The sequence below is a fragment of the Acanthaster planci genome, linkage group LG13, assembly GCF_054643075.1.
Source record: "Acanthaster planci isolate LZ-2023a linkage group LG13, COTS_SCS, whole genome shotgun sequence".
Taxonomy (NCBI): Eukaryota; Metazoa; Echinodermata; class Asteroidea; order Valvatida; family Acanthasteridae; genus Acanthaster; species Acanthaster planci.
In genome coordinates this window covers 10,993,069-11,255,401 of record NC_141789.1, presented here as the reverse complement: position 1 = coordinate 11,255,401, position 262,333 = coordinate 10,993,069, and the positions used below count along the sequence as shown (strand labels likewise).

The window sequence follows — 262,333 nt, the reverse complement described above, 5'->3', positions numbered from 1 at the left end:
CACATGTGAGTGGTGTGCGGGTGTTCAGTTGAAGGTCGGTATCGAGACGATGGGACATATTACACAAGCTTGAAAGGCCACTCAGTGGTTTTGTGTCCGGTACATTTTCCGTAACTCACATTTTTAAAAAAGGAATCACTGACATTTGGAATCAAAGCAAAAGGAAGAATTTCCTAGGTTTATTTATACGTCGCCAAATTGCAGTATTTTAAATTTGGGACATTCAGTCGAAATTTGGGACATTTGGTCTAAATTTCACCTCAGGAAAGGTGATATTGGTTCAAATGGGAGCGAGTGTGTGTGTGTGGCCACAGACAGCTCAGTGGGTCCGAATGGACAGGTGAGAATGTGTGGCATGACTTCAAACCGCAATTGTCCATTCACAAACTAAGGCTATGAATCAAGACACTAACAGTGAATTTTGGGATGTATTTTTGCAACTGTATTTATTGTCTGTTTGCACTGGCCTCAGGCGGTCTCAGCCTTTTTCGTCCGTCGAGGGGAGATCATCGTGGCCTCACGCATGGAACCCACAGCAAACGAGCCACCGCGCACGTAGCGTAATACATTTACGTGTACAAGTAAGTACGTTTGCGTGATTGCCAAGTAGAACGGCCGGAGCTTAGGGGTACGGTGCAGTGTCCCAATTCAAGGAAAATTCTCCGCCAGGCCGAGGCGCACAAAAAGTACCCCTCAGAGATTGTTTCAAAAAGAGGGGTCTGTTTGGGCCAAGTAATGGTAGGATTGTGTCAGTATGGCCCAGGATCATCTCTGTAGATTCAGGGGCACCCATCTGGGGGCAAAGCAGACAAAATGGGATTGAAAATTAGTCAGAAGAGCCCGAGGAAGGTGAGGGATGTTATTTGAAAAATGGCCGCTGGGAGGGCTTGGCAACATTCACTTTTTGGGGGTGGGTTTGTTCTGGGCTGATAATTAAAAAATTCATTGGTTAACCTACTAAAAATTGAAAATCAAATGAAACTTGAAGGACCAAACAACACATCGTTTTTTGTTTGAGAGGCCTCAGGGACTTCAGGTGCCTGCCATGGGACTCCAAACTTGGTTGATTTTACACTATTTTCAACGGAGCTTGAATTGGTTCAGTGCACCCTTAGGGGCAAGCAACACATTTAGAAAACGTGCACATCGTAAGAACTCGCATACCCAGCGCGCGGGCTGGATCGTCGTGCGTGGACGGGTCACGCACCGATGTATTAACAGAAGCCCAGATTCGCCCACAACGCCTCGGTCAAGGCTAACACCATCCCAGTTTTGTATTTGCAATCTATTTCCACCGCTCTGATCTTACATTTTATAATCAATATGCCCACCCAATTCTGCTTCTACATGTTAAGCTACTTGACTATACACACCGAATTTGCCGTTGTAAGTTATTATGAGAGGGCCAGAGGGTTGTTGTGGAACTCTGCTATATGACAAAATCTTCGAATGTATATGATAAACCCCAAGGTCTAGTCTATGAATTTTGAAGATAATTTCTGAAGCGTATATATTTATTGTCACTGAATGGTTGATGCCACGCAGAGGTCATCGTTCAACTGGGGGCGAAGCCGTTGCGACCTCCCATGCATCGCACAAGAGTGAACTTTGCTCAGGAAAATGACTTGCATTAATAAATCTCGCTATTGTGCCCTCGGGTTAATGAAGTGTAGCTTCCCATGCTCCCATAATTAATGTTGACGTGGAAATGTTTCTCAAAATATTGAGTATTTTTGTGGCACGCGATGCCGGGCAATAAAGTTGTGCCGAGACGGGAGCTTTCAATGCATAGGAAATGCTGGCGATAAGAAGCCCGTCTCCAGGCCAACAACACGCTTGATAGCCTGGCTCCCCCAAGTTAAAGCGATTTTAAACGCATGTGAAGTCAATTTAAGTTGGCAGAAACAAGTCAGAGAGTACAGTACAGTAGGGTGCAGACCACTAATTCAAGTGAGAATTTCTGGCCAGCTCATTAGCATTAAAAGTGCCCCCCACAGTATCTTTTGAAAAAGGAGATTGTTTGGCTCCAAAAATGCTGAGATTGTGTAAATCGCTGCCGGGATGAACTCCTTGGGTCTTTGAGCTTTCATATGAGAGCAGAATGGCTAAAAACTACGGTTGAAAAATGGTCGTAAGTGCCCGAGAAAGTTGAGGATTGCCACTTGAAAAAATGGCTGCAATCGGACTTCGGAAAAATCACTTTGCGGATTTTGTTTTGTGGGAATAATTAAAAATGTAATTGGTTAACCCCACAAAAATTCAAAAGAAATTGAAAGATTAGGGACTAGACAATAATTTCATTTGTGTTTCTGAAATCTCAGGGATGTTGGTATGCATGTTATTGGGCCCAGTGCTGATTTTACACTGTTTTCAAGGGGGCTTGAATTAGTGGACTGTACCCAGTACTGCATAATTTAAACAATGGCTCTCGGACAGAGAGCGCCCCCTTGCAAATATCATTTTGCAGCTGCACGAAGTAGACGTTGATGGCGCGCTCTGTGTAGACCAGTAAATCAGTTGCCATAGACAACAGTGATAATATCCCCACTTCGAAAAATCAGGAAAAATACTCATAAGTTTCACAGGTGTTCAAAAAAACACATATCAAATTAAAGCTCACTTCCTCATGCGCTATGGGTATAGAACCGGGTAAAAACACCTGTATATGGCTTATACATAATTATAGGACCTAATCGCTGATCGAACTTGGCCTTTGTAGGTTGTGGTACCTCGTGCGGAAGAAGCTGGACTTACCTGAGCACACAACCAGCTTTGTTATTCTGCATCAAGAGCGCCAGTCACTTCTGAGGGGGCGTAGCAAAACCAGTGCGAGCGCGAAGCATGAAGCCCTTAACGACGTGGGGTCCGGGACCCACTCAAGGGCGCCAGATAATGTTCAATTCTCGATGCTCTCTGGTGCGATTTGAGGGAATTTCTGACCCCTTTAATGATTTTTTGGGGGAGGGGGGGTTGGGCATTGTTTTCAAGTTCGAAGGCATTTAATAGAGTAAGTCTACAAATTTTGTAGCAATTTTTAGGGGAGACGGTCAAACGATATGATATCCCATCCCCAGTGATGGACGTTAATAATCTACATGTCAACGCTTGACTTTCAAACCATGGATATAATATCTAAACAAAAAAATGGATTCACAGTGCCCTTAATTAGCCCACATTAGTCATTGAAGCCATCGGCAGCCATCTTACAGTGCCGAATGTGAAAGTATTTTTGCTCTCCATTGTCAAAACCAAATTTTCGTGGTAACAATAATTACATTGGCACGCAAGCCACCTATCACCTTCGTATTCCGTGCGGTAAGATGGCTCTCGGTGTCGTGAGTAATACGGGCGTTTCACGTGTGCCTCCAAGAGTTTGCAACCCGTTGGCCAATCACAACGCGCGAAATCTGTCGACCTTCTCCAAACGCGCACTGGGTCGACAGATTTCGCGCATTGTGACTGATCAAAGCGTTGCGAACTCTTGGAGGCCCACTACCGTGAATCACCCGTATTGTAAGTCCAAATACTTTCAGAACATCCGTGATTAAGGTACGTACCTTTTTACTCATGCGCAGATAAACCTAGCGAGGGCGCTATATAATCATCCTGAACAGAGCTGTATGATACACCTACAGGCCAAACTAGTCCGACTATAGTTTTAGCGTGCGGGTAGAAAAAAGTTATGTTTTATCAAACAGAATAATTATAGAAAACAAAAATATAAATAAAAAACAACACAACAAAAACAAAACTACAGCAAGCCTTACTAACATTGGTAGAATTGCCGAATGTACGCCATCACAGCAAACTGAACTGAGCCAACGTCAGTTTGGAAGCTACGACAACCGTAAACCACATGCATTTAGTTTTTCCATGCTCACGTTTACAGTGATGTTTGAATCTACACTGCGCAGCTCGATTACCTTTAGCCTTGCATAATGCAATGTGCAACCCAGACTTCAGCAAGCTTTCTTCACAAGTAAATCAGAAACATGTTAAGGATATAAGCGTAATATGAAAAAAGATTGCCTTTCTCGCAAAATTCCAAAATATCCAATAAATGGAAAGTCATGAGAACAATTGAAACCGTTCTCTTTGTAAAAGTCCCATGTATTTAATGCTAGATGCCTTCTAAATATAGAAATAGATCTGTTTGAGTTTTTCTATTCTAGTAGAAATTGTTTCGCTTGTCAACCGAATGGCTTAACTCTTATTTTCCGAATAGTATATAATTTGAGAAACACTTTTGCTGTTTTTTCGCCATACGCAATGGCTTGTTTCCAAATCTGAGAAACAAACCCGATGACAAAGGAAATTTGATCATTTGGCCACGGGCATGGGGCCAAATAACCTTCAGAGTCTGCTTTCCACCATGAGACATACAGCGGTGAGCCAACAAATCATCTAAGAAAAGTTCGCGCGGAAACAAGACAGCATTTTCTGAGAGAGCATAGGCCTATGTCAGACTTCTTGAGACTCAATCATACGCTTCTGTTCGACAGCAAACACGGCCGTATGTCTGCAGCTACAGTACTTTCGGTCTGCCCCAGTCAGTCCCACACTCTAATGTCATCATAAATTTGGATCAATACCGGCCCGTCTTCACCCCAGCGTTATTAACCTCTGCATCACTGGGGGTCCTCGAGGAGAGGTCCGGGGGACTTTGCACGAGTCTGTTGGCAGACAAGAAGCCGCGGCGCGAAGGCACACCGTGATCCTCCAGGCATATGACCGGTATGGGGTGCAATAAGATACCATTCCAATAAAAAGAAAAAAATCAACGCCTGAACCTTTTGTTTGATAGCTCCATCCTTGGCATTCAAAAACAAAAATTAGTAAAATGAAACCTCTTCTTTGGCGAGATTAAAAACCGAGGCATTATTGATTCAGAGTGGCCTAACCTATTCGGAGTCACATTGTTTTTAGAAGGAAAAGTCTTTGCTTTTTAAAATATGGTAGTTTGCAATTTAGGCAAAGTTTTCAACAAAATGACATTTTTTAAGCGTCTCTCTGCAACAAATTTCTGACGAAACCTGTAGGCTGTAGTTGAACTGCTGATAAATATTTAGAAATCCAAAGAAAAGCCATGTTAATCGTGGTATTGCAAGCTTTTGGTCAGAGATATACACGACTCCCCCAAATGTGGCAGAAATTTAACGCTAAATTAGTGTGGATAAATGTTTTGAACAGCAATAAGGAAGAAAAAATCTCCCCAGAAGAGCCGCATATTAATGCACAAATCAATCTCAGTTAAAAACAAAATAAAAACAAAAACTCATTCATTACCTCTTTTGAGGGCTTCTACAGAGGTCGATCAGCAGACATCAGCCGAGATGCGTGCCTTCTCATCACTGATCGGTCCGAATCCCATCGATAGGCGACCGACATTTCCCAGTAATTGCTCCAGATTTTTAATACGCACATCGTCACTGTTCTCTGCCCGACAGAGCGACCTGTATCTATCTGGAGATAGAAAGGATGCATTATTAATGGTAACAAACGGAAAGCTTAATCAGAGAGAGAACCCCGCCACCATCAAGTTCCCCGTCAATAATATGCATTGATTTCCCGTTTTATTAGGTCACTGTTTGTTTTGCACACATGGGCCCTATTCCACCCGTTCGATATATCCCGTCGTAAACGGTCTTCGCTGTAAATTCGTCGCAGGAGATGAACGAGAGGCACAGATGGGCGCAAGATGAGAAATGACGCACATCGCGGCGATTTTTTTTTTAAGCAGAACCGTCCGCTCTGGGTAATTTCGAAAATGAAAATTGAAGTTTTGTCGTCATCGAGCGGCTTGTCCTTCAAGTTCCCCCTCGATGTGCTCTTCTGGTCAGCCTGTCGTCCTCCCTCCCTACTTCAGCCATACACCGCTCGCAGGGACGACACTCGTCGGACGCGCCTTTTTGACAATGCTATCACCTGCAGGATCGGAGATAAATGTGGTGGGGAGGATGACCCGCTTTTTTCCGGAGTAGGGAGATTGTCAAACTGCTTCTAATCTAATTGACCCATTTGGAAGTATGGGGAGTGTGATCAGGTCACCGTAGGCTTGACCAATGAGATGCATGTGGTATGCCATTATAATCCGAAGCAATTATAAACGTCACGGCTTCCCTGTTTTGTTTTATAACCACTCGAGTATATATATACATAACCTTGAATAAATTGCAATGTTTATCTCCCATGGATGAGTATGGTGTCAGTCACAGGTACCGGTAGTCAATACGGGCGATTCACAAAAGCACGCCTCCAAGAGTTTGCAACGCGTTGGCCTATCACAATGCGCGAAATCTGTCGACCCAAATGCACGTTTGGAGAGGGTCGACTGATTTCGCGCGCTGAGATTGGCCAACGCGTTGCAAACTCTTGGAGGCGCACTATTGTGAATCGCCCGTATTTTGTTCAAGGGACAGAAGAATCAATATGCCAAAAGGCACACCATTACGTGGTGGCAGGTTTTCAGTGTGCACGGCACTCTGAGAACATGTTCATACTAACCGTCATTATTCTGTCTTTGGGTTTTTAGGTATTTCCTGGAATGTGGGCCTTCCTGGATGCTATGAAATTCTGTCTAACTAACGTTTGTTTCTAGTTGTGAAAACTAAATGCATCTCAAACAAAGGGATAGCACATCCAATATTGGCCAGGAGCTAAGAGTTTTATTGATAATGATAACTGTAAACGTGAAATATACGATTACCCTCATGCAGTCTCAGATAACATCCGGCGCACCGCAGCAAAGATACGCACTTGAGACGCTAGTCTCAATGACAGTAGACGTACCTCACAAATAATCCTTTTGCGAGTTATTTGAATAAAATCTGGTAGATCTACCCTGAGTTATCTGATTGCACATAAACATAATAATGACACTGCAGGTGCTATACCTTGTGATTTGGGGCAAGCTTTATGCAGCAGGAATCAGGGGAATTCCTTTCCGACATCTTGGGGAGATGTGTTAAGTAACAATAGTCTGGAATGTGTAAAGGGATTGGGCATGTTGGGAGGTACCCCTCGGTCTCATTTCTTGCTGGGTATAAAGCTTTTGCATAGCGACCACCATCTCTGGAATGGACTGCAGGGTTCCTCTGTACCCTTCTTATCCATTGAACTTGATGCAAGACTTCAATAAAAGGAAACAACACCTGAGTACAATGTACCGAGGTTTACTTTGTGAATTGATTATGGATCGTTTCCGTTTTCCGTTTAGTATACAACTTTATTTGACTTCCTGATGCATGGCCAGCACTACTGAAGGACTATCATAACATTTCTGCACAAAATGACTGGAGTGGGACCCAAAATTTTATACAGTGGCATAAAATGATGGGGAAACGCGCTCAATTTTAGGGGATAATTTTATCCACAGGACTATGTCAAATGACAGGTTGAACCCTTGGATTCAGTGGACTGGTTATGTTCTTCAACTAGCATAAGAGTTACTGATTTACCGAACGCACAATAAATTACGTTCGCCATTTGCCGTAAAGATAGAACTGTCCTGCTGTAGATTTACAAACAAATGGTTGTAAATTTATTGTATGGCTGCCACATTTTTACAAGCCATCAATGTATAATTAACCTTTACGGCAACTTTCGTCGTCTTATTCAACATGAAATGAAGGAAGCATTGGTCAAAATTAATTGTTTAGATTCTAAAACACTTTTCTGTTTGCAACTTGCAGCTTGTGCATTTTCAAATCTGATAACTAGGCCTAGAGTACAGTTCATGACCGTTTCCGCAATGCAAGTCAGCAATTTCCGAAACTGACGTCGGTGATCAGATGGAAGAGGTAACTAACAACTAAACAAATCTAGCTTCAGTTTTAGAAAAGACACTTTTAGAGGGAAGTAAATTCCTATAAGCGGTTGGTCAACGATCCTCCGCTGCTACTGCGTGCGTGTACGCGGACGCGTGCGTCCGTGTTCGTCACACCATTTCGTGATCGTCACGCGATTTTTGCCGTAATACAATTTCCTCGAAGATGGGAAGTCTCTGTTAATTTTGATGCCAAAGCGGAGTTATGTCAAGTGGCTCCCACTTCTTGTTATTGTAAAAACAAAAACGGAAAAAGAAACCAGCTGAGGTCCTTCGTTTGTTTGCCTGGAGGTGGTGGTGGTGGTGGTGGGGGGGTCATGACAGAGTAGAACAGGTGATACTAAGACTAACCATTATCCACTTTCTGGTCAATGGACTGGACTCCTGACGGAAGTCAGCCACCTACATGTACATGTACAGTATCTATTCATGGCACAAAAATGCAGAGTCCAGACCATCCAAATCCACTTTGAGCAGAAGCACCCCCTCTTCAGTTGCAAAAAAAGGTTTGTCGGAAAAATTCATTTTGTTGTCGTTCGTGAAATAGCGAAGTGCAGTTTTGACCAAAGGAGCTTCCACTGCTTGGAAAATTGTGTCCTCTCTTAATTGGTCCAGCTTGAGGCCCATAGTCATAGAGTCTTACATCATTCATGTACGTGTAGGCCTAGCTCTACTGAGTGGAGTGTTAGTATTCCTCTTTTTCGGGTACTAACACTCCACTCAGTAGAGTATGTCAATTTCATGCAGGAAAAGATTCTATTGCAAATTCTATTACGGGCTCCACTTCCCCAAATTTTTCCCCAGAGTGACTAAATGTAGTAACTATCTGAAAGCAATCGGCCTAACGTGTCCTAAAAAGTCACATTTAGTGTGAAAATTCTGAGGTATTCACTTCGAAAACAATTTGAATTTTATAGGGTCTGCACACAGAGTGTCAAAGGGTGTCTGTATACGGAATTCCTTCATGTCGTCCAAAATATTAAAGAAATGCAAGCCTACCATTTTGTTTTTTAAAGAAAAGCTGCAGTTCATGGTCCACAATATAAGTGCTACATTAAAGCAGCCTACTGTTGAGAAACTATGGGCTATTTTGCCCCATTCAAATACTAGTACTTGCCAAACGTACATGTACGTAGTGCACGTACTTCTTAAGAGGAAAAGAGTTTAATTTGAAGTAACACCGGACTAGATGCCCCTGTGCACAACTGACCTTTGTGCACACTGCAGAGGTAACGTGGTAAATGCTTTTGAGTTTTCCTTGCCAAATTTCACTTTTTTGTGTCACGTTATCACCTTCTGACGGCTGTTGTTAAACATGTTAAGGGAAAATTTGTGTTGTTCATATGTGGAACTCGTCCCCGTTTTTTTAATGATGAACATGCGCAGTAGGGGCACATGCACGCGTGACCGTGGCGACAGGTCGGGCACGTCTTGCTCGTTGCTCCAAATTCAATCATTCATTGTGCAAAGACCGAATTAATTTCTGAAAAAATAAACAAATACGTAGCTGAAGTGGATCACATAGTAAATGGTGTACAGGGTTTTCAGTCGCCGTCAGGGCATTATCATCCTAAATTTCTGATTTGTATCACTCATCCTGAGATTTCGCCATAGACTTGTGCACACTGCTAAACTACTTTAGTCGGGCGCCGTATTCATTACAGCATCCACACGTCCATAGCCGCTGTCGGTCTACAGGTTATTTATGCCTGTGGCAACACTGGTGGTCTATGTGTTTGCATGTCTGTGGTCGACTCTTTCCGAACACGCATTCGGTCAACAAATTTCGCGCACTGTGATTGGCCAATGCTGGGCAGACTCTTGGAGCCGCGCTATTGTGAAACGCCCTTATTGATTTAATTGACCGCTTACAGCAAACTATACGCTTTAAATCTATAAGATTTAAGTCTCGTTCATTTTTGCATGAAATCGATTTCATTGGCCCTATTAAAGACTAATTGAAGATTGCTAAAAAGTCCGAATTTTCGATCGGAACTTTTCAGTGGGAGATCGGATCATTGATGACTTCATTCCACATGCGATCGCGATCGGCGTGGAAATGTCAGATGAGAACAAGCTCATCAGAAACCAGAGGTCGTCCGAGTCGGCGACACCTCAAGCCCATTAATTTTCTTAGAAAGAGAAATAGCAGAGGCCGGTTGGGAATATTTTCCGAATCTGGATTCTACATTTCGCTCAGCTAAGCTCGACTGTCGCGGCCAAGTCTCGAGGGTCTAACTAAAAAACAAACTTCTCCGCGTTTGCGCTCGAACTGGCTAAATCTAGCTCCTAAATGTTGAAAAAAGGCTGTAAGGGATAGGTGACGCTCGAACCGATCGGACATAAGCTAAAGTACACCAGAAATACGTGCTCCACCCCAGGGGCCAGGCGATGCGCAAACAAGGATTTGTTTGCACGTCAAGTCAAGTCGATGCTACCCCTCGGTCGGAATAACACTGCCTTGCGCTAAACCAGCGCCCCTTATGTCGAGTTCTGCCTGTTCTTGGGAGCAAAGTCGAAGAGAGTTTCTCGGGCCGCTACTTCATTCTCACCCCTGACGTGAGACGCACTTGTCCGTCATCCACCCCTACACATGCGCCTTTCCCCCCGAAAACGGGCTGTGGGGGAGGGGGGGGAGTCAGGAGACCACTTACTGCCGGCCTCATGCAATTTCATGAGTTTTACGGGCTGGACACTTTCGCGTCACTATCCCACTTAGGTGTATCAAGCAGTTGGGTCGATGGCAGGCCCCTTGGGACCGAACTGGAGCACTTCAGGCGGCGAAAATATACGTAAATGGGACAACAGAATGTGGACGTCAATTTCGAATTTGTATATTTATAGAAAGAGCTATGTGTGCCGTTCGGTTCCAGGAATGAAGGAATCGCATTCCACCTGTTTCCACTTCTGTTGAATAACAAGAGTTCAAGAGTTGGATATGATTTGAAGAGAACACGCAAATGGCTGACAAAACCTTCTAAAAGGGCAAACAGGGATACAAATGAAAAGGTGTCCTGACGTTCCTCCTGCAATTAAGTCTAGTCCAGATGGTTGACGTCATTGGAGCAACACTGAATCGTAAAAATACAGTCGTTCATTTGCCAGTTGTACAATTATATTTCCTTTGAGGTGACAAAGTGTTTCAAAATAGTAGGGTGCTTTAACGACAAACCTTACGTTTGCGCACAGTGAAAGTTGTATACTCCGAGAAAAACAGTATTCTAGGATCTGGATTTCAAATCTAACAAATTCAGCCTCCGGGACACGCTCTCATTCAGTGGATTGGAGCTACGCGAAGATCGCACACTGAATCAACGGAACCTACCACACTCGCGTGCGCAGTGTGCCAACGCTTGAATGGCGCGCTAATTTGCCGAACACGAACTTCGTTGGAGATGTCCTCCTTCCACTCCTTTCTTCAAAATAACAACTTGACTGAAAGACCTGTTTAACAAGGAGCTTAGTCTGATAGTTGTATTTACACCAAGTATGCTCTCAGCAATAATTTCGCCAGTTACTTAAAGGACAGCTGCAAACGTGGTACTGTACCTTGAACTGAAAGACCATGCACGATTGTTGGAATTATTTACCCCGTTGATCAGTTTTGTATGCATGGGATAACGTCATACAATTTTAAAGTAGAAAAATTACTTGCACTGAGGAATTTATTTTATAAGTTTTAGAAGAGCTTTTCTTTCCAGAGGTTGTCTTTTCTTAACTCAAGACCCCAAACTCGCACGTTTTCAGAACTACCTCGACTGAGCCCTTAGCTGCTTCTTGACCGTCAATTTTACCAGGCTTCAAGCAATCTGGCGCTTGTCTACAAATCAAGGAACTGTCCGTAAGAGTTGAAACGAGTCTCTCGACAAGTGACGCACGCGTGTGATAACATTGAATAAACCGTAAGCCTCTCCGGTTGCGGGATCAAGGCGGCTTACACACTCCAGGGCGCAACATGCAAATGTCCGACGTCAGCAAAGCCTGTCATTGATCGCCAAACTGAGGGACAACACGAAGGGCTCCTCCCCTTTGTCAGTGACTAGAGCTGTACTGGCAACGAGAACGTCAAGTCTCCTAAGAACATAAAAGAGTTGGGAAATTGCTTGCTACAAATAAAGCCGAGCACAATCAGTACTAGCGTGCTTGAGGCTTGAGATGACGCTAACAAAAAGTATACATTATAGTATCAGACACGGCCAAAATGTACACATTACTATGAGAAAAATCTGGTTGATAAGAGAAGTGTTTTTTATGGCATGACAACGCAGATGCAACGGGCATTTTTTTGTCGACCTCGTGGTGTCAACACGCAGTCAAAATGCATTGTTACCATGAATTCAAATGGAAAACACACCCTTTCATTTATTTACTTCCGGTAAATTCCGTATAGTTAAGTGGTTGTTGGAGCTGATGGTTAGCGACCTTCGAAATTGACATTAATTTCTGCCTTGTCAATTCCTGCACATTTTGGGGGAATAGTAATTCTTCGCAGACAAATCCATCTACGTGTCAATTAACAAGAAGACATATATGTACCTTTGGAATAAAAAAAAATCGTCAACCCCGGGCATGTGCAATAACCAACTGCACATAATCCACTGGGGATGGATGCGTTAATAAAGGCTGTTTGAGGCATGGAGCGGACAGATGGTTTATTTTGGAGGCCCGTTGCGAGTTCAGTGACACAACGGCAACAGAAAACCCCACTTTGGTTGATTTCTATATATGCACATTCACTCTCACTCGCACGCTCTGTGGAAAACGGGCACAGACTTATATCGGCGGGTGAACCTGGTGTAGTGCCGGGATCTATCTTTCCCGTAGCGTCTCCCTGAAGAGACACGTCCATGAATCATTGATGCGGTTTTCTTTCGAATCCCCATCTTCGAGATGGCATTTCAGCCATTTACAGGGTCAAAAATGCACTCTCTGATATGCACTGTGTTTCGAAGAAGATGGTGCATCATAGATCTGATTCAAGTACCCTGCAGCAGTTTCCGTCGACTTATTGTATGTGAGCATTAATGCAGCAGAGGGATAAATTCCTATAGTCAAGGTGGTCGGGGAATAAAAGTTACACGCGGGTAAAACCTTCCATACGATCGCAACTTGCAAAGATGCAAAGCCTTAATGGAAATCGTCGGTGGCGTTTTTTCTCCCTACTTCGGGTGTGCTGCCCGAACTCCTGACGCCGACGCACGCTCCATTACCGAACTTAATGATTATGCGTCCCGACTCCCAACCATCACATGTCGGAGGGAGACATCCAATCAGCACAGTGTAAACACTATGCGTCTTTCAGAAGGTCAAGAAACGCGGCGAGATTTCCCCCGGGGGGCCGAAGCAGCGGCTGCACATCGGCCTGGGCCCAGCCTCACGCGCCCGGTCAGGCACCCGGGCTGGCAGCGTGCTCGCCGAGCTTGATAGCGCAATACCCAGCCAGCCCGCCACGAGTTGAAATTTCAAACCGCGGCATAGCAAGTCAAGTGTAACACGGGATTAGGACTATTAACACTCGTGGCACATCACTGGCTGCTTGTCTCGACTACAAGTTCCACCCCTCCTCACCGATCCTCCTGGCAAGATTGTCCTTTTCCGATCTAGGCTCCTTGATCGCCAGTGTCTTTTTGAGCTATATACACGGTATGTGCAAGGTAGGGCTCCTCAGAGAGTGAAGTGGAACGCAGAAAGCCGATACCGGGCCCTGAGTACAGGGGATGCCGCTTGCTTGGTTTCACAAGCTCGAGCTTGTCGACAACGAAGGACGACATAGATGCATCGGGCTGTTTTGCCGCGAGCTGTAAGACGTCCGTCGTTGACTTTCGCTGCCTACTATAGCCATACAAAGAACTCCTATGTGAATCTCGTGACAGTCTCGATCGGTCCTTACCCCGGGCTAAACTAGAGACTACGGAGCTTCGTTGCGGGGACTCCGACTAAGGCATTAAATACAGTATACAAATAATGAATGCTTATGAGTGCAGTAAGATCAGAATAATTTCACAAGGTAATGAGGAAATGGAATATTCCCTTGTTTCACCAAATGGAATTCTTCTTTCCACGGCACAGGTGTGGAATATTCATCTTTTTTTGCAACACATTAAATGGGGCAAAGACCTGTGGTCTCATACATTAATATTTTGGCAAAAATATCGTGATTGAAGGTGTACTTGTGAGAACACTGGAGCCTAATGTCTGAATTACAAAGGTTAGCGCAAGTCTACCCAGTCAGGTGTCCAGTCTTTCACCATTCAGTTTTCCTTCGCTGTTGATTTTCCTTCCCTTATCCTAGGAATAATGGCGACAAGCAGCAATGCCGAAAATATGAAAGGAAGTGTTCTATCTTGAAATGGAAACATGCCGTCGTGCAGTGTAATCAATCACTCACCCTTTATTTATTTACAGTGACAGAGCCAAGGCGCACTGAACACGCGGGTTGAAAGGCACCTTTAGGAATTGCAGACCCAAGTTTGTTGTGTTCCCGACAACATATAAGTTGCGGAGCGAGTTCTTTGAATGTATCCGCTCCGAGCGCAACAAAAGAGGGCGTAATTTTTTTTAGTGCCTACCGAATAGGCACGCCATGAGGCGCGCAAGTGTACGCGCGTTTGACGCAGAGCACGCTGAATACGCGTAAATAATTTACTCCAGTATTAATCTTTGCGTACACGCAGAACAAGTGCAAGAACCTGTTTGTAACCATCTGTCGTTCTTTTCGCCGAATGAGGGTGCACTTCAGCTCGGGGCGGATAGGAGCTAAACGAAGCCAACGAACGCGGATACGGATCAAAATATTGAAAGGCGCCCTTAGTCGGCGCTGCACTACTTACTCAAATTCAACCCCTGGACTGCACACCCCCTATTAATCCAACCCCGTCCTCGAAATCTATCCAAAGCAAGGAGGTGCACCTGTAATTCCTGATATCTCGCTTGTGAAATGATAGTCAACCGCCTGAGATTGTATCAGTCAATCCGATCTAAAGACGTGGAGGATGGGAGCGAAGTTGGCGTCGAGCGCAAACCCCACGTGGCGCTCATCTGACATATTATTCCTCGACGTGTGTTTGCTCATCTGCTTCATGATAACAAACATTTTAAATCTCCGGTGTTTGTCCCACTTACTCGGTCAAATAACTCCCCTCAAAACTGTCATCTCAATCGCAGTGACGAAACAGGTGTGACAGTAATCCCTCTAGAGGAACACGCGTGCAGACGCGGTTCCTCACTACTCGTGCACGTGGTTTGGGTTTGAGAATCTTGGGTTGATTCCTCAGAGTCGTGCGCCTCATCGTTTATATCCTGCAACTTAATATTGTGCGCAGATTAAATTATTACTTTCTCATGTGTGGCATTGCCACAGCAGCCTGATATGTGAGGCGCGCAGGTAACAAGAATTGTCTCAAAACACTGCCTTTAATCATTCACCGTGGTTGGAGTTTGGCACGTTCAATACACAAGGCACTGAACAGCTGTGCGTCGGTTCTTCCGAGTATTTTCTTCCCGCTATATTTAGACGCTGCCTGTGCATAAAATAAACTCTTTTGCTGCGCACGGGGAGCACTAATCAAATCTGAATGGGGAACGATTGTATCGTGTTTCGCGGTCAGGACCCGGGCTAAGAGGTTTATTGCAATATCCGAATCGGCAGAAAGGCCCAGCTTCGCGGCTCACGACAGACGAACACAGTTCAGAGCTCTAGTCTGCTGGAAACGAAAGGTTGACAACCTCGGCACAAAATTACAGCGAACTCACTACATTTATCGCGGGATTCTCTTGTACTCCTAATACCGCATTGAATGAACTCTTGGGGGAGAGTGGATCTTCAGAAAGACGTGTATTGAGTAACACAAGGCAGAAACTAAACGAACTGTGTTAAGAGATTGAAATTAGGCTGTGCCCACTCTCTTCACTGATAGTCGTCCCGTCCGCGTGGGAAAAAAGGCCGTTTGGCTTCCTCAATAACGGATTTTTGGCAATTTTCTCCCATTTCGTCATTTCGAATACAAGGAACAGACGAGAAAACGAGTAAATGGCAAGCAGAAGAGCAAGACATGAGATAACAAAGATGTGGCTCGGTCCAATGCTTTTTGCTTGCGCACGCCGAGGAGTAAGGTTTCCCGCCAAAATCTTCTTACAAGGAATTACTGGTGTCGTCTAGCAGTGGACTTTTTGTGCAGCAGTGGTAAATAGTAGACTGCACACCCCCGCGGGGATATAACCAGGCCGAAAACACGAAAACACGGGTCCGATTGAGCGCGTAGGGCCTATGAGGCGCGCGGTCAATTTTCGCACTCTAACAGCACCTCGCGCCGTCGTCCTTCCTTCCGAGGAAGTGACCAAAATTGCAGATGAAAGTCTTGGCTCGAGCGAAGACACGTGTTCGGACGGGGGGGGGATGTAAGTATAATTTGGACCTGCTGGCGTCACGGACGCAATGGAATTGCTACCACGATCGACCGAAAATACACGCACGACTCTCTGGGACTGTCGAATGTGATTGGCATCAGGTCTTTCCAAATCAGAAATAATCGGTTCTGCCATGTTAAATTATGATGAAGCTTCCGCCCATAAGTCCCACGTCTTTCAGTCACGCTGCGCAAAATACATTCATCAATAGGATGTCTTCAAGACTAGGTGTGACGTTTCATGGTAACTGGCCAAGGGAACGATATAAAAATAAGAGATGTTACACGGGTGCCCTCAACGGGGAAGGACTTTGTAGTGAATAAAACTATCTGGATTCTGCACAATCAAGTTGAATTACGCGCTGATTCCCGATATCTCTATACTGGAAAGTGTGCAAAGAATCAATTATATTCACTGCGATCATTGAAATTGTCTCGAAGATTGAGCATTGAATGCTTGATAAGAAAAACGATGATCTCATTTCTGGAAGTGTTTCAAAAAGTGTCTACGATGAAATCTGTATTAACAATCAAATAAATTCCTACATCCATTCAATAACTCTCTACCAAGTACATCATTGGGAATTTTATACTGGTGTTTCAGATGTTGATCTTCTTAACCAGGCTGAAAATAATCGCCAAACTAAAACTCTCCTTGTCTTTAAAGCGTCCGAGTTCATCTATTCGCGAGTTGTCAAGGAGAATTCACCAATCCAGTCTGCAGCCCTCTAATTACCGTGACAAGCAGCACAGAGGGGTGTGTTTGATTTGAAACACGAACCGCAAGCCTGTTTATTGTACCCCAGTGAGATGGCAAATCGTGACTTTCACACTGCAAATTGAGATATACTCCTTTACTCAATAGACGCGAAGGCTTGACACAACCACAGAGCACCTTCCATCAATTAAAGCAAACTGTTTTTCAGTCTCAAATTAGATTTTTTTCCTCTTTGATTTTTGTCTACTACTGCATTTACTGGGTTCGCTGTCTCCCAATAGAAAGTACACAGTACGTTAATACTTTTAAAATAATACTTAAAAATTACTACATTTACCGTATTTGACATCGGAGCATGTTTTGTGTCACCGCGTCTAGTGCTTAAATCGATGGTGAAGACATGTCTTACTTCTTAATGTTCCATGAGTCAAACGAAGGCAATGTATGCTGGCATATCTAATTACACGTTCGTGCAAACTCACGACGAATGGACGTCATTTTTTCTGGAATAGAAATTCAAATTTTGCTTTCCACAAATGTCCTTTGCACCGGAACTATTCAGTGGATATGACTGATGCCTTGTTGCTCATTGTCTATGGTTTGAAAATAAATCACTTTTATCGCACTACTTTCAGCTTTGAGTGACAGTGCAATTTCTGGGTGCTTATTGCACAGAATGCTCTAGGCTGTTTGGACACATTCGGAGTATGAGAAATAATGCTGTGGCCGTACACATGAAATAAAAACAAACCCATGGGGGTGTATTAACAGTTGACGGATTTAACCATTTTTTGCTATTAAACTGGAAGCCTAGATAATTTCCAGACGTGAGGGGGGAATGGGGGACTACGTCTCGTTTTAGAGTGTACCGGGAATTCCCTGCAGGAGTGTCGTGACTTGCCACGGTTGCTGATCAATAACCGTCCATTTCGCCACGAGGAGTGTTCGAGAAGAGGCAACATTTGGGGAAAAACAAGTCAAGAAAAAGTAGTTAAAGGAAATAGGAGGCTGCACTGCATGTCGCCTTTGGTTAAAGCGCCTGCATTTTTGAACCGAAAACAGAAATGTCGATTTTCATCATTTTTTGTGGTGGTACGGGTGGCAAAAACACAAGCAGATTCCAGGGATGTCAGTGTAAGGAAATCTTAATGGAACCGATTTTCGTTGCGCGGAATTGTGATCGTGACATTTTGTTGGATAAGAGTGACGTGGGGAAACAAAGGGAGAGAGAGAGCGAGCCGCCCAAAGGTGCTTGACGAGTTGGCAGAAGGCTAAAATCCATGCGTTTTTTCCCACCAACCGCGGGGCTTACAGGTGTCGAAGGACGCAAAGAAACAGAGAAGGACGGAGGGTTGAATCTGAGCATCCTCTTCTCGTTTCCGCTCGTCATTTCTCGTGCCCCAGGAGATCTGTCGCGTGAAAGCAGCATGTTGTTATTTTTCTTTGGGTGCGTTTTGGCTGTTTGATGTCGAGACTGAAACAAGAGGCTAATCAACGTGGCCTTTGGTATCTTAGGTTCCAGCCCCTCGGTCCAAATTAGGGGTGAGTTCTACTCCAGATGTGGAACACGCGGCTTTGGAGGCAGACGACACTCATATCCTGTACGATATGCTCATTTATTTACGTTAAAATGTTTCTTATGCGACAGTCTGGGTGTAACTAGGCCTATATATTACTTCATATTAAACGGCAGGTCATCACGGAGAAAAGAAATACATCCTTGTGCAGATTAAAAAAATAAAGATTGTGCAGGGTGAAAAATCGTCACGTGTAAATGTGTCCATTTATCCAGATTGCAAGCTTTGAGCACGGAAGAAGATATGGGTAACGTTAATACTAAGCGTGTCGAATAACATGAATGTTTGTGGCTACAGATTCTGCTCAGACGACATTATCTACTGTGACATTCATGTCAAGTTCGATCTTCCATACCCGGACTGGGTTGTCATCTTTCTGATTATTCACTTACTGGATACTGTTCAACCCTCCATACCGACAATCGGAAAACTGGTTAAAGGGGACCTCTTTCATTGCTTGGTAAATGTAGCGTTTCAAAATAAGATTTTGCAACACGGTCTTCACCGAAAAGGAAACGATTAATGTTTCAGAAAATAAATACGTAGCCAGCAAAATACAAGTTGCATTGTATAAATTTATCTAAGGATAATTCTGTTAGGTATGATTCAGCGATATCAGTCCAAATCAAATCTATGCCCCCAACTAGAAACGTTAAGGAATGATAAGTTAAATTTATTCCCACAGCCCTTTTTCGAAATTTCGGTAAGGTAACCGACAATGCAACTGCCACTTTTGTCATAAATTACCCGAATAAACAAAAAAGCCGTTGAATTATAGTTGTCCAAGAGCTCTATCGTCTGCTGGTCACTTTCCCTGGGGCCCAGCAGCTGTGTAGCTGGCCTGTCCTGGATCTCTCGTGGAGTGTGGGCGTACACCAGGCCATGTCACGACGCCACCGATCTGCTAAGTTGCTCCTTGACTTGGAGAGGGTCTCGAGAAGGAGGCAGCGGGAACAGATTGAGAGGGGGGGGGTTGAGGATCGCCTCAAGGGACAGTGGTTTTGAGACGGCCGCAGACTGACGGGCAGATGCGGCCACAGTGTATCGATCTATATTAATAATTTATGGTATAGCAGGCCCGCGCGTGCTGATATCTTCAGCCTAATGTACGGGCCAGAAAGCAGTGCACACTTCTTAATTATGAAGGATGAGACCGTTGATACCAAATAGCAGATAAGAAATGGAGTTTGTTCGCTCGTTATTATAAATCCGTTTCCTTTAATAACCAGGAAAAGCAAATCTTGCACGTGAAAGTGCTTCAGGCATTGCAATCGCACTGGCGTGAAATTCTCCCTGGCAAGCATCACATGATTCCATCATTCGTGGGAAATGTCGTCAGAACTAATGAAAAAGGTTTGCAAAATAATATAGCTCTCTTTTAAGCAAATGCAGACATTATCAAAACTTATTACTTTTATTTCGAGATTAATCGGTCAGTGCAGATGAACCCTAACGCCTGCGGATTTGGTTTATTTATGGAAAAGGGCAAAAGCAATAAACCCTAACGATAAATGCGATCATTTGCGATGAAGTGCAGTGTTAGAGACGTGCAGAAAAACGGCAAAAACGTCGAAAGTACAAAACAATTTTATAAAGTTCAGCTAAAAAAGTGCCCCAGGCAAGATAAGTGATCGTTGCTTTCCTGTATTACCTCCCTGTCTGCGTCTACAAAACATGATGAAGTTAACCAGAGTAGGAGCACGCTTTACATCATTGTTCACGGAGTGCCCCAGCGTTTAATTTGCGATGCACGCCCTTCATTTATGAAGACGGAACGCATCCCCGATGCCATCCGTTAAAGCCTCAGAGGGATGTCGCAAATGTTCCCTCCCCCGATGTATCAACGGAAATCTCGGCGCTTAAGGAACCTTGAAACCTGGGTGCCGGCACTGGGGATGACAGAAGAACAACGGGGCCTAAGATGGATCGCATCCGACTCAGGTATCGGACTGGTTACAAGTATAATCCAGTGATCTTTTCAGAAGCAATCACAGAACACAATGCTTTGACTTGCGAACCGCTGCGGCGGATGATCGGGCTCACACGCGAGAAAATGAAGGATAAGCAGTCCTCACTGTGTGAGACAATTTTGGTTTAACAGTCACGAGGAGCCGAAGAGATGTTGCACTTTTCTGCCTACGTGGTAGCGGAACCTAGTTCGGCCTCACCGAAGACACGTGCCAAGAGTTTCAACGGCATAATTCAATCCGCCTGGCATCCTGCTTCGTGACTTGAAATGGAAATCTGTGAAACTATTGCTTCAACTTACGGAAAGAGGAAAACGACAAGCTCGTCAAAGTCAAAATGAAAAGCAGTTAGGCGAAAGACAGATATTTAAACGGCAAATATGTGCATGCAGTTGCCAAAGAAACGGTAACTTCAGATCTGTGTCACATTATGCCCACTACCGTCGCAAAGCTAGATCGATTGCCACTGCAGTCAAAGAGTGATGCACGTGGTAGCCGGGTGTTTTAAAAAAAGCGCGTTCATCGGCAAGCCAAATGAGCTTCACTACATCTTTTTCACACTATATCATCACCTAATCAAAAAAAAATAAATAAATAAAAAAAACCCCTACCAACCAAACAAACAACCAAACATGCAGTGGAGACTGGTGCCCGCCGTTTTGGCGGGATTGTCTCACGTCAGTGAGGACTAACAGGTGATTGTGCATATGGAGGAAATGCTCCGATAGGTGTCGTGGCACATATTATGTCCCCTACAAACTCTCCTTTGCATGCTTTTACCAGGTTAAGAGCTTGAGAAAATTGTCTTATGCCATTAGTTTACTATATATACGTATATTAAGAATGACAATGAGGAAAAATAACAATCTGTTTGCCCACTGTAAAAATCAGCTGGTCATAACATGAAGGCCCAAAAGTAGTTAAGCAATGATTTAGAGATACAGTTGTGCCAAAGTGAAAAAAATTCCGTCCAACATCAAAGACTGTCAGGGTGAAACGACAGAGAAATACACACACACAAAATGTTTTATTTTCCTTTCTTTCAAAACCTCCAAATGTTTGAAATATCAACTAAAAATGTCAACCACCTGCAGAATGTAGCTCGGCCAGTCTCCAAACAGGGAGGAAAAACAAAAAACACATAAATCTGCTCTTTTGGGGCTTCCGTAATCCTTCGGAACAAACGGAAGGAAAACATGCGCAGTAAACAGCCGTCAAAAATGCCAGTGCAGGGATGACTGCAGCTGACGGTAACAGCAGCCGCCTTGGCTTCTGATCTTTTGTGACTATGCCTCACAACTTAATATCTCGTTTCTCGAATGGGACACTGATAAAAAATGTGGAATGGGAGGTTGCCAGGGGCCTACTTCATACAGAAAGAACAAGAATTAATGGCAAACCCACACAGACAAATCTGCCCCAATTGCGTAGCAAAATATAGCATCTCCATGTGTCATTAGCCCAGATATGAGCTAACATTCAATACAACAGCAGTGTTTTCCTTTCAATTACGGGCTGGGCAGTTATGTTTGAGCAGATGTTTTCTCAACAATATCCCGCTGAAATAATTTTTTTTAGGTACAGAGGCTGATAGCTTCTCCCTGCTTCTGGGGGGGGCGTCTATGTTCATTTGGGATCCAGAGGGGAAGTGGTGACGTGCCAGCGGTGGCAGACAAGCGGAATGCGATGGAACAATTCCGTCTCGCTGCGATGTCATATTGGACGTCTGAGAGCGGGGAGTCCGTGTGTTCTCACTCGAAATTGTTTTGCCCAGGGTGTATGTTTCTTCCCAAACTCGATGCAGCATTTTGGTCAAAGCATGGGCCGCTTTCCTTACAGGCTATTTCGCCCTTTTCTTTCTCGTAACCTGGCATTACGGACACATTTTATATCTCAGGAAGTATGAACTAATAGAAAATGTATGATATATAGGCTTTATCATCACCTAAAATTGGCTAAAATTACAGGCATAGCCTGAAGAATTTTAAACTTTGTTTAAAAATTATTAAACTCTCGCGACCATTTTTAGTCGCCTTCATTTGGACAATGAAGGTGACATTATTGTTTATCCAAACTTGGGAATGATGGCATTTCACCTCGGAGCACATGGATGAGTATCCACATAATTTGTCCCTATTTTATTATTTTCGTTCCAGCGGATATTAAGGTTTTTTTTAGAAACCTTTTGCATGGATCGTCTCACTTTCCCATCAAGATGGCCGAATAGTGAAAAGGCCAAGCCGTGGAAGGCTATGCGCCGTGAGCCGCAATCCTCCGGATTGGAATGAGGCGGATATAGTTCGCCAACCTGTGTGAAATGGTGGATTTTATACGATTATTTGCCTAATCCTCAGGAATAGAGGCAATGGCTAAATAGAATAATGTTACAAGAAAAAAATTGTGTCCTATTTAGATAAGCCTTTCGAAATTCTTATTACACTGTAAAACCAAGTGGTAATTTTTAACACCTTCCTACTAACACCTTTTGAACGCATTGTTGAGTCGATAAAGCTAAACACGTCGTTTTTTAAAGAAAGACATGTTATTACAAAAAAACAAATTCAGACACTCATTTGTGTGTTAATAACAGGACACAAAAACACGTTTATGGGGGGGGGGCAGATTCTGAACGCCGAAATACGTTTATTTCCAAAAGGGTGTTTAAGTTTATACAGTTACATGCATCACCATTAACGCTAAGACGCGTTCATAATGGGCGTTAGTTCTTACAGTGTAAAGTCCAATGAGGTAGCGACGAGGTACTGTCGATACAAAGACGCCCCCTTGAGGCGTGAACCAGACAACCGCTGGTAAGCTCCCATGTGGATTTTCCTACATTCCATTAATTAACCTTGAAAGATGCCTGGCACTCACTTCCAACTTGCCTTTCTTAACGGGAATTCCCCCAACTGACCTTGAGCCAGACATAATCTTCCTTAAAGCTGACTCTAAACTAGCGCATCGCCCGACCGACGAAGCCTCCGTCAAATGAACCGGTCGGGAGTGAATGCTGTACTCGAGACTAACATCTCAGATCACAAGGGTAAGCTTAGGTTGTTGAATACTTGCGTAGCCCTTATACACCTGCAGGCGGCTATTTTACCTCTGATTCAACAGCAATGTAGTAACTGACGAAGCCATACTCCAAAGTTAAATGCTAGGGGTCTGAGTGTTGTATCATTTGAAATAAATTAGTGGGAGACCAGCAAAACCAATTAAGCGATTTAAGTGAAGTGGTTTTCAATTTTTCCTTCAGTTCCAATTCTATCAAATGGAAATATTGGAGATGATGTGCTGCCAAATCGACGGAATTATAGAAGACTTTTCATTAAACGAACTTCCTTGGCGTTCACCCTGGAAGGATTTGACCAGCCTGACTGCGATCAAAATCGGTTCCCGAAAAAAAAAATACCTCGGAGAAAATATGTGTATTACCTTCGCTGCTCCCATCGTCGAGAAAGATAGAGCCCCCGGTTGACTCTTCAGTTGAAGGGAGGAAAAAAAATCAATTTGGGACAAGTCGGGAGCTCTAAGACCCTATGATCAACGGGCTCCACATGATTCAATATTTGTGACCGGGCCATGGGGATTTGGCACGGATTTCAGACGGGAGTGCTGACGCGCGCGCGCGCTGGAAAGGAAGAACATCCGAGGGACAAGTAACCAACGGCAACAAAGTGGCAACTCATCAGCTACTGAGGGGGAGGGGAGGGTAGGGGTTGGGGGAGAAGGATGCGTCGACAAGCATCGACGGTCACCGTCCGTGCCATCTTTGCTGACGTAGGTCCGCGGCCATTTGGTGACATTCTTTCACCATAAAGTCCAGCCTGGGGGTTGGACTCTGATGAACGGAATGAAATACCGGACGGATGTATTTCCGATTTATCACTTTATGCCCCGTTCCTATGGAAACGGATGGAGGAAAGAAATCGAGAAAAGCACACCGGGAAGGAAGCGGGACAGTCTGTGTAGTCTCATGACCTGTCTAGGGGTTGGCCATCTTCAGCTTCATTCGCTGTTCCACGGGAAACAAGCAAGCAGTGTAGGGGTGAGATTCGGGAAAATGAAATATTCCCAAACAAGCACCTGAGGTTTTGAAGGCCCACAGCAGTGGGCACCCCTTAAAAATACCATGTCCTGTGTTCTACATCAACTTTTAAACACAAAACAACTTAATCCATGGTAAACACAGGATTGTCTACCTCTGAAATAAGTGAAAAATCTTGACAAAAATAATCTCCTCCCCAGCTAAAATTGAAACAACACAGCACTTCATTGTTCGGTGTTGGGATTATCCCTGTAATTTGAATCATGACAAAATTATCCCTATACTACTGCAAAAGTGATGGAGGCAGTTCCATCAAAATGGCAAGAGACATGTTTGTGATCGGCAGACAAAAATAACCACCCTGGAATATGTGCAGGAGGACATGCAGACCCAAATCCATCGGTGATAGTTATTTGAGCAAGATCCTACATCGGATTTCTACTAAACCCTTTCTCTAAGCCTAGGAATCCACTCATATAACACACGCACGCATTGGCCAGGAAGGGCGGTTAAAGGTGGATATTTCATATTAGTTACCTTTTTGAAAGGAACAAAGATTTATTCAAAGCCTGGTGGGTTGAGGGGAGGGGGTCCACACCCCTCTTCTGGGCCGCGAAAAGTCAAAAAAGACATTCTGTTAAAATTCCTCTCTTGACAGCTAGCCCCCTTGAACCAGACTACCTCTGTTGTTCTTTTGATTATCCGAACGCAAACCAGGAGCGATATAACAACATGTGATGGTTATCCATCATTTCTGTTTAATTATTTTCTAACAAAAGTGAAGCTCTTTCGTCTTTCTAACGATGCGTCGTTGCTGCGTTGTATATTGTATGACTGTTCGGTGGAACTCTGCAAATTGATCCTTGAAGCTTTTTGAAACCTGGAATACCACTCGTTAAAGCATATCGCTCGAGGAATTTTCATTTGCCTGCTCTTGGTTCGCACAGGCAATAATGTGTTGGGTTCATCTGGTGATCTTCTCAACAGCAGCCGTGCTTGGGGATGTGCGCAGGATGTCTGTTAGCTTCCTTTTTTAGAGGTACGCTGTGAACTACAAAGGCAGAACGGTGAAACTAGACTCTCTGGTGCCATCACGATCTCTGCGTCAGGCCTCTCCCTTCACTTTTGTTCGCTGAGACAGTTCGGCATTCTCAAATATCGCCCTCCCCTGATTAGATGAGTACTTCTTGGTGTCCTCCTAAAGATAACACATCGTGCACATAAGTGGATTGGGACACCTAAGACGCCGTTTCGCGCGTTAAATAGGAACCATCCCACTTGCATCCGCCCCGTGCAGCGTCAGACGGCTGCATTATCCGTAAATCGAGCACATTGTATCGTTGCAAGCCTTCATGTATCGATACTCTAACTCCCCTCGCGCTTCAAATAATCGGTATTGCTGGTATCACCAGCTTCGATGGAACATACGTGTGTCCAAGTTGACACAATTTGTCCTCCAATTATTACAAAATGATAAAAGAATGATTTTTCCTCAATTCGGTTCTTTGCAAGCCTATGCCACAGGCACTTTGAGACCAATTTCGCTTCAGTAAGAGACTGGCCTGGTCGAACCATTTCTTTTAATACGAATTAGGTCAAATCCCTGCAAGTTGAAGGCAATCCCCACAGGGTCACAGTGCTGTAGCACCAACTCTTTAATATCCAAATTAAATTTGATTCCTAGTAGCCCCCCTCTCTGAACACACCCAAATACGCCAATATAATGGCCTTCTTTCTGAAATGATCATGAGCTTTCAACGGGTAGCTTTACGGTGAATTATGAGCGGTCGGCTGGGCGAGCCAATTTAGGGGCCTTAAATGTGCCATGAGTCCATTCATTCCAGCGTTAACACTGCTCGCTCCTTGACTTTTGATGTATTTCCTTTCCAGTCCATTAAGGCGGGCTGCAGTCGGCTTGCGCGATGCGGAAATGGCGAGAATAACACGTGCACAGTAATAAGCGATAGTTTTTCTTTCTTTATGGGCCAAATGAATTCTTTATTGAGGACATTGTGTTAAGTCGTTCTCGATACGATCGTTATTGCTGCAGCCGACCTTCACGTCTGTACAGACAAAGGCAAAAGGCAAAAGGCAAAATTCGCTCCTCAATCACCCTAATACGTCGTAGAATATTTGATAGCCAAAGTCATTAACATCCATGAGGGGTATGTCCCCCTCTTTTTGGCCACGTGGGATTCGTTACTGGATCACCCCTACCTTCTCGTGATGAATGAGAAAAAGGGTGGGTTTTGAGGTTGTTTCGAAACAACCAGACATTATTCTGTAGTAATGAAAAAAGAGCAAAATCTTAAAAGTTGAAAATTAATACACTGTTTTAATGCAAATTTGCCTGTACACAGGATGAACGCCTGTATGATGATTAGCGCCCCCTAGTGTCTCGCGTGACACTTTTCAAACTTCCCGTACGACCGGGAAATTTTAAGTCATTCCTCACCCCCAAGTTGACATCCACATACCAAACTTCGTGCGGACTACTTTAACTCGTAAGACGAAAGAAAGCAAAAAGCTTGTCACATTGAATCGATAAAACCTGCTTTTCCCAAGAATCTGTACCAAGAATTGACGTGCTGTTGACAAAAGTTTTAAGTATCTCTTTGAGGGCTTTTGGAAAACAACGTGGCATATAAACTAATGGGAATTCGAACCAGTGACCTCCTGCATGCTAGATCACACCTAATAGATGTACTATACCCGACCACTGAGCTTGTTGGTTCTAATCGATACGGCAGTACAGTGGGTACCTCAGGTTACAACTGTGTTGTTGATGGTTTTTGTGAGTATCTTGTTAGTATGAGAAACAGAACTTTATTTTCTACTACAATAGCAGTTCTTTTCACTGTGACCAGAACCCACTTATCGAGGCATTTAGAGTAGCTTACACAACAGTATTTGCGTCAGGGATTAGGATTTATTTGTTTTAAGCTTTATTTCACTTTCTGTTAAGTTGTGTTTTTCTAAGAATAACTTTATTGCTTTTGAAATCATTGGTGTAATTCATGCACCTAATCTACTTACGATGAAAATCAGAGATTTTCAGTTTTAACACCCAAAAGAGTTGTTAAGCATTCGTGGGGGGGGGGTGAGAGGAATCCGGCCCGCCCTAAGGCCTCGAGTGTCTCGGTCTTGAAACCTGGCATGGACATAAAAACTTTCAGTGTTAGTATCTCTGTTAGGTTTCAATCCAACAATGGATTTCTTATGATTTATAAGACACGTCTTCACGGATGTTGGCCCGCCAATGACAAGAGTTATCTTTTGGGTAAATCTGTCTCGAAGAAATGGACATTTTGTCAGAACGTTATGTCTGATTTTCATAAAATCGGTGTCAAAATGATCATAAGACATAACTGGAAACTCTTAAAAGTCCGATACGGCTCGGCTTGGCTGTTGATTGGAGGACTAAGCTTTCAATCAGAGCTTAGTTTGATAAAGAACAAAAGGCACGTTGTTATAATACGTCTATGCATAAAACTCTGGGCCCATCACATCTCCCGTGCTTGGCGTGCGCACCAACGCGAGCGCACAGTTAGTGTAAACAAGAGCTTCTATTTCTGTCTGTAACAGAGCATAGTGCTTTTAGCATTCTCAAATAATGTTAACACATGAAATTTGCCTTCTTACATACAATACGAAAATGTTTCGACCCAATTGGACATGTATTCGAGGAGATATAGTGATTTAAAGGATGCACTTACAAAGACACGTGAATTGTCACCCGATGACGTTATCTTCATATGATGTCAATTTTCGGCTATAACACTTGCCTTTGTAGCTACATGCAAGGTTTCCACCTGATCTGATTTTGCCTCAAGAGATATGTACATGTTGCGCTTCAAGGGGTGCACCTTTAATGTCTCGTAACTGGTCAGCTGATGAGGTCATCATCACATCTGGCCTATTTTTGTCTGCAGCACTCCCCTTTCTAGATACCCGTAAGGTTTCAACCAAATCGGACGTGTGCTTCAAATGATGTGGAGATTTGGACTTTGCATCTTTAATGTTATGTCACGTAACACCTGATGACGTCACAGAGACATACTTTTCTGACACCCTCTCGGGCTTACATATGCACCTCATATGAAGTCAGTCAGATGGAGGAGTACTTGAGCAGTGACATTAGAAAAATGTAACTAAAACGATTCGAGGAAATTGCACCTTTAAATTCATGTCACATGATTTGAAAAATTGAATAATTAAAAAAAAAGTTTTACTAATATTTTGACTCTTGGGTAAGGGAAGGGAAAATTTCCTCTGATTCCTCTTTAATCCTCATAGCAATTCTCGGCCGACGTTGAGAACCACTGAGTCCTCAACTCCTTAACAGAGCCTAGTGAAAAAAATGTGTAGAAAATCAATGGAGAAAGAATGCACTTTCAATCTTATGTCCTGTGACACCCAGTGTCACAGCGACGATTTTAATCTGACATGCTCTCGGGCAATTGGACTAAATATGCACTGAATATGAAGTCAGTCAAATGGATAAAAGTGCGAGTCGCTGATATCTGAAAAACACACACAAATCAACGCAGAAAAAAATGCTCCTTTAAATTTATGTCACTCGATTTGCATTTGAATGAAAACATGTTACTAAATATTACTTGATATTTTTACTCTTGTATGTATTTGTAATAGAACAAAGAGAGGAAAACACGATTTCTCTTTTGTTCTCATAGTATTTCTCGGTCGAAGTCGAGAACCACTCCGTCATTAAGATCGACAGCAGTACGTATTGGAAAAAAGGGGAACGAAATCTAGGGAGACAAACTTCAACTTGAATCTACGTCACGTGATCCCCTGATGACGTCATTATGACGATTTTGTTCTTGGACTTTCTGCAGCTGGTGGGCTAAGAGTGTGCACTCACTGTGTAAACTCAATCAGCTTGATAACCGTGCCAAAGTCAGGCTGTTGAAAAATGTGCACAACACCTACGGGGAAAAATTAAATATTGAAAGTTCAATTATAAATCATGTGACGACATCATCATGACGTCATTGTTCCTTTGCTTTAAGTTCTTTGACTGTGTAAAGTTTCAGTGTCATATGACTTTGTTTAATGCCCAAACTACCGACGACAAAAAGTCTATGGTATTTGGGATATAAGACCAAGAAAAAAAGAAAAGAAAAAGAAATCAGTGGAAAAGTAATGCCTTTCCTGCAATTTGCGGAAAAGCGAATGAGGAAAAAAAAGACCATCTTCACATCCCTACAGAAACGTTAACGTAGTTACAGCAATGTAAATATTAGGGTAAGGGATGCTCGCTTAACACCCTGGGCACCGCTCTCCAACAACTAGATTAAACACATCGCCTGATTCTTTTTATTTCATGGCGTCATTTGGGCGAATCAAATCATTTTGTCAAAATCACAAAACTCGTACAAGAGACAACAGCCAGAATGTGTGTACGTGCCGAACGTCGAACCGACAGCGTGAATGAAATCACTATAACACACTCTCGAGGCAGAATGTGCCAATGCAGATTGTTACAGACTTCTTGTCTCAGTGACATTTTGCATCCAGGGAGACCTTGAAGGGCAGCGCGCTCTTGTATTGACTGCTGCAAACCCCAGTCGATCGTTTGCATTAAACATAAAGAGGAAACATTTTCTATGAAGTGGTGCTGTTGAATGCTGCGATACTCCCGTAACCTCGTTTACGCTGTACACGTTTTTGCGGGACACCTTTCGTACAATGCAGTCGCCACGGGGCATTTATTTCCCGGAAATGACCACCTGTTTGCATCGATGGCTGTAGATAGGCCGCTTTGGGGTATTCGGTGTGGCTTGTCTGAAGGTTCCCTGGTCGGTGGACCATGATACCAGGTAGGTACAAATAAGTGACATGGCACAAGAAGATAAAATAGAAAGCTGTAACATAACGGAAACCATGGCAAAGTTTAAGAATTATTCCCTTTCTGACTAGTCTGTCCAATCAGTAGAATATTTAGTGGAGAAATCAAACCTCTTGGATACCAGCGGTAACGTTAGAATGGATGTGCGTTGCCTGTAGCAACGGTATCATCCTTATAGCAGCAACCCCCGAGCACGTAAAACGTAAACATCTTAAGCGGAAGAACAGACCAGAATTGCTTTATGTCATGTATGTAGGTAGGTGCGTATAAAAGGTCGTGTGTATAAGTTTCTGCTCTGAACGCACCAGGTCTTCGTGCACAGTAACAGAAAGTAACAACTGAAGACATAATCATGGTGCTTTTGAATTTAACAACGCAATTTCTGATTTGGATTGCCTTGGCGAATAGATTCAAATCAGATTGATCCTGTAAAATGTCCAATCGGATGAATTGGATCAAACTATCGAGGTCATGAAACCTGAGTACATGCATGTATCTTAATGAGCTGTGTAGAATAGTAAGTGTGGTACAAGGTCCACCATCACACACTGCATGTGGAACAGCTTTAAACGGAACATTACGGTGGGAAAAACTAAAACCGATGCTTCACTGTTGCCCGACGTCTTTAGGCAACGATCCGATAAAGCGTATGAATAAGCCTTACTAATATCAAGCTGTGAATATGAAAAGGAAACACCTATGAATGAGTAAAATATCATCTGCCGACACTTTGTACGTAATTTCTACCCAAACGTTGCTAACATTTTAATCGAATAAAAACATTGAATAAGTTACAAGTAAAATGTCTGTAAGAATAATATAATCAAACTTTTCTTAAACAAACACGTAACAGCGCATCATGGTCGTCTTGTTGTTAGATTTGACATTTCCTGTTTAAAAAAAGTGAATGTTTTATAATGAAATCAATATCATACATTTAAAAACTGATTTGAATGATGCATTTGTGTGCGAGTCCAATTTCAGTCATTTAAAAAGGAAAAAAATAAATGTGTCATTTCCTCTGAATATAATCAATCTGTTGCTTTGTTGGAGGTTGGATATCCAAGTCCAATTATTCAGAAAAATCCCTACTACATATTCGGATAAATACGTGAATTTGTCAGAAAGGAAATGATCTATTAACGTGACCAGTGTTCTCTTGAATGCCACTGTGTAGTGGCAGCCTTAGGTGTCATTTTGTGCCATGTCACTCATTTCCTGTCGATATCATGGTCCCCTACTAGGGAAGCTTCGGACAGGCCAAGTTGGTTACCACAGGGGTAACCAGTTTCATATGTTTTATTTATGTTTTAGTTGAGTCAAAAAGCAGGGAAACCAAAATGTTTTGTCAACTGTGCTGCTGCTCTGTTATTTGCTTTCTCTGTGAAATGCTTTCTGCTCATTGTAGCAGCATGTTTGTTGCGGAACACATATGAGAAATGCCTTGAAAACTATATGGCTTAAACTATACGACTGGAGGTATGGCAGACCAAGCAAGCCAGAAGTGCTTTCTCCTTCGGTGATGCTCATCTAGAGCCGTTCCAGCTTTATAAAAGAAAATACAGGCATTTTAAAGAGACGTTGGTACACCCATTGTCAGTGGCCTATCATTTTAGGTAAAGATGGTAAAACTATGGAAGGAAATATTTGTGCAGTAATGTAGAATGTGGCACGAAATGGTCCTGTTGACTAAGGCTAAAAATAAAGACGTTTATGATGGGAAAAGAGTGCGTGATTATTTCCTCTTCATTGAAAGGCCCGTCACCCTGCTTTCGAAACGACCCTTTCGAAGAATTCAGTTTTAATGAGCGGAAAGTCTACCTGCCCTCCTTTTCTTTTCACCTGTGTCAATTGCCCACCTGAAATGGACCAATGGACGGCCGGCAAGACTCGTGGTATTGTGCCGGTGGCGATTGGCTAGTTCGGAGGACGCTAAAACCACCTTTAATCCGTCTTATGAATGAGAACAGCTGCCCAGCTTGAGCCCCAAACACTCGTATCGTCTTTCAGTTGGAAGCCCCTGCTTCGGCGTCAGGCTATCCATACGGTACTTTTGATTCATTTTCAGAGAGGAGAAAGAAAAAAATCAAAAAGCAAATAGATCTTAGGCAACAAAGTGGACGTGTTTCTTTGGACGTCGTGTGTAGAGGACGTGATTAATTCTCACTCTAACTGGCCTACATACGTTTTGTGACAGAAAGATTTAACACAACTCAAAAAGAAATTTACAGTCAATACATTAATAAGAATAACAAAGTCATGATAAGCAGTATTAAGCACAATTTGTGGTGTCAAAAGGCCTGTGGCTGATAAATGATTGCATGTTAATTGGATTCCGCAGAACAACGTCTCCCCCAAAACGATGTAAATGGTGGGTCAGATTCCGACGCCACAGCGCTTGCAAATTGCTCGCCCCGGCTGGGCTAATTTTTCATTTCAATAATGCAATTCGTGTTTACATCCGACAGTCTGAAGGTGGCCTGCACTTTTTCCGTTTCCTGTTACGAACTCGCAGATGTGGTAATTGTGCTTTCAATAGTCGGAGGAGAAAGGCCCGACTGCATAGAGAGGGCATTGAGTTCAACGTGGCAATTGACACGGCCCGAATATTGGTTCCGTCTTGCCGGGCACACAGCTGGGGCAACGACTGGCGACACTTCAGTTAAACCGCAGGAGCAGCATGAAGCTTGAAAATGCTGAAAAACCTATACATGGGGATAATAGCAACGAAGTGGGCCTACATAGCTGCATATGACATTTTCACGAAAATTGACTGCGATACATTCACGGGAGCGTAAAAGGCCTATAAAAGTGTAACAGCTGACTGTAGCTGAAAAATGCAGTTGCAGATGAAGTGCTGAGTGGCCGTGTTAGTCAGATGACAACAATGGAAAAATTATACGTAGCATTTTAATGATCAACTAAGGTAAAATTTTGCATACCTTAGTCATTAAAGCGCTACGTATAAATTTTTCCATGTAGTACAAGTACATGCATTCTGAAAATGGCATCGTCCTTGAAACTCAACATGTCTCAGTAAGCGGTTTGGTATGGTTTATTTTCCATTCATCACAGAATTAACAAGAATATACAAGAACAGCAGAAATAATACGTGGGATCTAGGTACAAAACATATGCGCGTGCAAGACCTGGAACCTGGTAATTACAACTTAAGTAAATATGTTAACATCTATACGGCTGAATTATAGCAAGTAAACATATTATTTAATTGGATATGTACTCAACATAATTTCCTTGAACATATTTGGATATGGTTGGGTAATGGTATCTGAAGTCCTGAGATGAAGTGGAAACACTGTGCTAAACAATTTAAAGACACGTCTAGAAGGGTTATGTGGTCATTGGGAAGTGATAACCGTACACTTTATTTGATTATTTGGATTACAGCTTTTAATGAAAATACACAATTTACAGCCACAGTCGTACTTTTGCTGAAAACTATCAAACTTGTCCTAAATTGATTTTGTTCTCTTAATACTCAGACAGCAGAGGCATGGCCTCCTCAGCTGCAACGTCAATTACAGAAGGGCTACATTTACCGCTGTGGCACAGCAAGAGATTTCAAGGTTGACGCGATTACAATCAAGCCTAATGATTATGCCATTATTCACTTTCACGAAAGGTCGTTCCGTTTGTCTCTAGGACGAGGCAGATGGTCAGAGTTGTCATTGAATGCAATAAGCTGCGCTATCTTAAATCCCGGAGGAAAGTAACAGTAGGCTAGTTGAATTCTTTGCATGCAGGCATCAATGAGATTCTAGTTTAGCGTTCTCCAAATTCAAATCATACACAGCTTTAAATGATTTCAACGCGACCAATCTCGATCGACATAAAAAGCCTTTATTCTACATTTCAATAACCGAAGTAAGGATACTAACATATTTTACAGAGGTCAGCTTGGATATCTCAGAAATGAATTGAAATTGCTTCCATTCAACATGAGTTCTCTTAGTCTGGTTGCTAGACTTTACATTCTGATAATACCTGGATAACTTCTCGGTCAAGTCTGTGTCGTTTCTAATTTTAGGCCTTGGTAGCAGCCCTTAGACGCGTTTGGTATTCCGTACAGAGGTGCAATTCCGACTTGAATCCGAATCTGACCTTGGATCGGATTGAACGTGAGTTTGGATGGGATTGATCCTGTAAAATATCGGATCAGATTGGATTGGATCAAACTATCTGGTCAAGAATCCTGACTACACGCATGTATCATAATGAGCTGTGAAGAATAGTAAGTGTTGTACAAGGTCCACCTTCACACACTGCATGTGGAACAGCTTTAAACGGAACATTACGATGGGAACAACTAAAACTGATGCTTCACTGTTGCCTGACGTTTTCAGGCAACGATCCGATAAAGCGTATGAATAAGCCTTACTAATATCAAGCTATGAATATGAAAAGGAAACACCATATGAATGAATAAAATACCATCTGCCGACACTTTGTACGTAATTTCTACCCAAACGTTGCTGACATTTTAATCGAATAAAAACATTGAATAAATTTCACGTAAAATGTCTGTTAGAATTATATAATCGTAACAGCGCATCATGGTCGTCTTGTTGTTAGATTTGACATTTCCTTTTTCAAAAAAACCCTAATCTAAAATGTGTTCTTTAAAAGTACATGTTTTAAAGGAATACATGGTGCTGATGGGATATGTGATTCATCTTTCTGGCCCCGGGTTTTATGACGCATCAAACACACAAAAGCGTTCCCTCTCGACGACATGTCAGTCACTTTTCAATCTCCTGCTTGACATCGTGTTGTTTACTTCAAAAATAGATTTCAAAGCAATTATTATACAGAGTCTACCGACAGTGTGCCAAAGGCTTTAAAAACACGCGGTGAAACGGGGGAAGGGCATCGTGCACGGACAATAGCTGGAGTGTTTGGTAAGACGTCAGATACAAGTTTTTGATAGGAAGCGACGTGTTGATAAGAGCTCCACTTGGGAGTGTGTTCGACGGAGAGCTACAGCACGGGGAGATCTCTGAACAACATGCAGAAAATCTGTAGCTTCCATGCATTGTGTGGCTGACAACGAAGTGGGGCAATCCTGCTATCATTACCGAGCCAAGGAGAGGAGTCAAGCGATTCCCTGGCAGGCAGGCAGACTGGTAGGCAGGCAGGCAGGCAGGCAGGCAGGGGAGGTATTCACCTTGTCCTCCTCACCCATGCGTCCAGGGAGACGGCAACCCCCAAGACAACTGTCAATAACCCACATATTTCTTCATGAAATCGCGAAGCCCGTGTTTGCCAGATAACATTTCACAATGGACACAATCGGTGGCCCGAGGCAGTGATCATCTGGAGCGGCCTGTCCCGCCGTTCTGTAGCCGGTCGGCCCCAGCCCTGGCACTGATGAAAGTTGTGGCAGGAGGCTTCTTAATCAGAAGTGAAAAAAATGAAAAGGGCACACCACGTGACCTCAATTTTCAAAGATTATGACTACAAGGCGTCGGGAACTGTGAATGAAATTGGCTGAAGGGGATCCATCGCGTGTGTTTAGATCGCTGCGTTGGACGGATTCTGGTACGTGACATTTATCAATTATGCTCGCTCGAACTCTGCTACATTTCCTCGGGTATAGATTTTCTTGCTGATTAGAAAATTTGGACGGATTGGGGAAGCCTCCATGCCCCGTTGGCTCGGCTTTTTTACCGCTAAGATATATCTGTATCTATTTGGGAACCTTTGGCCAGCGATCATCGCTCAGGCAAAGGCCGACACGCTGTGCGCAGAAGGGGCAGTGACTGATGAAGCGAAAGGCACCGCGGCGTGATCGCATCCCTCCACTCGGAGTCTTGGAGTTCACTGCCACAACAGAAATCCGAAACTCCGTGATGAGTAAATTATCCACGGTTTTCATCACTGTGCGGGGTCCCCCTTGCATTGCAAGTGCTGATTGCTTTGTTTTTCTCGCGTAACCTTAGAAGGGGTATGAAGTTGTAGATACACAAGACGGATTTGTACAATTACTACAGCAGTATGCCGAATGCGTCGGCTTTATGTTGAACCTGTCGTTTTTTGCATCTCAAGTATATTCCCCAGGGGCGCTCCATAGGTCAATCAACTCGATTATTAATTCGCGCGAGCGGAGTCTGTTGTTTTAAGTTCCATATCGACCGCTACCTTTTCTTGAAAAGTTCAGCTGTTTGGCTGCACCGGGAAGGCACAAAGTAAACATGACTGAATGTTGGGTAACGTGATTACGGCTGTTGAACAGATTGGTTCCCCGTGTGATTGTGCATACAGGAAGTTTGTCTGCTGCTAGCCTATCGATTTCCCCCCCCCCATGTGTGTCGAAGATTAACTTGCAAATTCCAAATATAAGTGCCTCTATGGAGCCACAGAGTTTCCCCAGTAAATTTGCTGGGGTGGAATGAAAACTACGATGGGTATTCGCAAGAATATTTTCTGCGCGTACATTAGAAGTGTGGGTTCAAAGATTCAGGGAATATGAAAAAAATGGCTTCCTTGAGGGACATAGCTTGTACGTTTGTTTAATCATTTACAAACTGTCCTTGCTATTTCGTATGAATTTTCAAGGGATTGAACGACTGTTTTAAAAGAGTGATTCTGAGTCCTTAAGGGGTTTAGGTAATTGTCATTTCAGCTTATGTTGTACTGCTGTTGGCCGTTTAAGATGCGACTGTCAAGGCCGACTTCTGCATGATAACTTTTATGATCACATTAATGATCAGGACACTTACTACTTCTCAAATCTAGGCTTCGTTTATTTATTAGAGAAGCATGTATGAATTTTTTAAAAGATCCAGCTGACCGAGTTGATACTTCCTTTCGAGATGCCTCTTTGATCTATGACTGCATACAGGCTATGAGATTCCACAGACATCAGTTTCGGTTTCACTTTGACACAGCTTTCGAAAACAAGCTACACCCCTGGCTTTGGTGGACAACACGATGATCCTTTGGCTTGAGGTTGTGAATCTGTGGCTACAGCCTGCTCTACAGCTTCCTCTGACGGATCATGCAGCCGCGAAATCCTTCGCCATTGAAACACTGTTCTGGTCCAAGCATGCAGGTGTTTCACTCAGGGGTACACGAATGTACCTTTAACCTCTAATTTGACGAATGGTCAACAGTCAACTGCTCGAGCTTTTCTCGACTGCTGTTTGGTGAAAACAACCTTCTTTGATCCGTGCCCAGCAAAATGCATCGATACGAAATATGGCAGTAATATATTACGTATTATGTGACGAATGTGTCAGGCTAAAAAGCGTGGCTTAACAGCATTAGAAAACATGCTTTCAAGTCAGCGGAGACCTACCGGTACATTTCTTTCAATAAATCAAATGTTAACGTTGTAAATTTGGACAGCAAAGTAAAATAATATTTCACAAGTGATCTTTTGCAAATGGAAACAACTAAATATGTATATAAAAATTATCCACGATTCGAACCTTGAACACCCTGGATACTAATCCTTTCACGTACACAAATTCAACTAATCTCTGTTTTCTTTCCTTTTGTGCTAACTTACAGCAAAATGCTGCCCAAGCTGTGACGTAATTCCACGGTTTTTTGGTAATGTATTTCCGTATGTCGCATTTTTGCTGTAAAACCCTTTTTATCAAGTGCAATGGATATGGTCACATGGGGTGGCGGGTTGCATATTCCCTTCTTGCCAAATCTTTGGTGATTACCGGTACCTGTCCGTGATAATTTTTGGCGTCTGATTCCGGAAATATCGGACTACCGGTTCGACGATGGGTACACAACCTCATCGATTAACCTTCAGGCTTACCCCCGTCCTCCACCCACGCACCGGACCACCTCATCCATCTCGAGGTCTCGTCCATCGGCATTTTTACCCTTTTCTGGGGCGAAGGCGTCTGGCTTTGTTCGATCGGGCATTCCCGATAACTCGGCACTTGTACCCTTGGCTCCGCGGGAAACCATCACTCATTCACTGTAGACTCAACTAATGACGAATTGTGCTGGTATCCACGTGACGAATAATGGTAAGTGAATGAGAGATACCGTCAGTGTGTGTTTTAATTAATGGACCCAATAATTTTATTAGTGACTGTTTTGACGTGCTGGCTGTTCGTAACACTTAATGACAGCTTTGGGAAAATGGATGGACCACTTTCTGTTTGGACTGCATGAAATACCAACATTTGCTGCGTCGCAACGGATATGAGCTTGTATAAGCTCTTTCCGTCACGTCCATCTACGATACTTGCACTAATACAGTAAATGTTTCCTCTGCTGAGATATTTCAGGCACTTCCAGGGACCTATATGAAATCAAACTCGTCTACCTGATGTGAGGTTGAAAGGACGTACAAGAATCCTATCGGTCTCAGATGAACGCAGCCGGTTTCGCTGATGCTTATATACTGAAATCAATTTGACGGTTGCCGCGCACTTCGCAGTCGGTCTGCATTTGCTCTTCCGTACTAAGTCTTGTCCAAAGGAGCAATATGTGCTCCATCCATTGATATCTTTATAATGAAATCAACCTCGGAGGAAAGCGGCCCGGGAAATAGGATGGACAAAAAACTCCATCTCAAGACAAACTCTCTCTCTGGTTGGCTGCTGTGCCGCTTGATATCCGAGTAACTGCATGTGTTTTATTTAGTTGCTGGTTTCACGTCAGTTCTGGCAGATGAAATTGAGTTAAGCAACTGTAAACTGGCCAAGCAAGAAAAACACGGTTGAAGAGTGGGTCTGGGTTGGCGTTTGGTCAAAAGCTCGACGATTTGCTTCCATGATTGGGTGCGTGATAATCGAATAAGTCCTGAAATTTTCTGGGTGTTGGAAATTCGAAGGAGATGTGTTATATGGTGTCACTTTCTTAAAATATACACTGTTCACAATGAGATACACATGCATATGCGCTCTATCTTGATTCCTAGTACAGTTTCCACATTCGGGTTTTAAAATTTCCAGTATCAAGTGGCTTGGGTACTCTTCACTTTTAATCCACTCTCTTCGCAACTACCTCTACTTCTTTGTGTGATCATGTTGATCAAGGACGTTAATCAGTTGTTTCATTTAATACAATCTGCGACGAGTTGGTTCCCACAGATGGGTTCTCGGCCGATCAATCCTAATCGAAAAGTTGGGGGATGTCATTTGGGTTCTCTCTAAGATTTACCTTTTTGTGGAACGTAAAGAAGATGGAAAATTCAAATTCAGAACACAGTTTACAGAGTCTCTTTTCTGGCCCGCAAGAAATATTGCTCCAACCCCTATTAAAGGTTACTCACTGTTGTGCACAAGTTAGTAAACCCACCGGAACCACGTTTGTGGTGTCACAGCAGCATCTGAAGACACTTTCATTTAAACGGTGACTACTGCTGTAGATGAAACCTGAGCGATCAGTCAAAAAATAATGTAATGGTAATAAATGTATCGGATTCTGAGTATTCCACCTGAAAGAATGGCTCCTTTCGCCTGGTTTGTCTCACCAATATCAGAACACGTGCATAATGCCAACAGTTGGAGATGTTCCACTCATTTGTGACATAACTGTCCTGATCGATGGAAACGAAGTAAGTAGCATTCCACAGATTCACGAGCGATTAATTATTTCTAAGTGGTTAGCCCGGAGAAAGTGGATGTATGACTGAGATATTTTGTCCGTGCCAGGATTGCGTTTCACCTGCAAAGGTCGGGGGGGGGGGACCCGCTGTAAGCGATACAAGTAAATGTAATTATGGCGACTGCCGAAGCCACGTGCCTTGACGTCATGACATGGCCATAGTCTTGCAGTACACCGGTATCATTATCCACTGGGCCATTTCTTCAGTAATCATTTCAAACTTCCAAGAGAGCCCTGCACAGGACTTTTCATTAGGTGAGGGCCAATTTGGTGCGTTTGTGTGTGAACATATTGACGAGGCGCCGATTCGCCCAAGATTGGAAGATTCGTTTTTATTTGGTTTGGCGTTGGCTCACGACAATTGAATACGGGTCCAGTGGGGGAGCAGGGGATATGATCTGCTTGATATGAAGGCGGCTGCATCCAATAAGATAATGCAAACGAAGTGGTTTTCTGCAAATTGGGCTTGCTGCAATGGGACGTTCACAGTGGTGCAATTGCACAAAAAAGCTGCACGTCAGTCTACGAATAAAAATGTATTTATTTCATTAAAGGACGAATTCGATGCAAGAATGCGCTTCGCTCTCAGCCTCGTACTAACTGATTTCATTGACAATCGGATGAAGGCCACGTCATCCCCGAGTAACATATAGTGTATCTCATGAATTTGCTTTTATGTAACTTTAAAAACTGTGTTTTGGTATCATCTCTTTATTAAGGAAAACAACTGCTTTTTGGATTCCCACACCTGTCAGAGAGTTGAGATATCTACGGGCTAATTTTTTGGTGACACGTTTTTACACCAGCGATTATCATATCCGAAGAACAACCCTTCACTGGTGACTCTTGTGTGCCTATTCAATGTGGTTCAGGTGGCGTATGATGAAATCGAGAACTCTATGAAATACGTACTTAATGACATTACTGCTTAAGACTAAGTATATAAAACAATAACACCTCAGACGGGCATGACATGTTAGGGGCCATATTAGAACAAAAAAACCGGATTTAATTACAGTCCAAATGTTGGCCTGCGGTTAAAATGCGGCAAGTTCCAAGCGCAGGGGGTCGAGGAGAGTATCAGGTTATTAACATTTTTAAAAAGGGTTTTGTCTTCAGATATCTGTTGCCATATATGACAAAAGCTCTTCCTAGCGTTTCAACATTGCCTTTGTATATATTCAGCGCTTCCCTGGTGAGCTGGCGTCAAAGTCCGACTGACGATTCAAAGTTACGGACTATCCCGGCTAAATCGACTTCAGTAAATAAGGAACACGAACGCCTAGATCGACCAATTAATTATCATCTCCTGCTCACCTCTAGAATTTACCCAGGGCTAGAACGTATATATCTAAAAACACCGTCAAACAATCCTGGGAACAAACACTAATGTCGCAGAACACAAAACATGATTTGAAGTAATGGTTATTGAAACCTCGAAATCAAAGTCGCCTTGAATTAAAAAAAATTACAGAAGTAAAAAAAAGAACAGTTAAAATGCATTTCCGTGCTGCAATGATAGCTCTCAACTGTAAAGATACCAGACGAGATTAATACGGTTACACAAATATAATTCAACACACTGAGTGGAATCTATCATCCCCAGAATGGAGGCGAGTATAAATAACAAACGCTCATTAGATCAAACAATTCCATCTGGTAGAAGTTGACATACGCCGGACGGTAATTTGACGAGTCGATACGGTTCTCCACTGTTTATTATGCCGTCCATGGATCAATGATGCTTACACAAATACGTATATTTTTAAACCCAACAAATTCAAGTCCGAGCCGCATCTTCAATTCAGCACTCACTTAATATGTCCCAATATGGTGAAAAAAACCCATATATGCCTACACACGCAGCATGCCAGATTTGTGTGAGTGAAAGAGGAAAAAGCATGACACGAACGTGCTTTAATAAAACAGCAGAGAATCTGCTGGGGTAAATTATTAAACATATTCTTAACGGCTTAAAAATTCGAGGATAGAAAGGACACAGAACAAAATATATTTGCTGTAACTTTTTTCATCCAGAGAAGGCTTGTTATATATACATATAACGACAACATGTATTCTCAGTGACTTTGGAATAAGTGCATGAATATTTTAAACACTGACAAAGAGTGACCATTTTATTTGGCTGGATCTTCATATTTACATTTTTGTTTTGAAACGATAGTTTTTCCTCAGAAGCGTCAAGATTGCCACTCTAAGAAGCGAGAAGGTACGTAGGACACAACAATAAAACGATGGGAAGAAATTCCTACAGGAACGTATTGTGGAGTCGCCAGAGAAGTCAGGCTTTTTGGAGCGACTGCATGGCACTAACCGAGTATATGTTAGCACCGCAGGGGTGTATCCTTGGGGGAGCAGGCTGACATGTTATTTCTTACAGATTGAAAAGAGCCAAAATTTTTAGAAACACGACAGGCACCATTTTAGGGTAGGGGGCTCAAGATTCTTCCATAAAAACCTAAAGTCGTTTCAGAAAAGAAATCTGTTTTGCCCCCTGGACACCAAAAATCGGATACACCGCTGATGAACTAAACTCGATTCGTTAAGGGGCACGATAATGAAAAACCACGCGGCTTAGTTGATTTGATATGGTTGTTCCCATATATCTGACTATGAACGCTTCGTTTAAGGCATGTTGTCCGTACTATTCATCGTATACCAGCTGCGCTCATCTTGGTAGCGACAATCCAAAAACTGCATCTTTACTGGCTTTTGCAAGCTACAATTAAATAAAAATAAAACAGCAATGCAAAGGAGGGGAAAGCAGCTGACTCTTTCGTTTGGATGGATTTAGAGGAAGATAATGAAGAACGTAATGGACAACTGAAATGTAAGTGACCAGTTGTGCTATTCAGCATGCTGTCTCGCATTCTGACTCGTTTGGTGTAGACCTGTTGGGCCTATATGTACAACATCCATCATTACCGTCTATCATTAGAATGAAGAAACTTTTACACGCCTTCCAATAGAACTGTGCATATTAATGTACGGTCGGCTTGCATGAGGCTCCCCTTGCCACAAATTGCGTGCAATTGCACATCACCATCAAAACATTATGTGTTTTTTGCGGTGGTGAAAGCCATTAGCGCTGATAATGAGCTCCAAAGTGAAACCACTTATGCGAAGGTTGCCCATGCCATGACTGATTTGAACACCAGGTCTTGTCATTCTAACGTAAGCCAAGTTTGACTTTGGCGCTGACACCATAAGACACATGCTACCATGTGCCGTTTGCAACGTGTGTGGAAGCCTACCTCCGGCTCGCACCTTGCCCTTATTCTCAGTTCGCAGGGTTAATCTACAGCCCTGGTTCTATCTGCGAGAGATGGGTCATTTCCTATGAAGTCTTGTGTACAGCTTGCGCCACAGGCAACCCGGTACTGAAGGGCTACTTGTTATAGGTCTACCTGCACGTTTGCGCAAAGTTCCCCCCTCGTATTTTTCACATACACTGAAACGGTAAAATAAAAACTTACTCATGGGCCGGCCTCTCGGATTACGAGATTGGAAAGGGCAGAACAGAACACCGAGGAATATATTGAACCCCAGCTCGAGCGGTCAGCGGGGCACGGAGGGACTGGGGCCAGCGAGAAATAATTGACCCGCTCGCGAGCGAAGCGTGAAAAGCGACACCGCTGCACCCGGGATTGGTAATCAGCAGAAAAGCGTTTCCCTCGCCGTCAGTGAATCGGAGGATTATGGTTTGGACACTCAAGGTATCGCATCGATTTCCAGCCCGTAATTCATTCTGCAAAAGCCTAAGTCGCTCATTAAAAAAATGTTGAAAAGTTTCTCACTTGGTCAGGAAAAGTGCCTACTTGCAAGCTCCTTTCGTTCGATTGAGGCGATTGCCAACTTCTGTCGCTATACAACGTGACTTACCGCACGGTGTTTATGTGGGTGTATTTGTCTGCCAAACAAATTATTTCCATCTCCCGCAGCCGAAAAATAAACAGGAGAATTCATCAAAAGTGTTGAAATATGACAAGTTGCGAAACACCAAAGTAACCATTCTTGTTGCAAGAGAATAACAACCAAAAACATCTAGCAGACTGTAAGCCACAGATATTACGAATGAGCAAGGTGTTAAGTCCAGTGTGACAATAAATAAAGCTGATCGGGTGTATTCTGACGGCTAGAACTGATTGACATCTCGGCCCACTGAAGACTGGAAGTAAAAGGAAATGTCAACTCTTCCTCCGTCTGCTTATTTTTTCAAAGCACACGTAATTAATCCTTCTTTGCCGCTGGCTATTTTTTCCTTTCTTCCACCTGACACCATGGCCCTCACACTGCTTCCACGGGGCCCACCTATCGGCATTTCCATCGTGCAATCACCTCGTTGACACAAAATCAATCACTTCGAGCCGCTGAAAAATGATATAATTAACCACAAAATGGTTCCGTGGTTTATCCCACCCTCTACCTGCCTTTCGCACGCTGGCCCCAGGAAAACAAAACCCGTCGGATCACGTTCAAGTGCCGACCGTACAAAATCGCTGGCGCGGCATTAACAGTAACGGTTTTTTTTTCTCACGACGCGCGGTCGCGCACGGGAATGGCCAGGGAATATTCATAAGGGAATTTCGCTTATTCCAGGGAGACATCCTTTTTTCGGCTATTTCCGTCCCAATAAAAATTCAACCACAAGGGTTAATATACACCTTCAGTCTGAAAATATGCAACTGCCCTGTCCCGTCTGCGCGCGTGGTTGGACCTTGGTGTTCCCTGGGGCGATGTACCGGCAGGTACAGTACGGAGCGACCGCAAACTCCTGACTCCCGCGCAAAATAACTGATGCAGAACACATGCTTTCATTTCATGCCGGCTGGAGCAGAATTCGATGGTCTTGAATTGCTAATTTTGTTTGGAAATCGAAAGAGATTCCCAACACGCCACAAAATAAACGATAAGTCGAAAAAAGTCCCCATTTATTCCTATCTACCGCGCACTCACTCACATTGAAGTTCGTGCGTTTGTAAAATGAGTCTGAACAAATTCGACTAGATCCCCAATCCCAGAAAAAAGAAAAGGAACACAGGATCAGCCGCATATAAACGTTGCTTGAAGTAATTGCTCAAAACTTACATATCATGGAGGGTTAAGACTCCTAATTCTTTGGAAAAAGGAAAAGAAACGAAAATTGAAGACTTGGATTTGTTTTTGTAGTCACTGCTCTTTCGAAGAGAATACCATCCGTGCAGTTCATTGACTCATTGTATATCTATATAATTAAGGGTTCTGTACATTGTGAATATTCATGCAAGAAGGTAAATGCAAAAAGCGAGAAGGTCTAGGTAGTGTGCTGTTGACTGTAATTGACGCCATTAAAAAGTCCAAAACTATACGTAGGATGTTTTCCTTTATCAGCCTAGAGATGAAGACACCCCCTCATCGGTCGAACAGAGCCACGTTAGTAGGGAGTGTTCATTGTGTTGGTAGCGACGTGACTGAAACGCCTGCGTTTCATAGTCGTTCATGAACCAGCCATGCGCAGTTAGTACCAAAGGAGCCTCCGTCGCTAAGGACACAGCGCCCTCTCTTCAAGCTGGTCAAGCTCAAGGCCCATTATCTAATAACCTAACAAATCCAGTTCTCTCACATTTTAAGGCACTGTCACCTTGAAGATTGTTCTCCACTAAGAAAGGACGGCGCTTGACTAAACCACTACTGAGTGGAAAGATGAGGTACAGAGTTAAAATGGAACAATGTTGATAACCTTCCAAGATATTTTGAATCCCTTGTTATGGTGGTTAAAGCAGCTGTTAGATGCACTGTAACCTTTAACCAACGGCAACTCCCATTAAGTCTTTGATTTTGGTCTGAGCAAACAAGCATGCCTCGTGTGACTCTCAAATTTTGTAATGTTGCAGTTCATACAGAAATATAAGATGCATTAAGAGCAAGTAAATAAACACGTGCGGTGTTTATGCTTTTGACTAAAGCATAACAAGATAGAATGCATCTAACAATCTCTTTTATCTATTTATCTAAGTTACATTAAAACAATATTTTGATTTAAGAGGGGACAAGCTTAATCAGTTACAAACTTTGATATCATGTACTGTATTAGAAATCAAACAAAGAGAGAAAAGTGTACACACAATCAGATTTAATCAAAGAATTTTTGAAAGAATTTAGTTTATTAATTAAGAATTTATCAAAGTAGATTTAATGTTTTACACCTGGGCACAAAAAGTAAACGGTGATATGTTGAAAACCAAAAGCCATTTGTTTTGGTCATTAGTGCATGTCAAGTCATGCCGTTTTAAGGTGTTGATGTTGTCATCCGTGGCGAAAATGAATTCTAATGGACCTGGGGTGATAGCCATCGCTGTCATCACTATCATCAACTTGGCAAAGTGGGTCTTTACTAATTATGACTCGCTGGGCTGTTATCAACAATCTAATTAGACATTAAAAAAACATGCCAGCGCCCTGGCGGCTCGTCGTGTTCCGCGTCACGTCAAAGCAGGCGGGGTGTTTGTGAAGACATCTCTGTTATTGCAACAATTCTAATTTGGAATGCATTATTGATCTTTCGCTATACACGATCACATATACTTCTCCGACTTAATTCAATACGAACGGTCTCTCATTGGATATAAAGCAAAAATACAATAAGCAAGCCTTTAATATGCTTTTTTTCCAAAAATTAGAATTTTAAAATAATGCATAAGGTGCATCTTTAATTTGAATTTCTGGTTTCTGGTAACAAATACCCTTATATAGTGTTTCGTAACAGGGATACAGTTGAGTGAAACTACATTCAATCATTAATTTGGACTTCGAGGTAGATTTGCGGAGGGTCGTTCGTGCTCAGAAAAAGCTACTTTTCGGTGAAGTGCAACATTTGGTAGGAAGTCTTAAGAGAAAGTCATTTGGAATCAAATGGACGACGGTAAAAGAATCTCGTTTTTTAGCACTCGATATAATGTAAAAACTAACGCCCCTTACTAATGCACCTTTACGTTGGTTGAAAAGATGTAACCCTTTAAAATTTAACACCTTTTTGGAAATAAACGTTTTTCGGTGTTCAGGAAGTGTTACCGTCCGATAAACGCATATTTGTGTCTTGTTAATAATAACACCCCAAAGTGTCTTTGTGTCAAAACTTCTTTACAGGTCTTTGTTGAAATATAAACATCACAACGTGTTTGGCCTCGGACTATTAACATCACAACGCTTTCGTGAAGTGTTACCACGAAGGCCTTAATTTTACGGTGCAGAAAACAAATGCGGTATGGTTTGTTTATTCTTTTTCAGCCAACGCGCAAGAAAATAACCGTGCTTGTTAATGCCCAATAAATCAGACATTTAGGAGGTACTTCAAACTTGCATTTTATACAAAAACGTAGTGTATTTTTATTTCTCGTCAGCGAAACTGATATACACAATATAGAAACAATACACAGGATAAGGATGACACCGTTATGTCAAAATTCACACACCTTTCTACGCTGCCTGTTGCAAAATTAAAGTTCTTGCAAAGTTAATATGTCTCTGCTATCAGGGTCTAGTCCGTACATTTTACTGGTTGATCAACATTAGCATAAAAACCACTTCAATGGAGATGCATTTATTGTAACCAAACGCTGGTACGTTCAAAAACACAGGGCTGAGACGATGTGTTATAGATGTTCCCTCTGAGTAATACAGAAACAGGTGCACAGATGCTACTTCACAAAAAAGGGACTTATTATCAGGATATGAAATTAATTGCAAACTGGAAATTTGACATAATTGATACTTGAAGTATTATAAAAGGGTCCAGAACACGTGTTGTCATACAATGAGACAAGGTAAGCAATAGCTTGTTAAGTTTTAACATTTACATTTAAAGAGAACCAGGTGAATAGTAAGACTACAATTATGATGAAAAAATGATATATATTCCAAAAGAAAAATGAACAGAAAAAAAGCAGGGAGAATTGATTTAAAACTAGTGTGCCATCCCCGATGAATTTGATGAAGACTGAAGCTCTTTTTCCGCGGCGGGCTTTTTTAATTCTAGTATATCCAGTTCCCGTGATAGTGATCCTCCGAACACACGATTCCCCTCTATTCCACCGGGTTCGGAGTTCATCAAGCACTCGTGGAAATAAATGTGGCCGTGGCCATTTTCTGTTTGCTCTCCGGACGTAGTTTGAAGGAGGGAGGTGAACTAAAAATCATGTTTGCTTTGTCTCCATTTCGTTCCAATCGTGTCTCGTTGAAGTCACAGTCTAATTGACATAGATTGAAAGGTACTTCTCCAATCAATCTTATTTAAGGCTGCCAGAGAGACAACCGCGTGTTGTCAGTTCCTATCATGATCTGTAGTCATCTTCGGAGCAATTTGTTTTAGCAATTCTGAGCAAATCTTGAAATTTATACATAAGAGTAGAATAACAGAAAAATTAATACTGATTAAAATGTTTCAATTTAATTGTTTATCTGTACTTGATTGTCTTTGGCCTTCGGGGCAGCATTGGTCAATGCCTACTGGACGTTGGAGTTTTGCCTTATGGTGCATTAAGTTGCACAGTAACAAAAAGTGTAATTCCACACCAAAATGGTAAGTTGAAAGATTTTGTCTCCACGTTGCCTGTACACAAACATATTAACGATGTACCGACATTGTTCAAACTCGAGATTTCCCCAGGCGTCGCACGATAGCGTCCGTTTGGATAGCATCAGATATCAAAATGCCTCGGTTGCTTCATTGTCGCGAACTGTTCTCTGCGTCAAATATTATTGCAACCATGCTACATTGGACACTAGGGGAACATGTCAGCGCGTAATGGGTAGGGCACACACAGTCGGCAGTCGTAAGGGTAAAGTAAACACGCCCGCAACCCATGAGCAGTCTTTGTGCAATCGTTGGCTAGAAATAAATGTCACCGTCGATTTGGCACGCACAAAGCATGCAGTCCTATGGAAGGTTTTTTCACTGTGCTTTGAAATTACGACGAAAGTGCCTGTTGCATCACATGCAGCCTCTGTAAACTTTTTTTTTTTGCCTTGATACATTGTACTAAGAAATAGCCCGAATAAACCATACCTTGCTCAGGGAAAGGTATGTGTCCATGCACAAAAATCAAGCGCACATACGCTGCAAACAGTGTAGCTGGCAGCGCTTGCTTCGTAAAGATGTGGTACGTGTTATGCAGCGTGGTGAGAAATTTTTCAACACACAGTTTTTTGAAGCAAATTTGTAACATCAAATTTCTCTTTAAACAATACCTTTGGGGGGGGGGCTTTAAGTAAAGGCCTATGGGGCATATTACTCAGCCAGTGCACCAAATACGTCTCATTGCAAGACCACAAGGAGACCTTTTTGACGAAAATGAAATCATGGTTGGACTGGCAAATAGACGAAACAAAAACCTCATTAAAAGCAGACTGTCATGAGGTGTTGACGCGGATCTGCCTACACGCCTACTCTGCATCAAAACAGCACACGGGCCTACACTGTTCGTAATGTCTTTCCTTCATAGATTGGCACTGAATATCATTAACCACAGCAGCCCCTGCGTCATATCAAAGATGTTCTGTTATCAGTAGTACTTCATGCTTCGGCAGTGTCAAGATTTGTTGATTATTACAAACGTCAGTCACCTTGTATTGACATAATACTATGCCCCTCTCTTTTTGAAGAAAGTCACGGAGGGAATAAAACACAGCCACTGAAAAATTCTAAAAAGACAACAAACACAGGTCTAAATAGAGCCTGGGGATGAGTCAGCAAAATTGGCAGCGGTGAAGGTACGAGATTAAATGCGTGGTCAGTACCCCGGCCAAGACGATTGGGTTTCTTAGAATCGATCAATTTACCTTCATGAGGCTTCTCCGACCGAGGTGAAACTCCCCACTGTATCTGCACAATTTCTTAAGAAACAATTCCAAAACAGTATCGTAAATGTCACGTCAATTCAGCGTCCGTCTACAAACAAACAGTCAGACAGGTTCTGTCATACTTTATCTCTGAACAGGTGACGATTTCACGCGTGCTACGGCAGAGTTTTGGTATGGGTGATAAAACCAAAATCTGCTGTTCCAATTTGTAGGACACTTCGTCTTTACGCATGCAGGTGTCAGTATCTTAGTCTTAAACGAAGATGTCATTGTCCACGACAGCGTCCAGTAGCTGATAATGTTCGCATTTATAAATGTCATCTGAACAGTCAACGACTAAACGTCTCTGTAACAGAAAGGGAAATAGCGCATGAGCTTTATTTATACTCGCTACCGCTATGGTGTCTGCTTAGTTGGTACTTATATCCACAGTGATACTATATTTAGCGCTACAAAGTTAGCGATATCTTGATGAGATCAATTTGACCAGCTCATAACTAATAACGCCTGGCAAACGCCCTACACAGTCTCATTAAAACCACTGAGAAACACGTACGTTTGGCATGCACGCTCACAGTTGGCGGCCCATGGGGATGGTCATGACGGGAGGGTGCTTCTTTCTCCTTCAGTAATTGTAAGCTTCCTAAGGCATAAAAATCCCTGATGACCCGTGGTAACCGCAAAGGGTCTTTGCCTCCATTTTCTGCAGACGAGTAAGGAGGTACATATCACCTCACTCTGAATGCCAATCCTCTTGGGCGCTCCTGAAATAATAGTTATTTCTACACGGTATTACCGCCTCTGCTTTCTTCTCTATACAAAGGCTTAATGCAAGTTCGTTCACAGGCAACGCATTTTGTTTGATATAACCGATTGTGCGATACGCGTGGCTGCAAAATGGTTACACCTTAAACGGCGCTGAAATTAGAAATACACTGGACCCTGGGTGGTGGAGGTAGCAAATGTAAGCCATGTCAGAATTTTCTGACTATTCATGCCAGCTGTGCAAAGCGACAATCTTTCGTGTCTCAATAACACGACTAACAACTCTACACTGGCTAATTCGAGCAAAGCAGCAGAATACCGACACGGTTTCTTTGATAGGCAGAGTACACGGGGGTACAATGCAAGAAATCTTTGTACTCTTTAACCGTATCTGGTTGTCGGCAGAATCAACGTTTACACAAGGAAATTCAGCGTAAACATTGCTACTAAAGACTCCCACGACATTTAGTTACGTGAATCAGGTATTTGGTGCACTGGCTTCAAAATTTTCTTTTTCCAGAGTTTGAAGGCTTAGTGGACTCGCCATTGAGTCCATGATTCAGTGCGTCAACGGATTCATTACACTGACTCGAGCTCAACAGCTAGGTAATGAATTCCTGTATGTTGGAAGGATGCCACACACAGCAGTTTGTGTTTTGGCAAAATCGATACCGTTTTCTTGAAATGAAATCTACAGGTATATTCGTTTACCACCACATCCTTGATTCCCGCAAGCAAAACCGATCCGAATTATTAATAACTGCAATCATTCTGACTGTCGAAGCTAGTCCGAAGATTGACTTGCCATGTATTGTTGGTTGCCCAGCGCAACAACAGTAAAACCATGCTTAGTGAAAATCAATATACGTGCCAATTATAAAAGATAAACGCAAGCCATTCATCCGTGGCGTATTATAATTTCCATGTGACGGGCAGCTCTGACTTTCAAGACGATCTATTTTTACATTGTGGTCGCGACTCGGTCGATGGACGGCTACGTTAAGCCGCCTTTAAAGCGTTATTACATGATTCCCTTGCCCGAGACTGGGACAAATGTTTCGAGTATAGCATTGTTTTTCTGATATATTTATTTCTGAAGACTGGTCCCCAAGAATAACAGAAAATGCCGCAGTTCCCATTGACTCAAATGCACGTATTTTTTTAAGCTAGAAAATCGGGCATTGTGTGAATTTTTGGGTTTCGTTATGTACGATTTGGTTAGTTGAAATTGCCATTAGTCGCAAATCACCCTACAAAAACAAAATTGCGCCAGTTATCTGTTTTGAAATATCTGGTTCGTTGGAATTACAAACAATCCAATTTTTCTCAAGAATTTAATTTGATTAATTGCTGATTTGGGCTTCTCCACAGGAAAAAAAATCCATTCCAATATTATGTAAAGTGCCATAATACCATAGGGTGTTAAGAAATGACTGTGAATCCAATCATCCACGCTGTTTCCATATTATGATGGTGCCATGACCACGGCGTAAGTCGACGAGTGACCAGTTTTTCTCTTTGGGCAGTGCCATTACATATTGCGCATAATCGACACTGTGGAATAAAAATGTATCGGTCGATTTAACCCGAAGAGCACAGTAGACATTACATGTAGAATTCACTGCAATTCCCAAGACTTTTGGTCCTTTCATGTATGGCTTTCGAAGGTGAGTTTTGGTTGGCTAAAAAGTCATATCATTCAAATGAATAAAAATTCGCACAAATGCTTCTTCACCAAACCAACTAACACTTTGGGCAACTTAATTAGAATGATTGGTACTGTAGGCAGGCATGATTGTTACATTGCTCATATGAGAAAAATATTACAACCAACGTGCGCTACGTAATACCAACAGACATAGCTCTAGTGGCAAGGTACCACAGGGATGCTATCATCCTTATCAAAGCTTCCACCTTTTTTATGAAAACCTACAAAAAACTACTGCCACAAGTCCCAGGCATTGACGCCACTTCATCATCAAATTTGACCTTAGAACGTTTTCGAGTTTGGCTTCCCCGCGGTATACAGAAAACTAGCTGAACTCAAACTTCGGCGCTTTACAAAATAAAAGTCGCTAGATCTTTAGTAAACACATGTGACGCTGCAGCTCCTTACCGCAGCATACCTTTTTGAAATTGCATTGAAAACGGAGTTAGATATTAAACTGTCAAATAAAAATCTCACCGATGTCATGACGGTGACAGAATAACGGCTGAAACCACGCATTTACAGATTTTTTTCTGGGAGGCAGGTGTTCTTTTTCCGAACTATTGCATTGTTAAGATTTCCAAAGCCTTTTATGTGTGAAATCACCTCTAGCCATCAGCTCGGTGAGACGTTTTTCTAGAATGAGTTGTTTATTAAAAAAGGGTCCAGGTTGTTCACCTGATGTAATAGAATTAATTAGTAAGAACATTTCAGCTAGAGAAAATACCACAGATCTTTTATAGTTGTCCGAACAGTCCGATCGTCGCCATTAGTGAATCTGATGCATCATAATATGTTCGAAAAAACAATCGGTGTCTAAAAAGGGAAAACACAACCATACCGCTCCATTAATTGCTCCCTCAATTTGTAGACCGGCGGCCGAACAAAGCGAGCTCCGGAAGCAGTCACAACGACACTGTCAATCTAATGCTACTTATGGCAAGAAGAGATGACGATCATCAGTAATTGGTCAGGGTGGATAAATACTGTCTTCTCATGTACGAGTCACTGGCACAGCAGAACAGCAGCCTCCTGAAAGCGGTGCGGAACTCCCGGTTGAAAATGGTGTAGATGACGGGGTTGGCGGCCGAGTTGACCCAACCTAGCCAGGTTACGGTGGCAAAGGTGGTGTGGGTGATGTTGCAGTTGGGGCACAGCCCGATCACCACGTTGGTGATGAAGAACGGCAGCCAACAGCATATGAAGACGGTCACCACAATGGCCAAGACCGAAGTGGCCTTCCGCTCTCTGGCCACGGAGATGCGCTTAGTCCTCGAGCCCACCTTCTCTCCGGAGCTGGCCTCCTGGGATTTCCTGTCTTGGTTGGGCTTCTCTGTCTCGCCGCTAGACGGCTCCTGTTTGTCGCACAGTGTGGCGAAATTCTCAGTCTTTTCATTGACGAATTTGGTAACAAGGGTCGTCTTGCCGGCGCCCACACCGTTTTTGTAGGCTGGCCCCTTGCGGTACTTGACGCTGCCGGGTTTCCTTCGGCCAAGTTTCTGCACAGAGCGGAATATTTTGTAGTAGACGATGAGGAGGATGAAGCACGGAACGTAGAAAGACAGACAGGAAGATCCAACTTGAAATATAGGGCTGACGTTGAGTTGGCATTCGTCCGAGGCCATGGCGTCGTACCCACCCACCAGCACTAAGGCAGGTATGGAGATGAGAAAGGACAGTCCCCAGGCCAAGAGGATCGTGATCAAGGACATGATCGGTGTCCGCTTGATGGCGTACTGGATGGGACGGGTGATGGCCAGGAAGCGATCCACGGAAATCACGCAGAGGTTCCAGATAGACGAGGTACAGGTGAGGACATCCATGGACACCCAGACGTCGCAGATGATTGGTCCGAGGTACCACTGGCCCGCCACCACCTCCTGGTACAGGCCGAGGGGCATGACTACCGAGCTGACGGCCAGGTCAGCTATGGCCAGCGACACGATGAAGTAGTTGGCAACGATGCGGAGACTACGGAACTTAAAGACAGAGATGCAGACAAGAAGATTACCGATAATGCCGGAGATGATGATCGGAGTCAGTAGGGTGATCTTGAGGATGGTCAAACCAATGTCTGGTTCTGGAACCTCTCTCGTCAAGTTATTGAACCGGTTCGGCGAAGTAACGTTATCCATACTTTCTTCAGCGCGTGGATCGAGGGGCAACTGGTAGCCAAATTCCTCACGTCAACAAAATCAGTTTTCCTCAGTGGAATCACATCGGAGACGAAGAACTGTTCGAATGCCGTCTACTCGCGCGTATTTATAGCGCCGACCGAAGGAAATGTATCCGGCCGTTTTTGTTGTTAAAGTCGGTCGGCCTCTTCCTTCAAAACACGGGAAAAATGAAGCGTTAACTTCCAAGGTTGTTGAGTATATCCGATGTGACTTGGGACTGAAGTTGACACCCGCCCAATACTCTCATTGTGCTGCTCCGGGGGTGCACGGTGGGAAAAGTGCTTGGTGGTCCGTGGCATCTAGGCTGTGACTGAATGCACGGGACATCAAAGAGGCGTTATGAATCAGAGCGCGCACACACACACGCACAACCCACCGTATCGGCACCATCTGACGACTGTGTCATAGCGCTGTGGTCACCACTTGCATTTCCCATCACAGCCCTCACTCCACACAGGCACATCCTCCACACCGTGCATCAAGCGAGGCGCATGCGTCGCCATTGGGTAACAGACGTGGTGCCGGAACAACCAATCAGTTCCGCTGTTGCATTACCGAGGCGCTTGCGTACGCTGTGCGAGATTGCAGTACCGAAGGGGCGAGATTTCTGGCTACTCTCTGCTAGCTGCGAACCTTACTCAACCTCTTTGCATTGTTCACAAAAGCCACAGGGCCTGAAATGTTGGCCAGCCACACGATTTCATAGCGCAACCTGCTCCTCGGTCCTCGTCACACGCGATACTGAAATGGCCCAGGTAAACAATCGATCCATTCTGAGTTAGTTGAGGGGAGCACATCCATAATATTCAAACGGCATGCTGCCGCACGGAAAGCAGACTGAATGAGACATGTAAACTCGATGTTTTCTGACAAAACATGCTGACAAGCCATGCAACAACACGGTGAACCATTTGGGCTTACACGATTTAACACGACATTACACATTTACAAAGACCGGCCAATTCACCCAATGCAACGTGTAAACATACACCCATTTCTGTATTTCGAGAAAGGAAGAAAACCGGGGGACAACAGAAGAAAAGGGAGAAGAAAGTACACAATGCTGCACACTGCAGACATGTTTGGTACACTGTCGTTATCAAAGGGTGCTCCGTGTTACAGTAATTCTTGACGGCCATAGTTGCGAGGCTAAACTATTTTCTTGGCTAAAATCACCGGGATTTCTTTCAAGATTTTCCTACTGAAGTTTTAGAAGGCATTTCTAAATGCGATACCGGAATCTCTACTCAAATCACAAGAGTGCCTTCCTCAGTGACAGTATTTCCCAGATTGTTTTAACATATGATGCTTACGACATTGTACTTCATGTCACTATTCCTTGTTCCTCCACTAAAACAGAACATTCTGTCTGAATAGCACGTAAACAGAGGCAGCATTAAACCATGGTTATTTAATAAATATTGAAATGTCTAGGGCTATAAATGTTATTATGTGTACACTTAAGGGAAATTCAACTAATTGAGATTATAGACATTATATTTCTGTATGTTTTTGTCACTCAATTTTATCTTGCTGGAACACCCTTAATTAACCCACAGTCTTGAAAAGGCAGTCATCCCGCAAGTATCAAATTACGGAGCTTAAGGGTCAGAGGCATGTGTGAGTACAAAATGACGCGCTAGAATATACAGCATAACCACATCACTTAACCTGTAAGAAGCACGCTACCTCTACGTAATGGCGAGATTGTGAGGCATGGCACGCCGAAAGGACCGAGTACTGCAATAAAAATAACTTACATTAAAGATTTGTCTTGAAATGTACAGGGTATTATTGCTCGATTACTGGCCGATGTGCATGGACGACATTTAGAATCGGTCCAGATAATGAGATAGCGGGAATACCCCATCGGGAACGTGATATGTTTTGGGTCTCAACAATCTGGCGTCTTTTATTGTCCAAATTAACCCGAATAGCCAGAAGAAAAATTCAGACGTCTGTTATTGGGAAAGCCATATTGTGCCACACTCGCTCGGCGACCACACAGGCCCAGAACAGCAATGGATGATGAATGATATTGTGATAACAAGGTGCCAAATTACATTAATTCATTTCTTGGTGAAAGATCAACGACTTTAAATCAGTGTAAATTGTCATCATTCTCGAAATGGGATCATGAATTGTAATACTCGTTTGGGAAATACTTGAAGGGCTTCGGGGGCATTTTTGGGATATTTCTCATTCGAGAGTAATTTTCAGTTTTCGGATTCTTTTCCCATTGGCCACTCCAAAGGCTTCGTGCCCGTCAATTGTGGGCGCTTATAATTTTATACAAACCATGTGGAGGTGATGTACAACGAAAATCGCTGGTTACCAGGGAACCGCCTTCTTTTGAGGGTCCACTCAAAGAGCTACTTGGAAAAAAATCGCTTGTAAATTTCAACTGGTCACCACAAAATTAATCAACAAAACACAAGTCAATTAAAACTGTATGCGTCTTACGGTAATTTGTTTGCTGACCCCTTTTTGCCAAGCATTATCCTCTGTGCCTAGCAACTTTCTGCGGCTGCATCTGAGTCTGTGGTGTAGAGCTACATCTAGGTCTGCGCTCGCTGAAAATACACGGGAACACGTTGACAATGACCGTAGCCGTAACCCTGGCGGCCCGTTTCGGACACGGTCTGTGCTTGCTTGGCATGCCAGATTGGTACAGTTGGCCGTATGTAAGAACTCATCTTATGGGACTTGAGTGCGAGCTTGCTCTACTACTGCAGCAATTCATGGGTTTCTGTTTATGGCTGCGTGCAAACATTATGGCTACGGTTGGAAGTAACGACTCGGACTTATCTATGGAAGGCACTGGGAAGTGGCTGCGTAAAACTTCCCAGAGACGGCTTCGTTACCGGTTGCCAGTTGATTTAGCCTGATCTGATCCCGGTTGCCGGAACACAGTCTATAGACTTTGGCAAAAGGAGGGTCATTTTGGCTGGGAATGACTAGGGTATTCCGATCAGCGTAATGGATGAATAATAAGACATACTAGGGACTAGAACTTGGAAAGCAGGCTACCCATCCTGGGGTTGCGAATTATTCTTTTCCCAAGGTTTAGCTGGGAGCACGCTCTCCCACGGACTACCCCGTCCCCTTTAATACTCACCTGTTTGCCAGAGCATTTTAGTATGGCGCCACGAGCAAGTGTGACGCCTTCGGAATCTAATGATTGATTGATACGTATAAAAACCGACCGTATAATCATTCAAGGGATCAGGTACATGCTCCATGGGAATAATGAACAGTTGAAAGTTACACCCAGATTAAGACGGAATCATGACTCCCTATAACGTTTTTTTCTTTCCATAGGGGTACACACTGCTGTACGTACGTCCATTTAACATAGGTAATTAAACACTGCATGTTGCTGGTGGACACTTAATGTGAAATTAGCCAGTGTTTCACGTTTACATTATAACTTCAGAATTAAAACGCTTCTTGCATGTATAACTTGGTCAACCATGGAAAATGGAATGAATAACATTTTCACTACGGTTATCCACAATACAAAAATTGCTTTGAAATTGCAAGTAGAAACTTCTACTCCTTTGAAAAATGCAAACTATGTGATTTTTGCAATTCTGTTTTGGTACGGTTAATAACTTTCGGTTGGATACATGACAGCTTCTTGCAATGGATCCACACGGCGCATTTTATTTCTTGGACGATATTTTTGTCGTAGTCTCCTATTTGCACAGTGTATTGATTCCTTACTCTATGCAGAGCTGACTGTTCAAACGCCCGTATCATCGGGACAGGCCTCGTTCGAGAGCAGATCCGATTTCCTTAAAGGGACAAATGTATCCGCAAATTCCAAAGATTGTTAAATACAGCAGATTCCACCTTTGGCTGTCGGATCTGTAAAGGGGTGCAGTTTGTAACTTCTTCCCCATGTGTGGATGATACATAGGCCTATCCTTCATATTGCACTGACATCAATAAACTTGTATTTTAAAGTCTATCACCAGACGCTGTCCTACATGTAAATAGAAAGACTGTCTGGGTACATCACCGTCTTGGACGTTCCTCCTTTCTGACGAAATAAAACAGCACAGATTGAACTCGCACTGGAAAAACAAAATATCGCTCCAAAGCAACTGTTGTCTGTATACTTTTCACAGAATGGGTTCCCATGTACTCTCAATGCAACAACGTTTACAATGAGATTACCATTAATGAAGCCCGAAACGGCAGGACGTCAATTAAACTTGACGTCTTTTTTCCAATCCATGAATCGATACTCAGCTAAATCATTACAACAAAAAATGACTTCCAGATGAGCCTCCGTTTGCTGCTCATTCCTTGAAAGAGTGTCTTCGTCAAAAATACTCCAGGACAATGAGGTCGTTAAGATAGTAAGAATGACTGCAGCAATTGTGCTGACAAGCGCACTGCATCGATACCTTTAATGGATTGTCCATCCGTCGACTTAATATCCATCCAATGCCACAAGACTGGATTGCCTGTCATGTGTAATACGTAATAAGTATAAATTAATCCCATGCGCATTCCTTACTGTCCGATGCATATGCTGGCTACGTTTTCAAACGCTTTTTGTTATGCAACCCCGTTTTATATTATTGATTTGTAAATTTTCCGTTTTCCCCCTGATTTCATTATTCCGTGAAGCGATCAAACTGTTACCCATGAAAACCATTATCCTTTTTGAGTCAAAATGCTTACGGCAGTATGGTACAAGAAAAATGCACCTATTAAAAGACAGTGTTAAAATACATAGTAGAGGTGCCTTAACACTGTGCCTTGTAGGTGTTAGTTCGACTTACAGAGTTCGATTGATACCTCCATGACCTACTTGAACGCCCCCTTTATTGTATTAGTGAGGCCTTAATTCACCCGAGCAACCCGATGGAATTTCAGTCACGTCAAGCAACATTACCAAAACAGGCAATGAATAGATCCATTTCCACTCTGCCGTATCCCCCGCGTCTACCATTAGGCCCCTTGCTGAAATGTTCAGGAGACCAGCAAATGATCTGCTGGCGAATTCAAACCAGGCAGTCTGGCCGTCTCCAGAGGGCAATATTATGTGTTCAAGCGACCGCTTATTTACCAGGAGAGCCCCGGCCCAGTACCTTTAGAATTCGCACTGTGGAAATGGACTCCCATTTTCAATGCAAAGAGACTGGGTTTCATTATTCAAACAAAATACTCTGCCAATATCTACACAGATTTGGGTGCACGTTCTCTTTCGAAACTATAGACGCTGAGCCTGTGGACACTTAACCTCAGAAAAGGGATACTGCGAGCCATAAGTAAATTTCCCACGACTTTAGAGATCGTATAATGAGCATTTTATCACAAAAATCTGACTAAATCACGACAGGAAAAAAAAATCAAACCTCCCCGTTCTGCAAGTAGATCAGCCCCGTCAATTAAAATTCTTACCGACTTCTAAGATTTTACATTCACTTGACAAAGATATGTCAGTGTTCTAGTTGTTAGCGTCTTCTCGTCCCTTTTATCATCAGGCCTTGCCAATTGGCTATTTCTAATGCTGTGGCATGTGTATTTTTTCGGGGGAGGTAAGTAATTCCACCGATATCTTTGTAAAGGACTTTTTAAACCCTTCTTACGGCTTTACACATGTATTTTATCTTTGAGTTACAACGAACATTTTCATTTGCTAATCAGCTTACTGTTGTGGACAGTAACTGACGTGGCTATTATGAAAAATAACCTCTCTGTAAAAAAAAGTTTGTACACAATAATGTCTTTATTATTTCAAGGATGAAATTGCGCTGGGGAGATGTAAATAAATTTTGGGTTTTTGCCCTGCTCGACGTGTATTTTAAAATTAATGTCTTTATTCTTGCCTTCATTCATCACTAATGCACTTAATCCGGACTATGGTCGACATTTAATCCTCCAGGGGTCATATTCAGGACACAAACGATGGTGTATTATCGTTAGTGTAAAACGTTATTAGTATTATTTATTTAGTGTCTTCAATTAAATTTGCACAGCATTTTACCAGCTCTATGTGCAAACTAACATGCCATTTTCGTTTAACTAACCAGGCGATCAATTTGTAAGCTGTGTTGCCCAGGCTGAGAGCGATGCTATCCAAAGAGGAATGTTTCCCTGGACGAGCGATGATACACGTGTCATTTAAATCAGCTCAAAATATCGTTTGCCCTTTCATGAACTGCCAACTAACGTAATAAAGAACTGGTAATAGACTTACATTGACGAAGTATGCAAGCTAAAGAAAGAAAACTAGATTGCCTTCATTGAAAACTTGGAAGGGTCAAACCACGACAACTCGTATTTCTGTGGAGCTTGTGAGTGGTTTCGGAAGGATGGCAAACTACTATCGACTGCCGGGCTCGCAAAATAGATGAAAAATAATTGAAGTTTTTCTAAGATGCTTCTGACCAACTGATCCACAAGGCGTTGATAGTTTTCACCCAATGCACTTCAATCCTGCACACCTTCTCCCCCAATTCGTGTCCAGCCGTGTTTGACCGGAGGAGATCAAAACTTCCAACGTTCTCACTTGTGTATGCTAGATGTCATCGAGCAAGGCTTCTAAGCTGTTTCTCGTTTTCCTGGCGGCCTTGGACCAGATGTTTCTCAGAAGTGGTTTTGAAATGATAAAGAAATCGTTCTCTAATACATGCACATTGCGGTAATTGCTATGCAGTTGGTATCCAGCTTAGAAGACTTCTACCTGTCAGTCAAAGGGCGTGTGGAATCGTTTCATTTGGCCCCCTTATTCTTGTTACATTAAAAACAATGAACTCTTGCGATGACAGCAATTGTTTTGGCGCTAGACAGGATACATGGGGGTGGGGCTTTAAAATAAGGCTCTACAGCGTAGAGGCCATATCATCTATCACCCACAACCATGCAGACAAGGGCACCAATTAGAGTCGGCATGCAGACGTCTTCATTCGAACAGACAGGAGTTATAAGACGGATGGCAAGCTGTCTAAGGGGAATTGAAAAATTTGATCAATTTACTGGATTTTCCTAGCGCATTAAATCTGAAAACTTCTCCAATAAATCCCAAATTGCTATTTGAATTTGGGTTTGGAGAACAATTTCTGTTTTCCAAATAGCATCTCTTTGCAAAACCAAGACTATTGGTGCTTTCCAGCTCCTTCAAGCATCCGTGAATCAAGAAGTTTATCTGAATCTTTCTATTGGCATATATTGCGTATCTGCACAGATTTTGCGAAATAAACAACAGGTTTGTGATTATGGTACATGTACTTCCCACTGCATCACGTGAAAGAGTATTTTTCCTATTCTTAGTATAGACAATGGAAAACTTAAGTTTTTATGAGTTGCCAAAAAAGCCAGCAGGAAGGATACGCGTATGTCCATGTATAAGGTTCTTCAAAATTAGTGGATGCAAAATAGCTCAGTTTTACATCAAATCTACAGCTGTTAAACACATATTTGAGTGCATGTTTTTTTTCAGGATTTAGATCCTTATAGGCAGGGTTAAAGTTAAGAGATTCTAAGAAAAGTAAATGGATGATGCCTTGAGACCCTGCTTGTAATTTCAGAGGAGTCGTATATGGAAAACGCTGTGTGAATTATTAAAGGCAACACTTTATTGAATTAATTTGCTGGTAAGAGATAACGCAAGATGACGTGCGTAGCTGATTCCCGTGTTTGGTAATGTCGTCAAACTGTGGCTTGGTCGGTCTACCCGCGGAATAATCCTGTTTGTTGCGGCAAGCCCGAATTTGCTTGTTGGCCTATCGCGGGTGCTTGAACAAAGTTCTCGACAGGCTTGATCACTTGATTGACGAAACGTCAGTGAAGCTAAGTGATACATTTCTCATCTACTAATGGACAAGGTCAAAATCTTCCGATAATAAATTCAATTAAGAATTTTTTTCTCTCAGAGGGTGATATTGGACCAATTCATTTCCCACTGTCGGCCATATCCCGTATCAACATCACAGATGGTACAACTATCCCACCTCATCCTTAGTAATCGGCAGGACGCATCCTTCTGAAGATGGCGAAATTGTTTCAACTGACTTTTTTTCCTCAAGCGGACGAAACACTTTGATGTTATGTTGGTACACCCCCCGTCACACTGGAGAGTTGGACGCCGGGCCCCAAGCCCAATTATCCTGCTAATTTCCAGTGACCTCGGCACTAAAGGCGCCAATATGTGGGCAAGTCTCGCGCCGCTCGCGAGACAAATTCATACGCAGCGGATCTCATGGAGTGTCGATACGTGATGTTTCTCCAAGCCACGTCCAGGCTAGGCACGTACGCGACCCGGCACTCAGCAGTGGCGGCAAGTGACTTAGTGGCTCTTCAACTAAAAAGCAACATAAAAGTGCAACGTGTCTTACGTTTCTTTAACGCGACTTCTGTCTTCAGTTGTTCTGGCCTTCCCAGAAGGGTCTATATGTTGCATTATCGTCACACTGAGTAGCTTTCTCTCACTCGGACAGACGCTCTTTGAAGCTTTCCCCGGTATTTCTGTGGTATTATTATGTATGTATTCTAAATAAGTCTTTCTCTCCTCCTTGGAGTACGGACCTGAATCTGTAACTCTTCAATCATGCACTGATCTCATTCGTACATAGCGTGCCTTTTCTAAAGACTGACAAAGACATTCAAACTTCAGTGTCCCGTTTACCTTTATGCATTTCGAAGGCGCCATGGTCCGTACTCTGTTTCAATGTGATAATTGTGAATAGTTTGTGACCTCATCGTCTCTCTTTTTAATTAACTTTCTCTCACGCCTTGGCGGCCATCTACAACTTCATCGAAAAGCCCGACAGCCTGTGTCAGGCACAGTCATGATGAATCATGAAGTGCAGGCCAATAAGTGGGGGCCTGCGTCAAGGAAATTCGTTGGGGAAAGAGAACGATCAGTCAATTTTATTTCCAAGTCATACTGTCTGTTACTTTTTCAAAATATCGACTTTCTTTACTGAGTGACTTTGGAAGGAATATAATGTCCGTGTAACGAATAAAGTTACTTGTTCGTATAATTCAACAGGCCTTTATGCGGTTTGAAAAACTGTTAACTGTTCACCCTTCAGTTCACGCATGACTATTTTTGGTGCAAAGCAAAATTTATAAATGCGGGTGGGGGATGTGGCTCGGGATAAACAGAGAGCTGTCTATCTCCTTGCACGCTGATGCATCTCAGTCGGACAAGCTGCCGTGAAATATCGTCTTATGTTGTCAATCAATTAGCCGTTTCTCGTCACGCATTCTTGTCGTAGGACAACGACTCTGCATAGTTCGACATTTTTGTAGCACATTCCTTGACGGGTTGTCAACCTTGCACGGCCTGATTGCAATCCCACGGTGGCTTTCAACCGAGAAACAAATGTTAAGGTCATATTCTCGAGCGCCTTCCCCGGATGGGAATGATTACCGCCATCTTTGCATCGCCTGGCCTGGCAAACTCCTTGGTCTTCCGTGTGAAACCAGAGAATCGTCTGTGTGGCTTCTGTACACTTAAATCAAACGGACACACCCGGGACCTCAAAATTATATTTTGGTACTGAACCCATACGTGTATCGGCTATGTTATTTCAGAGGGTCGTTCTCGCTCATGTTGCAGTTAATTGTTAAGTATAAGCTGGGGACACGAATCCGGCGCTGCGCCTGAAAACTGTTGGGGGCTTTTCCAGCGGTCTAATATCCCACGGGTGGAGATTTCCGGTACGAAATTCACAACAGCCCCCTCCCCGCATGATCCTTGAAGCTCAGTGCGAGGGGGAAATGGACAATCTAGCTGGTCCCTTGTTGTGGACTTGGCGTTGGTATGAGTCATGCCGGTCATCACACTGTGTGTTATGAACTACTTTCCCTCAAACCCCTATTATATTCGCGTAAGCTATTCACTGAATGTGCTTTCTCCCCCTTCTGGCATTTTAACACCACAGCAATAATACGGGCGTTTCACAACAGCGCGCCTCCAAGAGCTTGCAACGCGTTGACCAATCACAATGCGCGAAATCTGTGGACCCAATGCGCGTTTGGAGAGGGTTCGACAGATTTCGTGCATTGTGATTGACCAACGCCTTGCAAATTCTCGGAGGCGCGCTATTGTGAATCGCCCGTTTTGAGAATGGGGATTTTTTTTCCTGAGATACTGTTTTATTTCTCTCATATTAACTGGAATTCATTACCAATGATATACTAATGTCTAACAATACCTTATTTTTGTGCCAAATTGCCAGTAGCGTTAGGAGTTAAACTGGACAAAGTGCAGAGTATTTTTTTCCATTTCAACCAAAATTTCTGAAAAGTACTGTTGACAACACTCAAGCATTTTTCGCATATGTAATGCTTCTGGATATCCTTCTTCAAAACTTCTGCTGAAAGGCACTTACCGTTCATTTTCATTTTATAGATATGAAATCTAGAAATCAAGAGAATAACATTAAAGCATTTAAGTGTAGTGTCAGTAACACCGAACAGTATAGTTAATTGTCTATACAAGCTGAATCTTAGTTTTGTCCTTAATCATATATACAAATGAATTCCAAAAGGAAATAACATAATGGCAGTTACAGAAAAGGTAAACTAGGGTTTCCTTTAGTACCCAGTATTCTGTGGAGTATAAATCGGAACCATAACAATTTAATCTTAGAGTCAACAGTGCATGTAAAAGTTAAAATCCTGAGACCACCAATCCAAATCGTAGTTTATTTGAAGTTGCCCTTCCCACTTGTCAACAAACTTTCTAGCAACAACTTTTGCTGAAACAAAGAAATCGTACAGTCTCCAGGAGCCATTTTTATTGGACAGAAGGACATTACTATTGAAGGGAACAAAGAGGGAACGGGATGTTGTTAGTCATCAACAAATTACGACAGGGGGCCTTAACTGATCTTATAACAACACCATATTCAATGAAGTTTGTCAGGACACAGAACTTGGCCGTAAAATTAGCCAATAATAAAAAACAACCGTATACTGTCCAGAAGATCACAAATAAAAAAGATACCAGTTGATGACCAGTGCCTATAATGAATACACTTATTGCCAACCTTATTCTGATTATTGTACTAAAGTGTAGTCTTAAAACTCTCCGTGAGTTAGAGGTTTCTGAACCGCCATACATTTCTGCCAGGAGGTAATAACATGAGCCCAAAATAGATTACTAGAAAACAAAGTTTTTTCGAGAAAAAAATAAATCCATTGAACCTCCTTCTATTAACAGTACAAGGTCAATATCAAGAATTCTCCGGCACAAAATTTGCCCATCCGGAACAATCTGGCACTAAGGGTCGATGCAATCAAGTAATTTTAAGGGCATCCATATAGGCCCGAACGTCGACCATTCGAACACCACCTTTTTTATAGTGTTGCATCATTTGGTTACTAGAAACTCAATTTTTTCTCTTCCAAATAAACTAAAAACATAACTAAAAAACTAAGCTTTTTGACGATATCAACTGGAGGATTAGGCAAAGTAAGAATTAAATATGTAAGTTTAGACATGAGGAGCGATTTCACTACAGTCACTCGTCCAAAAACCGTATGTTTCCTTTTGGACCACTGCACAATTCGTTTATGAATGGAGATGTGGTTGCGAAACACATTGGCAGTAAATTATGAAGTAGATTTTGGTATAGTTTTAAAACCACACGCTTTCACCAATGACACCTCCATGGAATACATACAAACGCATGTCCTTTTCATTTCCTACAGCTGCTCGATGGTGTGCCTGAGTCGCTTTAGTTTACTCCCACCTCCTCATCTAAGGGATTTCATTCCACAACAATTTCCCTTTTCAGTGAAAGTGGTCTCGTGCCCCGGCGGCAACCAGGAGTCTGGATATATCCCATAGTGGATTATGGAGATTAGTAACTGTTTCATTTCGTTGAACCTTTCACTTTTCCACATGTATTATGGAGTTCAGGGACTTTGTTGCTTTATATTTGGCTTGCGTTTTTTACAAATCCACAAATTCGTATTTTCTTAGATTAGTATATAGAAAAAACGCGTGCCAGATTACCGAACATATTGGGATTAATGATCTATAGTGCAGTTTGATTTTCACAGCTTCGAATTCTGAAAGCTGTCCAGGCCAGACACAGCACCGTAACGGATTCATTTCTCAGTCGTAGTCCACGGCTTGTTTGATATCACCTGGGTAAATACCTGTGCTTGTGTGCCCACGGAAGGCAGTATTTGATTTCTTCGGCTGTGAAATTGACGTGGGTGTGCACACCGCCTTTTCCCGTCCCCCCAAAACAAAATGTGGCGCGGAGCCTTGGCCGAGAGAGAGATTGGAGCAATTAGTGTACCTTGCTGTTATTATGTTTAAACGACGACCAGGCAGCGCTCTTAGCATGCCCGGCCGGGGGATGCGCCTCACTCGCTGCGATTTGCGCTGATGGCGTCTGTGCATATATGTCCGTCAGCCTTCATTCCTTAGCCCATTTCTATCTTTTTGGTTTTTGTGTTTGCCTGTAAACACAGGCAATAGCAATCTCACCATCGGAGAGAGGTTTTGGAGCGATATGCTACTTTACAAGCTGAAAGACGATGCCTGGAATACTTTTAAAAGCTTTTGTAGTATTATTTGAATGATTATTTACATGTAAAGATAAATTGTGCTCACCAGAGGTAGAGATTATTGGTATTTCAATGCGTACTAAATCAACAAATAGTGGAAGTCAAATCAAAGGTTTTAGTTTTGCCGTCCAATTTGTCATTATCACATTGTCATATTTATTACTAAAGAAATCACAAACGCTTAATTAAAAAGCCACGATACGTACAATTTAATAAAGTGCTTAGAGTTTGAACACATTTCCAAACACTTTAACTATTTTGTTAAAACGTGCTACCCACGACATGATAGATATTTACACTGAAATGCATCAAGGGATGTGTTTAGATATTTAACGTTTTTCTATGGTACACGTTTAGCTTTGTGAAAACCGCTTAACATTTGTAAATATCTGATCACATCGTGGGTTAAACTATTTAAAAAGTAGGCACAGAAATGTCCTTAAACTATGAGGGTTGTTTTTACCGTGCATTTTATACAAATTTTAAAATTCATTTTTAAACAAACATTAAGGCACTTCAGTGAAAACAAAGAAACCCTGCCGATGTCTGCACAGCGTTTCAAGGAGTCTCCGGATTCAATGTTAAATGTGCGTATTTATTCCGGGCGGATATTTCACATTGAATACAGCAGTATTGTGAATGACACGAGTAAATATCAGCGGGTTCTCATGTTCAACGAAACGAATCCACTCAGCCTAACCGTTAGGTCGCAAGAGGACTGCTCGCCGCGCGTATTTCTCCGCCCTCCAGTTGCTGACGATACCCAATCAACCTGCCCCAGTGGACAGGTACAGGTGCCGTCTTAATTGACGATGTGACAACGTCAAAGGGGGAAAGGAATAAAAGAATAACGACCCGGCCATTGAATTTGACTCGAAGATACGGCCAACAAATTGATGCCTCGAAGATTTCACGTACACTTAAAGGCAGGGTAAAGACTTTTAAAGTTCTTATCTGGTCAGCATCCACTTTTTGCTCCTCATCATTCGTGGCGTCTAAACACGAAGTGATTTGCAAAATGGTGTATTACGTATGCATTATAGTGTTGCAGGTGTATATATTATACATCATTAATTTTGAATAAAATACCCGTAACACCTACAATGTCGGAAGCTATCACAGAATTCTTACAGCCATCTGCACAACTAGACTGGAATGGTTTAATTGAAAAAATGCTTCCCATATTGGCGTACTCACTACGAATAACGTGACACTTCCCAAATAAACCGAGAACAGCAGGCTTGATTGCATTTGGAGGTCACGCGGTTACATGTGTATATCTACCACTCATATTTCATGCCTTTCTCAAGTACCTTATGCGGCAACTTTAAGCAGGACAAATTAAGAGCAGTTGTCTTGTACCGCTAGCACCTGACGTTGTGTAATCTCTCTCTGTTTGATATGGGCCCCATTTGTTTTCCCCGAGTAAACTGACCCAACTTTAGCTTTTCTCTTCCATGAAACTAGGTCATCTTTATAGGTTACAGCCAACGTGGACTTGTAACCCTCTTGTTTTCTCTGCACAAAATAGTATGTGAAGTTCCAGTTCAATCCAAACAGGGATTGTGTTTTGATGGTCATTTGCATATTTTATGCTCCCTCGTACGGTGTTTCGGCCTGTACTGTACAGTGGTCACACGTCAGTACACTACGTGAAAAGTTCACTTTTGTGGACGACGTGAGATGTAACATTGTGATGTCCGATTGTCGCACAAATTGGTGTCAGTAAGTACCACAAAACACCCGTGGAAGAAATGCTGAAGATTCAGGGTGGTAAGTGAATCAACTTCGAGGATATTTGGGAAGTGTAAACCTACAAGGTAAGCGGATTCCGTCCCTGGCTATGGTTATGGGCTTCGAGCTGAACCAAAAGAGGGCGCAATTTTTATAGCAACGGAGGCTCCTGACCTTTGGTAGTAACTGCGCATGGCTGGTTCACGAACGACTATGAAACGTAAAGCGTTGCAGTCGCATCGCTACCAACAAAATGAACACTCTCGACACACATGGTTTTCTTCAAGCGATTAGGGGAGTGCTTCTACTCGGGGCGGATTGGCCGGCTTAAAATTTACAAGACACAAACAAGGAGCAGCCCAAGCAAAAATTGATTGTATGAACTCTATTAGATTCAACCATACCTGCAAAAAAAGGTATAACAAAAGCAACGTCTCATGAAGGAAAATTGCCTTACGGTTGTACCATGACGGGCCAATCCATGTTATTTTTGTATGCATCAAGTTAGGCCCGAAACCCTGATTGACGTTTTGTTAGATATTAGTCTAACCATTTCGCTGAACTTGTAAAGTTAACGAATTGAAGTGAGGGGTGATCTTTGTCCACTCCTCGTTGGCAAATCATTTTAGACTATAATTATTCTTCCACTTTCATAGAATTGTCAGGCATCATTTGCACTGCTTCTGTGTCAAGAGAAATCTTGTACCCCGGGGCCAACTGCAAATTTGCAACACTGTACCACAAGGTTGAGTTGGTGTACGAGAGTTCTATTCGTAATGCCAATTTCGAGAAAAAATGAAATAATTGCAGCATCGTGAGCGAAATGACAGTCGTTTGACGTCACGGGGGACAATATTTCCCCACAAGTTTGAAACTCGCCTTCAGTTTTGCTTCCGGGGCAGGAAGAGCGGGAAATCATTGCGCCTGATTTGATTGGCATTTCGCGGTGACCTTCCCGCAAAAACAGCTTGCTACCTGACAGCCAGGTGACTTTAATGCCATGCCTACATCCGTCTGCCGGCGTTCAGTGGCGGTCATTTTTAGATATTCCTGGCCAATGGGCCGACTCAAGCCGGTGAATATACCTGGCTTATAGCTATTAGCGATGACGGGAGATGAGATGTCTCGCGGAATATAATCCCCCGTCCTATTTGGACCATTCGGTAATGCCCAGCCACGATCCTAATCGGCTGGAGATGCTTGGGAAATGCGGCACATACGTGATGCTCTTGTTATCCAAGCATGGATGGATGCGCTCTGCCGTCACAGGCGCCTCACCATATGGCCACACATTGCCACGGGTGCAACGGGAATGCAGAAATCCTGCCAAATCAACGCTTTCAATCGTAAATGACAAAAATCATAGGAGCTGCCTTCAAATGAAGCGTGTTCCCCGTTCCTGGAAAAATGAGCAGAGCTCAATGCGGTTAAGCATGGATCACTCCCGTCCAACAAAATACGGCATGTGGGCTTATCGGAACTGAAATCCGTTCGATTCCATGAAATCTCAATTCAATTCTGATCGTGCACTCTCTGTGACTTTATCCTATAAATGGTCAATTCTTGCAGGGCTTTCGAAGAAAAGGGGGAAACGGAACGCACACTGACACTCATTGGATTGTTGGAGCCTCGGTCAGTCAAGCGATCAAAGTTTTCGCATGATAAACCTGGTTGCTGGCAAAGAGGGCTGTGAGTAAAATTAGAGATATTCGAGGAAATGGTGTTTATTAATAGGGAGTCGCGGGGGGCAAGGAGCACGTGTCCCCTGGGGAAAATATTGAAAAATAAATAAGGGAAAAAGGGGAGAACGATAGAAATTTATAAGAGGATAAAATCATCATTTTACTTAATTTACCTCTCAAAATTGACCACTTCTAGCTATAAATTGTTTATTATGTTTTAGCTGAGGGTTTGCCCCTCAAGAAATTCGCCCCCCCCCAAAAAAAAAAAGAAAAGAAAAAAGAAAAAAAAGGGGGTTTGCCTCCCCTGGAAAAATCCTGGCGACGCCCATGTTGGGGTTGGAACCCGCATCTATACCCTTGCACTTTGCAAATCGTAGAAATATACTCCCTTAGAGCTGTCTGTTATTTACAAAGAAACGTACCAAGGGGTATCGCATGCTCTCAGGGGAAACCAGCGAAGTTTTACCGTCATTGATGGGACACATTGATCGCCTTTAAAAACTCTCTGGGGACGGTTCAATGATCGAACCCCACCAATTATTAAACAACAGGGTATATTCGGTCCAGCTGGAGACATTTTGGGGCAAAATAAATCGGAGTGAGTCTTTTTGAATTAACAAAAAAGATAGACATTAGTTACATTTATTTATCTTATTCTGGATTCAATACCGCCCACTTCAGGGTTGATATGTTCCCAGCTCCCGTTCAGGGTGTAGCCACAGCCTCTCGTGACGTCAGTGCTCTACTTGGGCCCTGGGCCACGAGAGACGTTTGTGTTTGAATTGGGCACGTTCCTCGGAGGGGGGTTCGTGTTCCAGCGGTGCGTTGATCTAATCCGTCACTCCGTGTCATCGATCTCGCCTTGCTGCCGGAGGATACAGCGCTTTATCCAAGTTGTACACACGTTGGTTTTTCTTCCCCCTTCCCGCGTATTTGGCGGGACGGCGATAGACCCTGCCGTCGCGCGTGTGCGACTTCACGCCGCGGGAACACCCAACCAAGCCAGGCTCGGAGCACTTTAGATTTGCCCGAATGTGATAAAAATCCGGAAAGATAAAGGGGAACAAAGAAAGAAAAATCTGTACCACTTTGATGACTGAAGGAGGTTCCGCCACTGAATGGACACGGGTGAGATTTTATCGCAGACCACGCTACCCGAGCCGATTTGAAATTCTATATATATAATGATAGTGATTAAAAAGGTATATCTCGAAGATCTAGTTTGATATCCGCTGGAGCACTCTTTCCAAAAAGGGTTGGGAAACCTATGAAGACGTAAACTTTGGAAAAAGACAGAAAAAAGTATAAACACCACATAATCTTTATTACTCGGTTCTGACAAACTAGAAAAAGCGAAGCAAATACCTGTATATGAAAGAGCAAGATTTCGCAACACATTTATTCATTCGTCACAAAGCTTTATCTTTCAAACTTTATGACTCACAATAATTATTAGTCACTTGGCCTGCTTTATTTTGAAACTTCACCATTGAAAGAAACATTTCTACATTCATCTACATCCAGTTGATCAGATATATCCCAGCTGAGAAACCATGACAACGATTTGGGAGTCCGTGTTTGTTGTGGAAACAAAATTCAGCGGCTTTGCTGACGTTGTACAGCCTAGGCAGATTAAAGGTTTAGACCCCGTTCTCACTCCCGGCCATTCGCCGAGCGCGACGGAGAAGGAGCTTCTCCCGGCAGGCGAGCGCTTCTTTCACCAAGCCCTGTCAGGAGGCACACTTGCGGAGTGTTCTCGACAAGATAACGACCTGTAATTCCCTTAAAAGCATCTTGCGGGGGAAACATAACTCTTGTAGACAGCAGGCTGGCTTTAAACCAGAGCCGAAAAATTGCCCCTGGGTGATATCCAGCAAGGCTTACAGCCTATCGCAAAGAAAACAGCAAAGGTTGGGCTTTGGTCCATTCACTCGGCTGGGTGAAGTACAACCACTCCAGCCATATCCTCCCCGATCCGGTATCGAGTACTAATTGACATTTCAACAAAGCAAGCTACTGAGGGTTCAGGAAGGACCCTGACGGAGTTTGTCCTGAAGAAAAGAAGATTACGTGCATCCTGAGGACGACAGATGTTTCTGACAATAAGTCTGGGGAAATAGGTCACCCTTGTTTTATTGTACCACAACAACAAATTACCGTGCTAATGGATTCAAACGTAAGCTTGTAACACCTTGGTCCAAAACCACGTTACAGTCATGACTCTTGAAGATATCTCCATTTCACTGATAAATTAAGAAGTCTTTTTTTAACTGCGCAGTGGCGTGCATTGTATTATGATCGCCCAAGTAGCACTCAACGCCGAAAAGAAAAGCTACATCAAACGGCCGACATGCAGTTAACAGATACACATGCCGAACGTGCCGGTAAATGTGAAAGTAGTCTATCCGTCAACCTTGCCTTTACGTCAGGTTCTGTGTAATCCGTTTCTCCGAGGGAATCCATTGAGACTGTCCAATAAATATGGAAATTTCACGCTGCCGATTCTGGCTTTTTCGGACCGCAAGCGGTATCTATAATTGGCCCGGTCTTTGCTTGTTAGCATAAACGATGGCTCTCGCCTGTACGTGATTCTTACTTGGGCAAGGTGATTTGTTGCCGCGCGTTGGCCTGATTAATGCCCCAATCGGTGAAAAGAAAATTGGATAAACGGATATGGCGATGACCGAATCTTGCTAATGGTGAGAATGGGGTCAGTGATCGGCATGATGACTATGAGGGGTGGGGTATAGGAGGACATAAAGCGAGATCTAAACTGCAATTAATGTCCCTCTGAATGACAGCAACAAAAAAGTTTTTATCTACTCATTACCGATCGCTAGAAATGACTCAAGTGAAAACTATTGAGGGCGCTTTTAAGATGACCGCCTCTCGAAACACACAGAATAAATTTGGCATTTCAATACACACGCATTTCTTGATATATGATTGATATACTTTTGATACGACTATCCGGCAGAATGTCAATATAAAAAAGTGTACGTCTAAAGGGTTCATAATCACCCTTTAGTCTGAAATTTGGAAATATATAGATCAACTTCAGCTACCAACATCCTAAACCCTTAACCGCCCATTCCATTTCAACATAATTTTTCATCCACCCTGTGGGGAAAGGTTGAATGTCACTTTGGATTTTTCTTTACAGCCGCCAGGCTGGAAATGAAGTTAGTATTCAGTTACCAATTTAGCTCGTATTTGAACTAGAATTATTGGACGCCAAAGAGAGTTAACAAAAAGCCATTATGCCATGTCAATATCGTTATTCAAGTTTTTTCCTTTTGCTTCCATTGTGCGGGCTGGGAGACCGGTCTGTCAACAAAGTGTTTGGAGACATGATATTCGATACGTGTTAGCAATGTATAACTGTCAAATTGAAACTTCAGCCAACATGCCCGATTTTATCATGCATGCGGAAGACACCAAAGTATCTACAACTATTTGAGTTGACTCTTCAAATTTGCATTCTCTTCCACGAGAAAAACGCCACAGCCTACATACTTCCACGGGGAGTGTAAGCAGGTAGACGGTTCATTTAACATTAGCCTTTCTGTCACGCATCCCCGCGCCATTCAGAATCAAATTTCCCCAGCGTCTAAAGTAAAATTGCCGATGGGTCGTTTATGAAATGGGCCTTCTCTGATCTTCACACGCGGAGGAGTGCTCCCCACAAGCAGAACTTTTCGAAGAGTGATCTTTGTTAAGCGTATGTGTTGTTACATATTAAGCGGGATGTTAGCCGACATTTGGAGAGGAATCCATGGGGATTGGATGCCGACCGAAGCTCTCATTAGAGTAATAATTTGAGAATTACAATTTGGGGACTTTCTGCTTTAGTATTTATCTCTTAATCAACAACAGGGGATTGTGCAAACTCCTGCTTTAAAAACATGCTCGTCACTTTTCAATCTCCTATACAACATTAGAACCATGCATGCTGCCTTCATTTCTCATTTGTTTTGACCACTTGAAGGGCAGTGATTGAGCAGTGCGCTCCGGCGCCCATTTGTTGAAAAAAAATCCGACAATAATCGCCTTTCGGTGCTTGAGCTCGTTAAACAAAGAAAAATACGGTTATGGGAAAGGGGAAGGTTGGACTTCGTCCCTATTTGCATTTTTTAATTGCGAGGCGCTGACTCTACAGCCGTTTCAAGCGGGTAGGTCAACTAGCCCACCACGCCACTGTCTGCCTTTTAGCAATTGCCGCATGTCACCACAGAACAGGCTAAAAGTTCACGCACACACGATTGAAATCTGTATTCCTACGTGCATTTGCACTGCCATTTAAACAGAGCGCAACCTCCGAGAACAGGTTTTTAAATGTCACGAGATTTCAACATGCCTCATACTTGTGCGGTGCAAGTCGTCAGTTCGCGCACCTCTACTATACAGACTGTTTGCTGCTATAGAAAACACTGTCTGCCAAAACATTGTGAAGATCGGCTCACTATTATCTATATTCATAAAAATCTCAGTTCTAATCTCATAGAAACAGCATAGGGATACTGGCACAAACATTTGAGATTTCAGTCCGTCGTTTTGCGCCAAAGCAAGTGTTCTTGTGTTCCCACACCTCTTCGGTTTAAGTCAAGTAACGATTTCGAAGTCTGCAATGAATCGTGCCTTAGTCAGGATTGCATGGGTGGAAACGAAATGATAATCGTGTGACAGAAAATTGGGACAGGGCAAAACCCGCTCGATCAAGACAGTATAACTTAATAACAACGTACATGGTGTCGCTGTGAAGACATTCCAGTACATAAAAATGAAACTCGCGCGCGTCACGCACCAACACTCCCTTATTTCATTACCCAGACTCCCGTCCCTCGATAGACTTGAATGCCATTGCAAATAACATCCCTAGACGTATCCTTAGCACATTTCATGCGAGGTATTTGGAGGAAAGATTGGACTGTCTAACAGAGGTGTTGAAATATTGTCTGCGCACTAAAATCATCTGGGTGTTATGTCGGTCAGACGGTAAGGTGTTTGAAAGTTTCCCTCATCGTCATATCAATAACAAGAAACTAGGACAGGTGGAGAAGAAAATGTAGCTGGCAGAAGTTGAACATTTGGGTTACTAAGCTTAGCAACAATTACGAAACAACGTTAGTGTAGCACTGTTAAGGAAACGGGATCTTAAAAGAACTTCTTTGATAGAGGGCCTTTGCTTTGGTACCGGTAGCGCAACCCTATATTCTATTGTGTACGTTTTGTAAACTGTAACGTCTACTTTCCTGTTTGAACGTCACAAGAATGAGAAAAAAATGCGTTCACGCGCTGAAGACAAGACAGAGATGAATTCGACGCAGGTTAACGGCTCTCGGCTAAATGGGAAAACATCATAGGTTTCCTGCGGTACTCTGCCATCTGCTTCGATTATGAAGCAAACAATCGGATCTGGCACTCTGCCCTGATGTGTAGAATTTAACTTTCACTGCAGGGCAGCAGCGAAAACGTGAGACTGGCTAAGTCCTGCTGTGGCATATGGCCATCAGCGAAACTGAAAAATCAATGCATGATGTTTCAGTAGAGAACATCATTTTGGTTGGTTCACGTTTTGTGACACGGCTTCCCTGTAATTGTTAGGAGACAAAGACATGATTACAGCACCGACCCAACGGTATCGAGCAGTGCGCTCCCACAGCCACGAGCTCTCAGACCCTGGTTCCGGGTCAATACCAGCTAAGAAATTCTGCGTACGTAGTTTTACTCATTGGAGCAGTCTGGTGCCAAGCTTTACCGTTAAATTAAGGTTCTATTTCGCATGCAGTGTCTGGGACATAAACAAGACGATTCTGAGAGACGTTATGTATCCGAAAACTCAGTTCAAAATGTCACTCAGGCTCACGCCGTTTCACATTTAATGTGAAGATGAACAAAGTTGAAAAAATGGGGGAGTGGACGTGGAAATTCACAGCGACCGTTAAAACATGAACTACACACGTTGAATCGAAAAACCCCAACAGCACAGTGTTCAGGATATGGGAAGAAAGCCTCCTATCCAGGGGTCATTACTGGAAACGAAGTGGGAGTAAAGTAACTCCTGTGGACGCGGTTGACACCGTTTGAAATGGTTATACCAGGTACAAAATGGGACAGAGGGTTACCCCCCAACAAGTCCAATCCCTATACACACTCCAGCCCATTGTTACCTTATACATCCCCTTAGATGTCTGAAAAGAATTCCTGAGATACCAGTATAACAATGACCAACACAAAGTTTGCATCAAATGAAAATGGCACTAAATGCGAACAATTCGAAAAAAGGCCAGATATCGGATAGCTTGAAGCCTGCCCCATCTGTTGTTGGTTTGTGGTTTATAGTGTTGTGTACGAACATACCAACTGGTCGGTCAGGGGTTCAACCCTAACACTTCCTTGAAAACGGGAATTAGGCCTAATGGAAGAGGAGAAAGAACGTGAAAAAAAGAATAGGATTAGGAAGCATAACGGGCAATGGTTGTAAAATGGCAAGGACGAAAAACGCGCAAAACTGTGTCACAAGTGTCAGGCAATATTTATGCCCATATTTGGTGCTCGAATTTTTTTCCCAGGACTGAAAAATTTCTATGATTGAAGACAAGCCATACCGGTTCACGCAGTTTGTATATAAGCACCGTCAATAAGATGAGAAGCTGGGACGAGGAAACGCAAACTTGAACGGCTGAAAGCAATCTTTGGAAATTAATGAAGACAAAAACAAAAATCCCGATGAAGCTAAGTTCTGTGTGATGTCGCTGGAAGATGAAGCGCTAAACCGAGGCAAAAAGCTGACTTATACATGTACAGTTCTCGTATTAACGAAAGAAGGCCTCGTTTGAAATCTTTTGGGAGTCAGTTTTAGAATTACGAGATCCTTCGTGAAATTACAAGATGGATGCTGGGATAGAAACCGAGTACCTATACAGAAACCACCATCAAGTGTGCTTGTGAAATGCGACGATAGGTTGCACGCTCGTGGCGTGATCGCAAAGAGGGCAAGCGATGTTTGGACGGACAGTGTTGAAATCACATCCGTCAAATCCTCCTGTGGCTATATTGAGAAGAAAATTGCATCTACCGATGTATGAAAAAATGGCTAATGGCAAATATAGCCCACAATATGATTGCCCGTGCAGGAAGTTATAAGTTCTGTACGTTGGCCAAATTACAGGGGAATTCCGAAATAATGTCGCCTTCTGGTCAGGAACGACACAACGAAGAGACGGTGGAACTGCGTGAGAATGTAGGACAAGCATAGCAGTTGGCGTGTAAACACATATCTGCCTGTCAGCAGAACCATCAAGTTCAACCGCGGGACAGCTGCTAAATTCAAACTCATTCCCGGACATTGCTGGAATTAGAACTGGTGCGTGCCACTTCGAAGGAAATGGTTCGTGCATCATTTTTTGTCACGCTTTTCCAAAGGTACAGCGACCAGTGCGGCACTTTCAAGATTGTTAGCGTGGCGATCATAATGTTCCTGAATTCTAGTGATGTCTTCACGAAGGTCAGAAATGCCAAATGTTAATCTATTAGGCCTACAACAGATCATTTCTTTCGACAGACCTCGTTGTAAACTGGGCTTATTTCAACTGATATTTTGTTGGATCGGGTACTCACTTCATGTTGCTCTATGCACAGTTCAATTTTCGGGGGGGGGGGTCTCACCTCGGGAAGAGCTGTTATGAATATATTGCCTTCACGATCAACTTTATGATGTTGGGCGCAGTCGGTCGACATGCACGATCGCTCGATCTTTGAGTGATAAGTCGTCTTATTGCATAAATTGTTGATAATCAGCCGATCGCCCTTTCCTTCTCATTCACGTTTCTGAAAGATTGTTTCAAAAAGGAAGTAAAGTTGGAGAGTTCAAGCAGGATTGACCAATCCCGCGCGCTGGGCGATCAGACGATCGTGCAGGTCGGCCGATGCGCCCAACTTACACAACAAATTAACGCGTGCTGAGGATGTTTGACCGTAGTGGAATTGTCCATCCCACTTTAATTTGCAGTCGTATGCCAATTGGTTAATTCTACCGTAATCAGACGTTCGGGGGGGTGTTGCATTTTCTAAGCCGGTTACAGTAATTTCCCCATGTCGATGCAGGGCTAATGTGATGTTATTTCAAGGCCGCGTCTGCCGAGGTTCGCGCCCTGGAAACGAATTAAATTCCGTCCAACGAGTATTGACATTGCCCAGTCGCACACGGCACATTACTGATTATCCTCAATAGGTATGTTATTATGAACAGCAATCTGTTTCCTTATTGAATATGGTTTTCGCAGCGTCGATTCTGGGAGCGGATGACCCCGTGTGCGTCACGGGCAAGTTAATTAATGGATTTCAGTTTGACTGAGACGACCTTCGAGTTCGGGTTATGATTGGACTTCGCTTTATTGTAGGATTGTAATAGAATACATGTATGCCGTTGAGAAATTGATTTCAGAAATTCTTTTTAATCGGGAAAGACAAGACGTGAAAGATAATGCTGTGATGTGTTCAACTATAGGCTCTGTGATGCGCTCAAAATTACAGAGTGGAAACAGACTTTCCTAAAAAGGTTTAAGGTGAAGAATTGCTAGTTAATTCGTTACGAACAGTTGAATTACAATCAATAATTGACTTTCTGCTGGAATAACACCACCGTGCGCATGGGATCACACGGAACGAACCTTAAGACGTACACAGTCGCTTTTACTGAGCTCTTGAACTGACTGACTCTTTGTTAACTTTCTTCAAAGTACTGGTAATGGGTTGAAGCTTTCACTCGAACGGGTCATTTTTTTGGGGGGGGGAGTCATATTTTACTCATTGGCCATCCTCCCAAAGACCTTACAATGATTTGATTTAGAAGCTAGCTCGTGGGAGAAAATTCTTACAGCTACAACACTTACTTTGCTGTGGCAAGTAATGTGTTGGGTTGGAAAAATTTTCCCTTTTTTGAAAGTATTTATCTGCTTTCTGGTACTTATTCCCGAACGAATTGCCTCATTTTGTTCAAATAATGATAATGATAATCTAATTCATAAAGTCACTTATGAAACAGATTTTCTTGTTCGTCTCTGCAATCATGCTTGGGTTATGCAGTATAAGGAGTTATCCGATTAGTGGGCGTCTTTTCAATAAGACGGACCTAGTTTACCCTGCAGTTTTACGCTGAGTGATACGGATGAGTGCAAAGGTTTACCGCCAGCCGACAAACGCGGGAGCATGTATGCAGCTCAGAAAGTCCGCAGTACCCAAGTTTTAATTAAAAAAACGCCATTGTTCAAGGGCTCATATGTCTCAGTCGCCCACGCGAATATCCGTGAGGCATCCACAGTCTTTCCTCCTCGATCCCAAAATATCTGCCGCCGAGGACAATAAACGCTACAGAGGCGGGTTTAATAGAATCCCCGCATATTATACCCACCAGCAAAATGCTGTCTCCACGCTGCCCCCCCAAAAAAACCCTTCCTGCTGCTGAATATTAATATTTTGTGCAATCGACGAACACAGCATTTCGCAGATGGGTGTATCATGCAAATGTACGGTGAGACTTCCGATAGGCGACAGTGCGTGTTAAGTAAAAGGTGTTGCTTGGACGCTATAGTAAGTGCCAACTCCTTTGAATCAGAGCGATGACCGGGCATTAAGGAGGATAAAATCGTACAGGATGAGAGAGCTATTTAAAAAAAAACTTATAACGGTGATTTACTCTCAGTGTCAGTTTGGTTTCCATCTGATTTACACTAAGGAAGAAAAGCTCCTGCGTCACTTTGAATGCATGAGTAAGTGTTGGACTATAAGGCAATAACTAAATCCGATTCTCGAACAACCACAAAATCCACGTAAATAGTTTTGTCTACAATTTCCTCACAATGCAGCACACACAGAAATAAAACCAGTGTATTCGGTAGCACTAAACAAACGAAACAAAAGTCTTGCTTGTTTAGCCAATCGAACTGCAGCATTGTCTCCATTTTCAGACACGCGGATATTTAACTGGTTGTTTTCACTAAACTATTACCAAACGGCTTAAGTGCGTACTTTGTAGGCATACATGAACATTCACTTTAAAACTCCTATTGCTTTCACGTTCTTATAAACACCGTTAACAAAATAATGAGTCAGATTTTGAATTGTGGAGAGAAATGTGCGGTACACACTGTATATCTTCCCCTATTTATGTCAACATAAAAGACTTTAGCAAGGGTTTATACCTGTATTAAAAGATCATGTCAAAGGAAAGCGAAGACGTTTTCATTAAAAGTGGTTTCAATACAAGGAGTGTGAAAATACGAGGAGAAATTAAAGAGATTGGTACATAATACTGAGCTTCAAATTTCCAAGACGGAATGGAAAAGTAAATCGGTGTTCTATTTCAATGTGGAATTTTGGGCGACCTGCAGGCACGGCAAATCATGCATGATGATGAATGGGCAAGGGTGCAATCACGGCGTAATTTCGTGCAGATTTGTCAGACGGCATGCGGTGCACTGTAATTCTTTTGGTCAAGTCTTGCCTTAGTCGACAGGGGATTTGGGTTCAGACGGGGGATATCTGTGTGGGTCGCCGGACCGCAAGAGATAGCGATGCGCGGCAAATTTTGACGGGCAGGCAAGTTTTCCCTTGATGAGGTCTCGAAGGCCCTTACTGATCCATTCGAAATGAGATGGGCGTAGCTGTGATAAAAACGCTCCAAGTTGGGGGATTCAGCCTGGAAATTGAATGTGAACTAAGACGTCAATGTGTGCTGTCTCAACCCCCCCTCAAGAAATCAGATTTGCAAAGGCGGAGACCTCAGGTGTTAACGACTGCGTGCAATCACCAAGGTAGGGATCCTGAGCAATTTCAGCGAGGTATCCGTTCGATGATAAGCCTTGGAAAGAGCCCTGGGACACCCGTCAGATTGAGATATTCAAGCACGCTATGCACGGATTGTTTCGACTCCCCTTGAACGCGGCCCTCCCGCCGACGGCCCCTCACGGTCGCATGATACTCCCCTGCCCTAACCGGCGCTATAAACTTGCCACGATCCACTCGATCGCCAAACGCGATAAATAAACAACCGACAGAGGACGAAATCAGCCACAAATACCGTCCGCAGTGGATCACCGAACCCCACCGGCTGTTTTTGCAAAGGTGACTTTTACTCCAAATAAATTAAATCTGTGTTTCCTTTGGAGGTATAATAAAGCCAGGTTATATCGCGCGGCAGAGTTAAACTAGGGGAAATGTGGGCCAAGACACGAAACCTAAATATTGTTCCTTTTAAAGGGTTTGAGAACATCGATGGAAATCAATTTCCTTGCAAGACAGATTCCACTAAGTCATATGAAGATGCCCAGAGGCAATCGTTTTTATGTATAATTAGAACATAAAATCTCCGCTGCTCAACCTTTAAAGTTTTCTCTTTCATCAGAGCCATTACATAATCTAACTAGTCGTAAATAAGATCTGGCTCATTAGACTATATCGGTTATACTTTGCACCCACTGAGTGTATTCTGTGCTGTTAGGCCCTAAGCATCGTGGTCTCAATCGTTACATCTTATCAGCTTCTGGCTCTATCATTCATACTAGTATACTCTCGACAAGAGTATGAATCGACAAGAGTACCTGGTTGTTTGTATGTCATCTGAAGTGCTATCTCAGCCACCATCACACTCTTTCTCTTTCATTCATCATCGAGAAGGGACCCTTTCAGAGAGTTGACTGTGGAAAGCAACGGAGTCGGCTATTCCCCTCCCCTCCAACATCTGTTACTATTCCTTCTTTGCTCGCTTTAGAGCTTTCTTGTCGAGAACACTCTAATCCCTCAGTATTCGTAGCATACAGGGGTCGCTTACATGCTACCGTCATCCAATGTCTTTCAAGAAGGTTGATTTAGTTACAAGTAAAATTACTCAAAGACACCACTTTGCCCTGAAATTACCCTTTTCTCTCTCCAGATGCGTTTATCAGAAAAACTAAGGCCCTATTTTCAACCGTAGGAATATGGAACAGGTAACAAAGATGCCATTACCAATGCATGAAACAGTATCTGAATACACATAGCTCAGTTAGCTCTAGTGGTTTACTCAGGCTTAGAAACGATGGCTACATATTGATCACCTTAGTTGCATTATATGGTTTTTACTGTAAAGAAAAAAATCCAGAGGCAAAGTCCTCCACTTTCATCATAATTTCTAAATTTAGCGCCAACGTTCGGCCGCAAGATCTGTGGCGTATAATCCTGGACAATTTTGCCCCAGATATATAAGCTCCTCGGTCCATAATTCAAAGCTCCAGAGAACTGACACGTATATCATGTTTCTAATGGCAAACTATAATACACTTAACACGGTAACGGATCCCAGAAAACACAGCTGCATCAGCAACAAATGTGATTCCTTGCCTCGGCTGGAATTAAGTAAACGCATTTAGGAATACACTTATCACAAGAACTATCCCACCAGGTCGCAACTTATGTTGAAAGAAGAGTCGAGTTTGACCATTTCATCAGACCACAGTTGGATCCGGAAGCAAATTTCAGAGGGGTAATTTAAGGTGTGGGGGGGGGAAGCGGGCGCAACATTTAGCAATTTTCGTATGTATATGTAACCTTTTGTGGCCCGTCTGAGTGGTGAAGCTGAATTTGGGGACTTTGTCATACCCTTCAGAGAAAAAGAAGTAGAATAATCCAACCAACCCAAATAATCAGCCTTTACCCATTATTAACTTCCCCCGAGAAATCGTTTCCTACGTTTTTGAGGGTGAGCGGCCACTGTTGTCCCCGATCCGCTAATGCTTCAGACCATTTCACTTCCTCATCAGTCTCCTTTTTCAAACCAGTGATGGTCAAACACGAGTAAGTAAAGGAAAACGGCTATCTGAAATTTGATCGAGTGTGCCTACAGATGAAGATTGCAAAAACACGAGAGCTTTTTCTAATACATGTCAACAATATTTTTGGTTTGCGTTTGCCGCTGCATGTCACCAACTTCGAGCGAGAATGAACTTAAAAATGATGCGCACTTATAAAAAATCACAAACACAAAGGTATGCCAAGACAGCTGTGCAACTTTACGCACTATGGCAGCGACTTGACCAAGAATGATTGATTACTCCTTAAGATTGCTCTGAATGAAGGTACGGAAGATTAATCACTCTTTCGGCGACACTGCCAAAGTGAGTGCACACTGCGTGTGCTAGAAACATCACATCAAATGACTGCATTAGTACATTTTGACAAATAACATTCCGCAACGTCACTTCGAATCACTTTCGGTTACTTGTTACAGACGGTGGCAGATGTACACTTGTAAATTGCTGTTTAACTCGTTTAAAGTGAGAAATTTTGCTCCGTAAAGAAGACGCCACAAAATATACAACAAAACAAAGTTAATAAAACCATCCTTCAAAAGTGATCAAGCATGTTCTGGATCACGAACCCCCTCTGGAGTTACAAAGTGATACTGACAAATTACAATATGCCACTGAAGTTGGCGTGAGTTTCTTTCGGTGTCCTCACAAATATAGTTATTATCTACACGAACTTGGAATGTACACAATTTAACAAAATTGTCAATTCAACTGCGTGCCCGCAAACAATCGTGCGCGACGATCGCCTTGCAAAGAGATGAAATTCACAGTACGCTGTTCCATAAGGCCGGCGTAGCATTTAGCCTTCACTCGCGACGCGCATGCAACCGAGACCAATAGAGGATCGAAGTTGCGCTCCTAAAAAAAGCACATAGCAACGAGACACCCTTGAAGACTCGAGGCGTTAATCCCACTAAACGAGTGGATCGAGACAGTGTCTCCAAACTAGTCTGACACTCGGCCGCTCGGGTTAAATTACGCCCGAACAATGGTTATGCGATGCCAGTCTAATACATACCCCAGCCGCTCTGAAAAAAATTACATTAGGATAGATTCATTGCTAGCGACAAACGTTTGCACAACAGCATCATTTTGATTCAGTCGTGTGATCTCCTCCTGGTGTCAGGCGTGGGACACCGTATGGTTAAAAGAGAGGGCACCCCCAGGCAAGCTTATTTATTTGAAGTTATGTTCTATTGCACGCACGGCTTCCTCTCCGAAAAAAAGCGTAGATCGCGTGATGTTTTTTTTGTGGATGAAAATTGCAGCTCCTGGTGCATTGTCACGAACCATCAAGTGGTATCAATTCGTTCTGAACGAAAACGGAAATTTGAAGTATTGGGTTTCCCCATATGAAGTAAAATGTACTTCCAAACTGCGAGTTGGGTCGGCTTTAATAACAATCACCGACGGAAACACACGCACATAAGGAGACTGATTAGATATTAGCGCATAAGTTGTTGCTATGTGATGTAATTCTGAACATAGCAGAGAAATGGGCCTGGCTGGAATGGGATTTGATCCTGCGACCTCGCAAACAGAACGCTAGCGCTCTACCGATTGAAGCCATCCAACCTTTCACTGTAAAATCTGTGTTAGCTATTAAACACCTCAAACACTTTATTGCTATTACATTTGGAGAGACAATTGGTATTTATCAACTGTTTGCGTTAGGATTTGGACATGTAATGACCAGCTTCTTAATTTGTTTTACAAAAGTGCTATAACTGTGTTTTTAAGTTTAATGTTGGCGGTTCCTCCCAATTTGTCGCTGCTTTTATTCAGGGCGCCTAACCATGTAGCCAAGGATTACTCACAAAGGCACGTAACAATGACAGTGTTGACGGCCTAGCAATTGGTGGACGGGATTCAGTCAGTGAGGATACATTGATTTACAGGAAATTTCTCTGTTCGGACTATTTGGCATTTTTTCCCCCTACTGCTATCGCACACAGCCGAAAAATTTAAAGTGCTGCAGTGTTTCCGGTAAAGTACTGGAGGTACACACATAAACCGTACAGTTCAAGCTGATGTTTGAACAAAGACCAAAGGCACCCTGGGACTCAAAGCAAAATGTGTGCGAGTGCCCAAAATGGTGTACACCAACTTGATTCGCCAGTAACGCTGTTCTGAGGATAATGACGAAAGAAACGCGACTGACAAAACCATTTCGAAAACAAAAAAAAAACAAACGCCAATGGTGGCACAGTGCGCGATTTCTACCTTCAAGGTACCATCGTATTTTGAATTTTTACTCACCAATGTGACCCTATGGAATTGGATCTGGATTTAATGACGGCAGACGAAAACGGCGCCACAACACAGTCTAAGAAAATTCACGTAAATAAAATGGCCCACTTGAAATCAACCTTTGCGTCAAGTTGACAAAAAAGTTGTGATTGGAAAGCGTTTTGTACCACGAGAAAGCAATGCCACAGTCCATCACTGTAGAATGTTCCACATTGATAGCCGAGCTACAGAAGTCTGTGGGATTACTTCAAAGCGTGGGAAAGAAGACCCAGTAATAACAAAAACCCTTTCGGGATTCAGTGCAAAAGCTACAAAGGCGGTATTAAGGACCATTAAAATTGGTACATTTTCCAAAATATCATTGAAATGCAAATCACTGTCATCTACAAGTACTTTCACTGTGTAAATAGGCACTAAAGTACAAAGATTCCAAACAACATAACAGTTAACACCACGAGCTGTTCCTAATATATTTAGGACACTAAGCGTTGTCCACAAATGTCTTGTACAGATAATTATATTTTCTTGCATGTGATGCTTAGGAGGTAACACATTTGCAGAGTGCTGACAACAAGCCGTGGTAAACAACTGGCATTTGATCTAAAACTTCTAATTGTAGGTTCTGAGATTTTTTTTCAAATTTCTCACTAGCCAGAGTTATCAGCTACCAGCTTGTCGAAAACAACTCATGCCAAGGAATGCCTGGCTTTTACGTTAGGCCAAACCACCCAGTCGATCAGCACCGCGCATTCCAAACGTTCTCATTTGGGTTAACGAATGGTTATCTAATTCGGAGTAATCCCTTGCTCGTCTTTTGCAAACTGCATGCTCGGGACGCTGTTACAAAAGGTCCGACATAGCTATATTAGAAAACGGATCTCTTGCGTGCAGTGATCACAGACTCCTCATGCCGCGTACAGGTGGCTTAGCACTAGACCGGAGTGCGTCTGTTGGCCAAGTGGTCCACTTCCACAGCCATCTGATCGCAGCATCCTAGAGGGGTAGATCCGTACATCACCACTTCCAGATTTCAGCTGTCCCGAATGACCACCACAGGGGTATGACTGAAAGATAGGGGAATAAGCAGCACGACCCCCCTGTGTCCCCGTTAAGAAATCAGAGAAGGAAAAACATCTCTAGACAGTCCGTCTTGGGCAGCGTTTTACCTTTCACTTCATGAGAACGAGGTAGTTCTGATCGTTACGTGCCCTTCCCGAAAATGACCGCCCCAAGTGTCCCCTGCAAAATGAACCAATAAGGCACTGGACCACCAATAGATTTGATGAACTCTGTCGTCGATGTATTTTCACGGCCACTCATGGATTAGAAAGTGGTTGATGACAAAAGCCTCCGATGATAAACAAGGCCTGGAAGAGAAACTCTTCGTAATGACAATCCACTGCACGAGTTCAGTCTGACATTGCCATCAATGGCCGGGAGCTGCAGGACTAGCAACAATTGCTTTAGCGAGTCGTACTAATGCTCGAATGGCATTCGCTTTAGCAACAGCGCCCAGCCTCTTCAGTATCCAAACAAATGATAGGAGATCACTAAAGTCGAAACACTGGCAACATCATTGAGTCCCTGATGAGAAAACGTTGCATCTCTTTGGCAACTTCAATTACAAATTAAAGTGCGCTCACGAACCCATTTCAGTGCTCATACAGGCATTAGGCTCACTTCGTGTAACAGTTGGTATATGTGAAAAAAAACGTTACCAGGGAGTTGTCCGTTAATAATAGTTGAGAGAATAAATGAAATCGTATTAATGAAATTACCAATTTCTAACTATCGAAGGGACTCTTGATCAGCTTCGTCAAATTCACTGCACCATTTTGTTTTCAATTTTGTTATCGCTGAGCCAAGCCCTCTGGCACGCCAGAAAATGTCAGCAAAATGTCAACAGCGCCCTCACGTCTCCCAATTCAACCCTATCTGATTTTCAACACGGACGCCATGTAAAGAAATATGAATCTGTGGTTTTCAGCGGTGCGCGAGGCCATGCGTTTGTTTACTTTGGTGATCACTTTTAAGGCACTTTGGGAAAAAATCGTCGATAGTAGAGCAGACAAGGCAAAACAAACTTGCTACCAATACCAATGCCGTGTGGGAAATCTGTGTACGGAGCCCCCAAATGGTCAAGCGAAGGTCGCTACGACCGACCACAGCAATGAAAGTCACAGTCTGCTCCCTTAACTTTTAAGTTATCTGATACTTGAAGATATTCTTTTTACTCACGTTTCCCCAAAGACACATTTATGACCCCCTCCTCCGTAAATGTTGAAAAATGACTCAGGTACTGCAGGCAGAAATATGAAATATTGAACTGGATGTAAGGACAGCGCTGAAATACATTCATGATTTGTAATGTCAGTGTTAGGAAAGTAATAGTTAATCAGTATGCCACCAAACTGATTGATTTTTGGAGTAAGTTCGATATTATTTTGCCTATCGCCCGTAGGGTTTCACATTATACAAAACAAATCAAGCCCATAGAACAACAAACATCACTCAGTAGCAGGATGAACCCGGAAATGGTATCAAGGGCGTCTTTGAACCTGCGACGCCCGGAGTACTAGTGTTAATTAAACATTCTTAACTATCCAACAGTGTCGAAATATTTAAGTTGAAACGAAAGAGGAGGAAAACCTAGAAGTAAAGAATACTCAAGAAATAATAAAAACAAAACCAGGAATAAAATAACTCCCTTAATTAAAAATAGAATAGAATAGAAATTTCAGCAAGACAGGATACTTGCATACATTGTGTCTTTTGGAAATTTATTTTGTGGCCCTTGGAACAAATCACTGTCAGTACAGCCAATGTAGTTAACGGACAGAAGACCGCCGCTAAACTTTTCATTTAGGGCGCTATATGACAGAATTTATCAAACGTCAAGTGGTAATTACCTGACTGAGGCAGTAATACAAACACGGTCCCACTACATCAAAATGAGACACGAAGCTAAAAGAAGAACAAAAGAACCATGCTGTTCTTACAAACTCGAGGGACACCACGTTTTGTGGAAGTAGGATAACTCACTGTTTTTTATACAAGTAAAAGCAACACCCGTGCTGATAATTACTGAAGACTGCGCACTATACCGCCCTCTTTAGACGGAGACACGGAACCGAGGGTTACAGCAACCGCGACAGGACCACTTTACATATTAAGCTGGCCCCTAATTCCTCTCTCTCTCTCTCTTCGTAGAAGGCTTTGTGATCCTCGTACTTAAAGGGTACCAGCTTTTAACAACGATCTAAGCTTTTATCTATGCAATAAAGTGCAGCATCTTTTTTTTTTTTTTTTTTTTAGAAGTACTAGGCTTAGGAAGTACCTCTTGCGAAAATACCGACGAAAAGACACTGCCAATTTGACAAAGGGTACACTTGTGTTAAATGAAGGTTTCATACGATGTACATGTACGTCTTGAACATCTACATGTTTTAGGGATTTTTACTTTTCAAATTTTGCTGGTAAATGACATTATGCATGTTATAGATGGCGCTTTCGTCAATCTGTATTCTGGTTTACAACCTGAACCGGTAAATTTAGGTTTATGTTCGCAGACTTACTATCGAGGGCGCTATTAAACCTGAATTGCTGTCTCAGCCCAGCGAGATGTGCATCGACAAATGACTCCACCGCTAGATGGCGCCCTTGCGCAAAAACAACAGAACTTGACACCAATTGGCTATAAGCGTGATTGAAGCAGAAACCGATGCATGCACTGAATGATGAGAACACAATGGTGCAACGCTTCAACCGTCGTAAGGGGTGGAAACATTTTCAATGAGAACACATGATAATGACACGCTCACTAATGGCTTCCAAGTTTTCTTACCAAACTCAAAGCTAAATCAAAACAAGATTATACCACTAGTTACTTCACAATACATTTGATAAGAGAATTAAAGGCTTTATTATTTAAGACTTTAGGTACATTTGGACAAGGAATTAACGTAACTCTTGAAGAATTTTTTTTAAATACCTTATGCTGGGGATAAACGCAACATATTCATTTGTGATAGAAAATAATACAATGTGTCACCCTAATACAGGCAATTCACAATAGTGCGCCTCCAAGAGTCTGCATTGCGTTGGCTATTTGCAACGCGCGAAATCTGTCGACCCTTTTAAAACGCGCATTGGGTCGCCAGATTTCGTGCATTGTGATTGGTCATCGCCTCGCCCACCCGTCATCGCCTCGCAAACTCTTGAGGGCGCAGTATTTTGAAACGCCCGTGTTGACTTGTTCTTTCTGTTCCCGTTACAATTTAAAAACGCACTGTTTCAAAATGACGTCCAGCAGGCATCAAAACAACTCCCACTGTGACAGACGATTCAATGTTTCTCTTCTTCTCTCGTGATGATTCTTCAAAGAGAAAAGTTACCAAGTTCTTCGCCACTCGATGCACAAACAATAATCGTGGCAGAAGCCTATTACAACTTCACATCTGCCAGCTTGATTCGATTTTCGTTCGATGTATTCCATGGGTGTTTTAAGTGGTTACGTTAAGTAAAAATTATTGTTATGTGGAGTCTTTTGGGGATGATCTCTTGTAACTCTTGTTACTCTTGTAACTGAATAACGCTTTGTCTTCACTGTATGGCATACGCTATAATTATAACTGGGGGAGGCACATGTAGTTCCGTCGGGAGTTCAGTGGTACTCATCGCATGGATAATCTTTATTGGGTCTGTAGCAAAGATAAAAACAACTGAGTGAACACAAATTGAAAGCACGGACAAGTCTAAGGGTTTCATGATTTACAACCATGGACTGAATGGACAATTGGCCACTGAATACTAATAAGTTTGGTATAAAATCTAAAGAAAGAAGCACAACTGGTTGGCTTTGTTGCGCCGTTAACTTATTCTTTTGCTGCACTGTATCAATTATTTATGCCTCTTTATTCTCCAGGTTCGCACGTCCACTCACCTTATTTACCAAAGAAAGAGCGGGAGGCAGAACGGACTTGGTCTTGGCACCGATTGCCCTGGTACCCGTCGTAGCAGATGCAGATGGCGGTCCCTCGGCTCATGCGGCAGTAGCCATTGACGCAGCTCTCGCTGGGAGAGGCGTTGATGCAGGCGCAACTGTTGCACGCCCCTGTTGATGCGTACAAAAAAAGCCCATTTCTGAGAAAGGCTGAAGTTGGAGACTACAACATGCTCAAACAGATTTGTCATTCGTTCTGATAAGTCAATTGCGGCTGCCTTGGGTGCGGTGCTATAGTCCAGCCGAGGGTAGTCGTGCCTGTGCGTACATGGGTTTCTACATCTCCAATCCAGCAATGAGCTAGTGTACACTAACATTATGTCAGAAATGGCATTCACACAACCACTTTACTTACTATGTTCACAACTGTAATTTGGGTCTTTACTGGCGTGTACATGACGGATCTCATGTTTTTGGATGTTGAGATGATTTCAACTGAAAAAGTTATCTTTAGAGTTTGCATCAAAGAAAGAAACTTACGAGCGTCGGCCGATCCGAAATGAATGGCAACAACTACACACAGAAGCAAAATCAATGCTACGGCCCTCATGCTGCTCAGTTTCTGGTGCAAACGATTAAAAAAATCGTTTTTAGTGATGCTAGTTCTTGCAGATGATGAGAAATAATTAAGCATGAGCGTTAATTACCATTTCAGGGAAAGTGTTGCGGCGGTAATTCCCACGGAAGCAAAAGAAACGTGGGGCGGGACTCTTTCACTCCTTCCCTTTAATGCCCACGAAAATATATTCTAAAGGCAAAAAGGCCGGACTGAGGCAATTTTTTTCAACTTTAGAAGCAGAAGGTTTGTGCTATCTTTAGGGAAGTTTGTCGTTTGAAATGTAATGGAAATTTCAAACAAAAGGTGTAATGAAATGTCTTTTATAAAGTAGTACAGACTGGTAATTTAGAAATGGCTACAACTTGAAAGGCAGTTGCACATAGAAAATCTTTTAAAGCAGGTAGACATGCACATGCAGCCTTATTAAATAGCTAACGGTTGGCGATCTTGAACGGTTTTACTGCTTACAATATTGACTAACAGTCTGAAGAAACACTAGCCTGCAGGCGCCTCTAGGCCTGAAAATCAGAGTAAGTTTTTGGAACTAATTTTGACATAATTATGAGAAGAGTGAACTATACAGAAATAGAGTTGAAACAAATATTCAACGTTCCTCTACCCTTTATTTTTCTATTAAATTCCAAAACTTACATTTTGGTGAACTGTCAGACGTCCTGCTCTGTCTTGGTACGCACTAGCTTGGAAGCAAGGCAGGAATGAGGACGCTGTTATGACAGCGTTGCTTAATTCAGTGATTTCAGATGAAATATGAGCCGATTACTAATATCTTGTCGCTTTATGATATCGAACATTACATAATCATTACTATACCTTCAAAGGAAATAAGCGGATTATATTCCCGTTCTCTTGCATAACAAAAAAAGTCAAAATCTAGGGACAAATATTTACAGGGCACTGCAGCCGTTCAGAAACACGACAAAAACTTTGTTCGGCTGTATTTCATTTACCATTCTCGATGTGACCGCAAGGGATAAAACAGATGTAAAGAGTCATTTCATTATCTGCTCGGTGCCAAACAGGAGACTTGAGTGAACTGGAAATATAAAATCAGAACCAAGCTTGAACTGACGAGTTATTTTACCATATTGCATAATTCGATCAGTTCCGCACCGATTGTCTTATTACAAACAATAATTTTAAAAAGAATGAGTCGCTATTCGTTGGAGATATTTTGTAACTGACACTTCTTTTCGGTCCCCGTACTGACTTGGTTAAAGTTAAATTACTGATGGCTAAAGCAGACAGATCGGCAATCCTTTTGCTCTTAATAGGATTAATATCCGCGCTAACACTACCTGAACTCTGCACCTAAGAACTCACCAAACATCTTTATCATAATTTGTCCACTTTGTTCGGTGTCATGCACACTTGGATATTAAATATAGCACGTCAGTTAGCGACTGAGATTACGAATAGGTTTGATGGCGTAGCTCCTGTTTTTCAATCGCTCAATACGTACATGTATGCATATTTGGAAAAGCTAAATAGCGCCCTCAATATATGTGGGTACCCATCAAGCGCTCGTAAGAGTCATATTTCTGTTCATATCGGCGTGTTACATTACTTCGACCGTGCTCTCCGTGGTGTCGTCACGGACACGCGCAGTCTGCGGTAATAAGCGAAGGGTACATTTCCAATAAATCGCTAGATTTCTCAGCGCATGCTCACTCTTGTGATCCCATGGGTTATTTACAATAAGAGGTGCCATAATGGGGACCGTTCATAGAGATATTTGTCTTAATCACGAGTACGGGACTTTGTGGTTTCCAACTAGCGATATTTCGTTCACAAAAACCTGGCAGCTTATGGTGGGCCTATAAATTACATGGAGGCGGGCTGCTGCATTTAGACCGGAGCGCATAGTTTTAGTACTATTTTGAAGGTATTTTCGGGGCAAGGCGAATAAAAACGATTACTGTGACTAACATTTATGAAAGTGAAAAAAAAGTGAACATGTGGTCATAATCTTGAATTCTCAGTGAAACACAGTAAATGAACCGACCTGTTCCCGAGAGTCACCAGGCGGCGCTATTTCTGCCAGGATTTGCACTGATTTCTACGGACACGTATTTAGTGTAGTGCAACCCATCAATCTCGGGTAACAATCGAGGTTCCCCGACTGGGCCAACAGGTCATGTAACGAAAAAATAACCCTGTGAAATGATTTCGAACTCTTCAAAGCCACGACGACCAAACACATTTCTGGCCTTTCTTCCGCAGACCGTACTTGACTTGATGAGCCGATCTGCCCCACAGTTTCAAGCGATTTTTCTGAAGTGTGTTACAACGGTGTCAACGTTCCTTCGCATCGTTTCGCACTCTGTCATATTCACAAGTAACCGAGGGCTCGGCGAGGAACTTCTTTCGGCCAAGCTCAAGTACAGGCGGGAGTCACGTGAGTGTTAAATCGAGCGTATAGTCGCGCTTAAGACACGATTGTGAAAGCACGGGGGAGATAATAAATTGAACGCGCCCGAAGTCATAGTGTTGTCGGTGTCAGAGCTGTTTATAGAGATAAACAACGATAGTCAGTGGAATCCAAGTGTGCCCTCCTGCATTTCGTCTACCGAAGTTGGTTGAGATAGCCAAACTGAATGGTGGTTTTAGGCTTTTCGTCATTACTACATGCATGATTTGTTACACTTCTAGGGAAAAACACTCGTAAAATATGCTCGGAATAGTGAGGCAAAACCTAAACTAGCGTGCGTTTATTTAATGTCATACGATGATTTGAGAATTTCATTTAAGTTTTAAAAGGCTTAGCAATATCTGGATGATGTTATTTAACCAAATATCATTTACATTAAGAAGAACGACTTGATATTTGTAAGATGTAATCTTTTTGCATCAGGGAGATAATAACATGCACAGACACTGCAAGAAACTGGGGTGTTAAATTTAACACCCCCGGTGTTATCACAGGACTACACCAACCCTTTTCACTGGTGTTACAAATTTTGGTGTTATTTGGGGTTACTGTCAACACCCTCAAGTGTAGCACTTACAGATGTGCAAAGTAACACCTGTGGTGTTAAATTAAATTAACACCCTACGGTGTGGTCATCTAATAACACAAAAAAGTGTTGATTTTAACACCAGAGTTTTACAGTGAAGTGAACATGAATGACCATCTCCTTTCCTTCAAAGTATGTGCTGTTTTATTTCAACTCACATGGGATATCTGACACTTTGGTAGTTGAGGCGTCTCAAATAAGACAGGTGTTACGTTCAATATCTTACACGGTTGATTGTGCCAATATTAAATGACTGATCACACGATAAAATACGAAACAAAATCGTGCCGCACCTGACGCGCTGCTTTTACAAAGGCAACCGGTATCCGTTCTATACCCAGGTACCTAGGAGACATCTATCTTGAGGAGATGTTTTCACTTCACAGCAGCAGCGTCCTTCAACATGATACTAAAAGTGAAACCCGAGGAACCAATTTTTTTTCGGCGTAACCGGCAGTGGGCAATGCCCCGATTTTCAATCAGTGGCCCCCTCTCCTTGGTGCATCGACCACTCCTGTAATCGTCGACGAAGACCTCGGTCAAGTTCGGTTATGTCATGAGCTAACATTAGTATTATTAAGACAGCGAAAGGTAATAACGTTTACGTTTGACGAGAAAAGCCCTTCAGCAAAGCTTGCGCTGGGATAGTGTGTCTCACCCGTCGCGGCTAAATGACAGAATGTGATGAAAAACGACACCGACCGAAGTATCCTAATTTAATTAATCCCCGAAACGCGAAAATTACCACGATCGGAATTTCTCCTTTTTTTGTTGCGCTAAAGTACACAATGATTCATGCAGCACTTCCGTCGAGCGTTTAAAAAAGGACAGCGTCATTAAGGGTGGCAGACAAAATGAGAAAGCCGCGGACGTGACCGCCAATTCGTTTACCAGCAGACAACGCCGCGTGGCACAACGGTCGGTGTGTGCTTATTGTTAGCTAACGGCTGGTACCGATCCTATACGCGCGGCGAGACGCACGCAGGAATCGGTCATTTTTCAGACGATTGTTTGATTAGCAGGTAAAACACTTCCCTGGCTCCGGGACCGAGTGAGCGTTAAGTCACGACTACGAGTAGTTTATTTCGGCATTCGCATAACGTCGGTTTTATTTTGTGCTTGTGGAGGGGTCCGAATAAACCAACGCACGTTTTTAAACAAGGAATGCCAAGAAACATGATACTAAGACTGTCCACGGGTGTTTCCCCTGTAGTATCTCATTGCTGGGGGCGAAACTGCCTCCTATTTAGAATAACTGAAAACATGGTAAGTAATTAAAATCAGCCCATCCAAAGGATAAAATTCATGAAGCTGGCTGAATGAGCTATTGACGTGAATAGTAACAATAGCCTAGAATTACTGCAACTTCTTGAACGGCGACGCTCACAATCTGGTAAACAACCACGTGCAAGTTTGATCAACAATAACCTATCCACCTACGGTCGATTTTGACTGGTAACCTATGCAGGCAATTTAAACCAGGAACCAGGCAAAATCGAACAGTAGTTAACAAATTGTCGCTTATCAAACTTGCCTCACCTAAGCGGGAAGACTGCTCGAGCACATCGGTGCCAAAAGAGGACCGAAAATTAATAAAACAGGTGCCTTGCAAGGATCTTCTGTGAGCTGCTGTTGAACATTAAGGGCAGCTGCAATCAGTAAAGACATTAAAAATGCACCTTTGTATCTCATTTAACCTAATTGTTAACTTTTTTCCCACTATTTCAAAGGGCATTTTGCTGCCATTTGTTTTTTAAGCTGATGAGTATTTCCATATACATGAGCAAAATTGCGATGCTATCCCAGGAAGAAAACCTGCACACAAAAAGCCATACAGTTCTGTATATTTTGCGGGACTAAATTTTCTTGTTTTCTCTCTTCTCCTCTGATTAATTGTTGTTTATTTACACAGTAATAAATGACATCGACGCTTTTCTTAGAAATGTTTTCTGTAAGTAAATTCAGGGTTCACATGTTTAAAAGAACAATCTTTGCAATGAACTATATCTTCCCTAGATGACATCACAGCAACTGCGCCCTCAGTTGTCCAGGGAAGCATAGATAATTTTAAGTGTTCAAAAAAGTACACTTTTCATTGCATTTAACCAAATTGGAGTGTAAAAGAGTTTTTATACATTGAAGAAGAGTACAGAAAGTTGCAGAAAAATTGTTCTAAAAATAATCATTGCGGCTATACTTTAAAGTCGCCTTATTCTTTTTTGGCTGAGAACGTCGTTTCCAATTCCGTTCGTGTGTGCCTGTACCGACACCGTTTGTTCGTTGTCGGAATGGTTATTTGTTTAGATTGCTGACCTCGGCTCCCATCAAACTGTGAAATTACCATATAAAGCATATGATTGTCAAGCAGTCTGATCGAGTTGTCAGAAATTGTTGCAAAGTCGTGCCTAAATGTGAAAGTACGAAGGTAAACACCATCGGCATTGTGCTATTCAAATTCAATAGCCTATTCCTTCGATATTATCTGGATTTTATAAGCACGATAGGCCTAACTCTAAATCTCACTCAGGACAGCTGAAGTCGATAGAAACAGCTAACTGCCGACAGCATCCTCAAGGTTAAGTGCTTTTTCGGTTCTCTCCACTGAAAACAACATCCCCCCACAATTGTCAATTTATTATGATGGCTGGTTCACTCGCGGAGAATCCAAGGAACACATTACGGAAATGACGGAGCAGGGTGTACCAGTTTGTACGAGGATGCTATGGAATGATGGAAGAAGCGCTGACGTCGCTTTGCGTCAGTGGCGTGGTATAATGTAATATGCTTTGATTTGCGTGACTTGATGCAATATCCGACGAATGTGCAATAACATGTTACTCCTGTACGCTTAAACTAAGGGCTGATCACTTACGTGAGATTGCGAAACCTTGACAGTAACCTCCCAGCAATGCTAAATAAAGCTTGCATTATTCAAGCTTTTATTTTGACTTCACTTGGTTTTTCGGCGACTAATATGGAGAAAACTTTGACAAAACATCAGGCAGTATACAATTAATCAACCAGGGGGAAATCGAAAGTTCAGACGCAAATTGTCTTCATTGTCAGGGAGCACTGCCCTGTGACGTGGGGGAAAAGCTTGCTGTTGGGGGGGGAGGGTTAAGTTCAGATGCAAAGTGTATTAAAAGAGCATTGTAAATTGAATGCAAATACTGCGTGGGCAGGGCAGATGGCATCTTACAGTGAGTTGTCATTCCCCCAGAGGTGAAGTTTATCTCTCCCATCACATACGCAGCCAGCCTTTACCTGCGAGACCGCATCGACCTTCCTGCCCAAAGCCAAAAAATTATTTACCGCTGCCACGGGAACGACGACGATGCAGTTTATACAAGCCCAAGAGAAAATGTCCCTCCTCGCGTGTCAGTCAGGAGACGGGACCCTCGAGCAAAGTGCATGCGGCGCCTACGGTCGTGCGCTGTTCAAGCCGGCCACTGCCGGTGGCCGATAAGATGGTAACGACGCAGACCCCGTCAGGGTGAGATAAGTAAGGACAGAATAAAAGGGACGACACAACGTGGCAGTTTCCATCGATGCCTCATCATAAGGCGCTTAATCAGCATGTGGCGATTAGCCTAGTTTCCTGAGCTAATGTGAGTCGATGTGGAGTCCGCTCTGTGCATTACACGAATCATGAGTGGGCAAGACATTGTTTTGGCATCAAATACTGAGCCCAGAGGTAATTTCACGCTCTCCTGCAAAAACTGCATCAGGAATTTGTTAGACACGGGCTACTGCCTGGTAAAATCAGATCACCTGATGGATTAGTTGCGACAGGCTGCTCCATGAAAAATGGTTTTCCAGAGTAACGATCGTTTACACATAATGTATATATACGGTTATACATATAATGATATAACGATATATAGCTCGCTATAAGGGTCCACGTTCACTCTGTGCACAGACTTTATATTTTTGTATATATTATATGTAACTGTGATCGTGGGCAATGATTCTCTGTGCATGCCAAGAGGACATATTAAAGAATAGATACACTATACATACAAAAATAAACCACCCGATTAACATGCAGCACGGCCAACTGACCCACGAACCACATGGCAACCCAGTAGCGGGAACGGGGACCGGGCACTTAGCATATATAACTATACTGACATAACGATAAGGTTGAACGCCTAACGTTGTGTGTTTTTGGCAAGCGATGAACTTCTAGGGTCTGGTGGCGCAATGCTTTCTCGCATTAGCGGCCCGGGTTTGAATATCACCCGGGCCGACCTTGATTCAATCCCTACCTTAGTGAGTGGGTTCATCGGGCTATCAACCTGGGGTCCTCCAATTGTGAAAGTGTATATTTTTCTTGGTTTTCCTCTTGGTTTCCTTGGGCCTTCGGATTGAAGCGAGTGTGTGCACTTTTGAGGAACCCATGGTCTCATAAAAAGAAAGTATTAAACTTAATGAGATAAGAAACTCATTTTCCTCTTTCGGTAAAATGTTCAACAACAATTCTTTTTCATTTCAGTTCTATAGTTAAGTTGCTTTGAGGAATTTTCCAACTCGTCCACAGTTGCAAGCATCCTGTCAACCCAAGCTTTTGTCCAGGTTACTGTTTCAATCGAAACGTTGTTCACACACATCTGTAACTGGACATGTTTTCTGCTTGGAGTTTTCATGTTTCTTACGGTGACAGCCGAAAGAGCTTTTGCGTGCGAAAAGAACTACTCCAGGAATCTTCTTGGGACTGAAATCGAATCTGCACTCTGACAGCTGAGGTGAAGAAACTACCTACGCGAACAGTAACAACTTTCTTTAAAGTTTCTTTTGTCTAAACCTGCTCCTATAGGACGTGACAAAATGATGTTCTATTCTTCTGTTTCCCAATAAACGCGATATCATGTAAAAACCAACTTGAGCAGATTAAAAGAGCATGAAGGAAAGGTATCATCCTCATATAAGGCTTATCGTGTTACAGCGACACTGTGGCTAAAGGACAGCTACGAGACACACCATCCACGCTCTTGCAAGACCCTAGCGTGTTTTTTTAGTTTAAATAAAACCCTGCAAATTCTGCTAGAATTTTTCACTTGGTTAATTTGGGCCTAAATTCTTGGAGCATCAACTAAACTGCATTTTCTAGACAATGTTGAACGAAGGCATTGATTTTGCAGTTTATATTAAACAAAACGTTTTTACAACCTAAAAAGTACTGTTACTTTTGTTGGATAAAGTGTTGATTCAAATGGCAAATGTTTTTAGTGTGTGATGCAAGGAAAAATGTACAAACAATTTACTTAAACGTTTTTCATATTCAAGTAAAGAAACAAAGTATTAAAAATGTTCGAGAAACAGTCCATGAAATAATAACAACTAACGTAATCTGACATGAAATATTATCACGCATCATGAACGTTCAAACCGTCATTCAATGTAAAATTTCACTGTCCAATTCCGACTGTAAATCATTTTTGGCTTGTAAGAGTTTTATTTCTGATAAACCTTTTCTGCATATGAAAAAGAAAATATCGGCATTCAAAGCATTTTGCATTAAACAGGTTTATATGATTTCCAGGATGGGTACTTTCAATACTAACATTAGTTTTCTCGACATTCTTGAAGTAATATTTTTGAAACAGTATAAGTCACCACTAAATCATGGCATTAAAAGAGCATTTTGCAACAAAAAAATTTAAAGGATGGATACCTTTACTGTTAACAATGGTCATTTAGATGTTAAAAATATCTTTGCAGCACTTAGTTCTCCATAAAACAGACGATATGAAAAGGAGAGCTGTGCGAATATCCATCAAGGTAACTGCTACACTCAGCTGTATCACTTTGACAGCATTAATTTATCTAGCCGTCCCTCTTTTTCACCTGTTAAGGGCACTCGACGGCCCGAAACACCTGCGGTTCGCTGGCAAAACAAATGAGGTGTGCTCGTCCCATGTGTCAATTGTCAGTCACTACTCCTCGGAAACCGAAAGGGTGGATGGAAGGAACGGGAGGATGGATGAGAGATGGGCCTCTCTTCCCCTAATTCGACAGCTAACCTTGTCACTGAAGTTATGCGTTGATTATATGAACACCTAGAGAAGACTTGCTCGGTTATTTTCTCCAATGAACCGCATTTGTTTCATTGAAATTACAATCTTTTACCTTCTGTTATAAAAATATTTCTAATTAACAAGTTGTTCTGTCAAATAATACTCATACCCTACAAGACAACCTGAAGTCTGGCTTAAACTCTGTGATTTCGTGGATAGAAAAAGACATGCTGGTAAGTTCACTGCCCTGTGATAATTTTTCTTTGTGATTCATTCTATGCTCCAAAATGAGTTCATAAGACATCAGCTGAAGAAAGGCCACGTGAATGATCTCTTTAAAACTTCCATCAAAGGGAAGAACTGCGAGTCTGTTTCAGATGTCTTATTTCTACGCACTAGTTAAAACATAGGAGTCATAAGGTCGGCTTATTGTAAGTGGAGGCACACAGATGCTGAAAGGTTTATAAAAAATGAATCAGGAAAAACATGCATAAAGTTGTCTGAAACAATAATACCAGCACATAGCGAAGAGATCTCTTCACATCACCAGCTAATTACCTCATGTTTACTGCGACACAATCACCAAGAGCACATATAGCTTAATGCAAATGCGTAATCAATATATGCATTAGTTTGCCCAAGATTAGAAATTAGAAAGGGACACGTTTTGAAAAAAAATTGTGTCACATGGTTTATTAATGTTTCTGAAACACCTGTAGCATTTTATTATTTCATTTTTGTAAAACTTAAAAACGTTTACACGAACAAATACGTGCACCGACAATGCATTTCTGCTCGCACAGTTGTACGCGTGTTCGTGACGACACGTGATCTGCGTGTTCGAATGGTTTTGGGGCAGATGGCTCAAGAGAAAGGCATTTGACGTAATTTTGCGGTTGTGTCTTCAGAAAGACCACAGCTCGTCGGTTTTACGGTCACTTGTTGGTCTCACGGTCACGAACTATACTTTCGGTTCATTAATTGCATCTCAACTCTGTGGCGGGATTCTTTGTATCGAGATTGGACGTGGAAGGGCAGGGGAAACGGTCGAAAATTGGAAAGAGAAATTAAGGTTTTGCTAACATGTTACTTTGAATGCATACTTCTATTGCGCCTATGCAAACATGGAAATTATTCACACTGGATATTTTTTAATGGATGATGCTGTAGACTTGTACCATAAAGATTCCAATCTCGTTTCTGTCTGGCCCCAAACTAACTTGGATCTGCGCAATTCTGCAATATGTATTTTTTTAACCCTCGGTAGAGTGAGCGACCTCTCTTGGCGAGTCCATTGGAACTAATTAACGTTTAATTTTTTTTAATGTTTTGTCATAAGCATTCACGGTGTTCACGACTAACACGACATGATCAATAGACCTACAACATAATGACGTAATGCAGTGTTCACCGCGGTGCATTGTGGGTGAAAGGTGGGGATGTTGCAGGAACGCGTCGACGTGACACGTTACGTGTAACGTATACCATAAGGCGTGTGTATCGACCTGACACCAAAACAACAACAACAACAACAACAAAAAAAAGTAAAAATTCCCGATTATCGTCCGAAATGGTCTATGTGAATTGCTGTGTTCCATTGTGTTTATCAAGCACTCAATCAACGCCACAGCTGCGTTTTTTTAACTTCCACTGCATTGTTTGGGTTACCGACTTTGTGAATCACGGACATCAAGGCAGTATAGACAAAGCAGCAACCCACTGGTAAATGAGATACCAGGCACGATATGTGGGAAAGGGGGGACCCCCTAAGGTGATGCACAAGCTGTATGCCCTAAGGCTATTGTGCCTACTGCACCCCCCTCAGAAATCTGAAAGGAATTCCAAAGATTCCATCAAGACAAAAGAAGACATAATAATAGAGGGGGTCCCCATTTCCCACATATCTTGCATCATATGGATAATGAAATTCTGCACACGCCCCATTCCTTAAAGCCCTTTTGTGGCAGGTTTTTTAATCTTAGGTCTGTACATAGAAAGAATAAGCCTTTTGAGATTTAAAGTTGAATAAAATCTAGTGCACCGAGTTCTTAACATTCATGTGAACATGACAATTTAAATCTCCATGCTAAAAACACTGTTGCTATATCTCCTGATTCGGGAATGAAGACCTTTATTGTGCGTGAAAAATTCCATTACTGCAAGGTGTCTCCGACTGAGTGCGAAAACACAAACAACACGGTGGTCGCCAGCACCGGGCTCACTTCCCCGGAATCGGAACCCCGGGCAATAATCGTTTTGAGTACGAACAAGATCAACGCTAAACAACAGAGCCGTGCCGGGGACTGCTTGGACGAGGTAATGAGGAACGGACTTGCCGAGGGGTTAATCAATGCCCGTGTTGGACCCTCTGGGAGCCGATTTGGAAAGGGGACCGGGGTTATAGCTAGAGGGATGTCGTTTGCACGTTGGCTTCCGTGCATGTCTCTATATACAGGTGAACACCGTAACGTGTGGTGATGGTGGTTGCTGTGTTGATGCTGCATGGTGGTAATGGTGGTTGATGCTTCATTCTTCAGATATCAACTACAATGTTTTCATTCAGATCCTCTCTTTTTCTCTTCAGACGACTGCTGCTATGCTCAGATCAGAGGCATTCGTTACGGTTGAGAGCTGCTAAACTCGTAATTAGCTTTGAGGGAAGACGACGCGCATCTTTGAGAGGAATGGTTGCGGCAGAGTGGAACCAAAAGCAAAACAGACAAACAGTATGCGTCGTGGGACGTGATGAAGCTAATGACACCGTCGAGTGTCTTTTACACGCACATCCAGACTCGGTATCTAAATAATTCTAAGTTAGCGACAGGAAAGCGCAAAAAAAGAAAATACGGTAAGACAACTATCTGTGCGCTCAATAATCCAATAAACTGCATTTAGTACAATAACAAATACAATTAACCACTCGAGATTAAAGAAAAGTGTCATCCCTGGAACAAAAGTTATACAAAATAGCGGTAGGAGGCCTTAAACCAATTCAACCTCTTCGAATAAGTCAAGTTTTCAAGCCCAAAGAGAAAAATCTGCCCGTTTGGCCTAAAGTTAACACGAAACGGAGCACATTAGCAGCAAGTCTATGGCAAATTTATACCGGCAACCATTACTGCAATGTTTGCCCACGAATCACACAAGCGCCCTCGACTCGACGAGATGTCAAACAAACGGGACGAGATGAAATTTGCAGAAGACTCGGCATCCAATCGATTGTGACGGTAGAACGGCCCTACTAAACTCTACAGAACAAGCAGATTCATTGCCGGCTCCTTCAGGAGAAATGAAGAGAACAGCAAGGCGTGTTTCATCGATTCATTTAGTAGTTTGTTAATAAGAAACCGGAAAAGAATACCACAAAGTCTCTCCTACAGTTTGAAGTCGCCACAGAGACGCAACGCAAAGGCCATCACACGATGCGTCTCAAGGCACATAACATTGTGAACTATAATCGATTTGAAAGAAGATAAAAGGTAAGCTGCTCGCACTAGAAAGATATAAGAATCCAGCATTGATTCGGTCGCGTGCAATAATTTTGCAGAGATGTGGACTTTACACACTTACAACACAGGGAGACTCACCTCTCTCGTTTGCCGACTCTAATTATTATTGATCGCGGGTATAGATTTGTAAAGCAAGCACTCAAAACATAACACACATGGCTGAATTTAATCAATTGTGAACGAGCTATTGCGCAGACACAGGACAAATTAAATATCGAAGAACAACTACGAAGTGAGGTATTCAATCTCTTAAAGAGAGTTATCTTTTGGCAGACCAAATATCCTGTGGCCGATAATTTTGGTCAATCGGACAATTTTCTGGGGCTGCAATTTTCTGAGCCCGATAGAGCTTTACTGCCGGCTCAGGCCTTCATAATTAATTCTAATGATGCTAAGTGTACAGCAAGCATTGAAGAAAGGAATGAAGGGTAAACATCAGTGATCCGAAAAGCGACAGTAGGAAATGCAAATATTCTCTTGGTCTTGGCTCAACTTTTTTTTCTGACGGCCATTCATCCTTTCTCGTTTTCCAACTGATGTGGTTTAAAACAAAACCGTGATAACAAAGAAAGCAAGATGGCGTTTAAAAAAGTTCAAGCATTTGCAGAGAAAGTCTTTCCGCGATTGAAAACATCAAGACAAAACGACATACAAAACCAAATGCAAAACAATGCACAGCACCAAATTGAAGAGAATTCATCTTGAAACACTGTCATATACATCTCAAGATGGTTGTTGTTGCAGATCGGCCCTGCATGTTTTCAAAATTAGAAGGTTGTTCAAACCTGTAAAATCTGTTTACATTTTTCACGAAGTATTTTCGTCGGCAGATGCGACAGCATTTTTTCATAGAACTTCAGCAACCCAGAATTCGTCTACAGTAACATCAACAGAACGACTCCGAAGTTCAAAACCAGACGAATTCTAATGGCTGTTTGGGAGATGTTATTCCGCAAACGGCAATCCGTATGTACACATGTAGAGTTGATTTATTCCCCCCGGCCAATATTTACTCATCTCACCGAGGATTCGTGCCCGGCTTGTCCTGGGATCACGAGGCTGGTTTCATGCAGCAATCACGAGCCTCGGGAGAGGGGAAGACACCTCAGCAATCAAAACGGCCGTGCAATCCCTGGGCTCTAACAGAGGTTGCTGGCTGTGGAATCGTTGCGCAAAACTGGGGGGGGGATCGAGACACTTTTGGGGGCAAGAAGAAGTCATATTGAAGTGAGCAGACACAAGCCTCTATTTTCTTTCCAAACCCTGCCTGTAATGGCTAGGAGTTATGTTAATCCCCGCGCTGTTTATTAGCATCCAGTTATGAAAGTCCGTATGAAAGATCATTTCCACCAGCAATATTTCTTCGGGGAATAATTCATTGAATGGAGGGTCAATTGCAACGGACACGGAGTTCATTCGATTGAAGAGAATTTCTTGCTATGTTTCCTCCATCTAGATATTTCAAAAATCATAACATTTACTACATTTATCTGGTAATTGCGCTTAGAATGTGTTGATAAATAGATATCAATTTACAAAATTATAAACCTCTCTTTGTCAATGTAGAATTAAACAAGCTATACGCCAACGTAAAAAAGGTATGCATGCAAGAGCCCAAGTACCTTGTGTAGTAGCCTTTTACCTTGTAAAAGTAGCCCTCAATTTTTCAATGACAATCTTTTTCCCTAGCGAGAAATGAAGATTTCTGAATAGGCCTAGGCCTTGTGCAAGTTAATTTTGAATAAAATCTTGTACACTGAGTTCTATAAATTCATGTGAACACAGCACGGTTTGAATTCTCCACACTAAAAACAATGTTGCTATATCTCCTGATCTAGGGCAAGCTTTCGCTTAGACACATAAGAGACGCCTTGCAACAATACACTGTTCTCAACGGATAAGAACTGTACAAAGGAACCCTACCAGATTCTATTCAAATTTAGCTTGCAAATGGGTATTCATGCAACGCTGCTCTCGTTAGACTTACAACGGCGTGCAAATACACGCTCCGAGGCGAAAAGTGGTGCTAAATTCAACTGTTCACATTGGAAGCACCGCTAATAGTATCCGAAAACCTGACATTAAGACGCTATGGATACAGAGTACGCACGAAATTTATCTCGTACATCTTCATTTTCCAAGCAAAACACGCAATAGCACGCACATCTCACATTATGAATGACCTCGGCGATAATCTTCCAGTTTAACTTGGATAAGAAACTCCCCCCCCCAAAAAAAAAACCAACCTTACAAAGGTAGGTGTAAATCGAGCTTCTTGGGAATTCTTTTCTGTCAGTAACAGGCTATTGGTCTTAATTTATATGGCTGATATTTAAGGTTCTGCTTGCAGTTCTTCACGGACCCTGCTCTAAAAAATAAGCGCGGATGTCCGCTCGAGTACCTCTCAAGCCAACTCGTCCAGCGGGGAAGATCAATAACAACGAAAGCTGTATCAGCCGAATAATAAAGACCACATCAGAACTTCTTCGTAGAGCGACAGTGGGTCTTTGTACTTCATATCGACGTTTGGTCGTTATGGGCCTCGAGCTGGGACAAGAGGGGGAGCTTTTTTCCCAGTAACGGCGGCTCCTTTGGTCGGATATGAACTTCGCTGGTTCAAGAACGACTATAGAAATGCACAACAAACTGAACACTCTCGACCAACATGGCTCTTCTTAACCGATGAGAAGGTGCTTCTGATTACTTTGAAAACACAAAACAAGAGGGGCTGGTCGACAAACCATCATCCAAACAAGAAGGGTGGCGGTAAAAGCGCAGACCGGTGGGGCCCTTGTTAAGGCTCGCTCACATGTTAGGGGCACATTCCTGTCATCATAATAAAAATTGTATGAAGGTTGAGCTATATATCTCAAAGGTTCAAGAAAAAAATGCCAACCTTGAACTACCCTTGAAATTGGCCACGTACGTAACATGTCCAGAGGTCGGTATCGAATTAGGCTTACCAAAAAATAAACGAAAAAGCAAAAGCAGTACATGCGAAAGTGCTAGTGCGTGCATATTATTTAATCTCATGTTTGGCACATGAATGAAGATTCAAAAGACGATTTGGGGTGAACGGCACTTAATTATTGTTAGTAGCTTAGGCCTAATCCATTAGCTTAGAAAAAGCTTATGGTTTACAAGTCTCACTGATGAAAATAAACTCGACACGAAAAATGCACCAAGTATAATCATGCAGAGACTGCGAGGTCTCTACACTCTAAATGTTCACTGCAACCTACTCCGGTCTCCAATGCTTCGTGCATTGATGTATGTTCTTGGCCAAGTTTGTAAACTGAAAAATAAACCATTTGTACTTCATCTGCACTTTCCATTTTCCAGTGGAGGGCATGCCAAGTCTGCGATATTTGAAAGACAAGCTATGTATACCATGCTATGTTTCAGCTTTAATCACAAAATCACAAACCCGTACATTACTTCGCTAATGACAGTGGACCCGGCAAGCATATCAAAACGACAGCAGTTTCACAGTCATGGCCTCTTTTATGGGATTACAAATGCGTCCACGACCGAATTTGATACTGAGACCAGTCCACAACGGTTCCATTCGATGAAAATTGTATGATCGCAATCCGATTAAAAATCCTCTTGAATAACAGCATACCAGCGGGTTAAAAATTATATATGACGTTTTTTAAGAGCTCCATATAACAAATTAATGAGGCTCTCAATCTCTCAATTCTTCGTTAACAACGGCGTTCCAATTTGGCCCTCTGAATTTGTTCCTTGACGTAAAGTCTACCTTTCACCAACCAAACGTCAAGAAATGCACGCATTTTTATTCTGGTTTCATAAACAAAGCTTTGTAAATCATGTTGCTTACCACTGTCTGCCACTGCTGGGATGCTCTATATAATGTCGTACGGGAAGAAAGGTTGGTAATGTAAGCATGACATATGCATCCAGGTACAGTGTAAAGTTATCAAAACAAACAATACCGTCTTAACCTTACTAAAGCTACGCACAGGAAGAAAGCTCTAACGAAGATGTTTTGCAAACATATTGCAACATTAACTATTATATTTACGACATTTTGGGGCAAACGAAAAGGGCACGTGAAGTATTTTTACATCGTAAAACATATACGCGGTGCACTTACGCAAAAATATGGAGTCCTGTGTCTTTTATTATATTTTAGGATGCACGTCCGGCAAATTAGTGGTTTCCGCCCACTTTTCGTGATATATGAGTGCTCGAGAAAACATGGCTGCATCTTCATGACTAAACATGCCACATGACATTTAAAAGCATCGTCTGAGATCTGATCTTACAAACAACAGCTAGTGAGTCGTGCAGATACTGGTAAGTTTGAATTGAAGGCGATCTCAGTGAAGAACGGACCAGCCATTCAACTTGTTGGTGTCCCTTTTGGCCCTATCAGAGCGAGCGCGCGTTATGTACAAAAGATATCAGATTATGGTGGTTGATCAAGATATCACCGGCAGGATTACCGTCTTTTCTCCCTTGAGACAATATAGGGCTGCGCGTGGACAGTCTTGGTTGTGGCCTGCAATAACACACGCCTCTATGGGAATTGTATTCAACTTTCAGCTTTATGGCTTCCATCTACTAGTGTGCCGTGTTTAATATTTTTCCAGTCATTGAAAATAATGCTGGACTGAAATTTTGTACCACGGGGCAAAAGTAGAGTAGCTGAGGTTGAGGCTCATTTTAACTTGGAATCAGGGAATATTTTTCCCGATGTTATCTGCACAATTAAAGAAATATATTTTCAATGAAAAGAACGAGCATGCGACACGTAAATGCAGGGGCGGATCCAGGAATTTTTTGCGTACGATTGTTGGAGAGAGGCTGGCACACACATAATGCATCACAATCTTACTTAAGTACAAGTAATAACCCCTACAGGATGTTACCTTATTTATTATAACTATAATTTATTTATTTATCCCCCCCCCCTTTGGAGTCAGAGAGGAGGCAGGGGTTGACCCCTAACCCCGGATGTCCGTCTGAAATGATTTTTTTTCTTGATCTTCTCGAGATTCTGGGGATATCCACATTGCATGAGGTCACAAAGAAACCTTTCCGGCAAACCATTATTCAAGATTTGTTCAGTGGTAATATTCCTATTGGACACAGTCCATGATTCGCCGTGGCACTGTTATCCAATTGTGCTATACAAATAGTGCCATTTCCATGGTTCTTGGCGCCCATCCACTATCTTGCAGATATTTGATGCAAATCTCTATCAAGACAACCTTGCACTGATGAGACGTCTCAAACTAGGACGTCTAAAGTCTTTTCCAGGGTGAAGCACGTCAATGCGGCGTGCAGAGCTCCTGGCTTGAACGTACGTGGAAATGAGTGCTTGGTGAACATTATCCTTCCGCTCATGTTTGTATGATTTATTTATTACGTTCACTTCTGATTACACCTTCGTTTGTTCTTTCATTTTTGCCATCGCTAGTCGCCGGGATAACTCGCCAGCGTTTCACACTGCTGCCACCTTTGAGCTGCAGGAAGCAACGAAAGCATTCAGACATGGGAAGCAAACACTCATAACCATGGTACAGTTAAAATCGTTTCCGGATATTAAAGCAACAACCTTGCACCAGAGGTCCATGCAGATATGCACGGTGCATATCCGGCACCATACGCTGTGAATTATTGTCTCATCTGTAATACTGCCAATTGTAAACTGCTGTGTGACATTTTTGCCTTTCCTTGCTCACTACTATAGTGATGGTTTCATCATGGAAGTAGAATTGGTTTATTAACTTCACCACATTCAAGTCGTTAGGCTGCGGCAGAATGTAGGCCTGCAAGAAGGCGAGTGGCTAGCTGCTTTGGTCACTATTTTCCTATCGGCCTTGAGAAGAAACACTCCCTCATCGGTTGAAAAGATCCACGCTGGGAGGGGGGGTGTTCGTTTGGTTGGTAGCGATGTGCAGGCAACGCACGCATCCCATAGTCGTTCGTGAACCAACGCAGGGCACTTCTCACCAAAGGGGGACCCGTTGCTATTAAAATATCGCCCTCTCTTGGTACTGCTCAGATTGGTCCCATGAACAAGCGTCACGGTGTGCTCCTTCGGTAGCCAGTCGATTGAGACACAGCCATGATCCTCAAGGATCTCCCTATTATTTGAAACATGTAACTCTGCAGAAGAGTAGCAGTGTGCACAATTTTACATCGAAAAGCACGCTGTAATGACTGAATTGTTAATCTCGACTCTTTCAGTAAAACCCACTGTTAAAAACTGCCAAAACCATTCGGGCAAGGGGAATATACCGTATAACCTATATTCTTAGCGATGTTGAAGTGAGCATCTGTATTGGTGGAACGAATGACCCATTGTTCCAGAGACCATTTCTGAAGGACGACAATGCTTCAGTGGACCATCCTTTGGGAAATGGTGCTTTGGAATATTTCCCTGGAAGGACTCATGAGAGAAACAGAAACCTGCCTCCACGAACAGATGAGTGGCACATTACCCAAACAGATATGCAATCTTGCCGCGGGAGAGGTTGACGGGGGAGTGTTAAGATCGAAATTGCGGACAGACTCTCTGACTAGGAAGAGAATTAAGCCCCAGTGAACAGAGAAACACTCTAGCGACAGGTCGGGGCAACGGTGAAATCTTGAAAAACTCGAATAGAATAACGGCAGACACGACTAATGTTAAATATCTTGTGGGAAGCATACTCAGAAGAAATGCGACCTAGCCCCTACTAAAGATTTTGTTTTTAATATAACGATTCATGTAAACATCTTTAACCGAGAATTTTGAAGTTTGCGCAAGAAGATGCAATACATACTTCAAACCAAATTGACATCATCCATTTCTATGCCCCTTTGGTGTTGATGCGGCACGTATGCCTACGGAGCAAGGACACAGAAGGAGTTGCAACTCTGGCACTTCAAAGTGTTCAATGATGGTCGCCGCCGAGTCAGACGAACAATAGAAAGCATTCTAAAAATGCCCGATTACTGCCTGCATCTTAGCTGGACAAGCGGGGCCAGTAATATCCTACCAATACTTATAGTTTTTGCTTGCAATTACATACAAATTATTGCGGTGACCAGGAAATAGAGAGAGAAAAATCCCTGATATTAGACCTACCTTTCCATCGTAAACAAACTTTTTAAATTTTGTTACACTGTTCTATTATCCATGCGAAGTTTGTAAATTTATTCTCCTCTCTCCAATACATCAGTTCAAAGACTTGGTTCGAATTTGGCTAAGACTGGCTAACAAAATGTTGCCTTTTTGGAAAGCTAAGTTCATAAGTAACAAAATGCGCTATTTCATAACAGGGAGTGATCATGAAATCTCATAACATATGCTTTTGTACGAATCCTTTATAAAAATGATTCAAACGAAACACACAATCTTGTAAACAACCGGGCTATTTATTCCCAAAATAACTCCAGAAGAAATAGCTCATTAAGGGCAATGACTGCACATAATAGACTTAGGGCACACAGCGTAATTCCAGCAACTGCGCAAGCATTAAATTTGATGTTGTCATGAGATCATACCAAGTGCCAACAAAGCACGAATATTCAATTTCCAATAGCCCAATGCACAAAGTTTTAAAGATGTAGCTTACCAGCGACAAATTGCGGCGGCGATCATAGGGTACAAAGAGGTTTCGTGTTTGTGGAACAGATGGTGCGTAGCAAGCGTTCGCTGCGCTCTGGCTATGGACATACCAGGCATGCCAGAAAGCGGTAATTGGCCAGATGTCACAGCGCGGGCAGTTCAAACTCATTCTGTGTCCTTCCTCTATGGTAAGCCAAAAATGCGATTCATTTTTCTAGCTTATCCCAAGGGAGTCTAATTCCTCATTGTTCATATACCGAGTTCGCACTGCCTGAATTATGCAAGCCAGAATTGTATCCAGAAAAGAGGCATTTAATTAATCATACATGAAAAACACAAATCTGCTGAACCAATCCACTCATCCAGATACTAGCTATTCTTTGACACCTTTGATATGAAAGACGAACTAGTCGCGCATAATGGCATAGCCGCAAGGTTCACTACCAATTTAAGTGTAAGAAAGTGCATGTCATTTTAGCCCACCATCCCAGGAGTTGACGTATTGAATGACAGAGACGAATTTAATCAGACTCGCTTCCCAAAGCCGTCCAGTTTTCTCTCAAAGCAGGGGTTAAAAGCATAGTTCACATGAACTGTTTGGTACACAGCCATGATTTGCATGGGGTATTTTTGTGTGTCGTTGCACTACAGGACTTTTTTTTATACACGCCCTGTACGTTGCGTGATGCTATTCTCGCTCCTATTTGTAGCTTACATACTGGAGGCATGGAAATATTTTCCTTTGCTCTGGAAAGGTGTTAGACACCATTTCAAGATTCGTATCGGGTAGGTGCCGCACAGAACGGTCCGACCGATACATTTACATGTATTATCGATTGGCTATCAGGTTAAGTGTTCTCAAGTGGCCAATTCTAACTGATAAATGACTTTTTATTGCATTACTCCCAAGGCTATATGGTTTCAGTGGAGCAACACCCCCTCCATTATTCACTCAAGACAAGTCACTGTTATCCGTCGGATGGCCATGTCCAATAGTCAACCGATAGGAATTTTGAAATGATGCTTTATTTAACCCATGCTACTTATACATGCTACCGGTATAAATTGCATGTAGGTGGGCAGTCCATAAGAAGGGGGGGGGGGGCGTAGCAGCTCTGTCATCGCTTTGCACCAACTAGTTCGAGTCCCAGCTTGGCCCAGGCTGTAAGTGCATTTTGTTTCCAGTCCAGCCTCGCTCTCGCTAGTTTTCTCCGGGCACTCTGGTTTCCTCCTGCCTCTAAAACTGGACCTTCCTCCTAACTCCATAATGTGATGCTGATTAATAAAGGTTATGAATAAAAGCATATAGTTACTGGCGTAAATAGCCGGAGTAAATGAAAGCGCCATTAAAAACCAACGACAACAAGAATTCCATAAGAAGTGTCACAGAGAACGTCCTGCTGAATTCCTGATAATATAATAGACACCTGCTACGAGAATAGTTGATTTTATTTTATGCACATTTACCTTTGCATACCTTTTTTTGTAGCTTTTGACAAAGGGCAAGGCTCCAACAATCCTGATAAATGGACAATTTCTACAGCTGAATTTCTACGATAAGTGAGCATTTCGCATAAATACGTATTTGAAGCAAAGATGGATTTGGTGCAGTTAGTTACCACATTTGGGAATCATTACTGCACGCGTACGGTGACAAGGAATGGTTGAAAGTGTTTTTCGCTGATGATTTAATATCATGTGCGTGATGCGCCTCAATCTCTTTGATCTCTCATCATCTTTTGCTTCGCGGCCGCAAGCACAAATATTACAGTTTATCAAGGTACGTTTCGCTTACTATACTACACAGTGCAAATAGTGTGATTGTGACACATTCTTTTCCCCCTAGTGCACTTTCACATTTACGGAGATATTAGCCCTAGCACGAAGGCGAACTGTCGACGATCCGGACGACGGAATTGAAAGACGTTCTGATGCAAGTTAGCCATATGTAATTCCCGTCACTCAAGCTGGGAAAAAACTAGGCTAATGCATCTGTAAGCACTGCCTCTACTTGGATTCTTGCTTGATGAAAAGAGGTGTTCTCGAAATTTTGGGAATTCTGCAGTCACGTATAATAACAGCAAACAGCCAATGCAATTCCGTCGACGGTGTTTATTCTGAAGGGACTTCCTAAACTTTTCTTATTCTTGGAAAGGTATAAGCTGTTATAGGTTGTAAAGTATCACGACATCATATGCCAGTCCAGCTTCCTCGGGCAATTTTCAGAGGATATCTGTTAAATCAAGCTTTCACAAAAGGTTTCTTAAAATTGAAGAAAATGAAAAGCAAAACGTCAGACGGACGACACAGAGGATTGACGGATAGGATTATCCTCAACATTTTTATAGCAGCCATAAAAGTTCGTATTTCTCAGTTATCTCAAATGATACTGTAATGTCAAACTAAAGAGCACTTTAAAAGGTGACACAAAGAAAATACAGGAAGTGAGTTTTAACCCCTGTACCAAGCTTATCTTGTTGAAAGAATAATATCTGAAAATTTAACGTAACATGTATTCCTCAAGATAAAGACAACAAGAGGTCCGTTGAAACAGTGTATCTATTTTTATCAACTTCATACTTAATTCAGTTTTTAGGCCTACTAACCCTGTTGTCTTTCCGAATCCAAACTAAATTTGAGTCCTCAATTTAGATGAAATTAATGGACTTCGGCATCGAAAGGGTTTCACAGAAAACTGTTCAGCGTCTTACTGAATGGAACATTTTATATTACACAAATGCAGTATTGTGTACAATTTCTCATATCAATCAGAGAAAAACGTCAAGGAAACCTATGTCCTCATCACGTCTCAGTTTCCAAACCTCGGGGTACATATACCAAAGCACTCGGCAGCGATTGGTGGGAAAAAGACAGATGTGATCCGCATCAATCGGAGGAAGACGAAAGTCAATTTCACGGACGCTGGACTAAGTCGAGGACAGGCTGACATTGACCTGCAGTTTCCGAGGGACGTTTTTCCAATAGTAATGGATTTAGCCGTATCAAAGCAGACAGCTGGTTGTCATCTCAATCGGCCTGTGGAATGGGAGACCGTGACCGGAGAATGCGCAAAGACGCGTAGATTCACCGATTTCCAGGCCTTTTGACCAGTCTGCAATACAACACGGGATTTCGGCACTTTGTGTTATTTTGTGAATTCGCTGGCTGATTAGAAAACTCTGCAGACGAATATAGATGTTTGTAAATGAATAAGTCCTTTTACAAGTGGGCCCTACTACTCACACTACTACCCATCTAAAGCGCTGCTGTTAACAAAACGTTAGAGCTCCAGATTCATCATGCCTATACCGCATTATATATACCATCAAACCTTGGTACTAGGAAATTCATTCGTTTTGATCGGTCAGCTTCGCGGCGCCTCAAAAGCTAATCTCATTTCAGAAGAGATCATACCACGTTCAATCGTAGTTGTAGTTGAATGCTTTTCCAATCATGCGATTTACATAATGGAAAGCTGCAAGTGACCATGTTTTGTTTACGGATCAGTAACTCACAGTAAAGAAAATCTACGAAGGCCAGCTTGTAAGAAAATATATTCCTGGATCACAACAGGGCCTTCACGGCATATGAAAGTCCATGACCGGGATTTGAAAGACCTCCTGAGTCCACATCCTTTCTACAATGTCAGCTATAACCACTGTTACAAGCCAGTTCAGCAAAACGTCTATTTTTCTGTTGCACCAACAACGTCCAATACATTGAAACGCGTCTGAAGCTATATAATATATTACCAGAAAGCAAGTAGCGAGGCATTTGCCGTGAAAGCTTCAGGTATTAATCGCAGGTATTAATCACTTGTCTGATAGGGCACTGAGACAATAACATTTGGAACAAACTACTGAGAACACATGCACTTAAATGCACTGCCTTGGTGGAACTGTGAAAAAAATGAACGCAAAAAAAGGCTGGATCCACTTATCTGACTCGGTGTGTTGACTACTTTCAGTTTATTGTCAGCTTTGCTCAGCTCAACCACCTAACCAGATTTAGGAAGAAAATATCCATATCTCTTCGTAATTTCGGTAATAAAAATGTAAGACTGGCATCTCCGGCATGTCCATGTGGAGCTCTCTCAATACAAAATGGCAAAAATAGCCAAAGGAAACTTGAACTTCCGCTATAATAAAATTAAAGGTAAGTGTCCAGCCAGAACTTAGATATTCCTCACAGCTTGTGCCAATTTTAGGTGTTTGTTTGCAGCACAACATAATTATGCCACAAAATGCAGTTCGACTGCCTCCAGTGATGTATGTGCTATTAGACGTGAATTACTGAGTCGCATCTATAATGTTTTCTGGCGCTGGCATGATTAGGAAGATTTACTTCCTACTTCATTGCCCCCGGCGATGTCTTGTAAACACGACGTGAATAAAACCTGCAAGGGGAAAAAAAACATCCGTCACAAAATATCTGAAAGAGGTCAAAGTGGAGAAAGATATCTTGGGGCTCTCCATGGCAGGGCTCTGAAAGTACACTCGTCAAGAAAATTTATCATGACGGTACGTCGGCACGGGAACATAAGCCAAGTATCTCCTCTATAACCGTCCTTTCATGCACCTGTGTTTGGCAATAAGAATTCCCCAGGCACGCTCGGAAAAATTAAAAGCTCTCGAAGGGGAAAACGGTTAGGAACACCCTCAACTATTTTTTAAGTCGTTGCTTTGCGCTGGATAACAGGGACAGCGATCGGAACGAAATGCAGTCCGAGGCAGTTCGCGGTTTTTCTTTCCCTAGACGTGTCCCGAGATCCGCCGCCCAAATTAGATACACACATGACACACTTCCTAACGTCAAAAACACACAGAAAGGAGGCCGGTATGCACGGCCGCGTGTTTACTGTGCTGCATTCAATTTGCCCCAAAAAATCAACGCACCTGACGAGGTGGAACATCACTGCTAGGCGGGAAAAGAAATCGTCAAACAATCCGAATTTCTGTGGCGTGTACTTAGCTGATGAAAAACCGTCCCCATGGTGGATTGTCTTTAAACTGCAGACAAAGAATTCACCCACAAACATTGCTTTGGATTTTGGAGTTTTAGCATGAAATCTTTATTTTTTGTTTGGTTTTACAATGCAGTGACATGCTAGAAGTCTGACGTTTCGACTCTCACTGGCAGATCTTCATAAAACCAAAATAGCCGGTACACCGAGACAAACAAGCATGCTAAAAACAATCCAGGCATGGGAGAAAATAAACGACCGAGAGGATGATGGACAAAAGACAAGTAAAAAGAGTATTAATTTGTTACTCCCTGTGGGGCTTTAGGGTTGAATGGCCTGGAAGATTTTTCCATAGTTTATCGCTGCTGAAGCAAACAGCATCTTTGCGGTGTCCTGTCCTGTAGCGGTTCATATAGGATCACATCAGAAATGGAATGGTGTTTGGAAAGAGTCACAAGGGGGTAACCTAGCCGCTCTGTGTTGATCGCTGTGGCCGTAGCGAATCGGTTCGTGAGGTGCCCTTTGTCTCTCCAACACACTGAACACCGCACACCCTGCAAGAGATCAGCAGTGGAAGAACTGCCAGTATAATGGTACCATCAGTCCCGTAGGGGTGCCGGAAGAGTGTCCAGAGAAGGTGCATGATTCCCATACAGACATGGTCCAAGCAGAAAACACATCTGTTTGAGTCACACTCGAAGGTGACCGTGCCAGGTGGGACGCAGTGAATCCAAGGGAGGGATCTGCGCTCAAATCGCACACATAACATTCATAATTTTGTACTTTATACTTCTTGGTTTTTATAATGAAAATATTTGAAACGTCACACAAGTTTCAATGCACCTGGAACACTTTCTTGCGAGGTGCAGAAAATCTTTTTTTTCCTGTTAATAACATATGTATACAGTACAGGACACAGCGATACTCATTCGCTGTGGGACCTTGTGCCGTGACCTCGTGCTATGCAGGCTCCCATTTTGAAGCAATTCTGCGAGCCGAAGTGTTTCAACAAACTCATAACGCTGTATGTCCCTTAAATGGAAAAGTGAACTACAATATGGAAAGACTCTGCGTTCTGCTATCGGTGGTATTTAATGTGTACGCGCTTCTGTCAAAATGACGGTGGAACGAAGGTTGTTCATCCTGTTATTTTGAATTGCCGGGAGGGAGATGCACTTATTAATGGGTAATTTTGGTTATTTGACAGCGAGGGGAAAATCCAAGCATGTACTCCGTTAAAATTGACCGTGACACGCATGCTACGTAATCCAAACCGACAATGTTGAACGGCAGTTCTGTTGGCGCAATGAGCGACAATGCTGTAAAAGCCAATAATTATGTGATGCATGTACCGGTAATTCACCGGCTGGTAGCCGTCAAAGCCGCCCTCTCCCCGAAAACAGGACTTTAATTAAGCACTAAAACGCTGAATCACACTCACGGGAAGGTTCACTACCTTTTTATTAGTAAACACTTAATGGAGCCCAACCCAACATATCAACGATGAAATGTCGCCCTTGTCGGAGACACACTTATCACAATGGGCAATTAGCAAACCCTAAATTTCCACTGGGTTTTCAAGAGGGTTCAGCCACCGTAGACACTCAGCCATAATTTCCCCTATAAGGCCATTTAATTTTGATAGCTCTACACTATAATGGTATTTCATTTGGAAAACTAGTTGTCAAAACTGAGCCTTTCACCAGGTCGCCGCCAGGGCTGGTGGGAAATGCTTTGACGCGTTTTGCAGTTTTCAGCTGGCCAAGTTCTCATGAAAGGTGATTTTAATAAACTTACCGGAAAAAAGTTGCATGATCGCGGTTAATTCAATATTAGATAAAGTCCTTGAAAAAGGTGGTTAGCTCCAAATATTCACACAGAATATCCATATAATATGATTTTTGGTACAGCATGTTGGCCTAGTAATAAAACTCAAACTTCATCATTTAAAAATATTCATTATACCTAGTGCAAAGTCCATTGTTGAAACATTGCCGATGGAGGTTGCCGTTGCTACAGATCGCTAAGAAAATGCACCGCAAGACTTCTTACGACGGCGACTGAAGTCATTCATCACTCCATTTTTTAGATCCCAGTTTCAAGCTATTTTTACGTTTGGCCGGTAACGTAACTGAAGCATGCCCCTTGGCATGGTTGTTGACGTAATGAAGAAAATTGGGCTGAGCTGCAATCTACGTTTATGTCTACTGTAGTTTGGAATCATCAATATCTGTACCACACGTCGAGTTGTGGGGCAAATGAGCAATTTCTTCACGGAAGGAACGAGCACCATTCGGTGCAATAACATGCCTTTGGACAACAGTCTTTTTATTCGCCCTTTCCTTGCAGGCAAAAAGGGTTAAAGACCGGGCAGGGTATCGGCCGAACCAGATAACGGAAAATGGGTATTTTTGAAGCATCACATCTGTTGCAGGGTAACGTTGTGTAAATTGTTGGCTATATTACCGCACGTGCACAACATTTTTGTTCGCCGTCTAACCTCAAACGACAGAGCAATTTTTAATTAATGCCTGCCTATTGCCAAAATAAAATCAACTGACACTTGGCAGGAATTTCAGTTTAAATTGAATCCAAACCATGCCGCAAGGACAGGTGCAGATTGCATCACATGAACGAGCTGATCCACTTAAAAGAAACGTCCCATCCACGAGGGCAGAATCGCAGTAGATAGCGATCTTCTCCCGGTTGCCCACACCAGTGTCAGCTGCCGTGTTTGAAATTCACTCCGCCTTAAATCTTCCCGGATCGAATTCCTAATTTTCTTGCCACAGCTCAGCCACTCTATTCAATGTGGCGCTTTCACACGATAATGACGTCCCCCAATTTGGTTTAGCCGTGAAGTCATAACGCATGGTGCGGCGCCCGAATCTCGGTCAATCTGCAAAGGAGGCCAGATTGACATGATAACTACCCAACCGAGAATATATGAGAGGTTAGCCGAGCCATGTGCGCTCACAACAAGGTGGTGTATCCACCGGGACTACACTGCAATACTATACACCTGGCGCGCCTGGTACCCGAGATGGATTTACAGGAGTCCCACCTCGCCCAGCACTTTATACGTACTGTAGGACGCCCTTATCGTTTTACGTTGCAGGTACTGCATTTTCTTTGATTGCACTGATAATCGCAAGTGATTGCTTCAAACGATCAGAAATAGATCATTTTCATGCGGAAACTCACAAAGTAAGACCTCAAAGATCATCAGTCGCCCTTTTTTTGATGTCTGATATAACATGAAGCACAAATTCTCCCTTGATGACATAAGACTACAACACTGTATTGAAATTTGTCGGTGTTTCCCACATAAAGATGGACAATTTGCCGCACGTGGATTGGGTTCCTCATTACCTGCATCATTATTGACCCTATTGATGAGGAAGGCGAACTTTTTGGCTTGGAAAAATGTGTGTTTTTTCCCGAACAGTGTCTTTGATTGTCATAAAAATGGCGTCAAAATATTTGTAACGGTAGCTTGGACAAATTTCTGAAGGCTCAGCACAAAAAACACATCAGAACAATCATCTAGGGAAATATAGAGGGACTGGGTAAATTCATTTACATGGGAAAGACAAATTAAAAAAATTCACAGTCAGATGTGAAATGCATATGTGTCGGATACAATGACCACAAGAGTATTCCATTAAACAGCAAACATTGTTCTCGAGGCACGTGTGCATCCCTAACGCATACCGTTTCTTAGGATTCATATAAAATAATCCGACGTATTACCTATTCCAACTCCCCGAGTTAAGACAGATTACAGCTAAATGTTATATGTAAAAGTTTGTCTGTCATTTTTTTGAAATAGACACACAAAGGCTGAACAATTCCTACAGGTTTATTGCAGACTTATATTGTGTAAATGAAAACAAACGATATACAAACCCTACATTCGATTTGCATTTCATGTGCCGCGATATGGCATTTGGATGTGAGAGAAGGCTGTGATTTATGAGACTTTCGGGGCCATTTCGACTAAATTATTCAAAACCGCATTATCGTACACTGGGAACGGGGAGGAAGGGAGAGACAGAGCACACTGTTGATTGCAACACCCCAGCAATGCACGAATAAATCCATCAGGGCCTCCAATAAATTATCTTTCCGGATGACCACAGTTTTTCGCCGCGTGCCTTTCACAAAGTGCGATCGAATTCCATCGAGCAACACCGTCTGAGAGAGTGGTGGTGGTGATTTGAATAAATCTACGTGGAAATGTCGGCTGGGAAACGTTAATCAGAGAAAAACCCTGTTAAACGATCATTAAGGGTCAAGAAAGAAGGATTTGAAATTTAAAAAGTATTGTGTCCTTGAGGCAACTGTTAAACCTAAGTAAAACGTGAATTCTGAACGATGGGAAAGCTAGGCTGTACATGGCGCCTCTCAATCGGAACTATAGATGCTTGTTCGAATAACAACATAAATTCGCTTTGTGAAATGTGATTTTGGATATTTTCTATATCAGCAACCTATTTCATTCGTGTATTTCAAATCAAGGAGAAAAGTGAACACAAAGCCTACAAATTCTACAACAAAAGACATTTTATAAACATTATTGGATAGAAGCCAACGACCAACAATGGGAAAAATAAAACGGCCCGAAAAATTAGAGTATAAATACAGTTTGGAATGAATTCGATATTTCACTTCAAAATAACGACGTGTCGCTAAAGATTTGAACTTGTCTGATCTTGAAGACGAGGTGAGGCATATTTTACATAATATTTTACTGAAATTGTTACCCAAGGAAAGAATGGGTAATGTGGTGAATGCTTTATAAATCAGTCAACATCCATGCATGGGGAATCGACCAGCTTTCTTGACATTCAAGTCAATTTAAAATCAGTCACAGTGCAGGAGTTTACGTAGGTGTCAGGCATTTTGTGAGCTGTAGAGGTGATTTTACATTAAATAATTATGGAATCGATTTTGACAAAAATGGGATGGAATTTGAGCCACTCTCTCAATATTTATAGATCAGTGAGATATATTATATAGGTTGTTTAATCGATGATTGACTATCACCAGCATAAAAAAATTATACAAAGTGTCACATTTCCTCCCAAAATTAGTGCAACGTCGCCAAAGAGACTGACAGCTGACGGGACTTTTCAAACACTGGACTCTTTTCTTTCTACACTGTTCCAAAGTTAAAATGGTCTGTTATTTTCTACTAAATCTCATTACGCCAAGGTTAAGCAGAAGGAACATTAACGGGAAAATAACATAAGTTCATTTCTGGGGTTATTGTCCGTAGCACTTTCATCAATCCTTATGTTTACGACGTCATCAACAGCAATGCGACTAACACAATATACACCTCAACACCTGCGACAAGACTGAGCCCAAAGCGTTTACGTAAGGCCTCGTATGGAACCTGCCTGCTTGCACATTCATCACGTCACCCCACCGGGCAAAACACGTTTGAAAATAACATTGAAGTGGAACATTAAGTGACAGATGATTGCGAGCGGAAAGTTCAGCTCGGTAAGGTGTTCCCATTCTCAGTTATAGACGGTCATCCCAACGGACACTGTGAAGACAAGATGGCCACCCAATTGGCTCGGGGAAAGGCGGGCTTAATGAAAACGGCTCACGGCTGACATTCTCATAGAGGTTTGCCAAAAACAGCAAAAAAACACACACACGCACACACAAAGTTTTTGAGAAAAAACCCTTTTAGATCATTTTCTATTAAAACAGCCATTTTTGGTGTAAATCGGATGTACTTATGCATTCAAATTCTGGTAGGTGTTGTGTATTTTGTTCTGTGAAATGCAATGTTATACAGCAGCAAACAACACCCGGTCTTGATTGATTTATTCCTACATTCGCAGGAGCAGTACACGTCGTTATAACTGTACTGTCAAACGGGATTAAGGTATGCATATTGAGGGACTGTGGGGTCTTTTATAAAATGTCATCGGAAACAAGAAAATGCCAAGAAGAAATTTACACATGAATCGCAACAACACTCTGGCAAATAACCCTGGGGGCGTGTAAAGTGAGCCCTCAATGCCTGTAATCACATTCATTATTACCACATTACAAAATATTCTACACTCCGTGCTGAATCGAAAATTCGGATTTGAAAAAAAGAACAAGAGAGAAAAACAATGTCACGATCGTGACTGTCCCTCTGTCCTTTAGTCGTGTTAGAAATGCAAAGCACGATGTGGGCTTCAAAATCAGTTTGTCAGTTTAGCAAGATACGGGTTCGGAAATTGTTAGACTCCTATTAGAGGAGTGATAAATTGCGCGGGCTGGAATCGATCAAAAGGCGTCGGCAAACATGCCTTTCACGTAGCAGTTGAAACCCCAGTCCATTAGAAAGAATCTACCGCTGTCATCGCCGCCATTAATTTGTCAAAAGTGCGTATATATACATAACACTTAACACGGTACATTTCAGAGAATGGAGATTTTAGCAGCTCGTTCGGAATGTGACTTTTGGGATTAGACCAGTGTCTTCGGGGTTTCAGTTGTCAAGAACGATCTATAAGGCAGTCATTTCCCGACTTACTGACAGGTTTTGTATCATTCCTATATGCGACACATTAATAGAGAATACAGGGAGGGGGTCATTACCCGATAGCTCTATGAGTGGTGGGCCTAAACACTAGCGCAGCATTTAATGGGCTGTGAAAGGCGAGAGTTAAAGGTTCCGTAAAGCCAATTCCCATGACCAAAAAGAAGTCATTTTTGGTAACGCATTTTAGTCACCGGCATTAAATTTTATCCGTGTATTGTGCACGTTTGATCAGACGTTGGAAATCTGAAAGACAAGTCTAACATTTCCTTGCACAATACCAGACAACCACCGGCTATCCTGGAATAATCCACATTAGACGTACAATGCTGACGCGCGCATTTTAAGTGTAAACCTGCGACTTGATTATCTATGGCATTGAGCATGCACCATTATCCGGGAGAGCCAGTTGAAAATTGGAGCTTGCAATGATATTGGAATTCATGAAGCTAACCTATCATTTCTGCATACAGTTTCCAATCCTAAGCTAGCCTAAACATGTAATAGACTTAAGTAACCCTCCCCCCCGCTTCGGAGAGAAATGGACTAGTCCAGCAGAATTTTCGTACAAAACTGCCGCCACGTTTCACAGGGGCCCTGATAAGACGGCAGAGTGGCAGCCTTGTGGCACCGGGAGAAGGTTTCCACCGAGCTTACGAACTACGTACACTGTTAAAGATGAGATATATCGGCTGGAGCGTCATACGCTGGACTAAAATCTTCGATTGAAATGAAGGGTGTCCTTCAGTAACCCTTTATCATGCACGGCTGATCATAAACGTGCCGCAATTCGCATTCCAGGTAAGGATTTCGGAGAAATTAACATTTTCACTAACACGTTTGGTAGTAGATATTTCACCACGAACTATGAAGAACGGTTTATCATCCAGTATAATTGTCAGAATTAACTAATGATAGCTTAGCAGTGGTAAGATCACTAATGGCTCTGGAGAGCAATGATAATGGAAAAACCATGTTATATAGCGTTTGCATTAGACAATACTTTTATGAGGAGAGAAATCGCAATTGGAAAAAACAAAACAATGAAATTCGGTAGACAACACGCAAAACAATAAAGGAATTGGTAAACACCCAACCTCGAAAGGAAACTCGATGGACTTCAGAAAAAAGAGCGGAAACAGCGTAGGCTGCAAAATGGGGAAACTATGTAGACAGGCCATCGTAAATGTTATGGTTTTTGGTGTAAGAACAGAACATCTGACAGATGATGGTAAAGAGTTTATTGATAACTAATTACAACGCAGGAAGACACAAGAAAATATGCTTGATTAGCCGTTTGGCCTGTCCGCATGCAATCACGTTTTAACCTCAGGTGAAATTTATGTGTCTCCGTCTTCCCTAGCAGAGAAGGCAACAAACGGGCAAAAACTATAACTGCACTTATTGAACCCATTCTTTGACGTGGAATCATTCGGAGAACAAATCATAAAGAATAAATGGCAGGCCAACAGCAGCAGCAGCAACAGCAACAACACCCAAACACAATATGTTACTAGGTTAACCTCGCAGGTACCCATTTGCTCCTGGGTAGAGAGAGGCACACAGGGCCCAAGTGACTTGCCCAAAATCACAACATGCTGCCACCAGCTGGATTCAACCCCCAAACCTATGATCGGAAGTTACAAACCCTAACCACTCGGCCACATGCCCCCCCATTTCTGAGCAATCGTTTCATTGCAGGCAAAGCATTAAAATAAAAGCACCAATATAACTCAACCAAATGAAATCCATGGTATAGATTTAAGATAAATGAATGTATTATGACATGCAGCGCCTCCTTTAGAGTACTCTGTCGAATCTATTTTCTTTTTCAATTAATCCATGGCCCCACTGACATTTAGTGCGGTAGACAAGATTAATCTCTTGTTTTTGGAAGGTTGATCCCTTATTATGATCCATTCCCTCAACCTTCTATCGCATACACCTGCTTGCAAAGCTTTTCTAATATGCACTATAGCACAAGTAAATGAAACTGCTGATACGGTGATTGATAAAAGGCCAACTTTCTCTGGCATTTTGGTTTCACTATGTCCAAAAGAGATCTGATACTGTTCAGCGCTTTGGCTGCCGGGAGCCTGCATTCCAGCGAGAAACATCAAAGTTATTAAATATACGGGGTAAGGAAAGTTTAATGGTTGAGGCAGTTGAGGCAGTAATTAATAGTCCAACAGGGTATCTTTAAGTAAACACGTTGCGGAGGCTCGTTGTAATTCTTGGTTGTTGATTGACACTGCGGGTAATACACCGTATCTTCGTGAAAAATGTTAGGAATGTTCAAGTTCCACTGTTGACGCAGTTTTGGGCCAATACGATTCTGTACAGAGACATGGTGAACGTACGTGTTTTCTCTTCTACGCGCGTCTCGTACCCGCACGTACGGCTTTCCATAAGTCCGTCAACACTTACGCCAAACGTTGCGTATTCGACAAAATGCACACGTGTGTTATGTTATTGGCGTCGATTCTGGTGTGCGTGAAAGTGAAACGCATGAACTCATCGTGTATGCAATGCAACCCAAAAAGTACATATGGAAAGGCGGCGTTATACTGCATTTACCTCGTCTGTAAGTTTTGTAACCCACATGTCTGAAAAATAAATAGTGCGCAAGGTTTTACGACGTATCTAAGGTTTATATGGCTTACGTTAGCAGGAGGGAGAGGGCAAAACTATTCACCCTGTCCTAAATAGGCATACAGCTTTGTACGCCAGAAATAGCCTGATCCACTTTGATATTTCTTAGCAACTATGCGGCATCCTGAAAGATGAATGAAACACTCAAGCACGTGCCCGTTTGGCACTGCGAAAGAGTTGATTCAATCGGCCTTATAGACACACCTCCATTTCGCAAATTATGAAATGCCCATTAACCTCTGGAGAACAAAACCCGTCTCTTATGTACTGAGGTAAAACCTCAGCTGGTGGTGCTTCACCACTGCGGTCTGCCGATAGATAGTCAAATAGGTATGGGGAATGCAGTGCGGAGCCAAGCAATACGTGATGGTTTTATTCATTTGTCATCAGGACAAAAAACAAACAACAAAACAAAAAACAAACAAACAAACAAACAAACACCCCAACGAACAAGAAAAACAAAAAACAAAAATCGAAACAGTCTCTTTGAATCTGGCGACAGAGACGCGTGTCGTTTACATATCACGATTTATTTCAGCTTCAAAATGTTACATGCAGCCGTTTGCAATAAGCATATATAATTGTAGTGTTGAACAGAGCGACTGACTCTTTTCTATTTTGTGCCGTCAGCTCCCTAGACCCCACATCGATTTTCCAGAATCTAACATCTCGCAGCCCTGAATTCAAAGAGGGTTTTTTGGTGTGGTTCTTGTATATTTTCCCCTTTTACTCGAGCACAGGAGGAATAGGTTGTTGAGGGTATCACAACTAACGGCTGAGCAATTTTTGTGCAAATATATCACGTGCGGCCTGAAACGTAAAATTCATCTTTAACTTACTAGAGGTTGGTTGAATTCATTTAATAAAATTAGTGAGTTCCCCATTTGTACACAGTCAAAGCCTCGTCGTTCTTAACTTCAAATAAGAACGGCTAGAAAGTCAACATTATTTCTTACATTAATCCGAATGCTGGGTTGGTAGTAAAACGGTTTTTCTGAACAAATACTGCCAATCAATATATGCAAGAGTTTATTTTATTTCGCCCCGAGGAATAGGCCCTATATACTGTTGACTTCTTGAGCACGGAAGAGCCGTGACACAGTCCAGATATGATAAACTTGTTTAGCACTTTAAGAATCAGACCCGCTTTCGTCTTGAAAAACCTTAGTTTTAAGCTGTTTTCGCCAGAACACGTTTCTTTATTGGCCCATAGTTGTTTCTTTCATACCGAGAGGAACACCTGCCTGTCCTCCAAATGTCGCCAATTACTTTGCGTCAAGTCCATTTTCCTGTTGCTAATTCGCATTTCCATTTGCCTTGGACATCCCGTTATTCTCTGGAGTGGCCTCGGGTCAGCAGACGCTCAAAGAAAGTTTGATTTAGAGTCTTTTTTCCCTAGATTTGCCGGACAGAGCCTTCACTCTGTAACATTTACCAATGAGTAATCAAAACGCACAGGTTGACATTTTTACCGCAAGAGAGAACGGATGACGAGCTGATCTCTTTTCTAGTAACCAGTAGAGAATAATAAGCCGATGAGTGAGTTGAAAATGGGAGTGAATATTTAAAGCCTATTATTCTCTATCTCCTCGAATGCAGGCTCTTGCAATAGCACTGCACATAAGTCAGCATTATGATTGTGACCGACCACAGGTCGAACACTGATACAGTTTACCCGATCCGGCGATCAAAGATGTGAAAATGTCTCCTCTAAAGGGAAGTGCTTGTGTGAAATGTACATAGTGTTGGTTATCCGAAGATTCTCCCTTGCCATTACAGGTCGTGTTGGACATATATTCACCACAGCAGGAAGGCAGATGTGCTGGGACTCACTGTCGCAAAATTTCATTCCCCTTGTTATTCCCGTTATAGCCTCCGGCTCTAGCAACGCATTCCTATTGACTTATGTCAATGTTGGAACAAAAAGCACTTTCATTAGTAAATTGAGGTGTCCTTTACACATGGGTGTTGTGCGTGGCAGGCAGGTGGACTCTATAGTACGAGACAGTGCGTGTTTTCTGAAATTAAACGGCGCGTGTTCCTACCCCTGGCGGTTGTTTTACCTCGGTCGACAAAACGATTGTTCGAGCTATAATTCATGGAAAATGAATAAAAAATATCACGGCCTGTGACAGGAATCTAAAACAGCAATGAACCTTACTGTCTGAACGTGTTTCGGAGCAGGATTTCAACAAGTTTTCTGGTGCCATCCACCGGTTAAAAACCCAAACAAGCAAACCGATAAGGTCATACTGGAAATCAGCTGTCCGAAGAAAATAGACGCTTTTTGATGACCGATGAGCCGTAATGATTGATATCTTAATTAAAAACATGACCGTGACGGCCAGGCTGGCAGTGCTGTACAAACATTCTCATCCAAACTGCAATACGTTACTTGCCATATCGAGTCCACAGTGTGCAAATTAAGCGATTGTATTGCAAACGTCAAGTTGAGGAAGATAGCGGAATTTCATACATCAGCATCAGCCGGGTTGTTGAGGTTTGCAAGTTGGAGGGGCTTGAAAATGCCGGAAGTCGTCAGCCAGTGTCTATTCGGTCTGACGATGAATATGCCGTTACGTTAATACCGGTCGATATGATCATGTCCGTCAAGGAAATGCACTTAACAAACTGCCCCACTCCAGCATCTGCATTAACACTCTGCATTAATTTGCCACTATGGAACTGAGACAATGAGGTGCCCTAATGTTTCCACATGCGCAACCCATCAGCCGCCCACTTATATGCAACATGATCTGAAATCCGTAAAGTTTCCCTTTAAACCCATCTATTAACGCTTGGGGAGTCTTTTTTCCCATGCTCCCTTGCTTATAATGCAACTGCCATTTTTAAAAGAAGTCTGTGGGAGTAATTTTTACTGTGACTTAACAGCCCCACTAGTAGCGTATCCATTATTTTGTTAATAAAAAAAAATAAATAAATAAATAAAATAAAACAAAAAAGGCCCGAATAAGGACGAAACCTGTTTTGTGGGTGACAAGAGGAGTGAAGAAGGATGCTAGCCTTAAAATAGCATTTCGCATTTTGCGTTGTTCTTAGTCGCCTGCACGGAAGGGTGGATCCAACGAGGACAATGGCCCTCGGTAAAAAGGGAGTCAACAAGATCTTTGTGAAAAATGATGAGAGAGAGGTGATTTGGGGTGTACACGTATTTCTTTCCCTTCCTTCAAAGAGCACGTAAACAGCCTCAAAATGTAGCCTAATCCATCATAATGGCCATAACAGATTATGTGAATAAAAATAGCAGTTCGACCCTGACAATTTTGTGCTGGCTTCTTCCTTCCTCGCAAAACACCAACCGTACGGGTCGAAGTTATTTCCCCTAAAATTGGCTAATCCTATTCATCTGTTCAAAAGAATGGATCAAGAACCAAATTTTCTGTGTCATGCATTCTTATGATACAACTAGTAAGTTTAGACTGTGACAAGTAGCAGACGCACTTTTTGTGATTTATTTATTTATTTATTTATTTATTTATTTATTTATTTTAATGATACCCTTTATGGCCTTTATGATAGGTTAGGCCATATTTTGGGGCTTTCTACACGTTTTCTCAAGGAAGCAAAATAAAATGCCTTTCGTTATTTTTCAAAAAGTATTGTTGGCTCCATTTACGGGTGTGTGGACGGGAAGGCCTCGTTGCCCCCCCTGATTATATGTGAAATTGAAATATCAAAACCAAGTCAGATGCTTCTTTCCTCAGTTTTCTCCATTTGATGGAGAGATGAAAAAGTAAAGGGCCACAAGCCTCCATAACAAACCATTTCCCATCACAATCCACTATGTGCTCAAAACATGATTTTTTTTCCAAGTTAAACAGGATTGTTCCATTAAAATTCTTAAAATTTGAGCCTAAAAGAGCCGGGGGAAGGCGGAATCTTCCCCCCTTGAATAATTTTTCTATATCGCTGCAGTGCATTGCATTTCTTTGAGGAGTGGAGGCCTTAGGAGTTTTTAAAATAACTCTTTGTGGTCATTTTGACACCATTTTGGCAAAAATTGAACATACAGTTCTCGCGTAGCGCGCATTTGTCCGAGACGGGTCAGCCAAAAATGTGTACTTTTCCACTGTGGTGCTCAATGCGCGTACGCGTGTACTGGGCACGCATGTAGCCATGAACTTCAAATGACTGTAACAGCCAAACCGTATGTTTGATTGAGTGCAAGCTTCTTAGCTGTCATGATGAGGAATGTTTGTATATGCGTAACATTTTAATAAAAAATCAGGCGTGGCACAGCGGAGCTGGGGAATCGTCCCCCCGGCTGTGAGATGGGTCAAAATAACCCGGCTCTTTGAGGGTTAAAATCCTTGGAAGTTTTTACTTTGTCAAACGGAAACTTTCAGAGCGACTTCTTTCCTGTCGTACACCAGTACGTAGTTTTGCTCTCGGTATCCTTTTTTCGATCGAGGGTTTAATCCTTAGGCTAGTTAAATGTGACTTTTTTGATTGGGAAGGTTGCATTCAGCAAGCAGAAAAACTTTCGAAACCTACGGAACCAGTGCCCAGTTACATTAAAACCAACCCTGTGCATTCAAAACCATTTATCATTACATTTAAACTGCGCCAGCACAATCCATTGCAGTTTTTACAACATTCGAAATCTGTCAATTTTCGCTTAACAGTGATGCGGAAGGCCAAAATTGTTATCACTGTTTTGACAGAAGAGAGCTCTGCAGGTTGCTCAGCGACAGGTGATACAGAATCCAAACTGAAACAAAATACATCAACTCATTTGAACGGGGATTGTTATGCCTTCAGTTATCCCCCTGCTGTCTGATGAGAAATTGGCACCGGACCTCCCGCGGGAAGCTTGCGCTCGTAGATCATTGCGGGGTTTTGAAGGAGCAGCCATGAATTGTATGCATGTCCACGCAAGCCACTAGCCCTGTTGCAGAGCAACAGAGGGCGCTTTATGGCATGCAATGACTGCATGAACACGACCAGAAATCTAATTGCTAAACTTTTAAAGTTATTTTCTTTAGTCATTTTATTCCTCATGGGGTGTCGTGTTATTTTGTTTTTAGCATTGACATTCTCACATTCATGTAAACGAAGTCTGTGCTTCTTTGTACAATGCCAGATCATATATGTGTCTTTACTCTGAAATGCTTATCAAGAGAAAGATCCGTAGCTCAGATTTCTTGAAACATCAATACATTATAATATGTGAGCTGAACATTGACTGCACTCAATTTGACCACTTTTTTATGAGAGAACAAAACGAAAACCTCATTCATTCATTCTTCTGTTTCAAAAAAGGGTGGTATTTTTCAGCCCCAAAAGGAGGAAATGGTTTGAAAAACGCTTTCGTCTCGGAATTGAAAATATTCAAGTATCAACCGGAGATCCTACAAACTGAACATTATTCTTGTACACAGCGAAGGCGATTTTGGTTTAAGTCCTGGTAACCTCAGCCCAGGAGGAACAAAATGTGCGGACTCTTGTTGTGCAGAACGCCATAAATCAAGATGTTGACTGGGCATTGAATTTGCTAGCTTGAGGACAATTCTTCACGTGTCGGAAAAACAGTCCTATGCAAGTATGTTCACACTGAGTGTTCCTTTCACAAGAATTATGGATATTGTGCCACTGAACACGGCGTTTGATTAATGGAACATTCCGTTTCCATCGGAAACATAATAAATGAGTACATACAAAACGCGAACCGACTTGCTTTCTCCCAGTGTACGTGTCGGGACACAAGTAATTATCTTTGGCTATCACAGGATTAAATATCTCCTCGTAAGCCGTAGTCTAAATGTCGTTTACAACATTCGTCACTGCGATCCCCATAAAAGTGACAAAAATGAAGTAGTCGCTGTGCACTGTTTTAACAAGCTTACGAGTAACTGAAAATGGTCTCCAAGGTTCAAACAGACGGCACAAAAGTTAAAGGTACATATGAAAAAAAAATGCAGAGCGGTGTTGCTGAATGACAGTTTTAAACAATAGCTCGAAGGTTTGAGAAGATTTCCCATAGGAACCAGTTGAACCGACTCTTGCATTACAACGTCCAACTAGCGCCGCACAGAGGGTTTGTAGGGGGAGGGACTCAGACCAGAATTTACCCCCCCGAAATAGCTCATGATGCACACCCCCCCCCACCCCCGGTTGGGCCACAGGGGACTGGGATCCACAACTATATCAGAGCTAGAAGTTATATTAGAAGTGTACAGTGTATCTTCATTTTTCAGAAAAAAAACCGGGAGGGGGGTCAATCCTGCCCCGAACTGATAGTGTTGATTCTGAAGATTTTGGTTGCAATATGCAAGGTCGGGGTATAAGGAAGCTCCGCCCGTTTGAAGAAGACTCAGAGTAGATTGGGAACTTGATTAGTTGGCACACCCTTATCCACATCTGAAGGATATGCCGATCCTGCGTTTGTTTTATTACCACGACTTTCAAATCCATGTTTTCAATTTGGCAGTTATTGGGCTCATTCAAAAAGTGATGACGTCGCAATGGGCTGCACACGAGGAGTCCAATGACCGCCTCTTCAGACGCTAATTCACTCTGAGAACTTTTTAATGATGGCAACTAGCTGTTTTCATCTTCTGTATTTCAGTATATCGACTCTGAACTGGGAGAACCACAGGCAGTTCTTCCTCTGGCTTGACGCGTTGTTTATGGGAAGGAACTGAAATCGTCCACCCGTCCCGCAATCTGTGGGGAGATCTCCGGCAAATTGTCACTCAACGGAAGGTTGCTCAATTGCATTTGGCCCGGCTTCAGTAAATTTCCCCGACCCTCAGCCCGTCTTATTAGACAGCGTATTGGACCGACGTGCACTTTGCACGGCGGCAGTAATGCTGCAAATTGGTAGTCTATGCAGTACACCCCGTAAATTTCGATCAACTAGCCATAACGAAGGCCTCTTTCGCGATGACTAGACAATAAGACGCTTTACAAAGAACCGGTGGTCTAATTTCCTTGTAAAATGGCAACAGCGGTTTGTCAACTGGAAACTCCAAACAACACAGTGTGTGCTTATACGGGAAGAGTGGGGAAAACTCGTTGCCTACCCTCAATGTTCACACCTCGCCAAGGTTACGCGAAACGCCTTCACGGCATTTCTGGCTTAATATTTTCGGTACAGCGTGGTCATTTCCAGTTCTGGTAGCTACCACTAATTCAAGATTAAACACTCGCCCTTTTTGAGTGAAAACTTCACTTTTTCATCGTTTTCTCTGTATCTCTTTGCAAAGTTAAGAACGAAATTCGTTACCTATGCTGAATATAATGTATAGTTTATGGAACTTTTTTGTACTCTCCTGCTCTCGCGTAAGCCTCATTGCAGAAACATAGCCTCATTTGAAATGGTACGAGACGGTGGTCCGTTTGTGCGTCATCGAGGGCTCGCGCGAAGGCTGGGAAAGCAAATTGACTGTAGGCCGCTGCGCCGCATATAATGTTTACCGATGAGCAGAGTGTTTCAACATGTTGCCGGCATTATATGTGTACTCACTTCAAGCTGATGTATGAGAATTCAATGTCCGAGCGACCCCTACATATTGCGCCGTGTGCCATTGATCGGTAAGCAGATCGGAGCCACGTGTTGAGAAAAATAATTCACGATCTCGTCTATAAAGAAGCAGGGATGAAGTACTTCTTGAGTTAAGGCTTCGCTGGTGGTAGATCGTCAGCACTTTTTTAGCGTGCTGCCAAACCTCCACGTTCAGGGTTGGGAGTTTTATTGAATTTTCTTGTCCGGAACGCCGTGTAAAAATTTAGGAGCCCCTGTGCTGTATATAGAAGTGCTTGTCCCCTGAAGCAGTTTTAGTCGAAATGGTGCACCTATGTGAATAAATTGGAATATCTAAAAGTGGTAGCAGTTTGTACCTTGATTCGCACGCAAAGTTGTCTTGACTACAAAAAAGTTTGAAAGGTCTATGCATTGTGTATGCTAACACCTGCAACTTCGCCAGTTTATCCCTTGTCTCATGTTATAATACAAAACACGTCGTTTATAATACGTGGCTATAAGTCTATTTCATCAAAACTCTGGAGTCTAGCACTCCTAACATTCTAAATCTTCAGTATTCTGTTATAACCGAGTCTATAGATTTCGCGGAATCACTGGAAATCCTTGTATGACTTTTTGCTCGTAGTTTACACATTTTCACGCCTAGTGAAATCCGCCCCAGAAAAAACTGTACACCAGTGAGGAGTGGGTAATTTGTGGGCTGCTTTACAAAATGTAAAGAAAGAATGTCCACTCTTTAAGTTCATTTTGTGAGTGCTTAACGTTCATTTTTGAGTCCAATCTATACTCCTTAAATTAAAAAGGATGAGATTTGTTGACTTTTCAGTGCCGAGGTTTTTTTTACTTGTGATGGTACCAGCTTTCGATTTATGGGATCAATACCAATTGATTTACTTACTTTAAAACAACATTAACTGAAACGTTTTCTTCTCCACGGATAATGCTGGAACAAATAACATATTTTAAAATATTTTTTCATTTCGCTGACTTCAACTTGTTACTAAATCAGCCGTTCGTTGTCGTGGAATTGCTTGTCTAATAAACGCCTGCAACTCCAAGATCGGTATTTGAAAATCGGCTCATGACCTTATACGCAATACCACATTGCTGTAGGCCTATAAGCGAGGAGAAAGTAAAGCCGGTTACAGACCATGAAACTCGATGTTTCACCATTCTTATAAGAAAGAGTGACGAATTATTCAACCACTAAGCCTTAAGTTTGTTCAAGATGTTGTGATTTCTGTCTCTACGTGTATATGAAAAAACTGCGTCAAGCCTAAGTTGTCGAGGAAAGAGATGCCAAATTGACACTGAACCTCTAGGCAAAGAATCTTGATGGCATCAGAACTCGACTGTCCCTAGGGTGGAGCCCACTCGTCTACAAAATCAACTTTAGGCAACTTTGCATTCAACAGAGCCCCCTCCCCGGTTTGATTCTTCGGAGGTAAATAAGGTCGCTGTTAACGTCATCACGATTTCCCCGGTGACTTTTTGCCTTCAGTGTTGACACCACTCACCTTTTTCTTCAAAGTAACTCGAATTTAGTCGTCATCTTAAATGTGGAAAAGCGTATTCGCTTTACTAGATGCACATGTTTTGTTATCTTGGCAAACAATTTAAAATTTCTCTAAGAGAATGCATTTAGCACCAAGGATCCGTGAAATCTGTAGGTAAAACAGGTAAGGCGTATTCGTAGCGCTGTAATTTTTTTCACATAATTTGCATTTGATTGATTGAGTAATAACCTTATTTATGTCGTTTTATTTTAACTGGATAAACTCTTCAGTTAAATATAAACTGCTTTCCTCGTAAAATATGGTTTAAAAGTACACACAAATCCGAAATGGAATTAGATTGAGTAAAAAATATAAAAAGTTGAAGATAGCAACATGGAACAAAATGGAATAAAAATCACAACATTTGCTACAGTAAAACAACTGTGAAAAAGATAAAATTAGGGAATTACAGAGTAGGTTTGCTAAAAAGCAACCATTTTAGTTCAAAACAAAGCATTTTGTTCGTCTGAAATCGTGGTGTGTTTCTCCAAGATGAGAGCTTAAGGTTCAGTTAAACCACCTAGATTTCAAACTTAACCTGTCCTCGGGTGTGAAATGCATTGGTCAACAAACAGCTGAGTTGCATTCGATAGTGATACCTGCATCAACTGCCACAAGTGTTAAAACGGGCAGTCATACGTTCACGTCACAGGTGTCAAGACAACATTGTCTTATTCTGGCTGTTATTTAAGCTTAAAAAAAGATGTGCAATCAAGATGGGCCTGATTAATCATACATTTACAGCATGCTTCGATCCTCCTTTACATGGAATCTGTAAACGGACACCACGTGAAAACCTCCATCCATTCGCACCCCCGCTCTAAAATATTCCCTGCTGGGCGAGGGTGACGCCCCAACGCCGTTCACACAAACACGGGGCCGGTGCGATTTTCACACGTCACTTGTCGGGCCGGTATTTCAGATACAGCTCCGCGGTCGGTGCCATTCCAGTATGTAATTCAACGTAAATAGCTCTGCTGATTGAATCTCTGGATGGGGTCTCTTCGGGTGATCTCTTACACTGAGGGGATAATTAGACAGTATACCAGGAGGATTTCAATGGTCAAGGCGAGATACGGCAGTCTCAGCTAGGAGTAAACAACAGGAAATTTTCTCTTCAGAGTGTGCCGTTTTTTCCATAAATTAACCCAGAACAATATTCGGTAACAGGCACAACAGTCCAGCAACCGTTGTTTGCCAGCAAGCATATTTTATACTTGGGTATAGATAACACAGTGGTAATAATATGCACGCGGGGTAGTATAAAAGTTGCGAATCCCAGAAACTCGTGAGGGATTACTCAGTAGAGTTTTCTGCAGCTTAATAGCTCACAATATACAACCTGAAAGCATTTTTCTTTGAGGCATAGTGTTTTGCTGTGGCACACAATGAGCAGCCAATATTAAAGTCGAAGCAATTGCTTGTTATCTGGACCAAAGGCCAGCGAAGGTGTCTTTCATCCTGGTCACGTTCCTTAACAGGAGCAGGTTATCATATTTCGGTAATGTCGGGAGATAGATTCATCTGATCAAAGCTTAATATGAATATCATCGTACTTGTGGCTGTGTCTGACAATGAAAGAAATGAATGGACACGCCAGAGCACGAGAGGCAAAGGAATGAAGGAATAACGCTCCATCTCTCCTGATACCGACGACATGCTTCAGATTTAGAATATTATAGCATCAGACGCTAATGCAGCCGTTTTGAGTGGACTGTAGAACACCTGCTGGTTGGAACATCGTGGAAGGACGCTTCCAGTCGACTACTTTACTCTCGATAGAGAGAAAAGGCATTTGACTTCCTGTGGCTGTGCGTCTTTCGAGGGGCGGGTCACTATCACAGCGTGATGACATTTTGTTGTCCTATGATCCATCAACTGGGCTGGCTATTTGTCGACTGACAACGCTGTGTTTTTTCCCGAAGATAACCAACATATATATTTATAGAAAAGACGCCACTTATTTACACTTTTGTCCTCAGGCAGCGGGCCCCATCTTAGTTAACGAATGTATTGCTATGTGTACAAAGCGTGACTCACCTAAAAGACGGACTATAGTCTGTTGTAAGTATCCTTCAATTAGTCCTTGCCTTTGAGAAAAGCCAATGCTTTTACGACAATACGCAGATGTATAGTGCACCTGTAGGAAAAGGTCTGTTCTCTCTACGCAGCGTTCCCTGTCCAGATTCCAACAGGTACAGGTTTCACAAGTGATAGCTTCCAGAAGGGGAATTTAATAAAGGCGAATAAAATTCACAGACTGTATAGTCCCTCCAAAACAACTTGGTAGATTACTCTTCCGCGTGGGGCCACAATGTTATCTTTTATCTGCTGGTTGCAGAATGCAGTTTCTCTTCTGCCCGAAAACCTTATCTTATCCTGGGGCTACAGTTATCCTTCGCCTCTCCGAGAACGGCCACATTGATGAACATGGTCAAAACGTAGTATGGTGCATTGGAAAGTGAGCAAATATCAGGTAAAGACGTTCAGGTACCGACACAAGTGGCTCGGGTCCACTCACAGCACACACTTATTGACTGCCCACACTACAAGCACGCTGTTATTGGTTTCCCGCTAAGTGGAGTCCTAATAGAGAGCGAAAAATATCAACTGACACCACTTTGTTACTAGGAAGCTACTCCCTTCCAGGTCTTAGATCACAAAATATTTAAGCACTAGGATTCTCGACTATGAGGTGATATTAATGTCTTGGCCTCTCTGATTGAGAAAGCCAGGAACAGCATAGTATCTGCTTTCCATCATTGTGAACGGGTATTGTTGGCGATCCATACCCTTTCCGCCCAGAGGACTTACCTTCATGGCCTGATGCTTATCAGGAGCAGCGCTGTGATGTCAATGCCCGTGAAGTCGATGAAATTGTGGCCGCACAGCCTGCACCTCCCCCTTTTTTTGACGACACCACAGTGTACTAGGTTTTTTTATCCAAATGCTACAAACTTTGTAGGATGTGCATCCACTTACCATAGAAAGCTAAAAAACGAAACGGGATCTTGCACACTATCCATTATGATATCTCCAATTGTAAAGTTTAGTTAAATATCGTTCACAATGCTGGCTTGCCAAACATTGCCAAAGATCAAAGTGGACTTGGGGGCTTGGGGATCTTTTGCGGTATCCTCAGGAATTTATTCATCCTTTTGTACTCCTAAACCCTGTTGGTGCCGACATTTTGTCTCCAAAATTATGAAAAACAAGCCTATTTTTTCCAAAAAGGAAGAAACACCTTATCTGCAGTTGTGACATCGTCAATTCGTCAATTGAAATAAGAAAGTTCGTCTGAACTGAACCGTCAGATGTACAGAAAATGGTCCTGAAATGCAAGTTCAGTTTAACATCTGTTATCTTACTAGACTAGAAAATATGATGATATAAGGGCAAAGTGAGTGTGGAAAGCTTTATCATATTAAGAATTAGTATTTTAGCATTCGATGGTCTCAAATATTTTTCAAACTTGTGCGCTACAATGCGAACGACCATGTGGGAGCCCGGGCAAAATGACACAACATTCCAAATTGTTTGTTTCATTTTTCCCACATTCTCTTGAGTAATACATTGAGTTGGCAGTAACTGTTTGAAACACATCAGCACATTTCGAATTTGATTTCGAATAATGGGACCGTTTAAAGATAAGGCGAAATTATAGCTGAGCATTGGAGTGAATAAACTCGTAACTTGTCCTGTAGGGCTTAGAATTTGGTAGATGTATTTATCTAATAGCAGGCATGCCCTTCATGAATATACCGGTACTCTGGACAGCCACAGGCTCTGGCAAGAGATACCACAATTGCCGTAAGATTACAAGTGTTGTGAAGACATAATCAAATACCTCCACAAACTCGGAGGGTGAGCGTGCGCCTTATTCACTTTCCGTAAAATGTACGGCATACACTTTGCACCTTAATCAAGCAAGAACCATTTTTGTACGACCGAGAAGCGTATCAGTGTACACTTTGTTTTGCACGAATGAATGAACGAAAATTGACAAAAGGGCTAAACCTCTTTGGGTCTCAGACTCCTCTGTGTCTTAGAATACGTTTTGGGTTCGAATCAGGAGACCCTTGCAGGAGCGAGATGCAAATCAAATTTGACGTTCCTGCGAGTAAATTGGACAGGCTGACGCATGGAAGTTTTTGAGAAGAGCGTAGCCTTAAGCACCAGAGTGACCTGATCAACCCGCAATGCCTCTATAGCAATATTCTGTTCCCACCATTTCTTAATTCAAATTAAAATTGTGGCTTTCTTGTCCTTCATTATAAAAGAAAGCAAATTCGGCAAGGAATTAGTGCATGCATGCCTGGCCGTGTCACGTGCCCGGCGTCTTGTTCCAATTGTCTCCATTTTCAATGGGTTGACGAATGATATCGGAAATTTGTCTGGACACTGCATGGCTACTTGAGACAGAGTCCACTTTACTTGTTAAGTGTCAGTAGGTATACAGTAGCCACAACGGATCTTAGGCAACTGTACACTCAATGACGACAAAAACACAGGAACCTGTATTATATAGAGACATAGTGAAAAAAATTATCTCCTCCTTGAGCTAACTCGTGCGTACGACTTATAAGTCGTATCTCGTATACTTTTATACCTCGTCCACACGACAACGCGACTTTTATTTCGTACATACGAGATATAACTCGTACGTACAACATTTAACTCGTACCTACGAGTTATCATTTCTAAGTCGTACGTACGAGATAAATGCCTAGTAAGTCTTATGTACGAGATATAACTCGAACGTAAAAGTTAGCTCAAGGAGGAGATAATTTTTGTCACTGTGTCCCGCATACAGCTTCGTAAAAACCTGAGCTCTTATGGCTACCCGAACCAGTGGCAACTTCCAAGTAAGTGAAGGGAATATCAAGTTCACAATACACACCGTCAGTCCCTGTGTTCGCTGTGTACTCGACCTGTTTTCCTGATATTTCCCAATACGCTGCATGTTACAGCTACACTCGTCTAGTAGATTTACACGCTTTGAGCCCGTCTGAATTTGCCCTTGACTCGAAACAATTTTGTTTTTTCTATGCTCCAATTAGTGCCAGAAAGCCTTGGGAGAATGAAGTTCAATAACGCGCGAAGCAGCCCGCAGTTTCACATGTACTGAATGGAATGGCATTGATGTCTACGCTTGTTTAATCATGGATGCAAAGTGATCTTGTTTTGAGATAACGTTTTTGACGCTTGCCCTCGGGGAATCGGAGTCAAAGGAGTTGTGTATGTTAGTACGAACAAACATGTTTTCTCCAATGAACTTTCGTTCGTTGAAACATGAACTTTGACTTTTCATTATATGCATAACATGCAATGTCTGCTTTATCGAAAAGGTTACCGGCTACCAGTAATTTACCGTTGCAAAATGACCACAGTAGGTAATTGATATGTGCATGCAGACTGGCAAATGGTGGCTATCAGGCGCTGCTATGGACAAAAAAGTACACCACTAGTGGTCCGTATGCGACGGATAGATAGCTGATTTCGGGGCACTTATGCTAAAACAAATTGCTCCTCTTTAGTAGAGATGGAGCACTCATTCATGTGCTGTCTCTAATCGACCACTTCGAAGCCGCCATTACATACAGGCACATGCCGTAATTGCGGTGAGTGAGCTAGCCAGTTGGAAATTGAGTGGAACCACATACTCACTGGTGATCTACAGGCTTGCCTGGTAACCTTAGGGCCCGCGTGGTATACTCCTTTCGCGGGGAACATACCTCTGTTGTAAGATTTCATCAGTATCCTTGGCTTCAGTTGGAGTGAAGCTTTAATGTATACGTATATCATCTACAGTTACAGTTCTACATGGCTGATTAAACGCAAGTGTGATTTTCGTACCATATTTCTGATGTTATAGGCCTATATGCAATTTTTTTAATGAGTGACCGTAAACGTCACATTTTTAATTTATGGGAGACAAGTCAGTGCCTCTGGTGTTTGTGTGACTGGTTACCGTAACAGCTGAGTTTCTTGATTGTCTGAATTTTTGGACTTAGTACATGCAGGACGATGAAATGCTTTTCCGTATTAGAAAACGGGCAACTAGTTACTATTGTGCGGAAGTATGAACCAAAGGAAAAATCTGTTCTCATTTTTTCACATGTTCATAGTTTGTCTTGGATGCACGAAGCGCTCGATTGCCTTAACTTGTTGGAACGCATTTCAGAATTGTGCTAGATCTGAAATTTACTGGAATGGATTATAACATAATAAACATTTAAACCTATGTGCGATTTCATGAAACATTTTACTTATGACATTACTGTCTCACATCATTATAATACGGAGAGTTACATAGGGTACTGCATATGCTTGCTCCAATTTTCATGGGCTCAGCCCCCAACACTTCACGGAACTGTTAGTTGTAACATCAGGATATTAAAGCCTCAAAACTCGGAACTCGCCTGCCCTCAGTCAAGACTCTCGATGTTCTGATTTGTTTTATATTATGAAATACTGTTCACTTTTGAAATCATCTCTGATGCTTTGGCAATCTGTACAAGTTTTGGATACTCTGCTATAGATGTTGTGCTAGTTTCATTGTTCTTCTCGAAAAATCTGCATGATCTGGAAGATTCTTCTGACATGATGTTCACCCTGCTACTCAATCAGAACCTAATACCCGGTTAGTTGGAAATGAATCATTTTTTATTAAAGTAAGCAAACCCACCAACGGTTTGGCCTGACTGGTGCGCTTTTATTACCCAATAAAAACTATGTAAACGTGCCAAGTATGTACCTTAACTATTTATAAAATGTGCTACAAGACTGGAGTTTGAAGAGAAGCCTGTCGGTGCCTTTGAACATGTCAAAACGTTTACCCAATTAATAAAGACCATCTGAAAACTGTATTTGATTAGAGGCAAACAGTCATATTAGGGCCAGTGTGTTAGGATCAATTTATCGAGTAGAGAAGTCGAAATACAAAACATAATTTCGGTTTTGCATCCATTTAGTGTAGGTTTAGTCACGTACACAGCATGTGTATGAAATTAGGTCTGCTATGACAATCAGAGATTAGATTTGTCCTTTATGCTAAATTCGTCTGGCATCTTCAAATTCGAGAGCCCACTTTAGCGGCGGAGTTTCGAGCGGTCGTGCTTAAACAGTTAACTTGTTTACAACAACGTTCCCAACGAGGTCGTCTTATTTTAATCCATCTGGGAACGAATGATGATGTATTTTTTCAAATACATCATCTGAGAGTGAAGTGAAGTATAAAGTGTGTAATAACTTTCGAGTCAACTAAATTACACACTTATGGAAAATCCGATGAATGTATGCCAGAGTCATGGTTTCCTTTTAGGACATCCTTAGGAGTACTAGCCTCTGAATCTGAAAAGACTTATTGCTGCTCTGCTTGAAGGAATTGGTATGATCTCATAACTCTTTTCTTTAATTTGAAAAGAAAAGAAGAAACTTGGAGCATTATCAACACTGTTAAAAATCAATGTCTGTCACAAGAAGTGTTTGGGGTGGGTATCTATTTTAATAAGAGACTTATCTTTATGACGGAGGTGATTTCAATATCAAAGTCAGGACGGACATTCCACTCTCACAAGTTGTAAGCGCCGTTCGACGTTTTGTTCCGTATGCAATCACTACATTTTAATTTTGACCGCAAAAAAGTAATTGTATCCGAACATCAATATCTCCTGTGGGCCGCTCACAAGAAGATTAACGCCAACTTGATTTAGGTTTGCAATGGCAACTTATTATTTCAGCGGACGTCGGCAGGACTTTTTGGAGCCAATTTGTGTAAGCGCTATATGTGCCGCCGTGTATCACAGGGCTATGTGTTACAGCTGAGCCTATCCTGTGTTTTTATCATGTCGCTTATCTGAGGGAAAGAAGGTTGGAAGTTGACATAGCTGTTCTCAAAGATACGTCGTGCTGTTGTTAACGCTATGTAGGCAAATTTAATAACGAGTACCTCAGGCGACAGGCCTCGTGTCAAAGTATCTGTAATGATATTCCCACCGTTTATTATTTCTTTAGCTAAATAGGAACGGACGGCACACGTCCATGGGAGAATTAGTTCAACGGCCATAAAAGTTAGTGTGTAATTTATAAGAAAGATTGCATAACTTACAGTAGGACCACTCCTCTCAAGCACTGTTTAAGAACCCAATCATTTCGTTAAAACAGAATTGGAGAAAAGTGCAAACAAACTGTATTTATGACTGTGATATTAAGTACCTGTTGAAGCATTTACCATATCCCTTGACATGTAGTTCACCTTTGAGCGGTCGACAGGATTCATCAACAATACGCATTAATTTTTGGCCTTTTAAAGACATGGATATTTACATATAATGCATCAGTTTATTTTGGACTGCATGGTACTGTTGAATAGGAGGGGGCCCATTAGTGGTCTTAATCGTGGTCGAGCATGCCAGTTGAAAAACCTATCAGCAAATCTCATGTCTTCTTACGTCACATTTTCCAACTTGCTATAAACAAATTAAATGAAGGCACCGAAAACAAAATCCGATGGGTTACCTACAAGTGTTTATCAACAAATTTTGATAGTTTCAAGTCTGTCCTTCACATTTTCAAAGAAATTGAATGTGCTAGATTCTAATTACAAAGCAACAGGATGGATCTACCTAATCTTTGAATTTTTGCACTGTCGGCAACCATGCACCCTACGCCACATACCCATTTCACTGTCAGCGTAGGGGCATCCCCGGTCTGTTTTAGTTTATTGCAGCGGTTGTTGGGAGTTTTCTAATTGATAACTGGTACATGCTCTCAATGAGGCTCGCATGGCTTTGCAATATTCCCTGGGTCGGTCGTTGGACAAAAAGAGATACTGCCGCCAGCGGTAATCGCCAAAACACAGGAACGAACGAGCAGCTACGATATTACTTATCTATGATGGTGCATCTATTGATGGGGGAGGGATGGGCATTGCCTACAAGCACATACCGGCACAAGCTGCATGCCATCACCCCCTTAAGAGCCTTAGTGGGCGAAATACTACCCGCCCCCGGCGACATCACCTAAGTGAAATGCTCTTACCAGGTGACGACCACACGGACTCCCCGCGAAGGTTAAGCAAAAAAAAAGAGGAGAGTTTCTGCCTTGTAGCGAGGGGAATATTCATCGATCGATTTTAGACCTAAATGACAGATACAACTCATTACAGTCCCCTTAACCTCGTTACCGAGTCCACGTTCATCACGTAAGTTATAAGTAGGCTTAAAGTGTCGACCGTGGTCAAAACGACCGATTCGGATAGGACACAGTTTTTATTTTTATTAAACGTTTTCCAAAAAGGGAAAATGGGTACCAACAAAATGATGGCGATACTTCTGATGCTTAAGTAGGAATTTACAGTAAATCAGTTTGAAGACATTGTTCTATTTGTCCTCTGGAAGTTGCCGTTAAAAATCGTGTGTTCATCGGCTGCAAGCTATCACACTACGAGAGAGACATGCGCACCCTCTAATGACCTTTAACAGTTTTATACGCGACAAGTGCCTCTTCCTCATTCCTGTGCGTTTGCTCCGTGGTAAATGAGTTTGTAGCGCCAGGAACCCTTGCCAGCAATCACCTACAGCCGGCCAACAATCCGTCCGCCCGCGGTGTAGATCTCATGCCGCCATGGCAAATGTCGCTGCCAGATGTTGTGCGATCAATTTCAACTTGGCCAAAATGTCTGTGAACAGTGGCTGTTATAAACATCTTTTAACCTACTGCATGGATAAGGTCAACACGAGTCATTATGACGTTGAATTCATTGGATAAAAGGTTAGTTAACACAAATCATGGATGCAATAACGACTTTCTAGCTCTAAAGCCTGTTTAAAAAGGTTCAACCAACAATAAATGGGATAGCCCACATGCTTGAATTATAACGCAATATACGTGTCAGAAATACTAAAATACTATCCACCAATGACAAATTCAAGTCAGGTACAAGTCCTTGGCAAGGGTTAAAGTGGTTAGGTTTCTTAGGTCTCCGAACATAGACACCAACACAATATTTCTGAAGGAAAGGCATGAAGCAATGTTTTAGTTCATTTACGAAGGCGGCAAAAATTGATACTTAGAAAAGTATTTGAAACTAACCCATGAAAATGATATTGTGATATTAGTGGGCGCGAGTGCTAATGGTTAATGGAGAGTTGCTTTTACTTTAAGTTATTTTTTATTTGATGGAAAGTTGCAAAGTGATTAAGCCAAAAAATATTGTTGGCTTTAACAAAAAATGTTTTCGCATTATTGGCATAGTAATCAGAGTAATAATAAAACAGGATGGGGTCTAAAACAAGTTAAATACACTAAAAACCAATAATTTTAGCCTTGGGCAGATTCCCGTCATCATAATTAAAGCGGCTTAAGATCGAAGTATGTGTACTTAAAGGTCACCCTTTGTCATGCACGATTATCTCTGAAGTTTGAAAACTTCTTTACATAAAAGAGTGTTATTCATTTGTGAACGTCGCTGCCTGCCTTGTTGGAGTATAAAATACCAAACGTTTGCTATTAAAACGGATGTTACAACTTCCAGTGGTCGTGTTGCTCAGTGCAATAACTAAAACTAACGAGACAATCCCTTTTCCAGCTGTCATAAAGAGCGCATAGTATTAAGAGGAACACTTGATCCTGTTGTTACTTTCGCACTTTTTACTGAAAACAGAGCACTTTAATTATGACGCGTCGTTTTGTCAATATTCAATACATCTTCGAAACAGTGCACTGCCAGTGGACATCATATTTAATGTTCGTGATTTCCTTGCACAAGATACGGAGTCCTCAGAGCCCGGGTCCAGGGACGACACACAACGAGGCACCGCGCGGCTGAAATTTTGTTCATTGGTTATCAGCATTGCCGACAGTTTGTGTTTTCCTTGAATCCGAATGAATTTACTTGCAATGTCCGGCCAAGAGGCCTGCCCTTAGGCTACCGGTCTGCCCAATTGCGCAGAGGAACCTACAAGTACGACGCTTGTGAGGAAATTTGACAGTCTTCCTTTAGATTTTGTCAGGCAAATAGCACTTGGGAGAGAAACAGCTGGCAGAGACCACTTGCCTCTCGTAGACAGACGTGAACCCTACTTTATCGACCGCAAGGCTGGCGGGAATTGCAACAAACAAGTTGGGGAGCCGGGAAAAGTTATACGGTCTCAGCACTTGAAAAGGCATCTAAGCTAACGACCAGCAACTGCTTCAGATTTGTGATTACCTCTGCTGTACTTACTCCTAGAGCGCCCTCTGCAGGACTTTATGCTACAGCGAAGTAGCACAAAATAATAGAAGTTTTATCGACGCAAAAGCAATCCGACGGGGGTAATCTGATATTTCCATTGTAATGCCAGGGCCAAGAGTTTCTACATACATTGCTACAAACAGGATCAAATGCTCAGCTCCCCAAGCATGTACTTCACCTAATCAACTTTACAGTTGTAGGTGCATTTGCTTGTTTTGTTCCACAAGCTCTGCTTTGAAGAGCCTTTGGCTTTCACTTCTTAACTCACTTAAACGACAGCTGTATAAAGTACAGAGTAATTACAATAAACTGTGTTTAATTTTCATATTGCATTGCAGGTTCTTGAAGACAAAGATAATTCGAATGATGGCGGCCCGGTTACATGGAGCGACAACAGATCTGGACACAACGGGCAACGCGATCCGGCCCTTCGAAGAAATCATACGGCTCTTTGATGACGGAGGGGTTGGCACACGCGATGCTGACGTTGATGAAGGGTACACTAATTACACAGTATTAGACAACTTAGGACAGCATTCTGAGAGCTCCTCTGAAATCAATTATAAAGGCTTGTTGGAAGATCTTATTGAGGAAGGCAGTAACAATGGCGAACAAAGTATGGACTTTTCTAATCCCTACAGCGTCCCAGCACGAGCTGTTTTCATCACACTGTACGCAATGATCACCATAATGTCCCTGCTGGGAAATTCCCTTGTCTGTCTCGTTGTCGTACGCAACAAGCGTTTGCGCAGCGTGACAAACTTTTTCTTGGCCAATCAAGCACTGTCTGATATGCTGATGACTGTGCTGAACATTCCTTTTATTGCGTTTAATCATCTGGTCGGCAGCTGGCCATTTGGCAGCCTCATGTGTCACCTGGCCGACTATTTGGGTATGTCGTCTGTCTATGTGTCGACCTTTATGCTTACGGCAATCGCACTGGATCGCCACAGTGTCATAGTCCACCCACTTCGGCCCCGAATCACAATGAGGACTGCCATAGCAATCGCTGTGTTGATTTGGGCGTTGGCGATGTCCCTGTCCCTTCCGTATGCGATTTACCGAAACCTCGTGGAGCGACCTTCGAACAAAAACGAGGTGTTGTGCCTGTCCAATTACCCCGGAGAGAGCAACGATTTTGCCAAGTATTTTACCCTGGCCACATTCATCTATCAATTTGTGGTTCCACTTGCCTTGACATCAGGAGCTTACCTTCATATTGGCATCAAGCTGTGGGCTCAAACTTCCATTGGGGATGTGACTGCACAGCAGCAAGCTGCAACCAACCAAACAAAGAATCGCACCACTAGAATGTTGGTGCTGGTTGTAGCAGTGTTTGCTGTGTGCTGGTGCCCAATCAACGTGTACCTGTTAGTGAGCCACTTCAGGCCTCACCAGCACAAGAGCCACATTCTCTACTTGTCACTTCACTGGTTTGCCATGTGCAGCGTCTGCATAAACCCAGTTGCGTTTGCTTTCCTCAACAAGAACTTTCGCAGCAACCTGAAGTCGTCGTTTCACTGTTGGTTCAGGCACGCTAACCTGAAAAGCCGCCACAGCAAGAGCTTCGGGCGCACAACCGACCTGAACGAAAACTCACACACGGCGGACAGGCCCACAAACGGTCTGACCCGGTATGAATACGTGACAACGCGCACCGCGGGTCCCGCTAGTTCAAGCTGTAATGGTACGCCAGGGGGTACATGCGAAGCGTACCAAATGGAAGTGAAGCTCACGTGTCCAGACGAATTAGTGGACGAAATCGTTGAAAACAAAGTCTGAGAAGATTCGGAAGAACTACACCGCCTGCCTGAGAAAATGACAGGTTTGTTGAGACTTTCACAGGAAGAAACTCACATTATAAATTCCATTGTGTAGTCCTGTTGTTTTGAAAATGACGGTGTCTGTTCAAGCTTAGTTATATGTGCCACACGTGACCACGACCTTAGGATCTATAAGGTACATAAGGAGTAAAACCTATGATCTTCATACAGCGCACGTATGTAGAAAGCTATTTTATATACCTGCAGTCTTAAACGTAGACAGATTAATTTTCTAGAAGTCGCGCTTCAATGAAAATCTGTGGCCATCAAAAACCGATGTTGATGTCGAAATTTATTTGGATCGACTCTTATTATTTAGGGCGTATTTAAAACCCTGTGAGTTGCACAAACAGTGTTCTTGGGCTGTGATTACGTATGCCGAAGTGCAAAATTCAAAATGGCAGCCACCTTATACTGCACTGAATGAAAAGATGGGATGATATCAACAATTATAAGATAATTTAAGTCCTAAAATAACCATATAATATCATATAAAGTTACAAAGGTAAATTCTGTTTATAACCACGTAAAAGAGCCCTATTATTTATTCTTATAATCATAAGAACTTTCAGTTTTGTACGTCGGGATTCTGAAATCTTTAAAAGGGTTTTTTACCAAGTGAATTTATTTCTTCCTGGTTCTGCCTTGAGACAAACGACAACAAACTCGTACGTTTCTGAATGTGAATTTTACGGGCTAATGTCAGTACTGCACGTTCTGACTTAAAGAACCTTCCGGACCTCGCGATCCTTTTGCTCGACTGAGCATTAGTTTACATGCCCTACAGCTTTAAGACACATTTAGGACACGTTACTCCCGTCTTCTTCCTTTCTACAGAAACCCCACCGCTGGGTAGGTGTGTTATGATGGGGGAGGGGAAGAGCAAAAGCACTGAGAATCCTCTTACAAGCTGCCCAGACGCTTAATACCAGGAGGCTGTTATAGGATGAAGCGCATGTATAATTTTGAGGGTTGCACAGCGCGAATTCGCGGTTTCATAGACAAACGAAGCACGTGTAAGAATATAAGACAGCATTTAAATAATATTTAGAGATGTATTAATAAGCTTTAGGGTAAGCCTGGTGTGAAATTTACAAATGATGCCGGCCTCCACTTATGAACCAACCAACCATCCACAATCCACAAAACTGAAGATAAATGGGTTTCAGAACAGGGGTGACATGATCCCTTTTTATCCTGGCGATTAGAAACATTGAAGATTAGAAACATTGAAGAACGGGCAACTTGTAAAGGGTTGCACAGGGTGGCCGCCTGTTTTGAATTAACCGATTGCAAACAATATATCTGATCATGTTGAGCACCAATGATGATATCGCAACGCACAAAAGACTTACTTTGCATGATTTGTTTGCACTTGACCAATATCACATTAAATTACATATATTACAGAATAATGTGCTTAGTTTTTCTGGCAATGGACCCGGTCTATAGACGAGAATATCGGAACTGAAGTTTTCCCTTGCGTCATAAGGGTATGATCTGTGAACGATTGTGACTTTCAGTCATTAGGGGCATCCGGAGCTGTATTTAGAGAGAGTAGCGCCAACTTCAGACTTTTGAACAAAAATGTCTGTTCATTGCACAGTGCAGCATGCAGCTTTCGTGTGCTAATTGCCCATTTGCACTGGCGCATAGTCTACCATTTTGGTTCCAATAGTTGAGACACTCACTTCGCAGCTCTCTGTGTAAACAGCTCTAGGGGCATAGTGCCCAAACGCCCTCAATGAGTGTTACGGTGTGGCGCATTGCTAACTTCGTGTTCGTGGTAAACTTCTCTTTGGCACGACCGGTGTACCGTTTTCTCTAGCATACACCCACAAAGCACGCGGGATCTGAAGAGGATACCACGCCACTGGGGCTGATTTAATCGTGAAATCTCGACCAAATCTTCTAGACGTGACTGGGGAGGTAAATGGAGTTATTTTGTCTAGCCAGGACCCTTTATCAGCTGCCATTGGGGCTGTAAAACGGTGCAGGGATGAGGAGTGCGTCATCTACAGCAGGGTATAGCATTTCCTGTCGACTGAAGAAAAGGCACGCTCATTATAGGCCCCCTACATAATGTTTCAACATTGTATGTTAGAGGATCCGGCAAAGGGGTTGAACGAATCTGTCTTACGCATCATTTTATAGATATTAAAGGCAGTTTGCAATTTTAAATTGTAAGATTAAATGCATCTCAAGGGCTTTGAATCTAGTCCGTTTTATCCGATTCCTTCATTAGTTCTAATTTATTCATTTGTTAACATATAGAATTTCTGTATCCAGGGCCTTAATTGTAGCTTTTCCATGCAAATTTCAAAAAGTTTATAAGAGGGGAATGCTTATTGCATTTCGTCCAGATTTTAAGAACCACAACTTTGGCCACAAATGTAAAACTGTTTCAATTCTGTTTGATCAATATTAAAGGCGTCTACTTTTATTTGTAACTGTAATGATCAAAATACCACCTAGAGTAAGAAATTAGAACACTAGCGTCTCAAGGTACGTTGTCAGTTGTCTATTCTCCATCCAATCTGTTTTGACCATTCTTTTCTCATAATCTAGCTACGTGTAAAATAGGCCTATGTTATTTCGAAAGTGTCGATGTGGGCTTCATAGTAAACAAGAAGACCTCCAGAGTTTGAGTTAAACCCCGCATATGAGCTGCTAAAGCATGCATGGTATCCATTGTATAGAACAATTTCTACTTATAGTGTCGGCAGGTTGCCGATAGTGTGCACTATTCTTAAATGAATACATGTGACGGTTAGGTCAATTTACATTGTAGGTTCGTATACAATGTCATCGTGTGGTCACATCACGTGCAGGTCGATGCAATCGAGTATTGAATAATATTTCATTTCGTTTCATTGCATCGTGTATGTAAATATTGCTGTTACAGGTTTGAAATCAAGCTTTATGTATAAGTGGATATTTTGAATACACAAAATAATTTGTTTGCGCATGCATAGAAACCGCATTACCAAGATCAGCAGAACAATGTGTAGTTGTACTTACGAGCAGATGTAGCCTAATTGAAAGTGAATGCCCTATCTCAAAAAGCAATTAACACTTTGCGAAATATGGCTGGAAAAACCCACACTGAAAACAGCATATTTATAAGTAGAAATCGTACTCACTCCTATTATAAATCAGCTATGTCTTCTTCAATACACAACACTGCTTTTACACTGTGTAGGCCTATATGAAATGAATACGTTTCTGCTTTTCATATCACTACACAAACTTTATTTATAACATAACTTCTTGCCAACACTGCGGTGGAGTAATGTGTTTCAATGATGAAGGCATCCTTGTGATGTTGACATTGAAATTTAGGGAAAAAACAAGGGGTTAAAGAGGAGGGGGTACCTCGCAGGAACAAAATATCAGCCCAGCAAGTCCTGAAGCTTAAATATAACAATAGTCTGTTGAAATCTGTGGTCGTCGCTGTTAGTCTTTCGACACTTAATGAAAATATCTTTCTGAGAGGTCCAGATAGCACTGCCACCAGTGGGAAATATGAGAGGATGAAGACGTTAGATGTAAGACAATGCAGGAGTAATAAAGTTGAAGGTAAAAATGGCTCTCAAAGATTCTGGCGAGAATGGGAGAAAAAAGATTGAGCAAATGTGTCCCGGGAGGAATGCAGCAACGACAGAATGTGACGGATGGCCGACAGGGACGAATGTAAAGGCATGACGAGAGGAAAGAAGAAAAATGTATGTGTGTTAGATGAACTGAATGTGAAAGGGGTCAGGCAGAAACTGAGGGAGAATGAGCTTGGAGACTGAGTAGAAAATAGAGGGGATGTGTGGATGATTGATTGGGGGCTGGCAGCGAATGAGAGAGATTCCAGTGTTGTGGAGTAATGGTGCCGTACAAGTGTGGTAATGGCAATAAAATTGGGTCCCCGCGGACCATTTTGAGTATTGATTACACAATCTTAATTTTCATCTCGTTATTATGAAAAAAAGAATGGTTGCTCTTAGCGGTTTTGGTTCCCGAAGCCACATTCCTGATACATATTACGAAAGACAAATTTATTGTTGCAACACTATGATCCAAAAAGTTATCTGTTTGAAAAATAAAATCCACTCAACTGCTTTGCGCTGAAGGTTTTTGGTAAACTTGCCCATATTTTCCAAAGTTCTTCGTGCACAATTATCATAGCAGTAGCAAAAGGCTCAGGCTGTGCACAATTGTATTTAAAGATTAGTAATGGTAACAAATTACCATTTATCTATTTTACTTAATAGTTATTTTTAAACCAGATGTATTGTGGTGTAGATTTATATTATAAAATGGATTTGCGCCAATTGCAATTAGAAGTCAGTTTAATCAATTTGTGTATATAGATATATTGTACATATACCCAATAAAGTGAGCTGTCATTGCATATGTATAATATAGTTAACAGAAATCAAAACTCAAGTTTTGTTAATTCACATATTTTCTCACACACTTTTACTTATTTAGATCGCTTCAAAGTTTAACCTTTGTTACTGTAGATATGTTTGCAGAGAAAACAGCAACAGTGGCGGTGTACCCAAGATGATTTTTATAATGCTTTTATAATATTCTAAAAGTTTGAAAGCAAAGATTGTAAAGAAATCAACTGAATGGGTAGCTAAAAGACTCTTCAATGAAGTCGATTTAATTTGTATAAAATGGAAAACTATTTCTTTTAAAAGAACACAACTAATGCTTTGTTAAACTCTGTCGTGTTTTCAAAAAGTGCTTTTTATCTTTTATCTTCAATACAATTTTCAGTATAGCTTTATTTTGTATATTTCCAAGGCAGACGAAATATTAACTTTTTACAGGAAGCTATCCTTTATAAATACAACAATGGAAAGAAAATTCGTGTATTTGTATAGATATAAGAAACACACAATTGGGGTTTCTTGTATTCAATTATTACCGACGTGGTATCAATGGTGAAACATCGTTTGTGTGCTGTATACTGTAAGGTATGACAACTTTGGATAGGCCTATATAATGTATTCTAGGTAAATTAAACTTAACTGATGTACAATTTTCCCATTAGTTGTTAATAATTTAGAAAAGAATTTATTCAACATTTCAGGCTGTATTTCCCATTATTTGCTTTAAATTTTAGTTAAAAACGGAAAAACCATATCATTTTGATCAATGTTTGGTAAAAAACCAGTGACTACACTGTTGCACTTAAGATCTGCACACGTTCATGGGCGCTAGTCAATAGGTTGCGGAGACATGATCGAAATTTAACATGTACACGCATTTCTCGAACAGGGGTCTGACCGAAAAGTTCTGCATACTGCGTTAAAAGTTATAATACACAAATGTCAAAGTATTATCGGAAAGGGTACAGATGTTCAAATAAACACCAATTCACGTACGTTTTGGATAAATTGACTGACGTTCTGCTCATTTCAAAAAGTTTAGAATGGACTTTGTAAGAAAATATGTCCCTGGTTTTTCTGTCTCTCGAAAGGTTACATATCTGTGCAACAAGTTGATACTTAATTGAGGTATTCTAATAACATCCTGCTATAAAATGAACACAGAGTGTTGCATTAAATGTGAATAGCACTACTCTAAACTCAAAAGCGTCAGTTTGGTCCAAACTTGCCAAACTAAATGAACTAAGAAAGGACTAAGACACATTAAGCCCCAACACTGGTTCGGCTCCTGAAGTCCATCAATATGAAATTTTTTTGTTGTTATTAAGCTTTTCTGGATTCCTTAAAAGCGATGTAGACAGAAATTTCGGCTCGCCTGATCCAAATGCTTTTGTAGAAAATATAATGCACGGTGTCGAGAAGGAAATTTACAATGAAGAAAAGAAAGAAATGTTAACTCACCCAATCCTCTATTTTTGTCGCCTTGAATCCACAGATAGCAATCCCCGAACCTTCAGTTGCTCACTTGTTTCGAGGTTGATCAAAAGATGAATTGGTATTCTCTCCGTTATAGCTCCATGAACCAATATTTCCAGAGTAGTTTCCATGTACGTGATTCATCCAACCGTGATCTGTCCACTCACTGGTGATAACCGGTGTCATGTCAATCGGGTTGACATGTCCGAGATTTGGGCATCTTACTGTACAACTTTGCCTTCCGTTTATATTCGTTCGATCAATGTGGCCAACCAATTAAACCCTTGCTGAAATCTCAGTAGACCAAAATTTGATTTTCATTAGCTGACAAGTGCACTGTCGGCCCCTTGGGTGCAGTCTTGGTGATGTCATTGTAGCTGTACATGCCTGCTTCAGCATTGAACGTTAGCTTAGGCCTATACGTATGTAAAAGGTTCAACACACGTCGTCTTATGGGGCTGCACAATGATTTCAAGCAAGCCACCTTTGACCAGAGAATGTCTCCATGCAGATACTGAAGTCTCCCATGACATTCAATCACTAAAAAAACTGAATTCCTTGGCTCCTGCGATGCTGTGGTCTCGAACAACCATTCCTCATAAGACACAGACCAATACTAGCGCCGAACACTAGTGACCAAAGTATGTCTCGTCGGGCCTAACGAATGCACCTTCCTATGGATTGGAATTTCCAGAAAGAACGATTGTTTCAAACTCATTGTTACATTGCACCTGCGAACAAAAGACTGGTTCCCGTCCCATACGTACTCTCCAAACGTCTTACAGACGTTCTCCAAACATGGGTACCGGTAGCAGGTAATGAATCCGGCAGAACCCTTCCGGGTGTACGTAAATGAGGAAACGATGCCCGCTCAATGCACAATCAAGCAGGAGCTGGTAGCATTTTCTTCTTCATCTCCGAAAAAACTTCACCATAAGTTTTCCATTTGTGGAAATTTTAATACAGTAACCATAAATCGAAGTAAATTGATTTATCGATAAAAATCACTGAAAAAATATATTAGGCCTACCTTACTGTGAACGACAGTGGGGTAAGCAAGGATAGGTACGTGTGTTTATTTGCCTCTCTCTGCAACATAATTAGGCCTAGTGTGACAAAAATTCAAATATTCAGCAACCAAATCGTAGGGCCCAATCGCACACGTTAAACCGCAGCTAGCTACCGGTCCCTATATAATAGGGACGGGGACCAGTCCATTTCACTACGACCCCAAATTACCTGGTGCCATCCCATTTATGGTTTCAAATGTATATAATATTGTACGTTCAGAAATACTACTGAAATTGGATCTCCCTCGAATACGGTCTATTCAACCCGACAAAGTGTCCTTTTTTATTACACAATTGTTTCACACTCCCCTGTTGACCCATGTATTTAGCACAGTCAATGATGAATTTATTTTTAGCCTGTCTTTGAAGAAATTAAAAGTTTCCCAGGAATGGTATGCAAAAGTTTTATAGACTGACAACACCAGACGGCTCCGTGTGATCTAGAAAAATTGTCGTCACAATATTTAATAATCATTGTAAGGGGTAGAATCTGCTGTCCTCGGCTCATGTAAGGTTATTTAAGGTGTTATTAACTTAATCATCGTCAGAAAACTTATAGACATTAACAATGTGATATCGTGTAACTAAATCACATTCAACGGTTGGTCATCCTGACTGGTGTCACTGATTTGTTCCTCCCATCGTACGGCGCAGCAGAATTAAACAGAGGCTCCTCTAAATCGGTTAATGGAAGTTCCATTTCGCAGCCACAAGTTATGACTGAACTCGTAGGCTAAAGGCAAGGATTTATACAGTGAAATATTTATTTAGAATTTACTCCTGTGATGGTGGGATTCCTTTCGGAATTGTCTAGGGTCGCATACGACAAAAAGGTAGGTTTCGTGTTTGGTAAATGGAAGGAGTTATTGCACGAGGTAACGAATGGGATGTCGTCTTCGTCACAGTTTAAATGATTTTAAATGAAAAAAAAAGTTGCTTTGGAAAATTACCACGTTCCGCCCAAAGTAAGACCATTTGGCAAATACGGTGGGTTTGTCACCCTGGAGCAAGTTTGATCAGCCGCAATTTGTTAACCACTGGTCGATTTTCCCTGATGCCCGATATATTTTTAATGCATAGGCTACTAGTCAAAATCGATCATTGGTTGACTATTTATCACTGATCAAACGTGCCGCTTGCTAACTGCACGCGCATGGGTGACAGGCTGAAAAATAGAACTTTTTAAAGCGCGGCTGATCTTTTTGGTTTATACAAAGGTCATTTTTGGACAGACCAAGCACACTGAACACCCCTTGCATTATTATGCACATTAGCAATTGAATCTACACATACCAGCATGTAATAAATTTGCAGCTACGATAACGTGCTTTTTCAGTGGAGGCTTCCGACTGAGTTCATTTTCTTTTCTTCCTCTGCTTGCATCCTATTACCTCTTGCGTGATTTTTCCTTCTTCCCTTGATGTCAGCGTGTCTCGTCGTCAGAAAAGGACCTATGAATCTGATGCTGGTGATTATTAAACTTAAATATCAAAGCTTTGAGCAGCTAGCTGACTAAATGCCAGGCAGCGGAGGAAAGAAACGGTGACTATGGCAACCACTTACATTATGGAAACTCAGACCCTGTGCACGTCGGCAGATGGTGGACCTTCCTTTGGGGGGAAAGGGGGAAGGCTAGCCTGTAGCCGACCCGCCTCGGGACGACTGAGCAGGTGTTGCTGTGAAGTTAGATGGCAGCTCATGTTCCCCAGAACATCCGTTTCCGGTCGTTGTGAACGAAAAATAAAGAAGACAAACGGTATGAATTACAGATCTTTATCGATCGGCTGGGTAATACGGATGGCGTACAGGGACAGACTACAGGGACAGTCGAAATTGATGAGGTATTTTGAAACAGCAACACCTGGACCACGACGAGCACGGCAGACACCATAGGGTACATTTTATACACGTCCCCTGACGTCAAATCTTGATCACTTATGACATATTTAAAGGTCTACGGAAACATTAGATAGCAAGGGAAAAAGGGAGTTATTACTCATAAAATTTAAGTATTTCGATCATTGGATGCCTTATACCTTACTATTCATGATTATTTTAATAGTTCAGTGTTCCAAATTATCATTCATGGCAGGCCTACTCAAACACTCCTCTACTTATACGCCACTTTCACCGTGCGCGTAATCTTGTCACACGATTCGTCATTTCAGCTGGGCGAAAAGGGCACTGACTGATGCTTGGGGCTCACTGTTTTGAACAAACAGTCCATGACTGTTGTCCATGGAATCGTCTTAATTTTAGCTGTGAAGTTAGTACGGAAGTATGTGCCAGTTTAATCTAAATTTTGCAGAGGGTGGTTGCCAAAAAGAATGGTTTAATCCCCATTGCACGATGAAACCAATTGTCCTTTGAGAACGAGCATAACTCAAGTTTCTTCTCCGTAATCTTAAAATGGCGCTCTTGGCCTAATTCCAGGAGTGAATGGGTCGAACGTCCCAGGAGAAATGTCACATCGTTGCAGTTCCGTGTCCAGTTACACTAAAAAATTATAGATCATTTCCTGTAACGCAGAAGCTAATATCAAGTACCGAATAATGCATCGTTCTCAAGATTGGTCGGACGCTGTGGAATGGAGGGCAAGAGGGTGCTTGTCTCTCTTTGAAAAATCTTAAAAGGTGCAAAAAGAAACACGGAATAGAACGAAAATGAAAGGACAGTGAGAATAAAAAAACACTAATTTGAAATTATGTGAATCACCACGGCTTAGACAAAAGGACGAATTTGGCCAAAAATCATTGTTTTTTGTATTTGAAACTCCTGTTTCAGGACGGAATAAATTAAGTGTGTTGCAACGAACAACCTGCAAGGGAGGTTACTTTGTCAAGATTGGTTACAGTCGTCGAGAACATAATAGGCTAGAATCGATCGAAGGAAAATTTCACATAAATATCATTTTTACTTTTGAGACAGGTTTTTCATGAGGCACAAACAAGGGCGTATAGGTGGTTGAGTTCCCAAGAATAGACAAATTTCGCAAGCAATGGGCAAAACAACGCGAACGCAGAATTTTGAGAAGTGACAAATATTGTGTTATGCATATGGGCAAATTGCTCCGGCGAAATTACGCACGTGGGATTTTGAGTTTTCAACAAAAGAAAGATTTCTAAGGAGGTTAATTATTAAGTATTTTTCTATTATTCTGTACATGTTTTGAAGTTTAAGATGTCATTTTACTATCTGTATTATAGCACTCAAACGATGTCAGAGTTCCCGTACTAGTGAATGGTTTCGCCCAGATAAAGGATTGATGGATACTTCCCTCATCCGGGGTCATGATCAACTCCAACTTACGGGGTATGGCGGGGGAGTGTGTATTTATAATGTAAATGTGCACCGACCAAAATATACAAAAGCTTCTCGATTCATGACAACGGTTGACTTTTCAAACCTGTGCTAAATTTGGCCTCGACAAACAGGACGCGAATAAACGGTAATTTTGATTGGGCCGCTAGTCTGGAAAATGGGAAGGTGTCGACAAGTGGCAACAATTCCCTTGGTTCAAGCGGGAGACGAGCAATCATGAAACAAATGCCATTTCATCAGTATCCCTTGTGTCCAAGAGAAAATTAAGCAAATGGGGCGATAAATACACACGGGTCCTTGCCACTCCATTTTGCTGGGGGCAGCGGACAGCGACAACACCCATCACCGGCATCCACTAATGACAGTATTATTGTGCACTGGAGACTTGACTGCTCTCTGCTGCCAGTGGAAACCCGAAGAAAGGACCTCTCTTATAATATGCCAACTATTCCTTATGACTAGCCAATTTTTCAGAGACATCACTCTTGGTTGGTGTCAGATATTGCGACAAAATGCACTTTTTCCCCCATTTTCTTCAGGATTCAACCACGATGTGCTTCAAGCAAATGCTGTCCATTATTACCAACTTACATTGTACACTTTGAAATAAGCAATCAAAACTCTTTGTGCCATGTGCCTCGTCTGACAGCTACACGACTGAAATAACAAAACGTGCATTATAATTTGATTTCAATTGAAATGCTATGCAACGAAACACGTTGATGAGAGGATAGAGCATCTTTTTTGTCCCTGAAATGTGGCACAAGTTCATTTTGGAGCGCTTTTCACTAAGGCCTATCTCAGGATCAGCAAAAGGCAAATGTGGTGAAATAAGAGTGCCAGTAAAACGGTTTAACCACCAGTTCATTCACATTGTTTGTGCAAAATGGGACTACGTTGCTTGTACCATTCTTGGGACACACACGAAGTGCTTATTTGGTGCTATGATGGCTACGTGAAATCTTCTGACAATAGAAAAACTGTTCTTGAGCTTTTGTTCTGACGACCAGCCATATTTTTACCAGCCAAATGTGCAGTAAAAAGAGCACAGACCTTATTGCAACCATTTGGTTGCAATCATGTCGTGCATTATTACTGATATATAAGGTCAGGTTATGTTGTTTTTCATATTCTCAATACGCTCGTCACGGGTGCGCACTTTGATTGCGGCGCACTGACGCGCGGTTAAAGCAATGCGCTACGAACAACGAAAGCAACGGCGGTACAATTTCGCTCGTAACCACCAAATCCATCCCAAATCAACCGCCCTATTCATGGCTGTTGCCTGGGGCACATGACGTAGGCCTGACGGCAGAGTTGTAACGAGTCATTAATTTTTGTGATTCGAGTGGAGTAGTGAGTCAAACGGAGTGACTCGGGTCTTTAGGCAACAAACGTCGAATTGAGTCAAGTACTTCGGTCGAGTCAAGTCAAATCACAAATATTTGAACGCATTAGGATAAATAAAATCGTAAGAGTCTTTTTGGCATTTCAAAATTAAACTCTGGGTGTCTACACGTGGTCGCACCACATCTTACTCTTAATGATAATAACATGATATGAACATTATAAACTGGCAATGTAATAAGTCACTGCAAATATATATATTTTTTGCAAAGACGGTAAAAGCAACCTTGCTTTTACTTTTGGGAATCGAATCTTATTAACTTTCACTTGGGTCGGGTCTTCTGATGACTGTCGACCTCCGATTGGCGGGTGGATACGAGCAAATGTTGAAAACAAGTCTGAAAACCAGTTGTCTGTCACGTGCCCCCTGCCTTGTTATGGACAGCCACTCGAAACAGTTCTCCAGTCTACTTTGATGATATGCAACACAGAATACTTCAAGGCTATTTCCCCACTATAATCCCTCGGGCATCGAGGAAGAATCGAGCAAGAGTAGGTGTAGAGAGAGAGAGAGAGAGAGGATTGTCAACCACAATATGCAATGAAAGTTGATCTGAAATTTAGACCACTGACGATTGCTTTTACGCATACTGCCTTTGTGGGAATCGCTTAAAAAATGCCTGCTTTGAATTTATCAAACATGCATTTAAAATATACGAAAACTGTATTGTATGAAACGGTTTTCGAACAAAAATGAAAATATTTTGCTCGTACGCCTCCCCTTCATTCGAATTCAAAGCTCCCTCGTCTGCAGTTCCAAGTAGGATGCAAGCTAACACAAACTCGTTGCATGCACTGTCGCGAAAGGGATGGAGATGGGAAAAAATCACAATTCTGAAACTGTTTTTACTCTTAAACAATCAAGCAGAGTTGTCTGTATTCGCCTAAAGATGTATTATGGGCGACAACTACGAATGTATGGCTTACAAAGCAAAACAACATAAGCTGTTTGTCACAAATCCAATAGCTATTATTGTCAGTTCTTTTAACCCTACCCCCGAGGAGAAGAATCATATATTCAATCTAGCACTGACGTCTGATGGGGTTTAAGTTACAAAAGTAGTATTTTATTACCATACCTCTGCTAAAAATACATTTTAGATGTCTCAGGTGAATAGTACATTGTTGGTAACAAATATGAGCAACATAGGCCGCGTGGGTTTGCTAATGAGCACGGTTGAAAAGGTAATCTGAAACTAATGGATTAAAACGATTTGAACTTGTACGTTCCCTTTTACCGGCCTTATACTTGTACACATGCAGTATTGAATATCTCAGAGTCCCAAATGATTTCACAACAGATAATAAAATATTTTTAAAATCCGAAATTGTTCTTATTGAGCCTAAAAGCTGACCCCTGACGGCGCGCTTCCGGGACCCTTGGATAGGAAAAATAACGGGCAAAATTGTACAATTTGTAATTGCTTTTCGTTTTAAATAAGTTACCTGACTTAACAGAGAAATATCCTGCCAAAATTGACCTATCATAATTCATAAGGAAATTATCGCAATTTATAAGGAAATAAACTTTAAGCAATAACCTGCTTTTACGAAAGATTCTAATGTTAAATCTAACCTTTGCTGACAATAACTGCGTCAGGTCAACTCGACTGAATCTAGAACCCATCGACTGCAGGTCGGTTAATCTTTGCAATGTTATACATGTACAATCTCGTTTCCACGTAAGCAAGGGGAATGAAAACAAACCTGCACGAACAAGGAGACCTAGGAACGATACTGCCAGAAGTGAAAGGTCGTGAATGAAATTAGTTTTCTTCCCATAGCCATCTCTAGGGGACTTTTCTTGGAATACTTGAGGCCAAAAGGGAAAATTCCGACATGAGTGTTTCTCCGGGTGGTTTCAGTTAGAAATCATTCTTCCCAAAATTATCGAACGTGTTAGGAACGCTCACGTCAAATCCCCATAGGCAGACAACGCAAGGGTTTGCCGCGTGGCCGTTTACTTTCACGCTCTATTAAGTGCTTATATGGACGTTAACAATCATTCATTGTTGCCGATGACTGTATATGTTCGATGAGACGGTGCGGGGTTGTTGGGATGATGGGGTCAGCAAGACCGTCAAATACAGATTTTAATTAGTTACCAATTTACAATAAATTTGGGTGTTCTTAACAGCAGAGAGATTTGATAGAGCAAATGATTTGCAGCAATGTTCATTTAGTATGTAAGATGTACTGAAAAACAGTTAATTTTTTGTGCTACCTAGTTGCACTTACATTAAATTGTTCAAGTGAAAGTCAATTCAATCATTTGCCAGGGGTGCAATTTCCGCAATAAAATAAAGAAATAATACTTTGGTTCCTGCTATTAAAATCGGTATAAAAATCCATTGCTTTTTCTATAGCAATAAACTCGACCATTCACAGCCTGAAAGAATGTAACAGGTGCCAAGCTGTGCTCGACTTCCAAGTCAAGAAGACCTGAAGAGATCAAAGTGAGCTGCACAAGACATTTGTATCAATAGTAGAGCAAAATGTGTAGATGACTCACTTGGGATTTATTTCAATTTTGGGGAGATTCCAATGATGTTCTGATCCATATGGAATCAATTCCATACACTATCTCCCACCGGCAAAAAAAACCCAAATTCCTAATTACAGATTTGGAGCTAGATCTATTAACATAAAAACAACAGTAACATACGGATATTGCTACAGGGTCATTTGCTACTCCCTGAAGCTGCCGACGGTCGGTTCTGTTCATGTTTCCTGTCAAGAAAGTACAAAGTAAACAATGAGGACAAGATATCATGATAAACAGCAAACACAATGTTGACGTTAGAGTTGAAAATAGCCTTCTGGTGGCAATTGCTATGGGAAGCAGCATACTGGGAATCACTCTTTGCAATATGATTCAAGCAAAGCTGCCGATATTATTCAGTGATGTACATGTGTACATGTACTGACTTTATAAACGTATTCCTGAGCAGTTTATCAAAGTGGAAAAGTATATGTAAACTCCTGTACAAATATACAAAACGATCAAAAAATCTTCTTACGGCTCGGCTGAATAGGATCCAATCACACTTATCAGTTTGTAGACAAATTTTGTTTCCTTTGCTAGCTGAGAAAGGGCGGGTGAACAAAAGACAATTCACTTAAGACTGATGGCAAGATACAAAAATCCAGCACGTCATCACACGTGTAACACACTGCCTGCTTGCTCAGTTAAAATCAACACAACAATCGCCTTACATTTTGATATATTTCAGTTAGTGCACTTCTTTAAAAAAATAAACAGGATTAAAATACTGAGTGTTCATGTCTTGGATCATCACTGGCTGAGTAGAGTGGTGACCTGGACACGACCGTCCATGGAGCCTGTTAAGCACATGCCTGTGTTGACTGATGTACACCAGTCGACGCTGACCACTGGAGTGCGATGACCTAGTATGGTCAGTAACCTCGCCATCCCATGTTCTCTGTGCAACTGGAACCAAAAAAGGAGGAAAATTATGCTGGCTGATGGCTTCATAATTTCCATTATCACAACACTGAGACCCCATGTTACTTCAAGGTGGGAAACATTTCAATCCAAACTGGGTGAAGGATCTAACTGATGAAAGAACCTCTTCCATTCTATACACCATGATAAAGGTCAATACATGTAGTATGGAAGAGGTTCTCTCACCAGTTAGATCCTTCATCATGATGCTGCCATGTTTGCCTTGTTCCTGTAGACCTATTGGATTAGTAATACAACTCCACATATTGATAAAGGAGCAGACTATTTTTCCTTCCCGCCTCAGGCCGTGTCCGAAAAGAGCTTCCAGAGCTACGGCTAGGTCTATTGTCTACGCATCTCCACGCATTTCCAATGGAGCCAAGACCTAGATCTAGCTCTAGACAAGAGATTCGGATGCAGCCTATGTTTGGTTACATTGCTTTCAATGGTAGAAAAGCATGATGGAGATCTACGGGACGCAAAGATGGGGTATGACTTCTCCAGCCACTGCTTTTCACATGAAACAATCATTTCATCTCAGAACTTCAAAACAACTTGTCCAAGAATGTGTGGGACATATAACGAGGCAGCCTTCCTGCATCTCCATGACCTAGTCGGAGAAAAGACTGTGGAGTGGATGCATAACTACATGTACATGCTTAAAGTTAACACTGATTCTAAATAATCTAGTGTGATGGCAATCTTCCAGAGAATAAGATACTTTTGTTGTGATAATATAATGTCAAAGTTAATTTGCTCTGGTTGAAGTGATGCAGAAATCTGGAATCTTAAAAACCCAAATTATTCTCATAACGAGGGCCATGCAAAAAAAAATGACTTCACACAAGCAGCAACTATGAAGAAATAACAAGCTACCTTTCGTTACTTTCTATTGCTCTGTGTAGCTAGATAAGTAACTCAACAATGTTATTCCTCAGAGGCCTGATTTGACTTGAGGGATTACAGAGGCCACATCCAGCATGTCGGAGGCTAACCTTATAGATGATGCCACCGTATGGTGCGCATGTCAGCACGTGAGTGCCGCTGCTGTCAAAAGCAAACAGCTTCGCCCGTGGAGCCAGCTGCTGTTTGTATCCGCCGAACCCCGACATGACGAACGGCCCAGTGGCGCCGTCATGGATATCGAGTTGTTGCAGCCTCTCCCCGACTCTGTGTATGCTCCACTGACTGAACTGTAGTGCAAGACGACAGAGAGGCAGCAGGTTGAACAACTTGATGATGGATTCTGGCTGGCCAATTTCAGTAATTGCTACAGAGTGACAGCTCACACAGACTTGGGTCATGTGTTAGCCCACAGTTCTTTCTTAAAGTGTCTATCTGCATTTATAGCTACACCTAACTGTGATTAATGCACTGTCTTACTCACACACATATACAGCATTACATGTTGGAAATTAAATGATTGATACTTGTTATGCATGTTAAAGGTAGAATGCATTATTTGTCGGTTAGGCATTTGAGGCAACAAAAGTGCCCAGAATGACATTTAAGCTCAGTGAATGCAGCGTATTCTGAGAAAAACAATATTCTTGGAATTTGATTTTATATCAAAACTTGCCGAGTTATATTTTGGATTTAGCATTCAGGAAACACTTCCATTTTGCCAAATATGGCTACAAGATTTTTCATACTGAACTGACGAATTAAACCAACCGCACCACACGCTGTAAGGTCATGTCAATGAACGCATGCCCTTCACCAAATTAACAAACAACTACTGGCAATTCAAAAAAATTTACTTTAGACGCATCATGGGAAATGACTTCTTTCATTGTTTTCTTCAGAATGACAGCTTGTCAGAAAGAATTATGCTTTTGAACAACAATTACATCAGCTACTTTTTGGGTAACTCACAACTGACTGTTAAACGGGTTTCTCACCATCACAATAGAGGAAAAAACTCTGCTCTCCTTAAGACTCTGGGCCTGTTATCGGATCACTGATCAATCAATATCGGATCACTGATCCGGATCCACGCAAATCAGACAGGCCCTGTGGATCACTGCGAAAACTGTATTTACATTTTGCAGGTCACAATTAGGAGTAAGCAAATTAATTAGCAAGGCGACAGTGATTCTTTTACGCAGTAACAAGGTTACTTTCTAGCAATGAGCCTACTTGGCAGGCATCAACTGGTATTGGCATCCAAGTGTTCAATGCCCAGTGAGTATTGTAATCCAAGGTCCACATAATATTGTTGCAATGAAAACTGTAACAATTAGTGGCCAAGCATACTTCAGTGAATGATTACCTTTCCGTCAGAGCCCATGCTGAGGACGGATGTCTCATCCAGGCTGAACTGAGCGGCGTAGACTTGGCCAGAGTGAGCGTGCCAACTCAGCAGACTCTCCGAGCGTTGCATATCTGTAAGAAACACAAGAGGATATACATGTACATACACAACTATCCGTACAGGGAAATGTCGTGTCAGGAAAAAGTAACAATCTTATCCAAAGTCATGATCAAACCATTGCAATTCTTACTACATGCACCTTGGCAATAAGCCATTTGCAAGTTAAATTTGAATAAAATCTGGTGCACTGAGTCATCTGACTGCACATAAACATAACGATTTGAATTCCCCAGACTAAAGACACAGTTGCTATACCTCGTGATTCGGGGCACGCTTTCACATGGCGACCACCATCTCTGGAATGGACTGGTTCCTTTATGCCCTCTTTATCCATTGAGAACAGTAAATTGTTGCACGGCGTCTCTTACTTATCTAAGCAAAAGCTTGCCCCAAATCACAAGGTTTGGCAACAGTGGTTTTAGTAAGGAGAATTCAAGTTGTTATGTTCACGTGAATTAAAGAACTCAGTGTACCAGATTTGGGTCAAAGTTAACTTGCAAAAGGCTTATTAGAAAACATCGCTGCTTGAAACTTAATGAAATTGAATAAAAATATAGAACGAAAAAAAAACTCCCCCAAATGGTCAGGTCTGCGGTAAGTTTCTAGAGCTTGAGACACATCAGCAAGAGCATGGGTTGATCAGACATGACCTAACACTCGAAAAGACCCTTTTCTCTTGTGGTTGTGTAGAAAGTATTCTCATTGGCAAATGATTTTCTGACATGTTTTATGACTTGGTCTGTGTCTCTGTGTTCTTCTGAGTAGCTTAAAATAGTATATCTTTGAGAGCATTGTTAACAGACAGAAGACATGGGAGTTCATGTGCAGTATGCTTTCAATGACAAATTTTTCCAAGTTAATTGCAAAGACTATAAAAGCATAATTGCATTACTTCACTGTGTAAACAAACATTTTGGGACAAGATAAAAGAAATTTTTTCAACAATAATACTTTGAGCCCTTTGGGACTGAAAACTCAATACGCAAACAAGCACGAGAGGTGATCTGAAGGGGGGGTAACTAGGGAAAATGCTGCAAGATGACTGAATCACCGTGAGGCACATTACCGAACACTCTGATCATTCCGTCAGCAGCGCCAGTAACTAGGAGATGTCCATTGTGGTTAAAGGCTGTGCAGTTCACACAACCTGCATTAGCTGTCATTGCTAGCTCATTCTGAAACCGAATAGGAAAAGTGTTTTCAATTCATCCTTCTAGAAAAAACTGCTGGACATATGGCTCTTTAACAATTTTCCTTCATAAAAACCTTAGATGGTTTAGCCATTCCAATTGGTCAAGAGCCATTACAAATACAATAAGCAACTGATAAGGCACTGGCTCATGACAAGGACATACATGTACCACAACATGGTTAGAGGGGTATTTGAAAAAGAAGTAACCTTGTGGAATGAAATCATTGGAAATTATAATTTTTTTAATTTTTGAGTTCCTGACCCTAATGGTATATATGAGTGGGAATAAGTATGTGCTTAGCTGGTCTTAAACATTCAGAATAATGTCCTTTGCCTTTGGCCATTATCAGCAATTGGCTCGGGCAATTATCAACATCCATGCTCCTAATCCAATCTACCAAGCTCATAATTATTCCCTACACATAATTTTTACATACCCTGGAAGGATATATTAGAATTGATAATGACAATGACTTACGTTAAGTTAGTCACAGTAACATGGATCTACGTTTTAGCCACAAAAAATATTTATTAAAAAATGTTTTTAACCCTTCTGCCATCATTGAAAGCTAGAGGTAATGACTGTACTGACCAAAACCCTCATCTGTTTGATGTCGCAGACGAGTAACCTTGACGATACAGCCGTGGAAGGAAGACCAGTCGGCTGATGGGTGGAAACGCTGGCTGCTGAACAAATGAACAGGGAGCCATTGGGGCTACAACACACAGAGACTGCCCTGCATGCAATCACAAAGCAAGAAGAATAAAACAACAGCTTGAAATACCTGCTTGATGAAAACAGTCTGAGGTTTTATCGCACGTAGTCAAGCACAAACACAAGAATGTGACAAATGAAGAGTAAAGCTAAAAAGGCCTGGGGGCATAATCTGTTGTTGGAATTTGTTTTTGGATGACTGAGCAATCAATGTTCATTTTACAAGGATCAAAGGACTTTTGCTTGACGTGATTCACCCTGTAGTGACTGGGAGATGTGTGATGGCCAGGGACTGTGTATGGGGGGGCCGAGTGGACCACATGGGTCATTCTATAAATTTGGGGTCTAATGTGTTTCAGGTCCCTATCACATCTGACACATGATTTGTACATTTACAACACATTTTTTAATTTCCAAGTGTGATTAAGTATTTGCAAATTACCTGCCAAACAAATAAAAATAGTTTGAAATCAATCTCCATGATACAGGTATTACATCCATGTCAAATTACACATGTCGAGTGTCGACACAAAAAAAATCACGCCTCTGGACCCAGAATTTATCGAATGACCCATACACACTTACACATACATGTATACTGCATAATCTCTCGAAACTGTGCACAGCACTTTTCGTGTCCTTTTAAAACATGATGCATCCTGTGACTTACGGCAACATGCTCAATCTTGCATGCATGTTGGCTGCTAAAGCATGAACTGTCTGAATTGCATGTAGGTCTGCATGTATTTTTCTCTCAGCAAAAGTTTTTATGGCCGTTTATGTCCCAATGGGTTCACAAGACTTATGCCTTGTAATCTCAAGCAGCTTTTAATAGATCAGTACACTTGATGTTGGGCAAAAATAGGCAGCCCAGTTGGCAATGTTTTCATTTCCTCTAACAGTACAAAAAGACCTGTAATAACGAGGTTCAAAACATAATGTGCTTTAAAAAAAACTGTAGGATATATGCCTGTAAAAACTACAGAAATGTAGGGTGCCCTATTTTAACCTCGATAAACCCTGGGTAGTTGATCCATCAGCTGTCAGTGGTGGTATTGCTCCTGGGTCATCTATGACATGGTTATGGTTAATTCATCACATTTTTGAACACATAAACAACTCTTGATTTCATTTTTGTGTGAACACAGACCTTGGGTGTGCACTGTCTGTTTCCAGGTCACAAACGGGCTTCTTGGCCTCTGTGTCATAAATCTTGACTGTGCCGTTTGAACTGCCGAGTAACAACTAAAAAAGCAAATGAAATTGAAACTGATAAATAGTTTTTTGATGCTAATTATGCGTAAGTCAGTGAAGTGACTGAATTTTTGTTGGATGGGAACAGGCCCTTTGCCCGAGTTCTTGGATTCTGTTGAAATCTGCAAGCTACACAGAAGCTTGTGGATTCTGTCAGTGGATCTGAATGAAGTTAATGTGATCTCGTCTATCCCATCTGCTGGCTCCAGATCTTACGAGACACTCTAAAAAAACTGTTATTTCATGCTGTTACATATGTAAACACCAAATGATAAGCCCAGTGTGTCACATATTGTAGTAAAGCAAAATAATGGAAAGAACAAAACTAGTTTAGCCAAAAGCGGGACAGAAAAAGTGAATTTAATGCCAACAATGAGAAAATAAACAAGAAACCCCTAAGATGATGTGGGTTAATGAAACTGTTACCTTTTGATAATGATCCTCTCATTATTTCAGTGGTTTTGTACAGGAAATTAGTAACAGGGTAATTTATAGAAAGGGGACATTTGTCAAAATGAAGACATTTCTCAATAATTAAGAGCCATTTACCTACGCAAGTGGCCATCAGTCTGCATTCCAACCAAAATCAGTGACATTTTCTGCTAAAAGTGGCATAATTACAACCTCATAATTCGCAGGGCTAAGTACATGTATATTCATTTAGCCTTTGGTTGTGGCCATTTTGCTCATTTTTTTTTTACAGTTTCTAGTTTATGTGAAGTGCTCTAAAGCCAGTGGGTAAGTATTTTTCCCCTTGCGATGGCCATTCGATAGGCACACACTATGGTAACTGAGATGCCAAAACAGAAAAGTCCACCATATAAATTGAATAAGCATGTGTTGGTTTCCATACCAAGCGATCTGACTTTGTTGCCCACTCTATGGAGAGTACTGGTGATTTGTACATGATGGTTGTTGTAGTTACTGGAGAAGGTGCAAACTTCCAGACTCTATGTGGATAAAATATCATCTCGGTAAAATTTTCTCAATTCTATGGATTAGAATGATGGAAAGAATAAACAACAGCACATTTAAAGATTTCCAATGCCATATATTGTAGTTAAGATTGACTAAAGATTTTTAAAAATCACTTTTCAAAAGACTTCTGCACATTGGCAACACACATTTAGTTAATGAGAGATTTCGGTAAAACTGATTTCAAATATAAGGTGACAAAAATTTCTCACCAGATTGGAATTTTCTCCATGACCCTCAAAACACAGATCAAGTGCTCCAGTACCTAAACTGATCTTGCATCCATGTTTCTATTTACACTAATAGCCAGAGCCATAAAACCTTGCAACATCCAGCATTTATCAGGAAGGATATATTTTGAAGAACTCACTTGACTACCCCATCAACATCCAAACTAGCCACTGTCGTTGCAGAGGGGTTGAACTTGCAAGCAGCAATGGCTGAGTGGTGCTCTGTATATTCGTCTTGGCTAAGGACTAGGAATGGTGCAGCGCCCTCGTACTCTGTAAACCATCATAACAGACACACAAGAACCATAAAGAAATGATGTCAAACAATTTCCCAGGACAGGTACACAGATGGCATGTAATCACGATCTGCCCATGCATATTCATAGTAGCATGTGATGTGTACATGAGACCCCTCCCTAATAAATTCATAACCATTCATGCACAAATGGCCTTGGCGGCAAGAAGTGTGAGCGGGTCATTGAAAATGTACAGGGGTGGAACTTCGATGATCATTTTCTCTCAGGTTTTGTGACTTTGTTCAGTTTTTCTTGACAAAATCCCATTAAATCGTTTTTGCTATTAGTTTCTAATTTAAGTGGAATTTGTAGTGCTCTGTTAAAAGATATTACAGTCGTAAATTTTCGTGTGTACACAAGATCGTCGTTTCTTAATCATGTTAGTATGGCCCTTCCAATCATAAGTAGTATAAACTACATCGTTAGTGTTTTTGGAGCCAACCTACATGTATGCATTTTGCAAAAACACGTACTGATGTTCAATGTGCATGTACATGTATAATGTACACACATGTACACATCTTACCACTGAACTTGGTCATAGCTTGGACTACTACCAAAAGAAATGGGATCCAGTTGTTGTGTTTGGGGTTGTACAAGATAAAGTGCAGATTCCAAAGAGAAGAGATATGGTTCTTCAGATATCCTAAGCGCAGAAAGCAGCGAATCAAGTGGGTACAGTACTGGTAAATTTACATTGATCCATGGGGGTAGATTGAATATCAGTACGTGTTTTTTTGTAGATGCATAAGTTGGCTCCAAGAACACTAATGATGTAGTTTATACTACTTATCATTACTGGACCGAGCCCAGTCTAATGTGGCTTTCTTCGTTTTCATGGGGGTCCAGCGCTAAATGGGTATATATCACTTGTCGCTGAAATTGTGGGTAACAGGTGATCCCAAAAGAGAAGAAACCGCAGGAGTGAGAGTATCAATCAGCTGACCCAGAAGCAGACAGGGCCAAGTTGCATAGGTTTACGTGCACTGGCCACTTAATAGAGATCAGTGGCACTGGCACAGTGGTCTGCTTGCCTTGTCCATTCATAATTAGGGTGCACCAGTGAATGGTATTATGGGAGAAATACCTTTACTTTCTGATTTAAGCATATTACTTTCTGTTTCATGCTGTGTCATTATTGCCCCTGTAGGCCTATTCTATTTAAGTTTAAAACTATATATTCCGGAAAGCATTCATATTTTGTTCGTTCTATCTTTGTTTAACCACGGAGGAAGGAACGGGCGCACAAATCCATGGAAGTTCTTTGCCTTGCAATATTCATGAACCAACCAGGAGATAAACTGTTAGTGTTTTGACATTGACAAAGCAATAAAGACATGCGATCATGTTCTATTGTACACATTTACTAATGACAACCAACAGTGCGAAAGTTGCAAAGCAAATAAGGTAATCCCCACTAAATCCCACCAAACATAGTTTTCAACTTCAAGGCTCTATGGTGTCAGCGTTTTCATTCCTGGCCATACAGAACATGCAATGTGCTTTAATTCCCCCCAAAATCGAGTAAAGTCAGTTCATTAGTTTGGGCGTTCTTATGCTTCATTGTGGTTGACATAAAACCTCATATTCATGGGAAAGGAAACCCGTGTGTTTTTAGAGATACATGTAAATAGTTTTCCCATTTAATTAAGTAAACACAAATTCTAAAAAATGACAGAAAGTGTGTATCACCTTAACCTTGACTTCACTATAGCTTTGTATGTTGTGTGGTGATCATTATTGGTGATTATGTGGTGATTATTGTTTACGGTATTTATTACTTTTGTGCCATTCATCTGAAGACTTTGGCTATTTATTTAACCCAAAAAAGTCATGTCGAATTCCAGGCCTCCTACATGTACATGTTTTATGAAAACATTTTTTCCAGCTCTGACTCTTTCACACAGTTTGGAGTAAACTTTGGCACATATTTTTGTTATAATCAAGATTACATATATTAAAACCTGCAGACTTTTCTCCGCTCCATTTCGTTAGTACATGTATTTTATTTGAGTATCTAGTTATTATAATTTGAACGACAACACCTCATTTGTAATTCAAATTTGTTTACCAAAACACCCAATTTGGAAATAGCATCCAATTTGAATTAGAATCAGTTCATTTTAATGACAAGAATGATGGACATCACAACAGTAACGATAAAAAGGGGCATACTCAATGCACACTTGTTGTTTTACATTTCTTGTACAACCCAACTGTGAATGAACATGCCTCCATCCATCGGGGGCGAGGCAGCCACTCGCCTCTATCAAACGAGAGCATACTCAACGCATGCTTATTATTTTACATTTCTTGTACAACCCAATTGTGAATGAACAAGCCTCCATCTATCGGTGGCGAGGCAGCCACTTGCCTCTATCAAACGGGGGCATACCCAACACACGCTTTTACATTTCTTGTACAACCCAACTGTGAATGAACTCGTCTCCATCTATAAGGGGCGAGGTACAGGTACGCACTCGCTTCCATCAAACGGGGGCATATACCCAATGCACGCTTTAACATTTCTTGTACAACCCAATTGTGAATAAACATGCCTCCATCTATCGGGGGCGAGGTAGGCACTCGCCTCTATCAAACAGGGGTGGGTCATGCACTAGCTTTAAATTTCATCTAAGTGGCTCATGTACAATTTGATCTCACAGTGTCAGTATAGTTGATACAATCAACACAGACACAGTTTAAGGGAGGCTGCGACTCGCAAGGTCCCCATGTTACCCACAGTCTCAATTTTTCCGCGTCCGTATGTTTGCCAGTCCCTATGTTCTCTTATCCCTCTTTCTCCCTTTTTTTTTCTCCAGTCGAGCTGAAACAAGATTTGGGGAACTTGAAATAGATCCCCCCCGGAAATTGCAAATAGGAAGCCTACATGCATATTTTTGGAGTAACTTAACGTAAGTGACTGTGGCGTACCATGGTACTCTAAATAAAATTTGGGAGGTTGTGGGTGAAAATGTGATGAAATAAGAAAAGAATAAATGACTCCGTTATTGTTTCATGGTGGTACATTAGAATGTTTAACCAGAATCTGCTAAATTTTGCCTGTCTGCTTTTAATTTCTACAATGTGGGCATACAAAAATTAATATGTCCACACTTGTAATCCTAAAGCTGGGTTAATGGGGTTATCACATAAATGCAGTTTTTGTGGAATAATATTGTTGGACACTTTTGTGTACCATGAATGCGTGCAGGAGTGGTGAAAATTAAAGGTTTATGAGTCTGTCCAGGAAAGATTACTGAAGATATTTGATGTTTCACATCGGCCAATTAGAATTAAATTTCAGTCTGTATAAATGTAGTGCATCTGTTTAAGGATTGGGGGCAGAAGTAAATGAGATAGGGTCTTTTTGTCACTTTACAGTAAAATATTTGTGTAAATTCCTCAACACGCAAATGCACAGAGTGGATCTACCTTGACACCGGCATGGATATCTTTTGTGAGGCAGTGTATTACTAGATGCTGTTCCACCTTTCAATTTGTTGAGAACATGTGTCGATCACTGGCATCCGTAACATTTTGCACAAGATATGATGTTGGCATTTATGTTACGAACAACACAAGCCTGCATGATGGTTTCTCAGCTTTGAATTCTTAACAGCCCAGCCAGCTGGGCCGGCCAAACTTCCATGCATATCTGTTATCAGCAAAGCATTTTCTCAACTTTTGCGTTTGCAGTAAATTCTTCAGGGTTTGAATACAATACTCAAAAGAATTAGAGGAACAAGAGAACAGAATGTTTTTGTCATTTTCTATATGGGCTACTGTTTCGGAACAAGAGGCATTAAAGCTATGTGAAATCATTCAGGTGTTGTCAATTGGTTCTCAAACAATACTCAACAATGTTGGTCCAATCATGCGTGTCATTCTGTTCTCTTGTTCCTTAAATTCTTTTGAGTAGTGTATTATGTATTCAGTTGAGCTTCACTGTACTGTAAATTACCCTCACCGTACAAATGACCAGGGTGGAGAAACAGGGAAGACTTATATGAGAGCGTATTCTTGTTCCAGTTTTGATCCTCTCAGACAATTCTGTTACGATTGAAAAAGTGGTCAAATTGAGCCCATCCATTTTTCTCTTTATGTTTTGAGACAGCCGAGGAAAGGAAAACAATTGAACTTATAAGAAGTAAAGTTGTTTTCGATACACAAGAAATATTACATCTTGACCATCCAAATTGCGCTGTACATTGGCCATGAATTATTGCGAAATTTCATGCAAGTGGTCACACCATGATGAGTACCCACATGTACATGTGCATGTACAAGTACATGCACATGTACATTACATGTGCTTGTACATGTACTTAAGTACGTATGTACAGGACGTCACGGTGAAGCTACATTTACAGTGTACATTTACTGTACGTACGTTGATCACTCACACGAGTTCACTACTACACTTTCCTGCCTGCAGCCAGGCCGCGCTGCAACCACACAGTGCCTACTGCAGACAAACCACACCGCCGTAAATCAGCCCCAAAAGTGGAAACACATGGCCGTGTACTGATTGAAGCCATTATATCGCGGGAAGTTTACCACTAGAGAGGCCATAAACTAGGTGGGGTGGTCTTGAATGCAAACCCGGGTTCGCAAAAGTCACATTAGACTGGGCTCGGTCCAGTATTGCATGGAAGGGGGCCATACTAAAAATTGATGATCTCGTGCGCACAAGAAAACTTACAATTTTAAAATCTTTTTACAGAGCACTAAAAAATTTGAAACTAATAGTGAAAACGATGTTATGAGATTTTCTCAAGAAAAAATTGAGCAAAGTCAAGGAGACCTGAGAGAAAATGATCATCAATGTCGCACCTCTGTACATTTTCAATGGCCTGCTCACACTTCTTGCTGCCAAGGCCATTTGTGCGCATACATGTACATGCATAATTACGAATTTATTAGTGAAGAGGTCTATTGGCTCCAATTGATTTGGCAACCCAAACGCAGTTGTCGTTTTAGCCAACATCAGCCAAGGGCAAAGCCTTGGAGTGTTGAAAACACAAGATTATGATGCAGACAAATATCATACAAATAACGTGCAAATGACTCTCATCAGGTAGTATTTGAGGCATTGGCATCTTGCCCATAAATTCAAATCATGTTCTGCCACATATAAGCCTGTTTCTGAGGCCAGTTCTTTGTGAAGTAAATAACTACATGTAAGTAAAGTGAAAACTCATTGTTTCCACACACACATGTACAATGCCAATTGGAGCCATCCTGAGTGCAGACATTTCATATTACATTCATACCTGTAGAAAACAACATGAAATGCAGTTTGGAATAATCTGCGTAAAAACATATGCAAGGGGGGGGGCAACGGGGGCAGACTGTTTGTGGTGCCTTCATTGCTATCTGTTCTCCAAAGAATGATAATAGAGGCAGGAACCAGACAGCTGTCCAAACCATTGTCTGATTTACTGCTGAAGGAGTCCTTATTAACCACTTCGTGCCGGGGCATTTTTCAACGTTGATGATGCTGAGCCGGCACGACTATCATTTTTTTCCATTTTCAAAATCCTTCAAAAATTCATCATTCCATTTAACGGTCGTTTATAGCCGCACGAAGTAATCTGTAGGCATTACTCTAAGTTGACAAGTGACCTTCATTGACGCCCGAGTATTTCAGCAAGGCCTGCAGCCTTGTAAACAGAGCCCAGATTGTGCGGTGTTATACAACTGTCTTTTGTTCACGAACCTGGCTCAGTGCACTGCTGACCTCTTTTCAATAGGGGCCAGATTAGCGTGCAGCGGTGCTGTGTGGCTCATTGCTGCGGTGGTGGTATACAGTTTCAAAATAACGCTGGATTATCACCACTTTTGAGAGTGAAAAGTGCCGGTAATGCCCAGCAGCCTGGTCTTTTGTTCGAAGTACAGTCTTTTGTTACAGGGCCCTGTTTCCTTTGACCGAGTTTGGAGACCCCGGCCACAGATATAAACCATACGGCTCCGATTTCGGAGTCCCCGGCTGGTAGTGGTTAAAGCATGAGCCCGATCATACATAAAATTTTGCAAGAAGAAAGCAAGACTTCTCGCCATCATTGAAAAGCACATACCTTGGTCCAGTGAAAAGCACCTACCTTGGACCAGTGTAGGCTTTTTCGTCTCTTCGGCGGTGGCTGTAATGGGTGGGGGAAGGGTCTTTGGCACTGTGACTTCTGCCTCCTTCTTGATGATGGGCTCTTGTGGGACAGGTGCCGCGACGCTCGGCAGTGTACCAAGGTTGCTGCCCCTGCTGGGCTTGCCAGCACTCGGTATGTCCTGCATGCTGAACTCCTCTGTGCTGGACTGCGATGAAAAGCGCTGCGGGTCTGGGGCCCTCCCTTGATAGGACTTGGACAGGAGCTCCCGTCTCTGCTGGGCGAGCCCCTGGGAAGACTGCTGGGAGCGAGGCAGCCGTTGTGCTATTTGAGGCTGGGGCGATTGGTTCAATTGGCCAAATCCCTTGTGGTCAAAATCCAAAAATAAGAAGACCATCACTTACAGTCAAACCTACTGAAAACCACACTCACATCACTTATGAAATTACTCGTAATCCATACATTTCTTTGCTTGGTTAGCGGATGGTGCAAAAAATGGTGCTTTTTGAAAGCTCAGTTGCCAGCCAACAGTTATGCCAGTTGGAGCCGATGGACTCGAGCATGACTGTATGAACACAAGTGGCCTGTTTGTGATGACAAAGCAATAACTAGAAACATGTTCAAGGTGGCTTGCAAAAATGCTGAAGGAGACAAATACATGGTAAAAGGCATCATTGCTGATGAACATCATTATCAGTCAATATTCAGCAAGCTTCTCACTGCTTGGTGCTCTCCTTTTTTTACAGGCCAGAAGGAAATATCTGTTTGGGTTTGCTGCACCCACCAACAAATTGAGAGATGAATACTTATTTTGGAGACGACAAATGCTTATTTTCTGCCATTGTGAACTGGTGATGGACCAACTCCAACCTTTGGTTTTCATTTGGTTCGAACAATGACATCATGCTGGCATAGCCAAAGAATCAAAGATGTGCAACCAATAACCGTGACCAAATCAGAAACATGTTTCTGGTCACAGTCGTGAAAACAGGGGCCTGGTTACCTTGATTTGACTGAACAGCACTCTCTGCAATTCCTGCACATGAGACCACCAAGTGTACGGCCATGCTGAAATCACTGGCAACGGCTCGCAATAAAACACAAGTCTATGGGAAGTGGCTAAAGCTGGCAGCCAGCGACTTCCATGGGCACATGTGACATTCACAGCTGCAGCCGTGATTTCTGGATGCTGGATTAAATACAGCATTCACCTGGACAGATATCCCTGATGGTGCGGCCTGGGCAACCTCTGCCTTCTTGCCGGACTCCTTCCCATTGGACCCCTGCCGGCTGACCTTCTCGCTGACGCTGCCCAGGATGGCAGTGACGGCCCGGCGAGCAGGGCCAGGCGTGGCCAATGGGGCGCTCCGGCGACCTGACAGAGGCGATGGGGTCTTCTTGGTGCTGATGCCTCTGGCCGCCCGGAACTGTGGGTCTTTGCTCTCAGCAGTCCTAAAGAAAACAAAGAAACAGCTCATTTAATAAAATCGGTGACTGCATCCCACGAAATAAGCCTTAGCCCAGGAAGTAGAATATAGACGTTGATGTATTCAATACTTCTGTAGTTAAATATGCATCAAACAGAGAATCTGCTCAACAATTAAACCAAATTTACAGTTTCTTACGTTGGCATGGCAACAAAATCCTCCTGGACCTCTGTGGCTGCACTGAGCTCTGGAAGAGGTTCTGCAGATGTTCCTTTTTCCTTTTGGGCACGCTCCAGAGTAGAAACCTGCAAAGAAACACAAATTTAACTTCCTGAACACACTATGCCAGGAGTCACCATGGCAGAATGAACTGCGTGTTCAAGAAAGAATTGATTTGAAGTATGGCAGCACAACAGGAGGGTGCTATTCGGTTTGGATGAAATGGTGTGAGCTTGCTCAAAATTTACCCACTTCAGATAGCGCCCTCTGTTGTGTCCGTCATACTTCAAATAAGCTGAGGCAAAGTGTTGTGATTCTATTCACTTGTTGCCACAAACCTCTCATCTGAACAATTGCTAACTTGGGAAGGCAAACAGAAACTGGGGGTGACACTAAACACATGCTAGTGATGAGTACTGCCATGCTCACAGTGGAGACATGAGTATGCTACAGATTAATAGTGGAATTGCACGAGCAAACACTGCACTAGACAAAATACCCATGTCTGCACTGCCACCCTACATTATGTACACGTATGGGTACTTGTTACTTGCACAGCTGTATGCAGAAAGAAATGCCGCATGAGGTTGAACGTAGCATGACGTTTGATGCTATTTTGGTTAAGCCGTTTTGGGCTACTGGTATGAGGGAATTTATGTATAATTTGACAAAATGTTAAGAAAACTTTCCCATACCGTTTAACCAGTTAACTGTTTCGCCAGCACTTAACTGCTGCCAACCTCAGTGTTTTTATACATGTACATGCATAATTATATAGTTCAACAATGCACATAGTCTAAACTACATGTATGTAAAAATGTACATGTTGATTGATGTTGGGGGATTTAAACCAAGCAATGTTTATTCATTTTAATCCATTTTTTCCTCAAAATGTACATGGATACCAAAAGGGAAAACCAGTATGTCACAGGTATTGTTTACAATAAAAATGAACACCAGCTTGTGTCAACCAAACGTCAAACCTATAAAAGGGGCGGTTCCGTTTAAACATTTGGGAAAATCTGTAAATGGACTTGGAACTTTCTTTCTTTGAACGTTTAAACATGTAACCATCCCACCCTTAGCTGCTGGGCATTGGTTTTATGAATCGGCAAGTGGCCATAATTTATGCTTTGAACAAAGTGACATAACAAACTGTGGATCAGAAGTGAAAGACAGTTTCGTACATGTGTGTAAACACACACAAGTTCTTTAGAAGCAAAACGGTTACTACTCAGAAGTTGTAACAACTTTTTGTATGACTCTCCATGCAACTGCTTGCTAAAAGAACTATCTCTATTGCTTAAGCAAGTATGGAGACCCTCCAGCAGTACTGCATTCAATGAAAGTCAGGGATGACTGCCCAATATCAACAGTTTGCAGTGTTCCCCGCCCCCACCACACACCCAACCACCAACATACCCACCCACCCACCGTCATATTTTGGAAGGCATACCTGCTTCATTAGGAGAGCATTTTGGTCCTGTAGGTCGCTTGTCCGCTGCAGCTCAGCATCAAAATTGAGGAGCCCAGGAAGAGGTGGATTGGCAGAAGTCAAGGAAATAGTATTTAAAAAAACAAATATCTACAAATAAAGGGGCTTTCTCTTTGAAATCATTTCTCAATAAAATCTTCCCTTTTTGTGAAGGACAACTACATGTACTTTGTTTTTATATAAAAGACATGGGGTAGACGACAGCGTATGAATATATCATTGGGTCTTTAAAACTCTAACCCCCTAGGGTGTATGTAAAAATCATATTTATATCAGAGGATTTGGGATTGTTAGGGATAGCTATTAACAAAGGAATGACAAACTAGAATGAAATATAAAGCATGTAGGAATTCAGGTCAAAGATGGAGATTTTTTAGTGTTTAGTAGGAGATAATTTGCCCATGCCTATTTCTGGTACTCTTTTTTGCGTATTTATTTCTTCTTTTCTCATCTACTTTTTCAGCAGGCTTGTACATGGGCCCTCCTTCCCACGTATTGGGGGGGGGAGAGGAGGGAACGTACGAGGGGAGGGGCAAAGCCCTCCTACGGCTAAGAACTGATAAATAAGGGGGGGGGTTGGTCAATTATGATGTTTTTTGTATAAATCTGAGTTTCATGCCCTGTTGTCTTTGTAATTTTTTCCGTTTTGTTTTTCAATTTTTCTTAGGGGGGCAATCGCACCCCATTGTCCCCCCTCATGAGGTCCATAGGGCAATGCTTATAAAAAACGCAGGAGCGACTGGGCTATGTTTTAAGTAGCACTATACATGTATCTGTGTAAGTAACCTTCGGTTTTCATCAGAGAATGATCACATTAAGGATATGCATTGACTGGAAGATGATACTGAAGAAGTTGTGGAGAGATATCGTCAGTGTCTCCTGCCACTGCTTACTGAAGTAGAGTTCAAAGGTTGGACTCTGCTCCGGGTTCTTCAGGAAGGGTAGTGCTGTGGGAACACAAGACAGTACAGTACCAAGGTACATGTACATGTACATGTAGTGTGGATCAAATTTGCAGGGGTACATGTACATGTATATGTACAGTGTATGATCTGACCGGTGATTTGTTCTGCAGATTCACGGAGGTGGGCAATGGGAACCAGTTAACTTAACCTGTTTCAGCATCTTTACCGGGGTACAGGTAAAAGGATGAAATAGACATATTAGATACCTGACCCACATTCATAGCCATGATTTCTAGCAAAGATGTGATTTATTCAAAGAGGTTTCTTACTCTGAATAAGCACGATACGTGAACTAACTTCAAACATGAACACTCATTCAACATTCATTAAAGGATAAGCTTGAATACTGAATTCACCAAGATCTGGATGATTTTCAAGAAAAGAAAGATGACACTGAGCCACAATTCTTTTTAAATGGGACAACATTTCCACGCAACCTTAATAACGACATATGTGCAAAGAATGTATTGATTTTGTACACATATAGGCACATGATAGGTAAGGAATTGATTATGGACACACAAACCAAGCTAATTGTAACACATGTGAAAATGCATTCTAAGTAGTAAATGGGGAGAAGTACAGGTATGGCCCAATTTAAGCAAAATGATCGGTACATACCAAACCATTCTTTCCATTCTGGCTGGTTCTGAATGTCGCTACCCATTTTCTCGAAGAACTCAATGACTTTGTCAGAGCGATTGTTCTGACTGGCATTAACAATGTACAACCTGCAGCCAATAAAGACAACTAGACAGCTCCAAAGCTACATGCACTGTAACATTTTTTAATCCGCATTACAGGGACATGATGTTTTGAAAGGTACATCCATGTGCATCTCTGCATTTACAATTGCTTTGAAAGAATGCGCCCATACTTGAAAACTGTCCAAATTTAGTTAGTTTTTAAGAGCCGAAAAGCTGTGAAATGTGTGTCTCAATTTGTTTTCTCTGTAGTTTACTGGTCAAGTTGCTTTTTACTTATTACTTTTTACCGTCCTAAACTAACTTTGGTACAGCACATACAACAAAAACGTAACTTACCTCTACATTTAAAGAAACGTGTGAGTTTAATTCAATGCAATTTTGGAATTCATATCAAATAGTACAATGCCAATAACTGTTTTTCCATCCATGGTCAAATTAACCTTACAGAATTCTAAACTTTCCTCAACAATTACATTAAAAACAAAGTCAATACAGCAAACACAAAAATCAAAACTGCACACAGGTGCATAAAGTATAATGAGCTTATTGAGGATTTTCCCAAAACTCATTTTTGAGCAAATCAAAAGCAAATTTTTTATGTTTTTCACTTTGCCAAACTTTCAACTGAGGGGTCCTACTGGTAAATCCTCCAATTTTAAAATCAATGCAAATACCCTGCCTGGAGGACTGGAATGAATCAGCACCCACCTTAGAATGCTGACTTCCAGCTTGCGGACGTTACTCATCTGATGATATTCCAGGTGAGAGAATATGCGTCTATCCAAGTGTTCCATGTAGCTTCGGAGTGCGGCAAGGTCGTAGTTCCATATTGAGTTCAGGAGATGGTCTAATACCTTGTCCACCTGCAAGAATAAACAGTTACACATGCATTTATATTATGTCATATATAATTTATGTAATTACATGCATGTTTGTAATGCATGCAATGCGTAAGAAAAAAACAACAAATAAAAAGCAACAACCAATAAAACAGACACAACAAATTCAGCCATAAAAGTGACAAAAGCACTTTATCTGTAGACTGTTATAGAGATCCCATATCGCACTTATTATCAAGACCAGCGTTGTTAAAAAAATGCATTGCCTTGCATGGAAAGCGCAAGTAGTCCACGGAGTCGAGGACGCGGATGGCAAACAAACCAATGCACATGCACTGTGTGATGCATGTAATGTGTGCAATGTGTTTGGATCATTTTTGTCAGGAGAATGAAAGGGTGGTGGGTAAAAGCTCTGATTTGTTTCAAGAAATAGCCTCGTCAGTCGTACGGTCAGATGGACTTGAAACCATAGGTCATCAGATTTAAAAGAGATACATGTATATGCTTCAGTTCTGATTTTTTTTTTGGAAGATTACATTGAGAAGGTGGAATTTTTTAAGCACAGAAATGTACTTGTACCTCATTTTGAAATAACACGGCTGCGTGCAAAAATCCACAGCGTTTGTACGGACCCAAAAATCGGCAGAAGAAAGTCACACGTCACATACATGTACTGTACATGTAGAGTAGTGAATCGCCTTTTTTAACATTTGGACATGGTTGGGTGATCTACCATCATTGGACCACGTCCAAATTTAAAGAAGGTGATTCATAGAGTCCAACTTAATGAAAATAACTCTGTAGTTAATAATAAACTATGTAGTATACTTGGTTCCATTATTATCGCGGTAACTCTTATTTTTGTCGCATCAGAAATTTTGAATTTTACATCACCAGTGAGTTCCCTATCGGCTGTATTCATCCAGGTAATCAAGAACTTACAGGTATGGAACAAGGATTAGTTTGATTAAAACAAAGTGAAAAAGTTGAAGTAAGTTTTGATAACACATGTACTTCATAAAAGAAGTAATTTTCCATAATCTGTAAATTTTCCTTTGCTGTGTCTGTCATTACCTACTGTCTATCTCTTTAACACTAACGCCGCCCTTGTACAACACTTCCAACATTGCCAAAGGTGTCTAAACTAAGGAGTCAAACTAAGGGCTCCTGCTCTGAACGATGTTTTGCGTGCATAAAGCATGCCCCCAATCTCCATTTCAATACACTTGTATCAACCATACTTTTATCTTCCGGGCAATTAACAGTGTATCATTATGTCAGCATTATTTTCTCAATTTTTTGCTTTTCTTATGCAACTTGGAGAATTTTACAAGGGGTATTTACAATTTCTAACATTAATTTGGAATAAAATGATTCAGATCTAATGAGATGGTTATAACTCTCAGGGAATTAAGACTCAGAAAGCAGACATTTCCCACAATTGTTTCAGACATTGATAAAACAATGACTCTATCAATAACATGAAATTTGTGATACCCGCATATTTTTTATTCCTTCAGCAAAACACCAATTTAAATAATAAGATGAATGTCAAAGTTGTTGCGCCATTTTAAGACTGGGGTAAAATAGTTCTGGTGACAAAACTGAAGTCATTCCTTGCCAGATTTATATGTATGAGTGTACATGTACACTGTAAGGTGAAGCAGCACAATATTTCTCATCTTGTTCTCTTGGCGAATGGCATCTTAAGGAAAAGACTGGAAAAAATGGAGTCAATTACGGGTCAAATGGAACATCATGACATATTTCATTTCCTCTGAAAACAATATCATTCTATCTTTATGTAATCATAAATAAAGTGCTTTAGACACAATCCTAGAAACCATTTCTCGATAATAAAGAACCAACTCCACTAGCATGTACAGTGTGCACACAGATTTTCTGAGCCATCATAGAGGAAAATAAATTGAACCACAAACAAAATATTATGAATCAAGTTAAAAAGTAAGAGTTGAACAACAGCAAGGATAGGATAATGCAGGAAGGTGAGTGAGCAATCTTTATTTTGATCAGGAAATGAGTGAACTACAGTGATAGACAGGATAGAGTAACCCATCCTACGTAGAACTGTGGGGTGCATACCCCCCAGAACTGTGGGGTCCGACGTCCGCTTCTCTCCCACGAGCATGACGAGGGAGCGTGGGGGTGGGGACGTCGGACCCCTTGGTTCACGGGGTAACGCGTAAGCCATGTACATCCGACATGCTAACTTGGGATGCTTGGTTGGCGACTAATATAATGGTAATACCTTGAGCTTCTTATCTTTATCGACTTTCAGTTCAGCATCGAAAGTTTTCAGGGTGTTGGTGAAGCCACGAAACAACAGATAATCTCGAACCAACTCGTCTGTTCTCTCCACCGCATGTGCCATTGTCATCGCTTTACAGCAGGGACGTCAGGAAGTACATGGTTTTAGTGAAAAATTATAAAGCAAGGAACAGAATCTTACAGATGTCACGTCGAGTGCAGTGCATGTGATGCATGCACTAGAATGGGCCGGATGCTGATGCTAGGAAATAGGGCGCCCTCTAGGGGTGCTTTTCTCGCCTCCTCCCCTGCTAATCACGGCCTTCCTCCGTACCGCACGTCCCATGTTTGCTACTGTTCCTGCACTGTAAGAAAAGCGGCAGGCCATGATTTCGTGATTTTACTGTCACCTGAGTAACGTTAACCCCTGACAGTTGAAATTATAAAAATGGACCCAGGAAAAGAAATTGCTAAAAAAGAAATGGAAAGGGCTGGAAATCATCAGTTACTGTACGAAAATACCTCGAAATCGACCCCTTGTTCCGCTAGCGCTATCGCTGGTTATCAGCTTGTTGCTGAGTTCTTTGCCACCCTGAAAAAGTGCTTCGCGGGGGGGAGGGGTGGAGCAGAGAATTTTTTCCTGGTTCGGATGCCAATTGTGTGTGCAGGACACCCTCAAAACACACTGCAAGTATCTGAGATTTTCTTGAAAATATTTTTGTATAGAGCTCTAGGATTGATATTTACTTGTATCTTGGCTGCGGACTCTTTCCGTTTATGTAGGACCTATCCCGGGTCAACAAATCGCGGGTCGGCGTGATTTCAATAAAGTCATGGCGTACCATGTCACGCGCTACCTGGCCGATGATGTACGTGGCTCACGCTATTGAGAGCGCGCAGGTGAGAGGTCCAACTCATACATGATTTAAGAAGGAATGAGACTTTATAACTGCAGCCCTTCTATAAGTTCATTTTTTTTATCCATTCCAGTCTGCGCACGTTTAACACTGCGTTTCACTCCAGAAGGTTCTCTGAAAGTTTCTACGCCCTTTTAAATCCGAGCGCACTCCCCGGCCTGCACCCCTTTGACAGATGAAGACCAGAGCTCGTTATGCCGTTGTAAAAAAACTGCACAGATTGGGTGAAAGTGAAACTACCGAATTCTAAGTAGCTTGAAATAAAGGCGCATCGGAGTTGAAAAAAACGATGAACTTTTGGGGCGCAGATCTAAGATACACATGGCCAAATTTCAGCGACACTTTTCACTGAGCATTTTGAAGTTATAGTCATATCTTTCAGTCTGAACATGGTCTGAATAATCAATTACGATTCTCATCTTTCTGCACCGTGCGGATGGCATGACACCGTGACGTACACAGCCCCTTTCGCGGTCAAAAGGCGGAGAAATACCCCTGTGGCTTGCCTTGTGCTTTTAGTGACTAATCAAACTTGAACCGGAGGCCAGAGAACGAAATGCTCTTAATTTTAAAACAAAAAACCTGAAACTGCCCTGAGACGTAAAAACCCATGCCAGGGGAATTAAAAACACACCGTAATAAATTTTCAGGCGCAAACCCAAACGAATAGACATGTAATAAGTGTGCAGATATGTAACTTCCTCATGGATGGATTTCGTCTCAATCAATGTCACTGGTAAAGAAACTCGGACTGATTTCCGCGCGTATTTTCCATCGGCGTAAAAAGGACTGAGCCTTCAAAGTTGACTTCGGGCCGAACGATAGCGCGAGCTCCAAAGCACATATGGCACACCCGTTTTACCTAAGTAGCAGTACATGAAAATGTGTAGAATAATTGAGAGGGCTGCGCGTGCGGCAGGTACGTTGTGCTCGTTGATGCGCCAAATCGGGGCCGTTTTCCAATACTCAACTTCGGTCCGTCGAAGCTTCAACTATTTTTTTACTAACTAACTTTGAAGCTGTGAGCGCAGTAATAAGTATAATAGTGCCACAGAACATCGAATAAGATGCAAGAGAGCCAGAAAAATACAGTAATCCAATTTAATTTCAACGCTTTAGGCCCACAATCGGGGATTGGCTTTGGGAACGGAGCCTGATCGGAGCCAACTCGAGTATTGGAAAAGGGTCCTTGTTGCATTGTCCCTGTTTGGGAAACGGCATCTGGTACCCTAAAACATTGTACGGCATATCCTGATCCATACTATTGAGTGTACTGTTGATATTGGTTATATCACCTGGCTGCGCTGTGTGTACGTGTGCACGCGAAGGGGCAGGTTGTAATACCTGACTTTACTAGCTACGTAAGAATATCAAGGTCAAGCCTGGGCCTAATGTGCTTCACTGAGCAACAAAATCCGTAAATTTTGCCCAAGAGGAGAATCAAAATGGTGCTGGGAGCTGCTTGGAGGAGCTCTTTGATCTTAAATTTTAACCAGCAAATTCTGATTCAGGGATTTTCGAGCCGGTTCTGCGGTCGATTTCCCAGCGTGTGTAAACTTGCCCGCAGTGACTTGCATGTGAGTACAAATTATGTGCGGTACACGTAGTATCCATGTACATATATTTAAGGCCTAATTAAGTAACGTGCTTTCATACTTGTCAATAACATAATTATCAAATGCTGAAGCTGGTTCGTTCGTTTTTGTCATGAGTCAAGTATTTAGCAGAAGACTGAGAAGTGTTTTTGACTATTTTATTTGCAATTCTTTTGATTGAAGGTTAGACACACAGCGTCATCAGCACTGACCTGTTCCAGTAGACTAAGACTGGGGCTTCTCACACAGTTGAGCCACTTTGTTAAAACGTCACAGCTGGCTAGACTACATGTACGTACCCGCCCATTAAAGGCAAGTTTAGATATTGAACTTGATAAAGCCAATCCAAACGAGGCAAAGTGGTTTACAAAGTGTAAAGTTTGAATTCATTTGACCATGTTGAAGAACACAATACACGAAGTGAAGTATATAATGTATATGTACATGTATTACTGTAAGGCATGTTAGGAAGAGCTTGAGAACTTTGGCCATTTGTTGTTTCAAAACTATAGTTTTGTGTATAATTTTCAGGAAGACAATTACATTTTGATTTTTGTCCAGTTGTATTGTAAGGATTCTTTTGCTTTATTGACAGCAGAAAGTTCAAAAATTTGGTTGAGGGAGGAAATTGGAAAGCATCCTTTTTGAATTTGTGGCTGACCACATTTTAGGGTTATCAAAATTGGATATTGGGCCTGGGTTTAATTTAAGAAACATTGGAGATCTGTTGCTCTAGAAAATGTCGAGTTCCAACATAGCCATTGGTAAAGCAAGTACATGTACATTGTAGGAAATAAAAACAACGAAAAAGTACAGAAATTGAACGGAAGCTGCCTCACAAAACCAATCTTTCCATACATCTGTTCAGGTCCAAAGAGGACTTCAGCATGTTAGTCGACGCTTTCAGAGCAGTGGGATAGCAGACGCTGGGGCTGCTCAACAGGCCCAAACCATTCCAGCACACGCCCAGAAGATTGTTGGCTGGTGGTTGATGGGATGCTGTGGCATGGTGGTTGGTGCAGTGGTGCTTGGAGGAGTGACTAGGTAAAGGAATGGGTTACGGATGTGATGTACATGTTTTAAGATTCAAATGGAAAAAGTACACGTACATATTTTTGAAGTGTTTAAGTGGTCCCTCTATTAACCCTCCTTCTGTTTTAACCGTCAAAAACAGTCAAAATGCCTTTCAATTGGTTTCCCCCAGTACACAGACACGTATGGGAAATTTGACCGATTTTGACTGATATGACAACTGTGTCAAGAATGCATTTTAGCATAGGAGGGTTAAAAGCTTGGCCGTGACTAACCATTATTGACAAAGGACCAGAGGCACCTTATAATGTTATGTGTGCTTGATCCCATCTGGGCAAGTTAAATTCATTCATTACGTCATGACAGTGTGTCATGTCTGCTGCATTTTAGGGCTTTCAATATCCTGCCCATGTGAATATCCCGACTTATAAGTCTTGTATGTAATGTGTGTCCAAGATTTTAAATAGTGTTTGAAAAGCATTACCTACATTTACCAAATTCAATGCTGGGGCTTAATTTGCTCATGCATGGACTGCTTGTACATGTAGAACCTACCCATTCATGTAATGATATAGGTGTAGTAGGAAACCTCTGTGTTACATGTACTTTAGTAATTCAAGGGCATAACTTTCCTGGTATTGTTCACATCAGAAGCATAAGGCACATTGTACCTGAGTAGTTTTCTAGTGGGGGCTTAACTGGGAAAATGTGATGCAGAATCAATTTGACAGAAATTAGCAGACATTTTTAACAACTAGCTGGGATGATCTGCAGGTTAACAGAATCGGGCTTGTCAATGACTGACTGGCACCTGATCAAAGGAATGAAACCTCCCCGGACCCAAGAGGAATGGCAGGCCGAGTTTGACAGATATAAGCAATTCCCGGAATACAAATAGTAAGTCCACTTTACAGACTGGATACGTCGGTACATGTATGTACCATGCTGCTGCTTTCTCTCAACTGTGGCTGTTGTCTTTGCCTTCCGTTCCAGCCTTGTGATCTTAGACGATTTTAATATCTCTGAAATCACGCAAGCCATTTTTTTTGGGGGGGGGCAGAAAGATACAAATATGGAAATCCAAGCTACAATTTAGAGCCTTTTCACTTGCTTTATTAAAAAAAATGCCCAGGTGGGTTTTTGGAGCTGGAAGCAAAGGCGGGAGAAATGAACCCAAGGCTTGATAGCAATGTGAAGGTTGTGTATTGCTTTGACTGCATAGTGTGCACCATGACATCACACTAGATGAGTTCAAGTGGATCTGGCGCATGGAGTACGGCCATCGCATGTGGGGGCGTGCCATCGGCCTGGTGTTTCTCTTTCCGGCGGTATACTTCTGGAAGAAGGGTTGGTTTACCAAGGCCATGAAGCCCAGGGTTCTCATCTATGGATCACTGCTGTTATTCCAGGTGTGTAAACATTTTTCCACTGTACAAAACTTTGTCGTATTTAATAATGATTTGGATTCTGCTGTGAAGAGCGAGTGTGGGTCATTTGAAACTCCTTGGAATGCGGTTTCATCTGAGAGAGAAAAGTGTATATATCGTGAAGTATTTTTGTTTTTTTATACACTGAATACATTTCATTCTGAGTAAAACTTTAAAGCTCTTTTCAAAATCATCTACACGAGTCCTGCACCAGTCCTGCACCAGGGCACCATTTGCACTGCCTCAACATGACAGGCATTGCTAAAGGTTTTTGAAGGATTGAGGCATTGGCCATCCCTCCAACCTATTCAAGAAACAATGGAGGATTTTTGAGGACTCAGGCTGTATCCAGTGTCACCGTGAAGGCAGTTTGATGATTTTGAAAAACAGGACGCATGTAAGCCAAAAGAGCTGGGGGGGGGTTGGAGTTCGAGGTTATGGGTAATGATAAAGTCAAGTCTCAAGGCTGGTACAAATGTACATACAAATTTTGTTCCCCCCATGTAGGGTCTGTTGGGCTGGTACATGGTGAAGAGTGGTCTGAAGGAGCCAGAGCCAACAGACATGCCCCGGGTCAGTCAGTACAGGCTAGCCAGCCACCTGGGCTCGGCCTTTGCCCTCTACTCCCTGATGCTGTGGAGTGGCCTGTCGCATCTCCTGCAGTACAGGCCTGTAAGTGATTACTGAGTGGACATCAATTGATCTGATGCAGCTTCTGGACTTTCAAATCTCTTGTGGAGGGGTTTAAAATAGTTTGATTTGTGGTACCTTCAAAAACCATTTTCCCCAGATCTTTTGGGGTGTTTTGCGACATAGCTGAAATTTAGGGTTGAATTTTTAGAAGACATTGTGTACAGTCTGGGATTTTGTGAGGGAAGGGTCAGACAAAAATTGAGGAAAATTTCTGAAGACACAAATCTCAGGAATCAACAACATTTGAAAGCACAGATAGATGGATATTCATTTAGTGTGTGTGTGTGTGTGGGGGGGGTTATGATTCCAATCCCCAGTGACATGAAAACCAGGATGGTGAAAAATGAAGAAAATCAGTACCACAGATGTTATTCGTTTATGTTCTGCAAACAGTGCCTTTCAGTCATTCACTGCTCTGGTGAACTCGGTTCACTAAGCTTGAAGGGTGATCGTCCCACAATTTTTTTTGTACAGATTGCTGACAGCCGGTATCTGCCACTACTAAGGAAGTGTGCACATGGAACCATGGCTTTGGTCTTTTTCACAGCTTTATCAGGTAAAGTGCTATGGTGATTGTATTGAAACAGCAAAATAGTAGCCAACAGTGCAATGATCTTCAAGAGAAAATTTCAGTGCATAAATATCAGTGATGATTCTGAAAGATTGCTGAATACCACAAATATACAAACATACGATACGATACGAACACTTACGATAACATAACAAATTTTGGGAAAAAAGGGTCTCAATAGTTGAACTTCATTTGCTTGTGCTCTGCATCATAGGTGCCTTTGTGGCTGGGCTTGATGCTGGCCTGGTCTATAACTCTTTCCCTAAGATGGCTGATAAGTGGGTGCCAGATGACATCATGGCTATCGAGCCGAAATACAAGAATGTCTTTGAGAATCCGACAACAGTACAGTTTGATCATCGCATCCTGGTTTGTACAAACATTACAGGACTTCATTCCTAGTCAAACTTGACTATTTCTGCGACTGAGAATGTTTCCTTTAATAAGTTGATTCTTATAATGAAATGATTTCCTGTAAAATGTTCACTCTAAGCCAACATCTGTGTCACGAATAGGGAAAAAATGGTAAAGATGAAACAAATTTGAGAAAAGTCTAAGATGCTTTGTGTGGAACTCATCATAGAAAGGACTCTGCTGCCTATTCAGAGAAGCCTCACGTGTGCATTGTGTGTGAACACTATCATTGACTGTACTTTTCCTCCTGTGAACTGATTCATACTGTTCTGGGTGTGTGCGCAGGTTGCACACTCCAGTAAATTAAACATGAGAACCAGTGAAGGCGTCGGTCAGCCAGATATGCCAGTATAAAATGCTTTGGAGGAAACAATACCTTATTTGTAGACTCCAAATAATGAAAATTAGTGGTTGGCATGATCATGTGGTAAAGTATAGGCAATGAGTGAATGTGAATATTAAATGAAAGTGATTGGGAGAGATTTAGTACAGGCAAGAGCTGAAGGTTGATGTATGAAACCAAATTGGTTTCTTTTACAGGGTACGACAACTGCCTTAGCTGTGGCAGGACTGTGGCTGCTGGCTCGCAAGGTGCCACTTCCAGCAAGAGCCAATCTAGCTGTGAATTGCATGCTGGCAATGGGTGCTGCACAAGTAAGATTGAAATCAACATCATGTGCAATTTAACAGACCCATTTGAGTACAAGTAAACTGACTCCTGATTGGATACTTGGGGGTTTGAATCTGGCTTCTGGCCATGTGCTGAGTCTCAGTTGCCTCTTTCCCATAAGCATTTGGCGTGCCCAAACTTCCTACTTATTGCTGCAGCTTGTCTGTTGGGAAGCATTTGTGGCATTTAAACCAAGGATTCCACGGCTATGTAGTTGCAAGTCTACAGATAGACACACAGAGAATAGATGAAAATATGTTGAGGTTTACAGATAGGAGGAATATATATCAGATAAATGTTCAGGGAAAGTGCATGGACTCCACTTAAAGCTTAATTGATAAATATTAATTTGGCAGAATTCAAACTCCTTTTACAAAGAAGGCAAACAAGATACCATGTGCTTATAACACTGAAAAAGTTAGTTATTTTACTGAACATAACATTACATAACAAAGTGCAGATCTTTGGAGCTTTAACTGGAGTGCTGGGGTAGAATTATTGTGCAGTAATCCATGTGTTAAGTTTTCCATTGCTGCTTCCCCCCACAGATAACCCTCGGTATCTGCACCCTGCTGTACTTTGTGCCCACCAAGTTGGCTGCAGCTCACCAGTCTGGGTCCCTCACGCTGTTGACCCTTGCATTATGGTTTGCTCACGAAATCAGAAAGGTTCCCAAGTGATCTTAAATACTAAGTAGATGGTTGTGTTGTAGGCAATCTTAAGTTGTAATACACAGTGTAGTTGTACAGAATCATGTAAGCGATACCCTTCATGCTGTGTTGGACACCTTATGGTGTGCCATGTCTAGAACAGTGTCAAAATGTTACCATCTGGTTAATATAAATTCTAGTTTGATCATGCCCTGTCAGAGTATTTGTTTTTCTCTCTGTTTTGTTTGCTTTCACCCTAGCTTACTACATCTTCCAGAGCCCTCCAACAATTACATGTAAAAATGATGTACATGTATTAGGAGCAGGGTTATTGGTGCGATTTAACCTTGGAACTGTCCAGAGCTAACTTGGACATCCCAGCTGCCCGTTTCTTAACTGCAGGGTCAACTGAATCGGCCAAAAGTGATCGTGGGAAGTGAAACCATGTGACTTTATTAAAATGGCTTACATCACTGAGAGGCAACCAGAAATTAATAATGATGTCCTACCTTCACATTACTGTACCCCACTGCCTTGTTTTCTGGCAAGGTAACCATGCATCAGGTGAAATAGTCGTTTACATTTCAGATATGGTGGTAGGCCTTCCCATGTTAAGGAGTCAGTTTCCCTTGTTGGGAAAGTTTGAATCATGTTGCAGGCACAAGAATTTTTCCCCAAAACATCCATGTCAACTTGTGTATAGTCCCTATAACCTGGTCATCAATATGTGTCTTGTTAAGGACTGAATAACCTCACATTAGTACTGTGTACATGTATTTGTATCCTTTCAAATATCAATAAGCTGAATCTACATTCCACTGTAGTAAAACAATATTGCATTGTGGAGCAACGTCGTGCCTGACTTCAGTGTGTTAACAGGCTCTTAGGTTTTCCCAGCACCTCTTACACAATCCTGCCCACAACTAACAAGCAAAAAACCCCAACTGTGAATTACATCTGTTACTGTTCATTTGATGTCCCTTTCATCTCATAGAACATGGGATAAGATTGACAGTTTTTTCACATGTAATTCATTTATACCATTTTTCCTGACTTTTGAGGCCCTCTTGAAGTGTACCAGTATATTCATATAATGCAAACTATGGGACAGAGTGAACCCACCCCTCCCTTCTTTGTGTTGGTCATTGTTATACTGGTATCTAAGGAATTCTTTTCAGACATTTAGAGGGGATGTGTTTAAGTGACAATAAGCTGGAGTGTGTATAGTGATTGGACTTGGTGGGGTACCCCTCTGTCCTATTTCGTACGTAGTATAACTATATCGTGCATGTAGGTCAGTAACTTTTTTTACAAAACAAATTGAAACTTCAATAAAAAAAAATCAAATTATCAAGCCTGTTGACCTGTTTACTGTGTGGTCGTTTAATGTCTGTCTCCATCCCTGTTTGACCTCTTGGGCACACACTGAGGTTAACATTTTCTAAATGGCTCCATACACACACAACATAAATAGCAATAAAAAGTTCCCACTTGCAGCATTATCGCTTGCACAAAGCCGAACAGCATTGAGGGCAATGCTACAGTCACAGCCCAACGTTAAGTCTCTGTGCCAAGAATGCCTCTCGCAACTATTTCTAATAATCTGCACAGCATAGCAACATCTCTCATCTCTGGACAGGTGATCAGTTGGTCATAAGACCCTATGTAGTGCCATCACCTCCTACCTGTGACCATCTTTCCAATGATCTCTGACTATATTTACACAGTGACCATTAGTTTTAGACCTTGTGGAGAGGTATCACCTGTTGTCTGTGACAGACTGTCCAATCATCTCTTCGGCTTCATTTACACGGTGATCATTAGTCAAGTACCCTGGGAAGCCTCATCACCTGTTGTCTGTGACAGGCTGTCCACTGATCTCTTTTGCTACATGTAAACGGTAGAGTGCCTCTCTCTTTCCAAGCATTACGATCATTTCTGCTACACTCGCTCCTTTCTGTTTGCCAAATCAAGGAAAGAGACAAAAATTGTTAAAACCACACAGAAGTTACTTTGCTAACCCTAACCTTCAAAGATTCTTCAAAATAACAAGGCTTTGGGAGCATTTCACAGGACTGAGGAAGTAGTTGAAAGGCAATCATTACCAATTCACCCGATACATGCTACTATGTTACTATGCAATACATGTACATGTACTTGATGCCACTCAAATTCCCCCCAAACTTCCAGTTCATGAGATCTAAAGTGCACAAATTAAAAACCCAAATTTTTAAAACCTCACCACGGTTGCTGAAATCATGAGTGATGCACAGTTTTCGTAAAAATTGAGACTTCAGGCAGCCTTAATTCATCCAAACTGAATAATAATTGTTACTATGCAAATTCTTTAATTACAACGTCAAATAAGACCCACTGGTCTAATCGTTTTCTAAAAGTAAAAAGTCTTTATGCCTTACTACCCTCCTTGGAAGTAAGGATGCACAACATTACTGTAATATATTTTAAATGCCATTTTTGCTCAAACTCAGGCACTTTTAATAGTCGGAAGCAATGTGCATCAACGTTCACTTATAAATGACTGAGTGCACTATCAATGCCACTCACTGGGAAGTGAGCCAATGCATGCACCATGCTTGTCTGTTCTTGGTTATTGGGAACAAAGCACAGGTACTATACTGAGTCAACAAACCACAGTCCAATCTTACCTTGAGATTACTCAAGGCAGCTCTCAGCACCTTCATGAAGACAGGGTAAGGGATGCCAGCCATGCTTTCACTGCATCTCCTCAGCTTGGGCGAGAGCTCTCCTGCCTCGCCGAGTGCCACCTCCTGGAGGTTACCAATCTCCTTGCATACTTGTTCTAACACAAGCTCTGTGAATATAACCACAAGTTGCATGATGCCCATCCTGGCCTAATGTCATTTGTCAACTGAAAACCTTACAATTATCTGCTTATAGACTCATCTACTGGTCCCTCTCAGAGGACGTAATATTCATATGAAAATTACAGCTGCATAATCAGTGCCATCAGTGTGCAAGTGTTCTATACACGTGTGGATGTTAATCCAAATGTCTGCGAAATGCAGGGCAGCCAGTTAGGAGTCACGGAAATTTGTAATCCAATGTACTGCTGCATATGGCAATCTGTAGGAAGTGATGTCATTTGAGATAGACTTACGACATCTCATCAAGTTTAATACAATTTTGTCAACTGTAGTAAGCTCAACTGCCTCTACACTTCTGCTTAGACTTGCTTATCTTCTGTTTACACTTCTGCTGAATCATGCTATGTTTAACAATTCAGTGCAATTTCCTCAAGCTTAATGATGAATTTATGCCAATATGACAGTGGGTATCCACACATACTAAATAATGCCAATGCGCAACCTCTGGATGACTCAACCTAGAGTCTTTGTTGGGATGCTTGCAATGCACTCGTTGTGAAGGCTACTGGTATGTCTGGCAGACCACTGAAAACGTAGCTCTAAATGACCAATTGTTAAACCAGCACGGTACAATGCCTTGGCTTGAAAGCAACTCTACAGATGGATTTCAGGCTCCCCGGGCTTGATGAACACAGATGCCTTTTGGCCTTGGATGACAGACCTTGTCTCTACTGTCACCATGAATCTGGTCCATGTCCATGGCATCTTATCAATATGCTGTATACTTTACTATCCAAATTCTGCCAGCGGGTGGGAACATGAAGGGTGAGTAAACCTGCTCCACTTTGCAGCGTTGACTGTAGGATTTTGGCAAGGCGTACAATAGCTGCAGAAAATCTGTCCAACATTGTTGTAATCACACTGATAGTAGAGAAGACTTTTTGTAAAATTTTGGCCGAACTTGTGAGGTCACCTTACCTGCATGTGGAGACACTGAAGTTAATTCTTCCTTGCTGAGGCTTGGCCGTAACCATAGGTAGATGTGGTCTGATTGACACAAATCTTGCAGCCTTCCAACATGTTGCTACGGATGCAAAATATCAACAGTGAGGTGTGCTTGTTACGTAGAGTTTGACCCATAAAAAAGCACCAAAGAAAGGCAACAAACCCACAACACGAGTCACAAAAAACTTCCGAGAACCACATCAAACTGAAGTCAAATATCTGTCATGGACCAAACTCACTAAAAATATCAAACAACTTGGAATACTTAAATCTGCCACTAGGAAACCGTCTGTTTTTTACTGCTGTTTTACCGTTCCGTTTTAAATATTTGTTTAATATTGTTACTGGCATTGTTGTGATTTTGATTCTCAGCAAATTTACCTTTATTTATCTTTAAATATCTTGTTGTTTTCACTGCATTATGCAAATAGGAAAACAATCTTCCTGGCTTTTTAATGTGACATTTATAATGAATTGAATTGTTCTGCTGGGAAACAAAAACTCTTCCCAACTGGAAGAGCTTGGGAAAAACCAGGTGCTCTTGTATAAATGGCAATGCTTGCCTGTGCACTAGTAAACCAACTTGGGTGTAGTAAATTTCATGCATAACCATATCGAGAGCCCTACTTGTTCCAGTTTAAAAATAAAGTGCAGCATTTCAAAAGAAGCAAGAAGGTTTCAAGTTTAACAGTTCTCAATCAATAACTATATGAAGTACAGCATGTCTATCTAATTAGATTTTCCAAGAGAAATCAAAAGACAACTAAAAATAGCATATGTACCTTTCTTACATTCTTTTTGCTTATTTACGGATTGCAAACTTCTTTTTTCATGCATACTTTGAGATTTTCTGATTCAAACTTACTTTACGGGCTTCAAGAACTCTTAGTAGATACTCATCCGTGAGGTCATCAATCTTGCCCAGTTCTCCTGATCTGAAGAAAAAAAAGTGAGTAACAGAAGCATCTCAAAGAACCCACAAATTATGATTACTGAACTTGTTAAACTTACTCAAGGTTAGGCCAAATCCAAACCCCCCACTCCAACCAACCCCCTCAATCAACCAAATCCACTCAACCCAGCCTAACCCAACACAACTTCTGTGCAACCATAAAACTATGCCGTCCAAAGTCTCAGTTAATTTCTGACTCCAACAAAAAAAAATCACCATAGCCAATTTGAAGAATATAGCTTTCCATTTCACAAGCGTGTTGTGGTTGGCATTGAAAAGACCACCCCTACTTGCGGTATCAGCTTTGTCCTACACAGCACATGGCATACACTTAAATACAATTAAACAGTCTGAATATTTCTGCTATACTTGAAAAACACTATTTGCTGACTTTCCAGCTGTGCTGAAACATCACATACTTGGTGGCTTGGTTTTCATCACACACTGTACCTTGTCAGCAACTCTTCCACATCTTGCCTGAGCTGAGCTACCAGTCTCTGCCTGCCTTCTGCCCTTGCCAGCAACCGAGTGATGTGACCCCTGTTGACATCGGGTAGTAGCCTCATCTCCAGAACAGCGGAATGGGTGGTGACTCGATCTAGTGAAAACTAGAGTATGCACAAGTCAAATGACAACAGTGCGAGCCGTCAGTGTAGACTAGACACCTCCAACTGAAGCTAAGGTAGGCTAACTTTTTTCAGAATGGCAAGTGCCATCCTCACTTGGTGATATCAAGGTCTGAAACTGTGAAATCCTACAGGATGCAATTCTATAATCTAAGCTCGTCTCTGTTCTTTATACCAAGGACAAAGTCGGCAACATACACTCTCCTGAGCGAAAAAACATAATGCAGATATACACAGTGCACTGGTATCAAAACAGGAACTCCTGTTATTTGGCCATTAACTACAGTATACAACTGCGCACTGCAGCCCACTGCCATGAAATGAAAAATCATCAATACAAGGTTTGAATTTCACTGCACAATTACAACAAACAAACCTCCTGTATCAACTGCTCCATGTCCCGTATCTCCTTGTTCTCTTCGAAGCCTGACCCACAGAAAGTGATGAAATTGACCAATGCTTCTGGCAAGAAACCTGCATCCTAATTAAGAGATCGAAAAAAATCATATTTTTCCAATTTGGAATGGAAAATACTTCCCTTAGCAGGTTATTAAATAAACACAGCAACTTTGCAAGATGGGGTTTTGGGCTTGACAAGCTGCAGCAAGCCAGAGTACTTGCAAGGTGTAAGAAATGCCGAGAATCTCAGAAGTGAGACGTTACAGATATGAAACAATTTTTACCTTGAAATGCTGCACAAATATATCCCCTTGACGCTTGGATAACTTACTTCCATCTCTGCAAGTAAACATGTACGCAGAATTGAAACGCCAACAGAAGATTAGGGCTTACATAGAGAAAACGTTGATGAGTAACTGCTAGTCACAGTTTCAGAACCTAAACTACATGTACCTGAGAATCCTAGCTTGCTAATTACCATTACTATGTTAATCTGCAAAATATGAGTATAAGTACAGAAAACCAATAAACCAATGCATAAAGTCCAATTTTAACATTTTAACAGGAAACAAATGTTTATGGGTTTACTTTCAGGTTTGAAAAGGCCAAATTGAACAGGTGCTACTTTCTAACACAAAAAATCCTAGAGGAATTATATTCCTTGTCCTGTATTTCTAAGAATATCAAAACTCAAAACAAAAGTAAACATTTTTGACAGTGACACTGTGAAGTACTTTACACAGTAATCTAGGAATTTTTGAACCTTTGATGCGATCCCCTTTTAACCTACTTGTTAAGAAGTAGCGGCAAATGTGCAAATTTTGGAGGAGTCCAATGCAGGGCCTTGTAGAGGCTGAGGTGTTTGGGTGTAGATGTCAGCCACTCCTGGTGGGGATATAAAATATCAAGCCTGGATTTATCGAGAAATAAAAAAACAATGATGAACATGCATGTTCAAAGGCTGCCAAAGGGTTCTTTAACGCATTACACAGAGCTACATTAAGAATAACCCACAAGAAGTAGCATTAAATAAAAAAGCATGGAAACTTTCCAGCAGTTTCTGTAAATTTCCAACAAACTTTCACACCTGCATACATGTTATTGGAAATTGGCAGTAAACATTTGACATACAACAAAAAAAAAATTTCCCTTGTACTGCTTCGTATCTGTTTTAGGTTGAAGGGGCTGTTCATAATTTACAACTTGGTCCAAGCTAGAGTCTGAGAAGCCATTGATGTCTGGGCTTACCATACCCCGCAGCACATGTGTGATTCCCATTACATGATCGTCAACAACATTGGCGAAATGGTAGGTGGGGTAGCCATCACTTTTGATCAGTACCTAGAAGCCATAAAGTAAAATGTCCAGATGTGGTCAAAATCTGAATACAAAATTATTTACGTAACATTAACCAATAAGAAGAGATACAAGTAATTTAAGAACTGAATTTTTGTGACCTGCTCAAGGAAAAATTTGATACGTCAAATCAAGCGATGCCTTTCCATGCAATTGTATGCTCAAAGGTAAGAGGCTGAAATTTCTCTTGGGATTTCAATTTTTATTTCTTTGGTCAGAAAAGTTGATCTTTGGTCAATGCAGTATCAGGTTTCATGAACAAGTATGCTTGAAGGGGAAAGTGTTAGTTGCTTGGAAGATTTGAGATGTCCGTCTCCCAAGCTGACATGTAAGTCTGCATCTGATTCAATTATTTCCAAAGCTAGTAATCTGACTAGTGTTAATGAGAACTCCAGAGAACTATATGAAAAAATGTCATCTATGGAATGCAATGTGTCATTGAGTTCTGCCTTGCACCTAATGAAAGCTTACAAACTTACTTCAAGCTGTGGACAGAACATTGTTTTTCCATTTCTGCAACATATAATACCTTTCTGCAGACTGGGTCACATTAATTTAGAGAATCTTGTGAATTTCACAGATGATTACACAGCTGTACAATACTACATGAATACTTCAGAGGACAAGGCACTGCAAATGTATTTCCCTTTATTCAAATATTGTAACACCCTCATAGACTAAGCTTACACACACTTAAACTGATCCTGTATAGCGTTTGGTATTAAATTTCATTTATAAAATAAGCACAACGTTTGGTGCACTTAAAGTGCTCTGTTTGCATTTTTAATTCAGATTACATTGCACTGGATCTGAAAAGTGAATTTTGAACTTACAGGATCTCCTTCTATGAGGAAAGTATCATGGCTTGTTTTACCATAGACCAGATCCTCGAACGATTCCCCGTCCGGCTCGAGCTAGGTCAAAATGAGAATAGGAAATAAATGCTCTCTTCTGTTGTTAAAAATCTGGCAATTTGATCCAGTTAATTAATGAACACAAAATATTATTTTTCATAAAGCTGTATTCAAAATTAATTGATCACTGTTTTGTTAAGGCATGTGCAATGACTAACCTTAAATCGCACCACACTTGGTTTCCCCGACTGCAAGAGGTCTTGCATCTCTTGCTGTGGTATGTGTCGGCATTTGTTATCATAGCGGGGCACCTGTCTGTTTCTCACGGCTTCCTTCCGGAGCAGTTCTAGCCTTTGCTCTGTGCAGAAGCAGTGGTATGCAGCACCTGACTATGAGAAAAAAATCACTTCCTCTGTGACTTCGGAAGACAGGCAAAGTATTTGTGACAGAGAGTGATTATTTTGAAGGACATCTTGGTAAACACTGTCCATTCCGTAATGCACAACAACTTATTAAATTTTTACAAAATACATGTAGATGTATATACATGTAGCACCAATGTGTGTAAAAGGCATAAACGGGAAAGCCAGCATGTGAACCAACACACAGGCGTACTCCATTCATTTGCACTACACTTCCTGGTCCAAATAATGCCATGCTTTGGTACTCTATAACCAATGGGCGTGTATTACATAAACTTTTCAAAGTTTTTCTTGATGTGCACAGTAATGTCTGACAAGTCTCCATGAAGCTTGAAGCAACAAAGAACTTCACTCACCTCAACCAGAGACTCTATGTGCTTCTTGTAGATATGAAGCCGTTCCGACTTTGAAATGATTAAAAAACAATATTAAAATGATAAAAAAGGTCATTCAGTCTCAAAATAGAGTTAAATGAAAGACTATCCTGTATCTTGCGTTTAATAATTTGTTGACTGCAATCAAGCCAGGTTCCCAGTGTGAGAGGAACCCAGAATGTTTTATTCAGTGAAAGAGGTTTTCATGACTATGCAAGAAACAAAACATAGTACATGTATGCTTGAATGGGTTACCTGCCTGTATGGTCCAACATCTCCTCCCTGAACGGGACCTACATGTAAGATAATAAAATTGATTTAATCAAAAGATGAAAATGCAAGTACAAGTACTCATCAGAAGACACTGAACTTTAGCATCATCTAGCACAACATGCAATGCATACATTGTATTTGACAAATTCCATCCTGCATGCAGGTTTGAGATACGAATATTTCCAACTTGTGTGTATGATATCGACACAATAACAGATTGAGTACAGTTCTGAGAATCCTCGGATAGGCCAAAAAGTTGATATCTGAGGTTGAGGTGAAGCCATGCTTCTCTGAAACTACACACAATATTCTACATGTATGTAGCGTTTTAAAAATGTCCCGGGGGGGGGGATGTATATGTAATAAAGTCTAAACTAAGCGATGTTCAGGGCTAACTGTAAACATAACGCTTTTCAGTTGTGTGGCTAATGCTCTATTTGTCAGGATTTACATGTACAGTATGTGTACGTATATGCTCAGTGGGGGAAGCAAGAAAGGATTAACTGAGTAGATGAACATCTGTGGTTGGACTCAAAGCTGTGAAGAGATGTACATATAACACCCTTTGTAAAAGACCTTCTAATGAGTTTCTTTTCAAGCTATTTTGCATTTTTCAGGGAACCTTTTTCCAAAGGTGTATTAAAAAGATCGCCAGTCACACCTATATACTATACATGTACATGTCTAGTTTCTGAAGCTTTTAAGTCAACCACATCTTGCTACATTCAGGTGATTGCCCATCGGAGTCAAAAGCACTCCGACTACAGTGTATTTACAGGGTACGTACCTTCATCTGGATTGATGCCAGACCACTCAAGCATGTTCTGCAAGTGCTCCTCTGCACCAGTGACAAGCCGTGCCTGCAAACAACGAGGCCATTCCTTTCGTCAAACTTTTGCACCAGGAAGGACATCATCAGAAAATATCTTATTTCCTATGTAAGTATTTAATTTGAAGCTTACAGTAAGACTAGACCATGTCCACTTCATGACCCTGATGGAAAATGTGCTAGTCTCCTGGCATGACGTGTGAAGTGAATGTCAGAGTAATGCAAACATACATATACGGTGTTAGCTGCTTCACAAACCTGTCTGGTTTCATGAAGTACATTTTCACAAGCTCTTATTACAGGTAATTCTGATAACAACAAATACTCAGACAATCTAAGTAAAATCCCCTTATACATTTACAAGTTAAAATCTTTCTGAGTTTTAAAGTTGCATTTTAAATTTCTATCGATTATGTTCTTAAAAATCAACATGTGGATGTACAACAAATATGCTCTTTATGGCATATTTGCCATTATATGCATAACACTTTCCCATCCGTTTTGTACCCTGAATGGCCAACGGCTTGCCACAGGGGATTTGCTGTTTCTGCTATCTTGCTTTAATGGCCAAAAGAACCATATGCATGGGCTACATTCACAAAAACTGAAGTACTAAAGACCTGTAGCAACCACAGAACTATGAACATGACCACTGGCACAGTATGCATACTGGTGTGTGCACTGAGCGCATTCTGAAGTGCTACTGCTGCAGAGCCGGGTTTAAACATTTCATGAAAAGGTAGAGTACATGTTGTTTAGAAATAGATTTCGTATTCAAACAGATATTTTTTTACATAAAACTTATCAGCTTTTGCTTAAATCAAGCAGAACCAGTAGGAGAGGTGATATAAATTTGGACTGCTTTGTTTCATTGTGAAGTAAAACCAGTCTTCCGAGGTGATCTATGGAGCATTACATTTTCGTAAGACTTCATCTAGTTTTCGCCTGGGGAAAATGAAATGCCGCAGGGAGACAGGAGGCTAGTGTTACTACACCACTTGAAGTAGTTTATATTACACTATCTTCAGGCAAACTTGAATTCCCACTTCTGATTGGTTGATCCATGGAAACAAACAGTGTGATATATAACTGTATTGCACAGTTCATATCAAACCCTGCGTAATGCGTTGTTCTATCTCAACGCATTGCACTACTTTAATGCTAACAGCAAAATACACAACTGCAAATATTACTTTAAATTCATTCATAGGTGGTGTGTTTGCCTGCATAGGGCCCTATAATATCTATGCTGTGCGTCAGCTTTGCTTGAAGATAAATTCATTATCATGCTCACACTCATGCAATATACATATAATACCTGGTCTGTATCTTCAATCCTCAAAATAAATTTGCCCTGGTGTGCTTTGGCAAAGATGTAGTTGTAGAGGGCTGTCCGAAGGCCTCCGAGGTGAAGCTGTCCAGTGGGGCTCGGCGCAAACCGGACACGCACCTCACAGCCAGAGAAAGTTGAGGTGGCGAACTGACGAACTGCTCGGCTGAGAGATAGCCTCAAAATTCCCATGATTCCTGGGCGTCCGCTGATTGGAAAGACCAAATAAACGTGACACTTCAAAACTGACACAACAAGCACAGAAAAATATATAAAAATATTTTCTTTCTTACTTGAAGTCTGGTCAAAGTGCTCAGAATCTGCAGGAACATGGAAAGCCTAATGGTCCATTTATGCATGCCAAAGGTTGAACAAAAAAATTACAAAAAAAGGATGATAATAAATGTGAGGCTCTCACCAGTACCCCATACATAATAAACCAACCTCCTACTCAGTACTTGAGTCTTGACATGACCTTGTGCATGCCATAACAAGCAATGTACATCATCATACTAGGCCACATACATGTACATGTATATGTGCATGATCAGACAACTTACCGGTACCTGGCAAGGCATAGGCCTAGGCTACTTCCAAAACTGTAAGGTTTATATAAACTAGCTATGTACAAACTCCCATTCACACATTTTGTGACCGAACTTCTGTGACTAAAATCTACATGCAAGTACTGCATGGCAACCTATGCAAAACATGACTGGCGACAAAGACAGATCTAAGAGACCAGGTACTGACTGCAGGCTGGATTTTGTAGATAATTTGAATGGTTGTGATTCAACATTAAAGAATTCTTGCCTGATAATGAATGTATAGACCTTGTCACTAATAAATTCCTAATTATGCAAGCAAGCACATATGGCCTTGGCGACAAGGGCCAATTGAAAATGCACAGGGATGCGATTTTGATCATTTTCTCTAAGGTTTTCTGGCTTTGTTCAGTTTTTCCCCCCAAGAAAATCCCATTATTTCATTTTTGTTTTGTATTAGTTTCTAATCTAAGCGGGATTTTTAGTGCTAAGCTTAATGTCATGTGCACAGGAAAAATTACATGTACGACTGTAAAGCCTTTTTACAGAGCACTAAAAAATTGGCTTAGATGAAACACTAATAGCAAAAGCGATTTAATGAGATTTTCTGAAGATAAAGTGCCGAAGTTCTCTTTTGATGGGGTTGGGAAAACCTTACAAGTTACAGTTCTGGAAATAAGCATGTAGGCCCAAGAATGCTTGCTAGGTCTTACATGCTACCCATTAGGCGGCACAACAAAATTTAAAACATGTTTCTCGTCCCCGCACGCTTCCTTTTTTGGACCCCCATGCATTTAAACAAATTTTTATTTACCACAATGTCATTAAAATAAAATCCCCAACAATCCATGCACTTATGATGTCCATGCGAGTCCTTCGCTCCTCTGTTCAGACTCTCTTGATTACCCCCATGTGGGGTTCGACATCCGCCCCACTCCCACAAACCCCATAGACATGACAGAAAACAAGCCGTAGTCAACCAATTTGTCGCGGCTTGTCTTTACAAGTACACATGTAAACTGCATGACTCTTGGGCGCTGATCGGGAAATAGTTGCACTTTGTTTTTTTAAATCGGCATGGTTTTGGCCCGTTATATTCTTGGTACAAAATACGAAGGTATGTAAGCTAACATACATAGAACTGAGAAATGGGTTTGCGGGTACACCATGGAATCAATCTCTTTTGGACGAGGTGTGGTTCTTAAAAGATCCGGTGAGTATGAACTCGACGCCAGTGTGCTCTGGCCTTCCTCAGGAGAGTGTACCGGACTGGAGTGGATAGCTGGTTATAAAGGTAATCGGAAGCGGTGGAGCGTGGAACAGGATTCGCGAGTTGTATGACTCAGCGTGTGCCGTGTTGCATGAAGGTGGCCTATAGTGTAAATATAATTTCAATCATTATAGGCCTAAAAACATTTTGTTGAACTAAGGATTACCAGAAATCTCAAATTTCAGCCATTTGAAAAAAACAAAAATTCAAACCCCGCCTCCTCCTCTTAGTCTTTTATGAAAAAACAGATGAGAAACTTTTTTTTTTACTTGGCGTTATTTCCAAATGCCGAAAAATAGAGTCCCACCCCGTTACTATGTAACGGTACAGCTGCTATGACTTTATAAGTCATATTACCACGACTGCTGCATGTACTAAATAAAATAACCCCATGCCTAACCATAAGCCATACGCTAATGCTGCAAGAGTAATTTTGTGTAATAGTAAAGCCAAAAGGCATAATGGGAAGGAAAAAGGGACGATCTAACATTGCCCCTTTTCCCTTCCCACAATTATGACAATGCCTTTCCGCAGTTACATGTACATGTATGCAAAATCAGCTAGGCCTATGCGGTATTACCATGGAGGTAGGAAAAGACTACCTCCGTGGTGATAAGGCTTATTAGGCAGTTAGGCCTGCACATTTTAACATCGATCGGAAAAAGAGTTCCATACATGCTTGGCTACTTCCTAAACGGTAAGGCACAAACTACTCCGTCGGGCCTTTGGTATGGTCCCTCTTTTTGATGGTTCCTTACGTAACGTAGGCCTACGCTAAATTGTAAAGTGCCCTGCAATCGTCAGGTGATCGTACCAGAGAAAACGTCTGTGTTTGTGTTTTCTAAAAACTCAAACCACTTCATGCATAGAACCAGGAGCAGATGGTACATGTATACATGTACCTTTCATGCCTTTCTCCAAAAAGTTTTCGTAACCTAGCGGCAGTCGCGGTACGTCTTGCGTGCAGTTACCTGTACCTGTGCACACATGGATGTACTGTATTTTCATCATGCAGTTTAGTCAGGTAGTACAGCAGTCGTGCAGGACATGACAGGCCATGTGTACCATGATAGCGCCCTCCAGTGGTGGTTTTGCGCGCAGGCGAGCTAATTATCCCCCAACCGTGGAAATTTGAGCTTCCGCTTGTTCAAAAAGGAGACCACTTCTTTACAGAAGATAATTTGGAATAAATAACGAACTGTTTGCAATAAAGGTCATCAAAAAATTTCCTAATCATATAAAAGGTATACACCAGCTCATCAGGACAACTTCTCACAACACAGTACAGAATGGAAAATGTTTGAAAGGAATCGATCACTTCTTCACTTAGCAAGTTTTTGAGATTTTTTGGAGGAATTTTGGGAAAGGGGGGGGCAGGGAAATCTTCCTGAAAGAAAAATATCTCACATATCCATGCATCCAGGGAACTGAGACTACACACGATAAACACAGCACATGCAGCCTCAATCGGGTTGCAACTGACCACACCATCTTCCCCCTCATCAAATGAGGAATAGAATCACGGGCAGTTCTATTGAAACTTCTGAAAAATGGGTTCCAAGCCCTAGAACACACAACAACCACCACCACCACAACACGTACATATCTGCTACAGAAAACTTTATTTGCAAAGTAAGGTATAAAATGGATTAACTCAGGTGTGTATAGACTATACCTACTTGAAATGTGAAAATGGCTACATAAAATGTAACATCCTTTAAGTACGATAACTTTGAATTTCAGAAAAGGAAAATTACTAGTACTGTAGTGGCCAGGCAAAGAACATGAACATGCATACTTATTTATATATTTTATAATCAGAAAAAGTCACTGCAAGTTACCAGTGGAATACAGTGAGACTGCAGAGTATACAATATCATCACCAGACCTAACACTGAATAAGACAGTTTGATGTAAAAGCACAAAGGCAGAACTAATGCAGGAGAGTTAAAAAAGGCCATGCCCCCAAGCTGCCAAAAGGAGCCCCCTAAAAAAAAACAGAATTAAAAGTCAAATTATTTGGTCTATTTCCATTTCCGTCCTTCACAAAACGGGTAAAAAAGCCCCGAAATGTTGCCTTACCCCACAGAACAGCCATACAAAGTGATACTTGAAAAGATTTCTGAAATTTCTGGCCCCCCGAAACAAGCTCTCCCCATCCCTCAAAAATTTGGTTCTGGAGCTGTCCCTGCATCAGCACAAAAAAAATAATGGAATAGAACAGTCAATTAAGACTGCTGCAGGAATGTGAAACATTTTATCAATTTCAACTTGTTTTTTACAAATGAAACACAATAGTGATTAAAAACTTTTGCTTAAGTACAATTATTCTGAAAAATATATAAAATGGACTTGCTAACATGAAAAGAATGCTACAAAAGCACTGCTGACACTTTGCCCATTTAGTTTTTCACACTGACAAAAGTCATTCTGTAAATTTGGTGTACAGGACTGTTTTTCCAGTCCCTTAAGATTATCTTACTAGACGGAGGTACATGCTTACTAAAATCTCTAAAAAATGAGGAAATGTACTTACACGTAACTTTCAGTTAAATTGAATTTAAAGTTTTGTTAAATCAATATAATTAAAAATGTAGTCTTGTGTTACTCTATGGCCTCTTAGGTGCACAGTAATACTAATAAACACTATACTCACATGCTGCCTATTTTCTTTACCAATCAAAACAAGCTCCGCAAATTCTATGCACGCTATAACTAGTTTCTTTAACCCGAATGACAGACATTTATTTGAAATCCTTGGTGACTTTTTTTTCCAACTACCTACAATGAATCAAAAGCATCTTTGGAGTTGCGCCGTGAACCAAAATCATCAAGCATTTCGTAGGTATTCTCAACCTTAGCTTTTGCTCCTGAAAAAAACAAACAAAAGACATAAAACACGCAGTGAAAACATGCCTTCGGATTTAACACCTACTGACATCATCCCTATTGTGGGTACTCATTGTTAGTACACATAGACTCGTGCACATTTGGCGCAAGATATACTGAGCATAAGGCAGTCAATTTCAAGTGTGTGAATGAGTGATGTGAAAACTCTCCACCAGCCTGTCACATCTTAGAAAGCATGGATGGAAATGGAATTCCAATGGCATATTTCAAAAGCTTCAACAAACTATTTTTGACAAGTCCTGTATAGTATGTTCATGGTCTTCGTGCAGTACGGATGGTTCTCGATATACACTTGCAAAAGGATATGGTGTACAACAGTCATATATATATTGGGAGGGGGTTCACTGGTATGGAGCCCAACAAGAAGGCCTTCGCTTCCCCTATGCCCCTAACCTGCTCAGAATTTGGACAAAATAAAAAAAACCAGCTTTGTAACATTCAAAGCTACGATCCCATGTACATGACACACTACTGAAATGCCCCTCATCAGTCAACTGCAGCTCCTCCCCGAAGTGTCCTGCCTGCAATCGATCGAGACACTAGGTGAACACAGTATGCAGCACTTTGCGTGAGTGAATGGCATGTACAGTTTCAACAAAATGTGCACAAGTGACAGGAGCAGACATTAAGATGGATGCAACAAAAATCACTGATGGAGTGTTGGCCAGAAACAGTAATATTTTCCAATTTTATCACCTAGGCCTGCTGAATACATGTAAGATTGTTGGAAAGTGAAAATTTTGTTATTGACACAAACCTTTTTCCCTCATTTCCAAGACTGCCACCTGCTTATTCAGATGAGCTTTCCACTCCAGCAGGTAGATTGCGTAAAATATCAGCAAGATGATCAAGATGCCACCACCGACAGACACACCGATCAGTGCGTCTCTGAAGACTGCTGCCTGACGCTCAAACTCCTTCTCTCTGTCTGGATCGCATGGCTTGGGATCGTGACTTATCATTGGACATGGTGTTGTCATCATGACTGAGAAGGAAGAGCAGATCAGGGTTTAAATAAGTATTGATTGCACTAAGCAAATCAAATAACATGGGGCAGAACTGCAGCGTTCTTGCTAGTGAAATACACTAAGAGCTCACAAAATCAAACAGACACACATCATGGGCTTTAATATACAGAAAGAAAACATTATTCTGGGTTTTAGGAAAAGGGTTTTACGTTTCTATAAAGGACCCAGAAGAAATATCTTGCAGTCTACATGTACTTTTTTCCAAGGTGATCTGACCCCTTCTTGCAGCTCAGAAAGCCCCAAGGCTTACCCAAACAAACTGCGCAACTAGTCAAGCAGTGACTCACCAGGATGTGAGTGGTAAGAGAACTTAAATCCGGGCTGATTGGAGGATGAATTCTGGCCATCCGAAGTGAAGACTATCAACAGAGCCCCCCTGGTGCTGGATAACACGGGGGGGTGTTCTGTGGTAGAGCAGTTTGTCAGCAGCATGGATGGGTCACTCATGGTTCCGTCATAAACGGCGACATCATCTCCGCTTGAGCAAATAGTCCAGTCAAAGTGGATCGACTTCAGGAACACTTGGGCACCTTCTGGAGCCTTCAGGAGGGTGTGACAGTTCAGGAACATTGGATAGGCGGCTGGGTACAGTGGTGAGGTAACATATCCGGTGTTATCCTTATCAACCACGATTGTGTCATCGCATCTCCACTCTGAAAAAGAACGAGCATCTTTGATAACAACAGGCCTAAAATGTACCTCTTATCATCCTGCACACAAACAAATACAAACTTGTTCCATAGTTGTGGGGACTATACTGATATATAAATGATGTATTCATCATGTACCGGGTTTGTAGTTAAGGGATCCACACAAGTGTTCATCAAACAGATGTTGCATGGACCAAAAATAACACGGACACATTATTGTCCCTACAACTACGTCGCGACTTCCCAATAAACAAGGTCTCCTTCAAAGTGGTGATGGCTTGAGCACACAGACATGCGGTAAATTGCACACGTAATCACAGACAATAAGACATTTGTGCAGTCTCTTGATTATTTTTAGTTACACTTCAGACTCTGGATGCACTTGAATGCACTGATAACAATGTGGTATTCGGTATGCAATGCGCTGACCTGCTTTGTACGTGCCAACAAACTGGTTCATCAGGACATTGACAGAATGGAATTTTAAAATGAAGGACGACCCTTTGACCTCGATGTTGTCGTTTCTCTGCAGCAATTCATACAGGCAAAAGCGAACAGAAGGGGCTGACTTCCCCTCAGACTTCATTCCATCGGCAGTGACAAAATTGCGGCAATCTGTCACGCCCTCGTCTTCATCGGTGATGACCCCAGCCATGGTGATAGTGAGCATGTTGACCTTTCCATATGGCTTGACAAACACAGAAAAAACACCGCTCACTGGGCCATTGTAGTCACCACTAGAGAATTTGGCTGGCGATTTGATCACACCCCGGTAGGCATCGGAAGTCGAGTTGAAGGGCGAATCTGGCAATTATTTAAAAAAAAGAGACATTCAGTGAGTTCTCTTATTAATTACACCATCTAAACTGTATCTGTGAATACAACCAGACTGTCTCTGTACAATTTACTTTTGTCGTTATTAAAGATAAAAATCCCTCAAGTGGAAGATGCTGCTGTCACTTTGTATGTCTCCAGTTGAGAACTAGCTACCTTGGCTACTTTTGCGCATTCTAAAGGGGCCAGATACAATTTCTGTCCAGAATGAGCACTGGTATTGACATTTTTACACAGACCAGTTTAATAACTGCAGTGAAGATCTATCATCAGACATTTGGCCACAAGAACAAGGCACAGATAAGCAGCCAAATTCAGTGTTTGCTGGATCAAGAAAGTTGTCCCAATTTCTTGAAAACTGAGCAGCTGATAAGCCTTCCTATGCATTAGATCAATACCACAACGGGGAATATTTCAATGCATATGAAATGTACTAGACTCATATTACTTCACATCAAGAGTGTCAGAGGAATGCACTACAATAGCATCATTCCGCTTCTGCAGAAAATCTACTTCAAGTCTTTAAGCATTGGAGATATGCCCAATTTGCAATTACAAGGCATGAACCAAAAGCCAAGTAGGGGATGCAAATAAAATTGTGGCAGATGGAGCAGTTTTGAGACACCTTTCCAAGGGTTTAGTTTCAGAGCCCCCGTTGTCTGCCTGCAAAATCTGAACAAGGTGTTAACAATGAAGCTGTACAGGAATGAAAACACAGTGAATGGATGCTGATATAGAACACACCAATGAGAGGCGGCCATTAGCTGCACTTGACTTTGTTGTGTAAAGCCATTGTCCATTAGAAATATGCTGAGAAACCGATGCAGCTGAAGCCCTGGAATCCTGTTTTGGACATGGCTTTTAACTAGCGACAAGCAGGCTAGGCCTGGGGCCTAGTGCTGCTGCACCTGCCTTCAGTTCAATCCCTTATTAGTGCCTGGCCTTCCACTGTGTTAAAATGTACTACTTTGCCACATTTTTATTATCTGATTGTAGAGTTACATCAGAAGCAATGTTACATGCCTACCAATTACATGAGAAGAATACACAGTTGTTTTTCTACTCCAAACTGTAAAAAACAAAAAATCTCACCTCCACCAGAAGCATCGGGGGCCAACTCAAAGTGAACCACAGTACTGGAACTTTCTCTACGTGTCCTTGATTTACTCTCCCCGGACGGCACCACTGAAAACCCCTTTTTGGCCATAGCACACTGCATCTCTGTTGCCGTGGTGATGATGTCGAAGGCAAAGCAAGCAAAGTTGGCTTGATTCAGGCACACTTCAGTGCACTCCTTCGAAGAGTCCACACTGACTGTGTCCTGAATGGACGAGCTGTCCAGGCGGATGTTATAGAAAGCATCAAAGACCAACTCCAGTTCATCTGCAGGCAAAGTTGACATTAATGAAGCTCAACCATCTACATTCTCCTTGTTTCTGTTATTTCACTGCTACTGTAAAATGGCTTGATTACTGGCAGTAAATGCTGGCAGCATCACAACAATATTTCAAAGAACGGGGCAAAGTTAAAAGTTCAGTAATGCAGTTTGTCGTGTATGACTGCACAAATGCACAAGTGCCTGTACATGCAAAACTATCATTTTAACAAAACAATGACAGCCGAAATTAAACATTTTATTTCCTTTATGTCTCATGAGTTTGAATATATTTATCAAAAATTTGTAAACAATTCACCAATGGAAACTGCATACATGTACAGCACATGGATGTCTACTGATGCTTTCTCATATAAGGAAGAGGTGGCTAAGAAAGCTCAAGTGATGCACGGTGAGGAATTGGCAGCAGAGAAGGTCATGTCTCCTTCCCTTCTCCTGTACACATAGACAAATCCGGCCATTACAGTGACCCCAACAAATGCAGTGAGCATTGTAAATTTTGTAATAACTATGCCAAGCCACTCTTCCAAGACAGTCCCTCCAAAACCAAGCAAAATGTTTCAGCCTGCTTTCTGGGACTGAAGAGAAGCTACCAGGAAATGTCCAATCGAATATTCACTAAATTCGTCGGTAAGAGCCTGGTGACGGGGGAACCTTCTCCAGACTATATTTTTTGTGTGTTTTTACTGTATATTTTTCTGGATGGAGCATTCAGCTGTCTTTCTGCCAACCTTTTGTCCTAACTTTGACAAATAAGACTTGAGGCTATGCATGGCGAAAGTACTAACTATGTGAAGTTTGCGGTGACACCATGTAATCAAATTCTCTCTTTGAGTGTGTGTGGTTCTGAAAAGAACAGGGGTTCACTCGACATTTCGAACAGTGTGCTACCGCAAGCCCACCCACACAGACCGGTACCTCCACAGCTCATCGTTCCATCATCCCAGGGTGAAGTCCTCAGTCAACCGAACCCTGGTGCAACGAGCGTATAAGATCTGCGACCAAGAGCACCTACAACATGAACTCCAGCACATATCAACGGCACTCCAATTAAACGGATACCATCAGCGTCAAGTCAAAACCCAAGACCACCCCGGCTGTCGGGTCTCCTATACCCAAAGCCAACCCCCCAACTATAAGGCCATAGTCAACCTCCCATACTTAGGTAGTACTTCACACAAAATCCAACGAATCCTCAATCAAGCCAGCATCAAGGTGTACCACTCCTCGACCAAGAAACTACAAGCCAGCCTGCAGACCTACAAGGACAAGCAAGAACACAAGACCAAGGCTGGAGTGTATAGGATCCCCCGTGAATGTGGGCAGGTGTACATCGGCGAGACTGGCAGAGATCTCTCCACCAGACTCAAAGAACACATTGCCCACAGACGCAGAGGAGACTATGACAAATCTGCCATTGTCAAACACTCACACGCCAAGGACCACATCATCAACTGGAAAGACGCAGAACTCATTGTTCCTGTCAACAGATGGCACCCAAGACGCATCAGAGAAGCCATCGAGATCTACAAGCACAACACAGTACCCCAAGACATCGGTTTCAACATTAGCAACATCTGGCGCCCCCTACTCCCCCTACAGACCAATGGGTCACCTATACCCACGGTCCACAGTCCTCCCCCCACGGCACCCACGGCAACAATGACACGCTTCACTGAGCCCACCAACAGTAACCCACAAGATTAGGATCCAACCACCAGCCAAGCTGTTCCGCATCAACGAGGTTCCACTGCACTGAATCCTCTCCACCGGTACTTAAGCCCCACACACTCCAGAGTTCGGCACTCTTTCTCCTGAAGACGAACAGAGCACACTGTTCGAAACGTCGAGTGAACCCCGGTTCTTTTCAGAACCACACACACTCAAAGAGAGAATTTGATTACATGGTGTCACCGCAAACTTCACTTAGTTAATAACTTTGACAATTGATAATTGTTCTCATAGCATCCACACAAGAAAGATTGGCCCAAAAGAAAACTTTTGTTACAGACCGATTGAATGCCTGAACAGACTTGCACAATTCCTGAAAAAATAATATGTTCCAATTCTAAAAATGAATTCAGAGTCAACAATCTTAGTCCAATACTAAAAATGTTTGGACTTAAAAAATTTGTTCCATCTTTAGAAAATGTTGGATTTGTAAAATCTTCTTTGAATTTTGAAAAGATGTACATTCATTACAAATTTATTCCAATGTTAAACAAAAATTCTGACTACGAAAATTCATCCACTCTTTAAAAATTCATTCGAATCTAAAAAAGTGTATTGCATCTTTAAAATTTCATTCGGTTTTTAAAAATGCATTCCAAACGTAAAAAAAATTTAAAATGACATTCGTTTTAAAAATAAATCCAACTTTTAAAAAACATGTACAATTTGAAAAAGGCATTATGTTGTGCAAAAACATGTTCCAACCTTTTCAAAACAAATTCTGGTTTGTAAGAGTGCCCCAAACAATCCTTATAGAGTTAAACAGTATCCAGAAAATACAAAAATATCTAACACAAAAGCGAAAAAGAAGCCAATATAAACCACATATGAAATAAGTTACTACTGTAACAGTGAATTACACATGGGACACCATTCAAGGACTAACAAATTTCAGGAAATGACATGACATGTCTTGGAAAATTTCCAAGTTCTTCTCAATTCTTGAGTTTCTTACCACAATATTCCTCATCGCTTCCGGAGGTGCAGTCTTTGATACCATTGCATTTGTACTCACGCGGGACACAATCTCCCGATTTGCACATATAGTAACTGTCAGAGCATCCCCTGTTCCCTGTAAATAATTTGAAAACAGAATACCATCAATACTTTGGGAGTTTCTCAGTAAAGAACAGATAAGTAGGATGTGACTTTGCTGAGAACCCCCTCCCATTCCATCAGACTAATGTCACATCATACAAGGATACTCCAACGACAAAAGGTCAAAAATAGAGTCATACAAGACTCTACCTTAATTCAAGACCTAATATAATCAGGGTTTTGGTGAATGTGTAACTTGACTTCATCAAGTCTTCCTTGAAAAAGTCCCCAGACAACCCTTCAGACTGAGAAAGTTCCACCTAGAAACAACCATATTCGTGCCACTCCTTTGGAATGCCTGACTTCTACATGGGACACATTTCTGGGTCTGCCTTGTAGACCTCTTAGACCTTTTAGACGTCATTTTCAGAAAAATGTGTGCGTGCATTAATGTTGAACACAGAAAATTTTAATATGGCAGGTTGTCGGGTGAGGAGGGGGACAAGAGATAGTAATTTCTCTCAGGCAACCCCTCCCTTATCCCCTTCTGCGGCTGTGGTACACTGTCTTTGAGCTGCAAGCAGCTGTCAAGCAATCTTCCGAGTCTGGGGAGGGCACTAACACGGGATGTGATACATTAGGCTTAAAAAACTAAATAGTGCAGTCTAAGTACACAGGAAGTCATCTGACCATGTTTGTATTAACAGTTTGCTGGAAATATCTAAGCTGTCAGCAAAACAGGACTCTAAGTCCTGTCAAAACACAAGTCTCTTCTGAGCAATTCTGTCATGTTTTTGCATGTACTCTTATCAATCGTGTGACTGAACAAATTCATCTAATTTGAATAATAATTCTGCCTTGCTACTTTGAAATGAACTAAGAAAAGGACTTGTGAGGCACTGGTGTCTTTTTGAAGTCAAATCAAATTTGGCCAAGGGTGCTGCATTTCATAAATTAACATTTAAGAGGCCACAAGGAAAACCAACTAAAAGTCTTCCAAGAAATCCAACATTCTGGTTTTGTACAGTCCAGCTTCATGTATTATCATGTTACATGTATTAAAGCTTTTAAGTATGTCCACTGTATGTACAAATTCACTCACTGGATCCTGAGTAGTAGGTGAGATTGAATCCCGGCTTCTGAGAAAAGATGTCTTGGCCATCTGATTTGAAAAGAATGAGCATTGCCCCCTCGGTACTAATTAGCACTTCAGGTGGATTATCTGAAGAGCAGCTGGACAACAGTTTGGACGAGTTGCTTGTGGTGCCATCATAAGCAGCACTGTAGTCGCCACTCGAGCAAATAGTCAAGTCATAGTAGATAACCCTGACGGCCACTTGGGCACCTTCAGGGGCCATCAGTAGGATGTGACAGTTCAGGAACTTCGGATAGCCGGCCGGGTACAGTGGAGAGGTGATGTACCCGGTGTCATTTTCACCGACCATGATTTTGTCATCACAAGTCCACTCTAAATAAACAAAAAAAGTGTATCAGGTCCATCTGCAAGTCCCAAAATACCTTTACTGCTGACTACTGTATCAGCAGGGGTCAAATGTGTTCTTCTCAAAACAAAAAAAACAACAATTTTTACGATCTCTCAGTTTCATTGTGCTCTTTTCACTCCAACTCATTTCCCTCAGTCTGCTTCAACCATCAACAAGGTCGCATTTCATTATGCAATGCACTAACCTGCTTCGAAAGTGCCTATAAACTGGTTCATCAGGACATTGTCAGAATGGAATTCCAACATGAAGGATGACCCTTTGACCTCGATGCTAATGTTCCCCTTCTGTAATTCATACAGGCAAAAGCGGACAGCAGAGGCCGACACCCCTTCACCCTCCATTCCATTGGCAGTGACAAAATTGAGGCAGTCTGTCATGCCCTCATCTTCATCGGTGACGATCCCAGCCATGATGATAGTGAGCATGTTGACCTTTCCATAAGGCTCGACAAGCACGGAGAAGATGCCACTTGTTGGGCCAGTGTAATTACCGCTGGAGAATTTGCTCGGTGAAACAAGGGTCCCACGGTATGCGCCAACTGTAGTATTGAAGTTTACATCTGGACAAAATTTTACAAAATGACTGAAAGTAAACCTCAATTATCTCCTCTTTTCAGCATATATAGATTTCCTCACAAGGCTGTGTAGAATGTGTTTCACTTCAAGTTTTCACTTCATGTCAGATGACAAAATTGTACCCTAATAAATCTGTGTGGAGTTGTGTTTGGTCCAGCATCTCCTGTGACAGTTTCAAGGAGGACTTATAAATGCACCATGGCAAATGCTTCAGTGGCTCTGTACTGGTTTTTGTACAGACATGGAGGTTTAACCGATTCCATGGAGATTGAGTGTGTGTGCAGGCTGCAAGTTTCCATGGGTAGGACCTTCACTGGGTTAAGGGGACAATTTCTTTTGTGTCATGCAGGCAAATTAGGACCAAGTTGTGGGGACATTTGTATTTCTATATCTTCTCACCGTCACTACTGTACACAACAAACGGATCCAACTCAAAGTGCACCACTTCACTATCAGCCTCTCTTGGTTTTGCCAATCTCATCCCCATAGACGGCACCACAGAAAAACCCTTCTCAGCCATGGCGCACTGTATCTCGGCTTTGGTGGTAATGATGTCAAAGGCGTGGCAGGCAAACTCTTTCTGATTCAGACACATCTTAGGGCACTCCTCCAAGGATTTCACACTCACTGTCTCTTGAACAGATGAGTTGTCCAGGCGGACATCATAGAACGCGTCAAAGACCAGGAAAAGTGAATCTACACAAAAAAACAAAACTGAGGCTAGAACGCAACAATTCTCTCTCAGTTTTTCTTGAGTTAATGCACATTTTGTCGCAAAATAAAGATTGATTTTGGATCACAGCCCTTGCAATAACTGCCTACTTAACAGGGCTACCTGGCTCAAATTTGTATTTGCAGCAAGAAATTGTACGTCAGATAGATCCCTGCAAAGTACAGACACATTCTACAACTAGAAAGAGTCAGTGAAGTGCATACCTATAATACGGGCCATTCACAATAGTGTGCCTCCAAAAGTTTGCAATGCGTTGGCCAATTACAACGTACGAAATCTGTCCACTGTTTCCAAATGTGCATTGGGTCGACAGATTTCGCGCATCATGGTTGGCCAACGCATTACAATATCTTGGAGGCGCACTATATTGTGAATTGCCAGTGTTGTCCAACAATAGTGAAATGGTGGTCAAGTAACACGGCTTGGAACCCTCTTTCCTTTCACCACTTTTACCACTACTAGGAAAGAAGAGTACATAGGAAATTTTTTGCCATAATGCTAATGTCAAATAAATTAGCAAGGCCACAAAGAAAATATACACGGCATAAAACCTGGTGCATATATTGCGCGCACAATTCCAGGTGTTTAATGCATGTTATACATTCATTATTCTCCCCCTTGGATTTGCATGTATCTGTGTGAATTTCTGATTTCATTTTGATCTTGCAATTTCTTACCACAATATTCCTCATCGCTTCCGCTGGAACACTCAAAGAAACCGTTGCACTTTCGGTAACGATTGATACAGCCTCCTAACCTACACAAATACTCATCGCCAGAGCAGTTGCTTGTCTCTGCAAATGAAATAAAAACAGATCTGATTACTCTTAGAATCACGGATGCATACTGGAAAGCCTAAAGTTTTCTAGTTCTGTCTCACGATAACTTGAAGAATTCAATTCATTGCCTTGTTAACCTCAACAAAGAATATGCCCCAAAAGAACTCAGCTGTCCCCCAACCAATAAGACATCCCTTATAATTAGATCTCTACAGCTTTACTTCGATTGGATATTGAAGTTTGTTTTTATGGTCATTTACCGGGGATGTGGTTGAAAACTTTTAAGACCAGAACATGACTGCACATCTGAAAAGATGCCCAAAATACCTTTCACAATACCAGCAAAATAAAATTGAAAAGACAGTTGATGGAAACACAGAGGGTGCATTTTCAGGGGTTGACATGAAATAATTGCAATGCATGACGGCAAAAAAGCCAATGTGACAGGATGACGTGGCTCAAGGAAGCTGGGAGTGTAGGCTACAGAATTACTTTTCACTGTCTAAACAACTGCAAGTCAAGTTCCTTTCTTTCTTACGTCTTGGCGGTTCCTCCCCTTCCAACGCCGGCTGTATCCAGTCCAGAAATGGGCTGACTCTAGTGTGCACCTCAGGATACCCTGAGGGATAACAGCTCATCCAATCGCTGCCGATCACTCCGACCACAGTCCATCCCAGTAAATTCTGCACCACCACTGGCCCTCCATTGTCATGCTAAATTATCAAAATAACAAAAATTATCAGACTGCAGGAAAGCAACAAGAGCAATCAATACCAAAATTTGAAGTATACATGCATCTTCCACTTGACAAACATTTGCTGTGAATACCAATTCACACAGGAAAAATGTGCCAGAGGTGGCAAGTGGATTTACTGTGAACTTCTTATTAATACTGGAATTTTCTGTTGATGAATATTGCAGTTTGACCTAATTTTTGTCACACATCCCCAGCCCCTGTCACCAGCTTTGGGCATTAAGGGTGCCACAGTGCCACCTAGGGAGGGACATCACAAGAACAATAGAAGATTTTGATGCTTAGGGATCCAACTGCTCGCTGGGGGGGGTGGGCTCCAGGTACCCCCTTGACGATGGTGTTACCACACCCACTGCCCCCCCAAAAAAGGGAAAATAGCTAGTTGAAATCAACTCCAAATGGGACAAAAGTCACATGGTCTTAAAACTGCTTCATGGATCCTGCATGCACACCACCGAGGTGCAATTGTCAAATAATACTGCAACCATCAAGATAAGCTTGTTACTAACTTTGCACTTCACCTTTTCGCAGATATTTGACATCAGAAAGCTATGAAAACACCATTTCTAAGTGGTAGAGAGACTAAAATGAAGTTTCAGGATGACTCAAGAACACGGGAAGCAAGATTCCCTCTGTTTTGTCACTATTCCACAGGCAAGTCAACATCATCATGCATATATTGCTTATAAAACTGTACAGGCGTTTACTTTGAAATTTGTTTTATGTTCTGGATACATACACATACACACCTCTACTATGGCTAACCCTGCAGCGGATTCCACGAAATGTGGCATAATTCTGATCCATGTGAAGCTTTGCACCACAAATTTGTGCTGCAGCTGTGCAATATGCTCAAGTTTCATTTTACAAAATGTTCTGTAGCAATGGAACATTTTAATTGTATAAAATTTCTTGGACGAGGATGATAACAGCTTTTAAGACAGCTGTTCCTTTGCAATATTACAGCAGTCATCAATCAGTCATTGAATAACTTCCATCAACTGTTTTGAAAGAGATTTTATCTTTTCTTCAGCAAAACTAGACAAAAAAATCTCCCAGCCAAACCAGTTTGTTCTTACCTGCTACAATAAAGTTGGCAATATATTTCAGAAGCCTTGTTAAATTCAGCAATGATGAGCCTTAACCAAGCACGCTGAGTACGTCAGATTTGTTTGGTGCAACTTGAATCACCTAAACAGACTGCGTACATTTCGCCATAATTTGTTGTCCAACTCAAGGAATTATGTAGTGCATTAGTTTTATAAATTGCTCTGAATTTCTGCACAAAATATGCAATAAAATGTGGCAAAAGAGATGTTACCCCATTGTGTAAACTTTCGTGAAATTGGCTGCTGGAGGAGACATTACAGTTATGAACTAATTCTGCAAAAATAAGAACCTCTTTCAGACTAGCCATTATTTGAGGACATAAAAATGCAGGGTCATGCACAATATTCTGCAGTGTTATAAAAAACATACAAAGTCCTCATATGGCTATCAGTGATGACTAGGATTCAATAATTCATCAGCTGTACCTCACATGCACCCTGTAGGTTGAAGGGAGGGCCAAACACACACATAACATTGTCAGTGATTTCATAGCCCAGTTCGGCCCACTTTGAAGCACAGTAGTCCTGGTTCACAGTGCGCATCTCCACTTCAAGCAGGTAGTCACTAAATTCCCCTGCAGCAAACAATGAACAAAGGCATACACAGAAAGTACACATTACAAATAAGGTCTGGATACATAATACACATTCTCATTATTTTATGCTTTTAGAAACTTTTACTCAGATTTTTATGTCAAATGTTCTGAACCAATTATCATTGCAGTTTTGCATATGATGCAGGATGTTAGAAAAAGAAATAAATTCTATTTTTTATAGGGTAATTATTACGACTAGTGCTAATAATTTCACCAATGAAAATGACGATGTCATGAAATTGGGATGTTTACATTTTTCATAATCTCTAGGATGCATGTAAAATAATATTAAACTCAGAGGATTTGGGACTGTTGGGGCTATCTTAATCTCTACAATTTAAATGACTGAGGAATAAAATAACATTTGACTGCAAAAGTATCATCATCAGAAATTTTCTCCTTATCCATTATCAATAACTCCCTCTGACCTAGCAAATCAGAGGTCCATATCAAAAAGCTCCACCTAAATGTTTTGCTTTCTATAACTCTTGGCTTGTTTCTTTCTAAATCAAGCCTAGACTAGGGCGGCATTCTTGTCCAAACAAATCAGAAATCTCAGTGTTAACTGAGGATAGAACCCTTACCAAATGGTTGGTACCTCCCCCAACCTGTGACAGTCACACCAGTGTTGTTGGGGAGCTCTAGTGCCGAGTCTCTCGGCAGGCACACGGTCCGGACAAACTGTGTGATATTGAAGGGGGATTCCAGCTTGATTAAGGCGATGTCATACTTGTAATCAAAGCTGACAATTTTGTGGTCAGGGTGCATGTACACTTCTGCAGCCCTCCGCATCTGCATGCTTTCTGAGGGGTCTTTGAGGCTGTTGCTTCCCATGCTGAAGTGGTACAACTCTGGGTATTTGATGGCACTTCCCCTGGCAGGGATAGAAAAAATTAGAGCTAGAAATGAGAAACACTGGCACTGCATGGAAATTCTGACATGACATATTTTTTGACGCACTTGGTGGTTCACAATACTTTGTCCACACAAGTTTTGTGCTCTTTCTATTTATACAAGATACCTTTCTGAATATGCTGATAATGGCAAAACAATCTGAGGGCCAAACAACTATAAATGAACCAGGTGTCTTTGGACCTTCTCCAGCTGTGTAGGGTAGGGCAGGAGGAGAGCCTCCACTAAAGACATTGACGGTTCCATGAGCAGCTGTTCGAGACAAAGACATCCAGTGGTAGTGCATTTGTGAAGTTGGACCATTGGAATGATTCCCGATGGGCACACAAACCATTCCAGGGGAACAATCCAATGGAATGGTCCAATGCAACTTGAAAGTTCCAACTTTTGAGAAGCTCCCTTAGAGTAAACTTGTGAACGGATCCTTGTCGGCATATTCATTTTAATCAAAAAGCACCACAAACTGTATTCAGACTGCACTGAAGAATATTTAAGTAGCCTAACAAGGCCAGGGCTCTACTGAAGTTGTTGAGCAAGGTACGCAAAACCTTATGTGATACTGGGAGCACATTTCAAATGGCGAGCATCCTAAATGCAATTCCTATTGAGTGCAACATCCATTTTTGATTGAATTTAATACCTGGAAAGAAAAAAACATACATACAAATTATTTCAAAACAAAATTTTGATGACCAAAATTATCAACAAAATCTGACTTGCTGAACTCCTGACATGTCGCTGTAGCTGGATGAAGAAAAAACACGAGGCAGCCTATCTGTGCTAGGTACAGACATATTCCTATGACTGAAGTGTTAGGTTAACTGTTTGAAAGTGTATGAGTACTTACAGGCAAGTGGCTGAAGTGAGAATCCACTGGGGATGGATGAGAGAGCCTCCACATATCCAAATGCCTCTGAAGAACATCGCAGCCTGCCATGGCCACTCACCCTCTTGTGCTGGCTTACCGCCGACAATTTGCATCTCTCCATCCAATGGGGCAGTTTGCAAGCCACATATTTCTACAGTGATATGAGATATCTCAATTTGTTTCAGAATGCTTTCAATCTCTGTGGAAATTTCCCATTAACCAAATTTGTATTTAGAATTCAAGTACGGTAAAAAGTTGATCATCAATAAATGAATTTTCATTAAAACTATACTCAAGATTAGTTAAAATATGCAATTACCAGATTTTTAAGTGGTCATCAAAGAAAGTGGTTAAACCACAAATTGTTTTCAGTCAAGATATTACTGAGGACCAACCCTCTTCCACTGTCAAAAGTAAAAACAAATTCATATAGTTTGACCGTGCCAAATATCGGGGAAAAGGTATTTTAATTTCAACCTCATTTCTTAACACTTTCTTCCCCATTCAGCTGGAAATCGCCACATGCCACAATTCAACTGACCTTGACTGGACTTCGTGTAGTATGTCACATTAAACCCTGGTTTGACAGAAGGTACGACTTTGCCATCTGTATGGAACACTATCAGCAGTGCCCCTTTGGAGCTGATCAGCTTTTGGGGTGGCTCGGAAACATCACTGGAGCAGCTGATGAGAGGCTTGGGTGATGGGTTTGGTCCGTCGTAAACAGCGATGTAATCTCCACTCAAGCATATATTTAAGTCAAAGTAGACCAACTCTAGAACCACCTGGGCACCTTCAGGGGCCATTAGAAGGGTGTGGCAAACCAGAAACATTGGATAGACGTCTGGGTACAATGGAGACGTAATGTACCCTGTGTCACCTTCATCAAGCACGAGTGTGTCACTACAGTTCCACGCTATCAAGACACAAGAATGTTCAAACATCCTCCATTAAAAAACTTTAATGTGTACGACAGATTGTTTACATCTCTTATATGAAAATGCTGACAGAAATCTATTGCACTGATTTCTTTCAACATCGAACGACGAGTATTGCTTGTGACAGAACTTAGTATGTGTTCTAGTGTCACAGTTGAGGCAGTGAAAAGTCTCCGCACGACATAAGTCATTTAGTTTGAAGTCAGCCCACCAGTTAGTGAAATAAAGTGTGACCAAGGCATCCTGTTGAATCTGTGTTTATCTCTTCAGGTCAGTTCTGACCTCGTACTTGTAAGGTGACTTTTAAAACAATTTAATAGTGTCTGACTTGATTCCAACTCAGATATTCTTTTCTGACATGGCTGGGACGTCAACCAACAGTGTACTAAAACATTTTTTAAATTAAACCCCCAACTTAAGCGATCGATTGCTAGCTGTTGGTACTAGTACATACAGCTGAATATTCTCCTAAAGATGCATTTCTGTATTATCAACAGATCACAGACATGTCACAATGAGCTATTGGCTTAACTGTCACATGAAGTCACGAACGTGAATGCTCTCCCACTTTTTTGTACTTGCTATCTTTATAGCATCCAAGTAAAAGTGCAAGAAAAGTCACCAACTTTCATGACAGTTGGCTGTAACAGTATTAAAAACCATGATGCACATGCCCTCAGAGGGAAGATTTTTATGTGCTGTGTGTCGTAACTGGTTCTTTCCTTTGATTCATCTCTGATCTAAATTGTCGTTAAAGTGATTCAAAAGATATGTCACTCAGATTTTTTTCTAAAACTTTACTAGCAAGTAGACAAGGGAAAATGTTGCTGGCCTTTCTAAAATGTGTTGAAATTTACTGGGGCAGTTTTGGGCAATAAAATAGACAAAATGGAACCGGGTATGCATAATCAATGGTCGGGTAGCAGGTACCCATGGTCCTCGGCATGGCCCAATTCAAAACGTCACTTACCTCGGTTAGGCTCGGTGCTGTAAGTGAGGTTAAAACCTGGGTTGGATGAGGGTGTGGTGTAGCCATCCGACCTGAATATAATCAGCAGAGATCCCTTGGAGCTGGACAGCATTTCGGGTGGGTCAAAGTTGCAGCTTGCTAAAACTGGGGCAGACTCATTGGTTCCATCAAACACAGTTATGCTGTCTTGACTCAAACATATATTCAAGTCAAAGTGGATCAACTCCAGAATCACTTGGGCACCTTCTGGAGCCATCAGTACGGTGCGACAATCCACAAATAACGGATACGCATTTGGATACAGCGGGGATGTCACGGATCCGACAGTGTCACCGCCAATCATGATCTTTTCATCACACTTCCATTCTGTGACAGACACATTGATATGATAATTTTGGGGTCTAAAAATGTTGTCAATTAATGGTAAAATACATGTTTTTCCCAAGCATATCATCTGTAACCCTGGCATTACTTGGTGATTAACTGGCAAATGACCCACTGGTGAAATACTGATGAATTTTACATCAAATAATAATTTTCTTAATCTCACAAAATTCCATCCACTTCTGCAAGTCAAAAATTTCCAGCACATAGATATATTACCAGTTTGAGCTTTACATGATACTTCATGCATGGACCTGACCTTGGTTTTTGTTAATTTTTTTTTAACATGCTCTTTAAACTTGTGCCAATAATTTGAAAAGAACTACCTGCTTTGTAGGCAGCCACAAACTGATTTGTTGAGACATTGGCAGAGTGGAATTCCATGTTGAATGACCAGCCTTTGATTTCTACCGTGCCATTCTCCTTTAAGGCATACAAGCAGATTTGTTTCTGGGTAGCTGGGACGCCATCTGTCTCCGTCCCATTGAGAACAACAAAATTTTGGCACAAGTTCCCTGCACTCTCATCCTCATCCGTCACTACGCCAGCAAAGGTGAAGGTGATCATGTTTGCCCCTCCAGATGGTGAAACAAAACGTGGGAATATACCGCTGTCTGGACCCTCATATTCGTCGTTAAATTTCAAGGGTGTCGTCAGAAATCCGGCATGTTTACTTTCTTCAAAACTACCACCCTCTGTGATCAGAATCAATGGAAACAGGAGATGAGTTTAGCTTAATAATACACAAATGCACATAAAGATCATTACAGTGCTAGCGGATGAGTTTCATACAACCCTTTGCTGTAAAAACAGCTGTATAGCAATTGCAGTTCTTGGGTCACTTGGCCAGGATGGATAACTGTGCCCCAGCCAAACAGATTCTCCAAGATGCCCTTAATGACCTTCTCTGGCTGGAAGGAACCAAGAGGGCTACCTCAGGTGACTTCAGTGACACAAGTGAGCACTTAGCGACCCTTATCTCATCAACGCAGGATAGACTTAGATTCCGCAGTTCAGTTACTACGGTTATTTAGTGGAAAAGCCCCTCTTTGCTGTTTGTTTTTGTTTGCTACAAAGCTGTGATAGTCTGTTTAAAAAATATCAAGATGCTCAAGGGCCATAGGCAAAGGCTGGGAGCCAATAAAATCTGATTAGTCAAGCCAGTTGTGAAGTGCAAAATTTTCACAAGAAAGTATTATTTGACATGTACATGTACACCAACACCACCAAGGAGGACCCTATCAGCAAAACTTTCCAATCATTCCTAATGGAATGATTGGAAAGCGCCACATGGGGTATGCCTCAATCAGAGGATAAGTGTGACATGCCTTGGAGGAACATAGCACATTTTGCAATGGCAAATATTATAAGTATGCATGTGGCAACATGTCCTATATAACAGGCTACGGCTGTGGATGGCAGACAAGTTCAGTGTAGTGTTCATGTTCTCCACCTACTGAAGACTGATAATTTCCACTGCTTACCTGCATTCAGGCCTCGACCTTAGCAACAGATCAGCATATAAATTCTAGTGAAAACTGCTGTGGGTTGGTAAAATGCATTCTTTATTCTTGATATTACAGTATTTGTAATTCCTACACCTGTGTGAAGACTACATCATGCTGATTACCTATTGCAAAAAGGATCACAAGAAAGAGGAAGAAAATACCAATTTTATCTTTCACTATCATTTTTAATTATAAGGGAAAACTTACTAGCACTTGGGTCCAATCTGTGGTGTGTTTGCTGTCCACTCTGATCTGGCACCACAGAGTAGCCATCCCCGGCAATCAGGCACATCATTCCTTGCATGCTAAAATCGAATGCAATGCAACGGAACTCTTCCTTATTAAGACAGATGCGTGCACACTCCTCAGGTGACATTGCGGATACACTTTCCCGGATGGATGTGTCATTCAGGCGAATATCTTTGAAGCTGTCGAAGAAGATCATTATACCCCCTGCAAGCACAAATAAAAAAATAACCGTTTGCTGTCAGTTTATGCATAATACATTAACCCGAACCATTTTCAATCATTCAAAATACATTGCATGGCAAAATTGCAGTGCTGTTTGCGAAGGATGCAATGTTTCAACCTTCTGAGTTAGACCTTATGTCGTTTATGTTCATCCAAGCATAAATTCATGTCTACATTATACGTGAAATCCTCCATACTGCTTCAGAATATCATTCACACTGCCTTGATATAATGAGAGGAATTGCCGAAGGATTTTGGAGAACTAAGGCATTAGGAACCCTTCTACAGAACAAAATTATACAAAAAATATCGGACGATGGACTGAGGCAGTATCCAATTTTTTTCGTGGTGGCTGTTGGACAAATTTGAAGGATTGAGAGTGTATCTTAGCCAAAAGGACCTACATGTAGGCCGTAAGGGTTATTGTGAAAAAAAGACAAGGTTAACTTGTGGTCAATCATCTACCACCTCTACTTAGGCTAAAGAAAAATGGTTTGTCACAACCACTTCCTTTTCTCCTCTCCTTTTAGTTTTCATTTCTTCATTGCATGCACATTTTTTATTCAAAATGTATGGTCATAAATAAAATTTTGAACAAGTTTGTTTGATGGGGTGAAAGCTACTTTTTAAAATAAAAAATCAGTATGAATAAAAACGTGAGCCACAGGATTCATAGGTTGCACATAGACTGGATACAATTTTGTCGGTCTGATTCTCGCAAAGTACTGAGAGTATGTGACTTTTTTATTTACTAAAATTCATGTACATTTCAATTACAGTTTGGAAAACATTAGTACGATTGTGGAAATTAGGTGGAATAATAGCAATCTTTCTCTTTCCTTCAGATTTCATAAGTAAATATTCAGTGGGTATACCAATATTTGACAAGTACTTGAGCATGTTGGTTGAGCTTACCACAATTCCTCTCGTCACTTGCGGAAGCACAATCATATCGGCCATCACATTTGACCTCTCGCTCAAGGCAGGCTCCACGTTCACACCGATATTTGTTGCCTGGACAAAACTGGTATACAGGTACTGTATGGAAGAAATCAAAGACACATTGTTATCAGCTGCGGAGCATACATGTACTACATGGGCCATGTTTCTAAGCCATAGCAGGTCATTTTTATGTAGATTGTCTATACAAACCTTTCAGAGTACCTTCTCATAATGACGACTCTAGGACAAAAAATGTGTCCGTACAATAAAAATGCACAGTTGTAAAGGGTACTTCATGTACATGTACACAGTTGGTTGGCGATCAACTAGCTCACTAATACATAAGATGAAAAAACTACTTTCAAGGGGTGCAGCAATACAGAGGCTTTTTTTCAGCGGAAACCTCCCAAACTCTCTTTTGTGTCTCAGTGAACGTAATGTTTGTTTCACTTGTTTTGAATGGGCATTTTGCTGTCTGTTTGATTCTTATGCTGAGGACTAAACTGTGATGTCATCCCTGAAAGGAAACCTCAATGTTACACTGGTTTAAGCACCAAAAATTCCTGTGTTTTTAAGACTCTGCTAGCCGAAATTGTCTTTTCTGTTAATGAATCACTATTAAGTACACTAAGCATTCAAACAACCCTTTCTCAGAAATGTTTTCAGTCATAAACATTCTTGATTTACAATGTGAACAGAAAACCCTGAGCTCTGAACTTGTTTATGTCTTCCCTAGATGATGACATCACGGTAACAAGGCCATCAGCTGTCAAAAAAGTGTCGATAATACATGTCTAAAAATGTACATTTTTCAATGCATTTAATTCAATAAAGATATTGACCAGTTTTTATTCATACACTACGGAAGAGTAGAAGTTGCAAACAAAATTTCAAATTGTTCAATTACAATGCCACTTCTTTATTCATTACTAGAAGAAAATGCTTGTGTTAATTGATCTCCTGTACATCTTACAGCTATCAGGTTCTCCGTCTTCAAAAATAGGCTGGATCCAATCTAAGTAAGAGGTGACTCTGGCGTAAACATTTGGACGGTACTCGGTTGTGCAGGTTGGTTCCCCATAATTAGTTACTCCAAGTAGTGTCCACTGCTCGCCTGTCTGAAGAACCAATGGCCCTCCGCTGTCCCCCTGTCATTGATGAGAAACCAAAACTGGGTCATTTTCTACGACTGAGAACACATTACAATCAATTGTTCCAGAACAACAACGAATCCATAATCATTGAATTTCACGCTTTCATTTGGACACTTCATGCCTCCTTTGGGCTTGTAGTGACCAGAAGGGGGTCCTGTATCCGGTAATTAATGGACAAGGGAAAATGTCTCTAAGGGTGCCTTCGCGTGGTTATTCCTATTAAAGGGCCATCAATAAAGTACATGTACATATGCACAAAATGCCGACTTTCCAGACCCCTGTCCCCTGTATGTATGGAGAACACAGTGGCTCCAACCCCACTCCTTGCCTCTATGCATACGCATTCCACAATTCCGAAAGATGCTGTCTTTGTGTCATGAGTAATGTTGCTATTTACTGATAAAGGGCATTGGCATGGAAGGATAAATGGTGGGGTGGATGGCGGAGAATACTGTGTTTGAATTTTGACGCACAAAAACTGATTCTAGTAGTTATTTGTATGAGAAAGTGTATTGATATGATGAAGATTCCTCAAAAGCAAATTTTCGGTTTGCATACGGTACACACTGGCTTGAATCCATCCCCCTTCCCTCTCTGTAAGCATGATGTACGCAACAGCACCAACCCCCCTCCCTGCGAATGGTCTTTATAGACGGCCCCTGACATGAGTAAGATGCGTGCACATTAAACTCGTGTGCAGGAGTAATAGATCCCCTCTAATGTGAGTATACTGACTCACAGGTCATACTCCATCCAGCCATTTGAGCGCTCAGTAGTATACTCGTATTAACATGAGTAGCTCACTCAGCACACCCAATTAGTCTGTCAGGAGCATAGACATGAACTCGTAACCTCACTGAGAGCACAACTATGCCTATAAAATACATGTAAGTTAACTTTCCCTTAAATGTTTATTCATTTAATTATAAAAATTTCATTGACATTAAGGATGGATGGCTGATGTAAGCTCCCTGACGCACTGGAAGTTTAATGAACTAGTTCCTGAGGCACAGCAGTGGGTGCTAGTTTACCAACATTCAATTTTTAAGAATATAACAGAGGGAAAACGTTTACTGCATTGTAGATGTTCATGTAATTTGGGGAACAGCGATGGTCCTTACATAACAAGCACTTTCCCCAATATCCACACCAGGCAGTCCCACACAAATCATGTCATCTGTCACTACAAGGTTAGGTTGGCCGTATTCCAGCCACTGTGAGACGCAGGTTGTCTGGTTTACTAAAAACAACTCCACTTCCTGGAGATCATCCCCAGAGGGACCTGCAAGCAACGGAATAATAAGTTGTGTTATTAAGGATAATGTCTTCCAAAAACCTATGGCTAATCATAAAAAGGATGTTGGTTTGGGATCCATTCTCACACTCTGTTCTTGAGCTCATGCTGTAAATCGGTTTTGATTTTACTTGCTGGTTTTTGTCGACACTTTTGATGGAATCGAATGATGTTTGTAACTGCCGACTTTGGGACCCTGTATTTTGTCAGACATGTTTTTCCAATCAATTTCTTTTTTGGAATTAACACTTTTGCTGGACACACTAGGGTCCTGTGCAGGGTCACGCTGTCAAAAGGTAGAGCCCTTGTACTATAAATAGAGCCCTTGTACTATAAATAGAGCAAAAAAGAAATTTTACTTTTGGGTTTGGAACATCTGAACTCTCTTACCAATCAGATTCATCATTCCCCATCCAGTTATTGTGACTTCCGTACTGTCTGGAAAATCGATCATGTCTTTCTGGGGCAAGCACACGGTTCTGACATAGTCAGTGATATTAAAGGGGGTCTCCAGTTTGAAAAGTGCAATATCATAGGCTGGTCGATATTTCACTACTGGTAGGTTGATGTCATACTCAGGGTGTATGTACATGGCCACTGCCCTACGTTGTTGCATGTTTTCTGATGGGCTGGCTAACTTGGTGACTCCCATTCTGAATTCGAACCATTCAGGATGCGCTGTGGCGGTTGAACTTGAAAAAGAAAAACAACAACAAAAACAACAGACAGAAAAGAAAATAAAGAAAAAAAATCAAAAGTCAAACCTGGGGTTTCATAATGATTTTGACAAGAAAAATTGGATGACATTATCGAGCAAGCACAAAAACTTGTGAATACAAGGCTTCATTTTAGAGGGGTGCGATTGCGCTCGCACTCCTCCACGCTCCCCAATTTTTTCCAAGGAGAGCAAAAAAAAGCGCTCCTTAAAAATTTAAGGAGTGCATGTTTTTTTTAAACCAGCAAATGTTGATTTATGACAAGCCCCTTGAATCTCGTTGGGTCGATAGCAGCAAACGAGTCCAAAGATTGAATGTATTAAAACACAAGGGCTGGTGATCGAAGTCTTTGAGTTGTGCGCACATACTTGATGAATCCCGCATCGCAACACACAAACGTGATTGCGCATGTGGGTAGGCCTGGTGCGTGTGGGCGAGCCTATGGAATTTTATGGATGCACGTGGTCGTGCCCGGCCAAACTCTCTCCCAGAATGGGTCGAGTTCAGGCGCTACGTTCTCGGCCGTTTGTGAATAGCAGAAGTCAGTTTGTGAAAAACCCTGTAGTAGCTGAAGATGGTGTGTGATCCTGTAGGGTGTTTGTGTGGTTCGAGCGTGAGAACAATGTTTGCTTGTCGAGAACAGAAAGTATGCCACAGGAAAGACAAAAGTCTCTGGCGGGTAATGTGCCCAGTGTTCTATATGAAAATGCAGCAGTCAAAGTAGTATTGTGAGCGCAGGGAAGGGATGATGAATACAATCTGCAGTGGACGTACAATACGTTTTAAAATACCAAAAAGAAAGGATGCACATGCGCAGTAAATTCAGAGCCCATGTAGCTGCCGTGAAATGGATTGCCGGGCGAGCGAGGAGACTAGTCAAGTTATGCACCCACTTCCACCAAACCAATGTACGATGAAAGACTACATGACGGACCCACATGCATGCCCGCGAACATGCAGTAAATGCCGTGGATTGAGCGAATTCGCGCACAGAGCGAGTTCGAACGGGAGCGACATCGGAGGCGGATTTTCAATAAAATTTTCTGCAAATACGTTAACCATGGACATGTTTACCGATTCATAACCACTGTGTTGACTGATTTTTGGCATAAGCAACATTTAGACAAAATTTCAGCAAGCTCTGTCAGGTAAAAAAAGTGGGAAAAATGCGATCTGTGAATTTTCGCTATGGCCGGAATTTTATAACCTGGATGTTAGTCGCAACGTAATGAAGATGTCACCTAGTATATTATCGTAAGTATATTACGATCGTAAGTAAATATATTATTGTAGTATATTAATATACTAGTCGGGCTAGTATATTATGTAAGTCCACGTCTACAATCCATTTCCCTGCATGCGCCTTGATCAAAGGCTAGAGCCCCTGCTGCTTGACCCATTACTGATTAAAGTTAACTCATTGAACTCAGTAAAAGAAGTTAAATTGTGTTCATTTTATTGAGTATGTTTACATTAACTTGGTTTTTGTTAGCGAGAGCAAATCGCTCCCCTTAATTCACTTTGTTGATTTAAGGAGAGCAATTTTTAATCGCTCTCCTTAAATCAACAAAGTGAATTAAGGAGAGCGATGTTTAGCTCTCCTCGTATTTATTAAAATGAAGCCCTGTGAATAGCAGGTACATGTATCTAGACAGTTTCCCTATTCAACAATGCAGAAAAAATGACCGTGTACATGTATTAACATTTGATAATGCCTGCTCTGATTGGATAATACATGTACCTGCTGCGTAAAAAATGCATCTGGCACCTGGATACGAGACAGTTTAGTCCATCCCTATTGGTCATGAGTCTGCGGGTGACGTGGCATGCAGAATGTGCCATGAGTGCACCAAGTCCATATATGGAAATTCTTCTGGGCAATTTGCACAAGGAATATACAAATTAAAAGTAAAACTCTATAATAAAATTGATAGAAATCTATCATGTATTGACATCTTTTCACTCTGACTCAAAAAAAAGGGTATTTATGAATGGGAAAAGTTAATTTAAGACCGGCCAATAAAATCTTTATTCCCTTATTTAAGGACACGCCCTTTATTTGAGAGATACATGTACATTAAACATCCAGCAAAGATCTCAGCAAAATATTTTAAATTCAGCCTGCTTTTCAGCAGTGTCAGAAAAAGAAAAATTACAAAATTTGCATGCATCATTTACCTTATTTACAGTCAGAAAAGTGTCAGTTTTGGTGAAAATTATTAAAAAATGGAAAGCTTGACAACAAATCCAAGTTGTTTTCTCGGAATACACTACAGAATGCACTGAGCGGAAATCTCATCAGGTTTGTCCTTCTTCAGATTTTGAGTAATTTTGTTGCCTCAAAAAGAACATAATGCACAAATGCCAATGATGGACCGCACCTTTAACATGACCAGATAGTGTTGAAGGTTACTATATTAACTTACACACAGTGTGCTGCAGTAAGGATCCACTGAGGAGCAATCAGAGAGCCTCCACATTGAAAGGTTCCGTGAAACAGCATGCCAGCCTGCCATGGCCACTCTCCCTCCTGGGCATTCTTCCCTCCAATGATACGGGTTTCTGGTTCAAGTATGGCAGTCTGCCGGCCACAGGTTGTGTTGTCTGGGTGATGGTGCATTGACATTGAATAGAGAGAAAATGAAATGTGCTTGAAATATGAATGCCATGAAAAATTGACTGTGAAAGTTTGTAAAGGACAACCATTGGCCTGACTATCGTTTGTTTTTTAAAGATTCTGACCGTTTGTTACGCAGTTCGATTATCAGTTTGACTGGTACTGTAAAGAAAATTTCAGACTTTAAAGAGCAACTCAAATGCAAACATGTTTTCTCTGATTTTATTTTTCAAATAAATATGGAAGTATCCAAATTGAACACAGTGTTATTTGTCTTTAGAGCTCAACTATAATAAGCTGAAAAGGCCTTTTTTCTGTACATGCGAATTCTGAACATGATGAATGTAGATTGCATTATTCTGAGAAAACAGAGAAACTGAGGGGAACCCTCGCCCTGTGTTCGTAGTGGACAAACCTTGTGTATGCCAAACAATGGCTACATGTCCTGTTTGACATGCACAGAATTCGCACCTTGGCATGAACAGAAAAAAGGCCTTTGTTAGCTTGTAATAGTTGAGCTCTGAAAACAAATGACACTGCGTTCGATTTGGACGCTTCCATATTCATTTGAACAGATAAATCAGAGAAAACATGTTTTCCTTTGAATTGCTTTTTAAGAATACTGCACTGTAAAAAGGAGCCTAGGGGTCTCTCTCACATGATGTTATTTCCTACAGGTTGTCACGTGCATTGTCAGTTTTTAGTTCAATTTTCCTGACGTGCATCGGCTGCGCTGTAAGCCTGCGAGTTTGGAACATTTGGACACTGCAACTATTGCCGTTGTACATGTACATGTATATGCAGTTGCAATTTCTCTACAAAGATGGTGTCTAATGAGAGAGATCTACATGTATATATACCCATGAAATCTAGGTGTACACACATACATGTATGGTCTGTAGTATGCAACAGTCATGACAGTTGGTCTTGATCTTACACAAATAAACAGCCATATTATAACCTTATATTATGAGGCACTGAATGTAATAGACTTGAGACGATAAATATGTCATGTCTGCAAACCTCCATCTGGACACAGCAGGGACATGCATAAATGAGTGAGTGCACTGTTTATTTGGAAACTCATTTTCTGAATAGGAAATTGTGATTCAAGTCTGTCCTTTTCCACATGCAGCTTCTCTACTTAATTTTCTTAATTTTTGAAATTTCAAGTGATGCCAGCAGTTACACGTAGCTAACTGAAAAATGGCCTACAAAGACCATCCCAAAACATCCCTGCTTCAAAGCAATTTTTTTCCTTTGCTTTGATGAGTCCGACGACATCCAAACTTGTTCATGAATCAATTATGTCTAATGTGTCATCCTCTCCAACATCACTTCAAAACCACAAAAAAGTCCCTATGAAAATATACATGTATGGGGCTTGGGGCTAGGAGTAGGACATCCCCACGGTTGGCTTTCGTTTTTATTTTAACAGACGCTGTCAGAGTCAGCGACTGTCATGATTGTGAGGGGCATGCTTAATAGAGAATTCCGGCGAAGAGAGGCATGTAAGTAAGACTAAGATTACCCGGACAACCTGATGAGCTGCAACAGGATCGTACCCGTAGACCTGTGACCCTGTATCTGCATGTTTGTAGGCCTATACCTGTATCGATGGCCTATAGGCTTGTCATATTTATCAGGACTGATGCATAGCACACCTGTTCGACGTTCGTCGCTTGCACACCGCCATCGTTGGGGCGAAGCCTCGGGCGTAACTAGACGCAAGCATGTCTAGGGGCAGGCTTATATACTTCCAATCGACTTATCAATCAATCTGTGACAAAAACTGAACTCCTCTTCTGAAGAAAAGTTTGCAGTAGGAAATACCCCACGACAACCCCAGGTGCAATCAACTTCCTGATTCCGCACGTACGTGTGCACGTGGCTAATATAGTTAGTACTACTGTATCGGCGCCCTCATTTGGTAGTGGTCGTTCAAGTTATGCTCGTTCCGCAAACTTCGTCTGCACAAAGCTACCGGTTTCTTAGGGTTGCCCAAAGTTTTCATAAGTTCTTGATTGGAAATACCTTTTTATTAATTAAAAGGCTGTTTGATTGTTTTTCATTGTGAAGGTTTTCATCTGCACTGATCATCAGCCATACAATAAAATTCTGACGTAGTGTGCTCATACCACTAAAATGACATGAAATACTTGACGCCAATAACCGTAGGCCTACGATTTGGCCGGGGGCAAGTCGTGACTAATGGTGAATACTGGCATTGTTCAAATTTTTAGTTCCTCAAAGCAAGCGTAGTGTTGGGACAAGCAAAATACCTACGACAGTAGGATTTTTAGGTGTATTGAACTTCATGGATGACTGGGCTGGATTATTTTTGAGGGAATTAATGATAAATACTTTGAAATCATAAAATCAGAAAGAAAGAAAGAAAGAAAGAGCGTATGGTATGACTGATGTTATTCCAACTCCTGAATAACCTTTTATACTGTGTCCTTGCTCTATGCTTGAAGCAACTGAATGGTGTGGATACTTCAGGGTACATTGTCTTGAACAATATAGTGTTGAAGCATCATCCTAGCAGCAGTCTGGCACTCCTTCTCTGAAGACGGATTACACTGCCCGAAACGTCAAGTATATACTCTCACTACAGATCCTTCAAAAGCACACTTCTTTAAAGGGCTTCCACGCATACATCAACCCTCAAAGAGCCGGTTTATTAATTGTGGCCCATCTCATCTGGGTTGGGGCCCGGGCGGATACCGCCGCCACCCACTGAACTCGGCGCTACCGTACGTGAGCGATGTTTTTTTAAAACTTGGCAAAACAAAATGCGAACAGGCTATACAAAATGTGAAGTTTGATGTCAATCAGACGACTGATTTTGTCATGGTCATTTGAAGTTCAAGGCTACATGCATGCTAGCTCTGCGTGCATTGAAGTCCACAGTGGAAAACGCATGCGCATTTGGCTGACTGACTCGGAAAAGTGGGCGCTGCTCCAAACCAGCAGGTTCAGCGTTCACAAAATTGGTGTCAATTTGACCGCAATTCTGTAAACTTCCAAAGGCTCAACTCCTGAAAAAATATCCACTGCGGAGATATCAACAAAGAAATGTTGAGGAAGCGGATTCCGCTCCCGGCTCTTTTGGGGTTTACTCCGGAAATTTTGAAATGTTACAATAATGAGCCACGGTGATCTACATCGTCACAGTAATTTTTTCATTTCGTTGCGAGGCTTCCGTGAGTTCTTTTGACACAAATCATTAAAAAAAAGGGAAATGCAACTCACAAAACACCGATCCAGATAGTTAGAGCTTATTGATGACATTATTTCTCTATTAGTTAATAGCTCGTAAACTAATCAGTTATAATAATTACATTTCGGTATCACAGCAACAGCGCCCTCATTGATGAGAGGAAATTGCAAGTGCACTCTTTCAGAAGAAAAAAACAGGGGAAGTTGCAGAAGTATATGTTCTCCCCGTCATGACTCTGTGAATGATGTGCCTTTTTGTTCTTTCAGTTTTGTTTCATATCAGTTTTGCCAGCCAATCAGTCTGATAGCAAGCATAATTCGGGAGGGGTCAATTACATTGTTCAACCCCAATCGAGACCACATCACCCCTATTATTTTATTCCACTCACCTTGCGCAGACACCCATGAAGCAGAGAGCAGCACGAGGACCGGTACACTTTTTTTCATAAAGGCCACTGTCCAAAAAGAAGCCATATTGAGCGCTCAGACGCCAACGCGGTCAAGGGCACTGCACATAGAAGCCTCCTGCTCGCTCCAATTCATCTGTCGTCTGTTCCAAAATAAAAAAAAAACAAAAAACGCTGAACGTGAGAACCTCTTTTGTGCCACTTCGTACCTGCGTGCTTCAGAATCCCCCAAAGTTGACGTTGATCTTAAACTACCTCTCACCGGGCGTGCATCGGTTTCTTTCAACACGTATTAATGTTTAACCAGTCTCCGCCTGCATTTTTTGTTGAGTTTATTTACCATCGGCGACAAATGTTATCACTGACGTCGAGTGGACAACTATTACTTGGTAAACCATTTTAATGACGAAATCAAAAACTTTGAGTTTAGAAAGATAGATTCAGCACAGCAGGAAATTTGGGAGGGGGTTCATACATGTCTGTCGTGGCCTTATCAAGACTCCTGACGTTCAGTTGTAAGTCAGCTGATGAGGTTGCCACTTCAAAGTATCAGAGTACCCAGAAGTTCGGCTAAGTGTGCGTGCAACGAACCAACGATCTGTAGACGCAAATCTTTTACGTGCATGATTTGCGTGACTATATTTAGTTCAATGAGTTGTTTTCAGGTCCTGCACCCATGTTTACACGCATGTCCACTACATAACAAAACTTGGGACGCCCTCTCAAAGTCCACTTGTAGCAGGGGAAAAGTCGAGCACTGCTGATGAGCACAACAGCAAATAGACCTAACAAAGCATGCACCCTTTTCCTGACTTACACCTATCAACACAACTAGGCTTGCAAATCAATAATTAATCAAAGTTGATATGATTCATTTCACCACGTGCATTCTATTCTCAAAAGAGATAAAGTATCTGAACTCGGTTATTTTAGCCACCGGTAGAAAAAGACTGAGAAGATAAGTCCACTGCTGCCCCACTGTCTCCAGTATGCAAGACGTGAACTCCGCTGTATGTAATTCTAAAATAGTATCAAAATGGCTGTATCGGCCATGATTAATTGATTAAGCTAAACCATTTCTTCTTTTTTTCTTGTCCCCCTCATTTTGTAATTGATTTATGTATGCCTAAAGAAATGCATTTTCAAGATTTGAGAAAAAGCAACGTCTGGGTGAGTATTGGTAGCCGTAATTGGCCCAGGGTGGGGTTGAGCCTTTAGTGTTGTATTATAGTTTATTTTACTGCGATTCCTTCCTGGGTCACTGTTTGAAACTATTTCAGTAACGGACACAACCATTGTTGTATTTGAGTCAATCACATGTCCATCACAAGTCATTCAGTCTTAAGGCAATACACAACCTATTCAAATTAGCTGTGACAAAGGCATTCCTTTGTCACTCTTCACCCTGTTACTTGTGACTGGCCTTGTGAAGGGACTTGCGATGGACTCGAATACAACACTGGACACAGCCTTCATGTAAGTCTTTTCCTTTATAAATTTTGGGGTTGTTTGCTTGTCGGGTCAGTCGGGCCTCTCTGTTTGATTCTCAGACAAGCTTTTAATGCCGAACACCTTACTGTATGCACATCATCTATACCGTCTGTGACCGTGACATTGTGTCGAGTTGTAGGGCGCCCTCACGGGCCAAAACAAGCCACAGCTAACCGTTCGCGAATTTGGCGCGAAGCGCGTCTTCGGATTCTATTTCCATGGTATTTATACGCTTCCATCATATCCCATAAGCTACAGTCAGCTCTAGAAAGTTGTGCGTGCTGCTGAAATTTGCATTCATTTCCAAGGTTTGTAGCCATTTAACTTTTCCCCGAATGTTTGCGATCATTGATACGGTTAATCTAACTTGTAAAATAAGGGTTATGATGCGTTGGGTGACACTAAACTATTGTACTCGGTTCATATATTATCGCAGTATCAGAAATTCTGAATTTTGCGTTGCCAAAGAGTTCCTAGTGCATGTTTCCGTAGGTTTTGACAATTTTTAATAAAAGATGTAATTTTTCCGAAATTTGTAAATTCTCCTTGACCGTTACCGTCACGACCTTCGATCCATCTCTTTAACACTTTCTAACGCCACACTGTCCTATAAATCCTTTGCTGGAATCCCATATGTCAAGTTCGAAATGGCCAAAGGTGTCTAAAGGCACATCTTAACTGCGAAAATGTCCATTTTTTTCGAAGTCAAAACAAGGGGCTTCTGCGCTAAAAACCTTTTTGCGTGCTTAAAGCGCGCCCCAATCTACATCAATCGTACTTCTTCTCCTCGCCCGGGGCAATTAGCGAATGATTACATCGGCATTATTGTCGCATAAAAAAATGTTTTTTGCTTTTCTAATACAATTTGAAGAATTTGCAACGGATATTTAGAATTTGTAAATATATTTTGAATAAAATAGTTCAGGTCTAATGAGATGCTTATAACTCTCGGAGAATTAGAACTCAGAAAGAAGACATTTCTAATAACTGTTTCAGACATCAGTTAAACAACGAATCCACCCCCCCAAAAATGAAATTTGCAATACCCACATATTTATGATTCCTTCGACAAAGCACCAATTGAAGTAATCAGATGAATGTCAAAGTTGTTGCTACATTTAAGATTGGGGTAAACAAGTTCTGTTGAAAAAAAGAAGTATTTCCTTTCCTGATTAAAAATTGTAAGGTGGTCAGTATAATCGTCCCCATCTCGTTCTTTCGGCGCTTGGCATCTTTAAAGAGATTGAAAAAAAATGAGGGTAAAATGGAACAGTATCACAAAATTAGGCTTTTTTGTTTTCGCTGAAAACAAAATATTCTGTTTATTTTTATTTATTCGCAAACAAAACGCTTTAAGGTCCATCGTAGAAATCATTTCTCAGTACCGCGAAAATAGAGACTCCACCTCCGCTGGCACACGGTCCGAACACAGATTTTCTGAGTTATCATCGATATCGTAGAGAAAAAAAAGGACCACAAACAGAATTTTATAAATCAAGTTAAACAGTAAGAGTTAAAAAACAGCCAGGATAGGATAATTCAGGAAGGTGAGCAAGCAATCTTTATTTCGACCGGAAAAATAACTACTGCGATAATAGAGTAACCCGAAATGGTCTCCATCCGTGGAAAGAAGTGTCTGAACGGTGTTCTGCCTCGAAATCCACAGTAAAGTGATAGAGTGCGCATGTGCTAACTCTCAACTAAGTAGCGCACACAGGCAAGGAAGTGAACATACGTGTCGTGCCGTCATGTCGCATAGTTGAGTCGCCTATTGAAGAGGAGAGGAGGTGGGTCGTAAATAGTACACCATACTTAATGCCCCCCAGACTGTAAGCCTGAAAGCTCTGCACTACTCGTTTAAATGCGCTTAACATAACTGTACGTATCCGTTTCCCTTCTTTTCGTACGCATCTTTTTCTGTATCATATTTGCACAGTTGTGCTTCACTGTGAAGAAAGATTTGTATAATCAGCACAAGCCCGGCTAACAAAGTGAAAGTCACCTCATTAGAGCAAATGAGTGCTCATGTCGTCCGTTGCCCGCCACAAATTGCCACCGCAACCCCCGCAGTCAGAGGTAACAGGTTCTCTGCAAATCCTGACCGATCAAGTGAGGACGGGAAGTCAGTCTTTGGCCACCTTGACAACAGAAATGCGCAGCTTCGAAACCCGAATCGGTGCGTTAGCGAAGGAGGCCGATACCTGTAGATTCCTTGACGATTTGATAAGAGCTGCCAGAGTGGAAGATGACCACGAAATGGAATTAACTGGGAACTGGAAAGAACCTGCATAATTCATAGATTAATTTTTGTGTTTGATTATATATTCAGAAAAAAGATGGGTATTTATTTAACCCAAGGAGTCTGTGGGAAATACGTTAGAAGCCAACAAAAGTGAACAATAATGAGTTATTTAGCCTTGACGTTCGACCCGATCACAACCACTCTTTCAAACAATATTCCTCGTAATGTAAGCCCGATCCTTTTGTTTTAAACTTATGTTTGAAAGTCTGCATTGAACCTTGGATAAAGCAATACAAATCACGAAAGCATGTACATTTTTTGGCCAAGTTACAAACTTAAGGTCAGCGGCATTTCCCTCCTGTAAAATGTTGGTTGCAACTTGTGTCATTGTTAATATGAAACGTGAAACGTAAACTTCATATAACTCCTATCTGACACTATCTATATTAATCCTGTGATCGCGTGAGCGGAATGATTAAATTTCATTTTCACTGCATATTATTTATGGTCATTCGATTGCTGAGACTTTTAGATAATGTAGTGCAAGGAAATCACAGCAAGTATCTGTTTGATCCAATAATATCCACCACAAAAATTGTCTCACATTCCTGTCATTTATATTTTCTTTTATTACAAAATGGTCCAATCTTGACCGTTGATGGTCAGACATGGTTGGTGGCATACACTCAGTTTGCTTAGTTTTAATCTTGACTTTGACGGCAGGTCAGGAACCCACTGGGCCGCACGTCTGCAGCGAAAGGTAAGGTTTGTGTGTCAAGCTGTAACTGCTTTGTTCAATAATTTGAGTGTTGTTGCTCTCCGACCGACTGACACGCTAGTACATTCATCATTTCATGAATCCCATCTAAAATAATGGAGTTAATTGCTACCCAACTCCACAACTTCATTTTCTTCCTCGACTGTTCGTTAAAAAAAATCAGGCTCAATTTATCGACAAGGTTACAGGAAAGAGTACATCAGAGAGGCTAGCTGTGGTTGGGGAACTTCACCATGTTGATAACACAAGGTAGCTTTTAAAATATGTACATGTATTCAGCTTTAATATTCATAATGGGGACCATTCATTTCTACGACTTTGAGAATGAAATACTGAAATACCGGACGTCGAAAATTTGAAACTTTGACGTATGACGCTGCTGTTGCAGTAATAATGGTGCTTTCCATAAACAAGTTTTCAGTGCGCTTCGTGTCCTTGTGCTTGTATCACACAAAATGCCAACGGGCATAATACGAATAGAGAACCGTCCAAAACAAAACCCTTTTGAAAAAATGGCTTGAAACGGATGGGAACCGAAGTTGGACCCCGAAACTGACTACCTTTTGGACCTGCACGACTCGTTGTGAACTTGAAGGATTATGGATTCGGCTTGGCTTGGAATCGGCTGAAGTGAACTTTCAATTCATTTTTGAAACTGGTCCAAAGTCTGTTGTATTGACTATTTGCCCTGGGAAAAAAGAGATTTGTACCTTAGAGGATGGTAGAGTGACCACCAGAGACCAATTATAATCAGTGTCATCTTGGTGTCACGGTTGGATCCCGGGAGGCAGAGAAGATGACGTCCTCTCTATTTTCTTTTTGGAAAACATTAGAACCGGGTGTTTTTATTGGAGGGTAACTATTTCGTTTCCTTTCTTTCCAAAAACCGTGTGAAAAGCTACCAATTGGATGCCTCAGAAAGGTTACATCAAGAAATTTCCAAATTAAGTTATAACACTCCGAAAACAATTTTGGCCTTATTTATAGTTCGGTTCCACCCTTGCTTAGTTAAGAGTTCGTCTTAGTACACCTCATGCGTGAAACATTATCAGACAAGGTACTTTCCAAGATCCATCACTTTCTGAATAGGCATTTATGAAATGCAAACAAAGGTATTTAAAAGAGCGTCCAAAGTTGTTAGTTCTTCAAAAATAAGTTCTCAAGATGTATCAATGCATTTTGTCACTGCTCTAATGACCATGTAAGTGTCGGGTTCGTACGTTATGTAATGGGCAATCATGTATTAAGATTTAAAAGGTATAACCACTGCACAGTTTAAGGGTGCATTACCGGAAAAGAGTAGTGCCTTTTAAAGCTTCATATTTCGCAAGTCTTTGCATTTGCAAGGACTATCTCGCATTGCCAAAATATGGGAAATGTTATCTTTGACTCATTACACCGAATTCCCAATCATTTAATGGGAAAGTCACTCTAAAAACTCTGGGTCAGAGTGACCCAAACTAGGGTTCTATTCGGCGTAACCCTTTTCTGGGTCAAATTATGAACCAGAAAGGGCCAAATTAGACCCAACGAGGAGTTAATTTTTGACCCAGAAAAAGGTCACGCCGAATGGGACCCGATTCTTAGTCAATTTGACCCAACGAGGAGTTTTTAGAGTGTTCTGTTGATTTGATACGGTTGCATTGGTTTCCATAATGATCCCATTACATTGAATTTGTATCTTTCCTCTCTCAGATTTTGCTTCTTTCAATAAACCGAAGCAACAAAAATTAGATCCTTTGTTGAAAATAGGAGTTTGGCAGACAGGAAATGAAGGAAATTCTTGCATGTTTCTTTAATTCTGTCATTTTTTCGAATTTAAGGTGTGTTAAATGTGTTATACACAGTGGGTGGAAAGAAACAATCGTGAATCGTATTAAGCAGATAAATCTTGATCAAGCCAACTGACTGGGTGAATCTTAAGTAGCAATATGCTAAACATGCATGAAAAACTAACGTATGATATGATAATTATTCGAGACACCTGAGTGATGTCAGAGAACACATTATAGTTGAATAAGTTTGATTTTTCTTTTGAATTCTAAATCCCGTACATTTACTTGATCTGCGGTATAATTTCACCATAAGCCCAGGCCCAGAATTTGCTTGTGGATCTATTTTGTATACTGCATTACTCATAGGCTTAGCCCGGCTTAGACTTGGTTGAGATGGAGTCAATGTCACTGTCAACTCTTCGTTTGCCAATTCCTATTTCAAATAGATACAGGACTGTGTACATCTTGCGGTACAAAGACATTTGGTTCTGTTGCAGCAGATGGATTCGAACTAAGAACAGCTGTTCTCAACGTAAGTTAAATAAGAGGTTCAAGACTTTTCTGTACCCATCTGAAACCCAATAACTCTTGAAATACTAAAAATCCCTATACTACATTTGGGGGCAGGGAACGTTCAGGTATACAAGCATAATTATGCCTCCATTTTCTCATTATAGCACTGGGCCTGAAGTAAATTAAGGTAACTTAAGTTTAGGAATACTGCGAGCTTGCGTCGGTTTTCTGGTCTCCGCTGCGAGGGAAATTTCAAAGGTTGTTCTTTGCGCAAGAAGTGAGCAAACCCTTTTGAAAATAACATTTTCACAATAAATCACATTTAGTTGGCAGTAAAAGAAAGTGGCTTCCATCGATACTTAAGCGTTAAAACAAGAAGTGTGACCTATATCTAAATTGACAAACTACAATTTCTTTTCTCAAGATATGTTTTGATGAATTTTTTTCTCTTCTATCTTTATGGTTCTGATATCTCTGGAAAGTTATAAAGACTTTCATGCAGAGATCACACTAAACTGAAACTAATTGGTGTCGATGTTACTTATTACTGTTTTTGAATCAACATACATGAATGAGTAATATGTTTATATTTTAATGCCTTTTAATTTTCGTTTCATTGTCCTGAGGCTGTCATGACTTTATTTTCATTAGTCGTAATCTAGTTGAGTTTCTATCTTTGGTGCTAATAGTTCACTGCAGCTTTTTTTCTTCCTCTTTTTCCTCACTATGGGCAATTAAGTTAAATGTTTTAGTGCTCATTGTTTGAACTCATTAACTTCATGGATTCAGTTCAACTTCTTTTCTGTAATGAAAAAAAAGAAATACGAATCCGTTTGCCAAATTTGTCGGATTTATTAACAGCATTCTCATTAACCAAATGAATACGCAAAACCATTACCATTTTTGTTTTGAGTGCAAAGACACATACTGGCACGGCAGTTGGTCTTGTTGATCACACAGCTTTACAAGGTTTCCCATTTTTTTCCAAAAGGGAATTTTGTTCAGAAATTTGTCACCAATTTCTCCCTTCCACTGTCAAAAGATTGCCCGAATTTTGCCTCTTGCAAAATATTTCTGAGAGGGTCGGGGGGATCATAAAACCCGCAGGTAAACACTAAAACTTTAGAAAATAATTCAACAAGGTATTCGTCAATGGAAGTGAAGCACCTGATTTCACGCGGATGCAGTTATGCTCCCCGTCCCTCTTGCGTCCCTCCACCGAGCCACGCCTCCCTCCTCCCACTCCAAATTGGGACAGGGAGCTTAACTTCCCTTCTCTTTTTGGAATTCGCCGGGAAAAACTTAGTCTTTGCTTGGTCATTGATGCACTCGGGAGAAATCTCAGTAAAACAAACAATTCAGCCTTTTGAATTTTGTTACAAAATTGAATGTACGCCAGGCCCCTTAAAAGGTAAGGGGCATTGCTGCATCGGCCTTTCTGCCAGTGACATGACGGGTATATGCCTCATCATCGATCATGTCGTAGGGAAGTTTTCTTCCGGTCGTACACGCCCCATATGTGCTGCCATTGCTTTCGATCGGACATGAGACCCAAAAATTCTTGCTTCGCTTTACCCGTATAGATGCAAAGTGCCTTAACAAAGGACAACTTTTGATTTGGTTCTCACAGAATGAGATCTGACACTGGATGCTCAGTGACTCGGAGAGCATGGCAAGTGAACTTCAGTGTTCTCTTGGCAGCAATACTGCTAACTTGTGGAACTAAGCCCGCTACATACATATGTGGGATTCTAACAGTCAAGTTCCTGTTATGAACAACGCGAAGGAAACGCGTGAAACACCCATCAACCTTGTCCAACATTTCTTGGTTCACGGCCCATGTTTCGCAACCGTACAGCAATACGGGTTCATCTGTTGCTTTAAAGAGCCTCAAGCGAAGTTCAAGGGAAAGGGGTGACTGCCGGATATAACTGTACTTTCTGCAAGCATTAAATGCCAAGGCTTTGAAATGTCCAAGTTGAAACGTCCTTATAACTAGTGCGAATGCAGGCCCCTAGGTACTTGCAGTCTTGCACTTCGTCAACAAGTGCCGTCTTTAAGAGTGAGATAACAAGAGCAAACTCTGCAACATGTCATATTTTTGGTATTCTTTGCATTAATTTGAAGACTAAGAGTAGAGGCTTCCCATTTTAGGGTCAGTAACAGGTCTTGAGCATTTGCGACATCTTCGCTGACCATGGTGGTGTCATCCGCAAAGTAAAAATCCGTGACCCAAATGGCGGGCTGTCTAGAAGACTTCCGTGATTGGATTTGAAAATCTAGTGTGGGGTTACAGAAGGCTTGGCACAGAACATAGTCTAACTCAACAACAAACAGATATGGGGAGGCTGTATTGCCTTCTAGAGCCCAGATGTCACTTTAAAAGATTGGGTATCCCCATTCGGAGTTCGGACACAGGCCTGGGAGTCTGTGTAAAGAGATCGCAGTGCACTGACTATTTTACGAGGAATCCCGTAGACTCCAAGGATGGCAAACATTTTCTTTCGAACGATGGATCAGAACCTTCCCAAAAATCGATGAAAATGGCTATTAAACGACGATTACCGCGTATTGCACCCTCGACTAGCTTACAGAGGCACAGAATTTGCTCTAGAGTTCCTCTGTATGCGCCCCAGTCCTTCCCGAATAGTTTCCCATACACACTATACCACTTCTGTGCGTGCTCTGTGCGACAAATCAATTTGAGAGGCACATTAAAATGGTCACCGTTATGTTACATATAATAATCGTTCAAAGAAAAATATGTTACATAGACACGAATACAAATGAAACCACTGGAAGTGTTCGCCAGTTACTGAGGACATGATACTTTCTCCAAACTAATTTAACTTTTTGATATGAAAATTATTTTTGTAGTCAGAGTATGCCGGTGAAAACTTAGTTTCATTTTTGAAACAAATTTGCATGTTCCAGGTGTTAATTAATAGATTTGCAGTTTTCGTTGCTATAATTTTATACTTTCCCAAATACAGGTTGTCCACCCAACACCCGCGGACGTGGCTGCAATTTTACTTGCAACTGTGTCCTTGCAAACACTTACTGTGATCACATCTGTGGGTGTTCCTGTCGCCCTGGCTGGACAGCACCGGACTGCAGCGTCTCTAGTGATACAGGCTCACGTAGCACTGGATGCACAGTGTCCCAATGGAGCATCCTGTAATCCGCTTGACAAGTATTGTTCCGGCATTCTTGGAGGGATGAGTCCTAAAAGAAGACTTATCCAGCTGAAACTAAAATATGTCCTTGCAATATTGGTGAACACAGCTTTGGGGTTCTTTGGTTCAGTGGCGGAAAGCTGCGCAGGGAATGGGGGGGGTGGGATGAGGAAAGGTGGGGTAGGGAAAAGTAGGGGAAGACTTGCAAAGCCATGAAAATTTTTAAAGTTGGTGGGGTGGGGGGATGACACCATATGACGCTATATAGAGGTCGATGTTCATAATATTGATGTACATCTGTTATATGCATTGAGAAGGGCATATTTATGGGTTTTTAAATTGTTTTCCTTTTTAGAGTGATATTGAACGCATTTTAGTTCATAGAAGTTTTTAAAAATTCTTCACAGCCCGCTTTAATTTTTTGATCACCACAAAAAAGGATGGGATGGATGATTCCATAGCCCATCCGCCCATCTCAAAAAGGGGGGGGGTATATATACCCCAACCCGGGATTTACACCCATGCGTTGGTTCAATCATATACTGCCCCATGGTGACACCAATGGTTTTGAAAAAGGAAGCGTCGTCCGACCTGACAACGTACCGTACCTTGCAACCTAGTTAATGGGCACATTTTTGATAATATAATAATGATAATGATAAAAGTGCTGAACAGCTACTGAAAGACCTGCGGCTGAAATTACTTTCGGGTTTGAAAACAAGAGCACCAATCCTCCAAGACGAAAAAAGAAGAGGGCAAATGAAACTGGAAGGCAGGAGCCAATGCACTAATGTAAATCTCTTTTAATAAAAGTCACAGTAGACCTACAAAACGTAGGCGGGTTCTTGAATGTGTCTTATAACCAAATGTATTCTGCAGCGTAAAGGCCGAAAAACGGGGGGGGGGTATGTTACAGGATTGCAACACAAACTCCCTTTTGGAAGCAAACATTTTCCTTATTTTTGGTTTGTTATTTTACCTTGGAATGTACGAATAGTCATCACAATTTTCGGTTGTTCAACTGTAGCACGTAACATTTCGCCAGACTCTGCCCATCCACGAACTAGTGCCCCTCTTCACCCTCAACTCCAGCTCAGTAGTAACTACACTGGACAGCAAAAGAAACTTGCCACTTCTGTCAAAGGCCACACATAAAAATTCACTCCATAGAAATAAACAATTTTTGTACACAGGTATGCTGCAATACCCCTTACTAATCACATGCCCCAAAGCAAGTGATTATCTTTAAATACAAAGAAGAAATTGACATGCACAGCAACTTGGTTACTGAATAAAAAGTCACAGAATGTAACAGAATGAGCCTTAAGTTTTACGCAGAAATCAATGTAACAGGACGAAATAAAGAAGCCACAATCATTACTTTTCAATAATGGGTTTTGAATATCGGATTTTGTTCAAATTCTTTTCTTTGAATTTACGGAATAATGTCAATAAAAACACATGAGTTGTCAAAGAATCTCAGCTCCTTGTGTTTTAAATGCTTGAACCTTCGAAGGTAATTCTACTGCTCAAGCACGAAACATGATCTCTACATTCCCGCTTTCCCCGTAGTATCGTTCAAACACACTTCATCCCTACTGTGCACGAGGGACCTCATTTGAACGAATAAAAACGTTTTACATTCGTAGTACGACACATGGTTTACGGTCGTACTCCTTGGTCTAAAACAAGCTGCAATTCACTGGTAATTAAGTCATGTCTCAGTCGAGGGATCTAATGAATCTATAACCTAACACGGAAAAATACAGAAAATAGAAACAAAATTCAAGAAAATGTTCAGCGCCCTTTCGGGCATCAACTTACTATACGCAAAAATATAAAGCAGTCAGACTAGAACTCGCACTTCCTTTTGCAGATATTTCCCTAACTTCTGCGATTAGGGATATGGAACTTACATGACTAGATAGAAGAAAATATGCCCTTTCAGATTACACCAAGATTTTGAGATTTAGATAATTTGTAGATCTTTTTTGCTCGAAAAATGGAGAACTGTCTAGGCAAGACAAGATGGGAAAGCGCAAACAAAGTCACAATTTCGCAAAACTAGGAAGCAGTTGGACAAGAACTCCCACAGGCCTTTGCAGATATTTCCCCAACTACTGCAAATATAGATATGAAACTTATATGAATAGATAGACGAACATGTGCCTTTTTAGATGACACCAAGACTGCAACATTAAGATAATTTTTTAGAACTTTTATGCTCGAATATATGAAGCATTTTCTATGCAGAACAGGACCGGTATAGTGCCGATAAAGCCAGAATTACGAAAAACTAGGAAGCAGCTCAGCAAGAACGCGCACTTCCTTTAGAAGATATTTCCTAACTGCTCCAAATAGAGACACGAAACCTGTATGAATAGATAGAGGAAAATGTGCCCTTTCAGATGACACCAAGATTGCAAGATTTAGATAATTTTTAGACCTTTTATGCTCGAGTATATGCAGCATTCCACATGGGAAACAGCACCCAGAATAGCGCAAAACTCAGAATTACGCAAAAATATCGAGCGGTCAGACAAGGACTCGAACATCCTTTTGCAGATATTTCGATAACTACAGCAAATATGGATATGAAACATGAATGAAAAGAAAGACGAACAGGATGGCCTTTCAGATAACTCCAAAATTGCAAGATTTAGATAGTTTTTAGACCTTTTATCCTCGAATATATGAAGCATTCTCTGTGGCAAACAGGCCCCGGAATAGCCGGGTCAGAATAGTCAGAATTAGCACTTCCTTTAGCATATATTTCCCTAACTACTGCAAATATGAACATGAAACTTATATGAAAAGATAGAGGAACATGAGCCCTTTCAGATGATACCAGGATTGCCAGATTTAGATTTTTTAGATCTTTCATGCTCGAATATATGAATTATTCTCCATGCAGAAGAAGAACGTTATAGCGCAGACAAAGCCAGAATTACGCAAAAATAGGAGGCAGTTGGACAAGAACTCGCACGTCCTTTTGCAGAATTTTCCCTAACTACCGCAAATATGGACATGAAAATTATATGAATAGATAGATGAACCTGTGCCCTTTCAGATGACACCAAGATTCCAAGATTTAGATAATCTTTCGACCTATTATACTCGAATATATCAAGCATTCTCTATACGAAAAGGGACCGGTAGAGCGCACACAAAGCAAGAATCACGCAAGAATAGGACGCAATTGTTCACGAACTCGAACTTCCTTTTGCAGATATTTCGATAACTACTGCAAATTTTCACGCTCGAATATATGAAGCCTTCTCCGTGCGGAACAGGACTGGCATAGCGGAGACAAAGATGGAATTACGCGAAAATTTCAAGCAATCAGACAAGAACTCGCACTTCCTTTTGCAGATATTTCCCTAACTACTAAAAGTATGTATATGAAACTTATATGAATAGAGAGATGAACATGTGCCCTTTCAGATCACACCAAGATTGCAAGATTTAGATAATTTTTATATCTTTTATGCTGGAATATATCGAGCATTCTCGGTGCTAAACAGGACCCGGTCTAGCGCAACGCCAGATTTACGCAAAAATATCAAGACGTCAGACAAGAACTTGCACTTCCTTCTGCAGATATTTCCCTAACTACTGCAAATATGGATATGAAACTTATATGAATAGATAGATGAACATGTGGCCTTTCAGATGATACACCAAGATTTTAAGATTTAGATAATTTTTAGATCTTTCATGCTCAAATATTTAAAGCATTCTCCGTGCGGAACAGGACCGGTAAAGCGCAGACAAAGCAAGAGTTACGCAAAGATATCAAGCATTCAGACCAGAACTTGCACTTCATTTTGCAGATATATCCCTAACTACTGCAAATATGGATATGAAACATATATGAATAGTTACATGAACATGTGCCTTTACAGATGAAACCAAGACTTCCAGATTTAGATAATTTTTAGATCTTTCATGCTCGAATATATGAAGCATTCTCCATGCAGAAGAAGACCGTTATAGCGCAGACAAAGCCAGAATACTCAAAAATAGGAGGCAGTTGGACAAGAACTCAAACTTCCTTTTGAAGATATTTCCCTAACTACTGCATATATGGGTATGAAACTTAAATAAATAGATGAACATGTGCCCTTTCAGAAGATACCAAGATTCTCAGATTTAGATAATTTTTAGATCTTTCATGCTCAAATATATTGAAGCATTCTCCGTTCGGAACAAGACCGGTATTGCACAGACAAAGCCAGAATTACGCAAAACTAGGAGGCAGTTGGACAGGAACTCACACTTCCTTTATCGGATATTTCAATAGCTACTGCAAATAAGGATATGAAACTTATATGAATAGATAGATTAACATATGCCCTTTCAGATGACACCAAGATTGGATGATTTAGATAATTATTAGATCTTTCATGCTCGAATATATGAAGTATTCTCTGTGCGGAACAGGACTGGCACAGTGGAGACGAAGCCAGAATTATGCAAAAGAAGTCAGACAAGAACTTGCACTTCATTTTGCAGATTTTTCCCTAACTACTGCAAATATGGACATGGAACTTATTTGAATAGATAGATGAACCTGTGCCCTTTTAGATGATACCTAGATTGCAAGGTTTAGATAATTTTTAGATCTTTTATTCTCAAATATATCGAGCATTCTCCGTGCAGAAAAGGACCCGGTCTAGCGCAATGCAAGATTTACGCAAAAAATATCAAGAAGTCAGACAAGAGCTTGCACTTCCTTTTGTAGATATTTCGCTAACTACTGCAAATATGGATATGAAACTTATATGAATAGATAGAGGAACGTGTGCCCTTTCAGATGACACCAAGATTGCAAGATTTAGATAATTTTTGGACCTTTCATGCTCCAATCTATGGAGCCTTCTCTGTGCGGAACAGGACTGGCACAGTGGAGACGAAGCCAGAATTACGGAAAATTAGGAGGCAGTTGGACAAGAACTCACACTTCCTTTTCCAGATAATTCCCTGATTAAAGGAAGTATGGATATGAAACTTATATGGATTGATAGATGAAAATGTGCCCTTTCACATTACACCAAGATTGCAAGATTTAGATAGATTTTAGGTTTTCATGCTCGAATATATGAAGCATTCTCTGTGCTGAAGAAGACCGGTATAGCAGAGACAAAGCCAGAATTACGCAAAAATAGAAGGCAGTTGGACAAGAACTCACACTTCCTTTTGCAGATATTTTTCTAACTGGTGGAAGTATGGATATGAAACGTATATGAATAGATAGACGAACATGTGCCCTTTCAGATGACACCAATAGTGCAAGATTTAGTTAATGTTTAGATCTTTCATGCTTGAATATATGAAGCATTCTACCTGCGGAAGAAAACTGGTATAGCACAGACAAAGCCAGAATTACGCAAAAATAGGAGGCAGCTGGACAAGAACTCACACTTCTTTTTCCAGATAAATCCCTGATTAAAGAAAGTATGGATATGAAACTTATATGAATAGATAGATGAAAATGTGCCCTTTCAGATGACACCAAGATTGCAAGATTTAGATAACTTTTAGACCTTTTATGTTCCAATACATGAAGCATTATGCGCGCGGAACAGGACCGGTGTAGCGCAGACAAAGCCAAAATTACGCAGAAATAGGAGGCAGTTGGACAGGAACTCACACTTCCTTTTGCAGATATTTCACTAAATACTGCTCAAATATATAAAGCATTCTCTATGCGGAACAGGACCGGTATACCGGAGACAAAGCCAAAATTACGCAAAAAAGGAGGCACTTCGACAAGAACTCACACTTGCTTTTGGAGATGTTTCTCTAACTGGTGGAAGTATGAATATGAAACTTATATGAATAGATAGATGAACATGTGCCCCTTTCAGATGACACCAAGATTCCTAGATTTAGATAATTTGTAGATGTTTCATGCTCGAATATATGAAGCTTCTCTGCGCGGAAGAAGACCAGTATAGCACAGATAAAGCCAGAATTACACAAAAATAGGAGGCAGTTGGACAAAACCTCACACTTGCCTTGGCAAATTTTTCCCTAACTACTGCAAATATGGATGTGAAACTTATATGAACAGAGGAATAAACATTCGCCGTTTCAGATGACACCAAGATGGCAAGATTTAGATAATATTTAGACCTTTTATGCTCGAACACATGAGGCATTCTCTGTGTCGAACAGGACCAGTATAGCGCAGACAAAACCAGAATTACGCCAAAATAGGAGGCAGTTGGACAAAAACGCACACTTCCTTTTGCAGATTTTTCCCTAACTACTGCAAATATGGATATGAAAGCGATATAAATAGATAGATGAACATGTGCCCGTTCAGATGACACAAAAATTCAAAGATTTAGATCATTTCTAGATCTTTCATGCTCAAATATATTAAAGCATTCTCCGTGCGGAAGAAGACCGCTATAGTGCAAACAGCCAGAATTACGCCAAAATAGGAGGCAGTTGGACAAGAACTCACACTTTCTTTTGCAGATATTTCACTACCTTGTGGAAATATGGATATGAAACGCATATAAATAGATAGATTAACATGTGCCCCCTTCAGATGACACCCAAGATTGCAAGTTATAGATAATTTTTAAATCTTTCATGCTCGAATATATGAAGCATCCTCTGTGCGGAACAAGACCAGTATAGCGCAGACAAAGCCAGAATTACGCAAAAATAGGAGGCAGTTGGATAAGAACTCACACTTCCTTTTCCAGATAATTCCCTGATTAAAGGAAGTATGGATATGAAACTTATATGAATAGATAGAGGAACATGTGCCCTTTCAGATGACACCAATAGTGCAAGATTTAGTTAATGTTTAGATCTTTCATGCTCAAATATATGAAGCATTCTACCTGCGGAACAAAACTGGTATAGCACAGACAAAGCCAGAATTACGCAAAAATAGAAGGCAGTTGGACAAGAACTCACACTTCCTTTTGCAGATATTTCACTAAATACTGCAAATTTGCTTTTGAAACTTATATGACTAGATAGAGAATCTTGTGTCCTTTCAGATGACACCACGATTGCAAAATATAGATAATATTTAGACCTTTTATGCTCGAACACATGAGGCATTCTCTGTGTCGAACAGGACCAGTATAGCGCAGACAAAGCCAGAATTACGCCAAAATAGGAGGCAGTTGGACAAAAATTCACACTTCTTTTTGCAGATTTTTCCCTAACTACTGCAAATATGGATATGAAAGGGATATAAATAGATAGATGAACATGTGCCCCTTCAGATGACACAAAAATTCAAATATTTAGATCATTTCTAGATCTTTCATGCTCAAATATATGAAGCATTCTGCGTGCGGAACAGGACCAGGTAGAGCGCAGAGAAAGCCAGTATTCCGCAAAAACAGGAGGCAGTTGGACAAGAACTCACACTTCCTTTTGCAGATTTTTCCCCTAACTACTGCAAATATGGATATGAAAGGGATATAAATAGATAGATGAACATGTGCCCCTTCAGATGACACAAAAATTCAAATATTTAGATCATTTATAGATCTTTCATGCTCAAATATATGAAGCATTCTCCGTGCGGAAGAAGACCGCTATAGTGCAAACAAGGCCAGAATTACGCCAAAATAGGAGGCAGTTGGACAAGAACTCACACTTTCTTTTGCAGACATTTCCCTAACTAGTGGAAGTATGGATATGACACTTATATATATAATAGATAGAGGAACATATGCCCTTTTATATGACACCAAGATTGCAAGATTTAGATTAATTTGTAGATCTTTCATGCTAAAATTTATAAAGCATTCTCTATGCGCAACATGACCGGTATACCGCAGACAAAGCCAGAATTACGCAAAAATAGGAGGCAGTTGGACAAGAACTGACACTTGCTTTTGCAGACATTTCTCTAACTGGTGGAAGTATGGATATGAAACTTATATGAATGGATAGAGGAACATATGCCCTGTCAGATGACACCAAGATTGCAAGATTTAGATATTTTTAGACCTTTTATGCTCGAATACATGAAGCATTCTGCGTGCGAAACAGGACTGGTATAGCGCAGACAAAGCCAGAATTACGCAAAAATAGGAGGCAGTTGGACAAGAACTCACACTTCGTTTTGCAGATGTTTCCCTAACTACTGCAAATATGGATATGAAAGGTATATAAATAGATAAAATAACATGTGCCCCTTCAGATGATACCAAGATTGCTAGATTTAGATAATTGTTAGACCTTTCATGCTCGAATACATAAAGCATCCTCTGTGCAGAACAGGACAGATAAAGCGGAGACAAAGCCAGAATTGCGCAAAAATAGGAGGCACTTGGACAAGAACTCGTACTTTATTTTGCATGTATATCCCTAACTACTGCAAATATGGATTTAAAACTTATATGAATAGATAGATGACCATGTGCCCCTTTCAGATGACACCAAGATTGCAAGATTAAGATAATTTGAGGACCTTTTATGCTCGAATACATGAAGCATTCACAGTGCTTAACGGGACCGGTAAAGCGCAGACAAAGGCAGAATTACGCAAAAATAGGAGGCAGTTGGACAAGAACTAACACTTCATTTTGCAGATATTTCCCTAACTACTGAAAATATAGATTTGAAACTTATATGAATAGAACGAAGAACGTGTACCCTTTCCGATGAAACCAAAATTCAAAGACTTAGATAATTTTTGGATCGTTCATGCTCGAATATATGAAGCATTCTCTGTGCGGAACAGGACCTTTATAGCGAAGGCCAGAATCACGCAAACATTTCGAGCAGTCAGAAGAAAACTCGCACTTTCTTTTGCAGATATTTTCCTAACTACTGCAAATATGAATATGAAACTTACATGAATAGATAGAGGAACCTGTGCCCCTTCAGATGATACCAAGATTGCTAGATTTAGATAATTTTTAAATCTTTCATGCTCGAATATATGAAGCATCCTCTGTGCGGAACAAGACCAGTATAGCGCAGACAAAGCCAGAATTACGCAAAAATAGGAGGCAGTTGGATAAGAACTCACACTTCCTTTTCCAGATAATTCCCTGATTAAAGGAAGTATGGATATGAAACTTATATGAATAGATAGAGGAACATGTGCCCTTTCAGATGACACCAATAGTGCAAGATTTAGTTAATGTTTAGATCTTTCATGCTCAAATATATGAAGCATTCTACCTGCGGAACAAAACTGGTATAGCACAGACAAAGCCAGAATTACGCAAAAATAGAAGGCAGTTGGACAAGAACTCACACTTCCTTTTGCAGATATTTCACTAAATACTGCAAATTTGCTTTTGAAACGTATATGGCTAGATAGAGAATCTTGTGTCCTTTCAGATGACACCAAGATTGCAAGATTTAGATAATTTTTGGACCTTTCATGCTCCAATCTATGGAGCCTTCTCTGTGCGGAACAGGACTGGCACAGTGGAGACGAAGCCAGAATTACGGAAAATTAGGAGGCAGTTGGACAAGAACTCACACTTCCTTTTCCATATAATTCCCTGATTAAAGGAAGTATGGATATGAAACTTATATGAATTGATAGCTGAAAATGTGCCCTTTGACATGACACCAAGATTGCAAGAATTAGATAGATTTTAGATTTTTCATGCTCGAATATATGAAGCATTCTCTGTGCTGAAGAAGACCGGTATAGCAGAGACAAAGCCAGAATTACGCAAAAATAGAAGGCAGTTGGACAAGAACTCACACTTCCTTTTGCAGATATTTCACAAAATACTGCAAATTTGCTTTTGAAACTTATATGACTAGATAGAGAATCTTGTGCCCTTTCAGATGACACCACGATTGCAAAATATAGATAATATTTAGACCTTTTATGCTCGAACACATGAGGCATTCTCTGTGTCGAACAGGACCAGTATAGCGCAGACAAAACCAGAATTACGCCAAAATAGGAGGCAGTTGGACAAAAACGCACACTTCCTTTTGCAGATTTTTCCCTAACTACTGCAAATATGGATATGAAAGCGATATAAATAGATAGATGAACATGTGCCCGTTCAGATGACACAAAAATTCAAAGATTTAGATCATTTCTAGATCTTTCATGCTCAAATATATGAAGCATTCTCCATGCAGAAGAAGACCGTTATAGTGCAGACAAAGCCAGAATACTCAAAAATAGGAGGCAGTTGGACAAGAACTCACACTTCCTTTTGCAGATATTTCCCTAACTACTGCATTTATGGATATGAAACTTAATGAATAGATAGATAAACATGTGTCCTTTCAGATGACTTCAACATTATAAGATTTACATAATTTTTAGATCTTTCATGCTCGAATATATCGAGCATTCTCCGTGCAGAACAGGACCGGTATAGCGCAGACAAAGCAAGAGCTACGCAAAAATAGGAGGCAGTTGGACAAGAACTCACACTTTCTTTTGCAGATATTTCCCTAACTACTGCAAATATGGATTTGAAACTTACATTAATAGATAGATAAACATATGCCCTTTCAGATGACAACAACATTATAAGATTTAGATAATTTTTAGATCTTTTATGCTCGAATATATCGAGTATTCTCTTTGGAGAAAAGGACCCGGTCTAGCGCAACGCGAGATTTACGCAAAAATATCGAGCATTCAGACTTCACTTTGCAGATATTTCCCTTACTACTGCAAAAAAGGATATGAAACTTTTATGAATAGATAGATTAACAAATGTCCTTTCAGATGATACCAAGATTCCAAGATTTAGATAATTTCTAGATCTTTCATGCTCGAATATATGAAGCATTCTCCGTGCGGAAGAAGACTGGTATAGCGCAGACAAAGCCAGAATTACGCAACAAAAGGAGGCAGTTGGCCAAGAACTCACACTTCCTTTTGCAGATATTTCCCTGATTAGAGGAAATATGGATATGAAACTTATATGAATGGATAGACAACAATGTGCCCTTTCAGATGACACCAAGATTGCAAGACTTAGATACTTTTTGGACCTTTCATGCTCCAATCTATGAAGCCTTCTCTGTGCGGAACAGGACTGGCACAGTGGAGACGAAGCCAGAATTACGGAAAATTAGGAGGCAGTTGGACAAGAACTCACACTTCCTTTTCCAGATAATTCCCTGATTAAAGGAAGTATGGATATGAAACTTATATGGATTGATAGATGAAAATGTGCCCTTTCACATTACACCAAGATTGCAAGATTTAGATAGATTTTAGGTTTTCATGCTCGAATATATGAAGCATTCTCTGTGCTGAAGAAGACCGGTATAGCAGAGACAAAGCCAGAATTACGCAAAAATAGAAGGCAGTTGGACAAGAACTCACACTTCCTTTTGCAGATATTTTTCTAACTGGTGGAAGTATGGATATGAAACGTATATGAATAGATAGACGAACATGTGCCCTTTCAGATGACACCAATAGTGCAAGATTTAGTTAATGTTTAGATCTTTCATGCTTGAATATATGAAGCATTCTACCTGCGGAAGAAAACTGGTATAGCACAGACAAAGCCAGAATTACGCAAAAATAGGAGGCAGCTGGACAAGAACTCACACTTCTTTTTCCAGATAAATCCCTGATTAAAGGAAGTATGGATATGAAACTTATATGAATAGATAGATGAAAATGTGCCCTTTCAGATGACACCAAGATTGCAAGATTTAGATAACTTTTAGACCTTTTATGTTCCAATACATGAAGCATTATGCGCGCGGAACAGGACCGGTATAGCGCAGACAAAGCCAGAATTACGCATAAATAAGAGGCAGTTGGACAAGAACTCACACTTCCTTTTGCAGATATTTCACTAAATACTGCTCAAATATATAAAGCATTCTCTATGCGGAACAGGACCGGTATACCGGAGACAAAGCCAAAATTACGCAAAAAAGGAGGCACTTCGACAAGAACTCACACTTGCTTTTGGAGATGTTTCTCTAACTGGTGGAAGTATGAATATGAAACTTATATGAATAGATAGATGAACATGTGCCCTTTCAGATGACACCAAGATTCCTAGATTTAGATAATTTGTAGATGTTTCATGCTCGAATATATGAAGCTTCTCTGCGCGGAAGAAGACCAGTATAGCACAGATAAAGCCAGAATTACACAAAAATAGGAGGCAGTTGGACAAAACCTCACACTTGCCTTGGCAAATTTTTCCCTAACTACTGCAAATATGGATGTGAAACTTATATGAACAGAGGAATAAACATTCGCCGTTTCAGATGACACCAAGATGGCAAGATTTAGATAATATTTAGACCTTTTATGCTCGAATACATGAGGCATTCTCTGTGTCGAACAGGACCAGTATAGCGCAGACAAAACCAGAATTACGCCAAAATAGGAGGCAGTTGGACAAAAACGCACACTTCCTTTTGCAGATTTTTCCCTAACTACTGCAAATATGGATATGAAAGCGATATAAATAGATAGATGAACATGTGCCCGTTCAGATGACACAAAAATTCAAAGATTTAGATCATTTCTAGATCTTTCATGCTCAAATATATGAAGCATTCTCCGTGCGGAAGAAGACCGCTATAGTGCAAACAAGGCCAGAATTACGCCAAAATAGGAGGCAGTTGGACAAGAACTCACACTTTCTTTTGCAGATATTTCACTAACTTGTGGAAATATGGATATGAAACGCATATAAATAGATAGATTAACATGTGCCCCTTCAGATGACACCAAGATTGCAAGTTATAGATAATTTTTAAATCTTTCATGCTCGAATATATGAAGCATCCTCTGTGCGGAACAAGACCAGTATAGCGCAGACAAAGCCAGAATTACGCAAAAACGGAGGCAGTTGGATAAGAACTCACACTTCCTTTTCCAGATAATTCCCTGATTAAAGGAAGTATGGATATGAAACTTATATGAATAGATAGAGGAACATGTGCCCTTTCAGATGACACCAATAGTGCAAGATTTAGTTAATGTTTAGATCTTTCATGCTCAAATATATGAAGCATTCTACCTGCGGAACAAAACTGGTATAGCACAGACAAAGCCAGAATTACGCAAAAATAGAAGGCAGTTGGACAAGAACTCACACTTCCTTTTGCAGATATTTCACTAAATACTGCAAATTTGCTTTTGAAACTTATATGACTAGATAGAGAATCTTGTGCCCTTTCAGATGACACCCACGATTGCAAAATATAGATAATATTTAGACCTTTTATGCTCGAACACATGAGGCATTCTCTGTGTCGAACAGGACCAGTATAGCGCAGACAAAACCAGAATTACGCCAAAATAGGAGGCAGTTGGACAAAAACGCACACTTCCTTTTGCAGATTTTTCCCTAACTACTGCAAATATGGATATGAAAGCGATATAAATAGATAGATGAACATGTGCCCGTTCAGATGACAACAAAAAATTCAAAGATTTAGATCATTTCTAGATCTTTCATGCTCAAATATATGAAGCATTCTCCGTGCGGAAGAAGACCGCTATAGTGCAAACAAGGCCAGAATTACGCCAAAATAGGAGGCAGTTGGACAAGAACTCACACTTTCTTTGCAGATATTTCACTAACTTGTGGAAATATGGATATGAAACGCATATAAATAGATAGATTAACATGTGCCCCTTCAGATGACACCAAGATTGCAAGTTATAGATAATTTTTAAATCTTTCATGCTCGAATATATGAAGCATCCTCTGTGCGGAACAAGACCAGTATAGCGCAGACAAAGCCCAGAATTACGCAAAAAATAGGAGGCAGTTGGATAAGAACTCACACTTCCTTTTCCAGATAATTCCCTGATTAAAGGAAGTATGGATATGAAACTTATATGAATAGATAGAGGAACATGTGCCCTTTCAGATGACACCAATAGTGCAAGATTTAGTTAATGTTTAGATCTTTCAATGCTCAAATATATGAAGCATTCTACCTGCGGAACAAAACTGGTATAGCACAGACAAAGCCAGAATTACGCAAAAATAGAAGGCAGTTGGACAAGAACTCACACTTCCTTTTGCAGATATTTCACTAAATACTGCAAATTTGCTTTTGAAACTTATATGACTAGATAGAGAATCTTGTGTCCTTTCAGATGACACCACGATTGCAAAATATAGATAATATTTAGACCTTTTATGCTCGAACACATGAGGCATTCTCTGTGTCGAACAGGACCAGTATAGCGCAGACAAAGCCAGAATTACGCCAAAATAGGAGGCAGTTGGACAAAAATTCACACTTCTTTTTGCAGATTTTTCCCTAACTACTGCAAATATGGATATGAAAGGGATATAAATAGATAGATGAACATGTGCCCCTTCAGATGACACAAAAATTCAAATATTTAGATCATTTCTAGATCTTTCATGCTCAAATATATGAAGCATTCTGCGTGCGGAACAGGACCAGTATAGCGCTGACAAAGCCAGAATTACGCCAAAATAGGAGGCAGTTGGACAAGAACTCACACTTCCTTTTGCAGATTTTTCCCTAACTACTGCAAATATGGATATGAAAGGGATATAAATAGATAGATGAACATGTGCCCCTTCAGATGACACAAAAATTCAAATATTTAGATCATTTATAGATCTTTCATGCTCAAATATATGAAGCATTCTCCGTGCGGAAGAAGACCGCTATAGTGCAAACAAGGCCAGAATTACGCCAAAATAGGAGGCAGTTGGACAAGAACTCACACTTTCTTTTGCAGACATTTCCCTAACTAGTGGAAGTATGGATATGACACTTATATATATATAGATAGAGGAACATATGCCCTTTTATATGACACCAAGATTGCAAGATTTAGATAATTTGTAGATCTTTCATGCTAAAATATATAAAGCATTCTCTATGCGCAACATGACCGGTATACCGCAGGACAAAGCCAGAATTACGCAAAAATAGGAGGCAGTTGGACAAGAACTGACACTTGCTTTTGCAGACATTTCTCTAACTGGTGGAAGTATGGATATGAAACTTATATGAATGGATAGAGGAACATATGCCCTGTCAGATGACACCAAGATTGCAAGATTTAGATATTTTTTTAGACCTTTTATGCTCGAATACATGAAGCATTCTGCGTGCGAAACAGGACTGGTATAGCGCAGACAAGCCAGAATTACGCCAAAAATAGGAGGCAGTTGGACAAGAACTCACACTTCGTTTTGCAGATGTTTCCCTAACTACTGCAAATATGGATATGAAAGGTATATAAATAGATAAAATAACATGTGCCCCTTCAGATGATACCAAGATTGCTAGATTTAGATAATTGTTAGACCTTTCATGCTCGAATACATAAAGCATCCTCTGTGCAGAACAGGACAGATAAAGCGGAGACAAAGCCAGAATTGCGCAAAAATAGGAGGCACTTGGACAAGAACTCGTACTTTATTTTGCATGTATATCCCTAACTACTGCAAATATGGATTAAAACTTATATGAATAGATAGATGAGCATGTGCCCTTTCAGATGACACCAAGATTGCAAGATTAAGATAATTTGAGG

At 41.5% G+C, this 262,333-nt stretch overlaps 7 protein-coding genes and 1 long non-coding RNA gene across 16 annotated transcripts; 3 read left to right on the top strand and 5 right to left on the bottom strand.

Annotated features, from left to right (window-relative positions):
• Window positions 1-47,358: 47,358 nt before the first annotated feature.
• Window positions 47,359-55,313, bottom strand: LOC110983082 (putative G protein-coupled receptor No18). Its single transcript, XM_022242008.2, has one exon. The coding sequence runs from the start codon at window positions 54,473-54,475 to the stop codon at window positions 53,300-53,302; it is 1,176 nt and encodes a 391-aa protein (XP_022097700.1). The 5' UTR covers window positions 54,476-55,313; the 3' UTR covers window positions 47,359-53,299.
• A 33,695-nt stretch (window positions 55,314-89,008) lies between these two features.
• On the bottom strand, window positions 89,009-91,915 carry LOC147796994 (uncharacterized). The gene is made up of 4 exons (XR_015427501.1): window positions 91,793-91,915; window positions 91,063-91,144; window positions 90,523-90,693; window positions 89,009-90,280 (listed from the first exon to the last, which is right to left on the bottom strand). It is a non-coding gene; the product is annotated as an uncharacterized LOC147796994 (long non-coding RNA).
• A 31,494-nt stretch (window positions 91,916-123,409) lies between these two features.
• gpr83 (G protein-coupled receptor 83) lies at window positions 123,410-152,979 on the top strand. Its single transcript, XM_022242007.2, has 2 exons — window positions 123,410-123,607; window positions 146,096-152,979. Exon 2 carries the CDS (start codon window positions 146,121-146,123, stop codon window positions 147,537-147,539), a length of 1,419 nt encoding a protein of 472 aa, XP_022097699.1. The 5' UTR covers window positions 123,410-123,607; window positions 146,096-146,120; the 3' UTR covers window positions 147,540-152,979.
• A 7,311-nt stretch (window positions 152,980-160,290) lies between these two features.
• On the bottom strand, window positions 160,291-184,015 carry LOC110983103 (WD repeat-containing protein 91-like). The gene is made up of 16 exons (XM_087145007.1): window positions 183,773-184,015; window positions 181,373-181,527; window positions 180,579-180,688; window positions 179,818-179,939; window positions 178,954-179,037; window positions 177,477-177,583; window positions 177,063-177,303; window positions 175,852-176,215; window positions 169,592-169,724; window positions 169,100-169,196; window positions 168,143-168,237; window positions 166,870-167,014; window positions 166,152-166,260; window positions 164,984-165,096; window positions 163,707-163,904; window positions 160,291-162,696 (listed from the first exon to the last, which is right to left on the bottom strand). The coding sequence occupies exons 1-16, from the start codon at window positions 183,899-183,901 to the stop codon at window positions 162,541-162,543; spliced, it is 2,358 nt and encodes a 785-aa protein (XP_087001133.1). The 5' UTR covers window positions 183,902-184,015; the 3' UTR covers window positions 160,291-162,540.
• A 1,996-nt stretch (window positions 184,016-186,011) lies between these two features.
• On the top strand, window positions 186,012-193,094 carry cox15 (cytochrome c oxidase assembly homolog COX15). Of its 2 annotated transcripts, none has more exons than XM_022242024.2 (10): window positions 186,012-186,265; window positions 186,467-186,574; window positions 187,152-187,327; window positions 188,090-188,212; window positions 188,538-188,724; window positions 189,250-189,414; window positions 189,910-189,991; window positions 190,221-190,375; window positions 190,961-191,074; window positions 191,639-193,094. In XM_022242024.2, the coding sequence occupies exons 1-10, from the start codon at window positions 186,134-186,136 to the stop codon at window positions 191,768-191,770; spliced, it is 1,374 nt and encodes a 457-aa protein (XP_022097716.1). In that variant the 5' UTR covers window positions 186,012-186,133; the 3' UTR covers window positions 191,771-193,094. The 2 variants fall into 2 exon arrangements, with proteins under 2 accessions (XP_022097716.1, XP_022097715.1); XM_022242023.2 differs by having other exon boundaries at window positions 186,014-186,265; window positions 186,467-186,595.
• On the bottom strand, window positions 190,358-205,875 carry ears2 (glutamyl-tRNA synthetase 2, mitochondrial). Of its 6 annotated transcripts, none has more exons than XM_022242020.2 (17): window positions 205,799-205,875; window positions 202,995-203,214; window positions 201,635-201,707; window positions 200,830-200,867; window positions 200,557-200,604; window positions 199,997-200,167; window positions 199,758-199,838; window positions 198,817-198,909; window positions 198,359-198,453; window positions 197,853-197,907; window positions 197,546-197,650; window positions 196,994-197,151; window positions 196,457-196,526; window positions 195,565-195,670; window positions 194,407-194,573; window positions 193,591-193,697; window positions 190,358-191,312 (listed from the first exon to the last, which is right to left on the bottom strand). In XM_022242020.2, the coding sequence occupies exons 2-17, from the start codon at window positions 203,196-203,198 to the stop codon at window positions 191,297-191,299; spliced, it is 1,587 nt and encodes a 528-aa protein (XP_022097712.2). In that variant the 5' UTR covers window positions 203,199-203,214; window positions 205,799-205,875; the 3' UTR covers window positions 190,358-191,296. The 6 variants fall into 6 exon arrangements, with proteins under 6 accessions (XP_022097712.2, XP_022097710.2, XP_022097711.2 ...); XM_022242018.2 differs by having other exon boundaries at window positions 205,724-205,865; XM_022242019.2 differs by having other exon boundaries at window positions 205,636-205,846.
• A 551-nt stretch (window positions 205,876-206,426) lies between these two features.
• LOC110983096 (uncharacterized) lies at window positions 206,427-237,478 on the bottom strand. Of its 3 annotated transcripts, XM_022242041.2 has the most exons (25): window positions 237,338-237,478; window positions 236,845-237,005; window positions 233,043-233,220; window positions 230,291-230,592; window positions 229,728-229,888; window positions 228,426-228,600; window positions 227,426-227,548; window positions 226,247-226,492; window positions 224,858-225,226; window positions 224,148-224,513; window positions 222,781-223,155; window positions 222,219-222,390; window positions 221,044-221,333; window positions 220,290-220,438; window positions 218,539-218,713; window positions 217,899-218,015; window positions 216,888-217,184; window positions 216,098-216,472; window positions 215,511-215,876; window positions 214,326-214,442; window positions 211,336-211,626; window positions 209,839-210,213; window positions 209,047-209,412; window positions 208,489-208,716; window positions 206,427-207,691 (listed from the first exon to the last, which is right to left on the bottom strand). In XM_022242041.2, exons 2-25 carry the CDS (start codon window positions 236,927-236,929, stop codon window positions 207,603-207,605), a joined length of 5,787 nt encoding a protein of 1,928 aa, XP_022097733.2. In that variant the 5' UTR covers window positions 236,930-237,005; window positions 237,338-237,478; the 3' UTR covers window positions 206,427-207,602. The 3 variants fall into 3 exon arrangements, with proteins under 3 accessions (XP_022097733.2, XP_022097732.2, XP_022097734.2); XM_022242040.2 differs by lacking the exon at window positions 237,338-237,478 and having other exon boundaries at window positions 236,845-237,118; XM_022242042.2 differs by lacking the exons at window positions 236,845-237,005; window positions 237,338-237,478 and adding an exon at window positions 234,898-235,079.
• Window positions 237,479-238,562: 1,084 nt separating this feature from the next.
• Window positions 238,563-248,314, top strand: LOC110983097 (uncharacterized). The gene is made up of 5 exons (XM_022242044.2): window positions 238,563-238,661; window positions 240,290-240,529; window positions 241,319-241,355; window positions 243,595-243,680; window positions 246,655-248,314. Exons 2-5 carry the CDS (start codon window positions 240,379-240,381, stop codon window positions 246,840-246,842), a joined length of 462 nt encoding a protein of 153 aa, XP_022097736.1. The 5' UTR covers window positions 238,563-238,661; window positions 240,290-240,378; the 3' UTR covers window positions 246,843-248,314.
• The last annotated feature ends 14,019 nt before the right edge of the window (window positions 248,315-262,333 follow it).

What these genes read in the sequence shown, in the direction of transcription:
- LOC110983097 (XM_022242044.2), top strand. Translation starts at nt 240,379, where the DNA reads ATGTCGTCCGTTGCCCGCCACAAATTGCCACCGCAACCCCCGCAGTCA. An exon ending in CAGCTTCGAAACCCGAATCG is followed by an intron (nt 240,530 to 241,318) that starts GTGCGTTAGCGA and finishes CTTTGACGGCAG; the next exon opens with GTCAGGAACCCACTGGGCCG. An exon ending in TAAGAACAGCTGTTCTCAAC is followed by an intron (nt 243,681 to 246,654) that starts GTAAGTTAAATA and finishes TCCCAAATACAG; the next exon opens with GTTGTCCACCCAACACCCGC.
- LOC110983082 (XM_022242008.2), bottom strand. Translation starts at nt 54,475, where the DNA reads ATGGATAACGTTACTTCGCCGAACCGGTTCAATAACTTGACGAGAGAG.
- cox15 (XM_022242023.2), top strand. Translation starts at nt 186,134, where the DNA reads ATGGTGCTGGGAGCTGCTTGGAGGAGCTCTTTGATCTTAAATTTTAAC. An exon ending in CTTTTTCACAGCTTTATCAG is followed by an intron (nt 189,992 to 190,220) that starts GTAAAGTGCTAT and finishes TCTGCATCATAG; the next exon opens with GTGCCTTTGTGGCTGGGCTT. An exon ending in AGTTTGATCATCGCATCCTG is followed by an intron (nt 190,376 to 190,960) that starts GTTTGTACAAAC and finishes TTTCTTTTACAG; the next exon opens with GGTACGACAACTGCCTTAGC.
- LOC110983096 (XM_022242041.2), bottom strand. Translation starts at nt 236,929, where the DNA reads ATGGCTTCTTTTTGGACAGTGGCCTTTATGAAAAAAAGTGTACCGGTC. An exon ending in CAGCACCGAGCCTAACCGAG is followed by an intron (nt 223,156 to 224,147) that starts GTAAGTGACGTT and finishes GTGTCTTGATAG; the next exon opens with CGTGGAACTGTAGTGACACA. An exon ending in CACCTACTACTCAGGATCCA is followed by an intron (nt 214,443 to 215,510) that starts GTGAGTGAATTT and finishes AATTATTTACAG; the next exon opens with GGAACAGGGGATGCTCTGAC.
- ears2 (XM_022242020.2), bottom strand. Translation starts at nt 203,198, where the DNA reads ATGGGAATTTTGAGGCTATCTCTCAGCCGAGCAGTTCGTCAGTTCGCC. An exon ending in ACATAGAGTCTCTGGTTGAG is followed by an intron (nt 200,168 to 200,556) that starts GTGAGTGAAGTT and finishes TTTTTCTCATAG; the next exon opens with TCAGGTGCTGCATACCACTG. An exon ending in GTGGAAGAGTTGCTGACAAG is followed by an intron (nt 196,527 to 196,993) that starts GTACAGTGTGTG and finishes TTTTTTCTTCAG; the next exon opens with ATCAGGAGAACTGGGCAAGA.
- gpr83 (XM_022242007.2), top strand. Translation starts at nt 146,121, where the DNA reads ATGATGGCGGCCCGGTTACATGGAGCGACAACAGATCTGGACACAACG.
- LOC110983103 (XM_087145007.1), bottom strand. Translation starts at nt 183,901, where the DNA reads ATGACAATGGCACATGCGGTGGAGAGAACAGACGAGTTGGTTCGAGAT. An exon ending in GTATCATCTTCCAGTCAATG is followed by an intron (nt 179,038 to 179,817) that starts CATATCCTTAAT and finishes TCTGCCAATCCA; the next exon opens with CCTCTTCCTGGGCTCCTCAA. An exon ending in ATGCTCTCCTAATGAAGCAG is followed by an intron (nt 177,584 to 178,953) that starts GTATGCCTTCCA and finishes GTTTCTTTGCAG; the next exon opens with GTTTCTACTCTGGAGCGTGC.